We start from the raw sequence: 262918 nt of genomic DNA on the forward strand, positions 1-262918 counted from the left end.
ATATTACTCACCCCGTGGAAAAGGGAAGTAATAAAACCTTGCATCTGGACCATTCTAGCAAAACAGAGCACCAAGCCTGCAGCTCCTACATAATATCGTATTGTGTTGTCATGTAAATATAATCAAGTAATCCAACAGTATTCCCCTTTTATTAATCTCACATGAGTTGTTATGCCTGAGAACTGGCCACAGAGGCAACAACGACCATGAAAGGTGATATCGGTTTTGATGAATGCCAAATGCGTGCTCCTGGAAATGGGAGAAATTTCACAAGAGCTCAGGGCTGCATTAAAGCATAGTGTGTATCTGGTTTCCTCCAGTGTACATTTGGGAAGTCCTGCATTTCGATTCATTTGTCCCTGTTTGTCGTTTCATAGACAGGGCAGGTTACTGATGGCTGTGGTGGCGGGGCAGTCCTCCATCACAGCTGATGGTTGTGACAGTAATGCAGACTGTAGCCGCTAATGGGACCGCAGGGACTGTGCGCTGCGAGTGACATCAATCAGGGTCCTCAGCACGCTCACTCAAATGGCCCTCCTCACTCACTCAACACATAGCAGATGTCCCAGTCTGATCCTCAAGCACACTTATAAATAATGCCAAATGTATGCTAATGACGTTGTTCTGTTGCTTTGACAAAACAAAATCCCATTATGGCCGCGAGGCATTGGGCATGCATCCTGTGTTACTGCTGCAATCTTTTTTATATTTGTCCCCTTGAAATAAAACTCTTTGCTACAATTAAGTTGTAATTTATGATATTATCGGGCCATAGATAGAGTTCAGAACCTTTGAGTTAGACTTATATTAATTTGGTTATCTTGTGGTCAAGGCTGCAACAGGAAACTGCAACTTCCTACAGTATATAAATGTCTGGTCGTGGACCTCTGTTGCATGTCATTAACCATCTTCAAGTTTAAAACCAGTCTGTTTGGCATTCCTGTTTGTAAGCTTGCAAATATCTTCTCTTACTTTTTTGCCACATTGCTGCTTTCTTGGCACATGAATGTCACCTGTAGGTCAATGAAATGGAGTGAAAAGATAAAAGTGATACAAACAAAACTTGGACCCATTCATAAAAAATTGTCCTTTATGCTTCCCCATTCTTACTTTGTCGACTACAGCAGCTCATTGACTGGACGTACTGTATCAAAACCTTGAACTGTATGTTACATAAGTTTGTAAAGTATCAGGATTATAAAGGTCCATTCTAGTAAACCCAAACTATGATCCTTTTCCTAACCTATCCAAGTAGTTTTTTGTACCTTAACGTAACCAAACTTTGACTACTTTATTATCAATTATCATTTATTACATTTATTGTCATTAACTTGACTGCTTTCTCTTAAGTTTAACTGGAAGTTGCAGAGCCCTGCATGTACCAAACTAAGGGATACCCAGATTGTCCAATGTTTAAGCTTAGGATCAAAAACTAAGCTGCCATATTTGGAGTGAGAATGTATTAATACTGTTGCTTGTGAAAAACCCCAGAGGGCACCTTAAGCAGCTGCAGTCATTAATTGAGTGTGGATAATGTTATCTGGTGAGTTGGCCCGTAGGAGGTCTATATTAGTATGCAAACACTCTGCATACTGTGTCATTGTACCACATTGTTTCTTGTATTGTATTGTTAAATACAGACATAACATATAAAAATAATTTAAATGCATGCTTTAATCATCCACCCCAAAGAGTTGGCTGCATGTGTCTCAGTGGTGCAGCACATTATCCTTCACTGGCTCACCTTACTGCAGTGTTCCAGCAAAGGACATGGTCAGAGTGCGGTGGTCTCAAGGGTCCCTGTAAGCCCTAAAATGACTCACCTTCACGAAGGATGCCACAAGTTCTTCAGAGTTAGTCTAGATATCGCTTTATTCTCTCGCTAAATTGCCTCGTCCCTGTGGTTCAGGTGCTGAATCGACACACCAGTTTCTGTCGGAGCGGAGCATCGATCCTTCCCCCCAGTCAGCAAGTCCTCGGGGAGAAAGGAGATAGCGATATGCTTAGAGCAGCATAGCCCCTCTTGTTCCAAAAATGCTGAGACAGAAAGGAGATGCGCTGATCTGTGTAAGATACACTCCTGAACACTGTATGATGGACGCGATGGACTGTAACCTTTTGGCAAAGTTTCAAGGTGTTAAACAGATGAGCGAGAACTTAAATCATGTTATGGTTCCTGTTGGAGTTGTAATCTTTACAAAAAAGCCTTCACGCTGAAGGTGAAAACCGATGTATTCTACTGCCCTTTATTTCAAGAACAAGATTGTCATTTTGTTTTGATTTATTTCTTCACTTTCCACAATGTCAATGGCCCACAGTTTTCCTCCTTACATCATACCTACCCCCTGTCAATCGGACAGGGAGAGCTTCGGAAGCTGGCCCCGCCCCCCTGTAGGCTGTAATCGCCCTGAGAATGGGGTAATTAGGGCCACTGTAGGGTAATTACTGGAGCTTGAGTTGTTCAATTACAGCCTTCTCCAGAGCTGTCTGATGCCTGTGACAGTGGAGGCTCCACTCGCTGATGGAGTGATTTCATCCTCTTGACTGCAGCATGTGAGGGGACAGAGAGATAGAGAGGGGCCACGGTGATAGAATGAGTGGGCGTGAGTGGGAGGGATCGCAGGAGTTAAATTGAGAAGGAGAGTGAGAAGTAGAGGCGTTAAGTAAAACATCCAGGTTTGATAAATGTTCCTGTCTGCACTAGTGAGAGAAGGCAACAGATAACAAAGCAGATTTATTTCTGGATAATAATGGTCTATTGCGCCCTGGCTGTGTTTGTTGGTATTTTATATTTTTAGTTGTATGATCAGTTGACCCCTCTTTTTAAAGTTCCTCAGTTATAAGTTAAGAGAGTGCACTGATTTGAAAATGTTTTCAAGAAAAATTCATAGATTAATCAGTAAGTTAAAGAACAAAAGAAAAATTAACAACATTTTCAGTAATTCAAAGATAGTACTAGCCTCTCAGAAATTAGTATTTACCATACCTAAGTTAGCAGAGACTGTCTTGAGTATGAATCTATGTTTTGTTATGCATGTTTCATTAAGAGGAATGCATGTTTGCTATGCAGTGAAATTAGAAATGTATAAAGTTGTGTAAATCATTCTTCTGGCCTGGCCCAAACAGCAGGACACAATGACCAACAGGTGTCTCTCTAGCAGGGCAGCAGGTCACTTTGTAAAAAGAATCACACATGAACGTGACTGAGAAACCCACGGCCCCCCTTTTCTTTCTTCAAATGGACCATGGCGTCTATACCAACCGCCATCTTGGACTTCCAACAGTGAAGAACCCATGGACCTGAAGATTTGTTGGGCCAGGGTTGACAGGTCATTACCAAATCTAGGGGAAAGGAATTCAACCGGGCGACCTGACAGTCCCTCAAGTGGAAAGATGACTCTGTCTGCACACTGTCTCACACCAATCCCAAAAAAGTGCGTGGTTAGAAGCGTCCCGCCACATACATACAATACTTCTTTAAGTCTTACCAGAATCCGATTCATTAATTTGACTTAAAACCATTTCCTGATAGTTTGGGAGAAAGGCACAAGGTCACCAAACAGAAGGTTATGTAACAGTTTTTTCAATAAGCGGGACTGGAACTCATTTCAGATTCACCCAACATTTCTGTCCAGTCTGCTGGACACATTTGTTTATGTTCACCAAACAACAGCCTCTCCAAATATTTGATCTTTGTGTGACCGCTGATTGAGAGCCTCTTTGATGGTGTGACAACCGGTTAAATCTTTGTCCGCATTCCAACAAGCTGCATGTGAGCTGTGTTTGTATTTCCACTGTACCAGAGACCTCTCATAACTCAAGCACCAGATGAAGACATACGGTCAGAAAATATTTCCTTACACTTCTCAATTGACAGGGGCCCGTTCACCTCTAAAACCTTGACCTCCTTCTCCCATATCACTAGGTTTAGTAGCAGTGACTCCCTTATTTTGGCAGTATTTTTGTGTTGGTTGCAGAAATCAGGATTCTGACACCTCAGCAGCACAGCAGCAGGTTTTAACTCACCTCAAGGGTTGAAAGACAGACATGTGTTTCATATTCTGATCTTCAAAAACTGGAGTTACAGTTTTGTGAGTGCTGCAGATGTGACATACTACTGTTCTCAAAGATATTTTGCATGGTGTTTTGCAGATGGTACAGCATGGATTTGGTAGTCTAGATTAAGATTCCTTTTTAATCTGGATACCATATCATATGCAAATACTTATGTATTGACCAATAACAATTATCCTTAGATACCAGTGCAACAAAACATATATACAATTTTACTGGTGATCATTATTTACCTGAAACAATTAGATTTTTGGGAGCTGATTGGTTATGGCATTTGATTGATGCTTTGACTGGTACTCTCGCCATACCCAATACTGTATTTTAGACAATATCAGAGGTATTATTTTCTATGATTTGGTCTGATGCCGATACTGATAATGATACAGGTATTGGTATTGAAACATCTCTGGGTGAAATGTCAAGCCACAGCTGCTGAACTGCAGTAATGCAAGGAATCACCTCGGCAAGAATTACTGTTGCCAAAACAACAAAACCTTCAACCCATGACCTGCTCAATGCCTACTTGGGTTTTATTTGTTTTCTCCAAGTGAATAACACTCTGTGAATGTTAGTCAGGTGGAACCATCGTTCATATGGGTGTAAATAGGACAGAAGACATTTAAACTTTTAAACTTTAGCCTGAGTTGCATATATCATATATCAAACTGTATTGTGGGCTCATGTTTTTTTGTATGGGTGGGATATGTATGTATATATGTGTTGTGTTGTGTGTTTGTATGTATGCTGGTTGCTGGAACACCTACATTTCCCTGCTGGGATGAATAAAGTATATCTTATCTTATCTTTATTTATCTTATCTTAAATGGAGGAGACTCCAAAGGCTTGTTGGGAAACGCTATTTCCAGACAACCTCCCCCTCCCAAGCAGTTAGGATGCCGGGTCGAATGGACAACCCTCAAACATCTCTGACACTCTGCACTCACTATCTCTGTCACCAAGTCTGCTAAAGTTTCTCTGAGGATGCAGAGACATTACAATCTGGCCCAGGTACACTCAAGTGTCATTTTTAGATTCTGTTTACAGAGTGCTCAACTTTATTTCAGAGCAAAGATACAGGAGCTTTGTAGACAACATTTTAGTCTGGGTTCAACAAGGACTTTCTCATGAGTGGCTCATCCATGTGTTATGGATTATCTCTTGATGTCTTTTCCATGTGTGGCATCCTTTCATGAACTAATAAAATTGCAGGAATTGTCAGAATCTCATTAACTGCTCTCGCTGTGAAGGAGCATTGTCAGAAGAGTTAAAAAGCTGTTTGTTTGCTGTTACTTCCCTTTGATTTGCTGAAGATTGATTGCTCACCATATAATTAGCTTCTTCCAGCATAATTACTCTTTCAGTGTCGAAGTTCCCATACAGAAATAACTCAGCTGTATTTAGAATCCATCTCTTTTGCCAACACAGTTGCTGCTTACGAATGGTCACCTGGCAGATTTCTCCCAGTCGGATAATGCCTTGCTGTCTCATGGGGTTTATTTTTAAACAAAACACACAGCTTTTGAAGCCCTTTCAAAGCAGAAGAACCAAGAAAAAGAACTTCATATCAGTGACCTTCCACAGTTCCAGCTATCTTCTCCATCCGGCTGTGAGTCTTCTCTCCAATTAGTGAGAGAAAAACAACCCAACTCTGAGAACTGAAACAAACTCAATTGCTGAGTGAAAAAAAGCAGCCTCAGTGTTTGATCTCAGCAGGCACCAGTTTAAAGAATGCTTCACTGTTATCTTTAGAATGGAGTGAAGCCTCACCTCCTCCACCTCAGTGACCTTGTCATTTGGCTCTGTCTTATCAGTGGAGGGGATGATGTCAGCACTCATCCCTTTTTCGCCATAACAAGGGGGCGAAACCAGATTCTCCTGCAGCCACTCTGTTGGAAATAATGAAAGTGGATTCTCGGTGATTTAACAGGGGACCACAGATCGATAATAGCTTGTGGCGCTGGGACTGAAAATGCAAGGTTGGTTTTTGCTGGAAAATAAAAATAAAATAAAAAGCCCTCTCCATGGATTCTGATGTGTTTCCAGCGTCACATGAGGGTCAGGGTATTGCAGTTGTCTGCCAAAGTCTGGCTTTTTAATTGGCTCCCTTGTGTTGATCATTGGACTGTTCTCTCTTGGACTCCTGAAGCAGCAGTACAGTGCCTCTGCAATGCCTCCTATTAGAACTGACAGTTAAGCATCCATCACTTAATATCTCCAATTTCTCATCCCTGAGACCTGTCCGGCTGCTCTACTTTCTCTCTCTCACAACTTCTGCATTTATTGTCCTTTTGTGTAGGCTTTATGGACTTGCAGAATAGCATTAACCCCAACCTCTAGTGCCTGTCAATCAACCCAGTGCCTGTCCTTTGTGCACCACGTCACTTTCGCTGATCGCCTTTAGCAGAGATGAAAAAGCCATCTGACCCCTTTTAAAGCAGAGCCCTGTGATCGCTCTACCATTTGTGCCTCTTCCCCATGGTTTGCGTTTGCCCCCACATTTCATGGCTTCAGACACTCTCACTGAGATCAAACTCCCAAAGTCCTGACCCCTTACTGGGACTCCCTCTGAAATTGCTAATGACCCTGTTTGTCTGAGGAATCACTAGCTCTTCCTAACCCCCCGACTCACACACACACACACACACACTCTGTTCTTACTTTATAGTGATTACTTTGCCACTTGTGCCCTACTTGAACGACCTTTACTGCCTTAAGGGCGGAGGACTGTTGAACCTTCACTGTAGGTCAGTGTCTTTGGTGGGAGAAATGTGCTGCTCTTGTTAAGTAGGGAGCAAAGGGGGTGGGGAACACCTGTTTACTTGCTGATGACACAGGTGTTGACATGTCAGTGAACACGTCACATAGTGTAGATTTCTATATTAATACATGTTAGGCCTACAGCAGTGGATTTAAACAGTTGTAACTGTGTCAGTTTGATAAACCCATAAGGACCAAATACTGTCAGTCGGAGGACTATTAAACGCTAACGTCAGTTCTGGCTGGATATTCACGGACTGCAAATAAATCAAAACTTCTGTGTAAATCCATCCTAAATCACAACATGACAAAGGAGCAGCTGTATCATTTCCATCTGGCTGTGTTTCAATAACACAAACTATGTTAGGAATCTGATATGAGAGCTGCTGCTGCGTATCCGGTGTTCTGCAGTGATGCGTCTTTCCTCTATGTCAGCGGTTAGGATCGCAGGGAGATCATCTGAACTCTGATGATGCTTTCCTGGGCTCAGACCAACTCTACATTATCCAGGAGACTTGAATTTGTCGCTCCCCGCCCCCATCTGCTCAAGGCCTCACATTACCATGAGCCCACAAAGTAATTTGTAGACAGATAATTTCAATGACCTCTGACAGCAGCTACACATTGTTGGCTGGTGTCCTTGCTTGGCAGAAGTAACTCTTGAGGGTTCAGCTCATTGCTAGTTTTGAGGTAGTTGGCAAGAGTGTCTGTGGTTGTCCAATTAGTGGTTTTGGCTGATAGAGCAGGGGCTCGGTGTCAGTTAACAGAGCACAATAATGTGCTTTATGTTTTAACATATACCAGTGTAACATAAAGATGTAATTTGGGCTTATTTTTTATTCTACTTTATGAAGAGACTTATTTTGTACAGAGGGATAAGAGTGGCTGGATGCCATGGAGGTCTCCCGTTCAAAAAGAACCCTCTCAGAAATTCACAACGAGTTCATGGCTGTTAGTTTTTTTATAGTCTGGTCTTTGATGCTGGGTTTTGTTTGTGGATTTGTCACCCTTTTAAAAATGCACGTGGACTCCGTATCCACTCTGACACGGACAGGCAGTTGGCTTGAAATTGAAATGCGATAAACAATCCTTCATGAAATTAACTGATGTTCACCTCCTCAAAGAATAACACATATCAGGTTTGTTATTTCCAGTTTCTGTCATTTGAAAGCAAAAAAACATTCCCTTTTGGCTGTTGGGAGTATAGAATAGCGATTGGTTGAAATTTTGAAGCAGCAGTGTGATATCTAAATTACATTAAGAAAATTGATTATTGAGACTGGGCAGACATGTCAACAAGTATATGCAGAAGTTCTGAATTGCTGAATCGGGGGGGGTTTCTAGATGGTAGAGATTTAATATATGTTGCCTTAAGTATTTTAACTTTTGATTTACACAAATGATTTCTTTGCCTGACGCTCCTTTTGGCCTAAGTATTTAATATTTCATATTTAAGACTCGTAATGCTTAGTTAAATCCTGGTTGTATATAGTCCCATTCTTAGTTTTGATATTTTTAGTGCTTATTTACTTTGTATTTAATATTATATTGTGTTTTTTGCTAATATTGTGTGTTTGGACAACCTGCTGCTGTAACGCCAATTTCCCAGTTTGGGATCAATAAAGTAATTATTTTCTATTCTATTCTGAACACGTCTATCTTAAAAAAACAACTGAAATAGCATACCAACAATACAAGTCTTTGAGACCTTGCAGAACAGGAATACACTTTCATTGCTTACTCTCAGAAGAGTTTCTGGTGTTGGTTGTTTAAACCATCTTTAGATGTAACACCAGAGATGATAATATGTTCTTATTCATAGTTGGACATTTATTTCTGGACTATTGTGATATCCCAATGTGTCACCTCGTAACATTTCTGTGGAGGCTTTTATGTGTGGGTAGAGCTGCTCTTGAAGAGCCAGACACTTCTTTTAATCACACTCTCAACATTTAGCCATCGCAGAGTGGTCAGTTTTAACTCGCAACACACCCACAATAAGAAAAGGGCTTAATTGTCAGCACAAAAAAGGTCAGAAAAACATCTCAAATCTAGTGACTGGAATACTTCTTGGCTGATAACTTGTCTTGATCTTGTACTTGTGAATGAGTCAAACTCACTGTGGGGGGTTTCATTGCTTCTGGTGTACCTGTGAGAAAAAAAAAACACTTGCGCTACTTAGTCTCCAGTCTGATCAGTCAAGGGTTTGGGCTTCAGCTTTTTTATTTAAAGTCTTGACAAGCATCCAAATAATCTTGTGGCAGCCCCAAAATAACTTCTCTGCTTTGTGAAATCTGGTATGCTGAGGCTGAGACATCCAACAGTTGATTTCATACCCCTTGTGTGATTTAACAAACACAGTCAGTGATGAGCCATGGGAAAAGTAAACATTGTTATTTCTATGAGCCAAACCTTTGGATGGTTTCCTCCTGTCAGATTGTGTTTAATCAAACTCAAAGCACAAGTTATTTAGACTTTGTTATTCATTTATGTGAGCTCAAAAGTGAACCTTTTACAGGTTCAGGCTGTTGCTATATTTACACTGCAAAATATGCACAGAACTCATATTCTGACTTCTTTTTAAAAGCGTAAATTGGAAGTAACAAGAACTAAGAAGCTGGTTAAAAAAACATTAACCTGTAATTATTGCTAAATATCTCAGTCAAACTCTCAAAACAACATGAATCTTTATTTTGAATTGAATTGAAACAATGATTCTGGTTATCAAATATAATAGCATGCTGTCTTCTTCTGCTGTTTCATTACTCTTAGCAGAGGGGAGCCCAAATCACAGCTGGAATTGATACACTTTTACAAGGAATGGTACGCATGAATAGATAATTATGCTCCATAATTACTCTTCAGCACGTGGTTCTAGTTCTGCGAGGGTTGGTGTTAAGAGGAGCTGGTAATGCCTGCAGAGTCACCGCGAGCTGCGAAACCAAAGTAGGTTACGGACCGAAAATATGAGGAGGGTCTGCTGAGGTGAGGAAACTGTCATCTACCACATTGTGGAGTCAAAGCAACACTGGGAGAACATTCAAATGAAAATGTTCCTGGCCTCTGCGTTTGGCGTGTGGAAGCCTCTTCTCTTTGTTTTATTCTTAAGTGAAAAATTGGTGAATTCTCTTGTGACCACCCTCCATCCCCAGGCAAGGGTGATTAAGTCATATGCAATGTGGCCTTAGTCATCAAATCTTCCCTCTTGTGTAACCAAACATGGGAGGTAGATGCAACTTTTTTGCGATCAGTGGTCGACGCCATGTATCTGTTTCATTTAACACATAACAGGCCAAGAGAATGTCAGCTTAAAACACTGGTCTGATTCCTCTCAGTGTTTTCATGATGCAACCCACCAACCAGAGCATGACGGCCAAGTGCAACCGCAGAGTCCATTACAGGAGAGGAGAGGCTGATTTTAAGACATGGCTCTGCAGTGCATTGATGAAAAACAACCTTTTAGAAGCCATGCGTGTTATCCTTTGGGACCCACTCCACGCCCCCATTGTGTGTGAGCTGGATATTGTTAGGAAAAAGAATCAAAACTCAATTTTGTGCTTGAATTGTTTTGCTTCAGCAGAGCCAGAGTCTTTCCTGTAGGTATATGGGCTCACTCTCCAGCAACAGAGGCCTTTGTGTGTCGTGGACCAACAGCACTATGCCAGATCTCCTTTGGGACACTGATTGAGTTTGAAATAGGGCAGAGGTATCTGAACAGGTTTAATGGACCTGCAGGAGTCCCTTGAGTGTGACGCCGGCTAGTAGAGGCCACAGCGGGGTCATGTTTATGCAGTGAATCTCGGAGTGTGCCCAAAACCACGTGGGCCCTCCTTGTCTCCTTTAGTCCGCTCATCTGTCCCCTGCCTCCAGCCCTGACTGACCGAAAGCCTGGCTCAGGACACATGTGGTTGCAATTCCCCTTTAAGCTGATGCTGAAAAGCTCAGCTGAAATCCTTCAGGCAGAGGGAAGTGAGGAGATTTTAATATAACCAAAATGGAACGGAAGGCGGAATTGTAAAATGAGGCTGCTATTTTATGTATTTATTTATTTTATCAGCAGACCATGGCGTCTGTCAGCCTTAAATGATTGCTCTTACTGCGGGTTGTCAAATGTGTATGAATTTAGACAAATGTGGCATATTTATATGGATATTCGTAGCCTTGTGGAATTATGGGGATGGAGCACAGTTTCTTGTGCTGGGCATGTTTAAAATGAGCCGTCACATTTCATTTAAATCCAACCAGATTTTGGAAGTACCTGCCAATACTTAACTACACTCTTAGTGAATGATGCAATGGAGGAAGCAGAGCACACGTGACAAGCAAAATATGGCAGTGAATGGATCTATGTTGGACTAAACCATGGCTTACCTACAATAGAAGCAGTGTAAGGTCTTCAGAGAAAGGCTTGGCACTCGTCAAAGCCAACCTCAGTCTATTATACTGTTAACCGTTGCTTAGTTGGTAGAGAAATAGACTCAAAAAGGGAAATGTGTTCACCATTAAAATGTTAAATACTCTCACAAAGTTAGCTGTAACCTGAAGCTTGGCTTACAGTTTCTCAATGAAATATTTTCCTTGACACAAGCTTGTCTTAAAAGCATAAATATAATTGATGAAACTCTCGAGGTATAAATAAAACTCACATTTCATTTTCAACTACTGCAAAAAGAACAATGTAGAGTAAGTCGCAAGTAATGTTGCAGTTAGTCCATCAAATTCCTGACAAGACAAAGACACTCCCTCCGAACATAAGCATATTCAATTTTTTACATTATTCACAAGTCATGCCATTTCTCCAGTTCAATTATTGCCCCATCTTTTACCTGTTATAAAGCCAGTTAGCTGTAGAGAAAGTTACCACATATTTAAAATGTATTGGAAGGGTGCTGGTATATCAGAAAATAAATTTGAATATTTAAGTTTTGTACATTTTGTCCAAATTAAGCTTTTTTCCCCCCATTTGTAGTTTCTCTTGTTGGCAAATATTATTTTAATTGACCAATGTTACAAGGCTGGATTCTCAGAAATATTTATGAGGAGTTATCTTGTTAATTCGTTATTTTGAGCTCCCAATAGGTCTAATATTTAACCAGTCCTTCAGAAGTCTATGTGCTGCTCAGTTGCCGCACACAGACTTGGAGTTAAATTGCTTTTGAAAGCTGTTCCTTTGCATTGATGGCCTGTGAACTTCCTTTCACCCTCGGACTGCAGAGCTGAAGAATGTAACTCCCATTGACTTCAAACAGAGGTATCGACTTAAGGTGAAAATCCCTCTAACATGGAAAAGAATATGTGCTGACACCTGTCATGTCCTGTAACACTTTAATGTGTGTGTGTTCACAGATGCCGTCTCCTAAAAATGGTGTCGATTGTTCCTCAGGCACTCTAATGTCAATATGTGTGTGTTTTGCGCCCGTAGTTGTGCACTCGTGCGCGTGTATAATTCAGGAAGATCAATGGTCAAACCTCAGTGGTCTGCTGGGATTTGCAAGGTATCAAATTCTGGTTTTGTGATCCGGTGTAAGACGCTGACTGACCCGCTAAGACAGAAGGAAAACCAAATCCAGCTGGGAGACGTCACTCACTGTTTACTGATATTTATCTGTGACTCACATTGATTACATGAAAGCTATCAAGGAATCGTGAGCTGCTGACAGAGAACGAGGCAGCGAGGGAGCCAGAAAAGATATTGTGAAATCAACGGTGAGGGAAAAGGAAGTTTAGAAGCAAGAGAGAGTTCAGAAGAGAGTGACTAAGAGATTATAGAGTTTATACGGTCCCGTCATCCTAATTAGCCGTGTAGTTTTGGTTTTATCTGCTGATATTTTGAGATATTTTCCACTGAGCTTTCTGCCGCAACGCAAATACAATGTAGGTAAAGCTTGGTTTGTTTGTGGTTCTCAGGATTTTAATGTCTTATGAATAATGCTGACAGTGTGGTCTGTAGATTCTTAGAAATAAGCATGGGTATTTTTTCTGGAAAGACTCATGGATATTAAAATTCAAAGGAGTGTTCAAAATGCTATTAGAACCACAAACATCAGTTTGGATGAATTTGTTCGGGTTTGCAGACAGAAATCCCAGCAGAGAAAACCGTTAGTATCTTTTTTTGTCATGAGGAGAAACAGGAGGCCACATTCTATTCTGTGTTTAGTAAAAGTAAAAGCATGGAGTTCAGAGTTTCAACGTAACGTTTTGCCACAAAAATCACTCTTTAGACGCCAAATGTGAAATGTAGGTTGCCTGCATGGTTTGGTTCTCATACCACAAGTCTTCACCAACACACTGTCACAGTTCAACCTACGCCTTGCTTCTTTTTAAGTTAGCAACAGAAAAGATTAATTCTGGCTCCTGAAGAGCAAAAAGTGAATAAGACAAAAGTTATATAGATTCTAAATTAAATAAAATAGCTGATTTTTTCCCAAATCTTTTAGCTAAACATTGACTTTTGCAGCTATACCACAAACCTTTAGTCAGAAAGCAGCATAGAGCTGAGGTTGCATGCTGGGAACCACACGCCTCCTCAGCCTCACTGTCTCATCAGATCATGGGGCAGCGAGGTCAGGGGTCTAGTATCACAAATCCCCCTTCCTCCTCCTCCTCCTCCTCCTCCTCCTCCTCCTTTCCTGTCCTGTCCAGACCTCAGCATTATCAGCTCTGTCAGATCCACAGACAGCCGAGGTCTGGGACCCTCTTCCTGACCTGAACATCAGCTCCCAGAGGAATCCCACCTAATGAGACGGTATGGGGAACAGATGCAGAGAGGGCAGCCTGGGCAAAAACAACCTGCCACAGTCACTTAATGATCACACACATGGTTATGTCATACAGCGAGGCTCTCAGCACGGCTTGTTTGTGTGTGTTGTGTATACATGCGAACGCAATGAAGCAGTTATCTCTGTGTTTTTGTGAATCTTCTCGCCATGTGTGCTAACCATACTTACTCATTCAAAATGTGAGTTGTTCTTCTTTTTGATAACAAATCCTTATTGTTTCTACTCTTTTGCATGTCATTTCCTAACATTTGATTCACCATGTGTGATACACCTTTCATCTGTACTTTCATTACTCCTGGCTTTCCTTTCTGCACATACATGGCAGACGAGATGCCCTCAGAATCTGGTGTGTAATTTCAGGAATAAACCGCTCTATCCATCCTTTCCGGAGAGATGAAAAGTTTTGTTATTACACTCTGGAAGGAATAACAGATGCGATGTGTCCACACGGCAAGACTAATGCCTCGAACATGCCTTGAATCACACATGGTCACTCGGGTTTTCATTCACTCCGCCCGCCTTTGGGAAACGGCTCTCAGTCTGACTCTCCAGGGTCACGGGCCTTGACTTCAATCAGGGCCGTAAATGTTAGGAAATGTTTGTGTTTGTGCAAGATCCTGATGTACACGTCAGTGCCCTGTGTTGTTTTCATCAATTTTGGTCAGAAAGGATGAACGGGCCAGTTTATAAAAACAAAAAAAGTCTGCCAAGAGCAAACAAAAGCAGGAAAGGAGGGGCATCCAAGTACTCACAGACAGCAAGGAGTCTTTAAATAAGTTATGTAATTAGCTTAGCTTAGCTTTATTTCTGTCTTCTTGATCAGTATCTTCTGTAATGAAGACTGACTGCACTGATATCAAATGTGTTTTCTTGTTTAGATTGGATTACTGTGTATGAAGGGGAAGGTGGAGGAGGAGGAGAAGGCGGCGTATCCGCTCCAGATGTGTGTTGACACGCTGTCAGGTTGTTTGATCAGGTACCGTGAGGCCTGGCCAGGCTTTTCTGTCTGTCTCTTTTTGTCTCACACTTGCCCTCTCTCTCCTTCTTAACTGTTCTCTCCTTACCCGCTCCACTTTAAATTCTCGCTCTCCATCTTCTCCCACTGTGAAACTTTCCACGTCCACCTTATAAGCCCTGCTTTTCTTCTCTTACCGCACATCCAACAGAGAAAGACGATCCAGACAATAGAAATAAGCACACACCAGCTGCTGGTGGCGATCAGCTCACGCTTACCTCAGTCCCAGATCGGAGCACAGATTAAATACAAACCAGGGACTGGTGCTTACTGCATCTGGATGCTGATTCCATCTCATGAGAATCCAAATCGCTTTTGGCACAACATCAGCAGAGGCCCCTCTTTCATGTACATATTGAGATTTATGAAGTTCCAGCACATGATAAAAGCTGATTTATAGACTTCGTCAGGTACACAATGTGAAATGCAGAACATGGCTGGCTTCAAATATGTAAAGATTCTGCTCTTCCCTGCATCTATTTTTAATAGGGCAGGGCTAAAATTGAAGGAAACACATTTACTTTTTATGACACAGATTATTCTTATTAGGCACACAAAATGTTATAGCTCTCTAAATCGTATCAGGTTTAATTTTACTCTCTATTTCCACAGCTTATCTTTACGGTTTATGTGTCTAGACACATTTATAATTGTTCGCAGTACCTTCCATTACAACTAGCCTTAGCACTTTCCTGGCAGGATACAGGAGCTGAAATGCCAACTCAACAGTGTGGCGCAATGAAAACTGCCCAAAACAACTGGGCCCACCCAAATCTAAACACTTTAACAATGTGACAATAGGAATGGAACACAGAAAGTGCTCTGTAGCTCCAGCGTTGCTAAGTGCTAAAGGTCTTTAAATGTCTCAGGGGAAAACAGAAGCTGGCCTGAGGTAGGGAGGCCAGCTTCTGTCTCCCTAGAAGCTGGCCTCCCGACTCAATAGGAGCTCAATAAATCTAGTGACTGTGGTTGAACTTGCACAAACACGACAAGTTGCCCCTGATTAGCTTCCTGCAAAATCCCTGAACGTTTAGCGAGTGAGACTTCAGTGACTGACAGACTTCTCAGGCTGCCCGATCAGCACAATTGAATTGGAACCTGGCAAGTCTTAACAGATTTTTCACAACCCTGTAATCATATTGATCGGCCTCCAGGTTCTGAGGGTCTCCATTGATTGAGTCATAAATAAGAGGTTCGTCTTCATGAGAGGGACTGTACAACAAACAGCCCGTGGATTTGAGCGTTTGAAGAGGTCCGGTGAATGTGCCGTGAACTCTGTGGAAGATTGACCTGAGGGGTTGAAGCTGACTGACTTTAAAACTATAATCTCCGCACCAAGGGACCGCTGGGGTTGCCTCCTTGATTGAATAATCGAAGTTGCTCCAGGAGGAAATGAGAGAATCAGTTTGGAGCGATTGGGTTATCTAAGTAGAAAATTACACTATTGATTTTCATTAAAAGATGGTAGAGAGAATTCTTTAAGAGGAATTCTTTGGGTCTGTCGTCTGTTTCCTTCTGCACACTGTCTGTTCCTCTTGCTGCTGCTCTGTTTGTTTTTCAAGTGGTTTGGTTCAGCAAGTTAGCAAAGACGCACATAGAAACACTTCACTGACTGGCAAATGATTTATTCCTCAATTAAATGCTAAAGAAAATGATTTCCATGTTTATAGTGTTGATACATTTTCTTCAATAAAATGTCCTTTTAAAATAATAAAAATGAAATAAAGCACTTTATTCCATAATATATGTCAGAAAAAAAAAATCTGTTGATAAAAGCAGAAACATATTAGGGGTTCACGTGGGCAAATTCTGATCCCAATATTCAATCAAGTCTAAAACTGTGTTCACTTAAAAGTGTCTACGTAAAGTTAAGTCTCTAAATCAAAATGAAAACTCGAAAGAAGCTCCTATAGTTTGCAGTGCTCCCGAGTAAGAAGAAAGGATACTTGGATTTTAAGAAGCGCTCTTTGTAAATCTATCTACTTCAGTTTCTAATCTTGAAGTCTAACCTTGCATTCCTGTGTGTTTTTGAAGAATATTTCATCCATGCAAACATTCCCACCTCTGTCCGGTTTCATGTTTCCTCTATTATGAAACCTCCCTCGTCGCTGAACATGACTGACGGCGGGACAGTGCCGGTGTGAGGTTGCTCATACTGAAACTGCGCTGGAGAAGGCAGATCAGATCTCACCATGTCATAGAGGGGACATATTACAACACTGAAATGTATTCATTGTACAGTTGGACAGATGATTATCAAAGACTCATAAGATGAAGAGCTTTAACAAATACAATGTTCCCTCTATGTTCTCACCTGCTTGAAAAGATTCACCTTTAAGCTGATATCAGTTTCACAGCAGGTTCACTTTGCATGCTTCGGATTCAGTGCTAGAAATGAAGGTTATGAGTTGCTTCCAGCCAAGTAGATTTCTTTGACGTAGATTTTGTTTTTGGCAGAAAAACAAAAGCTGTTATGTGTTTTACCTCTAACCCCTGTGAAGTGTTTCCTCTTAAGCCTTCAAAAACCAATAATTGAACTTAAGTCAAAGTGATAGACCTCTTAAGCGGAATGATGAAATGGCACCTTCTGACCTATGGGATTGTTCTGTTTTAGCAGAGCAGCAGGGTGTAAGTCATATTGTCAGCTTCCCTAAGCCGGCATTCATGTATCTTCCTCCAGACGTGAGCCTTCCCCTCTCAAACCCGTTGACCTACGCTCTAAAACCGGTAACACCGCAGTACTAGTATAGCTTCGGTTGTAGGTATTGGTAAGAGAGCAAAGCAAACAGAAAAGTGCTTGGCTGGGGCAGGGGAATCAATGGGTTGGTGGACAGAAGGCCAATGCAATCAGGGAGCTGAATGAAGCAGAGTCAAAGCCTGCTGAGCCAGCACCCATGCACACACAGGGAGTCATTTGGATCTGTGCGCCTTTTACTTGTCCTCTGGGCTGCAAACATAACAAAAGCTACGAGCATTACATGCAGCACTACAAGCATGACATTTTCTCCCACAGTTCATCCCCCTTCCTGCACATACACTTTAATGCAACATGCTCTCAAACCATAGCCTGGCTGTTTTTATTAATAAGAGCTCCTGAGACAGAGATGGATGAACTCCATTTTGATTTCGATGCAGTTTTATTTGAGGGTCCCGCAGAAGGAAAGGATCACATTTTTTAATAAATTACGTGTTCATAGAACTGCTGGTGAAGGAGAAAACCTTGATATACTGCAGGTTGAGGTCACTTGGACTTTTGTGCAATGTCGTCATTTCTGTCCTTTCAGATACGGGTTTAGTTGCGTGTTAGTTTGCATGCTGTTTGCGTACATTTTTGTGCATGTTTATGTGTTTGAATATTGCGGAGCGCTCTGCGGAGGCTTGTTAAAAGTTGTGACAGCGCTCTGCTGAATTTCCAGGGTCACTTATAAACATCAGAAACACGGATGTTCTGCAGCTGCCTCGATACAAAAATGGTGTCTCAATATGGGAATTCTTAACACAGGCCCCTGATGGGAGGATTTGTTTCCTATGTGGCCTCAAACTCTGACACTTTGATTTTCCTTTGGAGTTTTCACTTAAGGGTGGTCTTGTTGAATGCAGTGAGGTCACTTCTTTCATTCATCTCCAATGAAAGCATGGTGGTGTGGTTATTGTAGACAGTAGTAGTTACTGTAAAATCAGCCAAAGATAAAACAGTTCTTGCTGCAGAAACAGGCAAAATGGCCAACATGGGCTCCTCGGGTTGGAATAACACAAGGCTGTTTTCATTGTGAGAGCTCTGCTGAATGGCTTATGGGCTGGCACGCTGTTTTCCTGTTCTATCTCGGCTGAGGTCTCTGTCCTCTGGCTCTGTTGTATACTCAGCTTCATCTGTGAGCACAGTGGGAGTTTTTCATAAGCTGTTTGTGCACTGCAGAGAGTACGTGTGCACGAGTACATGACCTTAAAAATTTGCATGCACAAGGAGAACTATATATTTGTGAGAATTGCACTGTAGACCAAAGGCTGACCCCGTGCAGGAAGAGCCATTCTTGTTTTGACATTTTCTGCGGAAATTGGAATTTATGAGAAAAAGTTTGAAGAGAGATAACCTATAGTGATTCAGATTATATGGACCAAATTTAACCTGAATAACGTTTTCCTGACACTGTCACTTGACACTTTGACACAGGAAATTCTGCATGTTTTTATTTAACATTTTTATTTTTATGCTTTTTGTAATCCTGTTACCATCACCCCTCCTAGCAGGATATTGCAAAAAGCACAGACTCAGAAAAGTCACAAGATTTAGTTCTTCCTTAAATCTGGAACCGTTGTTCTTATAGAGTGTTAACATATTATTTTGTCTAAAAATAAAACTTAAAAATTACTTCTGAAAACAATATTTATTGAAAGTTAAACTGCAAAAAGAATGAAGCAATTTAAAGCCCTTACATTAGCATGTGAAATATAACTATCCACCTGCATTTTTTATTTAAATCGCAATAAAAACTCCAACATCAATGTATTTACTATTTTAAGCTAATTTGTTATTTGACCACTACATTACTGATACACAATTCATTAAATATTGTAAAGGTAACTGAACCCATTTTACTTATAATTGAGATCAACTTTGACATTATTTACTAAAATAATGCTAAAATACTTAATAATGAATAACTTCTCAGTGAAGGTTTTTGTAAGAGGAGCTTAAACTGTGTCAGCCTAGTTTCATTTGTCTTGTGTGTGAGAGAAAGTGCTTGTGTGTGTGTGTGTGTGTGTGTGTGTGTGTGTGTGTGTGTGTGTGTGTGTGTGTGTGTGTGTGTGTGTGTGTGTGTGTGTGTGTGTGTGTGTGTGTGTGTGTGTGTGTGTGTGCGTGTGTGCGTGCAGGGTTGGATGACCGACTGGGCAGTGTTAAAGCACATTGTGGTAACTCTACTCAGGTCAAACTCTCTCCAGGGACAGTAAGTGGAAAGTAAATGCTGCCAGTTTGGACATCGGGCTATGACAACAGCTCTCAGCAGCATCTCAACTGATGGACCTATTAGCAATGATGCCAACACACATGCTCAGAAACGGCTGACAGAAACACACGAGTACAGAGAAGCCATGTTTTAAGGCGACTTTGAAGTCTGTCTTCTGTGCATGACTCACCAGACACACAGTGGGTATATACAGTAAGAACACCAACAGGCAGTAAAGAGCACATTTCATATTATGTGTCCTTAAACACATCACAAATCTTGAACCACAGGGTGAGAGACATTTGTGTTTCATTTCCGTTCACCCACTATTTGCCAACAGCCACATCATCCCCACAAAGAGGAAATTGAAACACGGAACCCCTGCGATTATCCAGAATTTAATTATTTGCAATTGATGTACAAAAACGAGATTGGTTACTCTTGGTTGAGGTGCAATTGGGTTTCATGAAAACTGAATAAATTAGGAAGTATCCTGTTACACTCTTCTAAATAGCTGGCAACTTAGTGCAGTAGGTGAAATTGCCCGTGGCACATAGAAATCTTGGTTTTACCCAAAACACTTCCTTCCTTTAACATGGCAGAAGCGTTGGAAACTAGCCGAGGATTAGACAATTGCTGGCACTTTTGATTGTTTTACATGGGCGTCCCTCCAATGACCTCAATCAAATACTGTGCTGTCAAAGCTACGAAGAACCCAGTGTCCCATTTAAATAATTTACAGCCCAGAGAAGAGATTGAAAGAGGGAAGGAGTGTCATTTGGAACCACAGTCATAGATTAAATGATGCAAGCAGTGTGTAGATTGCATTTCAAAGTGACTTGATTGTGTTTGTGTTTTGTGCTCTTTAATGTCTCCCCATGTGTTGCATACAGCCGCTTTTGTTAATATAAAGTTCTGTGTGGGTTACAGTTGGATCTTGGATATTTATACATCCTTCCAGTTGTTTATACAATGTTTACTGTTAAGAATTTGATTAATTTGTTAATATATATAATTCATATTTTGTTTCTTATGTGTCTTTGATGGTCTGTCTCAGGTTTCCTTTCTGCCCCTAACCATTCAGCCTTTCTTGGACGTTTTTTTTTCCGTAGTTCAGGACTGTTTGATCAGAGGTTTTGATTTGTGCCGCCTCACTTTCAATCATCCTCTCTGGCTTTGATTCGCTTGGCTGACGTCGTTGCTCAGACATCCAGGTGTTTCTCATCAGTTCCGAAAGAGGGAGTTTACTGCTCACCTAAACCTTTCCATACGCAGAGGTGCCCTTTTCGTCTGCTCGGGTTTCAGCTCACTGGCACTGATGCTCTGCTCGCTCTGACCTGGAGTTTGTTAAAGCTTTAAAATAAATCCAAGATAGAAGCAGAAGCTGTTGAGAGTTGTTGTGTTCTGTTGGTTTGTAATGAGTCCTCCACTCACTGACTTTGTTGTAGTCTCTTACACAGCTGCTGTTATATGGTTCACTGATACTGCAAAACTCTACTGTTGCTTACTGCAGCAGTCACTATATATTTGTGAGAAATGAGCCATGATTGATGTACCACTAATTTCTTCTTCTTAAATTAACAATATCTTCTATGTCTTGTATCCTGATTTCCGTAAAATTGTACGAGACCAATTTAAAATTGCCATGTGTTATGATATTCAACAGACAAGTGTCGATATAACACCCCTAGCTATTGGGACAAAGAGAGGAAAGGCAACCTGCACAGGGGCCACTGGTCAGTGCTTTAAGCCATTACAAAGCCGGGCTGAATTCACGCCTCTCTGTTTAACAGCTCTTGGCCCCACTTTTAGGAAATTGGCCCGTAGTTTTCATTGGTGCACCTGGAACAATTTTATTTGGCGTGCCTGGAAATATTCAAGGTGGAAGCAGAGAGGACATTTGTGAAGCAATGGTTGTATGAGTCGCTTGGCTTTTACTGTCCTGATCATTGCCAGAGTCCCTATTATATCACTTCCCCGAACAGAATTTTTTAGATAATCATTAAGAGAACTGTTTTTTTTTTTGCAATCCTTCCCAGGTCAAATTTTGTTCTATCTATTTCATGAATGGGAGTTTAGGGTAACAAGTTTTGACATAATCTCTTCCTTCAATTTAATCAGTTTTGCTGAGTCAAAGCATTCTTGGACGCATTCTGTTCATAAAATCCTAGTCCCTTTCCCTTCCAAAATCACATCAAAACCTCAAGCCATGTCTTACAAGTTTCTTTTTCTACTGTGTTACTCATTTTATTCTCTCCTTTAATTGTACCAAGCATACTTCTTCCAAAAACCACCAACTCTTAAAAATCACCAGCCAAGAAATGGCATGGCCAGCAGTCTTGAAACAAGCACTCAATTTGCACACAAACTGACACTCCCCCAAAAAACACACTCACGCACACATCTGGTTTCAGTTTCAAATGCCTTTCCTTATATATTTTCCCCGTTCATCCTCAGACACACAATAGACTTTTTATCCCGTCTAATCTGTCCCTGCTTGACCATAGCCACCGCGTCCAAATGGATCAATGAACAGCGGCATGTCATCAGCGTAAGTAAACCATTTCGGACAGAGAGCTGAATGTGTCATGCGTTACATCTGATGCTTACCATTTCCTCTTATAGATCAGGTAAAGTATTTTAGCTGCCTTTTATGAAAGGCAGGGAGTCTTCAGTGGCCGTGGCATTTTAGAAAAGGCAATTACCATCAATCATGCTGAATTCTGTGTCAAGGTGGCCTGGAGTTGATTCCTGTGCCGTGGGGACAGAGTTTTGACAATGATATAGGATCCTCTATTGGCTACAAGCAGGAATGTAGAAGATGAAAGATCCTATTGGGCCTAATGGGGGCCACGGTCTGAAATGTAATGCACGGTCATTGACTGTCATTACGTCCTTGAAAAGCCAATAAACTGCTGTAGGACACAGACCATTATATGTCATTGGAAACTGGATCATAGCCTTCATCCAAACACGTGAAATTATAATGTAACCCTTTGGTAACTCGTGCAGACTCTTTGGAAACAGAGGGTTGCTTGTACTTCAATTAAGGCTAAATTTAGCATATGACTTCATACAGGCAGGATGGGAGATTTACATACATACAGTAAGTTTGATGATATTGCACTAAATGTTTTCCTGTCAACATTACCTCAACTTGCTCTCTTCCCAGACCATTTCTGGCTTATCGTCTTATAATTTTCCACTTGACTCTTGGTGCCTCTGCTGTCTTGACTGTACACAAATAATGATCAGCTGCTTCTAAGTATCTTCCTGTGAGTGTTAACAGTCCTAGTGAAGGGAATTGACAGATCCCACTTCTGTTTTTTCCGCCCTCTGCGCAGGGCATTCCACTGCCCCGCAGAGGTGTTTGCTAATTAGTCACCTGACCTTTGGGGTCAAAGGTGGCTGGCGCACCCAGCCTCAGGGGGACCCGTTGATATTTTAAGGAGTTTTGACTGGGGATACTTAAAACAGAAGAAACACCCTCAAGGCACTGCAGGCCGCTTTAAGTGCATTACCTGGGTCATACAGTGACAGCTGATGGGTATCAAGATGGAGCTGTTGCATTTCGAGAGAAAGGAGGCTGTAGTTGATGATGCAAAGAGAAAGGGGCAGTCCATCAAAAGATGACCTGAAATAGCTGCTTCTGACTGGGGTTGGGAATTCAAGAACATTCCCTGCCTTGACTGGAGAGGCCCAAGGGACATGGAAAAATACCTTTATATCCCAATCACTGCCTTTTTACAAATGAACTAAAAGTTAAAAGTTTATTTCAGAATAAAAGCAATATATAGTATCTTGACAGTGATTTTATGTGAATAATTAAGTGTGAAAACAGAAAAAGTTCACAACAAATGTGTAAAAATGAATCCCAGAAATGCTTCTGAGAAACACTCAGGGTCCTGGAGTTCATGAAGAGATCTCGCCACAGAAGGCCGTAACAAACACAGTCAGTTGTAGAGTGAGAGAGAAAACAGGTGTGAGTGAGTGAGTGAGGAAAAAAAGAGCCATAACCCACAAACATGGAAACCTCATTTTCAAGCCCTGGCCTCTTCATTATAGATCTCTGCCTGTATATCATCCCCACTTTTTGACAGGTGATACCTGACATGCATAAATCCATAACATTCCTTCCCACTGATCTCCCACTGTATCTTTTACTACTCGCCACCCAGGTGGAATACTTAGCTGTACATACTTTGATTGAGCTCTCACACTCTTCTTATCCCTAAGGGTGTTAGAACAAAGTGCAGATGACCCGCCACGCCATAAGTCACAAAGCCTTTACAAGCCACGTTCAGGTGCACTGTGCCAAACTTATGATTTACTCCGGCCTGCCCAAGTTCATCTGGCTTTTTGGGTGTTAACTGTGTCATTCCAATAATTTAGTTATTTGCCAAGACCTTTGGCTACGTTGCATAATACTTGAAAGACTGATGCGCCTGTGTAGAGTAGAAACCCAGGCTGACTTCTCTCTCTGCAAGGTAACAGCTCATGGTTTGCAGCTTTTGTGGTATTTTGAGGGAGAAACAAAAAGTCCTGAATGTCTTTGCAGTGCTGTCGCATCCTTGATAAGTGTCCTTGTGTTGTTTTTGCAGCTACGGTCTTTCTGTGGTGGCCGCAGTGCAGAGCATTGCTTTGTTGTCCTTTGGTTGCAGAATGGGTTCGACCATCATCCCTTCAGTTAATTAATCCTCCGACATTAAAAAGAAAATGAGAAAAAAGGGAAATAATTGCGACCAAAACATTCAGACTAAAAATACTTCAATTCATTGTCTCCTAAATTATTAATGACTCTTTAATTATTCAATGTGTTTCCATGAACTCCTGCACCTTTAAGAACATCACCAGTGACTATTATCACTATCAACCATAAATTAGTTTTACCCCCGCTCTGGACTGTAACCCCTGGGTTTGCCTCCCACTGTTTCTAAATCCATGTTTTAGTCACTGGTGTTTTTGCACAGTGAGCAGCAGCAGGAGGTTTACTGAGTGTGTAAAGCGTTAGGAGGCCACACGCACTGTAATGAGCCAGCTCCACCCTGACTGATAGGTCCACTTTATTAGGACAGCCCCTCGAGGGACACATACCTATCTGCATGATGGATGAAGATTTTTGTTGCAACCGAAACCACTGTTTGCTTTAGGGGGGGAGAAAGTTTCTCAGATTTTAGCAAGAAGTACTTTTAAAAAGAGTTGTTTGGATGTTGTGTGAAAAATGAAAGTGCGGTTGAAAAGTCGAGAGTTCAAGCCGATAAGATTTTGAGGATTTGGTGGAGACAGGTTTAGCAGGGTTATTTGTTTCCTCTCCGTCCGCAGAGGATTCAGGTGAATGAGCTTCACTGTGCGCGGAGGCCGAGGCCAGTTAGGAAGTTTGGAAAGTGTGAAAGGAAGTTGAAGGTGCTAAGTTGTCAACCAGACATCAGGCAGCGGGGTGGATGTAATGAGCTCTGTGTGTGTGTGTGTGTGTGTGCATGTGTGTGCATGTGAGAAAGAAGGAAAGTGATATTTCTTTTCCTTTTCTCCTTCTCTTATCTTCTCTACCTTTTTATATCCTTCACCCACACACAAACACAAAAAGGTCACTGAGCAAAATAGCTCCAAACGCTGCAGATGCATCCATCCTTGCTACTTTACAGGTGCTCTTTCAGCTCGCTAATCCCTGCAAATAAAGGATCAATGAACACAATTACAAGTCATACTGAACATAATTTCCTGCATGTTGACAGTGGCCTACCACATAGCAACACATCAATACCAGAAAGGCCATGGTTCTATAGAGGTGGGTCTTTGTTATGATTGTTTTTGAGGTCCTTGAATGGAGGTCACTGCTGGTGCCCGAGCACAGCTTTGCATATTGACTCCAGAGAAATGTTTGAAAACATGACTTATCGATTCATATTGGGTCGTTAGGTTTATAAAAGTCCGGCCCTGATGGATGGCTGTGCTTGTGCTCAAAAACATGTCAGGCCGCCTGATGGATGTTTGGCCTGGGTAACATGTCAGTATTGATAGGCAGCGTTGGAGGGATTGTGCACTAAAACATGCGTGCGTATCGATTGGTGGATGCAGATGAACCCTGTGTGAGGGTCAGAGCGGGCCCCCGGGGGATGTGGATGTGTTGGTTTGAATGTCAACCAAGGTTGGATTCAGTCATTCTGCAACATGTGTGTGTAGGAAAGGGCTGAGGAATGTTTGTGAGTATGACTGTAGCATTGCTCATTAAACTTTAGTACACACTCATCGGAGTTTGTCTCTTCTTATTTTAGTGTTTCTGTGAATAATATCTTTAAACATTTTCTACCACAAACTGCATGAGGACTGAACATTCATTAAACACGCACAGTGAATGCACTTGCATTCCTGTCAGTCCAACGGCAAACAGCCATACCGAGATAGATTTGTGGACAGATTTTTTTCAGGCTGTTTCATACATCGGATTTCAAACGTGATCTAAATTGAACCACTAAAACCAATCTAAAGTTCAATTTTTCTCTGAGTTTACAGATTGTCAGGAAAGTGGTAAGCCTCACAATTTTCAAACCAATGTTTCTCACTTTGCTTATGTTTGCGAAAAAACACAAACGCTATGGCTAGAGGTCAATATGATAGAAGCTGACAGAGAAACTAAATAAGAAAAGGAAAAAACATGATTAGAGTGGAAGTTTCGTTTAAGAGCTTTGCAAAGTCGAAGTACTTTTCCCTGACTTCTGCAGATGTGTGGATTGTTTTATGGTTTGTGAGAGGGACAAGTTAGAAAGAACAAGACTCTTGTCATGAGGACGGTTGACATATTCATATTGTAAAATAAATAGACTGATGTTTTACCATGGGAACTCAACTTTTGTTGACACAGGGAATGATGAAAACATGCCAAACTAGGCTCAAAAGATTGTATCAGTTTGACACTAGCAAATGGGTTTTAGTAGGGAGAGAAAAACTCAATGTTAGTGAGAGGTGCTTGTCGTAAGATCTAAAAAGGTGTTTGGCTATTTGGAAGTAATTTGTGTCGTTGAAAAAGTCATTTCACCAACATAAAAACTGAACAGTCAAATCAAAAGGTGTGAAGCTACACGTATTAGACAGACACATATTGTTCTTTTTTTGTTGTCATTGGTCATGAGGTGTGAACTGACTTCAAAGGCAAATCTCCTTTAAAAACGAGGTACACCTATTTGTGCAAAATTAAAATCATTTACCTCTCTTGGCTCTTTGTTTGAAAAAGCTGAGTCACTGGGAACATTTCTGGTATAGTGTCAGATCGAAAGGTGATGAGTTGTGGTATGTTGAGTCAGAATGCTTGTTGCATTTTACACATACATTTGCTTAAATGGCTAAAGTTCCTTTTTTGTAGTCTGTTAAAAGCATGTTGCTTTGATGCAACAGATTCACATGAATCCATATTCTGACTACATTCTTCCCATACAAAAAAATATCTTTGCCAGTTTTGAATCATGTATTTTACAGCATTTAAAACGCTTGTTTAAAGGGTTTTTGAGTGTGGTTCTTTAAACCTCTAATGACCTTGGAGGATCGAACACCTGTCCCAGCCCTCCATCACTATCAGGCTCTGAAAATCTGGAGTGTGGTGTAGATTTCCTCTGATATTTATTCAGTAATTGCTAACAGAGTGATATATGTTACTAATGCTACGGTTATTGTGTTAGTTTTGTTACTATATGGCAATTAATCTTATCTGGACAATCCTCCAGACGACGCTCTGTCAGATAGGGTCATTTGATCCTGGTGATCTCACACTCTGGCCTGTCGTCGCCCGAGTTTCAAAGGTTAATACTCTGTCCAATGAATACAGTTCCTGTTTGGATAGGATGTTCCAACACGCCCTGGTGCTTCGGATAATATTGTGAAAGTCTGTGTTTGTGAAACTACCCGGACTGGATTGATTATTTTTCCCCTGCATGCTCACTTTTGTCTTTTAAAAACTTTAAATTCCACTGAGCCCCCCAGAGTGAGCATTTCTGGCCTACAAACATGGACCGAGTTATATTTAATGCATCTGGTTGCCATGGTTATAAACCCCTCAACTAGGCTCCTGTCTCTGTGTTTGCTTACTATTTCATTCCCCAAAGAAGGAGAGGGAGAGGGAGGGAGAATGTGCATTTAGGTGTACCTCTCTCATCCTCACACCTGCACCGGCTGTTGGGAAGGAAAGGAGGGAGGGGTGGAAAGAAGCAGCCGTGGATCACATGTCTTCATGGCTGCCCAACAGTAAATTAAAGCGAGGAGCAATTTCCGGAGGCCCAATTAGCAGAAAATTGGTCCTGTCTGTTGGAGTGACTCCCCTGAGAGGACGGGGAGGAAATGGGGGGATATTACTGAGAGACAGATAGAGAGAGAGAAGGTAAACTCTCTGCACAGATTGTCATATACAGTTGGTGAAGTATAAATAGTACCAGATGGTTAATCATGTTAAAATCTGCATGTGAAAAGTTCTGTTAGTAAGAAAATACTTGTTGTTTTCCCATATTTACCTGACCACCAAAAAGCAACAGTTGGTTTACACCGCTGTTCCATCACCTCCAGCTCTTCATTTGATTGAGTTAGGAATCCAAGTTTTGGCTATATGGCCATTTAAAATAGAAAGTCTAGACTTTTACAGCAGATGTACTGACCACAGCACCATCACTGTGTCAAATCACTTGTACTATTTTGTTTCCAATTGGCAAGTTGTTTGTCCTGACTAATTATTAAAGCTGGTGTTTTTGAAAAACAGCCCAGGCTAAAATACGAGAGAAAAACTGTTTTTTATTTATTTTTATTTAACCAGGTGGAACTCAGTGCGGACACAAGGAACAGTTTAAAAACATCACAGGAACTCAAGGCATAGTGGTACCTGGATTTCTTTTAAATGTTTGAAATTGGGGTTGACTTTTTGAAATTTCAACTTTTTGTATTATTATTGAATAACTGTTAATAGTTCAAAAGTTAAAAGTTCCAGTTGGTGATGATTAGATGATAGCAATAGATACTGCATTGCAAGATTGTAACTTGAGAAGTTGCCCGTCAGCGTTTTGTGATTTTTATGGCAGCTTTTCTTGAGTATTTTGAGATGGCTCAATCTGACTACCTCACATTTCTATCAAATTGTATTTGCTGTTCCGACTTATTTGCATATGAGCATAACTTGTACGTAGAAGACAGGGTTAGTAAAGTATGTCGGATTATAGAAAGGAATTAGAGAAGTGAAAGAATGCAGGACAAGCTTGATTTATTTTTCCTCTCAAACCAACAATCTCTCTAACACCTCTTCCAGTCAATGTTTACACTTATGTGAGAGAAAAGTCACATTAAGTTTTCAGTCAAATTAAAGAAAAAACAAATACGTAATGGCCAAATGTATAGCTCAGAATCTGCTGACCTTTTTGTTTAACCAGAATGGAGAATTGATAACAGAGGCAGTAGAGTGATGGATGTGGGCTTTTGGATGAGGTCCAGCGCCTCCAAAATTAAAACTCTGCTTGTGTACTCCATAATCGATTCACACACATTTTACCCCCAGGGGCTTTGGCTATTAATGACAGTGATGACGGACTTGGGCAGACAAGGGAGTCATGCAGGGAGAGAACTGGGTCAATGTCAGTCCTGGTTCAGGATCGACCCGTCTCGGGTTCCTGTCGCTCAGTGTTAATGAAAGATCCTTATTGATCCTTTTGCATAATCCTGTCCCTGCAACAGAACTAATCAGACCGGCTAAAGCCATTGATTATAAATGGAATTATTGTTCCTGCACTGGTAAGTAAGTTAACATTAATTTAAGGCTTGAAAGGATGAAGATCTGGGCATTGGTTCTCATCATAAATCTTGTTCTGCAACTTTTTCCATGTGGTACATTTTGTCAGCAAATAGATTGAACAACATCTTTTATAGTTTCACATAATTACGTATGACCTAATCCAATATGAATGACTAAAACTGCCTTCTGACCAACATCTAAAAATACTGATTGGATGAAGTCAAGTTGTATTCATGCCAAAACAGTATAAATAACTTTCATTAACGATTACATGTTGAGTAATCTTTTTGACTCTCCACTCCAAAATCTGTAAACCATTATGTCCATTTCAGGAAAACTGACATGAAAAAGACAACATAATACATTTGATCCAATCAAACCCTGTGTCCAATGCCTTGTTAGTTTTCAGGAGAATAAACCAATCTCCGACAAGTTTTAAGAGACAAGAATAGCTTCTGCACCGAGGACCTGAATCAACCTCTCGGTTCATTCATCCTCTTTCCTTTAAATTAAATAAGTGATGGCCTGTCACTGTTAATGAAATTCATCTGATCAAAAAATTATGCCAATCCTCTCTGCTCTGAATTTCATATTCTCACAGAATCAGAGCTGGTTCATTTGCCTGAGAAAGCTCCACATATGTAATCACAGAATCCATTTAAAACTCAGTGTTTCGTTGGTGTTTAAGTACAGGATTAAAAAACTGCATTTTTTCGAGTCACATGTAAAAAGTAGGATAAGCTCTCGTGATGTTTTGCTCGTAAACCCAAATACTGGTTCCAAAGAAACACTTCTAAAGCGATCCAAAACTAATTGCACACATACTAAACCCATTTGTTTTTCTGTCTCTCTGGTGAAGATTTTCCTGTTTTTTTTTTTTCTTTTCACATTGTGAATGTAGGACAAAAACTTCTAATGAGAGCTTGTGCCTCTGTGGATCCAACAAAGAGACTAGGACATGGCGATCCAGCATTGTCTGCCTCCCTGTTGTTCCTCGCTGATAAGATTCAGCTCTTTGTCGACTCATCCATCTAATTATCTGTCTACCTGCCTGCCTATGTCCATCGCCACCCTCCTCTATTGTTATTCACCCCAGGCAGCACAAACATGACTCGCTGACCTCTTGGCCATTAGAGGCCTTTCAAGCAGAAAGAAAACTGTGAGCCTTTTTTTTACCTGTAGCGTGTGGGGTCATTGAACGCCACTGTTTCACTACAAAAAATGCCATTCACTGCATTGACAGGTTTGCCATTCTCCTGTGACTTTGGGAAGCTGAACTCTCGGGGGTTGTTGAAAGTAGATTTTCACATAGTTTATTCAAAGGTATGTGGATAAAACTGAAGACCTAGAAAGCTCAATAATGGTAGCAGTAGCTTGCTGTGACACATCCTGTAAGATACTAGTGTGAACGGCTGGTAGCCACCAGAACCTACAAGAACTACCGTAGTATTTCTGGTATCTTGATGCAGCACTTAAAGTATCTACCAGGAGCTGCAATGGTAGCTTCCGTAGCTCTGCAAAAATGAATGGCTTACTATCAAACTAGAAATGGTTTGGGATCTACCAGAGATGCCACAGCAGGTCTCAAGAGCTGTGTTTGTAACCAGACCTTCAGTGGCAGCTCTAGTGGCCATCAATGTGCCGTTATTGAGTTTGTCCTTGCTGTAAAGAGAACGTTTCCCCAATGAGAGATATCAGGCCACTTAGTCAGCACACTTGTTCTTAATGTTCAAATGAATTCGTTCGTGGTTTATTGTTGACACCAATGTATTACTTTGACGTGTGGGGCCTCTATGGGGTTAGCTTTTTTTTCACGCAAGAAGGAGCTGGCTCCGAGGAAAATGGTTGGGAACCACTGTCCTAGATTAGAGTAATGTGAGTTTGCTAACCATAATGGTAACAGTAATGCTGGCTAGGATTTGGATGAATGCTACTTTGGCAGGGTTTTTCCTGCGTATGAATTTATATGGCGTCTGCGTAAGCCAAATCTTTTATTGCCCCTGGCAAGTCTGACGGATGTTTTCATGAAGAACACCGCGCTTCGTGAATATCATCAGTTCTAACTGCAATCATGGCATTATGCTGATGCTGTATTGTAGTATGTCCCGTGCTCCAGAAATGGTGCTGCCTTAACTGCCAAAGAGGAAGAAAAGTGAAAGGAGAAGAAAGAAAATATTTCCCCTGGAGAAAGTCTGTATTTCATTATGCTACAATCCATTCATCCATCCATGACATGCTGTCGTATTAGAAAAGATTTATAGACAAATATGTGCTAATATTAAAGGTTACAAACATATTAAAAACTTGATAATCCAACGAATCACAGTTACTGAGCCAGAGACAAATAAGTTCTGAGCACGACATCAAATGACTCCGGTATGAATATGGAGAACACATTTGACACTGGGAGAAAGGCAGTTTGCTTTTGCCAAGTTTCATAGCCCAAACCCAACTCCAACTAGGCTTCTAAGAAGACAAAAGCAAGATAACCTCCACTGAAACCCAATGAAAACTTCCCCTCTTTAAACATCTCCGAACAGAGCTTCTCCTGCACTTGAGGGTTAATATATAATCACACACTCAAGAGTTTCTTCTGAGATCTCAAAGACACAGAGGGGGCTTGACCTGGATTTCTCTAAAGCTCTAACTCCCGGCGACAGACGTACTATTCAGGGATATCAAGTCTTATCATCTTCTCTTTTTTTTTTCTAAGTAGGATCGCTTACTTTCTCGAAAGCTCTGGCTTGTAACAATAGGCCTTAGTCTCTGGGTGATTGAGGTGCGGCTTTACGCTACTGCCCCTTGATGCATAGGAAGGTAATTTCATGGCTCCTTCCTGCAGACACGAATCACACACAGCGCTCTATTATCAAGCCTTGGATATAAGGGCTCCTAGGTAGGGGATATTAAGCCTCAAAGTGTGTGTATATATGTGTGTGTGAGAGTTGCAGACTGAGCCGGGAGAACATGTGTATATGTGGTCGTCATCGGGGGGGGTTTGAGCGGTCCTGTGTATGATGTATCACATTACCGAATGTGTGGCTGCTCCTGTCACATCAAAGAACAAAGGGGTGTTTATGTCAAGCCTGACTGATTTAGTTTTTATTAATATCTTACCTCCCTTTCTCCCCCACAACCATCCACATCCACCCTTCCCCCATTATATTACCTCCAAACAACGCTTTGGAGACCACACTGATTTCTTTTGCATTTGTCTCCCACTCTTCGACACACACACACACACACACACACACACACACACACACACACACACACACACACACACACACACACACTGTGCAGGGGTTCTTGGGGCCTCCCTGAAACGTGCCATGTATTCTCCCGGAGTGGATGGCAGACATTCACTCCCACTTGAGTTCCTCTCTTTCTCCCGCTCGAGGTGTTTCCACAGTGGAAAAGGTTAATTGCTTGAAACATGGGCAGTGTTATTTCAGCTGATTTCAGAAGCATTTCATTTGATATTAAACAGACACGAGATTACTGCGGTGATAGCAAACTGTGTGCTGATGGATTATTTGCACATGCCAATGGGCTACGCTCTAATTCTTTGGATAAATTACAGAGATAGACATGGATAATACAGCTAAGCCTGTTTTCTTTACACAATGGGAGCCATGGTACAGTAGGGGCACATACATTAATGGAGAAAGAGAGATCTGAAGTCGTTAAATCATTTTCAGCTGAATCTTCCTTTACTCCCAGCTGTCCTCACCCATGAGTGATGGCTCCATGTGCAGAGAGCCCCACTAATCCCTTATGACCACATCATGGACAGAATCGCCACCCCCTGAAGACCATTAGCATCGTAGCTGTGGGTGATGGGTTTGTCTGTTTGTCTGGGTCAGCGCTGCATTTGCTTTAGGAAGCCCAGAAGAAACAAAATGTGGATCAAAGTACGGATTTCACAGAAGACAGACGGACAGACAGACAGACAGAGACAGAGAGGGATTAACTGAAAGATACATTTGACTCTAAGTAAGCGGAAATAACGCTAAACTTTTGTTAGACTGTGACGGGCTGACCTAAGACCCCCGAGGGAGGTCCAGAAACATGGTCCCAAAGGAAGAGAGTTTGTACGATTAAAAGTTAAAAGGGGCAACAATTCTAAGCTTGATCTAAATATCAACAAAAACAAAAACATATAGTGCTATTGCTCTCAAACATTACCACAGGCACAAATGTTACCATGTTCCTCATCTTGCTAAAGTCTGTTAGCAATCTTACTTTGCTAATTAGACACAAAGTGCAGCAGCTGCTGTAGGTAATGTCTTGTGCTTAAAAAAGGTCTGCAGATCACCAAAGGTAGTCGTCGTCATCACCTTGAATTTCAGTTACAAAAAGTGCATAGCAAGCAATTCTGGATTCATCACCGTCCTAGAAACCATATAGCAGCCTAACATCATGATGCAATGAAAAATCTAGTGCCGAACCAGCTTCATGCATTAAACAACATCCCAATGACAGGGTATAATTAATCCTCTAAATAATAACCTTTTTTATTCATATTTATCAAAGCCTTTGAGTATCTGCGACTTATCATAATGTCTAATAAAACTAGATTGTGATTGCAGGCAGACTGCCTACTGCCTCTCGCCCTGGATTAATTTTCCTGTGCTTTCAGCTCAATCAGTCGTATATTGAATTTAAAACGGTTTCTGTGAATGTGTGTTATATTGGTACATGGATGTGCGCGTGCAATTCTGTCGACGCTAAAAACACATTAGTTGTAAGTGGCGTCGGAGAGGCGAGCATCGTCAAACAAATTACACAAAGAAGAAGGCAGCCTGTGCACTCAAACATGTTAAAGCGATGGAGCCTGAGAGGTTGAGTGTGGCATTCTTTAAACACACCGTGTTTTTTGAAGAAGTGGCGTATTCAAACACTCGGATAAGAGAGATGGGGTCGTGTAGAAAAATGCATTACTGAGTCGGCGAGGTTGAGGGAGTGCAACATTTCTAAACACATTATGCTGGAGCGGCAACAGCAAGCTTAAAGTGTTGATGGAGAGCAGAGAGAGAAAGGGAGGGAGTCAGGAGAGTTTCTGTTTTATTTCCACAAGGTGTGTATGCTTTGTCTGCCACTGAGTGCTGACAGAGTTTTGACATCAGCTCAACCTGGGTACACAAACTAAGAAGAAAAATCCATCTCATCTGAAGAACTCTCCAGAGTTTATTGGCAGACATACACTAGTGAACTAACACATACACACATGTTCATGGACCCTTATGTGAATACAATCACATATTGACATGCACACTTAAAATAATCTTGGTTTTTGAGGCGTTCAATAAGACCAGCATGCAGAATCACTCCCAGAACTCCACTCCTGACCCTGCGATAAAGCCCGTCATGAAAGATTAAGCTCACATCCAACAAAACACTTCAAGACATGTTCCCCCATACTTTATCTTGGCACTGTGTCCAGCCCAATTAACCTTACAAGCAGGCCCTTTTTCACATTGCCAACTCTGAAGCAGCAGGGGCACCTCATCCCTGGCATTTGTCTTCGCTTGGCAACTGAACACCTGGAACAATGCAGAGAAAAACACAAAAATGCGCTCTTCCACTCCTCTGCTCCTGTGGCTGGTCAAATCTTTTCAATTAGCCAGGTTGACTTTGCAAGGCTAATTAAGTCCTCATCCTTGATGAGCTGTCTGACTTCTCCTCCAAGCCTCTTACTGGGGGCTTACAGCCCCGCAGGGGCCACCGGCCAGACGGATTGTTGTCCAGCTGGAATGGGATTAGCAGCCCGCCAGGGGCCTGAGGCCCACAGCCCCTCAGCTTTTGTTTGAATCTGAAGTGTGGAGCTGGAAAGGGTGAAGCAAGGAGAGGATTGAGGTAATCCCCTCCTCGTCAGGACTGCTCCCAAGAGGAGCGAAACTCCAGTAAACCACTGAACACAGCAGACCACCAACCACCACCAGAGCAACTGTTTACCTTTTACAACCCAGCAGTAAGGGGGCTCCCCCGCCCTACCATGTTCTGAGGGGTAACGTTCAATAGCTGTGATCAAAACATGTAGTTGCCTGACCAACATATGGAATAAGAGTTGGCTGGTAGGATTAGAGGCTTCACACTGAGAGGCAGCAGGTTGTGAAACCCACCTAGTTCACTGGGATTATGTTTGTCCCACCCTGTACAACAAGATTATTTATGTAATCAACCAACTGCCAACTTTATAATTTTATCAACATTAATCAGCACGCCCAAACAACGCCCCCCCCCCCAAAAAAAAAAAAATATTAAAAAATATTAAAAAATATGATTTCATGACTTTATTTAGTTTTTTAAACCTTCTTTGCACGAACATGTTGATTGAAAGTTACATGCATATAGATTCAATCTAAGAAGTATGTGATTGTTGTTCTGAAAAGCACTCAAACACACCTGTTCTTTGCGGGTGTTTGAATACATATTCTTGCTGTGGCGTATACAGAATGAATTTCCAGTGTTGGTATAGATAATAACAGATGAGTCAAAAGGCAGGTATTTTTTTCAAAGGACATGTCTTGTTTTGTGATGTCGTTTTTGCTGAATATTTTCCCCTGACGGCTGTTGTTTTAAGGTAATCCTGCGTATAGAAAATGAAGAGATGTTATAGATCTGTGGAGGCTAAACTTGTCAGGTTTGTAAAATCATACGACCCAGAATACAGTGAGTGGTTTGTTTTTAAAAGCTCCACCCGTTTTAAGGGATTAAGGGAGTGATAAAAAGCAGATTTCTGTAAATTGTCAGATTAGTTGCTCTAAAATCAGGTTTTACAAGTCCAAACCAGTAGTATATGTACTACTGCCTGAGGCTGAATGAGATGTTTGTTGGTAGGAAAATCCATATGAGCGATCTTATTTGTTTCTTGGATGAACGTGGATGTAAATGCACTTTAAGGCCCAGCGTGTCATGTCACCTCTCCTCCCTCACGGTGCACCTGTGTCTGTGACTCAGCCACAGCATTGAGCCAATACCAACAGACTGTCTTTCATCGCAGTGTGACAGAAGCCTGCAAGATTAGAGCAGAATCCACCAAAAACAAACCACGCTGAGCTGACGGATAATCCAGAGCCCAAACATCAGAGGGAAACAGGAGGACACTGCTTCATCCAGCAAGAATCCACCCCGAAGGAAAACACGGGAACGAGATGCGCTGCTATTGTCCTACCTCGCTGGCACTGGAAAAACTGGATGTGATGACTGAGGTTACGAGTGAACAGCTGTCACTAACTTTGAAACCTGAGATGTTATCGTATCAAGCTGTGGCTGCATTTCTACATCCTCACATATTACTTCTCTTTTTGTATTTGCTTCATTTTGAAGCAGACACGTAAAAAACGTGGTAGGAATGCAGCAATTAGACTTGGCTTCAGGGCACTTTTTTTTAAAGCTGCAGAAAAGGCTCCTAATTTGAACAATGTGCCATTATGCAGCATTCACTGCTCAGGTGACTGATGTGGTTTCCTATGTTTCAATTCTCGACATCAAAAAGGTTTTCATTCAAAGGCCCGATTCAATACCAGAACACCTGAAATACAGCTGTTTGAGACACGCTATACATCAGTATCATCTTAATCTTGTCTTTTATCATCTATACAGTATCTTGTTGACTCTCCTTATTGAAATGCGAGCTGGCTAGAGTACAGTGACTCTCTATGTCATAGATTCATGTGATGGAGTGTGTGTTTAAGAATGTGTATTGCGATCTTTGCCCAGTTCTCACCAGCGGGACCAGAGGCTGTTTTTGTAGCTGCGTCAGTTCTCTGGGACATCAGGAATGACGGGTCAGAGAAAGAGAGCCTTCGACTGGAGAGAAACGAGTCTGATCCTCTGCCAGACAGCCTCAGCTGGGGGGCCACCATCCAAATAATTTTTCCAATAAGTCCCCACCTCCTGAACAAGAAAAAAAAAACTCTTCAGCAGTCCACCCACTGTCCACCCCTCCCTGGATTCATTTCTGGACGGGCACTGATAACAACATTTCTGGGGAACTGTCCAAACAAACTGGTCTGTGTTGCAATGTGTGCAAAGACATTGCACAAATTGGGATTACTCCATTAGATGGGTATCAAGCCTCTGCATTGTCAGCATTGTAACAAGGAAAAGAAAGTTGTGGCATCCAGAAATGGAACAAACTACAACTCCATATTTGCCCTATAGAATGTGTTTCTATCCTCTTGCCTCAATTGCAGAATAAAAGGCTGTTGAATCATTGTTTTTAGCTCCAGGCCCCAGATGGACTGTGCTGTCCTGGTCAAACAAGAGCATACAAATGACACACTGACTTATTTATTTCAACAAAAGCTTGTAGTACAGACACTAAACACTGACATTTATATTCTGCCCCTCCTCTTTTTCAAATCCTCTTGTTCTCTCTGGTCAAAAGAAGAGTCCCCAAATGTCACATCACGGTCATTCCTTCTAATCTCCGGACTGTCTTTTTTTTTTCTAACTCATGGAGACATTCTTTAAAGACATTTATTATAAGACTTTAAAGAGTAATGGGGTGTTTCATTTGACATAATGAAACCTAATCACCCCGTGGACAGTGCTTTGAATCCATCTGTCCGCTGGTTTAATAGTCTGAGTTGAGCCACTGAAGGCCTGCAGGCTGTCAGGGAAAGCACTTGAAGCAAGGGATTCCTTTACATATTAAAGCATTGAAGTGTGTGCGAGATGATGAGATGAGTTGTTGGAAGTCCAGCTTTTTTTTCCCCTCGGGACAAAGAGGGATTCTGACAGATGTTGGTGCATCCTTTAAGATCATTCTCAGTGGGATTTGTTCTGAGGAATCTATTTTTCAGTAGCTGTACTGTGGTGCTAAACTACAGTCCAGTGTTTCCTTGAAAGCCTCGTTAAACAATCAGCTAAATTAATAGTGGACGCAAGGTGAATCCAAACTCATTTTTCAGCCGAACTTTGATGAATCTAACCTCAGAATTGGCCAACAAGCTAACCATGTTGACATGGCTGTACTTTTTAATGAACAGAGAGTGGGTTAGTCAAAAACAACGGAAGCTATTTGAGCTCATTAGCTGCGTTGCATCATTAACTTCAATTTATTATCTATGTTGCACCATTTGCTTGATCTATGTTACTCCTCCCTCGTGTGTTGTATTGCTCAACAAAAGAGCAGAAAGTGAAAAGATGTTAAAGGCTTTATATGCGATTTTTCACACTTAAATGTAATAGAAATCAAGTATATCCTCTGAAAATAACCCTGTGAGTAATAACTGTCTACAATGGGTGTAACACCCGAGTCCCACTGTCTGTGATGTTTTCAGAGTTTTCAGAGTCCTATCTTCAGTTTGTTTACATCGCCTGGACGGCCGGCTGACTCCTCCCCTCATGTATAAAAGTTGTTTAATTGAGGGACTAGAGAAAAGAAGAACAACATACTGTACTCACTGCTTAACTGTGTTTCTAGATCACGCTCATTTCAGGTAAATTTACATGCAGTGCGAAGATACGAGCATAATAAAGATCGCTAGCATTAGCATGCTAACCCACAATGCGCTGCAAGTTGTTTTGGTTTCATGCTGGTGCTCAAGGGCGACATCTGCTGGATCAAAAAATCGCACATAAAGCCTTTAAGTAAAAGATTAATCTTCTAAACCAACTACTCGTGGATTATTTATTGCTAATGGACAGCTATTAGGCTTGCTAACATATTTTCACAATCCTACCCTTGGGGGTAGAAGTGTAAAAGTATTTAATAGAAAAGCGGGGATGATGTGCTGTGTCACTTCAGAATTTATTCCTAGCTAACTCAATAACATCCTAGTACAGAAAAGATTAAATACACTGACAAAGCTACAATAACCAGCATTTGCATATTCCTGGGAGGCTAATGTATTAACTGTAGGATGTCAGTTTGAGAACTAGCCCTGTGTCCCTGGACTCTCTTAACCACACAGTTAAATATCTAAAGGAGTACAGTTTGAACTACATGTATGAAGATGATACAAGAACACACTAAACTCTACTTGTTGTTGACGATTGCTTGCTAATGGACAGTTAGCAAGCTCTCAAACCAGTACTGAGCAAACTCCAATGATGCCAAAACGCTTGAGGGGGGAGGAACTATCCCAGATCAGAGACAATAAAAAAAGCTTGACATGCTATAATAACCCGTATTGGTGTATTCCTTGGAGGCTAATGAGTTAGCTGTTTGCTTGTAAGCTCCATTAGCTTGAGTTTAATTCATGTTGGGATGCAGTCTGGTCTACATAAATGAAGATGATGAATGCACACAAATGTCTCTAAAGGATTGTTGGAAAGAGAGGGAGAAATATTGTCCACAGATACCAAAAATCCACATTTATTTTTATAGCTCTTCTTTTCCAAACAGCACATTAATCTTGCTCGTCTGTAGTGTCCATTCAAAGTTTTCTGTTTAGTATCTGCCTGTCTGTGTTATTCACCAAGCAAGTGTGAAAGATAATTGGTCACCTAGGAGCTTTTTTTTTTTAATGGGGCTGCTTTGATGGAGTCATTTAGTTGCACTGCTTTGCGTTTCATCACTTCTGTCTGTCAATTATACTTGATTTACAAGGTATCTAAGGGACAGCCAATGTGAAGCATCAATTTGTGTGTGGGTGATTGCACTAGAGAAGAGGAGATGGCAGGGTATATCATTCATTAACATGGCAGGATGTCCTTCAATTATCCTTTGACGGATTAGAGTAAGTCATTTTAGTCATTACTCTTACGCGGAACGATGGTACTGCAGGTATAAGCTGAGAGACTGCATGAGTTTATATAAAAGAAAACTATCTCAGACTTTTCCAGAGGTATTGTGCTCTCGTACAGGTGGGACTCATCGCTCACCATAGCGGCCTGTCAGAAGTCTGTGTTTGCACAGATGGTTTGTATTCGCCCAGGGCCCTATATGAATGCTGTAAAGCAAGGCTGTATATGAGGACTTTGTCTGCATTGAGTAATGAATAGAGTGTACATGACAGTTTTGTTCACAGGGTTACATGACACGGGCTCTCATAAAAAGTTAAAGGAGACAGACAAGAACCACTTTCCCCAGACAGACGGGGGCACAGAGGTTGTTCCCAAAGGTCGCATTATGAGCTCTGATAAATTTGAACTGATAATATTGTGCTAATGGCTTCAGGAGAGGGCTGGGATAATAAATAAAAGAAGGTTAATTGTGGTGTAAAAAATGGGGTCCATAACTCTGTTAGGGGAGAGGGTCTTTTATCTGGAGGAGAAACAGGGTCCACTAATGAAAGGTGATGAAGGTTGGTGCCGGTGGAGCCTGACCGCCGCGTATCTGCGAGGAGTTTTCGTCTCGTGATAAAGCCCAGAAATGTTTTCCCAAGGTGTGGAAGTGTTGGTCTGTTCACACAGCTGGGGCAAATCACCGTGAAGAAATATGCGAGTCACCCACATGCCAAAGCACATCAACGATATTGAGAGGAGACATTCACCAACAAGGCAAAACTATACAATTTAACTTTTCCGATACAGCTTTTCTTTGGCTCATATGGTTGTGATCATGCTGGGCTCGCTTCTCAAAAATATATATTGTTCACATTCATCATTTCAGAAGGAATATTATCACTTTTTACTCCCTGGAGGAAGTGATTTATGGTACTTTATGCAGGCATTTTCAGTTATATGTTTCAAATTGGCAACTGCTTCTTCTCCTGCTCCTAAAAATGAGGACAACACGGCTCCGACTGCGAACAATCAGACAAAAAAATGAATTGTTACAGTGCAGCAATCCAGTTATAAATTCTTGAATAAAAAGAGTGGGAATACTGCCACAACTATAAGAGAAGCAAAGTATCTCTTTACTCATTAATGCGCCATATGTGAGGGGAAGCCGCTATGATCATTTAGGCGACGTCGTTTTCATGTTTTTTGCATAAATAATCCATACATCTTCAAGCACATGACTAAACATGAGATTGTTTTTGCTGTAATATAATTGTTGGAAATTAAAAAGTAATTTGTCATTCTGCTCGACAATGTAAGATTGTAATTATATTAAGAAATTCTTTGTTTCACAACCCCAAAACAGGAGCACCATTTGCAGTCTTTCCTTTGAGTTATAGTTGTTGCATTTTGAATGATTATTCTGTGAAAACCAAGAAAAAAAAGGAACTGATGGTGGTAGCAGAAACACTCCAGCTACAGTCCTTTTCTGCACATTTCTATCAAACCAGTCAAATATGCATTAAATAAAATGGGTTGAGATGTTTTATAGAGAGCTGTTTCCTCATGTGGGATGTCCGAGTTCCTTTTTTGACGCAAAAAACGAAACAAACCCAACATAAAAAGTTCCCAATAGACCATTAGACATGTGCACAGCAGTCTGAACACAGTTGGATCCATTTATCTCTCTCAATGTCCGTCTGTCTGTCTTCCTCTCCTTATTTTACACACATATTCTTGGAAGCGAATGTGAGCCGTATTAAATCTGACTCCTCTACCCAGCGGTAATGCGAGCGTCGGCGGTTAGTTTTATACGTTTCACGAGCGTGTAAATATTTAATAGAAGAGCGGGGATGTAGTGCTGTGTCACTGTTCCTGCCCTGTCAGCCGTACAGACACACAGAGAGAGACATACTGAGAGGATTTCTTCCTGACAGGAGACATTTATGGATCGGCAAGAAGATTCATGCACAAGTCTTATTCTTAACCGTATTTCTGCTCGCTGGGATTCTCGGCTCGTGTGACACAGACATGGATATACAAGCTGTTTACGGTTGCAGAAGGTGTTAGTTGGTGTAGATGTTTGTTCCTAACTTGATACTAACAGCATTCCAAACTTGGGTTGTGTGTTTGGGGGCTCTGTGAGGTATATTGTTACTGCATACCATATGCTTACAGAGCCTGGTAAAAGTTCAGATGCATCTTTGATCTTTTTCCATTCATATTTTTGAAACCTTCAGATCTTTCAATTCAATTTAGTAAGGTTTCAAACTCATTTGAGATACTTTGCCTCAAAACTCTTATTAGTTCAAGGCTGCATGACGGAGTAGCATTTACACTGATGACAAACTTTCCTGATTAATGTTCTTGATTTGTTTTGGTGGGTGGGTTTGGAGATTTATAACACAGTTTCTAACATCTAATTGTGATGTTGATAATTTCTTTGTTGTCTCTCCCTTTCCTCATGTCCTTTTCCCTTTTTGTCTGTTATACAAGCAAAAATTGAAATTGCAATCCTTAAAGAAACAACTATTTAGATCAGTTTGTTACTCATTCAAATGACTGCCTGCAGCTTCTTAACTTTAAGAGCAAAATAAATCTAGGTTTTCAAATCTCATGTTTTATTAAACTGAACAATTTTTGGACATAATGCGTGTTGGGCAGAAAAAGCTATTTAGCAATTGTGGAATTTTGATTTGCAATTTAGTCCTTTTTATGAACCAAATAATTACCTAAATGTAAAGCTGTATATTGAAAAATACATCAACTTATGGATACTTCTTTTATGTTTGCATTACAATAAAATGCTCTAGCCGTCAACATTAATTAACTGGTGGAGAAGTATCGAAGGTGTTTATTAATCCTCATCCGGGAAAGGAGAAAGAAATAGAAAACATATATGTATCTATTTTACCATAACAATAATTATAATAATAAATAATGATTGAATAATGAAAAACATGGATTGACTTTTAATCAAACTTCTTTTGAAAAAGAACAAGGTCACAATGCATCAGTTAGGTTACACTTTAATTACAAGTAAGTGAGTAAAGTTTATTTACAACTTTACAACAACTTATACGAGCTAATGCCTGATCTGAGAGGCCTTATTCCCTTTGACTGCGGGTAAGGATGGGAGGCAGGGGTGAGGGTAAGGCCTCTAAGCTTCCTGATTTGTCCTCAGAGAAAGAATAATGAGCTCCTCCACTGTTGTCTCAGACCAACTCTGAACTTAAGTCCTCCCCCAACAAACCTCCATTCACAAAAGGTATGTTTAGCATTTACATATACATACGAGCTAAAGGAATCCTTCAGGTCTTGGATTAGTCCACACCCCCTTCGCTTAAAGATTTCCATGGTCCTTTCCGCGTCACTGGTGCCTCATGATGAGCTTCTTTGGAAACTAAACGAGTTTGAAGTCTTTGATCCTGGAGTCGGAAACCGCTCAGTCGTTCAGTTCTGACTTTAAAAAGCATGTTAGTTTACAAGTTGTGTACATTCCTATAATTAACTTTATAGTGGAGGAGATTACACCTCTTCCCTGGACATGGTTCAGTTTTTTTTCTCAACAAGTGCACGCCAAATGATGTCACAAAAAACAGCTCCTCCACCTTCCTCCCCCACGCAAGCGTCAGCAGCCAGTCTCTGCTGGAAATGATCAGATTTTATGAATCAGTGTTACGTTTCAGTCAGATTTCCTGGCTTCCTGTAAACGCTTCCTGATCTGCCTCGTACCACCGTCATCCCCTGCGCAGAGCGGACACATCTGTGGAGGCAGAGCTCACACTGGAGACTTCCGTCAGCAGAAGATGGATGGAAATGTATCAGCAAAGAATAAATACACCCAACAACTTCCCTTCATCCCTCCCTCATTGCAACAGATGTTACAGCTCGGTAGTGCTTTCTCTCCCATGGTGCAATGTGGTCCCACTTTTGTTTATTTATCCCTCTTATTCCCGTACTTGTCTTGAGTGGATGCGGAAACTTGCATGTACACACATGGATCTGAATATGAGTAAGGCCTTGCTTTAAGAGATTACCCGAGCTCCGTCATGCACACGATGGGGTTGCGTGACCCCTTTGTAAACCTGGAGCCCGACCTCTGACCTTTTGAGGAGCGATGTAATGGAGGGAAACCTCCCATTTCCCTCCGCCAGGTCTCAGAGGCTTTTCTAGTGCAGAGAGAGAGCATTGTGTGTGAGCTCTACAATGGGTTTTTAATGCAACGGCCACTTTGTTTGAAGAGTAAGAGTGAGGGCAAAAAGAGCAGAAACAGGTGTCTGCACTTGACTATGTGATGAAATAGGGAGGATGATTTAGTATTTCTTATAACTCAGGATTTTCTTAAAAAATAGTCTTCTATTATAGACAAACCTTCTTTATATCACACTCCACATCAAGGTTATCATTAATCAACGCGAACACAATACCAACAACCAGATTGTCTACAACCAGATGATGATCGTGAACTGAAATAAAAACGAGGCTTCACTAACTAATGGACACTTTACATAATTAACTCAAATAAATTAAAACTACATATGTCTTAATTTTTAAATTTCTTGATTTATTCCGTAGATATTTAGATTATTTTTGGTTTTTAATTATATGTTTTAATTTTTTGCTACACATTCTTTTTCAAGCCTTTTTGGGTCTTACCCCTGGCAGGGATCCTATTTAACAAAAATAATAAAACCAACACTCAAATTAATCAAAACTAAAACTAAGCATTAAAAAAGAAAGCTAGCTAAAAAAATATCATTAAAATTATTAAAACTAAAATTAAGTCAAAACAAAATTAAAAACTAATGAAGAATTCAAAGCTAGTTCACTTTTCTCCAGATGTCTTTTGTGTTCAAATGATTTCTTCCTGGATTTGGAAATATTAGAAACCAACCCGACACTTTCACACGCTAACAGAGACGTCTTTTCAGGCTTCATATACTCTGATATATAGCTCATTGTATAGCTCTCACAGACACAGACAGGTTTACAGACTATTACAGTAATGATTGCATACGCAGATGGGTTTTACTCATGTCTGCACATTCACATGATTGTAACTGTGACAAAACACTTGCACAAGCATGATATATACGGTGATCTTCCCTTTTTTCACAGTCTGAATTATAAGAGGAAAAAGTCACACAATTATCTCTTTAACTTATGTGCCTCCTCTAATCCTCCCCTTTGCAATAAAATTCCTCTGTAAAACTCGCCCATGTGGTCTGTTTTACAGTTTCAATTTCCTCACTTTTCATGTGTTACTGCATCTTTTACGAGGTCACATGATCGTGGGTACCTGTGCACGCTGAGACAAACTCCCTTCTTTCTTTTTTCCAGCCTGTCAGATGAGCAGCTTTTGTGTCGCTGTTTGAACTAACGGAAATGTCATAACCTGTCACTCCACCCATGTTTCCTGACTATCTCCCACCTTTTCCTCATCCTTATTTCCTGCGTATTTCATTTGCTGAGTAAGAATGTGCTCTATGACCTCCCATGTTGGGAGCAGGGCGTGACAAAGGAACATGAACTCCGGTGGCCTAAAGGAAGTGATGACAGTTTCTACCTTGAACATAATTTGTCAGTTATCAAAACGGTAATAATTGTGTCTTTGCTGGCTGTGGCAATAGCTTAGAGAACATTTGGTCGGTTAGGAAATGGGCAGGATGGTTTGTAGGCGTGTGCTAAAGAACGGGAAAGGTAAAAAGATCAGTGCGCTTGAAGTTCAGGGTGGGACATTTCTGATGTTCTCTGTAAAACAGACATCTGGGGTCATGTTTCCTTAATCATTTTCTCCCGCATACGCAGAACATTAACTTCCCATACCAACCGGATGAAGATACACCATCATATCAGTAACAGCACATTGACACCCGTTACACACGCACACACACACACACACACGTTTGACGCCTCTCCCCCATCCGCTGCGTCCTCATAAGCAGGGTGTCTCGTGTCCGCTTCTATTTTTACCGGCAGGCGCTGAAAGCCTCTGGAAGCTCCTTGTCAATGGGCATCTCATTCTACGGCCAATAGCGTGTCACCATTTATTAAGTCATCATTACTCAGGGCTGCTCCGGCTCCGGGCGTCTCAAATAGATCGACATGGATAGGTCACACTGTTGCTGCACTCCCTAAAGGGCGAGCCATAAAGGCGTGTTCCAGCACATCTCACTCCACCCACCGAGGATCGATGCAGGTAGCTCGGGCGGCCATTAGTTTGCCTAATGCAGATAAATGGGAGGCAGGTGACGATCGGGGCAGAGGACAGAGGCAGAGGTCGATGCAGAGAGGAGAGGGTGCTTTCATGTGTCTGTCTACACGTCTGTTTGTTGTGGGTAAACAGCTAAAAAGGCTGTTTGGACTAAAGGGGTGATGAGATACGAGGACGTGGGCGCCACGGTGGTGGAAGTGAATGCAAGAAGACATGGATGCATGTCGGCACCCATCAAGAGTCATTCAAAACAACTGGGGCATAGTGAGAAGGCGTATTCACTTAATGTACACACAATGTTAAAATACTTTAATTGTTAAAATCTCCATTTTTTAACCAATAGTTGGCTCCAGAAACAACCTGCATGATATTTGATAACTTGCCTTACTTAGTGGAATGAGATTAACCGGCTCAGAAAACCACCAAAGAGAGAAATAAGACACTCAAAAAGTTTTAAACAAGTCGAGTTAGATAATAAAAAAACATTTTAAATGGAGGTTAGTGTGAAATACATCCCCTCTGAAATATCAATGTAATTCCTCCTTACACATTTAAACTGGGTTATCTCAACCATATCTGGTCTTGTGGATGGTTCGGGTAATCATTTTATGTTTGCCCTCACTTTCTCTGCCATCTAACTTTGGTAAAACTAGAGGTTTAAGAGGTTTAATGTCGTTTTCTCTCTCATGTTAAACAGTTTGAAAATGACTCTCCTACCAGATCTCAAAAGCATCTCAGGGAGTACAATGTATTATTTCTTTTTTTTTACCAAAAGGGATGATGGCCAAAAAAGATCAAATAATATACAAGTTGGAATAAACTCGAATTAGCGTTAAGAGATGGACTTCCTCCAAGTAGACATGTATACATGTTTTCTTTTAAAGGAAACACAAACAGCCATGTCTGAAAACAGTTATACCTCCATTTTATAGAACACACAAACTTATAAAAAAAACAAGATCCAACATGCTGTTAAATACATCAACAATAGTTTCACTCCAGTGGGAGAGCTACAATATGAGGGTACCCTTATAACACACACACACACACACACACACACCACTCACTTTATACCAGTGCAATTCTCAGGTTGTTTTCTTTTAGTGTGTTGAGGTATGTGAGTTGACACATCAGCACTCGTGTTTATCAAAGCTTTTATCACCTCACCACTGCTCTGTCACCCTGTAAGAGGAAGCAGGAGGTTCACACACACAAACACACACACATACACACAAACACCTGCAGGGCCTAGCAGGGGTTTAATGGAGGGGGGGGGGGGGGAGAGTGCTGTTGACCTGCCTTGCTGATGTGAATGACTTAACCAGATACAGGATCTGTCTCAGACTACACAGGTTAACTACCAGCATGTGTTCCCCTAAACTTACAGCCTTCATCTGGATAAGTCCTAAACACATTGAAAAGTTATACTCTCTGCGGGAAAACTGAGGCTTAATTTATGTACGATAATCCGCAAAACGCTGCTAAAATATGTACATTAATATTCTGCACTGAAGAAAAACGAAAGTCTCATGCAAACTCTTGTTAATGTTTTTTTTTTTATCTTCCCACAAGATAAAAAAGATAGGGAGAAATTAGAAACCGTTGTTCTGTCTCGCCTGCTCCTGATTTATTTCTCTTAACTTTTCCCAGGGCCGAGACTGTTTTTCTTCATCCGTGTCATCCAGCTGGTTTCTTATTAACTCCCCCGACTCACGACAATCCCACTTTCAACCAAAACATCCTGAAAAAGTCATAAATGTGATCAGAAATTCATTTAAAATTTAAAGAGCAGCCTTGTTCAGACCTAACCCCTTCTTGTGGAAACAGAATATTTTCCCTATAGTTCCTGAAATGTATTTGAGCAAACACATCGGGACCTGATGTAAAAGTTGCAGGGCATGAAGAGGAACGACACAGGCTGAAAAAGCTGTTAGACATCAAATCCTTCTTTTGAAAACTGAACACACAATGTAGAAACACACCTTTGTTCTGACATATAAAGTCTCTCATGGCTTTTTTTTTTAAACATGGTGTCCTGAAAGAAAAAGGAATAAAAGACAACAAGAAATCCTTACATTGCTCCAAAGTTGAATATCTCAATTTCCATAACAACTGGGCAAAGTCTCCTTATGAAGACTGTGAGGTATGATAAGGTTCAAAACTTCTTCAAGGACCTTGGGATGAGATATTTATGGTTGTTGTCTCAAAGATCACGACAGAAAACCTGGTGATTTTTCTTTTGTGTACCATCAAAACATAGATGACAAGTATCAGGATTCAGACAAAATCTGCTGACCATTTCTGTGAAGTCACGTTGTTTCATTTGTTACATTTTTATGGAAACTACCAGTTCAATGTGTCAACCTTTTTTTTTCCCTCTTCTGACAGTTGACCTGCAAATCTACTGACAGGGACTGAGATTGTAGATGTAAAAAAAAAAAAGGAAAACTGATGACTAATAGAACAGGAAATAAAAGCGGAAAAGACAAAACTATATAAACCTTGTGATCCACCATAATTCTACTCCACTTTACTTGTTTTCTTGTCATCCCGCCCCCCTCCTCTCTCTCTTGCGCTCTCTCAGCTGCTCTCCCTCCCCTCCCCTCTCTTCCCGTGGATGGTGTAGCTCTCTGTCTCTCTCTCTCTCTCTCTCTCTCTCTCTCTGGCTCTCTCTCTCTCTCTGGCTCTCTCTCTCTCTCTCTCTCTCTGGCAGTCTGGTGGAGCCGCACACAAGGATTAGAGGGTTTGCTGTGAGTGTCTGCTCAAAGAGAAGAAGCCAGAAACAGACAAAAAATTATACTCTCTAGAAAAGGATAGCCTTACTATTGTGGATAAGGGATCTGATTTTCCTTTTTACACAGGCACTCATCTTAATCACGGCAAGCTGAAGCCCTGCTGAGCCTTCACCTGGGTGAGAGAAGAGATAAACCAAAAGGACTATAAAGCCTGGACCTCCACACGGGGAGCCATGTGAGCAGCACTCTCCCTCACACTACAGAGAAGTCCCCCCCTAAAGGAGCAAGGTTTTTTTTCTTTCTCCCCTCTCTCCTGGAACCTCCACTTTCAGGGGACGCTCCAGGCTTTGCGTACCCCAGCAGGAGACGCTCATCTTTGGGGCACTGGTCAGGGTGTGAGTGCCCCCCTGGTCTGGAGGTTGGCCAGCAGCAGCACTCCAGCACCATGGATTACCTGTTTGGGATTGTAGTGCTGCTGTGCGGGGCGGTGCAGCCTGGAAGAGGTGATGAGCCCAAGCACAACGTACCCAGGCTAAAGCTCTCATACAAGGGTAAGCGCACTCTCGGATCTCCCTGTGACTCCAGGTTATACGAGACCACTGTGGTTGCTTTTAAATGGCTTGTCTAGTTTCTTGCCGGCGGGTGCTCTTTTATGCCATTCTTTTCTTCTATTTCTCTGATTCTATTTCTGCCTGTGTGTCTCTTTCATTCAGTCTTTCTCCTTCTTGGTCAGCACACACTGCATCTTACTCCCTGCTGCCTAACCTCCCGTATTCTTCTCTCTTTCATTAACTCACTCCTTCCCTCGCACTCACTCTCAGAATCCACTATTCTTCTTACAAATAGTTAGATTGGTTCCATATGCTGACGAAAAGGCTCTTGCCTTGAGTTAAATGTATATTTTGGCCACTGAACCAATTTTCCCCTTCTTATAGCACTGTACAGCTCTGTTAAGTGCTCAGAAGCGGCGTTAGAGTCTCTGTTTTCATGGCTTCTGTCCCAAAAAGTCTGCTTCAGTCATGACACAGAGTCTTTCTTCAAGGGACCGTGCAGGTTTCACAACTTCCCTTTACTCGAAACCAAATGGATCCAACAGTTGTGCAGTTTTATTTATTTAAATGGAAACTATAAATGCGTGCTGATTTAATATGTATGCTTTACATTTTATTTTTTCAGTAGAAGGCATGGGTAGAAAACGAGAGGGAGTTTCTGGTGTCTTTTTATATCGTGCACGTGTAAGTTTTTGACTTATACAAGCAAACATATTATTCTCTCTCCTGTGTTATTTTGAGGGGAGACTGCGGAGCGCCGGCTCTTCCTCTCCTCCTCCTCCTCCTCCTCCCCGCTCTCTCTCTCTCGCTCTCTCTCTCTCTCTGTCTTGACTCCTCTCTCACACCCTACACTAAATCAGGATCTTCATTTTAGCACTTTTCATCTATGCTAGAAATAACTGGCAACATTTTTGGCATATTTAGGGAAGCTGTTTTTCCCTCTGTAATGTCAGTGATGGTAGACTATTGTGGTTCTTTGTCCTAAAACATGACCCAAAGTATACGGCTGAGAGTGTGGTCCCTCGATTCTTTATTTTAGTCCAGCCTCTCTCGTAAAACATGCTCTCTGAAAACGGGCTGATTTGCCTTCGTTTTGCAGCCGAAAAACACGAGTGTGTGGTTGACTGTCACCCAAAGCTTTTGGCTCCTCTGACAATTTCAATCTATCTTGAGAGAAAATCTGATTCTTTACTTTTTGAAGGGAGCGATATGACATTTGTCACTTACATTTATTTTCTATCTTTAGCTGAGACGTTTGGCGTAACTTGTGTTTAGAGGCCTGCTATATCACATGCCTTATATTTTAGCTGGAGTGCAGGTTGTAATTGTGGTGTAGTATATTTTCTTTTTATCACCCTTTCAATTTCAAAGTGTTTACGGTGATTGTTTATATTTTAGATCTAGAGTCAAAATGCATGTGACTTTAAGTTTGAGCTTTAAGCTTTCATTTTGAGGCATTTCTAGTGATGACTCTGGATTTTTGTGCTCCTCATATCCCCATGTAACATATATCTGGAATGAATCACGGTTGAACTTACCTGCTTGAAGTCAAACATCCCATGGGCTCCATTATATCAGTTCACACCGAACGGGAGCCTCTAGGCATGATGGGTAAATGTCATCCCTCCTTTACGCAGCCATCTGTTAAAAGAATGCAAATATACTTCCCTCCTGCCCCCTTTTGTGATCGTCTGCTGTTCAGTCTGACAAGAGAACACGTTGCCGACAACAACACTAGACAAGAGATATGTCATCGAGCATCAAAGTCTGTATTGAGCGACTGTACAAGTGATGGATGTGGATCGTCCAAACCAGCAGGGCAGTTCTGCTGGGAAACTGGCTGTCATGAAAGATGTGCTTTTGAGGATGTACAGTTATTTTTGCTAAAAGTACATCAAAGCCTTGTTGTTTGTGTATGTATGTGTGTGCGTGCGTGTGTGTATGTTCTTACCACGTCTGGGTGTGAGGACTCAACACCATCTCTTGCGATTCCCTCTCCTTAGACTGTAAGTGGTGTCTCTGTGTGTTGGGCTTGTGTGTTTTAGTGAGGCAAGAATGTGTCAGGTTTGGCTTTGCACTCATATAATTAGACACCTGGTTTGTGCGTGGGCCTCACGCAGTGCATGGCGGCATGAACTCACAAAATCTGCATATTTTATTGTGCTGTTCAGGAATCAGGGCTGAATCATGGTTTATATATTTGTATGATCACTACCTGCTGTTGGACTGTGCTGTTGTTTCTTAATCCAGTTGCATCAGTCTTGAACTTTGAAATACGTCCTTCTGTGATAATGTGTCACCCACTGCTGTTAGCTCGTGCTATTGTTGAGTGTGTATCTGTATCATGTGGCTGATATCAGTTTGATCTTTTATCATTATCAGTAGCACTATTGATGTTGGACCCAGATACTGCCACAAACTATTGCATAAATGATTGTGCTCTTATAGTTTTCTGTGATCAACAACTGTTGTTAGCTTGCACAGTTGTATCAACTTTGTGTACTTTTGCACATGGGGTAGTGTAGTGGTGGTCTGATACTTATACTGACACTGGAATTAAACCAGTACAGACAACGTTATAAAATAATTTATATAAATGATGTGTGGCCAATAATATATGAATTGATACCAGTATAGATATTAATATTACTGTTGTTACCAGTATGCTGGTCAATGTACAGGTCTAGATCCATAACCAGTAACCATCCAAAACAATATTTTAATTTTAACTGGTTTCAGGAAAATTATCATGTGAGAATTACAAAAATAACAGTGAGGTCATAACAGAGAGTTTAATGCAGTTAAAGCTTCAAAAGGTCAGCAATCCTGTTTTTCTACCAAGACTATGTGTAATGTAGTATTAAAGGGATACTCCTCATCGACCGATACGTAAGCTTAGATTTTGGTATCAATATTCCTGTAGTTCCCTTTTTTTTTTTTATAAGGGAGGATGTTGTATTTGAACATCTCTAGTGTAGAGGCATCAGAGTGTATTGTTTGCTCTTTGTGTGCCCCACTAGTATCCTCTGCCTGCGCTTGTGTCGCGTGCCCACAGGTGTTTGATGGTTTTCTTGATACCTGTCAGGGGGACAAGTCTCAGTCAACACCCATGATGAAAGGGATGGCGATACGGTGGGGGCGTCTACTGAGGGGGGAGGAGAATTTCTTTTAATGAAGGAAAAGCTGGCAGACACACAGCAGACGGAAGGGAGGCAGGTCGTTAAGGGAAGTGTCGCTCATCCCCTCTCCCTCTGCAAAGCCGCCATGGTAATTTAGTCAAATAAACCACAAGGAGGAATCCTCCTGGGAAGGACAGTCAAACAAGCATGGAGCCCTTGAGTGAGTCGATCACCAGAGACTTAATCCAGGTGTATGACAGTTCCAAAACAAGGAGGGCCCGGGGGTTTGGGAAAGTCAAATAAACACTAAGCATCTGAGCAAGAACCTTAAATGAGCGCTGATGACACGCATTAAGGGACAGTTAGTCAGGAAATAAAATGTGATCTTCTTCTGCCGGAAAGGACAGTCAAACGATTGCAGAGTGAGCACTTTGAAAGGTAGAACGACTGAGAAATGGCGGCAGGTAGAGAAAATGACCCCTCATGGGAATGGCTGGCGCAGCAAGTGAAGAGTAAATGATTTCCCTCTGGGGTCAGTTAGACAGTCAGTTAAAAGGATCCGGCTTCATGGGGACAGAAGTATGATCACTGAAGTTAATGATTTTCTCTTCTCCTTGAGACTAGAATAGCTCTTACTGCCCTCCACAAGTCACATGAGGAGAGGGAGACATAAGACATGATCGAACACAAAGTTGGACAAGTAACAGAAACTAGATTTCAAACTAAAAATGACTCATTATCTTCTTCCAGAGAACATCTATCAACACACTGAAATCTTAGAGTGCGTTGCTTCATGTTGCACAACTGAAACTTTTCAATGCGGCTGCTTCGCTTGTCCAATACTGCAACCATATACAAGGATATACCGATGATACACTCCCATGGATCAATGCATACTTGCACACAAATCAAATTCCTGAAAACAAACTGTGCAGCAATCTCCCGCACTGCAAAAATCCATCAGGAGAAACACTGACCCCCTTAGGTCAATCGATGCACCTACACCACACATTGACTACAAAGAGTTAGATCAATCAAACTGCTAAACGTAACCCTATTGTGATGCCCAAGAAGGAGCCAGCATGCGGCTCTTTAAAACTTAAAAGGACTCGATAAACAACCTGATAATTACCCTTCGCATGGCTAATTATGGAGCCTGCTGTATGACCTCTTAATGCCACGGCAGCCGCCCCATGCAGGCTGGCTGGATGGGTGGAACTAGGGAGGGAAGATGCAGGGAGCAAGACTGAGACAGAGACAGGGAATCTAGAATTGGCTTACAACCATTCAAAATAGACACTTGGTGTGGAACCGCACTCCACACAGTCTGGACTCGGCCCCATAATGAGCCCTACTATGTGAGTGTGTGCATGTGTGCTTGTGTGTGGGCGTAAACATCCCTTTTTGCGGCTGTTTGCATGTGTGTGTTGGTTTATCAGTGTGTCCTATTCATTCTTTCTAAGTGAATGAGCTTTGAGTCTCCCTCTCTTCTTCTCTGTGTTGTACTCTGCGGGCTCTGGCCGACAGAGCGGATGTAGATAATTATAAGGTGTTCTCCCAACGCGCCAACTTTGGAGATGTCTGCCTCCATCTCCTCTGTTTCTCATCGTTCTTCTCTCCCCCCCCTTTCCTCCCTCTTCTGTGGCTTGGTCGCATCTCAAGGAACCACAACACCGCAGACCCTAAGTACAATCTTCATGTAGGTTGTCTGTGTGTGCTTCTTTTCTGTATGCTGGTCTGCTTTTCCTGTCTCTTTGATTGCAGTTGATACAAATCTTTTTGGCTATTTCAGCTCTATTTGAACGAACACACACGCACACATGGACTGAACTACCCTCATCTTTTCCAAATTCCACATTCCAATCGTATAAGCCACTGTTTTGCAGTGGTTTTTGCCTTCTACTATGCCCCCCAAGAATGTTACATTTCCTTACCCTGACTCACAAACCTGAGTGACCACACTTTTCTGTATGCTCACAAGCCATCACACATGTCCACAAGTTGAAAGCTGGTATAATGAAATGTGTGCTTGTAAGTGATTGTGTCAACACTCATTGCCCTGAAGATAATTGTTCAGTGAGCCAAACACACTTGCTAAACAAAAAGCCATTCATCATTGCACAGAGAAATCTGTCTCTTCTTTCACTGTGTGTATCTTAGAGAGTGTAGTGCTAATCTTTCTTATCTTATTGCATGCAATTTAAGCTAATATAGGAATGTGAGAGGAGCAATTAGAATGTATTATCCATGTGGTAAAACAGGGTAGTAGTAGTAGTAGTGATTTTTATGGCCTTTCAGTGGCATGAATCTGTAATTTGATTTCCAAATATGTGCATGTTTTGGAACATACCCAGTGTTTATAAAATGTTCCCTTAAGTCCAATTTGCTCAAGAAGGTTTTATTCAAAGGAAAATGATTTTCAAAAACAGTCTGGATGCGTGCTGCTCTAAGCCAAAATAAGATGTAGTGTCAGCGGAGTATGTTTGCTCAAAGATTAATGAGTCTGCACACAGAATTTGCAGTGTACATTTTTCCCTGTGTGTACATAAGCACTGTACGGACATGCATGCAGGGAAAAATATCCTGTTTCCTTGCATCTGTGTTCGGGATAGAGGCTTGGGTTACAGCGTGGCGCAGATTGCTGGAGCGCGAGTCTGAATGGGACCCGCCACCTGCTAAGTCTTGTCAGTCAGATGGAGAAAGGATGCACCATTCAGTCTGAGCAGAGTCGTGTTACAAATGAGGGGGACATCTCTGCAGAAAGACGGACTAAAGGACTGATAGACTGCAAACAGACAAAGACAGGGGAGTGGCAGCACGACATTAGTGTGGATTTGGTAATGGTTCCTTGCGCAGGATTGATGTTATAATGATTTGCAGAGATGTATTATGATTATAGATGCTGTCTGCGATTTTAATTTCTAAATTTAAGGCCCACTTGAAGTACAAGTCCCTCAAAAATCTCAGTAATTTAACACTTAGTTTGCTCCCTTTTCCTTGTTATTCCCTCTCCCTCCGTCTCCCTCCCATAAACGTCAGAAGCAGTGTAATGAGTAAGGTTTTGTAAACACTTGAGCTAATGTCGTAATTTACATTGCAACATCAGGAAATGTGGGGGAAAAAAAACATAAATCCTCCCCTTATTTTTATTACTTTGGGTTTTAATGATTATAATCTTGCAGCATTTTCGAGCAATGCCGTAAAATCCTGACACAGTTTATTTATGACATGAAGCCTTGTTTTCTAACACTCGGTTTGTAAATAATGGTCTGCCGAGCTGGAATGTGCATCGGCTGCTGTGGATTTGTGTTCCTGGTCTCTGTCGCATCAGTTTGCCCGAGACACGTTCAGATCTGTAGCCCTGCCTCATTAATTTCTAATACATTGGCAGGGCTGACATTCAGCTACACGGTACAAGCTGACAGGCTGCACTAACAGGCAGTGGCTCCAGACACGACCACGCTAACCACAGCCTGGTTCCTCTCAGAGTCCATCCATCAAACCGCCTCGCATAGCACCGTCTCTGTCTCTCTGCACAGCTTTGCAGAGGAGTGAAACTGTGATTTGTGCCACGTTTTGCCTGCTTGTACATATTCAAACAAGTCTGTGTCTGACTTTATTTGCATGCAAAAGTGATCGTTAGTATTTGTGTATTTCCTTTCTTCAAAAGTAATATGAACAGAGGGAGGCAGAGCTGCCTGATTGCACTGTGAGCGTGGTGTGTCTCTGTGCAGTGAGCATGGCCGGGCCTCTAGCCGTCTGTGGTCGTAAACCACTCTCTGTGGTCCAGCCGCGCCATGACAGTCAGAGACGCACACTAATGAAATGTTTCCACATTGAACCACTTTTGTCTCTGCATTTAGTGCATTATTTCTTTTCTCATGGGCTCATGTGTCCACCTTCTTTTGCTCCCATTATCCTTGATTTTTATTTTTGTGCGTCTACTTTTACTTTCATTATCTTGCTTTCTCTGCTTTTTTTTCTCCCGTGTCCTCTCTCTCTGTGTTTCTTCTTTCGAGGGAAAAACAGGAATGCCCTGTGGTGATGAGGAAGTCTAGCATTTTGGTTGAGAGAAATGAATGGTGCTGCATGAAATTCAACACATACTTAGACTACACATATAGATTCTGTGTGGTTTTTGGATGTGGTTAGGTCTTCCTTGTTACTCCCTATGATACATATCCTATGGTTTAGCATTCTCATATTCACAGGACAGAATATGGTATTTAAATGCCCCATAAGACACGGTACTTGACTGTATATTATAGCTATGAGTCAGTTTGGTTTAGAAATAGAAAATTAAGTTTCTATTTCAACTTCAGTGGTATTTTGAAGAGCTGGAATCAAAGAAAACACACTCATCTTTATGGCTTCAACAGCAAACTTCTCACATAGTGTTGTAATAAAAAATCAATCATCACACACTTTGATGTAGCTCCTCTTAATTGTAGACTGTAAAGCGCTGTGTTTAAAGCAGCATATCTCCTGTCAGAGCTGTCACTAAACTACACCTGAATGGTGCCCAGGTTGTGTTATACAGATGGTCACCATGGAAACCAACCCACACCTGCTACTGTGCTTAGAAAGGGAGAGAAAGGGAGCGAGAGAGGTGAACTTTTGAGGCATGTGTGGATATCCTTGAGCTTAGGATAATATTTGAACACTTTGTTAAGCAAAGCTCTCTGCAAATTTCCACAGGACGGCTCTGCAGTCTCTGCTTCTCCTCTTTTTTTTTTTTTTTCTTCTTCTCCCCTGACACCTGTGTTCTGTGGCCGAGGCGGTCATGAGAGCAGCAAAAAAACGATCGCCGTGCCACACACGTAGAGAAAAGAAAGCATTTGAAGGGAGGGTTGAGAAAGACAGAGAGACCGACGTGCCAAAACCAAACCTCTGGAGATATTACCATACTGTGTGTCTTTGGTTTTCCAAAGCTATCCCTGTATTTTAAAGATAAACATGTGTAATTCTCAGCGCCAGCTTCTTTTGAGCTGCCATTTTTCTTTTCAAAAACATTTTTTTTTTTTTCTGCCTCTGCTCGTCAACGGAGTAGCTCTTTAGTAAAACCCAGACAGACACATACACTCTGGCAAACCACAGAAGCACACCTGGAGGGGCTAAGTCACGCACCTTTTGCCAACAGCGGAAATAAAAGAAAGCTGTGTCAACAAAAGGAAATTAACAAGCAAAATGTGTTATTCAGACCCATTTTTTACATGTTGAAAAACCCCACTCCTCTTGTTAAGCCTTTGCTGTATATCTGAAACAAGATAAACACTGGAAATCTGCAGCTCTGATTTAATAGAATATTACCCATATGTAGAATCTCAGTCAAGTGTTTTCCTCTGTCAGGCTTTTATCTTTCATGTCAGTCACACAGTGGTGAGGACACACATTCAGATAAACATAATTTAATGCCCTGTCGCCTTTCTTTCACGCAGTTTCATTATTCCACTATTGCATGGCGTGTAGGCGTCTAAAACGCCCGCCTGTTCAGAGGATGGGGGAGTGAAGAGTACTCCACAGACAATTGCACTTGAATTTTCAATGTGGCTCCGGGTTTTTTTTTTTTTTTTCCAGGGCTTTTTAAGACAAGAGGCAGGTTATTTTCCACAGCAGAGTACGGCAAATGATAATTTATTTGAATGAAATGCTTGTTTTTGTCTGTTTCAAGGGGTGTCCTTGATTATACAGGGTGTATGTTTGTGCATGGATACGTGAAAACAAATGTGTTATTACTTCAATTTGATACAGATTAACATAAATAACATGATAAAACTTCCAAAATTGAATCAAGGCAGTGATTTCACTGTATCTTTTCATGCACATATGCACACGGGTGTCTGCATATTTGCATTTGTGTGCTTGTGTGTGTGTGTGTGTGTGTGTGTGTGTGTGTGTGTGTGTGTGTGCGTGTGTGAGTGTGTGTGTGTGTTTCTGTGTTTGCACAGGCCGCAGTGTATGAGTGTTTGTATTTTAATGTGCTAGAGGCAGAATGTGTGAGTGAAAAAGAGCAGACATAGGATGTGTAACAAGAGAAAGTGGGATGAAAGTAGCTAGCATTGACTGAACAGAGTGTGTGTGTGTGTGTGTGTGTGTGTGTGTGTGTGTGTGTGTGTGTGTGTGTGTGTGTGTGTGTGTGTGTGTGTGTGTGTGTGTGTGTGTGTGTGTGTGTGTGTGTGTATACCACATGTGTGTGTGAAGCGAGAGGAATGTAATACACACACAAGTTTTTTTGTGTTTAAATGTATCCAGTGGCTCATGTGTGATGTGGAGGGCGCTCGCCTTGTGTACGCACACACACATGCACAGGAAAGGAAAGGTTTATGTGTGTCCCCGTGTCTGCTGAAAGGTCCGGGGCCGAGGAGTGTGTTAGAGGTGGAAGCTGCTGAGTTTGCTCACTGTTCCACTAGTTTATGCTGCATAAGCAGAAATACTGATTGGATTACAAGTTAGTCGGGGAAGAAGTATGTGCAAGCGTGCGTATGTGTGTTTGTGTGTGTGCTCAGGGAGAATTGATGCCGTGTAAACATGTAGGTCAATATGAATATAATATGCATGTCAGTTATAGGGTGTGTCCTTGTTTGCATTTTTAAAGCAGAGTGCAGTGTATTCAAGTTGAACCTGCTTTGTATTTGTTTGCGTGTGTTATTGTGTTCACATGTTCACTGAATGTGTTTCTGTATTTTGTATGAGCTCTGCTCTGCTGTGCGTCGTATCTGCCCATGCTCTCCTTTCCAAACGACCGTGTCTGTGTTTGGGTTGGAGGTCCTTAAGGTGCTCACGCCCAGTTCCTCCAATTCTCCAAACCGCAGTAGATCCCAGCTCAGATAAAACCTCTCTGTGTGTGTGTGTGTGTATATTTGCGTGTGCTCGGGCCCACCTTGTCTTCGTCAGAGGCCGCCACGTGTTGAAATATGCGCGTGTGCTTTTTCTTCTCTGGCCCATCTGGGGTAAACCTTTCGTGACGGACCCTGAAGGCTGTGACTTTTGGAGCACATTCCTTGCCTCCTCGCTGTAGCTTAAGCCTCTGTGTTTCAGATTGTACAGGTTTGTTGAATATGAATCCATGATGCTGAAGTGGAATTGAGGGAAATCTTCCCTTTGTTTCCTACTTTCTTATTATGTTTGTCATTTGCTGTTTGTTTTCTTTTCCTCAAAACATTCTCTCTCTATTTATTTTTTGAATGTTTCAGTTTCCCAGTCTGGGATTTTCTCAGTATCCATTTCTTCTCCTTTTTTTTTTTCCATGACTTCATCGTTGAAACTTAAGAAGACCTCTTCTGGCATTTTATCGACTGGAAATCGCATTTCCTTTATCCCCTCTAGTTATTTCCTGAACTTGTAAAACCATGCCTGATCTGAAGATAAAAGGGGCTATTTGATTGGCTACCGCTTTCTTACTTCAACATTTGTTGTGTTGTAACCATAGTTGGAGTAATGTGGCATCTTTTTTTTGTTGTAGCAGACTTACGAGTGTGCATCGTGGAAAACGGATACCTACACACACACACACACACTGAAACCCTCACACATACGCTCAACCCATCTGTGGCATGCTACGAATATCTCACACAAACACACATCCACAGACCTCCATTCATGCCCACACCCACCCACCCACTCCGTTTCCTCGGCCTCAAAACCGAAATCCAACTGACGCAGATGAGCTGCAACGGTCTTTATTAGGTGCTGACTGCTCCCTCTCACGGTTCCTCATCCACCCCACTGGTACTCGATACACAGACGCGGTTGACACACCACTTCCTCCATCAATCCCCTCTTTTATGTAGACACAGATGTCCAAGATCTTACACAGTGTGAGTGGGCGCAGATGGCTCCTATAGCAGCCCGTCAATCAGAGCTCTGTGGGGAGAGCAGAGAGATCACAATACACCGGACTGTGTGCATGTGCGTGTGTACAAATATATATAAAAGTACACAGTATGAAAGCACGGGTTAGCCTGTGCTGGTTTCTACATTGTGTGTCTGTTCTATATATGGTGACAGTGATGATGATGGATGAAGCAGTGTGATGGTGAGGCTGATGCATTAGAGACGTGTACCTGTGGTACAAATAAAAAACACATGGTATGTATCAAGTTGACAAACCACAAGCCAGATGGTTGAGGGGTTAATTAATTTATGTTCAAATCAAATCAACATTTTTTCTAAGCAGTGGTTGTGCAGGGTAAAATGAGGAAGTGTTCTCCAGGGAATCTTTAATCACTAATGATCACTAATATGACTTTTATAAAACCCATTATAGCTGATGACCAATGCATCATTATGTTTTCAAGTGTCATAATATTTCAGAGAAAAACCTCCACAGTTAAAACGGGCCATGTTTGATTGACATATTAGACATTTATTGTGGAAGAATCTTTTTAATTTACTATCAATGATTACTTTGTTAAATTGTTCGTAATGGTGACAGAAAGATATTTGTAAAGGCATTTGTTCATCGTGTGCTCTCCTTCATAGAAATATGTGTGAATTAGATGACTAATGTTTTCACAAACAGACGTCATAATGGAGGAGATTTTAATGCTGTTTTAATTAGTGCTAATGCTTCATGCTTCATTTAGCTTGTCTTTCTACAATTACTTGATTCACTTCTGTAATTAGTACCACAATATAAAAATCTAGTTATTCAAAAGTTTTGTATGAACGCTAAAAAATAAAACAAATCCTCAGATTTTCAGAACTTGAACTAGAGACGCATTTTGACTATCAGGAGCAGTTAATCTCTAAAATGGTTTTAAAAATGTTCAAAATGATCATTTGAGCTCCTGTTGAAAACAGAGCTCTGGATTCTGTAAGTCTGTATGCAAATGAAAGTCAATTAATTTTTTGAGTTATTGGTTCATTTAACATTAAAGCTTCACTGGTTACACTATAAACAAAGTGACCGACCTGAGTGTGTCTTGTCTAGTTTTGTCTGAAACAAACATCCATCATGGGGTTAACTCGGTCATGCTTCAGTTCTTTGTTAATGCAACACTACTGTTATTGTAACAGCTTATGTCAGAGTTGAAGAAACTCATCTTCAGTGATCAAACGTTAACTTCCTGAGTGTCCAGACTTCAGCCCTGATGTAAAGTCCTACACTGCTTTTCATTCAGCCTGGAGTGCATATTGTTGAATCTAAACTTCAGGACTTTGTACACCTGAACAGAACACAGCAAAGAAATCTATGTGCAGTCTCCAAAGATGATTTACATAATAACCCATTTAAAGCTACATGCCACATACACACCCACACTTTCTTACTTACTTACACAGTGTCTCCCCTGGCCCTGACTCCATATGAATTATTCAACCAATCACACGGCTGAACAGTCTGAACTGTGTCCCTGATTGGGACACGCTGTGTTCATTTCCAGAGCCTCACGCTATACCTGAGTGACGCAGATGTAAGTGTGTGCAAAATGTGTGTGGGAAAGCAATTAAAGAAAACATGAAAATGTCACTGATTTCATACAACAGAGCATCTTGACTGTGGAGGCATGAACATTATTTTACCTTTGAGGCAAAACAAATGGTGCATTTTGATTATATTGAACCGTTTTTAATCTTTGTTTACTGAATACATTTTAAGCTTTTAAACCACCAGATAGATTTAAACATGATAGACTCTTTCTGTGTGATAATGTCTGATATATTCTTGTTATGAAAAATAAATACTTTAAGTGCTGTCTTTTTTTTTATCTATCTGTCTTGAGTCAGCCATTCAAGAACATGGTCGTCTACATATTCATCCCTAATTCTTCTTTCTCCTTCTCTTCCAGAGATGTTAGAGTCCAGTAACCTCGTCACGTTCAACGGCTTGGCCAACAGCTCAAGCTACGACACTTTCCTATTGGACGAGGAGCGAGGGAGACTACTAGTTGGAGCCGAGGACCACATCTTCTCGTTCGACCTTGTCAACATCAACAGAGACCACAAACAGGTAAACAGTTTGGCTTCAGTTTGGTGCATACTTGTTTGAAAGTTGAGTGCGGTCATGGTCTTTTCGCCCCAGTTGAAAGTTGTTATATGAGCTTCCCTCTTCTCCTTTCCCCCCGCTGCTCCCTCTGGAGTCCATTACACCATCTCATTCTCCCCTCCCTTCATCCCTCCCACTGTCTGTCCTGGTCCAGACAGGCCTGTCCATAATTCCATTACCCCACCTGGACTAGGTTAACAGTCTTTTTATCTGATTGGGCCTGCTATCATAGACACACAGGACCGACACAGACTTTCCTGCAGGCTGCAGAGTGCTGAGCAGGGGAATGAAAGTGCTGAAAAATACATAGTCAATGCGGAGAGAAGGAGAAGGAGGGAGAGTGTCTATGAATTCTTTTGCCCTTGGCTCGGATGTTCATTTTTTCCCCCTCTTTAGCTCTTTTGTTCTGATCTTTGCATCATTATGAGATAAGGGCCAAAAAGCAGTGATTAAGCAAATCTAATGTAATTACCCTGAAATGTGCAATGCAGATTTCCTCTGAGAGGAAAACTCAGCTGATCTACAGAGGAGATAAACTCTAGGAATAGAAAGAGAATGAAGTGATGTGTTTCATGGACGCACCACAACGTGTGCATGCTTCTGCATACATTTCCTTTGTCTCTCCACATCTGTGTGGCCACCAGAGAAAAAGTAGTATGTCAAAAGTAAAAGTCAAACATCCACACATTTCATAATTCATGTGACACCATGGGCAACAGATGGATAAGTCCAAAAGCTATCGTTTACTTCACAATGAATTGTATCTCTTCCAAAATAAAGTAGCAAAAAGCCTGTGCCTGTTTACTTTTCATTTTTAAAGTCTAAAACAAAACCAGTTGCCGTTATTTGGATCAGAATTCTTCTTATTTATCACATTCATACACAGCACTGAGCGTACGGACAGCTATAGATATCAGGAAGTGAGTAAACCAGGATATCCTAGTTAAAACATGACAATTCCAAAAACATTCTCTGGAATTTCAAAAACATTTTCATTTTCTTTTGATTCACTGCTTCTGACTCACTTCCTTCCCTTGTTTCATGCCATGTAAATCTCTGCTTTCCACTTCCAGCATTGAATGACTGTCTCCTTTTTGCACAGATCGCGTGGCCTGCCACGCCCTCCAAGAGGGACGAATGCAAGTGGGCCGGGAAAGACTTTGTGGTAAGCCATGATGGCATCATTATTTCAAGCCGTTCCCTACATTTTTTGCATCTATTGTTACACAAATTACAGATACAGCTGTCTTTCGTAGTTCCATGTAATTCTCTGGAATGTTGTTTTGGTCTCAATAATGCTGCATGGAAGGAGCTGCTTTGATCCAGCAACAGCAGGAGTGTAAGAGGCTCACAAAAATATGAGCTAAAAAAATGATAAAAAAGATACAAACTCTGATACACCACCACTGACGCCCACAACTCAACATACAGTATGACAGGTTTTTGGTCACAGTAAGGTGTACACCGTGTCTAAACCGTGCAAGGACATTGGGAGTATGTTTATTTGTGTGTCCCAGAGTGTGCACATGTGCATATTTATGTGGGAGTACATTGTTTGCGATCTCGTTATCTGGCGCTGTATGTTAGCTCACATGTGCCATTCTGCAAAAGTTTGCAGAACACACCACATGCCACCAGCCTTGTTTATGTGCAGTACAGCGTCAGTGTGTGTTATCTTTACGTTGCTGTTTAGATAGGCCCTCTCTGTGCTGTATCTGATCTTAATTTCATGGCTGGATGAGTTTGGAGTGCAGCGGCTGCAGGGTTTTAGGATTATCCGGAATTACCTTGTCCCTCCAACTCACCAGCGGCTTTTTAGGGATTCTCGCACAAACACAAAGCCACAACCACACAAGCAACACTACACCTTTCGCTCCCTCTCGCAGCAGAGAGAGAATGTGTTCTGGCAGCACAAAATCACACAGAACACAATGATGAGGTATTTGCGTGCTGTGAAAATGTTTACTCTTGAAAATGAGGCGTTGAGAGCAGAGACGGAGTGGCCTTGATTAGGACATTACTAAAATATCCAGCGATTCCGAAATGATGCATTTCTCTTAAACCTCAATTTACGGCCACATAGAAGATTTAACAGCTGCCTCCCTCATAAATGCCTGATGACTGTATCATTCATATTGGCAGGATGAGTGTAACTTTGCCCATGGCTGATGCATTTGATTCATTCAACAAAGATACTCTGATGGCTGGATTCAAGGTTTTGTAAAGAAAGAAAAAAAAAAGTCTAATTATTTCCATCTTTTACAGATATTAAAGGAAATTAATAGGCTGGTATATTTTTCACATTCAATTAGAGACCTCAGTATAATCTCAATTTATTCAAATACATAGAAAACCACATAAATCTGTTCACTCCCCATGGAAAATCATCATCAATACCCAGTCCAAGGAGAGTCATCTATTTCATCCAGTAATGATTCATTCTTCCTCGGCCGGTGTCAGGGTTTTCACATCATGACATGGTTTGTGATCAGTGAAACCATTTTTCACCTGCAGGCAACACAGAGCTGTGTGTTTTTGATTGACTAACGTCTGTCAGTATTTAGGTGAACCTACCTACCACATAGCTAATGATTCAAAGTCAAAGGCAGCCGTGTAAGATCATAAACAGAGCTGACATTTGGGGTAGGGGGGATTATAGGAGTTGGTGAATTGCATATAATAAGGGCGTGAGAATGATGTGGGGGGACTTGTGCTCCCGCTGTTCAACAGGAAGAAACACAGAGGGGAAAGTCATTAAGTTACAAAGTCGAAAAAGACACAGAGAGGTGCAGGGTGGAGGTTGGCTGCAAGACGTCGTGAAGGTTTAATCTGTGAACTCAAAAGTCCTGTAGCTTAAATGTAACATGAAAAAAATAAAGATACAACTACTCTCAAGTCTGTACTTTCAATTTGAAGCTGTGGTATGCTGTTAGTTATCAAAGCTTAGCATAAAGAATGGAAACAGGGGGGACAGCTAACCTGGCTCTCAAAGGTAACACACTCCTCCTATAACTCGATATAGTCTGTTTGATTGTTGACTTTTTTTTTTTTAAAGATAAAGTCTAATGCTATATTCTTATTAACTCGTAAAAGATAGATACCACTTTTCATCTTGCACACTCACTTTTAAACTTGAGCTCTTAAGCCCATTTAGCCTAGCTTAGCAAAAAGACAGTAAAGAGCTCTCCTTTCTCACATCTCCTTTATATATATTTTTTATTGTTTGTGTGATAGAACATAAATATGAACCTGTAAATGGTTGCGTTTCTGTGTAGCTGCTTTTGGAAAAAAGATTTAGGTAGACTTCGTTGAGACTTATGAGTCTGCGAGTCTTTGCAGAAAAGCACATTTGTGACTTTTGGACAAACCAGCCTAGTTTTCTTTCTTTTCTCCTGACTTATCAGGCTGCTTGTCCCTTTTTCTATTTATATACAGACAACTTTTTCTTATACAAGTCTCAACAAGAAAGTGATTTAGCATATTTTTTCAAGATGTCTGTTCTTTAAAACAGATTACCGCGGAGGAGAAGGAGTCATAGCTAAAACACGACTTTCTGTCTTTCAGAATAATAGCGTGGATTTGTACTTTTTGGAGACGGTATGCAAGCAGCGGGTGATCTCAGAGTCAATTTGGTGTAGCGCTGAAAAATGTCATTGCTCAAACCTGATGTTAGTGCTTGTATCCATTTATGTCTCAGATGTGAGACATCATTAAATCATCAAACTGAAATGTCAGGCAGATTGAAAAGCCTTAGGATACACATGTGGTAAAGTGTGGAACACAGAAAGATCATTGAGTTGTCTGCATGTTTGATGAATTCACTCTGCGTTTTCAAGTCCCAAAGCAAACGTGTGCTCATTTTTTAGGTGTATATTCAGCATGTATTTATAATAAGGCAAACCCAAGGCTAATCTCTTAAACACATGTGCCCAAATCAACTCCTCGAGGCTGCTAATAACCCTCCGACATTAACCAATCCTGTTGATTAGCACTCTAATAAACAGTCTCACACCACTGGGACCATCAACACGTGCTGGAGAGCCAACCCCAATACCACTCGGTTAAATTCAAACATATGGATCATTAAAGATCTGAGCTGGATTTTTCTCCTGATTTGATTTACAGGTGGGATTTCCTTGAAGGAGACTCTTGTTTCTTACTGTAAGTCTTTTGCAAACTAACTGGAAAGTCCCCGCATTAAAGGGAAATCCAACCGAGCTTTTCTCTCCTCCCCATTATTCTCTGCTTTCTGTTAGTCTTTACTTTCGATCAATTCACAGCAATGTTATTTTCATAAAGGATCAAACTTAATTCAAACTTTATGATATGGGGGAGGGGTTTTTGCTTTTTTGCAGGTTTAGGCAAACATATGAAATCTATTTTATAAAAGTCCCCAAAGTTTCATAAGACTGTCTAACCTTGGTAGGATTACTACATAAACAGAGAAACGTCTCCTCGCCATCTGTGTGTTTTAACGTATAAAGTCTGGCATTGTTGGGAGTTTAAATGTGCCTTCTCTTGTTTCATTTTTACAGAGGGAGTGTAATAACTTCATCCGGGTCCTCCAACCCTACAACCAGACACACCTCTACATCTGTGGCACAGGAGCCTTCCACCCAATCTGTTCTTTTCTGGAAATGGGCAAGAGGGCAGAGGTAATCAAATGTGATTTCTTTAATCAGTTATTCATGTGCAAAAAAGTAGATTTAAACCTCACTCAAGTCATATAATGTGACACCAAACTTACTCCCCCCCCCCCCACACACACACACACACACACTTTTCAGCCAAGCACAGCAGTAATCAATGTTTCCTTTTGTGTAAAGAAGCAGAACAAAAGTTGTCACTACATAGTTAGACCTCAGCCTTTGGAAATTGAACAAGCTCCCAGCTCTCTGTATAAAAGTTTAATCAGTCATCTTGTTAAAGGCCTACAGGTTAATCAATGTAGCAGCATGGGATCTGTAGTCCAACAAAGTGGAAGGGATCGACTGTTTGCACCATGCAGGTTTCAGTGTAGAGGACCCTGCATGAGCTCACTTGAGTTGTAGTGTTTCAGTAATTGACATGTATAAAATGATTAAGAGTGCTCTCTTGTGTGACTTTTCCTTTTATATATTTAGACTTTCCACCACTAACAACCTGTTTTATTCTCTATTTTAACTTTTTGTTGCTTAGTTACAGATAATATTATTTATCTATACCCAAAGCAGAATGAGTCAGAAGTGTAAAAAACATCTTATTACTCATAAAGTTGTCTTGTATCTCATCCCAAACTTAGAACGCTTTAATGAGAATTTTTGCGTAATTTGAAACGGGGTCTATAAATGAACCCTTTGCCAGGCTCTGCATTGCTTCCACTGGCCTCATTCTGAACTCTGACCCTTTCCACCACAGGACAACATCTTTCGACTGGCCTCACATTTCGAGAACGGCCGCGGGAAAAGCCCCTACGACCCCAAAATGCTCTCGGCCTCTCTTCTGATCGGTGAGTTTGATCCCTGCCTGCCTTGATTAGTTCCAGGAAGAAGACATTCACTCCAGAGCCGGTCACTTATTCCTTACTCAATGTTTCTCACTGGCAGATGGAGAGCTGTACTCTGGCACATCTGCTGATTTCATGGGAAGGGACTTTGCTATTTTCCGTACCCTGGGAGACCATCATCCAATCAGAACGGAGCAACATGATTCAAGATGGCTGAATGGTAAAAGAAAAAAATTGTGGAAAAAAACGTTGACTTTAAAAAAGTGAATTTTATCTTCATAAGAATACACTTCCCTGAATGCCAGCACACAAATGGGTGTCCAGGTAAGAATAGCAACTCAACAACGGACGGATTTCAGCACCAGGCCTTCATCAGCGTTATACAGCATCCTCTGCCATCAGCATGTGGATGTGGTGTGAATGTGTGAATGAGACATGAAGTGTAAAAGGACTTTGCGTGGTTAGAAGACTAGAAAAGCGTTATAAAAGTATAATAACTTTACCATTAGTGGTTTATATTATCTAGATTTTCTTCATGAAGGTTTTACTGTTTTTATAAACTGTCACAGTATTAAACTCAAAGTTGTTTTTTTAGGTGTCCATGTTTTCTCTACAAGCTAACAGTGGAAGCTAGTATTGTTCAGACTGCCACAGCTTGATAACCTTCATTCCCAAACTTCACATATTAAAGTAAAATATGTCTCTTTGGCCTCAACGATCATTCAGTATTAGGGGAAAATAAACTCTTTCCATTGTTCAGTTTGGGGGAAAAAATCAGAACGGACATTCAAGCCTTAAAATTCTGTCACTAGCTTCAAGTCTGCTCATTTCCATTCAGACATCAGATATCACAGCCCATTCACAAACTCACTGGCTCTGCCTGTGTGAGTAAGATTAGCCCATCAGTGCGGGTTATTGACCGTTCATTGTGTGCGGCTATCTTTCGGCACCGCGGAGGACTTAGGGAGCCACAAAAGGTCAGTTTGAACCTTTTCCCTCAAGCTGTGCCATCCTCTTCTTCCCCCTCTTTCCCACAGAACTAATCCGCTCTCAGCTGTTTTCCTGTAGCAGAGTCAAATTTCTCCCACTTCCCCTCCACCCGCAGCACCATCACAAAAAAAAAAAATCACAAACAAAAGTCCTCCGCGGTGCTGAGTACTGTGACATATTAATAAAGCGCGATTTAAAAAGGAGAAGTCATTGTTAGCCCGTTAATCCCCATCGATCTTTCACCTTGTTCAAACAAATACTCCAGGGATTGTATCCATTCTGCCCGACAAAATCCAACTCCTTCACCACAAAGGGGGGATTGTAATTGCATGGATTACTGGGATGGGGGATATTCTATTGAGCCTTTATCAACAAGGTTACATGGCACTCAAATGTAACAAGAGAGAAACTTGGGGATGAATCCTTAATAGCAGTTGGGTTCTATAAAGGATTTAAGGTTAAATGGGGGCATTGGCTTTGCTTGGCCTGATTCATGCAATTTATTTAAACATCTCTTCACCTTTTAATTCCCTCTCAGCCAACAGTTTGGATTAAATCGCTACTGGATGAATTGTACTTTTGTTGGGAATTAAAGAAAAAGAATCATCCGAACCCGCTGGTTTGTGGCAGCCTGCAAATGTTGAATTTAGGAATGTGTGCATTTAAGCTCTATAGAGGTATGAGGTGTGTTTTTTTGGGGCACACATGATTCATAACAGAGGTCTCGCAGCCGCACAGCGCTTATAAATCTGCTCCCCACTTAGGCCACACTCATCTTTTTCACAGCTACTCTATACCCTTTACGTCCACGGAGGCGTAACATGGCACTGCTTGTTTCTCTCCAGCTAACCCCCCCGAGCTCTTTAAACCCGGGTTCGGTTTACGCGTGACGACGCCTCGGTGACTGCGGCCACTTTTCCTCGTCCCTGTGCCCCCCCCTTCAAATCGAGATATATCCCGGCCCTAAGACCTCGGCTCGCCTCGTCTAGCTTTGATTTCCTCTTGCGCTTAAAGTCGAGATGCATTATTCAAGTGTTGCCCGGGACAATCAGAGCCATGTGTGTTTGTGAGGATGTGGTCCAGAGACGGGGGTTATGGGAGATTTAGACTTGGAGCGCTCACTCGGGGTAGAGTCAGATACTGTAACACAAGGGTGTTAAGTGAATGGCTGTTATTACTGAGCCGTGACTGCAGAATATCACGGGGGATTGGTTTCGGAGGTGTAACATAAGGGTGAAAGGATTGTCATCGGGTTGAAGCAGGGGTTGGATTTTAAAATGACGTAGGGCTTCATCTTTCCCTTTTTTCTCCTCCAGATCCAAGGTTTGTTGGTGTGAGCTTGATCCCGGAAAGTGACAACCCTGAAGACGACAAGATCTTCCTGTTTTTCAAAGAGAACGCCATGGACGGGGAGCACACTGGCAAGGCAACCATCGCCAGGATAGGACAACTGTGTAAGGTAACAACACACACAAACAAAGAAAATCATAGCAAAGCTCCCTCCAAAGATTGATTGTCATCTCTTATAAATGTGCTTGTTTTTTGATTGAAATAACTACATATTTATGTCACAGATGCAGTTATATATTCATGTGTTTGTTGTTTGTTTGTAAAATAGAACGACATGGGAGGTCACAGGAGTCTGGTGAACAAGTGGACCACTTTCCTCAAGGCTCGGCTAATGTGTTCAGTGCCAGGGGTCAACGGCATCGATACAAACTTTGACGAGCTACGTAAGTTTGTGTTTTTTGCTTTTAAAAGACGGAGTACTTGACCTTCGCAATCTTTTTTCAAAGACCTCACCTTTACCCACTCTCGTGTTGTGTTTTCAGAGGACGTGTTCCTCATGAGCTCCAAGGACCCGAAGAATCCCGTTATCTACGCTGTATTCACCACATCCAGGTACAGATCCGTGCAGAGCTTCCCTCTGAAATGTGCTCTCAAATTCCCAAATAGTTTGACAGACGCTGGTTGGAGCATATTTTGTTCCGGACCATCCGGGACAAGTTATTTCTTCTGTATTGAAAAAACACACACGCCTCACATTTCCTTTCAAGATTTCCTCCCTTTCAAATCCTTCATTCCCTTTATCTGTAATTTCCTTACCATTTAAATGGCATTGCAGGATGAGAGCAACTAAGCGTAACCCTGTCAAATTCCCAGGCGGCGCTCCCCGTCCCGTAATCCACTTACAGGTGTCTTACGGCTGCTTTCCTCCCTGCAGACGTCTCAGATTGGAGATTGCTTTTAACCGATTCCGCCGTTTACCAGCTACCTGTCCCCCCTTTTATTTTTTCCATTGAAATCTTGGCAGAGGATTGTGTGGAAATCAGATTATGGGGCAGGAGGGAGCAGGAGAAACACGATATTCACTCAGCAGGAACGCATGTCTCTCCCGCTGGCCGTCGCCCGAGCCGTGAATGGGATTTTTTCCGAGGGCGGGTGTGGCTCTATTGAAGCATGTCGAGAGGTGAAGGCATGGTTTACATGGCACAGATGGTGGCACTTATCAAAACGATGATGATGAATTTGCATTTAGGAGGGAGGAGGGAGGAGGGGGGATTTTGTGAAACACTTTGAAAGGCGGACAAACACTTCACCATCAATCACCACTAACGATAAGGCTGACTGAATAGCTACCACAAGACAAGCCATTCTGACAATTTTTAAAGCAAGGGGAGGTCGGTGCACACCTCCGCACCCACATACATGCCGAAACTCACACACACACACACACACACATACATGCATGCTTCAAAATTCAATTACAGGGCATTGAGGAATTAGAGTGGTTTAATTAGTTTTCTAAGTGGCCGGTTCTCAGAGATGAATAGAGCAGAGATGCAGAGGGACCGGCTTTTAATATCACTGCTTAATGAGGCACAAAGACACTGCCACTGACAGATCAATGTGTGATTGTACCCGTGTTTGTGAGTCTGTGCATTCCTGTTGGGGTTACTGAGTTTGTGTGGCTGTCCTCTATCTGCACAAACACATGTTCGCCCTTCTTCATAAGCACAGATACCGGAGTGTCTTCTTCTCTCGCCCCTGGAGTTAATTGAATTTCTCTGTAATTAACATTTTTTAAATGCTAATCCATTCATCTTCACTGCTTTGGTGGGTACTGTCGTGTGCTGCGAGTGTGCCAGCCTCTTCCCTAATTAGCCTGATACAACTTCCCATCGCAGTCAGCAAGACAAAGGGCGGCCCCAATCTTACTGAAGCATTCGGTTCCTGCAATGTAAGAGATTTTCTGTCCAAATTGAAATCTGTCATCTGTGAAAAGTGACAAAAAGCTGATGAATAGATGAATCTTTTCAACAAATCATGAAACAGATGCTCTTTATATACGGTCAGAGGCTTACGATGTGCCGCCAGGTGACTTTGCACATTCTACTTATGAACATTTCACGATGTATGTCTTGGAATATTAGAGCAAAAACTCCCAAGGTCTCCACTTCCATGAGTCACAGTTCAAATGACTGTCTTCTGCATGACCTGGGACACAGCATGAATTTAAATAAAGTCCACATCATTCCCCTATTTTTTTCCATAATCGATGGACCCTCCCTATTTTGGAGCTCGTCCGGCGAGTGAACACACCAAAAAAAAAGTCATCTGGCTTGAGCAAACGCTCGCTTGAAGGGGATTTCAAATATGCTCCAGTCCAGGTCTCCTGGTTTGTTGGTGGCGTGCCCACATTCCTGTCTGTTCTCAAGAGGCTGGAAGCAATCACAGTGAAGTTCCAATCTGTCAGTCCTGTACTTAGGTAATGACAACCCTGCTCCCCTCTGTCTTTGTGCGATGAAGGGTCATTTTGTTGTCTTTCTTCAGTATTTCACGAGCTCTTAATCCTCGTCTTGCGACTGATCGTTTATGAATCCCTTTTGTTTGTCTTTGTCATCTTACTCTACAGCCCTCCACCCTCTCCCTCCCTTTATCCTTAAAATCTCTCTCTTTTTGTCTCTCACCTCCTTTCTTTCTCTGTTTTTATTTTTACTCCACAGTAATATCTTTAAAGGCTCAGCAGTGTGTATGTACAATATGGCCGACATCAGGAGGGTGTTCCTGGGTCCATACGCACACAGAGATGGACCCAACTACCAGTGGGTGCCTTTCCAAGGGAGGGTGCCTTACCCCCGCCCTGGCACTGTGAGTGGAATTTAACTTAATACAAATGAAGAAACATGAATCATCAGCTGTCTCTTTATCTTACCGTTACTATGATGATGTCATTCTCAGTGCCCCAGTAAGACATTCGGAGGATTCGATTCCACAAAGGACCTTCCTGATGATGTCATCACCTTCGCCAGGGGTCACCCAGCCATGTATAACCCAGTGCAACCAATTGGTGGGCGTCCCATCATGGTGAGGACAGATGCAGACTACCAGTTCTCCCAACTGGTGGTGGACAGGGTGGAGGCAGAGGACGGCCAGTATGATGTCATGTTCATTGGGACAGGTACACACCTTTCTTTGACAAACAGTTGTTAGCATTTATAACAAGTTTACTTCAATTTAAACTAATTTAAACTTGCATAGTTTTCTTAATGCAACAAAAAGTTGTCTTGTTTCCTGCTGCAGATGACTCAATGCATCTTGTAGTTTAAATTGTCTTCTTGTTGTTGATGATGTATGCGTACATTTTTAAACACAGGGAGGAAGCCGATGATTAGGGAATTGTATCTGACATGCATCAGGATTATTATTTAAACATACTGGTATTTACATATACTACATCAAAAGTCCTCAATTCTTTCAGACATGGGCACCGTGCTGAAGGTGGTGATGATCCCTAGAGAGAGCTGGCATGACCTGGAGGAGGTGGTGCTTGAAGAGATGACGGTCTTTAGGGTACGACATTGAAAGTGTTAACAACAATTCCTGCAGCCTTAATTCTTCAAATAAAACACATTCTGAAAATAGATATGGCAGCTAAGCAGCTGTTTTGTATTTGTTTTGTGCAGGAGCCGACTCCCATCACTGCCATGGAGCTGTCCACCAAGCAGGTAAAAACTCCTTATGTATAATAATTCATCAAATTACTGTTGACAGAGCTACAACTAAATATTAGAACTTCTGGGCCCTTAAACAAACACAGATTTCCCAAAAACAAAGATATCTAATTACCTTCAGAGACCCAAACCCACAACAAACTTCTTTTTAACAAGAACCTTTCCAACAGAGCCACGTAGGAACATTAAAGTTTTACGTCCTCGCTCTTTTCTTTCGCTCCCACAGCAACAGCTGTACCTTGGCTCGGCTCTGGGTGTATCGCAGATGTCTCTGCATCGGTGTGAGGTGTATGGGAAAGCTTGCGCCGAGTGCTGCCTGGCCAGAGACCCTTACTGCGCGTGGGACGGCACCGAGTGCTCCAGATACTTTCCTACTGCCAAGAGGTAGGAGCATTCTCACACTACTCAGAACTCCGACCTTTATTTATCCTCTGAGGGTTTTCTGAGACTGCACACTTCTTTTCAACAACATACACATGGGAATTATCAGTGCACCTGCAGTTGCAATTGTATTTAACAACCTTATTTCTCTAACTTCAGACCTCCACTGGCCTATTAGAGAGTGCTGTGAAACACAAAAGTACACAGATACATGGCACATGCCAAAACATCTAAGGATGGAAGTAATCTAGAGCAGGATTATTACAAAAACACCAAACACACTCATTAAACACACACACACACATCACACGCTAAGCATGCATTCCAAAAGCTACAAACCAGCAACCTGAGTTCTAACTTTTGCCAGCAACAGTTGTTCTGAGTTGTGATCCATGACCATACTGCCAAGATGCACACAGTCTTAAAGAGACACATGTGAATCTACATCTACAAGAACACACACACACGCGCACACACACACACACACACACACACACACACAAACACACACACACACACACACACACACACACACACACACACACACACACACACACACACTAAATTATAGCTAACGGGAGCCGTCTGACCGCTTCACCCCGCAGCCAGGAGGTATGAACATACACACCCTCAAATTACCCTCTTCTGGATCCAGCGGGATTAAGCTGACCACTGCAGCCCTCAAACACACACACACACACACACACACACACACACACACACACACACACACACAAACACACCTCATTCATCCAGAACTTCTGACACCAGCAGAAGTAGGCCAGTGGGTTTTACTCCAGCTTGGCGGGGTTACAGAAAAGGTGGCACACCCGACGGTTAAGGCCAGCTCTCCTCTACACTGCACATATTTTCCCTCCCAGAACAAGAAGCAGACAGTCGGCCTCGCTCGTGCTCAGACGGCCAAAAAAGACAGGAATTCTGGGACAGGAAACATACAGGGGTGTGTGGGAAAGAGACAGAAAGACGGGCATCCATATATGTATGAAGCGAGGAAGGAGTGGCCTTACTTTTTAGTATTCACACACACATACTTACAATTTCAATCCATCTGTTTCATTTTCCCTCTACCCATTTTCCCCCTCACCTTTGGCTTTTCTCCTCCACCTTTGATTTTTAATGCACCCATCAGAGATTCCTTAACACAACCATGACAAAGAGGAACAGGGGGGACACTTTCACAGTATAGCCAGGCTATGAAACACCTCTAAAGCGCTTTCAACAGCCCTCTTTCATATTGAAAGGACAAAGAACGGGGCTGTTTTACAAGGCGTTTTCAAGGGCGAAACAATACAGTACATGTTTCATTAGAACGGCTCATCAGAAAGCAATGAAGCATGCTGTTTCATTGCTCTGCAGGTTTATGTTTCTTGCATTGTGCCAGGTTTTTTTTTCTTTCATTAAACAGTGGCATGAAGGTTGAATAAATACCCACTTTCTAGGTCTTAAACGTGTGTCGCTGAGTGTGAACTAGTATGAGGTAACATTGCCCCCTAGTGGTTGAAATGAAACAGTACAGAGATCTACACATTGACCTCCCTTACACTACTATCATTCACTTTTATTGTTGTTTTTTGCTTTCAGGCGAACCAGACGACAGGACATCAGAAATGGGGACCCTCTCTCCCAGTGTTCAGATCTACAGCATCATGGTACCTTAATGACTATACACACACACACACACACACACACACACACACACACACACACACACACACACACACACACACACACACATTTCACTTCTTTGTCATTCACATTACTCACTTCCCTTCTTATGTGATTGGGTTTGTGTAGAAGACACAGACGGTTTAGGTGGCAGTGTGGAGGACCGGAGCGTGTACGGCGTGGAGAACAGCAGCATGTTCCTGGAGTGCAGCCCCAAGTCTCAGAGAGCGCTCATTTACTGGCAGCTGCAGAAGCCAAACGACGACCGCAAGCATGAGGTGTTTATGTTTCTCTTACTACATCTCATTCACCTCCTCAAATCAGGCAGTATGTTTACATTACAGGTATATTATTATTTCACACTAATTAAACGGCTACAATCAAAACATTGTGTGTCCGTTGAAGGAAGTGCCATCCTGAACCTGCTTTTGAACTCTGACCTTTAATCTTATGACTTAGAAAAAAGGGTAGGTGTGGATGTTTGGACACTATGATGTAACCACTTTCTTCTGACTGACTTTCTGCTTCAGCTGTATTTTTCTAACAGGGTGTGTGGGTTTAAGTGGAATGAAAAAAGTTAAACCCTGGAAGCTAAGTTTGATTTATTTTTTTCCAGATCAAACTGGATGACCGGGTTCTCAGTACAGACCAGGGCCTCCTCATCCGCAGTCTGACCCAGTCCGACACCGGCATCTACCACTGCCAGGCCATAGAACACGGCTTCATCCAGCCTCTGTTGCGCCTCAACCTCCAGGTCATCCCTTCTCAAAAACTAGGTGACATCTTACCTGGACTTCCCGGGGCAGCAGGTGGGGTCGGCCACTCTCCCAAGCACCGGGTGTGGTATCGTGACTTCCTTTCTCTCCTGGACCACCCAGACCTCAACAGCGTGGAGGAGTTTTGTGATCGAGTTTGGAAGAAGGAGCGCAAACAGAAGAAGACAAAAACACCAAACGGGAATGGTCAGGGTAAGCCTGAAAGTGCAGGAGGTACCAATGTTGCACTGCGGCCTAAAGCTTCGGCTCCAAACAGCCAGAGGCAACAACAAAGTCCACCACAGAGCAAACCGTGGCTGCAGGCTGGAGGTCCAACAGTGGAAGAGCCTACACGGGGCCAGAACGTTCAGAAAACTCAGCCGAATCAGGGTTTGTTGAGTGGACAGGCCCCCAAAAACAACCAGAAGACACAGAATGGTCAAAATAGGCAGGCCAGCACGGCCAGTTCTCAGGCCCCGGTGGGGGGGCCCAGAGCCAACAGCCAGCATGCGGCCAAATGGAGACGGATGCAGGAAAATAAGAAGGGACGCAACAGGAGGACCCATGAGCTCCAGAGACCCCCACGTAGCGTTTGAGAAAAAGCACAAAGATGCACAGACCAGATGAACAATCAGAAGCACAAACCAACGCATCCATGCATATACACACAAGCACATTCTATAGTTTGTGTAACAGTGACCTCGCCATAGAAATAGCAGAACAAAAAGCCCATGAAAATACACTTTAGGGTAGAAATATATGAACTTCACTCGTGGTAAAACAATAAAGCTCATTCAAAAAGTCATACACAAACACACATAACCTGTGAAGAGGACAGAGAGGACTGAAAACTGGAATGCACACTGTAAATGTGTGAGGATATGGCTGGTTGCCTGGGATACTGCCTGGCAGACACTTCAACCTCCTGTACATAAGCTACTAAAATAAGACTGGGACTAAAATGTGTAGTGAGGTGTTTGTTGGTGAGCAGATGGACTTTATATGCTCAGAGGACAATTGCAGAGACATGAATAGACACAGACGTTCAGGGTTGCAGAACCTGCTGACCTAAGCATGTAAACTGCAGAAAGAGTACCTGGAGCGGATTAAAAAAAGTCTTATTTGAAGAACTGTCTGAGGAGAAAATACTTTCAACTCATGCACCCTAAAACGAGGAGAGACAAGGGTTGCAATTCAACTTGAGGCGCGCTCATGTTAAAACAAATAGAAGCATCAATACATGCAAAATCTGCAGAGAACAACTCTGCAATTAAAGCATTGTGCATGTTGTTGTCAATCAATGTTTTAATAAGCTAGTTATTTTATCTAATTCTAGAGGCTTTTTTTACACCCTTCCTTAAATAAAATAAAAAAATGTTACTTTTTTTTTTTTTTTTTTATATTCACTTTTCTTTCCAGACCAGTGCTTCTTTTTAGGGGGCAAAAAAATTACAAGCAACATAGTCGTCTCATTGTGCATTCTCCCTTCAGCTCTCCAGGATTCTGTGTAAGTTATTTCCTTGTTGCTTTTTCTGGGATTTATTGAGTCAAGGGTTTATTGGGTCTGGGCTCGGATTCCAGTCGTCGGCTATGCTAAAAAGCCAGTCTGAAAATAGACTGACACTTATTTTGTGTACATATATACAACGAACTTAACTCTGTGTATATACAGTACATATACAGTACAAGAACACCACTTGATTATTATTTATTGCTCATTGTTTTGTGAAAGGGTTGCATTTATTTTTGATATTATGGTATTTTTGGCTCATCAATATATTGGAGAAACAATGGCAACAGCGACAATTTGATGGACCAAGCGGCTGAATTTATGTCGAGGAATCCCTTTTTGGGGATAAAAGGTTTGAGAGCGAGTACAGGGGTTTGTTTCATAAACTGATTCCCCCTAACGATAAGCACAATTTTGTCTCTTTTGACTGTCATAACAGATGTATGTATGTTCTTTTCTCCCAAATCCATTCGACTTGTCTTTGTTCTTCCAGTATGTGTAAAATATTCCCCCAACCTGAAAAACATTAGCTGTGAATCTCTGTAAGAAAAAGTGGAGAAAAATGTAGTCTGAAGGAGAAGACACGTTATACTGCATGTGAATGCTACCTACAGTAAGTGCATCTTTTTAATCGTCTCTTTACGTGTTTTGTGTGAGAGGTGAAGTTCCCTTAAAAACAAGGTGTGAATTACTTCTGTCCTTTTGCCAAAACAGTAACAACTCGTGATACCTTGGCCAAAGCTGTTAAAGATCCACGCTCCTTAATGTTCGTCTCCTGCCCAATTAATACAAGCGTAATGTGTCAATAACGCAATAAATTAGAGCAGATAGTGTCCTTTACCAAATCTCCAAAGTTTGGTGTGTTCCTGATTCGGGTCTCTCCCTTCAGTTAGAAAAGTGAGAGAGCTGAAAGTTACGGCTGCTGTAACAACAGTTCTTTCTGGCATGCATTCGGTTGTCTAAATAAACATCTCCGTTACAAAAAGAAAAGGTCCCTTTGTTCTCATTTCAGTCAAAAACATTGTGCACATGGTAAACTCAGCCTCACATCTAAGGTGACACAGAGGACTTCAGCTTGAACAAAGTTATGTTTGCCAGTCCTTTGACATGATTCAACTACAAATAGAGCCTGGTGGAGACTAATGGAGACTCCCAAAAAAACATTTTTAGAATAGTTTTCATACAAAGGGTCATTTCACAACATGTAAGAGTCTAAGCTATCTAACAGCACTATAATGATGGCTGGACACTGGGATAAATGCTAGCGTCAGCATGCTAAACAAGACATGCTGAAGTTTAGCATCATGTTTACATTTATTAATCTATAACTTGGTTAAGCACACAAGCATGCTCTCATTTACTAATTCCCATCACAACTCTACAATCAAAAGTAATGATGCAACCATTAAGAGTTGCATGTTACCTACTATACAGATGCATCTACTTAATATTGGTCAATCTAGGATTTGTCAACAGAATTACAAGTCATCTTTAAATGTGTCAAACATCCAATAGAAGTGGAGACATTTACCTTAAAGATACAACTCCAAACCTTGTGGTGGGACAAGTGAAGAAAGAGCCATGAAAGTCTGTACAAAATGTTTGTCCCAATCCATTAAGTTAGGACAGTGGCATCTTCATCATCACAGCAAGTTTTTCTATTGTACTCATGATACATTTTGGTTTGTGATAATACTGAAAAGAGGTGCACTAAATGGCCATTTAGTTCAGCTGACATCAGGATTCTAGGGTGGAGCATGCTAGTTACTGTATTTGTCACGACTAACTGGGATGCTGTACTAGACAGAACTTAGCCTTGGTATCTCTGTAGATGTACAGACATTTAGCTCATTCATTGGCCTGACAGCATTCACAGCTTTACTGATAGGGTTGGTCGTGATTAAGACAACCAATGTCTCCCCTCATACCTGGCTTGTTCAGCAGACTTAGTGTCTTATCTCCATTATCTGAAAGCTCATGTTCTTATTGTGTCAAATCACAAGCTTTTAGGTAACAAGACATTCATCTCAGTGTAGCCATATATGGTAACATGCTCCTGACTTCAGCATCTTCTTGAGGATAAATACTAAGCCTGTGAGACGCTCTGACAGAACTGACTTAACAAGACACTGTATGACATGTGTGCTGTCTGTGTCATTCCCCCTCTGGAGTCGTATAAACAACTTCAACATAAGCCATCTGAGTCTTCCAAATCTTTCTTGTGCAAAGTCAAAGATCTACAAATTTCCTCAACAAGCCCTTGTTAACACAATTAGTTTCACCTGCCAAGGCAAATAAGCATAGACTGTAAATATTAATGGATGACACCTGAGTGATGTTGGCATTTTTGAATGGGGTGTGTATGTGAACTGCAGTTTTTGGCACTTCTGCTTTGGCTTCACTTTTCAACACTGGAGGTTGCTGGAGGCGGAAGGAGAACCACTACACATATCTAAGAACAAAACGTCTGAGCACATTTGGAGCTCTCAGCTGCTCTTACCTAACTTGTATGCCATAAATATTTAAGCTAGCTTTGGAACTAAACAAACTGCAACCTCATTTATTTTTGCTCAGGCAGATACATCTTTCCCCCATAGACTTTCTTCCCCAGCTGTTGAGACAGTTTGAGACCTGCGTCAGGGCGGGCCAATCATTATAATGATCTGGTATGAGGCGGGTTTCAGCACTATTGAGGCTTCAGTAAACAACCAAGATGGCTGCCAAGGATGTGGAACTTTCTGAACCTACTAAAAGTTTGTACATAAAACAAACTGGGGAAAAGTTCAAGTGTACAAATGGTAAGTGTTGGATATTTAATGACGTAATACAATTTTTGTGTGTCTTATATTAAGCTAGAAGACATTGAAATTGGAAGTTTGAACTAGGCAACTAGCCCAGCAGCCACTGCTACGTCACAAGTTTCATTAGGCCTACTTAGATTGGTTGAGGCATTTTGCTCTGTGTGTGTGCATGTCGATATTGAAACTGAAGTTTAACTTAGCAGTTTCAGACTTTTGCATCTGGGAAATGGTTAGGTTATTTCAGAATATATGTATGGTGAATTATAGTTCTCTACTGTAGACATTTTATACGCTGGTAGACACAGGCAACTGACCTGCAGCAGCCAAAACAACTTACATTCGGAACATGCAGCAAATCCAGATACAGTATTAATTAAACAACAACTACAATGAACCGCAAATTTAAGAATCATACTGCAAAAATCGGAAAAAACTGCTTAATCCCAAACACAAATATTCATTAAATAGGGGGATCATTTTGTAGTTCTGATGAATATCCACCAGAGGTCGCTGTTGTCTCACAGTCTTTGCAGAACATTGTCAAAGCTCTTTTGAGGCCTGTGCTGAGGTCTGATTAAAAGCTGTTTCATCTTAACATGTTGTGACACTTGTACAGAACCGGCTTCCTCTCACAGTCAGACACAAGCTCCTTTATTCACAAACTCCTAAGTGTGTGTGTGTAGTGTGTGTAGTGCATGTGCGTGTGTGTGCATGCAGTTCAGCTGAAGTGATTGGAAGACTGCAATCACATTCCCTGCCCTCGAGTTTCACACAAATGTTATGAATCCGCTGCTCCTGTTACCATGGCAACTGTCCTTGGATGTAGCCTACTGTGTGTGAGAGAGAGTGTGTGTGTGTGTGTGTGTCTGCCTGAGTCTTGAAGTACACATTTTCAGCTGTTGAACGGGCTAGTCTTGGCCATTATGTTGGAGGGTTTTTATTGCTGTGTGCTTTGCTTCAGGGAGCTTCTTCGCTGTCTCGAGTCCCTTTTTTTTTTTTGTATTGTGCTCTCTCATATCTGCTACTGAAAGCCTCATTTCTGCTGGGCACAACGTTTCATTTTAACTGCAGAACCTTTTCAGCAAAAGCCTCCAACATGTAGCTACTTCAGTATACATGTAGAGACGTTTACATTTTGTTAAGGAATAACAAAGGTCTAACTTTCAGGGCCATGTGACTTTTCATGGTGGAGATCAAGTGTACATTTTCCAAAATCCATCTATTTTTATCAGTACTTTTTGCTCTACTCCATTATAATGAAACTAAGTTTAATTCACTTTGTGTTCTTAGTGAGTAATCATTTTTTTCATCAAGTGAACTATAATTAACCTTGATTTCAAAAAGTCTAGATTTCTGGATTCAAAATGCTGCAAACTGCAATTCTCACAAGATTGATATTCAAATTGATTCAGATGTGTTCCTGGCATACAGCTTCTGATTGGTTGAATAATCATAACATACTGAGCAGAGGACATGAGTTAACTATTTGTATCTCAATGTTAGCAGCATCTCCCACTGTGATGGTGTAAAATATAGGACACTGGAGAGAAACTGAGATTAAATATATCTGTGTTGCCTCCAGCTGGACACACATGATATGACAGCACGTGTGTTGTGCGTCTGGCTGTGTCACGTATGTGTGTGTTTACATATTCAGAGCTCCTCACGACTCTTGAAAGTCGGCTGAATGCAGAAGCTCTGACTCATTGCTTCTTGCCCAGGAGGTAGCCCAAAGGATTGTGGGAAATAAAATCAGTGGGCAAGGAGAGAGGAGGAGATTTAGGTCACTGGCAGGACGACACACACCAGCACGCTGCTGCTGCTGAACTCACTCGCCCCCCCCTGCACGGTTCATAAAATATACAGATTTTATTATTAAATGCTGAATGTCTCTCTTGTTATCTCTTTATCATCACTTTCCTCTCTTCTCACTTCCTTGTTTGCTTGGAGTAAACCTTCCCTCTTTCACGCCCAGCTGTAGCCGTTTGTAAGTGAGCTTCACTGTATCATCAAATGATCAGATAATTGTGAACTCTGCAGGTGAGTGGCAGCTGCCGCGGATACCATGGCAACATGGGACGGGACCTAGAGCTCTCCTGGATGATGGATGACATTTTCCATCAAGACTGAACCCTGACTGAGCTCTCCAGGTGAAGCTTTCCTTGTTGACCTACTCAATGATTGCATTCACTGAATTACAAGGGAGTGTGAAAGCACGAGATATGAATGTTTACGTAGTCTGTAAAACAAGAATTTAATAGTGTGATTGCAATTTATTTTTTCACACACGCGCACAAATTTATCATGAGGTGTTTTTCTAACTGTATGGCCTCGTAACTCATTGTTTGGTTACATCAGCCCCTTAAGAAAGGAACTACTTACTTCACAAGAGAACTGTCTGCATCGTCCAATCAAACAGCAAAATTCTGACACCATTTTTCAACATGCTATATTTTAATGTGCATCATGAAAAGCACAAATTCATCTGCGGAGTCAGTGCAGTGCCCCTTCAAATCCACACACTAACATTCAACAGATGGAATAAGGGAGCGTATGAAAATCTGTTTGGATGATGGGATGTCAGAAAAGGGGAGGAGCTAAGTCAAGGAGGGGTGATGAACACAATTTAAAAATTAAAAAGATCAAAAGAATAGTCAAATAATGTATCATAATTGCCAATATTCCCTGTTGCCACTCTCTCATTTAAGAAATGTCTGCTTTAGTTTGTCTTAAAGGACCAGTGTGTCAAACAAAGAGGCATGTTATACTCACAGTTGTTTTCAGTATTATTTATTTGTGTCTTTTCTTGTGGTTTTCGGCCTGTGTAGATTCTCTTACCGGCTTTAAAGGGGAGGGCGAGGGGGCAGCCTTCAGTCGGTTGCAATCTGCAATCTCACCACTAGATGTCACTAAATCCTCCACACCGGCCCTTTAGGTTATTTCATATTTTTATATCTCTAAACATTTGAGGAGAACATATTGGGATGTTTGAAGTGGTGATGGACAGTTTAGTCTGTTAAATCAAATTGTACACACCAAATGTTTTACTGCTTAATAAAAAAAATGTATGCCTGATTAATTAATTAATCAGTAATGAAAATAATTGTTGATCAAAGCCCTTTATGTAACACTGTGGAGAGCTTCACATCACCCCAAATTAATTGTTTCTTTACAGTCCTTGAATATAAAACAGAATTTATTTCCCAACCACAAGCATGGCAGTATTATGTATTTCATTTCAACAAGTGCGTATTTGGACTAAAACAAAAGCTACACATCATGTTTACATTCCATATTTAATATTTATGACATAATTAACATCTGGCTTCTGTAAATAATGATTCCTCGGTGACTCACTGTACATACAGTGTCCTCTGGGAGTGCTGTTTTTCCGTCTGTTATTAAGAAGCCATGATGATTTATGTCTGTGATCCCGCCTCTTCAACACAGAGCTACAAGGATGGAAGTCGTAAATGCAGACGCCTCACAGACCCTGTCACGTGTCTGTGTGTGTGTGTGTGTGTGTGTGTGTGTGTGTGTGTGTGTGTGTGTGTGTGTGTAGACAGACAGAGTGTCTCACAGCCGTTTGACCTCATACTCTCTCCATTCACTGATTGCTTGGGATTGATGAGGTGATCAATGACCTATTCCTGTCCATCTCTGGAGAGAATACTGATTCTCTCTGAGCTACAGGGTTACGTTCAAGGACTGCCAAAGCTTTCATGGTCCAGCTCCAAACATTACTTTTAGCCACATAACGAGCCAAGAAAAAAAAGATTTAATTAAAGCTGAAGCTAGGTTTGGATTATTTCCCTGAAGCATAAAAAGACAGTTGGCTTTGGAGTATTAATATAACCCCCTTGTTAGCTCAGATTGTTTGTGCATGTGTATGTAGGTGTGCACATTAAAACTTGCCTTCTGTGTGACTCATCTGTGTTAAGTCGACCTAAACTCGGGGGACAAAACCCCTTGTTACAAAGTGACGACGTCCCTGCCGATGACGCACTGCCTTGACAACAGGTATGTGTTGCTTAATGATTGGCATTTAGCCCACATTACTTTGACATTATATCTGGATTGTATTCTGAATATAAAGACCTCTTTTCAGTCATCTCCAGCTATTGATGAATCAGCTCATTACACGCTGGAGCAGCTTTAGTGAAGATGTCAGCTGCTGATGTCAATTCAAAGAAAAAAGAAAGTGGAATGTGAGTGGGAGAGGAAGAGGAAGAGGCAGCACAATGCTTTTGAAGGTTTTTCTTAAATGTCAGATTTCTCCACAGAAAATTACATGCAGTTAGATTTGTAGCTAATGCATCGTGATGCAATTAAAGCACACAACCTTTAACAAAAATGCAAGAGCTTCTTCGTTTTATTTAGAAATGAATATTGAAATCACACATTCCCAATGGAAATCACATTTTTTAAGCCTTAACATTGCTTAGTTGCTGTTCAATTGCTTCATCCGAGACTGAAATATAAAAATTATATTTTTTGGCAGTGCCATGGGTTAGCGATGTTGCATCAGACCAAGGAGGTTCCTGGTTTGATCCCCGGTCAGGCAGGAACCTTTTATTGTGGAATTTGCATGTTCTTCCTCTACATGCGTGGGTTTCCAGCGATTCCAGTCTCCTCCCACAATTCAAAGACGTGATCGTTGAGTTAATTGGTGACTAAATAGCCCGGAGGAGTGACCGTGAATGTGACTGCTTGTCTGTCTCTATATGTTAGCTCTGTGATTGACGGGCGACTAAAAGCGGCTCGAGCCTCTAGCGACCCGTGGTAAGTGGTATCAAATTGGGGGAATATTTCAAAAAGAAGAATGAGAAATATGCCCCGAGATACTTTAGTGTCTGTATAGGGTTTGTTTACCTGCAGTTAGAAAAACCGTCAGTCTGGCTCTGTCTTCAGCCAACAAGAAGAACAATTAGACTGTCTCTCAGTATCTTTATTGAACTGGATTTCAGTGCATTAAAAAAAACCTAACCTTTATTGAACAGTAGACAAAAGAAAAGTCAATCAATTACAGCTCTGTTCGAGCCCCACTGTTGCACTAAAAAGTATTTTTTTCTAATTAGCTTTGTTATGCTAAGCCAGCTGCCCCTGCCCCAATTTCAAGTTTTTGTGCTAAGCTAAAGTCTGAAACAAACACACACGACGTTGATCTTATCCAACAAACAACGCATTTCCTAAAATATTGATGTATTCATACAATTCAATAATCTGTGTCCTTTCAATGCAGCATTTTGCTGTTTTAAACCAAAGTTTTACAGAAGGTGAGTCTTTCTCCATAAATGTCCTTCAGCCACGGTGTGTGTTTTCCTTTTCTGGCAGCTGCTTGTGCTGAGTGCATTGTGGAAAACCTTGCCAATTAGCAGGAGCAGCCTCCATTGAACACAAAGGAAAACAGTGGTATCCTCGCAGGAATTGAAACTTCAGAGGAACAAGACATCAGAGAGCTGTCACACCATCTGAGAAGTGCTGAGAGGAAAAGTACCAACTGAGAAAAGTGGGAATAACTCAAATGAGGTGGCTTTTTTTGGATGTAGAATAATGATTTGTTGTATTTGTTCACCAATAGATCAGCCTTGTTTTGATGTACTGTTAGACCTTTCATTGGCTGGGAGGTCATGCTGCTGTTACATCAATCAGGCACTGTACATGTGGCTTTAGAGATCGGCTTCCAAACACTGACCGGTAAATCCTATTAAGTCATGTTACCTGTAAGAGCCTCCTTCCCACGCCCTTCACCTGTGCACCACAACAACCTCCTTCAAGTAAGTCCTGTAGTGATTTCAGATCTGTTTCACTGTGCAAAAATGATCACCTTTATACCCATGAAAGATCTAACTTCAGGCCTTCACAGGAGTCATTTAGACCCTTTGTGACTCATACACACAAGGACAAGTGACCTGTAATCCTCCAAAAGAAACAGATGATGTAATGCTTGATTTAGCTATTAGCACATGTTGGCTAATTTTACAGCCTTAAAGGACCAGTATGTAAAATATCTCCTGAATTAAATCATAAAATGACCTTACTGTGTCATCACACTCTCTCATATTTTGAATATGGACTGCAGTACCCATTTTAAACACTATGTGTCAGAGTTACATATTGCTCCTTTAATCAACAAATGTCAGAAAAGTCTGAGCTTTTTGACTCCCACAAACACGTCTCCCTGACTCTGCTTCTTCCTCACTTTTTATTTTCTGCTGTGTCTTCGTAAGAAACAAAAAGCGACTTGTATAACTCCGGCATTGTGTCAAGTCTCTGAATCAGACGCCTTTTGTGAGTCCTCAGGGAGCGAGGAGCATTACTCACACCCGGAGAAGGAAGCTGTGAGAAAGAAATCCAGCATGTTTTTCACACTGTGGAGAATTCATGTATGTTTTCTGTGACATTTTTCAGGCTTATCCAATCGTGTTGTTTGTGTTTGCTGGTTTTAACAGATGGGTGGTGATATGTGTCTTCTCTGTGCAGCTTTCTGTGTAACTCTCTGCAATACTGCACTTCACTGTGCAGTATCGCAGAGAGTTACGGCAGGACGTCATGCTCTGTTTGTAAAGAAAACAGCTTAGAGTGTAGAGCAGTGTGTGATTGGCCTATCTGCCAGAAGAAAAGAGGATTAGAGGGACCTCCTATGTTAATGTGTGTGTCCCTGTCTGTGACAAACACACCTACCTGAGTTCACCCCGGCGTGCAAACAGACACTAGATATTAAGATTGAGTGAGGAAAGAAAGCCGTGACTTTAAAGGTATTTTTAGTCCTGAGAGTCTCGCTGGTCAGGAAATTGCGGTTGGGGAGGGAATTAGACGCGTGCCAGGTTGCTAATAGGGATGAGAGGAGCTCAGTCCTAATGGAAATTAAACTTCACTTGCAACTACAGCGTCACCTAGAAGCTCCCTCGCAAGGATACAGATGATACACATTCCTACCCATAAAAAAAACAACTAAATAAAGGTATGTAACTCTTTTTTTTTTCTTGTCTTTTAGAGTAGTCACCACCTCATTTCTACAAAGTAGATGGGATTATGGGTTAAAGCTCTCCTGGGAAGGTTCCAGTAGTTTTTTCCTCAAGAACTCAACCTTTACGACGAGGGATAAAACAGCACATAAATGTCTCAGACGTATATTGTGTCTTTGATGAATTGCCTTTTTTTGAGTAATTGTGTAAACCTGCAACCCTTTATGTTAAGTAAGGTAATGTTAGTACTTAAAGAGATGAGTTTTTAACTTCAACAACTATTTCTCTCTGCAGCAAAATAAATGCCTTTTGTTAAGTGTCCTTGCCCTTTACCCTGCTGAGTATTCAAATTTAATGAACACAGAGCAGTGTGTGTTATCTGGTTACCAGACTCGAGTTACATTGGACGAGCTCCACGGCACAAAAACCTCTCGCACAAACTGTAAATGTACACAAGAGAAGCTAACCAACATATAGACTCAGTGATGGACAATAACTAAGTATTACTTAACTCCAGTTTGAATGTGTTTTTCTAGAGTATTCCTCTTTACACTACGTCATACTTCTATATCATATTGTAATTTCTAATCCCACGACCTTTGACTGATCGCTGCATGCTTAGAACTAGTGTTTCTAAATCGGGCTCCTTTTAATCTTTCTTCCCGTCTTACGTTTCAGTTGTTTCATTTAAATAAATGTTCCAAGCCTAAAGTGTCCAAACCTTGAAGCAGGCTATTTTGAAAATAATAAATAATAAACAATGATAACAAAAAAGTGCATTGTTTAGCTTAATTATTTCTCCTACCCGTTGTATCATCTCTGCTTTTTTAGTGTCTGAGTACTTTTTCTACAACTCAATACATTACTTAAATAGGTTACAAAAATCAGGTACTTTAAGTCTATAACAGGAATATGCTTGAAGCGCCCTGACAGCATTCTACTAGTGAAAGTGTTTTGGGTACATTGTAAGCGTGTGTGTGTGTGGGTATAAACTGCTCAGTTGGCACTTGCCTCAGAGAAAGCTTGTCCTCAGGCCTGTGTTTGATGTGTGTTTACACCCGTCTCTGTGACTGTCTGTCTGTCTGTCTCGGTGTATGTGTTTGCATTGCAGGACTGGATGTTGCAGTCAGTGTGTTAATGTGACTGTGTGGGTGAGATACTGAGAGAGAGAGAAAGAGAGAGAGCGAGAGAGAGCATGCATGTGCGGCTGCTTCCGCTTCACAGCGTAGAGACAATCAGGCCATGCTTCAGCGCTCAGTGCGAAGAAGAGGAGGAGCAGAGCAATGGCTACACTACCCTCGTTTATCACTGTAGACAGAGACCAAAAGTCACCTCTTCTTACACGAACACATACACTGAGGTGAAGGGAAGGAAGTGGAGGAGAGAGATCCTTGGGCTGAAAAGAAGGTCATACTGTACAACAAGGCAAATCTGTACTGTACATGAAAAAGGAGATAGGTAGGGATGAAAAAGATGGAGTTTTAAACGAGCAGAGAAAGAAAATTAATGTAGTTATGAAGCTAATACTAAGCTAACAGGCCGCTATGTTTAGATTAACTTACAGAGAGGAAGTAGGGAAAACAGCAAACCTGACTCAGCCAAGCAACCATTAGGTTCATCATTTAACCTAACATTTTATATTTTGCTGGTTTAACCTTTCATGGTGTCTTTTTATGTTGTTTAGCTGCTGTCCTCTCTCTCCCTGCCCCCTCCTCCCTTAGAGTCGATGCTCAAGCAGGAACCTTGAAAACTTTCTGTGTTCTAACCTTTCCATTTTTTTAAAGCAAGCAAGTTCACCACATGTCTGATTGTGCAGGTGATTAGAAAAATGCATTAGAGGCTTTTAGGCCTGGTAGAATCAGTTATATCTGAAACAGTTCGCTTGCTGCAACACCTGTTGGTTTACTGTTTGTCTGGCAAACTGAGTCAGCCGTGTGCATGGGATGTCTTAAAACCAAAAACAGACCATTCCAGACCGGAAATCGAACTTAGAAAGAGGACATACTGGCTGCTGCATTGTTGTCAGAGAAGCCAGTATTTCAACATATCATGTTTCCTTAATGTCTGATCATATAGTAAGGTCACTTTATCATTTAATTGGTTAGATTTCCTACACATTGGACCTATTATTTTCAGCATCATGTTTACCATGTAGGCATAGAGTGGTACCAGATTATCTGATGTAACTCTTGGCAAGAAATGGATCATCTCCCAAAATGTCAAATCTTTTCTCTAAAAAATGTACATTTACTTATTGTGCATACCATTATTTATTCATGCATTCAACTGTGCAATTTAGACTCACAAACACACATCAGCGAGGCACACAGGAAGCAGATTGGTATCTAACAGTCCCCTTGCAGGAGCTGTCATCACATATAATTGGGTTTAAATGATGACCTGTAGTGTCACGTGGTGCCTAATGCTTTTATTCAGAAGCTTTCATATGAAGTAAGGAATAAGAATGGGCTGTGTGCTCCTTGATACAAATCCCCCAGTCCGCCTCTCCAGCCATACCAGCACTGAGAGAGCTGTGAACTGGGTGCATATAGGACACATCTGCCCCAAAGCTCCAAAGACAACACAGCAAATGAGCACACGCTGTCATATTGCAATACATCTGCTTGACATACAGCCGAGCAGACGTGTTTTAATATCCTACTCTCTTGGTCTAGTGACTGGTTGTGCATATGCAGAGTACAGTTTGTTTTGCATTTTCAGCATGTGGGCTGATGTAATGCAGCTGTAATGTTTCATTTTGCATTAAGGTTCATGTATTGGTGCGTGTGATGTTGTTTTGTTTAGAACATGCAGCATACTGCAGCCTCTGTCTTTTCATTAGTTAGCTTTTATATTACACTCATTTCTTCCTGTGCAGTCAGTGTTCTCCGTGTTAACAACGCACATCGATTCTTCACAAGAGGAGGGCAGATAAAGAATTCATTGTGATTTATCTGGCTGCAGCCAACCTGATTCGCCCACGTATTCCGCCAGCCCTCAGTTTCACATTATCTTAGGATGACAAAGATGAAGTTTAGATATGAAATGGAACATCCAACAACTGCCAGAGGACAGAAACAACGCATCTGAGATATTATTCATGTCATGAGTCATCATGACGGTCCTTGCAGATGCTTATCTGTGTTTCTTAACATTCTATCGTTGCAATCTCCCCTACAGTTAAATCTATGGCAAGCTGATGTAGATGTGTTGCTCTGTGAATTGAATGGTAAATCCTGGATTAATAAAGATGCAAAAAAAAGTTACCTTTAGTGGGCTACTTGGAAGATGAAGATGATTTCTCTGATCCTGGAAATCAAAGTACTGAGCGACTTTGTATGTAGGCTAGAGACAGAGCGGTGTGTTCATACAGTATAAATGAACTTCCACAAGCCTAGCTGGAGCCCCAGATACTTGACCCACAAAAACAATATTTACAACTCTCTCCTTTGAATCGCTCTTTTTTTTTTGAATACCCCAAATAAAACTGTAAGATAATAAAGGACATTAAAGAAAGCAGCATCAAAACCCTTTACCTGACACTGTTGTTCACCCTCGACTCTTTAAACAATCGTTTCAAAGAAACATTGAGCTGAGTTAGTCCCCTTTAAAAACATATTTTCCTCTGCTGATGTCTTCTGATCACCTGTCAGAGACTGAGCATGCGCAGTGAGTAGGAGCACAGAGCTGCTGCTGGAGAATCTCCGTCAATTTCGCAGAGTTTAGGCAGAAAACGGAAGTAATGCAAGTTTGGTTTAAAAAAGACGCCTGGACAATGTGATATTCTAGGCCTGTGTGATATTTCGCCCAAATCAAGAAATAGCCTAGAAAGTGTTGCAGGATAAGAGTATAGCGATGTCTGCTGTCTGGACTAAATCCAATTTCTGCATCATTTGGGCTAATTACGGTGTATTTCTACAAAACTAGAAACCTTATTATGTGCCAGTGTTTTATTTTTTTGACTGTACCGGAAACAGCTCTCTGTGACTGTGAGTAATAGTAAGACCGATACCCCCTCACGGAAAACTGTGGTGTACAGCTGCAGAGATGCGCGACACAGAAAAACAAGAGGGACTAGGGAAATGGAGAGACAGCACCGGGAAGGGAAGTAACAACTGCACGTCCACCTTCTGAGATGCTCCGAGACACCGAGGAACACCGTGTTCGCTGCGCACTTCGGACGTAAACCCGCAGAGGTCTCGGATCGTGCATTGATCCGAATACAAGGGGGGGGGGACGGGGACGGGAGGGGTCGATCATGGGGAACGAAGCGAGCCTGGAAGGAGGCGAAGGGCCGCCGTCTGGGCTGCCGGGGGGGCTGGCACCGGACGGGAAGGGCGGCTACGTGCGGGTCTCCGACGGGACTCCGGTCAACCTGGATGAACTCAGCGAGGAGCAGAAGAGTCAGCTCGCCGCCGCGATGTCAAGGGCGCAAGGCAGGCAGCCCGGAGGCGCAGCAGCTGCACGAAGGCAGGGCTATTTAACCAGCAATTTTTTTTGTTTAATTTTCTGGTGCACTTAAAATACCCACACTAACCAAGCAGTGATACGTGAGAGAGGACAGGCTGGATGTGTTGTGGTTGTGTGAAGCAGCATTTGGAAATATGCTTTCAGGGAGCTCGTTCACGCCCATTTTAAATCCTGCCAACCGCACCAAGACGCGGTTCCGTCCTTAGAGCTCTCTAATGGATTATCATTAATAAAAATCTGATGATCTGCATGACAGAAAAGAGATCGCAATCTTTTTAATGCCGCTCTAATATTAGCCGGGCGCGTTCAATTGATAAGCTGGAGCTTTGGGTCTGGTGTATCTTCAGTTTTTCACTGAAGCCTTATTTAACTGAGGATTTTAAAGATCAAAATGAGCTTGATTTAGACGAATTGTTGGCCTCACTGTCCGTGGTTTGTCACAGTGTGAGATCAGAGCGTAAGAGACACACCTCCAGTATTTGTGTGATATTCGAAATGCCTTCTGGGTAAGAAAATCTGTCGAGCCAAATGTTTTTTTTTTTCCTCTTTCAACGACGCCTTAACATCCAGTTTAATATATGTGCCACCTTCATCACCTGTTTATCCATCTCTCTCTGTAATAAGGCTAATTCAACTTCAGACGTTCTCTTAAAGTGGAATAGAGTCGGTGTGGGGAAGATGCTGTGTTATTGAGGGGGACGTAGAAGACTGCCATTGGAAACAATATCTTACCCATTCAATAATGCTTTAGTTCTTAAAATGTCATTAATCAAAACGTTCCTCGATATCTGATAGAACGCAGGATGTGTCATGCTGCTAATTGGCACCATTTAGGGCGAATTGTTATTTATATCAGAGCCAGGGGAGGGGGAGGGGTGCATCAATATTAATATGACTAAAAATAGAACAGTGGCGTTAATGTCATCATACATAGACTTCCCTTCCAGCTGCTTTCATTTTTTTTTTACCTTAAAGTCGGGTTCCATCGTCTGTTGCTGTCATTGTCAGTGTAGTCGCTGTCCGTGGTGCTGAAATGGAGCTGCAGTGAAATGGCATCACACCACTACTACTCATAGTGCTTGCTGGTCTGTTATTACCCAGAATCAAATGTAAAAAAGAATCATATGGAGTATTCATCACTGCATATAACTTAATTGCACTGTAATTAAAATGTATCTTAGACCAATATATCTGCTAGCTGCAATAACAAAACATCTTCCAATCAGCCCATTAGTGCATTTCCCTAAGGATCCCTTTGACTTTTTCCTGTGTGTGTAGGTTGTGTTTGTAGCCTCTTAGCCCAAGCTAACAAAGATGTCTCAGCTTACCCCCGCCGAGCCGAGCATTTCCCCCCTCTATCTCAATGATCTACACTCCATGTCATTCAACGGTATTCACTTTCCTGTCAGCTTCACCCGAGGGCTGCTGGCCACACATTTTGTGCTCGCTGATGTGTTGAAAAGGGCCTGAGATTACAAAGCCCTAATGCCACGGTCTTTGCTTTTATTATTAGCTCAATGGTGCTACAGTAGTGCCAGAGGAGTATGTAAATATCTTGAGCAATAGCCACAAGACTGGAAAATGGCAAATGGATTGTATAATCTGCTGTACAAATAAGAAATGCACAAACAACATCAAATCATATCTACTTAAACATATAGTTTAAATCTAGTCATCTTAAATTGATAAACCCAGTGTTTACCATGATCATATTGGTCTTGTTTAAACTTGGGCACTATCAGTAAAGTGTCTTGTTTATTTTTTAGAAAACATTCGTTTTTTGTTTGACTAGAGTCACCAGATTATGTAAATCTATTTAAAAATCTACTTTTGTACTTCATGAATATGATTTCTGTTGATTTGACATCATTGCAACCAAAGAAATTACTTTGACAAATGAAGGGATATGGTAGATACAGAAGCTGACATACAATACATAGATATTTGGTCTTCAGATCTCTTACAGTTACAGTACGTCTGTTGTCTTTATCTTGCTTTTGGTCAGCTGACATTTTCTTGCATTCCAAAGTAAATACAGTTGAAAAATATTGATAACACTGGGGCTAACAAAAAGTGTCTGTTTTCTTTTTTTTTCTTTTCCAGACCATCAGAATCTGATGCCCAGCGGAGTCCACAGCAGGTAGGGGCCTCCAGGGGCCCTTCAGGTCTTAGTAAGAGTCGCACTGTAGACGCCTTCAACCAGGGTCCAACCGGCAGGCCCACACCGGGCCGCAGCCCCTCCTCCCTTAGTCTCTTTGAATCCAGATTCCGGCAGGAGCCTAAAGACCAAGAGACCAAGTCCTCCGGCATGTTTGGGTCCAGCTTTCTAAGCGGGGCCAACCCCCTAAGTGCTGTTTCCTCGATGACCTCCTCAGTCTCCTCCTCCATTACCTCAATGGGAGACTCCGTCAACATGCCCAAATTTGGACTGTTTGGGGACGAAGAGGAGGGAGGAGCACCTGCAGCCCCAGAGTCCAAGCAGGGAGGTCCAGGCAAGGGCCCTCAGCAAGGTCCAGGACCAAAGGGACCACAACAAGGACCACCTCAGAAACAGGGTCAGGGACCTCCTGGACAAGGGCCAAAGCCAGGACAAGGGCCTCCTGGGCAGGGACCCAGGCAAGGGCAGGGTCCTCCTGGCCAAGGGCCCCCAGGACAAGGACCCAAGCAAGGTCAGGGTCCTCCTGGCCAAGGGCCCCCAGGACAAGGACCCAAGCAAGGTCAGGGTCCTCCTGGCCAAGTGCCCCCAGGACAAGGACCCAAGCAAGGTCAGGGTCCTCCTGGGCAAAGGCCACCTGGACAGGCACCTCGGCAAGGTCAGGGTCCACCAGGCCAGGGACCGCCTAGTCAAGGGCCTCCTGGACAGGGACCCAGGCAAGGTCAGGGTCCTCCTGGCCAAGGGCCCCCAGGACAAGGACCCAAGCAAGGTCAGGGACCACCTGGCCAGGGTCCTCCTGGACAGGGGCCCAAGCAAGGTCAGGGACCACCAGGCCAGGGTCCTCCTGGACAAGGGCCCAGGCAAGGTCAGGGACCACCTGGCCCAGGACCCCAAGGGCAGGCCCCAAGGCAGGGTCAGGGACCCCCAGGCCAAGGACCACCAGGTCAAGACAAACAGGGTGGACCTCCCCAGCAAAAAGGTGGACCCCCTCAACAAGGACCTGGACCTAAACAAGGGCCACCAGGGGCTCAACCTGGTGAGCCAGCTAAGAATGGAGGGCCTCCTGGGCCTGGAAAGCCTGGAGGTGGTCTCTGTCCGCTGTGTAAGACCACTCAGCTGAACATTGGGTCCAAGGATCCTCCAAATTACAGTAACTGCACGGAGTGTAAGAACCAGGTCTGCAGCCTGTGCGGGTTCAGCCCCCCAGACTCAGCGGTAAGACGATGATTCATTTTGTTAATTTCATTTTTCACAAATGTAATCACACTTCATCATTGTTTCTACAAGGTTGTGTAATGAATCACAATCAAGTCAGAACTTTGTATAAAGCTGTCAGTTTTTAAGTAACAAATATCCAATGGTCAAATTAAATTGCAGTCCGTCATGGGGTATAGTCTCATTTATCCAATAACACACAAGGCAGTCCATCTCTAAGTCAGATGTAACCAGAATATTGGTTTGCTTAGATTACATTACACTGCAAGAAAGAATCCTTCAAGCACTCCAAATAAAAAAATGGGTTCTATAAAAAATAGATTAATCAAGATCACAACATAACTTTTGATTCGTGTGAATCGAAATGTTTAACTGAATATGAATGAAGATTGAAATGTTTCAATTTGTTTAAAAAAAAAAGTGATATCAGAAAAAAATTATCAAATCATTTGAGCATGAATTCCTCATATCCTGCCAGCAGCATATTGCTGTTCCCTGTAGCTGGCAGAAGGGGTAGATCTCCTTAGATTGGCATATGATTTGAGGAACAGAGGGACCATATGGACCTGGGGAATGTGGTGATCAAGGTGACTCATGTCATGGCCACAGGAAGATACTGTGCCAGCCAGTGAGGACACCATGTCACACATGGACCATAAACGCTGGTGGGCCTCTACAGCACAGCACAGTGACTGCTTCCTTCTGCTTGAGCTTCTTTTTGGGATTTGTAACTATGCCGATCAAAGTCAAGGGTCAGTTTTCACCAGATTGATATTTTCTAGGACTAAATATCCTTTAATTTTGTATTCATAATTACACCACTTCAACTTAAAAGCTGTTCCTGTATGAGTAACTAGTATTCTAATGTTAGTTCTGGTTGAATGAATCAACCTTATCTCATCCAGTCTCTGCAATGAGTCCCATTAGACACAAAAATACACTCATTGTTCTGCTCCAGATAGTGATCAAATTGTCAACATTGACCCTTTTAAACACTGTTGTTTGCACACATTGGAAACCAAGGCTATAACCAATACACAGAGAGCACTGTTGTGTAGCTACGCATTATGGTAACAGCATTAAACAGCATTAACAGTCATATTATAGCTTTTCTTCTAACTGGCATGATTAAAATATTCTTTTGGCTCACAGTGTCCATGTAAATACTGTTATAAATTAAAATGTTATACATTTTTTAATGCTAAAAATAACAAAAATGCTGTTGTAATCATCATACAGCTGTCCTGCTGCCTTTTTTGACTAATATTTATTGCCAGATTGTAATTTCTTTAATGTCATAAGAGGCAATTTGGTTTGGTAGAACAGAATTCAGCTCATTTGAAACGCCCATTCATGTAGATGTCTGTAAATTTGTCTGTATTTACGCTAAACAAAAAAACTATAGAGCTTATTGTAGGGGTTTGATTGGTTCTGCCTGGCTGTGTTTATACTGTAATTACACATCCCATTGATGTCTGCTCATAACAGTCTGGAAATGTGTCCCAGTCAAACCTAACCCATCTCCTTTTTCATGCACAGGGTAAAGAGTGGCTGTGTCTGAACTGCCAGATGCAGCGAGCCATGGGAGGTATGGATCCCCCCGGCATGACAAAACCCAAACAAGGCTCAGCCCCACCCTCCCCCCAGAGACAAGCACCCGGTAAGCCTGGCAAGCTCCTGATAAAGCAGCAGAGTACCACCGACCAAGGGTTGACACCGCCAACAACACCGAGGCAGAAATCTCCCGGTCCGTCTTCTCCTGTACCTTCTTCCCCAGGCTCCTCAATGGGAGGATCCCCTAAGATCGACCCCAAGACCGGTCGCCCAATCCAGCAGAAGTCCACTCCCCAGCAGTCTCCAGCTAAAGCAAAACAGGAGTCTAGTTTCTTTGGGGGGTTAGGGGGTATCAGTCTGGGAGGTTTAACAGACGTAGCCAAACCTCCTGCAGCTGCTTCCCAAGCTGCCGGAGGGTTCTTTGGCGGATTTGGCGGTTTGATGGAATCGTCAAAACCTCAAGCACCGGCACCATCAAAGCAGGAGGACTCAGTTGCTGGGAAGTTGTTTGGAGGTTTTGGAGGGTTAACAGAAGCTGCAAAACCTCCCGCTGCAGCTTCTCAAATGTTCAGCTTTGGATCATCGCTCTTGAGTTCTGCCACTAATATTGTCACCGGCGAGGATGACAAGGCAGCAGGGGCTCCTCCTGGGTCGCCCCCAGCCTCCCCCGTTGACTCCGGACCAGGTTCCCCTCCGGATTCGCCGTTCTCTCCTCCGGGATCTCCTCCTGATTCAGACTCTGCTCCTGACACCCCACCAGCCTGGTCCAAGAAACCTCCCAGAACTCTTTCTGTGGAGAAGAAAGACAAGGAACCAGCATCCAAACCTTCACCTGCTCCTGCACCAGCCTCAACCACCAAGGAAAGCTGCCCTCTCTGTAATGTGGATCTGAACGTCGGTTCAGCAGACACACCCAACTTCAGCCTTTGCACCGAGTGCAAGAAGAAGGTCTGCAACCTGTGTGGATTTAACCCAACTCCCCATTTAGGAGAGGTAAGACACTGTTACTGCAGTTATCTTTAGCTTCATAGCTTCCTGTGCTTTGGGTACACTGCACCTCCCAGTAATATATGCATTTCTGTCGCTTATAAATAGAGCCCAAACCTCCTCTAGATGTTTCATTGAAATAGGTCACAGTGAAGTGATACCATCAGCAGTGCCATTTCTTAGCTCTGTTTTCCCCACAAGCATCCAGCAGAGTAACATTAAACAAAGATTAACGTTCTGAGTTGTACTTAGTACATTACTCTGCATTACTCAAATAGACGCTGTAAAGACATCTGCACATGTTTGACCACTGAATGAATGGATGTGGTCAATGTAAGCTGTGTTTTAAAATGCCAGTCTCAGTACTATCAGGCTTTCTCTAGTAGAGAGGGCAGCCGGAAATGTCAAGATGAATAGGGGTTGTCTTAACTGGACGTCTCATCATTGAAGAGCACTTCAAACAATTGACATTTGACTCTGACACTTGATAGTCTGCATGGGGTTTGCTTGTGTGTGTACTCGTTGGGTTTTTGTAAAGAATACACACATTTCTTTAGATTAACTATTCTTTTGTTGCATCGTTGTATTTTTTTTTTTGGAATGTGTGTTTTCCTGTGTGTTTGTATACATGAGAGTTTCTCCATTCACAGTCTTATCTTGCCTAGTAAAGGTTGTGGAAATCAAACACGTTTGGCCTGCTTTCCTCTTAAGTTGTGGCGACTAGTTTCTGGCACTGCTGTGGTATCTCATTTAGTCGAATCCTCAGAGGACTGTGTTCAGATCCACAGAACAGACACTACACTATGGTGTAGAATCAGTATGTTTAGGGGAGTGGGCCAAAAAGTTATTCTTAGTTGAGCAGTCAGCATGCAGGCAAATCATGTTGACATATACTTCCTCCGCGTAATTTAACGGATCGTAGTTGTTGTTTATGTGCCTCTCTTTGTCAATTCAGTCTTGTAATTTCTTTGAAAATGAAATCCATGCATGGTTCAATTGAATTGACACTCATAGTTTGATGTTTGATTCTATCCCTTAAGCATTCAGTGCACGTTTATCACACCTTGTCGTCTCTATAGGCTTGTGTTAGTGTAGTGTAGTGTTAGCTACTTTATTAGCTGCTGGTTTTAGTGTGTCTTAAGTTATTTGCTGTGTATTTCTGGCTCACTAAGGAGCCCTCTCTAACAGCTAGTGGAACTAAGCTGAGATCTATGCACAGGAAATGTAAAAGATCTCATGTGAAAATCCACTATTATTTTGTACAATTTTTGTAGTTGTATTTTTGATAGCCAAAACTAGTTTTCAAGATGGCGGCCGTTTGTTTACAATTTTTTTACAGTAGATTAACACTCAATTTATTTAACCATTTCTGTCTCTATGCAGTGTTAATTGAAGAAAAGCATGGAAACAATGAAATTTGCTATGAAAGAAAGAAATTGAGGCCACAAATACCCTAAGTGAATCGATGAGTCTTCTAAACATCAGTTTGTCTTTACGCCAGAATAGTCAGCTCAGTTTTGACTTAAAGAATGATTCAGCTCAAATTGAGTACAAAGAGCATGAATCATATTTGACTCATCGTGTACTGAATACAAATAAATGATGGATTTGCTCTTGAACATAAGTTACATCTTGCACATACCTTGTTGAATAAGGCTGTAGAAGAGACACATACACAACACCTCGGCTGAGTCATCTACCCCCCCCCCCCACTTACTGTGCCTCATGTCTGTGTCATTCGCTGTCAGAATGTCGACTGTCAGTGGGGGTTCACTTGCTGACGTATGAGAGTGGGTCAGAGTACCTGGGGAGTGTGTGTGTGTGTGTGTGTGTGTGAAGGGGCTGAACAGCATGTTTTATTTGCAAGACTACTGAATAAGACCACTGGTGTAAACTTTTATTCTGAAGGGCTGTTGCTTGTTTCAATAACTGTAATGCCTTTGATCATACACGTAGATACACTATAGATAGATAGATTGATATATTTTGTAATTCTTTTGGATGTATTAAGGTTCAGTACTGCTTGTCTTTTAGTTTTAATACATAAGGATGAGAGTGTTTGCACACTGTATCACCACGTGTGTGTGAAAGTAGACGTAATCTCTCCTTCCTAAAAGGATTAAAAGGCCAACAGGAAGCGTGTCATTTCAATCTAGACCTGATCCTGGATTCAGGTGTCTCAGGTGACTCAAATGCATACATTCATGGTTTTCTCTTCCTTTCTCCTGTCTGGCACAGCCCTTCATGTGTTGCCCCTTTTCCAGAATGTCCTCCATATCATTATGACCCCTCTGTTTTATGTCGTCTTCCTCTGCATCCTTTAATCTGTTTCCATCTTTATAAGGCCCAGAGGAGACTCACTTAATGCTGCTGGTTTTTTGGTGCTTATCCTGCTTTTAAACACAGGCCTTTTTTCTGTGTCAGACTCTCCCTCAGTGGTGCCGTCCCTTTGCTTTTCTCAGTGTCGTTCCCCCTTTGATGTAGGAAAAAGTCTGTAAATGTGTGTCTGTGTTTAGTGCTGCTCAGCGATGTTACTGAAGCTCAGGCTCCATGTCATGTTCGCCTTATCTGTAATGAGTGTGCTCATCGGAGAAGTCTTACGTAAAATGGGTGAAGCATCACTTTCCTAACAAGCACGACTCACAGAAACTCACAAGTTAAGAGAGGAAGCTGCAATATACATCCTATACAACTTATAGTGTCAAAAAGTGTCAAAACTATCGCATCTTTCTTTCAAAGACCTCTGGCATATTAAGAGTCACAGCAGAGGTTTTCATCCAACATGGTAACATTATATGTCTTGAAATATGGATCAGCATAATATATCTCCTTTAGGTTGAGGTGTAAGTCCGTTCATATTCCTTCCACCTGCCAAAGACATACAGCTGCAAACGGTTATTTGTGCAGCCATGGTATCGTCGGTAGGCCCATGTTCTGCACACTCTCTCGTCTGTGAGCTTGATATGCTTACACATGCTCACTTCATGGTGTTTCCTGTGTCCTCCTCCCTCATTGTTATTCTGTGGTCGTGCCCACAGAATAACAATACCTACCAGCAGTCTGAACCCTCCAGAGTCTGCACTGGCAGATAAAGGCCTCCTCTGTGGTCATTTTTACATTACACACATGTACACATGCATGCAGAATACAGAAACAGCCTCTGGTATAATCTGACTGGCAAATGATTTAGCCTTATATTTCAAATATAAGGCTAGTAGATTTATTAGTCAGATTTGAGTTATTGTCTTTACATAACTGTTTGCATCTTGCACTCAGTTGTGATAAGGTTTTTTTTTTTTTTTTTAAACGTTGTTTGATGCTTGTTTGTGTATCTCAGGTTAGTCTGTTTTGGGCCCATGCAATCCTGTTGCCTCAAAGCTTCGCCGTCACTCGCCCAGGAGGCTGAAGTGTACAAAAATAGTCACATGCACAAAGAGGAGAACACAAGCTACTGCAGGGCAGCTCTCACTCCCTCTCTCCCTCCCTTTCCAGTGCCTTTTGTTATCTGTCTTTCATATTTCCTGCTTTTTAAAAAAAGGGTCTTCCTAATGCATTAGGCAACCCACAGAGTCGCCCCCCCCCCCCCCCCCCCCCCCACGGCCACCTTGGAAGGCTTGAAATGGATGCTATTTTTAGACATTTAGGTGTTGTTGTGTGCAGTGCTTGGTCCCTCTGTTTGTGTATTGTCGTTGATTTAGCAGGGTAAATGCTTGAACATAAATAGGAATAAAGCATTCCTTTAATACTCTTTATTTTTTTCGCCTTAGTAATGTGTACACACAAGCTGAAGGATTACTATTTTGTTTATAGGTCCTGGACCTTGCTCAAGCTTTGGCAAGCACTTTATCTTTGCTTAAGAAATTGTTAGGATTGAAATGAGCTGTCCTCAGGCTCTGTCTTGTCTCTTCCTTTTTACACAGCTCGCCCTCCGGCTCCACTCCAGAATGATTTCCAATTATCCCCTTTCTAATTTACTGGTGCTCACATGCTTAGCAAGGGCCACATTTTAGCCACAGAGCCAAGTCAGTGCCCAGAAGGGTTAGAGGGAGAAAGCCAAGAGCATTATGTGTGCCAGCTCTGAGGCCTGGTGAGACAGAGAGGCAAGGACACACAGACACTTGAGAACACACTCATTCTGGCACAGGCCTCATCTAGTTAGCACAGGCTGTTGTATTTACATCCAGACTGTCGCTGCTGTCGCTCCTGTTTGAAACACGCTTTACTGCGCTGACAGGAGAGTCAATGATGTGAGTTGAAAAAGCAAGTCTGAGTGTCTGACTCCTATTTCCTCTCCAAAAATTGATATCCGATAGGTGAGGCAAACAGTAGAGACAGGATTGGAAATCATTTCACCTCTAAAAATAATTTCTGTGCATTAAGAATCCTTAGAGGAAAGCAGATTGTTTTTTTAAGTCGTTCCTTTCATCTTTATGGGGAAATATAGAAAGTGGTAAAGGGAATGCAACTGGAAGGCAGCTACTGAAAACATGTAGACAACATCATAATCACAAATACCCCGTTTTATTCAAACATTTACACAGAAAAAGGACACATATTTCTGTCCTATGACAATGTAGAAAAACAACTCTAAAGACCTGTGAATTGAGAAACAAACACACACACAGATCCCCTGTGAATGTGGCGTGCAGGAGGACAGGCTCATAGCAGAAGAGAGAAAATCCTCTGACAGAAAAAACGGAGTCCAACAAGGAAGTCGAGAGGAGGGGGAAGGGGGGGGGGGGGTGTCACAAAGGATATGGGTGCCAGCCTGTGCTGCCCTAAGCAGCGCAGACTATGACAACCTGACTGTTGGGGTTTGTTTTAGCACTTGTGACTCACGCCTCTGAGTCACATTAACAGCACCTATAGGCACAGTTTATTTGTCAGGCGGAGACATCGGATGAAGCAACAATTTTAAACACATACACGATTTGGTGAGAGTATAAAAAAGCTGTGTGCATTTCAACTCAGCATATGGAGCTCTCCACTCCACACGACTGTGTTGGTTTCTGAAGCATCTTTGAGGCTGAAATGTGTAGTAGTGACGCTCCTTGTTGATGCTAGACGAGTATTTCTCACTTTTCTCACCAAGAGTCTTTATTTCACGACAGTCAGAGAAACTTAAAGCTCCTGAGAGGAGTTTTTGGCTCGTTATGAAACGCACTGAAATGTATACTGATGCTTCTATATAAGCTGCAAAAGCAAACCAGACCATCAGGAATAAGATGGATTATTCCTACATAGATGTTTTTGATTTATGTTACCACTCATGCTGGGTAGGTGTCATAAACAGCAAGCTCTGAAACAGACCATTTTTCAGGGTAAGGCTGATGGTTAAAATAAGGCGTGATGAGTTTTTGGTACAGAATGTTTCTTACACATAAATAGGACAAAATCAGCAAAGATAAGACGTTACCACTTTGTCCACAGGGGGAGCCAGAATCCTCACAATCGGAGAGTTCCCCACAGATGTTTCAAACTTGACAGAAAGTTTACTTTAATTGTCTAGTTATATTTATGATAAAAATCTGGTTAAGGACAAGAACAGTGCATTATTAAAGAAGACTGTCTATGTCTGTGTGTTCATATATCAATAAATCACATTTAAGATATTGATCTTGCAGGTTCATGTTAGCGCAGCTGATGAACCAGCCTCAGTAGATTTCAGAACTCAGAACACTGTCCCCCTATTCTCCACCTCTGAAGGCCATGTCTCTAAAACAAGTCTCCAAATATTGATGTAAACCAAAGGCCACAGCTTATTCGATATAACCTTTACACTGAATGGACAATGGGGTGGGAATTCTAACATGCTGGAAAGTAGTCTTCAAGAGATTTTTATGCTAAAAATAACCTGTGAGAAAAGGTCAGCTGGATAAAGCCGTGGCTGCCTCTCAACATTTAAAGCAGCATTAACTGTTTTTGTTCCACAATCTGTAAAGCTGATGAGAAAATGATAAACGCGCTCCAACTGGTTAAGACAAACAACCTTTAAGGTTTGATTCTCAGTCAGGCAAACCCAAGCTGAAAATGATTACGTTTGTTTAGCTATGAGGGAGTCAGATCCTTTTATTCCAAAGATGCTTTAAGGCCATTTACAGAAGACATACGAGCATCTTTGAATCCTTAAAACCCAACTTCTTCTATGGATGTGACACACAAAGACAGGCAGATTATGTTGTGGGCTTCAGATAAACATGGATGCGGTCAGAAAATGCCCTGAAACAAATGTCTCTCTCTTCCTAATCCTCTGGCTCAGCGCACTTATAGCTGCTGTCTCACACCTCTTCCTGTTGTCACATCCAATATAAAAACAGAGACAGACACACACACACACACACACACACACACACACACCTTTTCTCTTCCCTCTGGCACTTTTTCACTCTATAGCTGGGGAATATCAATCCACAACAGAGCAGCTTGACACTACTGTCAAGGGAAAACATGAACATTTGGCTACACAATTGGATTATTAGCTTCTATTTTATCAAGAGATGTGTTTTCCTGCAGCACTCTGATTCACTCATGTTTGGTTACACTCATCGCAGCCTACAATCTGACCAGTTTGACCACAGTCCTGTTGTTACTACCCGGCGGTTAAATGCACTTCTCCTCAGGAGGTTTTTGGAAAGCACATTCATTTTTATTCCACTCCCCCACTCCAATGTTGCTGCTTCTTTTGGGATAAAAGCCAACAATCTCCTGGTGCCGAGCCCAGCTCTCCAACCTTAAGGCATCCAACACTCGCGTAACATTTAGTTTCATGATTCAAACGTGAATTACATCAACACATGAGCATGGATCACTTGAAAAGGGTGCGTGCAGCGCGTTGAACCCTGAGATGGGAACATCTATAACAGTGGGACATTTATTAGGACAAAGATCTTTTTTGGCTTCCAGACGAGCTGCTGCCGTTATGTTGTGCTTGCAGAATAGTGCATTATAATAAGCTGACCACTCAGCAATCATCATCAATGTGAAAAGGGGAACGACTTTAAGACTTAACTCTTAGCGAGAGCTTTAGCACAGAAAGGTGACTTGATCAGTACTGCAAAGAACACTAACTCTTCTAATAGTTTTGCTATTAATATTCCTTTAATAATGATTCTAATGCGTTATCTTTGACTTTCTTTGTCTATGATGCAGAAGAGCACTTACTGACTACAGAAACATGCTGATTATAAATATCATTTGTGTCTTGCAGGATAAAATGTCCCTTTCAGGCAGCAAGGACTGCCTGAAGTCGTTTCTTTTAAAAAAGAAAATTCTCATAGTCTGAAATACTGTTAGACTACTGTTGCATTGTTAACTTTCAAGAACAAATCCATTTAGAAACCAAAGCCTTTTCAAAGCTCTCTGGGATTGTGGGTGTTGCATGGTAACACAATAATATGCCTTCTACCTTGGTTACATGGACGTCAATCAGTATGTCTTGCCTGTGCTGTACAGATGGAGACCTTAGAATAAGGATGGAAAAAAGAATCGTGTTGAAAGGAATCGCTTGGTTAGGGTTTGTTTTGAGAAAATATTCCTTCTTTTACCTGCTGACAGATCTCAGTGTGAGATCCAACATTAGCTTCGGATGCTGTTGAAAGCTCAGTTCTGATCACCCTCCCATGTTTTTGTGGACTTCCACACAAAAGCATGTTGTAAAGTGATGATTTCATTGTGTATGTTTTTTAGGACTGTCATGATGAGAATAAGGTCGGAAATGAATGCATGCATTTTTGTAATTGCATTGACCGAATGCTATTTTGTCCCTTTAGTCGCACCGTAGTCAATCTACATCCACTTATTTTCTACAGGATACGGTCTTGCTGCTAATCTAAGAATGGCAGTAAACTCATAACCCATTCGCTTAATCATGACAATATTGGACTATTTCCTTTATTTTGAGATTGAACCCTCCTTGAGTAAAACCACTAAGAGATAAAAGCCAGGTGTAACAGAAGTAAACCTGGATGCAGTGCTGCTATACAACTAAGATCAAATTGTGATGTAACATCTTTTCGGTCATTCTTGGCAGCCAAAAGGAACTGCAGCTTTTCCTGACTTCCTGGCAATTGATTAATAGATTTAAGGGGCGATAATGTAAAGCTTGTTGGCAGAGGCAGGCGTTGAGTCACCTCCAATGACCAATAAGCTCTTTAACTTCTACTGCTTCATCTTTTCCCACAGTACATCACTCTCTTTTTTCCCCCTCCTGCCTTTTGTTATGTCCCCTTTTCCCCAGCTTCCTGTTTTCTCTTGCCTCTCACACAACATTATCACTCCCACTCCCCCCCCCCCCCCCCCCCCCCCCCCCCCTTCCACCTGTCTCTTCTACATCCTCCCATGTGTTTTCATCCATCTGTCCCATCCTCTAGATCATGTTCTCCTCCCACTCTCGGTGCCAGACTCAAACTAAATTTAGTCGAGTAAACCTCATAGGATCCCATGTCTTAATCAAAGAGCTGAACCGACCTACACAACACTCCAACTCCCAGTTGGAAACAATAACCAACATGGGTACAGTATCTGGTTGTCTATGGATTTTTGTTTGTTTTTTTCTTGGAGATGTTAATATGTCTCTAATCAGTCACGTTGAGCTTGTACTTGGAGAAATGTGACGTGGGAGGAGAGAGCAAGTTGACATCTCGTTTCCTAGATATTTCATGCCTTTCATCTGAGTGTGTGCATATCATCAACACCGTCAGAATCCAGTCTCTGTGGGTGCTGATATGTGTCACCTGTTTGGTTTCCATGCACATGTGCTGCTAGAAGACACCCTTGTAAGCTAGTGATGTGAGCGAGTGACTCCCCCCTGCTTTTATGAATCATCCATGCTCCTGTTCCCAGAACTCATCACTGCAGCGGCACGTTGCACTTGTCTGAACGCTTGAAGCCGTTAGATTGTTAGTATAAAAATACACCTGTCTTGTTAGTGTATGTTACAAGGAAATGTAGCAAGAGTTTCCCTTGTTAATAAAATGACTTTAAATGTTGATTTCCATTATCAATTAATTGGTTCATTATTTTTAACCATGCTACTAGTGTGGCTTAACAATGTTGGTCTATTGGCAGGTCAATCAACCTCTTTTGTCAGACTGAGATTTCCTCAACATTTGTTTGATAGATTGTTGTGAAATGTGATACTATAACTGTAATCAATAGCTGAAACCTTATGATGTGCTTAATATGGTGACATCTACCAGTTTGTTTGTTGGCAGGAAATGGTTTTGTCTTTCTGTTGAAACTTGTTTAATTTCACATTGTAGTCTGATCCAAGAAGCATTTCCTGTTTCTCAAGAATGAACTGTCAACCTAATTATGCCCAGATATCAATAGAATGTTCAAACAACAAATATTTTTGACTGTAAGGCTCACTGGCCCTTTAAGAGCTACAATAACTTAACTTTTACATTTCTACAAACTGTTCCCATCACAATCCCCCCCCCCCCAAATAGATTCTGTTTATTTTTGATGAGGATTAAAAAAACGTTGGATTCAAGTTTTTTGAATACTGCGCATCATGCAGATAAAAATAAGTTTGTCCTTTCCATGGTTTTATAATCAACTACTACGACAGCTTTGCTTGTACTGTTTAGGAAATCTTAGCATGCTAACACACAACACTATAAATATTACACGCTAACCATAAACATGCACATATTTGAGCATGTTAGCATACTTATGATAGCTTTTAGCTTAAGGCAATGTCTTGTGACGTGCTGGTTCACAGAACTCCAAGCATGGCTGTGGACTCAGAATTGCGTTATTAATGTGTGTTACGTTGAACAAAAGTCTAAAAATAAAGAATAATAAATCTGCAGTGACAGAATTATTGTTTGATAATCTAAAAGAGATCACGTATTTTAGAACCATTTTAAAGAAATTCTTAACAGGAAGGACAGAGAGAACACGCTTTTAATAACTGGCAGGACATCTTTGGCTCCAGCTTTTTGCTGAGGCATTAAGTGCTCCAGCCTACCTGGGGAGATAAACACACACTCATTGTGTACAGACTTCTGAAATGAGTTTCTGGCTGTTGATGTCGGAGCTGCCAAGCTTTAAATAAAGCCAGTAGGACTCTTAATGCCTTGATTGCCCTTCAGGGTGATTGCTGCCAGACATGTCAATAGGATATACGTTGGAGATGGCAATTAAGCAAAAGTAGTGAATCAGATCAACATGTCTGCTTAAACAAGGGGATTCTTGCAAATTACTTAAAAGGGAGAATTTCTGCACCGTAGCTTTAAGAAACACACTGACCAAGTGATTTTGATAGGGTGATAAAAGCTCTAAGTGAGCCTGTTTTGATGTGTTGTTAACATGTCTGTCTCTGAAGTGGCTGAGGCTGACCGACTGCCTGATGGAGTGTGTTTGCGGCTCTTCTTATCGGCTGCCATCTCTCCGGCCCTCAGTGCCTGCTCTTTCTGGTTTAACTGATGGAGCCGTCGAGCCGGTGAAACTACCTATCTCAAGTCCTCTCATCCGTTCCTGCTGGGAGGGGTCATGTAGATAGCGCGTCCTTGTTCACGCACGTATACACACACCCTAAATGCACTGGCATCTGTGCTGTGTCCATCACCAGGTCTGAGGATTGACTGGATTTCTGTCAAGCTGGGAATGTTACTAACGTCAGCAAACCTTCATGATTGAAGGCAACCTGGCATCTTTGTGGGTATTATTTTTTCATCAGTTACCTTCACTCCTTCCAAACTCTAAAACTGTTTCATCACTATTCCTTTTGTCTTGTGAATCATGAATTTATAAACACTATAAATATTTATGCTATCAAAACATTTTTTCTGCCTTTTTATGGTTGGGTTCATGCCACTGAGATGTGGGTGCAGGCCTGTCATTCTTTCTAAAGTGAGTCTCCTTCTCTTTTGGCACAGATGGAGGCAGGTTAGCCTCATGCCTTATTTACCCTGACTTTGCTGCTGCGACATTCCCTCAGTCGTCTTTTACCATCCTCCTCCTGTCTCCTCCTTTCTTTTTGTGAAGAGAAGTGGCTTGTCTGCTGCATGGTTTATTATGCAGGCTGAGATCTTCACTGAAACCCGATTTTAGCATAAACCCTCCTGCTAAGCCAGGCGAAGACATGCACAGTCGGAGGGGGGAGAGGGGGAGAGGGGGAGAGGGGGGGGGGGGGGGGGGGACTGCACAGAGAATTGTGAGAGCACTTGGCGTTTTTTTTCTAGTCAGAGTGGAGGGTTCAAAACATGCTGACTCTCACCTCTTCTGACAGTCTCTGTATTTGTGTGTTTGCATGTGGTGTGTGTGGAAGATGAATGTGTGTGCTTTCTATATAAAATGTTCTGTCCTGTTCTCCCCTTGTGGATAGGTGGATGTATTTGTTTATAGTGATTATAGAGTTATTTATTTATCTTTAATTACAGCCTTTTTGTTTATTATCACTTTTGTTTCCACTTAAAGCATGAAGTGCTGGCCAATTAACTCCAATATTAGCTGCAGCTCTTATCAACCGCTGCATGGCCTTCAGCCTACAGCATGTTCCCATAGAGCCCTGTGTTAAAATAATAACCTGAAAATATACAACAATAACAAAATAGAATGACAGGACAGATTCATCTGAGCATTTTATAGACAAATTAATGGAACTCAAAGAATAAACAGCCCTGAATTAAAAAAAGAAAAAGGTCTTTGCTGGCTTTAATGTTTGATTTACGACAGGCTGAATGGTCGGGTTAAAACATGTTTCAGGCATGTGTACATTCTACTGTCATGTTTAAAGTATGCATTCACATGTGCACACCAATAATAAAACCACAAATGCACATTCAGACACAGTCTCTTGTTAAAGTCTGCTACATGCTATGTCTACAAAGGCCACCTTACCCTTTCTGACATGCACTGGTAAACTCCTGTCCCATTACCATGCATTATTCATGGGTCTGTCTCTTAAGTCCGGCAAATGTAAAAGCTTCCCTGAAATGGAAGAATCTCAACTGGTGCCTTGTCAGAGTGACATTTTAACTCAGTACAAACATATTGCATCACATAACTGTGTTTGATTGAAGACATATTCTACTTTTTTGTGTGAATTTTCCTGCAGTTTAATCGAACAGTTATTAGATTGACGACTAACAATTTGTTGTTATCCTTGTCTTACAGAAAGAATGGCTTTGCCTCCATTGTCAGACCCAAAGAGCCATGTCGGGTCAGCTAGGAGACGCGCCACCTCAAGCCATGGAATCCCCGAAGAAGCAACCACCTGCTCCTGTTCCCTCCTCCACCCCTGCCCCTACTGCTGTAGATAGCAAACCTGTAGTAGAAGCAGCAGACCCAACCCCACCTGCTCCTGAGACCAAGGTAGAGAGTGCAAGCACCCCCACACTTGCTAGTGCATCCGATTCACCTGATCATGATGCCCCTCTTTCTGTTAGTGCCCCTCAAGAAATACCACAGTCAGAAGAACCAGAACAGCCGCTTGCAGCTGAAACAGAGTCAGAGCCTGTAATTCTACCTGAACAGCAAATTCCAATTTCAGAGAGTGTAGCTGAGGATATCCCTGCAGCTCAGGCAGTCGAACAGCAGCAAGGCTCCGCTGAGAAAAATGGAGAGGATGGTCTTCAGCCTGAGACAGAGAAATCTGATGCTGATCAACAAACACAAATTGCAGCAGTCAGTGAAATCCCAGCAGCTGAGCAACAGCAGAGTTGCTCTGAGGAAGTAGCAGAGGACCATCCTCTCCCTGAGAAGGAGCCACCCAATGTTGAGCAAGAAGCCCAGAGTGCCCCTGTCACTGAAATCCCAGCAGTTCCAGAACAACAGAGTAGCTCTGAGAATGTAACAGAGGAGATTTCTCCTCCTGTTAATACTGAGGAGCAAGATCTATTGACAAATAAAGGTTCAGATGAGACAACAATCCCTGCTGAGGTAGAAACAGAGCCAGATCCACAGATTTCTCAGAGTGAAGCTGCAGCTTCCCAACCAGATAATGACAAAATAGAGACCATCCCAGAAAAGCTCTCAGAAGTGACAACAAATTCAATCGAGCCAGAGCCTACAATGAGCCCAGAATCATTACCACACGAAGTTCCTGTCACACTTGATAAAATGTCAGATTCTACAGCCGCAAATGTAAAAGAGGAAAAAATAACAGAGGCGGAACGATGTGAGCAAATTGAGCAGCCAAAGATAGATGAAGCACAGGATACTCCGCCAGTTCAAACTCCATCACATACAGAGGGTACAGCTGTTAATGAGGAGCAAACAGATATCACTGAAAAACTTGAGGCAAACAGTGTAGAACCCGGTGTGAAAAATGAGGTCATTGAAGAATTAAAGGTTGAACCAGAACCAATAGCAGACAAGCCTTTGGCAGGAGAAGACACTCCTCCTCCTCCAGTTGAGGCTGCAGAAAAGGTAGCTCCTGTAGCCCCTACTGACAACATTGAGGTCTCTAAACTTGATGAAAACAAGCAAGAATTAATACCAGACCACAATAAATCTGTAGAATTAGATGTTTCAGAAAACAAACCTCTTGTTTCAGCTTCAGAGGAGGACAAAATAGTTGAGGAAAAAGAGAAAGGGCATACTCCTCTTGACTCAGCTGATAAATCACCTCCTGGTGCTCCGGTTGAAGAGGAAGCAAAGGCACCCGAGAAAACAAATGAGAATGCTTTAGAGAATAAGGCTTCTGAAGAAGTTATTCTTAAAGGGGAAATGGCTAAGGAGGAAACACCTGAGAGAGTTGAAGACAAAATTTCTAATGAGGTGAAAACAATAAAGGACACTGCTGAAGAAAAAATAGTAGAGGAGGAAACTCTTAAAAAGGAAACAGTTGAGGAAACAGCAGAAATTGAGAATATATCATTGAATGGCAAAGCATTTAAAGAGGATGTAGTGAAGGGGAATGCAGATGCAGAGAGGTCTGTTGAGGTAAAACCTGAAAAGGGGAACGCTTTTGAAGAAGAAGCAACTGAACAGAAAGCAGCTGAAAAGGCAAATGACCAGAAACCTCTAGAGGAGGAGGTTAATCAAGCAGAATCAGGTCCAGCCCTCTCCTCCACTGAGACAGAGGTTGTTTTTCCTGTAAGAGAGGAAAAACAATCACAAACAGCCAGAGAGCCAACAGCTGCTGAAGAAATCCCCAAAGAAGTGCTACAGAAACAAAAAGAAGAAACAGAATCAATCGCTCAGGAAAGCCTTGTAGAGACGGCATCATTTTCAGAGAAGTCAGAGGAGACAGAAAAGCCTATTGTAGCAGAAAGTGTAGCCCGGGAAGAGGAAAAGCAGACACAAATAGATACAATGTTAAAAGCAGTAAATGAATCTGAGAAAACAGCTACTCCTGATTGTGAAGAAAAAGAAAAAGTCAACGCAGAGGAGTCCATGCAGTCTGGTATCATTAGTGAGACACAAGTTAAAGATAAAGCCTGTGATGGAGAGAACATGAAGGATGACACAGAAGCTAGTTCAAAAAAGACAAACAGGATTACTGAATATGAACCTGAAATAGAGAAAGAGGCAGTGACAGGCAGTGATTTGAAGCTCCATGAGAAAGTCACTGAGAACAAAGAAACTGAAGAACAACTTGAGCAAAAAGAGATTGAGTCCCAACCTGTTGATGACAAAATCCAAAAACCTAATTTAGAATTAGAGACAAGTACTGTCTGTAACAAAGATGACACTGCACAAATTGATGCAGGAAAGGACCCAATAGAAACTACTTTTGAAAATGAAGAAGGTGTGTCTGTATCAGTAGCTTCTGCTCCTGTAGAAAAACCTGAAACCCTAGTCTCTGTAGCAGGAGAGCAGGAACATGGCATAAAGGAGAAAACCCATAATGTGGAGGAGAAAGAGGAGGCTAAATCAAAGCCATCGGAAAAGCCCATTGATGATGATGATGCAGTCGCTGAGGTGACCATAGTATATAGTGTAGCACTAGTTGTGTTGGACTTAGTGATTTTTTTGTGTTTATGATGTGTCTTTATGCTATTTCTGTTGTAATGCACATCGGCATTTCAGGAGATCAATTAAATGCAAATGGCTGAAAAGCATTGTTCAAACACTTTCAAGTTCAATTATTAGTTTACAGACAGCATTTAACTGTACACTCCAGTGATAGTTAAAATAATTCCTTAAAAGTACTTTATTTGCCTTGTTCCTTGAAATTAAAACAACAAAATGATACCCACATAACAAGTTTTAGAAGATTTAACTGAACTCACTAGACTTTTTATGAACTTATTGTGTTTTTTTTTTTTTTTAACCCAACAGGTGAAAGTGGTGGAGACCTTGAAAGACACTGGAAATAAAGTAATTGCTGGCACGGAGGGCAGCCCCACCAGCCCATCAGACCTAGCCAAGCTGGAAAGCATGGTCCTTCCAATCCTCGAGGCCCAAGCTATCACGAAACCAAAGGATGATGAGGAGAAACTAACAGACACTCTCAAGACCAGACGCAAATTAGAGGTGCTTCCTCTCTCACCTGATTCACCTAGCTCAGAGGATGACAAAGAACTCTCGGTGACCAAAGCTACCCCGAAGAAAAAGCTCCTCGTGCCCATGGAAGTCAGAGCAGATTCACTAGATGAAAGCAGTGAAAGCATTGGAAAAGAGAGCCCTATGTCAGGGGATGATGAGGACTTTATCCGAAAACAAATTATGGAAATGAGTGAGAATGAGGATGCTTCTCCGTCTGATGAGGAAAATCTAATCCGGAGAAAGATTAGAGAGGATGAGAGGAAACATATGGAACAGAAGAAATCAGAGGTTGTAGAAAGGAGCACATCTGGAAAAGCCAGGCGACTTACCAAGAAGAGCACCATAAGTCCAGATGATGAAGAAAATAAGATCCTTGGCAGCTCATTGGAAAAACCTGATGCAAACCAAGAGGAGGAACAAGATACAAAAGTAGAAGAAGAAAGGATTGGTACTGCAGTTCGCAATTTCCAAACTATGGAGCTGAATACTGTCAGCAGCCCAATTCGTATATCTAATAATGATGGAGACCCCGAAATGGAATGCCTTACAGACTCTCCAGATGATCGGTCAAAAGGTGAGGGGTCTTCCAGTCTGCATGCATCAAGCTTCACTCCTGGAACATCCCCAACATCCCTTTCATCACTTGATGAAGACAGTGACAGTAGTAGTCCAAGCCATAACCGTTCTGGTGAGGGTAAACAACATAGGAAAGCCAAACACAGACAGCCTGGTCAAATGCTACCAACTATTGAAGACTCTTCTGAGGAAGATGAGTTACGGGAAGAAGAAGAGCTTCTAAGGGAGCAAGAAAAACAGAAGGGCTCTGGAAAAAAATCAAAGAAAGACAAAGATGAAATTCGAGCCCAAAGAAGGCGAGAGCACTCAAGGACACCTCCAAGCAACTTGTCACCCATTGAAGACGCTTCACCAACTGAGGAACTGAGACAAGAAGCTGAAATGGAGGAAATCAGACGATCATCCTGCTCTGATTTCTCTCCAAGTATTGAATCAGATCCTGAAGGGTTTGAAATCCATGCTGCAAAGATTGCGGCAGTTCAGAAAACTTATCAACTGCCTACATCAGTATCTCTCTACTCTCCAACAGATGATCAAAACATTGATAATCCACAGACAAAAACTCTTAAATCTGCAGATGAGGCTTATGAGGAAATAATGCTCAGGGCTACTTCTCCAACAGTTGAAAAAGTAGAGCTTCAACCTGGAAAGGAGTCCCTTTATGGGGGCATGCTCATTGAAGACTATGCCTATACATCTCTTATTGACAATTCAACAGCTGATCTTGGGGAGCAAGAGAAAATTGTCATTCCTGCTCAACCCAAAAAGCTGAGATCCCCAGACGAAGTTTATGAAGACATGATAAAGAAAAGAAAAGAATTCATGAAACTTGAGCAGGAATATCAAGATATGCAGCCCAAAAACGAAAACACAAACCCTCTAATAGTGTTGCAACCGTCTGAGAAAACCTTCTCAGATAGCGGTACAGTAACACTGGGGAAAGATGGGAAACCATTGTTGGACGCTGAAACCGCATATGAAGAGCTAATGAAAAGGGTCCTGACTCCTGGAACAAGTCCAACTCAGCAAGGGCCAGAAGTGGATTCAACTGTATCTAGAAAGGCACTCCACCCCATTCCGGACTTAAAGGTGACACAGTGCTCCTCAGGAGAGTTGTCTTCTGATGATGAGAGTAATGTTAAAAAAGAGGGGAGAACTGAATTATCAGACATCACGATGGCTTCAGAAACTGAGCCGGTGGCAGTGATTTCTGAGTCTCCTCTGCCAAACACATCAGATCAACCACCTAATACCATAATTGAAGCATCCCAGGCTGATATTGTAGACTTATCTGGTGAACTTCCAAGGACCAGAGCCCATGTGATTGCCAATGTATCACCCTTACCAACAGTTCCCCAGTACACACCCAGTATTCCCAGTGTAGTGTCAACTGCCCCACCTGTGCCCCCCAAGCCAAGTGTCCTGCGTAGGGCTAATTCTCAGGAAAAATCTGAAGAACCCCCACTGCCTCCTCCAACCCCACCAAAGCCCACTGTTTTTCCAAGGAAACCCCCAGTCCCACTTCCACCACAGGCTTCAGCAACTTCAGTCCGGCCAGAGACGGTGACTATGACTGCAGCCCAGGGACCAACAACAAGACAAGTAGTTACACCAATGTACAAACCTCACGTTCCCCCACCTGTTCCACCAAAGCCTGCTGTTTCTGGTGACAGCCACAGACCAGGACAAGGTGTTAAACCACCAATTGCTCCAAAGCCTGGTTCACAGCCTTCATCGCCAGCCCATGTCTCGCATCCTACAAGGCCCACTGCACTTCCCACTGGCTCTTCCGACATAGCCCTAAATTTGAGCCCTTCTTCTGAGACCAAGCAGTTTCAACCCTCTCCAAAGTCTCCTTCTTCTCCAAGATTTTCCAGAAATCTTCGTGACACATATGTGGTCATCACACTGCCATCTCAGCCCAGCTCTCCAGTAGACACCATCTCAACTCAAGCTCCTTCCAGCCCCGGACCAGCGTCTCCTGCACACCATGCTCAGCCCCAAAGCTATCACCAACAACAGCCTCAAACTCAATCATATCCACAGCAGCATCCACACCCAACCCCTCCTCAAACAACCAGGGTGCCTCTGGCATACACACGTGTCACAGAATCCATTGAAAGTCAAGAGATTTGTGGTCCAGAAAAACACGTATCCAGTTCTTGTCACATAATTGAAGCTATATCTGCCTCAGCACAGCCACCTGTGGTTATGCCTAACCTTATCTCTCAAGTGGTAACCACAGAAGTTCAAAGGACCACTGTCTCTGTTGTCCATGAAAGGGCAACACCACCAGTACCAGCTCCAAGGGCAACTGGTGTCCCAATCTCAATGGAGAAACCTAAGCCCCAATTGCCAGCACAGATTGGGCAGACCGTCCAACCTTCTGAGGTGGTAGATTTGAGAACTATGAAGGCGGACCCTGAGTCAGATAGGAAAGGTGTTGATCTGTCTGCTAGCGCAGACTCAAGACGTCAGTCCTTGGCTACTGATGTCAGTCGTCAGAACAGTGCAGTGCAGTCATCTGTGGTCAACCTCAGTACAGAATCATCCACTGTCTCTATAGTGACTGATAGCATTACAATTGTGACCTGTTCCGCCACAATCCAGCAATGTGACAATGTAGATGCCTCTCAAATATCTTCAGTGCCCCTGCAGCTGACAAAAAACAAAGCTTTTGAGCCTGTTTCTCAAATTATCTATCGGCCAATTGATTTTCAGTCCTTATCTCATACTGGTACAGAGATCCCTATTAACCTCTCAGTTGGATCAGGTGGAGGGACTTTCCAGGTCACACCTGTGACTATTGCACCCACCTCCATTTCAAGTTGTGTTGCCAATGGATTAAATACAGGTACAGCTACAGTGGCAGGAGCTGTTGACCTTAGCACAACAAAACCATTCAACACTGTTGTATCAGTGGATGCTGCTTCTTCAGAAGTGGCCACAGCAGTTATCACAGATTATGATGGCAAACCAGTGGATCTAACTGCAGGAAAGAGAACTGTATGCTGTGATGTTGTGTACAAGCTGCCATTTGCAGGAAGCTGCACTACTCAACAACCAACCACACCCCTGCCGGAAGACCGTTTTGGATATCGTGATGATCATTATCAGTATGATCGATCACCATATGGCATGAGGGGGTTTAGTGGAATTAAACCATCAATGTCAGACACTAACCTAGCAGAAGCTGGCCTGTTCTTTTACAAGAGCAAGAACAGCTACAATTTCAGTGGCACCACAGAAGGTGCAGTAGATCTTACCTCTGCAAAGATTTCTGATGCAGGTCAGTGCAGTGACATTGCAGACCTTTCACTTAAATGTCACTTTGTAATGCCTCCACTCATTCATGGCTAACGTGTTGTGTTTTTTTTTTTTTTTGGTTGGTTTCGGCTTCTTTTTTTTTTGCATGGACAAGTCACAAAAACAAATTGTTTTCTCGTCACAGTATTTTTGCATGTGCCTGCATGCTGTTACTGTATAACTTGTTTATGCTTGTTGCACTTTTCAACATAGAAGATTTTTTTCCCTTTTCCACCTTTTTCATAATTTGGATAAGGCATGGCTTCTTCAACTTAAAGTCTGAATTACTTGGACTCAACTGATATTTTTGACTTTTGACAGGTGAAGCTGTTGACTACTCCAAGAAAGGGAATTACGCTGGAATGACAATCCCACCCTATTCCCAAGCCAGAGTCACAAGTACTGTGGGTACACTCTTTGGTACGAGCAGTGTATTGAGATCATCAAATGGGGTAGTCTATTCCTCTGTAGCAGCACCAATACCTTCTACGTATGCCATTACCACCCAACCTGGATCCATCTTTAGTACATCATACAACACACTGTCAGGAATGCATACCAGCGACACCATGCCATCTTTGTCAAATATCCAGAACTTGCCACTTACACGGTCCCACAGTTTCTTGTCCACTAGCTCCACTACTGAAACTGAGGAGTTTAGAGATGTCCCACTCAATCTGGAGATATCTAGAGGGGGTACTACTCCTGCTCATCTTATCAACACAGCAGGAACATCTTTATCCCTTGACACTTACACTGATGCATCCCTAGAGGCTATAGCTGCTTCACTGGAGGCTCTGTCCTCTCCCATGGTTCCAGGGGATGGCCAGTATATGGTAGAGCGTGAGAGGCTGGAGATGGAGAAACTCAAACAACAGCGGCTTGCTGAGGAATTGGAATGGGAGCGTCAGGAAATTCAACGTTTCCGTGAGCAAGAACAGCTCTTAGTACAGAAGGAACTCGAGGAACTGCAGGTCATGAAGCAGCAGATTCTGACCCAACAAGAAGAGGAAAGACAGGCTCACCTTATGATGCAGAAAGAAACCTATGCTCAGCAACAGCAGCAGCTAGAGCAGATTCAGAGACTCCAAGAGCAACTTCGCCTGCAACTAGAAGAGCAAAAGCTTCGTCAGATGTTCCCAGGTGGTGACGCTATAGGGCATGGTGTGCAGGAGGCTATTGTATTAGGACCTGATGGCACAGTGTTATCCAGAAAGATCACAGATAGTGGATGCCAGACAGATGAAGAGGATGAAGCAGTCAGCAAAGCTTACACAGCTGGTAGAAAAAAGCGTAGTGCCAAAAAGAGTGTTGACAGTTGTGTGCAGACGGATGATGAGGATCAAGATGAATGGGAGGCTCAGACCAGGAGCCGGCAAAACCGGCCACGCACTGCAAGGGGTGATAGGGGAGGGCAGTCAGATATTTCACTTCAAGCCCGCACTGAAATTTCTATACAAACAGATTCAGAGGGGAACATTATAATGGACTCCAGGATGGAGCTATCTGACTCTGAAAGAACTTCACCAAAGAAACGACCTAACCCTCTAGAAATAGGCCAGTCTCCTAACCTTAAAGTTGATTCCTCCACACTACAAGCCCCTCCTAAGTCTCCCAAAGTGCTTTATTCCCCCATATCCCCCTGTATATCCCCTAGCAAATCCATGGAGTTTGTTTCATATGACAAATCCCTGGGAGATACAAGTCCACAAAAGCTAAGAGGAAGTATGGATCAATCTCATGCCTCTCCATCAAGCCCCAGGGGACCAAAAGCGATGCAAAGATCCATGTCTGACCCAAAGCCCATGAGTCCAACAGGGGAAGAAAGGGCAACATCTGGCACCCAATATGGTGATGTAAGTTCCCATTTTATTACTATCATTTAAATAAACATAGGAGAGAAAACAGACACTGACCAACAAAGGCCAAGAAGTTGTGTTATTTACATAGCTTTTGCCCAAGGAACACCAGCAAACAAGTGCATGTCATGTTATACTCATGGTGCCACAATGACATGTTGACTCATTAATTGGTGTTACCATTTCATGCATGTGTCAGGAAGCTCTAACAAAACAGAGCTGGTTTTAGAATTACAGATTTGAATGTTCATGACAAGGCATACTATGTGTAACAGTTCAATTCTGTTGCATTTACCTTGAATAATTACAATATTTATTGTTGCCATAATATTGTTCTATGGAATATGAAACTGAGTAATTTGCAAATCTATATCTTCAATTTGGTCTGTTGACCTTAAAAGGAAAACATATAATTAAAGAGAAATGAGAAAAAATTGAATATACAGGCATCCTGTGTGGCTCCTGGCCCTAATGGGGTATCGTCAGTCAGTTATCTGCCCAGGCAACTAACTTCTGAGAATTCCATACATGCATTGAAGGATGGAGAATAAGCTGATCTTTCAGAATTGAATGAACTGTCCGAGATCCAAAAAGGCGCTAAGTGAATAAATTACATCGGTTTAAAAAATCACATAAGCGTGTGCCGTTTAGTTACTTGTGTCAGGTTTACTTACTCATGTAAACTAGGTGCATATAATTCTACTTATGACCCAAGAGAAATATTATAATTCATGCCCTTTTATAATTTGACATTTTAACTGAATCATACAAAGTTTAGCAACTGTCTTATCTATTAGATTAGTATCGTACAGGGGAAATCATTTCTCTCAAATGTTCAAGACTAAATAACCAGCTGACTCATATATTTTGGGGTTCAAGAAAACTGTTTGAAAATTATACAATCTTAATGAGTTTCAATTATTTTTCCCACAGGGCAAAGGCTCAGGTAGCACTCCAACAGGAACTCAAAAGAAGGTAAAGAGGACTTTACCCAATCCACCATCAGAGGATGAGTCAACAACCAGTGGCCAAACGGCATACACCACTGGCTCTGCCCGCCGAAGAATGTGCCGTAATTCTAACATGGCCCGTGCCAAGATCCTACAGGACATTGACCGCGAGCTAAATCTGGTGGAGCGTGAGTCTTCTAAGCTCCGTAAAAGACAAGCAGAGCTAGATGAGGAGGAGAAAGAGATTGATGCCAAACTTAGGTACTTGGAGATGGGTATAAATCGTAGAAAAGATGCACTACTGATAGAGCGAGAGAAGAGGGAAAGGGCTTACTTACAGAGTGTTGCTGAGGACAGAGACTACATGTCAGACAGTGAGGTTAGCAACATTCGAGAGACTAGAGGTGGGCTTGGAGATGGTGAAGATGAGGACATTGAAGGTCATGGTCTTGAACGTCCCAGGACAGCTCCTCAGTCAGAATTGGATGACTTTGTTCCACCTCAAACCAAGCATGAATATGGAAAATACTCCCAATACCAATACCCTCAAAGCCAATACCAGCAGTCTCTCTACCAGACTCCCCAATCCTACCAATCTCATTCTCTCTACTCATCTGTCCCCTCGCTCACTACCTCCCAGCAACAGAGTTACCACCAGATGCTTCTGTTGCAGCAGAAGGCCGCCAGGCAGGCAGCTCTCCTCTCAGAACTTGATGCAACCAAATATGAAGTCATTAGCCGCCAGCCTGACCCCACATCATCAGCTTTTCTGGGAGTTAAGTATGACAAATATGGTAACCACCTTGATCTCAGAGCCTTGGACGTTGGAAGTATGGCACGTAGCCCTATGTCAGCTGTTTCTGATTCCTATTACCCAGATGTAGATCATCATACACCTCGGAGCTACATGTTACTGGAAGATGCTGCAGAGCTGGCTAAGGGCTCTACAGGTATGTCTTCATCTTATAGTCTGGCTGAGAGGGAGCTGGCAAAGGCAGAGAAGCTGCTGCGCCGGAGTGCAGCAGATTTAGGGTCTACTGACTATCTGGGATCAACCTCAAGACTCCATCCTTATGGAAAGACCCCTGATGAAGAGGATCCAATGGAAGAGCCCTATGAATTGAAACTACTGAAGCAACAGCTAAAGCAAGAGTTTAGGAGAAGTACAGGTGGGACGGAAAATTTAGAACAACTGGCAGGTCTCTCCCAGCATTATTATACCCCTAGCTCTGGCATTTCTAGTTACTCCCAAAGACAATATCCAAAGACAGACAAGTACAGCATCAGTCGACTTACTTTAGAGAAGCAGGCAGCTAAAAACCTCCCAGCCTCAATGTTGTACCAAAAACACAAGGCTCCATTAGTTGATCCTAAGATCTCCTCAAAGTATTCTACTACAGACAACAGAGGTCTGGAGACAGACTATACAAGCTACATTGGTTCCACAAGTGCATCCCCACGATCCAGTCGGCTCATGCAGGATGAAATTACCTTTGGCCTCCGTAAGAATATTGCAGAGCAGCAAAAATATCTGGGGTCCACCTTGGGTGCCAATTTAGCTGGGTCACTAAATATAGGCCAGAGTTTAGGTTTAGACTCTGCTTATCCTAGTGGTAGTCGCTCAAGACCCTCATCCAGGCCCACATCTTGCTACGGCCTGGACTTGTCTATCAAGAGAGACCCTTCCAGCTCTTCGCTTAGGCTTAAAGGGGACGGTGAAGCATCTGGAGATGGTCCAAGCTATCAGACCCCCTCTGGTCGAACCAAACCCACCAGCCTTCCCATTGTTCAAAGTGGTCGTGGCAGAATACCAATAGTGGCCCAGAACTCAGAAGAAGAGAGTCCATTGAGCCCTGTTGGGCAACCTATGGGCATGGCCCGTGCATCAGCTGGTCCTCTGCCGCCAATCTCGGCTGATTCAAGGGACCAGTTTGGTTCTTGCTTGTCCTTGCAGGACTCCCAGCAACAGCAACATATCAGGGAAGAGCCAACCAGGGGTAGGGGTTATGTGCTGATGGATGATCTTCAAGGCACCATGTCAGACAGTGAAGGTAAAAAACAGGCTTGGCACATTGCCTCTCTTTTTCTACTTAATGTTTTATCCTTAAGAGTGTCTGGTTATGGGTTTTCTTGCCTGGATTTAGTACTACTGTCTAATATACTTTGCTATTGTGTCTTTGTTGAAAGTCTGCATGTATCTGTTGGCATGTCTTTCTTTAATTTAACTTAAACTTTCATGAATGTACCTAATTTTGTTTCTTGGTGACAGTACAATCAATTGAGATCTAGTGTGTAGGCATACCTTTGGACATTTTGGTCCTTGCTTACAAAGTGTGCTTCGATGTATCTTTATGCATGCACTCTGTGTCTGTCTGCATTCCAGATATTGTGTAACATGTTCTTTTATTAGTTCCCTGCATGACACCATACTGTCTTAGTCCTGTTACAGCTATAGTGTGTGGGAGGGTTCCCTACACAAATAGCAATTTCTTATTTGTGGCAGTCTGCATTTTATTTAGAGCAGTCATTAAAGTTTATAGTCTTTCAGATTCTGTTTGTTACAACTTAGGTCACATTTAGAAATAAAAATGTTAACTATTATTATTAAATTCCAAAAGTGCCTCATCCACTTGCAAAATTCATAAAATTGGTAGAGAAATACATATCAGGTGAAGGAGTACTTTTTAAATGACTCTTCAAAATGATAGTGTGACAATACTTTTGAGCTGCATAGTATTGTTATATTAGTAATCATTTTACATTTGGATTCTACAAATAGTTGATGTGTAATGATGATAGTGGTTTTACTTGTTATGACACCAACTAATGGGAAAGTGTTAAATCATGATATAAAGTATTAGAAACACATTTAAAACAGGATACTGTTGTCATGTAGGAAACATTGACTGTATTAAAAAAATGCATGATATTTGGTTACGACAGTCATTTGTGTATAATAAATATAAAACTTCAACTTGCATGTCTTGTCATGAATACTTGCATGTATATATTGTGATGCATCTGTGACTTTGTGACTTGATGTTGCATGGAATAGATGTCTGCCTCTTTATCCTTCAACACAGTGTCTTTTTGCTGAATTTCCTAAAGTTATTTCTTCCTCACTTCAAACACAATGAACACACTCTATTAGCAAGGTCCGTCTTTAAAAGGATAATGCAAGAATATTACTGAAAATTACAAGCAAATTTGGTGAATGCATGTTTTTTTTCTGTCATGGCCAAAGTATATAATCACAGTACTGTATGTGTTTAATGGAGCACTTCATTTTAGCCACTGGCAGAAGACAGCGTTTCATGAAAAGGGATTTTAAAGTGACAGTTTTAGCAGGTTCAGATTTTAATGAGAGGTATTATTGTTTATCTTTCTGGTTCAAACTTGTGAAGATCCCCACATAAATACATGTTAATAACTTAATATGGAACCAACCATTTTGCAATGTAAAACCATTTGCCTTGATTCCAGCCCTAAGTGATTCCATGATGGCTTTGAACAGAGACGATGCAACCAATGGTAGAGTATTAGTTCAGTTTTACATATTAACATATTAACCTGCACCACTTGTGGAATAACCCTCACCATAAAATTAAGGCGAAATGTTGGGGAGGTTTAAGATGATCATAAATAGTAGATTATAAATTCCTTGAAATTTTATTTTGAACATGTCTAATGCAAAGACATGTTTTAATTTAATTCATGTTCAATAAGAAAATGTTTAAATCTCCCTATAATTTGACTTATTAACTAATTCAAAATGCATATACCCAACATTTACATTCATAAAAATTCTGGCACTATTGGCTTATATCCTGCTACTATACATATTGTGTTAATACTTATTTTACACTATCTGTAAAGAATATTTTGTGTTGCTCTGCATCCTTTCTGATTCTCACAACCAAGTATAAGAATGAATACTTTTTCTGACATTTCCGTTTCTCATGTTAACTACCAATCAAAATGTACATAGACTTCTCTTGAATATAATCTTTCTTTATTGGCATGCATCATATGAGCTAACAACACTGCTTTATAGTAAGATAAAAAAAAAGTCCAGGTTCTTATATTGGTTCTGAAATAGTGCCTGTTTTATACTTGAAGCCTACCACCTACGACGAGAAGAAACAGATTGGTTTGACAAACCCAGAGATGGACGGTCAGAGAACGGACACGAGAAGAGACAGGTGAAACATGAGGAAAAACACACACATACGTACTTTAAGGCAGACACCTGTAATGTATGCACATGCACCATTAAGTAATGCAATGCATGCACCCACTCTCAATCACTTGGGACATTTATTTGGTATGTATGCTCATGTGTTAAAGCAATATACAGATGTCCTTGTCGCAAAGAACCCATACTGAACAGTTTTCCCATTTACCTTGAACATACATGACATCTCACCATTGTGCATGGGCCACAGGGAAAAGGCCCATATTACCCCTTCCCTCACCTCAGGGTCAAACTCCAGAGGGACCTCAAAGACCGCAGTGTCTCAGGTAAAGTACCACAGTTTACTACAGTTTTTCCGTTCAATAACCATAGCAGCAGCATGCTTTGGGAGAGGGAATGATATACTTTAAGGCACGTATTAGAAGCTAATGTCTTATTGACTGTGAGGCATGCATTAGATTTTAATGACCCCATTGCTTACTGACTGCATCTAATATGCACTGTTTACAGCATTGACTTTCATAGACATGCACTCAGCATGTTTTCCTTTTATGGAACGTGATGCATCTTAAAATAGATTTAGAATTATTTTAAAAGACAAACTAAGTAAAAATGTACACACATATATGAATCAGAATGTGTCATTGGGTTTACAAAGCATGGCGTGTCTGCTTCATGCATGTTATATACTTTATATTCATGCCAGATCTCAAGAAACTTAGAAGTCACTTCCTGTGCCATTACGTTCCATCACACCATTCCTCCAGGCTCAAAGCAGGCAGACATTTCATTTCCTGGCTCCCCTTTTGATTTGGCTCTTCTCCACGCTCATCACTCATAACCACGCTCGAAATGGCGTATCCCTCACACTCAGGATTATCTTACGTAATTAACAAACAGCCCACAAAGGAAGCATCATGTTTATGAGGACCCAGTGCTGAACCGAATGCTTTAGGCTTTAGTTATTTTATTCTCCATTTTGAGCCCTTGTTACGAGTTTTAGACTTCAGAATTAGGGGTTCGGGTTTTGTTTAGATAAAGGCCTCTTTTATGTGTGACCTATGGAGTTCAAAAATAGATTAATGTGTGTTAAGTGGACTGGCTATAGGATTAGCATTGATGATGTCAAAGCTCTAAAACAGAGACAGCTGTGGCTAAAGAACCAATTGAACTGACAACAAAATCGTAAGAGTTTTGTTGCCCTTTTCTTTATGACAGTTCAGGCAAAGTTCCTACCTAGATGCCATATAACACTCATTAAATGTCTTTGAACATACTTCTTATAGGAGCTAGAGGAATTTGATATGTGCTAATTACAATTGTCTTTCTGTATTTTAATACTGTACTGAAATCAGTGAGAAACGTAGCCTACCTCTGAAAGTTAGTATTTAAGTAGCTTAAAATCACCAAGTATCAACAGTGGCTGAAAAGTAAAGCCGGCAAAAGACGGAGAGGATTGATTTTTTCGTGATTTGGGGTTTGTTGACAGTGACAATATGGCTACTCGGCTACATTAGTTACCTTAAGCAAGAGGTATTTTTCCATTATAAATGGATTTATCTATGACCCCATTGAGATGTAAAGAATAAAAAATAAAAAATAACCAACATGGTGATTCTAAAAGTGATTTTTTCTAAATAATAGGTTGAATTTAGTGTCATATCTTCAGTTAAACATTTTAGATTTTAGCTACCAATGTTAGCATTTATCTCTCGTTCTTTAGCTTTGTACTGGTCCGTCTCATTTTGGCAGCTTTATATGCTGCCCTGAAATGAATTCAATGCCAAAATAATTTTGATATAGAGTATAAGTATAATAGATTTCATGTCTTTAGTCTGTTTCCAATATATAACTGAATTTTCCCTTCCATACATTCTCCCTTTTTGTTTTTGATTATAACTCTGTTAGTAAACATTGCGTAAGAATAGATTAACAGTATGAGACTAGAGATTAACTAATAAAGCCACTCACTGGTCTGTATTTGTGGTCCTAAACAGGAAATGGTCTGGGTATCCGTGTAGTTGGAGGGAAAGAAGTCCCTGGTAGCAATGGAGACATCGGAGCATATGTTGCCAAAGTCCTGCCGGGTGGAGCTGCAGAACAAACTGGAAAGATTCTTGAAGGTAAGCTCGTCGTTAACCCTCGTTTTGTGAGAATAATGTTGTTGACAAGGTTTGTGAGTATGAAAAAACAAATTGACATCCTGAAGAATACTGTTTGTGTCACAAGGTTTAGGTGGAGGTGTCACAATGTTTATTATGGATACAAAAGGTTGAACCTACCAGTTCTTTCACAACACCTAGTTACCATTGTTCACCAGCTACAGCTACAGATATATGACCTGTGATTTTGCTCTTACACACCATTCACTGACACCTCCTCAGGATAAATTGCTGTGTGGTATATTAACAGGAACACATTTTATGAGGTTATTGATTTCACATGGGCTAGTCTGTGAACTGTTAACCTTCTCACCCTCCCAGTCCATCTGTCTGCTCCTAGTCCCTCTTTAATCTCTGTGTTGAGCTACTTTGAGGGTGTCGGACAATTGGTAAAGCTGTGGCCTGAGCTCCTTTGAAGCTGCCACTCTGGTGATGTATGGATAGTGAAATGGGAAGGGAAGAAATGCTGTCTAGTTTGGACCTGTGTAGTGTGCTATCCATCTGTCTGCGCCTTGTGGATGTGTGTAGGGTGAGCGTGGGCATTTCTTTGAGTACTTTCTGTTCTAGTTTGTGTCTCCTTTCTATTTTCCTTTTTTTATCCTTTGACATTGCTGCCAATTCTGTGATTTTCTCCTCCCACTGCTTGATGAAGCCATTCAGAAAGTGTCCACAATTGTGAACAAAATAAGTCTTCTGGTGACTTACAGAGATGTTTTTCAGATGAATAATCACATTTTCTTTAACAAAAAAAAAGATTTAACAGATTAAAAATATGACTTGACGGAATAATAAATTAATTAATATTGCAACAAGAATAATGTAGCGTTTGTAAAAACAACACTATGGGTTCACAACCATGCTAGCAACCCTGTGCACAGCGGTGCTTTGAGCTAAAAGCTAACAGCAAATACATCAAATATGGAATTTTGGCTGACAGAAATTGCAATAGTTTTGTACTTCGTGTCTCATACACGTAGCACGTCTTGCAGCAATCCACGCCCACTGGTCATTGCCATACATATACTGTAGCCAAATTGCTACTTTGTTTTAGAGATTCAAAACAAATATTTTAAGATAATTCAGATACCCTTAAAATGAATATACAGAAAGACAATTTGGGGTCAGTCCAGTTTTTTTTACTACTTCTCTGGATCCCATTTCAATAATCTTACTCTGCCTCAGACATTTCTGTGCAGCTACTTTCTTACATTTTTCCCTTTGGACAGAGGAGAATTCTGTGGTGTCCGCCGAAGCTGTTGGTGATTGCTTCAGTCAGAGAGTCAAAATGCATCTGTGGTGTTGTTGGTTAGGCAGACAGCATGACCCCATGATAATGCCCATTACCCTGTCATCGACACTGAGCAGAACGGCTGCGGTGTTCTCGGTGGGAACATGCCGTCTCAGCCTCTGTGGTGCGAATACGTGGAAATGTTGTCAGATTCAACAGGCTTAGCGTCACAGATCGACAGAAAACTGTGTGTTGGTTGCTCACTGAGATGGAAGTGTCTTTGAATGTGTCCGAAATGAAACTAACTCTCCAGTCTTGCAGTGTGAGAAATGTGATGATTAATATCAGGGGGTAACTTCATTAGTTTCCCTGTTGCTCACACATGCAGCTCGAGAACATCGTCGCAAACAAAGGACCCTCCTGATGAGCTGTTTCAAACGTTGTAAGTCCTGCCAAAGTGCAGGGTGTGTTTTAGAGGATGCTGTGGCTTTGCTGTGTTGTGTGGACTCGTACTTTCTTCACCATTGCTTGGAGATAAAGGCCCCTTTTTCAGATATTTCTCATTGGGTTTTTTATTATTTCAAATCCTTTCAATAATTAACCCTATTTAAATCATCCTAGAAAAACTTGTAGCTAAAATAAAATAATTGAATGTGTAAGTTTATTTCCCTGCCTGCTATCAGCACGAGCAGCTTTGTCACACAGCTGTTGTTTGGCCTGTCACAAACATTTATCTCTCCAGTTTTGGCTCCCTGTCTGATTCACTTTGAGTGCAAGAATCAAAGCTTGTTTTCTCTCAGAACAAAAGATGGCTGTTAGATCCTGAACCTGTTCCTTGTTCGGGTCATAATGAATTCCCCTTAATCCTTTAAATCAGAGCTCATACCTTCAAAACTTTGATTTGGTTTTGGTTTGATGTGAGAGGTCTGAACTCTAGTTTGGAAAAACTATTTGTTGTTGTTTTTTTTAACATTCTTGTTCTTGCCTACAACTCACATTTGTAATTTTTTGTACAGGAATGCAAGTCCTGGAGTGGAATGGTATTCTTCTGACGGGTAAAACTTATGAAGAAGTACAAGGACTCGTGGGACAGCTATGTAATGAGGCAGAAGTGTGTGTCCGACTGTGAGTATAGCCTTTGTTAGTTCTATATATATTATATACTTTTTTTATTTTCTGTCTCTTCATATTCCGTATGTCCCCATATTTTAATTTACATGACTTTGAAAAACAAAATATTTCACTGAATCACATATAAACCTTTAAAGGTCACATATAATACTCCTTTTCAACAAGTTTCAATAGTTCTCAGAGCTCACCCAAAACATGACTGTGAAGTTTCTTCCTCTCTGATCCTGTATTTGATCATGCCTATAAGCCCCTGTATTTCAGGCCTGCTCAGAACAGGCTGTTTCTGTGTCTGTAGCTTTAAATGCAAATGAGTTGTCTTTGACCACGCCCCTTTCTGGAAGGTGCTTGGGCTTTCTCCATGCCCTATTGTTTACAGTTGAAAGGTAGACTCAGAGGGCAGAACAAACATCCACCTGGGGGGGGAAATTACTGCCCTTTGTGATGTCACTAAGGGAAAATCTCCCAACAGCCTGTGTGAGCACACATTTTCTGAAAAGTAAAGCCGGCAAAAGACGGAGAGGATTGATTTTTTCATAATTTGGGGTTTGTTGACAGGCTAGGGACACATGTAATTGTTCGATAACCATTGTGAAGTGTTTTTTGCATAATATGTGATCTTTAAAGTAGAACTTTTCCTGATGATTCCTGATTTGTAGCTTCCTGCTCCTGCATGAGTCATTTAGCACAAACGTATTGGTTCTTTCTTTCTTTATTTCTTTACTTGAAATTGTTTGTTTTTTTTCATTCTTACTTATTTTTGTCTTCCTTCTCATTAAGTTTGAATTTCAGAAAACATAAAACAATGTCTTCCTGTATTCGCAGTGATCTCAACATGCTTTCTGAGTCTGGGGGCACAGAGCATCTGGATTTCCAGGATCACGGCAAAAGTGAGCTGCAGTATTTTTTTATGTCTTCAAACCCGAACATTTTTCTCCCATCACCATCGTCTCTGCCTTCACAGTTTCCAAATTAATTCCTGTCTCTTGTAACTTTTTAGTCTTTCTTCCCTTTCATCTATAATTCTCTTTTTTCTCTCGTTCTGCCCGTGCATTACTTTTGGCCTATTTTCTCTTTCTGTCTGAATTACACTGAGAACATTCGATTGTTCTCCAAAGAAGTACCACCCCTTAGAGTCTTGATAGAAGCCCCACAAAAATGCAGTCTTCTCTCTCCTCTTTCTCTGTATGTGCATCTTTATGTGTGGATGCTTTTGTGTCATTATGCTCCTCTTTTTAACAGAAATATAGAAATAAACCTACAACAAACAACAACGGAACAAAGCTGAACACAGAGAGTAATAGAGAAAGATTCTCAAAACTAACCCAACAGTTAGACACTTACAACAGCTTTAAGTGGAGTATATAAAACCAACAGTGACCATGCTGTGACTCTTCTGCTGTACTGAAGGTGACAGACCTCCCAGGTCTCCAGGTGTCGACCCCAAGCAGCTGGCAGCTGAGCTGCAGAAAGTGTCCCAGCAGCAGGCTCCCTCGTCCACCTCCTCCTCTGGCCTGCCCGCCACCACCTCAGCCACCTCCAGCCCTGGTCAGCCGGGATCGCCCTCCGTCAGCAAGAAACGGCACAGCAGTAAGGCAAGTCGAGAGCTATACTATTCATTTATTTATTTTAAGGTATAGCTTTGAATCAGATTAGGCTTTAAGTCACTTTTCAAGAATCATGAATTGATGCTGTTGATCCCGCAGCAAAATTGCAATATCAATCTGAGCCCAATCGTAAAAGATCCAGAACATTCCATTCCAAATATATGTTTTAAAATTAAGAAAGAAATAAGGCGCTCGATACAGATTTCACTGCCAATGTCAATCACTGCTTCACTACTTCTGGCTCTTCAGGGTGGAGCTTATGACATGAATGATGGTAACATGAACAGAAGTGAAGGAAGTGAAGTTGAAAGGAGGATGAAAATAAGACAAAAGTAGTGGAATAAGAGAGCCTTGAAAAGAAGTCTCTTCAAACAAATCTATAGTTTATACTTCTGTTTATATTTCTGCACTTCAAATTTGAGGAGCGTTTTCTTCATTTCATCCCAATGTTTTAAATCGATTCACGACTTTGAATTCTCTAAGCTTCATGTCCAAACAGAAGCACTGATGCATCATTTCCGAGAGTTTATATTTTATTTTAGCCCCGAGCTCTATATAAAGCGTGGCTCAGTACAGCTCATACTGTACAGCATGAACACCCACCGGTATCCACCCACAGATTTGTTCTGGCAGTAAGCGTGTTGCTTTTATCTCCTACAGACTGCAGAGGGAACCAAGACCCCGTCCCACCCCATCTCTGGAGAGATACAGGTCTGTGATTCCAAAGAATGACCTCTGTAAGGTTTAAATGTTCATATTTTAGATGTGGGAGTATAAAATGGGCTACCTCTTTTTCCTTTAGAATTTAAAAAATATGAAATTGAATAAATGAAAGAAAATATAAAGTGAATCCTGTAACATTACCTCAGAAAGCTGTTACATTTTGCAATTTTTTTTTGTTTGCCTACATTGCTTCTCTCCTGAAGTGCGTGCAAAACCATTCTAATTAATTGTGTTTTTTTCTGCAGCTTCAAATCCACTATGACAAGCAGCTTGGCAACTTGATAGTTCACGTCCTGCAGGCCAGAAACCTTGCCCCACGGGACAACAATGGCTACTCTGACCCGTTTGTTAAGGTGTATCTCCTACCTGGGAGAGGGTGAGTTTAAAGGGTGTGCAAACTGGGAGCACAACGTGCTCGGATTCAGAACCAGTACAGGATCAGTTTTGTTTTTTTTAAATAAATCCAAATGTGTTAATTTAGAGAGATTAAAGTGTTTCATATGTACAGCTTCATAGCAGTCTGTATTTTCTGCAAATTTTAGGAAAAAGATTTAGGCATAAACCTGCTAAGTGTTCTCTATAAAACCTTGGCTCCAAAGGCAGACACTCCTCTAAGCTCAAACCATATTTTTTATTCATTTTGAAAGTGATTTACAATTGATTTTGGCTTGCCATAACATCTTTCAATGTGCAGCACATGGCCTTTCTTTGGTAGGAATTCAGCACCTATATCTACACAGCACATCAGGTTTTATGACATGTCTCCAGGTGCTCTCATCTGCTCATTATTGCTCCTGAATAACTTCAGCATTATGTAAATAATATGAAGTTGCTCATGTGCTTGGTGTGTTGCTGTTGTCCCTGTAGATGGGTGTTTTACGGTACGTGTGAGTGCAGTCAGAATCAATAGCTCTCATATTTACTCGCAATACGATTCCACACTCCCTCGTAAGTCCAGGGTTCCTTTCTCACTGTGATTGCCCTGTAATGTAATCAACTCTCCCCCCTTCACCGCTGTATGGCCTCCCGAGAGAGAGAGAGAGAGAGAGAGGGAGAGAGAGAGTTTTTTCCAGGGATGGTTTAAGATAAAAGCAATAATATAAGGCTTTCCAGCAGCCACTCTCTCAGGCCTTCAGTTTGACACATGTAAATGCAAACAGCAGGGCGGGTTTTTACAGAGGGTGAGGTTGGACGATTGGAAAGAGAGGCACCCACAGGCCCTGTAGCCCCCTGAATACAAAAAGAGACTCCCATGTGTGAAAATACTCGTGTACATGCTACATGTGTATTAAGGGCACATGCTAACAGCTGTCAGAGCAAGGAGTGCACTCCATGCAGAGGCTTTCAGATGCATCACAGATCTCCTGGCAACCACATGGAGTCCCTGCAGTGAAGCAGACGTTTGGATTATATGAAGGGGTTAATGCATAATCAGGCAAATTTAGGGGCCTTTAGCTCATTGTTCGCTGTTTGCCAGGGGGATACACTCCCGCCTCATCTCCAACTCTTTACCTGTTAATAGATTGATCGTAGTAAGGATGAGTCGGCGTTTCCAATATAAAACTTTGGGCTTTGTAACACCTCTTCAGAAATCAGCGGGTGATGTCACTGAGACTCAGTGTCTATGTTTCATACAGTCTTATGGCAATTAAGTGGCTCCTCAGTAGCATAATTCCAGCTAAAGTTGTTCAAATATTCATAAATTGCTTTTAATATTAGTTGAAATTCAGGGTTTTGTTCTGTCAGTCAGAGTACTACAACTTGTAGTTTAGGTTGACCAGGGTAACCTGCCAACAAGAAACACTGGTGCTCAGTAAAGTTATGATGCTATGCTAGCTAAAAAGAGTTTTTTTAAATCAGATTTTGTGTATACACTGAAAAGGTTTGGAATCCCAGCATTTATAAATCTGTGTCCACTGAATGGATTTATAAATGTAACCTGGTCACTCACAGCTCCACTACGGTTGCCCACGGATGCGTTACATCACCTGAAAGCCCTCTCAGCACACATACATGCTATTCATGTGACACTGAAGCACACGTTCAGTCCACCGCTGCAGCAAACCACAGTCCACCTCTCTTGCCCCTTCCCTAAACACACACTTACTCAATCCCCCTCCCCACATACACACTCACAGTCCACAGACTCTCTCATTGTTTCTGTATGTTGTTCTTTATATTTAATGCATGCTGGACCCCCTCAGTCAGGTCATGGTTGTCCAGAACGCCAGGTATGTGACTTGCCCACTTTGGCACTTTGTTTTGGTTGATATTTGGTTGTCAGTTTGGTGACGGTCACAAAAAACGTCTAGGCTGTGTTTTTCTTTTAACTGATTGTTGGCTTATTGTAAAGGTGGTTCCACTAACTCCCTTCTCTCTGGTCCCCATATTCTCATGTTGTTCCACTCACCCTGAGGCGTAGTTCTTGTTGCATTGCATTGTAGAAAAGTCGAACCCCTGACTATTAACATCCTCCATTAACTTCACGTATAAAGTCCCCTGTGCTGACAGTTAACGTTCCCCGAGCTAACTGTTGTGTTTCCTTGGTAGATGGTCTGTTTTTTCTTCCAAATCATCCTTATTTGAAATCGTAACATTCAATCCGGCATCCTTTAGTTTGTCCCTGTTTTGTGATTAGAATCCCTCAGTGCTGTGCAATATCGTGCCCTGACATCTTAATGTACCCCTTGATCCCCCGCCGCGTTCAAAAACACACTCCCATTCTCTGCTCCGATGTCCTTACTCATTCCATTACTTACCAGACTAACTCTTACAGACTACTTTTTGTCCTACGATCTTGCATTAATACCAATGCAAAAAAAGTGCATTTAATGTATTCAGTTGAGTCTGCCATGACATTTAACTTTATTCCCTCAAAACAAGTGTCAAAATAATAAGCCAGAACCCACCTTATGCAAAGTTTCTACTTCAAATTTGCTTTTTTTTCATCTCTTTGTGATGTAGTAACTTAAAGATGATTATGTTATTGGCAGTTTAAAAGACAAGATTTTGATCAGAACAGCATCGCCTTGTCTGTCATTACTGGCTTACATTTTCACTTGTTTTCAGACATCCAAATTTTCAACTGCACGACTCAACGGCTACAGAAATTGACTTTTTTTCGCAGCACACCCTGACATCGCACTCCTGTTTCCCCATGCACGCAGGCCACTACATTGTTAATGCCAAACAATGTGCATCACTCACATCCTCTTTCCTTCATTGTGTCCTCTTTGCTCCACAATCTTGTGCTCATTGCATTGTGACGGTCCACTCATCAGGAGGGCTGCTGCGTTCCAGTAACCAAGTTTATGTTGTGATGTGTTCCCCACAGTGCCGAAAACAAGAGGAGGTCCAAACACGCGGGCAAGAGTCTAAACCCGGAGTGGAACCAGACTGTCATCTATAAAAACATCCTCCTGGAGCAGGTATGTGGTGTTACAGTACACACGTTTTTGTACCTTTTTGTGTGGTCGAAAGCGTGAACAGAAGCAGCACTTAACCCAATGCAATATAACCCAGGTCATATATCAGCAAAATATGTTATAGTGCATTAAAATCTTGATCAAATCTCATTGAAATGAGGAACATAACTATAATTAATCCATTTATTTGAGGCAAAAAGAAAAAAAAACACTCACATTGTGCCATGTAGAGAGTGGTACAATAAATCAGAATATAAAATATTGCCTCTTCTCTGCCAGCATGCTGAACAGCTTCCATCCGTTGGTCTTACCAGAGCAGATGGGATATGCCATGGGGATTTAATTATATCAATTTAGATCCCAATTTAGATTCATTGGCCCCGAATGAATCATAGCAAATTTCTGGACTTCTGTTGTCTGTTTTTTTTTTCTTTTTTAAAGCTGTCTGCTCCCATTTTAAACCCTTATCATATGTTTTTTTTCTTCAAGGTTTATTTAGCCCTTTTTATTCAAGCATTCAGACCAAACAGGGTCACTGTGGAACACACTGTACCTTAACTCTTTACCTGTGTGTTTGTATCAGCTGAGGAAGAAGACCCTGGAGGTAAGCGTGTGGGACTACGACAAGTGCTCCTCCAATGACTTCTTAGGAGAGGTAAACCTCCTTCTGAACTTAAATTCACAAGATGTAAAGATGTTTTTTCATTCACATGTACATTAAACTGCTGCGTCTGCTCCTTAGGTCCTTATAGACCTGTCCAACACAGCCCAGCTGGACAATATCCCACGGTGGCTCCCGCTGAAGGAGCAGAGCGAGGGCGACCACCACCGACGCTCGCACTCAGGCCAGAGCAGACACAGCACCTCTAAACCCTCCTCGCAGCATTCCTCCCCTAAAACCACCGGCTCCTCCTCAAACGACAATCAGGACTCCCCCAAATCATCTGTCATCAAGAGCCGGAGCCACGGGATCTTTCCTGATCCAGCCAAGGGTAGGACAAGATGAAATAACTCCTCACATGCTTGACATTCATCCCCTAACAACTGTCTGCTGCTTCGGCTTTTCTGTTTCTCTTCTTCTTCTTCTTCTTCTTCTTCTTCTCTTCCTGTCTCTGCTTCTCTCTCCGGTTTCTTCCCTCTTTCTCTGTCTGTCCACCCGGTTCTCTCTCTCTGCTGTCTTTTTCTCTAACCCCAGCACCTTCTTATGCCCATTTTTTTGCACAGCAATCACAGCTTAAGCTTCATGCTTTTTTGCTTTCCCATGATCTGTTTCCTTGGTTGCCATGTTGTCACCAAGCACAGAGGCCTAGCCTTAGCTACCCTCTTTCTCCCCCCCCCCCCCTAACAACAAGGGCAACATGGCCGTGGAAGGCTTTGAATTCTCCCCTACTCTAGAAAAATAACCATCAAATTTAATATGATAGATCTAATTAGGCACTTACCGGTGTGGCTGAGAGAATAAGCCACAGAAGATAACATAACCTTAAGTCAGCTAAATTAGCTTTTTTTTTTAGTAATTTGGTGAATCTGGTTGTTTTAGACACGCAGGTCCCCTCTATCGAGAAATCTCACAGTAGTCCCGGCACATCGAAGCCTTCCCCGTCCGAGGGCCAGAGCCAAAGCCACAGCCACAGCCACGGACACAGCCAACACTCTCGCGCTTCACGCTCCAGCAAAAGCGCAGCACGGCAACATCACCATCAGGACGGCAGCACGGGAAGCGGCCGAGGCACTGCATTAGCGGCAGGCGATGCCCCGCAGCAGGCGCAGCAGCCGCAGCAGCCGCCGCAGCCACAGCCGCCGCAACGCCTCCAGCCAAGTAAACCAAGACGCAAATAAAGCCCACGCAGCATGGCCTCCTCACTCTCATCTGTTCTACCTTCTGTTCAGTGATTTTCTTTTTTTTCTTTCACTTCCTTTGGTTTCCTTTTCTATTCTCGGTTCCCCTCGCCTGTTTCAACCCCTTATCCTCTCCCTCAATGTGCTCACTATTTGTCAACCTCTCACCGCTTCTCTTCTGTATGTAGTCAATATATGCGAAAAGCATCTCACCTGTACTGTAGCACACTGTCTGTGACACTCCTCACTTTGACCCTTCTTCAATCAACCCTAAGAGGCATAGTGGTTGCTTTTTAAAGGCCACTTCAAACTACTTAAAAAACCTTAAACATCTTTAAAAAATCTGTAAACATGCTTTTAATATGAAATGAAAAACAATATTTTAACTTTTAGTTGAGTTGAAGTGAGGTTTTGCTGTTTTCAGTTGTAATTTAAACACATTTACTTTACTTAGCATGAGCAGAAATATGACAGTATACAAGAAAGGTAGGTCTTCAGTTCTTATTCTGAATTAACAAATACGCACAATCAGCCAATCATTGTTGAAGAACACTAACTTTTTCAGCTCTCTAGAAAAAAAACAAACTTGGATCTAAAAGTTCGCCTGGGAAAAAAACTTTTCTGCCTCCAGCTGGCACTTCAATATTTTATATTGTTTGATCCACACACAAAACAGAAGAAAGTTGCAATCCCAACCCCCTCCCTAAAATATCATGAACCTTTTTTTTGGTATTTTAATTTGTATTTATCTTAATTTCCTTTTTTGTTGACAAACAACTCCCAGCTTTTCTGAAGCTCCTCCACTAAGATGGCTGTGCATGCAGTCCACTAACCCCCCACCTTGTTGTCTGAAAAAAACTACTGGACCCACAATGCACCTCAGGAGATGCTGCACACGAATGTGCACTGCACTCTGTGGCTGCATGTGATTGACAGTCAAGCTGGTTGCCATGGTGACAATAAACCGCTCTCTGAATCTCCATCTCGCTCCTCCTCCCTCCTCCTTCCATCTGTTTTAAAAACTTCGACTCCCATGACCTTTGTTCCCTGGCGTTGACCACCCCCCCCCCCACCCACCCCCTCTGACATGTAACCTGCGCCTGCGCCTGAACAAACAAACACACCCACCCTCAGGCCAAAGAGGCCGCCTCTCTCTGAGGCACCAGAGACACAGCGTAGTGGGCGTGCTCACCATTCAGAGAGCGCAGTCTGATTGGCTGCCAGCCCTGCCATCATCGTTGGTCGTGTCGGCCAAAGGGAGCAGAGCAGACGGCAGACACATGACCCTCAGGAAAGCCGTGTCTGAAGAGAGGCCGCAGAGCATCGGAGGTGAGAGCATCTCCTCTCTGTCGTGTGACTGAAGCACAGATGGAGCGAGGAGAGAAAGAGAGAGAGTGAGAGAAAGAGAGGATGTAATACTACTAACGCACACCTGCAGTAAGAGAAACAAAGAGAGAGTAAGAGAGAGAGCGAAGGGAGTCTTACGAGCTTAAATTAATCAACAAATAAAGAGAAAGTTGCACCCACTTCACCAGAGATTCATGCAGCAACACTCGCTTCTCTTTGACGGCCAGCCAACACAGCTCACTAATACCAGGAAATGAATGTATCAGAGTGTCACTGCCACATCCGCTGTGTCACGACTCCCACATAGCTTCATCGGACTGGTGTCAGTGAGCTTTTTTTTGCGATCCGGCGGCGTGTTGGGAGGCCTGAAAAGAAAAAAAAAAAGTGTGGACATGGATTCTGTCTCTGCACCAACATTGCATCTCACATCATTCATGCTCGATCACACGTCCTGATCAGCTGTTTGGAAATAAAGTGTTGAAATGTAAAATGTTTAAAAAGTGTCATTTAAAAAAAAAAAAAGAAAAACATCTCAAATGTGCCGCATATAAACCGCTTTTAAAACCATTCATGTAAAAAGTCGCACTCATAAGTAATCTTTTAAAACCGTCCAGACCATATTCAACTAAATTAATGTTTTTAACCAAACTAAAGCCTAGATTAAGATGTGATTTCAATGAATAGGTCATAACTAACGATGTCTTTGTGCCTCTTGTTTAGCTTGCATAAACATTTCAATGTTATATTTCTCTGGTTTTGTTTGTTTTGTCATGTTAAAGCTCCGTCTGTCAGATATATTTGTCCCGTCTTTGTCTAAGAGAAAGTGTCCAAATGTGTCCACATGCGTCTTCCTAGTCCAGTGTGCTTCTGTTCTGTCTTTTGTGCTCTGAGTAACTTCTCCTTCTTACTGCGACATTATTTATTTTACGGACTAAGTTGATTATGATGGATTAGAGTAGCTGCAGATATTATCTAATGCTTCTTGGCTCTAGTTTTTTTTAATCTTTTTTGGACCGGGCAGAGGTGCAATGTTTCTTCCTGTCTCTTTGGCGTGATGGGTGTGGTTGTGTCTCTGCGCAGCACGGTCCAGCTACAGATCCAGCGATGCCCCGGTCACTGCGGCCTCGTTGGACAGCGGCTTGAGTGGCAGTGCCTACAGCCTATTGGACGAGGAAGGAGAGACAAACGAGGTGGACAGTGCCATCTTCCAGGTGCCCCGATTGTGAGTCAGCTTGTTTACTTTTTGAACTTTTTAAAGGTCTCAGTGTAACAGTTTGGATGTGTCATGGACGTGAACTTTGATCAGTAACAGGATTTTCTTCCCCCTCTTTTTAGTGGAAAGATTCCAAACGGTACAGATGCGATGAAAACATCGATGGGACACGGTGAAATGGAAGGTTAGACAAACAGTACATTTAAAGTTATGTGTTGTGTCACATCAGATATTAAAATGTAAATGTTGTCTGTTTATCCCTGACATGTTTGATTGACTTTTCATATTGCAGGAAGTCAAGTGTTTATGTTCGTCATTCTCATGGTTATTTATGATCAGCCTTGCTGACTTTTTCTCCTGCCTTCATGATGCGCTAAGTTATGAGTCAAGTGATGATGACTCATCCAGGGTGCAAAGATGGTCATAAAAGGCTAGAAGGACCTTCAGTGTGTTACCTCACACGCTCATGACAACATGTGAGACTGAAGTTTAGACACACATGATCGAACAAATAAACACATTTATTCTTATCCACGTCTTTTCTTTCATCACTTTATGATCTGCCCACTTTTGCCTCAGTCTTTTTGTGTCGTTCTGAGTCTCTCTCTATTCACAAACACACACACACACACACTCCAATTGTCACACTGTTGTTGACACAGCTTTCAAAACTTTCTGCTTTATTCAGTTGCTATGGAAACCATCGACCAGGCCGAGCTTTTTCTTGCTTCCTTCTTCCCTCCTTATTGAACAAATGAATTTGATAACGTGCCAGCCCAATTTGAAATGAGTCATCGTGGGAGTGAGATGATGCTCATAGGGGTGAGCGGGTTGTCCCCTTGAATACAGGGTTCAAAACCCCTCCTCTTCCCATCTCTAGACACTGAACCCCACATGTATCTCTATGCTCAGGCCACCACCCTGCATGATCGCTTGCAGCTAAGAGCTCGATAAATGTAGCTGTTTAGCTGTACTTTGGGTGTCCAGCAGAGGGCAGTCATACATTGAAAAAATACTTGTAGGCAATGACAGAGAAAGCCTTCACTTGTAGTAGCTGTGTCATGAACTAAAAACCAGTATCCTTCTGATTTGATGTGCATGTTTTTGTGTGTTCAGGCAAGTCCCAGGTAATGGGGGAGATAAAGATCGCTCTGAAGAAGGAGATGAAGACAGAGGGTGAGCACCTGGTCCTTGAGATACTTCAATGTCGCAACATCACCTACAAATTCAAGACTCCAGACCACCTGCCAGGTAACGGATAACGACTCTGTTTCATTATATTCAACTCAAATGACACATTTAATTCCTATTGTTTGACAGCTTGGATGAGGCCCACACAGACACTTTAAAAAAAACACTGGCATCTGACATTCTGCAAAATCCCTTCCAGAAATTTCTAGATGCAGAACCAAAGATGTCATGATCATTGTTTCATCCAACAATCCATTGGATGGCAGCAGAATTAATTAATATAATTGGTTTCAAATATTTTATATGTCCAACAAAGATATAAGCCTCCTACAACAGTTGGCTTGGTGGTTATGTCACACGCCCCATGTATGGAGGCTATTGTCCTCATCGCAACGACCGTGGGTTCAAATCCGACCTCGGCCCTTTGCTGCGTGTCATCCCCCACTCTCTCTTCGGCTTTCCTATCCATTAAAGGCAAAAATGTCCCAATGATATCTTTGTCAGATAGATTATATTTACACCTTGCAGTCGTGTCTCCATGTAGACAGCAAAACCCGATTTCTCTTCCCTCCATAAAACGCAGATTGTCGCCCACCTCACCTCCTTTTCTAACATCTACACCCTCATACACAAGCTGCCTGCCACTTGTGTGATTTGCATTCGCCTCCAGATGGGCTCTGCACACAAAGCTTGATTTCTAAGGACAGTATGTAGCTGCTCTCAAGCGTGCATTGTTTAGCAGGTTATCATTGCATTAGCACACGATCATTGGCTTTTTGCATCCGGGACTATTTTTTAAGCTGCTTTTGGTGTTTGCATGTATCTTTAGAGTGTCTCAATATTAAGAGGCCCTGGTTTCTCCAAACACAATATTGCAGTTGCAGCTCGGCTGTCTCCCTCTAGTGGTCGGCTGCAGAAAGACATACTCCACTCTTCTCCAATATGGATCCTCAATGCTTGATATTTGTTTATATTTCTTCTCTAAGTGCTTTTTAATTGATCAGTCTCAACGATGCTTCAGTTTTATTCTTGTGTTTTTATTTAACTATTGAAAATTAGTTTAATGACACATTCATAGTAGTTTGACGTTTGCTTACACCTCTAAATGTGTGTGTGTGTGTGTGTGTGTGTGTGTGTTTGTTTTCTTAGATCTCTATGTGAAGCTCTATGTGGTGAACATCGCCACCCAGAAAAGGATCATCAAAAAGAAGACCAGAGTGTGTCGTCATGACCGGGAGCCATCTTTTAACGAAACCTTTCGCTTCTGTATGAACCCCGCCGGACACGCTCTACAGGTACAGCTACCTTTTTTTTGCCTCTTTAATCTGTAAAAAGATGTTTAGCTCAGTGCTTAAAGCATGCGCCCCATGTACAGAGGCTATACTGTAGTCCTCGTCACAGCAGCAAAGGATTTGAATCCAACCTCAGCTCTTTTCTGTCTCTCTTCCGCTGTCCTAGCCAATGTGGGGAAAAATCGCCCCAAAAGAAAACCACTTAAATATAGACTCAAAATATCTGAACCCTAACAGCTACAGTAGTTGTTGTTTTTATATGTGAAACTGTTCCATCACACACAGCTCAATCATTTGTATACCTGGTGGATTCCTTTAAAACCTCAATCAAATAACCTTCTGCTCCCTGTCCTTCTTACACCAGCTCTTCCTGGTGTCTAATGGTGGCAAATTTATGAAGAAGACGCTGATCGGGGAGGCCTACGTGTGGCTGGACAAAGTCGACTTACGCAAGCGGGTGGTGAGTTGGCACAAGCTGCTCGCCAGCACCGCCCAGATCCACTCGTAGAAGGAGAGACTCGATGTTTAAGGCAAGAAGAGTTCTGTGACACCTGGGACACTTTGGTTCAACATGTGTAGATCCACTCGTACTGAGTTGGGGAAAGGAGAAATTTGACACAAATATCTCATTCTTCAGTCTTTATTTCAGGGCTTGGATAGGTTGAGTGTTCGGAGGATGCTTTTATTTTGTAGGGGCATTTCTGATGATAATTTCTGTCATGCAGGAGTTATGGGGGGAGTAGTTCTGTGTTTACAGAACCAAAAAAAAAAAAAACACAAGTTTACTGGAAGTACAGTGTACAATAGTGTGGCCAAGGCTGGGGGGGAACACAGGTGCTGAGTTAGGAGGTGGAGCACGGAAACAACCAGGTATTACACACTTTATTCACACACACACACACACACACACACACACACACACACACACACACACACAGACACATGTATCCACACAGAGCAGACATTTAGACTCTACAGGGAATGGACACACTTGGAAGATTCTTATTTATTTTATTTAGATGTTTTATCCATGAACACATTTGACTCATTGCTTTATTACGACCGCAGAGTTTTTATTCATTTACAAAGCATTTTGGGAAAGAAATAATGAAGACTCCGGTACGGAGACCTCGTATTTATTTTTGTATTAAGAAAAAACATAGAATTCTATCATTTGTCCTTTCCTTAATTATTGCAGTACTTAAAAAAAACTCAATCCTAAGCGAGCATAGTATATTTTGTAACACGCTATTTAGCATTCCAGAAGGAAAAAAACAACGTCAGCATGCATGACTTCATTCACTTTAGACTCCTTGTTTTTCTCCCTAAGTGTAAACTGATGATGAAGATCTATATTGATATATATATTAAATTGGACACTATATATTGTGCGCATGAGTCTACCTATTTGGAATGCGGTGCCACATGATCTGTACAATGATTAATCACCTCTAAGGTTCACTTTGTATATAGTGAAGTGTGATAGCTGGATATTAAATATAATATATAGATAAATACATAGATATCTTTATCACTGACAATCCAGTCTCCATGATTGTGACATAGAGGTTTTATTTTACCCACAATGCCCTTTTGGAATGTTTCCCCATATGAGATTGAAGTATTCCTATGATTTTTTGTTGTTGTTTGTTATGAGAAGCATCATCCTGTATGTCCGTGCTATTTTGTCCCGACAACCCTTTTGTGTTATTTTGCACTTTTTCTGCCAAGAATGTAAAACTGCCCTCAACATCTGTCTGAGAAAAATAATCACCGCAGAATTTCTTTCTTTTTTCACCCCCTAAGCGGTGGAAAGTGAAAAAGAAAAGGTGACGCTATCAGGAAATATTATAATTGAACAAAAATCACGATGTGTCTGAAGCTATCCATCAGAGTTCAAAGATACAACAGTGCTACTAAGTTAGCGTGCTGATGTTTTATCCCAGCTGTTTTCCTTTCTTCATGCCCGTCTTGTCTTAAAAAAACATATACCACCTTGAATTTAAAATTTGTTCGTCTTTGAAAATTGAGAGAGAGAGAGGTCATTCTGTGGTTGAGAGGCGGGAGAGCAGATTTACTGAAACTACACATAAAATATCGGAGGGATTTCTATGCAACATCTACTGTCTGAAGGTGGTAACTCTATCCTGACCTGCCAGAAGTGTGACCCTGTGTGGAAGAGGAAACATTCAATCTTACATTTGTTTTGCACTGCTGTGTTTTCATGATATGTTTTTACTTTAATTTCAAGTGTTATTTTGTACCGCTGAATCACTCTTTATTTATTATTGCCTGTGGTACTACTTCATATGTTGTATTATATTTGTTTACAGTACATATCAGTTGTACATAAAAAGATGAGAAATTTTGTTTTTATACACGATGTAGTGCTTGTTTACAACGTTTAGAGGGCCTGAAACTCAGAGAACCAACTTTTTTTGCCCTTGCACGAACACACACAAAAGAAAATGTCACGCACACATCCTGAATCTCAACGTTTTCAATGACAAAAAAAAAAAAAATCACTTTCATATTCAAGTAATTTCCATCTTTTTATGCACCCCCTTTTTGATTCTGTGTATGACAAAATGACCAAAATAGACGACATTGTAATCAATGGATGTTACCAGAACTGATCGTAGTTTTAAGCTCAGTGTGTGTGGTTTTTTTCATTATTTTGCTTTATTTTTGATCCCATGTGCTTGTGTGTGTTGTATCCTCATACAAATCCCATGCATGTCATTGGCTCTAAAGCATATCTCTTCTTTGAAGTGTTGTCTGTCTAAAGATAACAGGTTTTAAAATCTCTCAAAGAGTAACACACTCACACACACAAACACACACAAACACACACACAGCTGACATCTCTACCCTCTATTCCCAACCTTGTACATATATAGCTTTTTATACTGGGGTTTGGGGAGCAATATGTCTTTTAGCAGACAAAAAAAGGTGTGTCATAGAGGTAAAGGGACTTTTTTTCTCTCACGATCAATGTACAGAGGACAGACTGGGGGAAAGCAGTGAGCGTCTGTCTATAGGGACCCACATTTACCCCGACCCTTTACACCAAACACTAAAGGTTTACCAGAGTCTACCTACACAGAAGTCTATCTTAAAAACTCAAGCAGTTGCAGGAGAATTTAAATGTGCTCACACTGGATGTTGCATGTTTCGTTGGTGGTTCATACTATTTTTGTGTCCAGATATTATTAAAGATAAAAAAATATGATCGAGGTAGAGAAAGATATAGAACAAAGTGTTTTAGAGAGAGGAGAAAATACAATTATTCAAGATGTATGCTGACTGTACAAAGATTATGCTTGTAAAACCTGTCTGGTTTTTCATTTGTAAGTAAACAGAAAAAAAATCTAATGTCTTGGTTTTGTGATTGTATACAGGAGGTATTGATAAATTATGCAAATTGTGCTGTAAAATTGGCTGTTGCCCCATGTCTAAATATTAAATATCAGTACAAATGAAGTGTTGTTGTGTATTGATTTACTCCTCAGTGAACACTTGATTACATCACTGGTACATTTGGGGAAAGGTGACTCAATTTGGGCTTTTTCTTTTTTCGTTTCTTCACCTTTCAAAATCAAAGTTAATATACTTTTTACTACATGACACTAATATTTTATTATTTGACCAATTAGAGCAATTACGACTTCTTTCCATAATGTGCTAACCAAGATGTAAAGTAACAGTATATAACCACAAGATGGCGCCATGTGCTTTAATTTCAACACTGTCAGGGCGTCCACAGCTTTGGTACACCTTTAGGCATTTAAAGTACGATTGGCTGAAGAAATGTAGATAGGTCGTGTGGCCTTGTTCTCTCTGTGAGTTTCCCTGGTCTCCCTCCTCCTTCTGCCCGCTGCACACATGAGTGCAATTAATACTCATGGAGGAGGAGGTGATTTAGAGGGGCAGGGATTGTACAGAGGAAGAATGACACACACACACTAAAGCATTAGGAGTTTTTATTCCTCCTAATTCTCTCTTTCTCCCCAAGCAGGTTTGTATTTTTTAAGATTGCAGTGTTTCTTTTGTTTTAGTTTGTCGTTTTAATTTTGGCTGGCCAGTTTTCAGTTTCTGTGTGTTTTGTTTTCGGGTAGTTTACTGTAAGCTGCTGGTATGAGGTCCATTGTGTGATTACCCAAGCATCTTCATATCTTCTATTTAGGCTATTTTAACCAGATTCATTCGCTTCTTTTTTTCAGTAGTTTACTTGCTTTTTATTGTTGAATAAAGCTTGTAGGTAACATTTCTAAAACTGTGGGTTGCGTTCCCTGTTTTTGGACGTTACAGTGCCCACTTTGGTGTGGTTATTGCAACTATGCTGGGTAAACCTGGGGTGTGGTGGTGGGGCCCAGCATGGTCACAGTCCTCATTGTCATCCATTTGAATGTTACCTACTTAGAATAGCTTCTAGTTTATATTGAAGATAATCAGGGTACAAACAAACAAACAACATTTCCATCTCTATGCACACCTAGAGATGTGTGACGTTACATACACCAGCAAAGTATAAGTACCCGCATTAAATAATCCTGCCTGCAGGGGGAGGAAGAGAACCAATTTGCAGAGTCAACCAATAATCTCTTTTTGATGATTTTGTTGGACCTAGAATCAAATAATTCACCTTCTGTCAAAAACATGTGAGCAAAGTTCATAAGGGAAAAGGTAGATTGGGTGGCGAAATGTAATTAATTTGTTGATGCAGTTTTATTATCAGAGGCTGATTAAGAGACTCCCTCCATACACAGGCTGTGTGTAGACAGGTTAGACATGTAAGTGTCCTGCAGGGCGGTGACTCACCACCTGATGCTGCCTGCTTGGTCACTGCTTGGTAAAAAGAAATGGGCGAGAAAGATTTCACAGAGACACACCAGCTCACCTGCCCACTTAGTTATCGGGTAAAATGAATCTAAAGTGAAACAAATGAATGGAATCCTATTTTGATGACTAACATTGGGTCTCTTCAGAACTGCTGATTTAAGCTTCACATAGGTTCTGAAAAAAAATGAGAAATTAGAGGGACATAAAGGTCAGCTGGATTTCATTATTTGACGCTGTTTCGTCCCACAGTACCGAGCTCAGCTCACTATCTGCTGATTTGAGCTCCATTACATATTCAGCAGACAGATGTGACAGATATGATGATAACCGTTTCTGCTAGGCGCTTAATTAAAATAATCGAGGGGGGTGAGCTAATTACCAGCTAGCCTGGCTAAGGGACTTGAAAAAGAGGTACATTGGCGCCTCTCTGCCAGATACAACTGTGTTATCTCCATTACACCCGTTCTCCCGCTTCTCATTTCTATGTGTCCCCTTGTTGTCTTTCATGTTCACCCTCTCCACCACTCTTCAATACACCCGCCCCTCCCCTTCTCTTTTCCGATGCATCCCTCAGATCCTTCACTTCTAAAGATGTGTTTGTTCCTCTCTTTTGCCTTTCAAAGATGTGGCCTGCGTCAGACAGGGGCCTGAAATATGCCCTGCGTCTCTGAATCACTGAACAGTGAGGCTGATCAAACCGACAGAAATCTGGCGAGGCCACATCAGGCGACATTGCTGGGCGCGTCAGCTTATCCACGGTCAAACAGAGTTCACACACCGATCAAACATGGCTCTTCTCTAAGGGTACATTTTCAACATTCTGTTTATTGGCTATATTCAGTCTCTGAGGCTTTGTTTCTTGTTGGAAGATGATTACACTGCATAAGAAATGTGCCTTGTTAAATACAGTGAAAATTAATGTAAGCATTTCTTTCATTTCCAGTAGTTTATAGTCATGCCAGCCATTTGGCTAAATATATGGCAGCATTTTTCTGTCTGATGGCTCGTTCACTTTGAAATCTCAGCAACTTTAAGATGTTTTTTTCATGAGAGTAATTAGCCTACAGATGATTGTGGGCCCTGGAAGATGAAGACTACTGACTTTGGTGATCCCTTTACTTTTTCTCTAGAGCCACAGAGTAAGACACTACACGGCAGCACGTTATAGTGTTGTGATTATTGTGTTATTAGCAATGCTGCCTAATAGAAAGCACGTTTTTGGGTGGGAATCCCAGCTGTGGCCTTTCTGTGTGGAGCTAGAATGTTCTGACTCTCTACCACTGAGGCATGAGTGAACCCTGATTTTGACCTACTGAGACAGTGGATAGTACATACACTCTTACAGGTAGAAGCACAAGGCTACACAATATTGTTGTGGACAGAATTGCATGCTCTCTCCCACTGGAGCGTGAGCTGAGATATTGAACTTCCATGACTTAGTTTCGGTACATACGAATACGTAAGTGTGAGGTTCCGGGTTCGGGAGATAGCTGAGATAATGCATGGTAGAGGGGGTAGAGATTACAGAAACTATGCTTTCATACATGGCTGCCATCACATCATCCCAATAACTGGATTAATACATTTGTTTTTAATTAGAACACAAGATTTACAATAGCTGTTTTCAAGTCAATAGGCTAAAAAGCAAAGACATGTATCTCTTATTTAGTATAAGTTTTTATCATTTCCCCTAACTCTGCGATCAAGTCACATTTCTGTTGGCTTGATTTTTTTTAAAATTTATAACCAAATAATTTTTTTTTCCACAGTGAGTATGATAACGTGCTACAAAATGTCTACAAAATTGATGTTTCTGTCTAATTTATGTTATTGTGTTGCCGCCTGGTGGTTTAATAGCGCAACTGTAGGGTCCCTAGCTGGATCACACCTCAGAGGAAATCTCTCATGAGCTGAAGGTGGGTGTGTGTGTGTGTAGTGCTTCAACAAGCATGTTTTAAAACTGTTTTTATATTTTGTATAGGAACCTGTTTCAGAATTCACTGTGAAAGTTTAAGACACCTACGTGTTGATATTTTTTCGTAGCCGTAATGCTGACGTTAATGCTCTTCTGTTTTTTGTGTTACACAGATGTGAATCCTTCAGTTGCGTGGTTGTGCTGTTCTTCTAACCCTAACCCCCCCCCCCCTCCCCACCAGGTAGGCATGGCCATACTAGTTTTATATCATAGTGTTAAATAAAAAGGTTAGCTGTAAAATTAATGTTGTTTTTGTAAACTATAAAACTCAAGTGCAGTATAAAAATCTATAAAATGCATTTCATTGATGGTTACATGTTAAAATGATTTGGTATGCTTATATACAGTTAAGAAATGAAAATTTGCTAAAAATGATACTCTTAAGAAAAAGGAAATCTCTCCTGAGCTGAAGATGTAAATCCTTCAGTTGCGTGATTGTGATAACTGTGCTTTTTAATTTATACAGCAGAATAAAAGAAAAGAGAGTGAGAGCAACTCCTGTGCTGTTGTGGCGTCCTTCCTGCACCATAAACAGTAGAGGTAGACACACATCCTCCATAATCCAGAAGAAAAACACAACTGGTTACACTAACATCAGCATTTAAATTCAAGCAGGTGCTTTGCCTGCTGCCAAACACAGCCGTTACACAGTTGGTAATATTAAACTTGTAAAACTGGTAGAAAAATTTCTCTGGTCTTTGAGGGGATGCTGACCTTCAAAACCTTTTTTTTTTTTTGTATGTTGATAAACTACATATACCAAACCATTTGACATCCCAACACTGTTACCGAGAGACCTGTTCAACAGTAGGAGAGAAACCATCTGGACTGTGATTTAATGACCACAAGCCTTTTTCCTGTTGGGCTAAATGAGTTCTGCTCCAATGTGGACATCTGGAAAAGTCCAGGCACAGACAGGGATGTGCTGTCATTGCAGTGAATTATGTTGGTGTCTTGATATTAGATAAGTTCAGAATCTTGAAATATAAATGTGTATTGAGCTTAGGCCTACAGGGCAGCATGGTAAATGTCCGAAGATAAAGCTGTAGATCATGAAGTCTGGATAGCGTTGATACTTTTGAGTCAGAAAGTACATACATTTGGTAACATTAAAGGATAAAACATTCGTCAGAGCCATTGGTTGGAATGAACTGCTGCACATGGTGCTTCAGCGAAGGGCGGCCATATTTTGTATCATGTCACTATTGCCCATATTGTCAGCTATTGTCCTCCATCATTGTCAGGGTGGAGGCTCAAATGCTGTACAAAACAACACGTCATAAAACTGCTAAAGTTAGAATTCATCCACTGTCTATGTAATGTAACATACCGGCATCATTCCACAGTTTAATAAAACCTTTTTTTTTTTTTTTTGCATTTTGCATTTTGTAAAATACAATTACAGGTAACCTTCCTAAATCCTGATACAATATCATTAATTTATTCACAATGCAGTCTACTCTCTAAATAGTTTGTCCAACCAGATGTTCATTAAAAAGTGTCATTTCAGTTGCTCATTGATCTAATCATGACACCACAATTAACTATTACTACCTTTTAAGGGCATTTGAGCTGCCCCCCCCCATCCCCCCCAAGTGTGATGTCAGAGAAAGAATTGCTGCCATGTAAATATGGCTTAGCTAAAGTATCTACATAATAAAAACACTGACAATAGAAACATCCTAATTTTCTTAAACGGAAACAAGATTGTGCTAAAGAATTGAACAGCACAGCTAAAGCCTTCATTTCCAATCACCTTGGTTACCCCCCGAAGCCTTCGTTCTGTCATTGGATGCCCGTTTCACCCCGAGGCCCCCTTCGCTGGGCCATAACTTCTCCTCCTGACAGAAAAGCTTTCACTAATAGTAATGTGATAAGTCAGTGCACAGAGAGGACTCAGGCTGCCCCTGTCCAGAGTGAGACATCATATCACACACATTCGACATCACTCTCTCACTAAGTCGACGAGGCACGACCACGCCGACTGTCACCGAGGAGGAGACTGCGGTGCAAGAGAACAGATTGGGTTTTATGTGGTGACCTACAAAACTTGTAGGTGTCATTGCTGATGATGATAAGTCAAAGACAAAGGTGACCAACAGGGACTGAGAATTTTCAAAGGCACATAGTAAAAAACACGTCTTCACACAGTGTGAGAGGTCGACATTTTGTAATGCCTTGATTTGTTTAACGCATGAAGTTACGGAAGAATGCAGAAACTACTTTTACGTCAGTAGGTTAGCTAACAGGTGGTGAAATTAGCTTAATAAACCAGAGACCAGGCAAGTGATTGCATTAGCTTACAATTCTGTCAAAGTAGCGTGCATCATCATTTTCTTATTTCATTCCAAAAGCTAAAGTGTAAAAATTGAGTATTCTGCCATTTAACCAGACTATTATTCTACAATTCTACAATTCACTTAGCAGACGCTTTTATCCAAAGCGACGTACATCAGAGAGTAAGAACAACACAAGCGAGGATCTAGAAAAAAGGGAACAATGTCAGTAAGAGCAAACGATCAGCTTTGAGTCCGATTGGACACACAGGTGCTGACAGGAAGTGACCAGAGGCAAAGCACAACATTGACGGCAGTTCTTGAGAGCTCTAATCAGTATAGAAACCATCTTATAAGTCGTCGTTATCAAACAAAAACCATCGTGACAACCATCATCATCATCAATGATATGGAGACCATCATCATTAAGTTAGTAGGTATTCATGAAAGAGCTGGGTCTTTAGCTTTTTCTTAAAGGTTATTCAATTAAATTGTTCTTTTTAAGGTCGATTAAGAGAACTGGCTGATGACTTTAGTGTTTTTAAAGTAATGTCCCAACCATACCTGTACTACATAAAATGTGAAAAATAACTTTAATATATCAATTAACATGATACATTTCCTGTACGGACTGTAGGCTATAAAACATGGACGTAGAGTCAGTGACGTCACTCATTGTTGCTAATTAAACTTAAGATTCTCATTAAACTTAAAACTTGGAAATTATTTGTTGCCAGGGGTAACAAACTTGCCCAGAGGAATTAAAATGAGTTGTGTTCCAGCAGCCTGTGGGGGGAGGGGAGAGGAATGGAAGATTTCAGGATAATGCAAGATTTTTGCATTCAGGCAGCTTTTAGAGTCTTCTACTTAAGGGCTCACTCTAATATACATTAATTTGTTTGTCTTGCAAGTTAGTGAAAACATATGAGAGGATGTGACAGTGACATTTAAACTCTGCAGACACGAGACAGATTTGACAGATGCCTCATCATATTGTATCACGTCATGTGGCTCTGGCTGCTCGCCAAATGCTTACAACCTCCGTTTTCCCGTTTTGTCAGCATCAAGAAGAGCAAGCAAAAAAAAATCAAAGATGATCAGAAATGTGGAGTTGGCTGAAAATAAGTAAACCCTCTATACTTTCTTGACTTTGAAGTCAATTTGATGTAAAAGCCTATGGGTAGTTTTTAAATTCCATTAACGTAGAATGTACATGCCTTAGCCCTCAAAATTTATTTCCACAAGCTGCTACATTTTTTAGAAATTTAAACATATTGTTAGGCTCCTTTTCTGGTAATCTTTTGTCTTTTGGAGAGCTAGTTGAAATCATTGACCGTATATAAAGATAGTTACGCATATACTCTTACTCCCATGATAAAAAGGTCAGCCAAAATACCACCCACGACAGGCACTGACATATTGCACATTAGCAGCCAATGTCTGACTTGTAGGAATCTGCTGGTATAGAGCCTGAATAGTGATGTCCTCCGGCGTCTTCCACCAACCACATTTAACTCCACTGATAAAATGTCAAAGATCCCTCAGGTCGGTAGAGGCCACAGCAGAACAGGTCTTTCCGTCATTTTGAAGCGGACACTCAAAGTTATAGAAAGTTTAACGACTCTTGCAGCTCCTTCTCTACTTGGACATAAATCGTCATTATAAGAAACCATGACTGAGACGAGTTGTTTAATGTGCATTTTGATTTTCTACCTTGACTCATCTCCCATCTGTAAGCATTGAGGAGGCGGAGCTTATGGCCTATTCTGCAGCCAATCAGTAGGGGGAGCTCCAAATGTTTTGGCTTCACATTTGTTTGGCTATCATGTCGTCCATCTTTTATATAGTATATGGCTTAAAGGATAACCTTACAAGTAAAGAGGATGATTTCAAAGTTTTTTTAAAGACTTTTTTTGTCTGTTGGTGCATATAAAAAGCTAAGACTGAATATATTATATACGTTATAAAATTATATGTTTTAAATTGAAAATGTTCACTTATAAGCTCCTCTTAACTTTCGTAGAAGCTTTTCAGAGATACTCATTGCACTGAGTATTCATCCCTCTTGTTCTGCCCTCTCTGTGCTGCTCCCATTGTGAACACACACTCCTAACATGTTCACTCACTGGTTGGGAAAACAACAGCCTCGCGGCTCGGTCATGAGGAGTCTGTGTGGAGACAGCGAGGGGGTTGCTAGGCGACGGCAGCCGGGCAATTCCCTCGACAGGTGGGTGGGGTCTGGAGCTGGTGATAGAGGCCACACCTGCTGCCTGCCAGGCACACACACACACACATTCTTAATTCACTCAGAATCACAACCTTTACTTCAGCCCCCTGTCTCTCTATATTACACACACACTTGCACTCCTGATTTTGCCTCTTGTTGCTCTTTTCTGGAAACATGACCTGAAGCTAACTCTGCCTTCATGGTCAACAGGTTCAAATTAAAGAGCAGTCATCCACAATATCAACAACCAGACGACCTTTACAAAAGTTGAATCTAATATGCCAAACAATAACAACTCTTCTGATTTTGTGTCCAACTGTAGCCAAATGTAATTGTCAATTCTCACTCTCGCTCAATATGCTGCGCTCCATACGATCAATGGTAATTTTGATACATTTACAAGAAGTGACATTAAATTGCAAATCCTGCTAATTTTATGTGGTCACTCTTAATCCTGCATTGCATAAGCTTTTTACCGCTTCACATTTTGCTCATCAAATACATATATTGGAATTAATAGTTTAAAATAAATTGGCTACATTGCACTTGCGTCCAAGTGGTTAAAGTATTAAAAGTGCACATATCATCTAAGTTTTAAAAGTGAAGTCAATGAACAAGTGCTTGAAGCCTAAATTATTTATAATGGCCACTAGGGGGAGACTCAAAAAAGATAAGAAGTTAAAAAGCATGAGAAAACGACCCTTCTTCTAAATTGATTCATCACAGATTAGTAAATATTTTCAAAATAAATGTAAAAGCTTAATTGCTAATTCAAGTCCTCCTCAATACAGCTCGGTATTCTGAAATGATGTTCCAGTTTAGTGTCAAATATGTTTGCACTTTTAAGCAGTAATAAGTCAAGATATCTATTGTGGAAAATGATCTGTGGACTGTGATATATTTCCTGTTTTACACCTCCAGTAAATACAGAGCAATATCAGCATCAGCATAATGTTAATTATTCTGCAGCTAGTAAAAGTGTAGGTCTAAATTTGAATCTCCTTTTAGCTCTGATTTATTCTCCACTAACTTCTGGTAACTTCTGACACAAAAATACTGACAAGGACAGATTTATGCCAAATTATTAGTCACATTTAAGCCACACTGGTGAGTAATCCAATCATGTATGAGAAGTGGATATGTTTAGTGAAACAAACTAATCCTTGTGAAAATCCCATAATCCTGTTTAAGAGTGTTTTATTTGCTCGTCGTGTACAAAAAAAGTAGCAGCATGAAGGATTTGCGTTGGAGTTTTCTTTTTTCTTTTGCTCGATATTTTTGGACCCTTTTGCATTTTTTAATTTAGCAAATGAATGTCATCGATTTTTTTTTAGAACAGGTTTCATCTGATCAGCTCTTCCTGCTTCTCTGCAGACACACTCCCTCTTCTTCACCTCAGAGCCCTGCCCGGCAAGAGGTCCCGGAGGAGCCGCTCCTGTAAAGAGTTATAGTGAAACCCGAGTGATGGGAAGCACATTAGATCTATTTGTGTGATTCATATAGTAGCAGGTGAGCAACACTTTGCCTTGTTGGCCTGCTGTGACCCTCCATGGAGTAAAAGTGAACCCTAAACACATGCACACATCCTTATTCAAACTGCACACAAACAAGGAGACACAAATTCAAGTCAGGAATAAGAACTTTAGGGTTCCATAATAAGTGAAGAGCTCAGAGGACATTAGTCAGAGATTAGTTTAGTATCAGACAAGACTCTTTGGAGATAAAACTCATAAGAAAGTACAGTATATTCTTCTGGTATTTACTCTGATGATTGTCCCAGCAAAGGGAAATGTCACTTTATATTACGTTTGCCTCAGTCCCTTGGAGCAAGAGGAATTTTATTATCACATTTCTGCATAAGCGGATGCACTGACTGCACTGTTGCAAATTAAATGAAGGCTTATAATGATATAAATAATAAAAACAGAGAGGCTTTATTAGATGGCAATGTTCCTTGAGTTTTCTAAGTGATGTTTGTTTGAATCCGACTAAGAAAGCAGTCAGGATGAGGGCCTGAAAACACTTACAGAGCTGCACATGTGACCTGACACAGTTATCCTTATTTGCGCCCGGCTCACTCACACCTGTGGTTTGAGTTGTAGCCTTGTTATCAAGATTTCCGAGTAAGGTCAAAAAAAGCCTATCGTTCTTTGAAATGCAGACTTCATTCATAAGTGAAAGTAGACTTCAGGGCCTGTATTCACAAACAGTGTGAGAATAATCTCAGAGAGCTCCACATCTAGTCTGAAAGATTGTCCTGGAGTGACGTCGGAACATAATCAGAGCAACTCTGAGCGAGCAATCAACAGAAACTTTAATATTAATGAGGAAGCACGTTGCTAGGTATGACACATTTTTTCAAAAGCTGCGAGTGGTTGATAAAAAAAGAACAGAGATGAATGCTCTCTCATAGAATCTAGTTAGACATTGTGTATTACTATTTTATGTTATGAATGTCTCGGTTGAATAAATTGTAAGAAGTAGTTTATAGCTTACAGAAAGTTTGAGAAAAAATGCCCACTTATGCAGCAGCCTCGTCTGTATTTAAATAATTTTTGTATGTTAAGCCCAACTGTGATTTAATAAGGACATTTTTAATCCAGACTTTTTCACTTGGAGCAACTCTTTGTACTCTAGAGGCCTTGTGAATACGGCCCCTAGTTTGGAAACTGAGGCCAATGCAATTGCAATTTCTTCTAAAGACCAGCAGGAGGTGATTTCACTTTGATTGTATCCATTGCTCCTTTCATGCTCAAACCTCCCGGGCTTATATGGTCACTTAAAGCATATTCATCTGTTTGAGTGGCCATATTTAGACTTTACAGTCAGAATTAATAATGTATGGTTGCAGAGTTTTGTAAGCTAAAGATATAGGCCTAACAAACTTAAACACAACATACTCTGCATTGTATTATCTGTTGTTTGTCCTGTGGGGAAAAATCTGGAGGCAGTGAAAGGTAGACCTGTTTGAAAAGATTAGACAGCAGTCACAGAGAGGTGGCTGCGTGGTGTTACGCGATGTGAGGCATGGTGTTTGTGTCCAGTGTTTGATAGGACTCCAACAGGGACAAAGCCATGTTCAATTGTTGCAAGTGGTTGTGGGTAGAGAGGGCGCCCTGAAACCCATTTAAGCGTCCAGAACACAAACACAAAAACACACTGTAAAAAATGTCTCGCACTAAAGGCATCAAAATTATACCAAATAGTTTCATAGTATTTATTTTCTATTATGTGACAATTGAAAACAGATCAGCGGAGTTGGGCAGTTCAACTTTTTCCCCAAGATTTTCACTAAAAATACTTGTTTCAATCTCTGATAAAATAACACACAATGACAACTTTATTCAACTTTATCCATTGAATGAGACTGTTCCAGTAAAGTAGTTGGAAGTAATGGTTAGAATAAGTTACAAAATAAGAGAAATCACACTTAATACCACTTCCTCACAGGTTTAACCATAACAATCTCGCTGCTTTGTGACCGTTTAGATATTTTTTACAGTGCGCGGAGTGGCACCGCTCTGCCGGCCAGCCTGAAGATCTAAATGCGCCCTCCCCTTTTCTCCTTTTATTTTTGACACACGCCGTAGATGTGCCCTAATATCCCGTCGCAGTTTGAGGCGCGCGCGCACACACACACACACACACACACACACACACACACAAACACACACACAAACACACACACGCACGACTGAAGTGCAAAGAAAGCACACACTCCTCAACTCCACCGATGGGGGGGACATAGATACCAGATGAGATTTGTTTCCAAACGCGCACCGATGGCGGTGTGAGGCGTTTGGCTGAGAAGTACGCGCGGCTCTGTGGATTAGTGAACCTTTTGTGTTTTTTTTTGACGGTTTTCTTCCTCTGATCCGGACCCTGTTTTAGAGGACATAAACAAAGCTATGGATTACTCAGTCTTCTTACTTTTACTCTTGGCAACCATTTCATCTGTGTCGACCGGACAATTCCCATCAGAGCAGATGTGAGTACAGCTCCACAACAGCCTGTTGGCTTCTCAAAGTCTTGGATAATGTGCTGTGTAGCTGAAATAACAGCACACACTCTTTTTAAAGTCAGGGTGTATTTTATGATAGTCTGAGGTGCGATTGAAGTAGAGATGAATGATGTGATTTTAATGTGTGAACATTGTCCTGGAAGCAGCAGAAACAGAAAGCCCTCCCTCCGTCTTTCATAGTGATGAGGAGTGCACATTACTTCTCATACAACTTAACCTCGTGTATATTTAAAGCTACTGTCTAATGCTGCTGGCTTGAAGCAGTGTGACATGTGACTGGCTGTCAAATAAATCCTCCCAGGAGGTAGTCAGAGGTCTGCATGTGGAAGCAGAGGATCCCAAACTTTTCCTGTAGCATCTCCAAACACGCACATATAGACCACTGTTTAGATTTCTGCTGGAAGATTAAAATGTAGGAAGACTTTTGTTGAGGAATCCCATTTTATTTAACAGTACAGCACAGTTTATACAGAGATCATTAGAGTAACATGAGAACAGCTGCTCTGCCGATCAGAACAGTTTGGTCAAAGTGAAACAATAATTTCACTGAAGCAAAAAAAGCCAACATACACTGGTCCCAAATTCTGAAATGTCATTGAGAGATTTTAGATTTTAGTGTCTTTATCATTCAAACAAGCAATAAAAAGAGGCTTGTGTGGGACATTTTCACTTATTCCAGAGGGTTTTCAATCAAAAAGACGAGTTGATTGATCCAGACAGTGATCAGTGTCACAGGTGTAATTGATTACTGATTGAAAAAGCTACTTGTTGCTGTTCTAAACTCAAATGAAAGTGCACCCAGCCTGTTTATAGAAATGCTTCAACCCCCCACCCCCAATATATAGATGCATTAGTAGACATTTCTTGCATGTAGACCAGCAGTACTTCCGCGTTATCATCTGCCAAAGTCTCAGTCTGTCTGCTGAAAGCTGTCTTCATGCCCTGCAGGATGGGATCATGGTCTTGATATAAAGCAGGGCTATCGCTCAGGCTGTCTAAATGTGGCTCCTAACCTCTACACGGCGCCACATAAATAGAAGCAACAGATGACATATCATCAGTCCCAGGAATACAGCTCCTAAGTTAAACAAACGTGTAGGTGGATGACGCCGCACCTCGCACTTCATCCAACAGGTTGAAGGTATTCCAGATGGTTGTGCTAACGCAGGCCGGACTTCTGCTTTGGTTTGATATGCAGCCTGAGTGCGGTCCCCCTCTGGAGAGATGGCGAGGCGTGATGGCTCTCAGCCTAATGGCAGCGTACAGTGATGTCAGACTAGCAGAGTGGCCTGCCCACTCCCTATATTTCATGGGCACTAAGTGGATTGATCTGTGGGCTGCGTATTCACACAGACTTGGCTGGCTGCAGACCCACTCTGCTTGATACAGTTGACTTAACTGAGTGGAACTGGCAAATTGGGCTGGAAGAAACACAACATTAAAATTCAGAACTAGATTGGCAGGAGCTGTTGGTTTCAATTAGGGAAAGTTAATGTAGTAGAAAGCCAGAATAAAAACTTTTTGCAGTTCGACTTGTGCTACTTACCATTAGTATGAATATTTCTTGTTTTGGAGGGTGCAAAAAAAAATCTCAAAAATCTCAAAAAGCTTGCAAACCTCTTCTTATCCGCAGGCATTTTTGGTTTCCTCTTGTGGTGATGATGATTTTGAGTGACAAGCTTTGCATTGACTCCTCAAGGTGAAAGTTCTAGAGAGACTGTGATGGAGAGTGTGTGTTTCTCCAGGTTAAGTGAGGGCCTCAGTAGCTCAGTGTTTGTATCTAAAACCCAACATTTCCACTCAGGATGTGCACACTGGCATGTCCATGTTCTTCTTGTCTTTCATTCAGTCTATCTCTCTCTTTCTCACCTCGCTGTCTTGTGCCTTGAAGTGTGACTGTATCTGTGGGCTTCTTCTCTAACCTCACATGCCAGCATCTGTCTGCTTCAGATCTTCATGTCCCCTCTCTCGTTTCCTTCCCTCTCTTCTCACTCTCCTTTTCATGGCTCCCACTTTCCGCCTCCTTCACTCCCTGTCCATCTTCTTCTTCTTCCGTTCCAGCTCCCTATGTATCTTTCTCTCTCTCTTTCTCTCTCTCTCTCCTCTCCTCTTTTCTTGGTCGCCTGAGGGCCGATGATGAACATCATTGAATCTGAAATGTAAAAAGTCTGATGTCATAGACTTCGCCCCGCCAGCTAGCACATCGAGAGATCATGGGAGATAAGAAAGAAGAGATGTAGCAGTAGAAATATTTAGACTGTTTGTCCCTCTTGATCCCAAATGACTATTGTAGATGGACATTCGCATTCACATATATGCATATATTCTGAATAATAACCCTCATAGCCAAGAACACAAGAAATGCCCAGATGTTTGCTCTGAATTAAGACTTCCAGTCCTGATCATATTCTTCTTTCTGATTTGTCACCTTAGTCACCAAAAATACATATTTTGTCTCCGCCCCCCCCCCCCTCCCTCTGTTTCTGCCACACTCTGCCTCATTTCTTCCACTCTCACTTGCTTTATTTTAAAAGGCTAACTAGATTTCATGCTCGACCAGCTACAGAACCATGCTTCTCTGTTACGCTGCCTTGTCTCTGCAGATCAGCGGGCATAATGTGAGGAGGAATTGCATCTTAATAGAGAGAGAGAAACATGGGCAGTTGTGAACAAAAAAAAGGAGATAGATATAAAACATACGTAATGTTTGTGTCACTTTTAAATAGAGTCTGTAGTGAGGAGGAAGATTGACAACTGCTGAAGTGTAAAAATGTCAAATTGTGGTTTTACGTTGAGTTATGTTTGGGCCTGTTTCTTTCAGCAGAGTGAATTTTTGTCTTAACTAGTTCCCTGAAAAGTGATGTGACAAGACTTCAAGAGGCTCCAAGCAATAGTCAAGCACTTAACCCTCCTTCTAATGCCGGGTGCAGACCGTATGATTTTGGGCCGCCTGTCCCAGATTAATCATCAATCATGGCAATATCTCCAGTCGTGGTTTCAAAATGGTGGTCCAAACGTTACCCAGTGAGAGAGCATCAAAGACGACTGATCTCACGGTCTTGTGACGAAAAGATAGCCTGTGACAAATATCTGACAGCAATCCAACAATGTGAGTGCTTCTACAATCTATGTGAATTACCAACCAAAAGAAATGCGCCCCACCCTGCATAAGTCGGGGCCTCAGTTGGGCAGCCCCAGTCAAAAGAGTCTGTATTCACCCCTGCTTGAGAAACTAATGAGAGTACACACATTTAATACATTTCCTAAAACAAAGTATTTTGTGCCATTCTCTTAAAGTGGTGGGCCTCCACCCAAAATACATGGCAGGGGAATTAAAAAAAAAACAAAAAAACAATAAGATGATTTTAATCCAAAATGCTGTGATCGCACAAATGCTGAAGTCCTGATCTCAAAGTTAGCTTGCAGCACACAAAACTTGTGCGTGCTTTAACGTCCACACTAGCGTCATCATAATTGTCGTGAAAGAAGATTTGAACCAGAAAATGTGCCTATATCCCCGGAAAATCATGCTGGCTGCAGTCACAGTGTTCAACACAATGGTCTTTCATTGTGTTTTTTTTTTTTTTTTTTTTTAACTCTGTTTATTTTTGTCAATGGAAACTGCTCTGGGCTTTGGGCTTGATTGGATCATAACGCTTTTCTTGCTTTGGGAGAAACGGAGAGAATTAAAATGTCTCCCCTAATTCAATCGAGGGATGAAAAAAGCAGGAACAAAATAATTGGAATTATCAGATTTTTTCCTCGACCTTTTATTATATTGTCTAATCTCACTTGGAGTTATGACACCGATAATACGTGGAGATTTGAAGAGGAGGAATCAGATGTAATGAGCAGATGGAAATGATCCGTCTTAGGTTTCCCTGCAGTGATTTACACCTTTATAGCCATGAGGGAGTTGTTGCTAGCAGGTATATTTCAGGACCTGCTCCTGCTTTGAGTTGAGCAGCTGGTAGCCTATATCTGTTACACACACACATACAAGGGTGTGAGGTCTGTGCCCGTGGATACTGTTTGTTCTTTGGTCTCCCTGTAATTCCATAAACCTTCCCCTAAATGTTTGTTTTGCTCTTTTAGTACACGTTTCCTGCTTTTTCATGCATGTTTTTCTACGTTCTCTTACTCTTTTTTCGACATCCCATTTCTCTTCGCCCTCCTCTCACCCCGGGCTAAATTTAGGAAAGCTGAGGGAAGGGGCTTTGGCAGCCAGTTTCAGTTCCCAGGGTCATTGGTTCCTGGGTTCCCATGTCCTCAGGGTTCCACACTGCAATGTTTAGTGTGGGTCAGATGATAACTTGTTTTGCTTTAATGTCTCGTTTATGTTTCAAATCTCTGCTTCTCTTTATGACAAAAGTAGTCTCCCCCTGCCCGGTGTGTGTGAAAAGAAAACGAGGAACCCAGCACTGTATAACTTAACTTACCCACAATCCTTTGCCACATGGAATTTCTAAAGTATTTTCCATTGCACTGTTCCCCGGGCAATCCCAGGAATCGCTAACAGCTGTTTGGTTTGGAGGCCGGTCCGGTACAGGAAGGAAACATGTGTGTACTGTAAAGCAAGAGGAGTATGGTTTTTAAGGCTGCGTTGTAAATCAGCCATGTGTCACCGACTCCTTTCATGGTTTATTTATTTATAGGTTTATGTGTCTCAAGAGCCTACCGAACTAATCAATAGTGAGTAAAGTAAGAGCATAGAACACTCCAACAAAATAAGCAAGTAGCACCCAAGAGGTGTGTGATTCCAGAAAGTAGCAGGAAAGAAGTTGAGTGTGTCTTAAATTTAAAAAACTAGCCTTGTGGCTAATCTTGCCTGTTGTCACACTTAGATTTTTGCTTCCGTCTCTTGTCCTTTAGGTTTATGAAAACATATCTTTTCCTGTTTGTAAGAGTTAGTTGAACTGCTGTTAGGGATCATAAAGAATGCAGGTACTTTTAAAACAAGGCACACCAGCTAACATCGACAAAAAGAAAGTCTTTAATTTTTAAATAGATGTTTTGTGCAAAATACTTAATAAGCCACTTCAACTTAATTGCTCAATGGAGGCTTGGAGTCCTTTAAAATATCTCCAGTGAGACTCCATGAGCCCATCTGATGTGTAATTTTTTTAGAAAGACACAGGGAAAAGTGGACCCGTTATGGCCTGTGATGGTTTCTCTCGAGCCTCTTAATGGAGCTGTATTGGCACATAAGAGCTGTTATTGCTTGACTACACCACACTACAGCACTACACTTCACTGGATAGTGTGTGTAGAAACCAGGGAGACTAATTCCAGCACTAACAGTCGTCTGGCTGTGTAGGCGTCTGAATTGATGTTAATTGGGCATTTTTGGCCAAAGGGGTCTCTTTAATCTCTCTACTTATACACATTGTCTGATACTGTGTTGGGGCGTATTTACAGTCAGCCGTTTAGGGTTTATGTGGATGGGTTGAGAGTCTGCTCAGAAAGCGTGAAGGTGACAGAGACATGGAGGTTTAGTCATGGAGCAGAGTTGAACATGACATGGAGGAGAGAATAAGACTGCTGGAGGGATGAAGATGAGCAACAGGAAGAACAAATATAATAGGATATATTTATTACTGTGTGAGAAAACTGAGTGTTTATGGGCGTAAAAATGCTTGAAAAGTCAAATTTGCACACCTATTGGAAGTGTGAAATGTTGAAATTTTAGTGGTTTGGTAGAAAATGCAAAGCAAATGCAATATCCCAAGACTTCAAGAAAAAATTGCAGGACTTCCAATTTTTTTTTTAGAGATTTGTGAAAATTTGTACATATCTCTATTTCCACCAGTCATAGTTTGATTAAGTAAGAATAGGTTATTAGGAAGGGCTTTAAAAAAATAGATATACCTGAGTGTAAGGAAAAGGCATTTTAATATTTGACATTTTTTTTGAACTGCTTATACAACCTGAATTTGTTCTCTGAAATTCAGAAAATCAATCACTGCATTGTAAAACATTTCTTTGAGCAAATAATGCATGTTTTACGCAATTTGACCCATAATTCTTGCACCATACCCTGTTGCAAAGTTGTATACTTGCATAATGAAAATATTGCACTAATGAAGTTGATGTTGTTGTGTCAAAGCCTAGCTTCGTGCTGGACTCTCTCCAGCAGGTGTGAGTGCTGCAAACACTTGCAGTTGTCACAACAGTTCTGTTCCCTGTAATTTTAATGTGTCTGGACACCTGCTGCTAGAGGTGATATAATGGGAGCTGTTAGTTCTGTCACGACGTATATGCCTCCTGACATGGAGGGTGTGGACGAGGCAGACTGGGAAGAGAGGGGACGGCGATTCAGTCCCGGCTAGTTTTGGACCAGAGTGTGAGGTCAAACGTGGTCAAGGGGAGGAAGACAGTCGGAACCCCCCCTCTGTGACAGGCTCATTTTGCCAGTGGGCAGACTGTAGAGAACTGGACTCAGATTACCAAATGGCCTGGTTGATTTGTAAACAGACATTTCTTGACATGGAATCTTATTGTGAATTATGGAAATAAATTGATATTTTGATTTCATGTAATTTATTTATGGATCAACAAAGCAAAAAAATAATAATACTAAAAAAAGTCTTGCTTATCCTGAGTCTTTTTTATTCTTTTTTTATTGACTTAAAAAGATGGAAATAACTGGATGTCCTGTTTATTCCTAATATAAGGCTCTTGGTGCGTACTTAAAGTTTCTAGCTCCTTAAGGTTAACATACTGTCAAATTTGTTGGACGAACTAACCAGCTTTCCTGTGAAATTTACTTCAATAAAGCAAGGCAACAGATGATTAAATTGGATCAGTGAATATATACTATAGTCCCCAACTATGGTGGTGAACTTATAAAGCAAGGATTGATGATTGACTCTCTAACTGCTGTATGCAGTAAACTGGGCGTATAGCTCTGAATCTGAGCACAAGGAGTCAATCCAAACGTTTGTTTTGGCCAAAAGTCCATCTGTTAAATCAGTCCCATTGGAATCAGCATCGTGTAACCCACACCTGCTCCACCAGTGCGTTATAGCCCATCAGCACCACCCTATCATTAGATAATGATCCCGAAGTCTTGTCAGCTCTTCCACAGCTGAAACACACCCTAAGTGCTTGATAGGGCGCACAAAATACCGTTGTCAAGGCTTCACTTAAACACGGCTCTTCAGATCGAGGCAGGGGGGCCGCTGTAAATCGCTCCGACTGACTCGCTGAGAGGAAAAATTGTAGAAGAGAGGCAGAAACATCAATAACATCTTATCATCGGAGATAATGAGGCCATGAGACATTTACAAAGCCTGCAATTACAGTGTTATTGACCTCAATAAAAAGGGATATATCATCACTTGTCTCCTTTTGTGTTGCATGGTTAGAAGGGGAGGCCAACATGGAGACATTTATAGGCTTCATGAGTTCATTTGAAAGGAAAATAGGAAGCATTAGGAAGTACAAAGGCGTTTGGAAGATGAGAACAAAAGCTTTCAGAAAACGAGAAAATAGTCCAGATTCAGAAGAAGGAAAGCAGAAATACTGAAGAGATGAAGGCTAAAGAAATGGAAAGAAGGACCAAAGCAATGAAGGGAAAGATAAAAGGTAACATATTGACAAATGAAGGATGAATGGAGTGATAAGAGAAAGAAAGGCATAAAGAAAAAGGCATGAATTTGGTAGAAAGCTCTGACAGGATCATTACTTGTTAGACGCTTTGCTTCCCAGTCAAAGCTCTTATTAGCTATCCCCCAGTGGTTCAATTACATCCACACTCCCATCCTCAAACATCCCTTTCTGTTTTTTTTCTCTACTCCCTGTAATGATGTAAGACTTATCTCTCTCCAATAACACATTGGAAGCCCAAATTACTAAAATCAGAGGAGGATTTCAGCTTTCAGCCTGTCTAGGAGTCAGGAGGAAAATTAAGATATAAAAAAGCTAAGAGCTGCCGGCTGCTTCTTCCTTGATTTGATGATTTTGACAGATCAAATCTGGATGGGCAGACATGTCTCTGAGTTAAAAACATGGAGATGTTTACAAGACAAGAGGGCACTCGAGTGGAAACTCTGAGATTGGATATTGAGCCTCAAATTGTTGGGGCTGCAGAACCACAAGAGGCCAAGTTGTCTGTGATTCAGTCAGAATGATGTAGCGACCAAAAGTGCCAGATCAATTTTTTTAAACTTTCAATTGGTGGTCACGAGCTGTCAGATTTATCGTATAATCTACATATGTTCCAAATCTTTAGACAAATATAAAAACATTTGCTGCTGAATGAAAAGTAAAGTCATTGTGTGAGAAAAATGGACATGCTTCTTCTTTGTTGTACTCCTGATGATCAAGGGTATGTCTTTAAAGTCATCGTAATATGAGTCTCAGTTGAAATAAGATAAGTATTTTATGAGAAACTTTTCAGATTCTTTGACAGCCCAAAGTGTTCTGTCTACTGGGTATCAAAGTTCCCTTGCTGCTTTCAAACAATGAAAGTAAAGACAGGACTCCACAGAAGGTACTATCTTCCCAATCTTCTCCTGATGAACTCCATCTGGGATCCACCTTTGAAAGTTGGAACCTCTTATGACAGCCTCACTCTGAGCTTTTCATCCAAACCTTGACTGGAGGTAAAGGTAGAAACAAAGAATTAGTCAAGGACAGATTCAGGTCTGAATCTAAAATAAAAAGTCATTGCAGTTTCAAAACTTTGGTTAAGTAGTGTTGCTGTACTTTCTTATCCAAGGCATTAATTTAACAAAAAACATGCCAGACTTTTACTTGGGCAAGAAACTAACAGCCAGAGGCGTAGGCAGGTTGTGAACAGGCCAACAGTTGGATAGATATTAACAACACTACTGATTAATTCTTGGCTAGGTTCACAAGCTAGTCCATAACCTTGTCTGTCAGCTGTATGTTGCTGTATATCGTAAGTTGTAAGTTAAACCATTGGGCTAAAAAATGCTCAAATGAAAAGCAGAACAGCGGAGTCGTATTCTTTTTTCAAGAATGGTACAATTTTTCTGTGTTCACCTCTGCTTCTAAATTCTATTATAGGTGAATGAGCTATAGTTTTAACTTTGTCTGTTGGACATATGTTGCTGGGCAGGTACGTTGTTAGTGGTAAAGAGAAAATAGTGTTAAAGGAGGTTAAAATAAAAGGATGTGCTGAGTCATCTCTGTATTCTAGGATGGCCAGTAACCATTGTCTGTGCTCAGGCCTCCTGCTTAATGTGTTTAAGAGCTAGATGTTAACATCTGATGTCTGTTTTTGGTTGCTGGGTAGTTATTAAAATAATAAGTTGTAGGCCTTGAAACCTAATAAATGGATGCCTGGCAGAACTGTCGAGTCATGGGTGCGTCCCTGTTTGGTTTCCCAGTGCTTTGTCTTGCTTTGGTCCATCTATCTTAATTGGTGTGTTGTATAACACACTTGCACAAATGGGTCACACCCACTTCATTACATTAAAAGCTTCTGCAATGCGCTGCACCTGTCCTTGTGACCTCTGACCCCAGCTACCCCCTACTGCCCTTTGAAAGACCTGCTGCTCTGGTTACATACAGACATAGACACGTAGAAAAAGTAGCCAAACACACATACACATGACAGCTGTTCTAACAGAAGCAGTTTCCTTTCCAGTCATTACAGTGATGGCTGTGGGGTATTTTGCCAACCCATAGTCAGCCACACATGGGTAATGCACAAATTAAGACACTTGCTTGCTGGTTGAGGAACTAATTTAGCCGTGAGAAAGCCTCACTTGCCCTCTGACATAGCACATTCTGTCTAGTGTGCCTGCTTTTTTAAGCAGATTTAGTTTGGTAGCACCTCCTCTTCACGCCATTTAACTATCTGGCACATTTGTGCTTATAACAGAAGATTTAGAGAATTTGATGACATTTCAATGTTATCTTTTTAGCATTTAAGCCCTCATCTTAGACAGTCTCCTACTGTAAACTCCAGGCAAGTGTCTTTCAACTCTCTACAGTCAGCTTACTTTTGATATTTGGTACTGCATGCATGCTCAGTCGGATTTCAATATCTGAACAAACATCGAATACACATATTAAAGCTGTGGATGAAACCCCCTAGTTTAAAACCAGGCCAGCTTAGGTAGAAGATGTTGAGGGAATTGAGTCTATATTTAGCTCAAGACAGAAAAAGACTTGTTTTATCAGATTATTGCTTCCTGTCTTGAAGGCCAGTTGTGTTCCTGTAAATCTGACTCCATGTGTGCTTAGGGTTGTCTTATAAGAAAGCCCCCAAGAGATGCAAGAATGAATAGGGGATCTAAGGAGGCACCCATGGAAAATGCATTTTCATGCACCCAGAGTTTTATTGAAGGTCCCTGTTTGTATCCATGTGATGAGTGTGGATAATGAAATGTTCATTTAATTAAAACAAGATTTATGGTCAAGAACTTCCGTCCCCATCTAACAACTGAAGGCAGAAAGAGCGATTGAGAGTCGGGAAGCAATGAATCTTTTTTTATTGGCTTTTTATGCCTTTCTTATAGAGGACAGTTGAACGAGTAGGAACCTGGGGTGAGGTGGGGGGGGGATGACATGTGGCAAAGTGCGGAGGGGTCGGAGTCAACACAGCCCCTGCCCCTGGGGTCAAAATTCCCTTACATGCGTGATATAACCAAGGCTATCCTGCGCCCTAAAAACAATGAATCAATACATCTTGTGCCAACAAAGTACTATATTTAAGGGAACATTTATTCATAACCAAATGGAATATTTGTCAAAAGATAGACAAGGGACATCAAGCACTCCAATGAATACAGATTAATAATGTGACTTTGATGGTTGACCAGGTGTGCCACTTGGAAGATATTTTTTGTTAATAGAACCTTTTTTGTCGCAGAAGTTAAAAATGATGATGATGTAAGAACCAGAGATCAATACTTGGACAGTAATATAAAGCCAAAAAAGTGTGTCACTTTCTTCTCTAATCTTTGAGCCAGTCTTGAAATAACAGGATGACAAAGCTCCAACACTCTCCAGGCTGGTCTAAACTTAATTCTTACAGATTGTCTTTCATATCAGAGGACATACGCCTTTAGACAAGAGAATAAGAGAGTGAATAAACAACTGGATAGAAGGATACAGTTAAGCCATACAAATGGGGGGCTTTTACAATTTGCCTGTCAGAAAAAAAAAACAGTCTGCTTTATAAGTGTGTGATATTAATGACTCACAGACACAAGTTTAAATAAAAAGGCTTGTAGTGCCCGCAGGTCTCACACTTGGCTGAGTTTCACATTCTCTCATAGACGGCCCCGCAGTGTAACTGTTGTGTAGCCGAGTGGCTCTGCATGGCTCACCAGCCATTTTGAAGGATTCCTTCATCTCCAAAACCCCCCTCCTCGATTTCCCTGAGGAGAGGGTGAGAGAGGGGGGGTAGGAGCTAAGCGTGGAATGACATAATGATGCTATCATGTTTTTTTTTCCATGTCCTGCTCCAAGTTTCCATCGTCACATCGCATTTGTTGTTTTTCCTTTTTTGTCTTTTAATTAAGGAACTGTTCATTTGTTGGCTTCTGGCCGTAAAGACTCAAACAGCAAACTCTTTAACCACTTGTGAGGAAGCAACACTTCCTGATGTCATGTAGGGAATACATGTCTAGGATGGTGAGGATTATTTTGGGAATTGGCCAATCAGAACACAGCCTAACTTTTTTCCCCCCCAAGAGATGTTATTAAACCAAGATCAGAGAGATCATAAAACCTGTGCACAAAGTAAGTCAAACAATGTAATAAAACTGTTTTGTGAAGCTGCAGACAAGTGAGGGAACAAAGTCCTTTTAACCCCGACAAGTGTAGTTTGGGACTTTCCCTGAATCGTGTTTGACTGGAGCTGTCCTCTCCTCATTAGAGAAGAAAGTCTGCAAACACAGGAGTAGTGAGTTCATGACCAGAGCTGTCTCTATCTAGAAATGCAATACTAGCAGCAGCAACTACGCATGGGTATTTTGCAACCTTGAATACCTCACAGTCGATGTGATTTGTCCTCTGTCAGTCAACTTTTAAAATCTCAAGTTGACTTTTATCTCATCATTTTTTACTTTCTCATTATTAAGACTTTTTACCTCACAATACTGACTCCTTTGCCCAGTAAGTTTGACTCTCAAAACGTTGACATTTGACTCTTACAATTAGTTTCTTCAATTTCTAAATTGTGACTTATCTCATATCTCATATATTTTTTTTAATCTTTAATTAAACAGATTAGTTAATGATGTCATTATTATGACTTTCCATCTCATAATCTTCACATTCTATCTCATATTGTGACTTTTTTCCTGTAAATATGATTTGCTGTTGGAATATTTCCATTGTTGAGGTTTTCCTTCTTAAGAGGATCATAACTGTACAGTACAAACACACACACACACACACACACACACACACACTAACAGTTTTCACGCTGGACACCTGTTGTACTGGCCCACCGTTCTGCTTAAAGCCAACTGGGGTTATTTGAAAAAGTCACGTGCATTAGAGATCTAATACACACCTGTTGCTATGGTTGGTGGACCTTATCTTGACGCTGGAGTTGGCTCCATGTATCCTACAGTAGTCAGCATACATTACAACTCTGACCCAGAGGCATAAATCCACTTTGAAGCCATTTATTAGCGATTATTTCATGTGAAAATGATAGTATGAGTGGTAGAAAGAGCAATGTGCTGACAGCAGGGCCATCCTATATCTGCCCTCAGCTGTCTCTAAGAAGGCTAAATATACCAAGTGGCTGCTATGCTTAACATCTCCAGCGCAAGCCAGCCCAGCTCACATTACACTGTATTTTTTAAATAAGATAACACAGACAGGGTTCATATGTCAAAGGCCCCTAGGCATTGTGGGAGGTGAAGAGGTTAATTCACACTGTGGGGGAGTAGGTGTAATTTTCTTTATGGATTCTGTCATGTATTTTTTATTGGCTTTGGTAAAGGAGCTGGGGTTGTGTAGTTACAGTGTAGAGCGTTTTCAGAGGCGTGCTAGGTGAAGCATCACTGAGGGAGGAGGCCTTTTTTTCCTGAAAGACGTGATTGGCTGATGATTGATTGATGATTTTACTCAGTTAAAAAAGTTTGACATTGTTTGAAATAAGCCTTTTTGACTTAACTTGCCGAGAGTGAGATGAGAAGTTTATACCACTCTTCTGTCAGTGGGCTACGTTGAAGCTAGTTTACTAATAATAGCTTGGCCTATAACTAGCATAAAAAGCTATCCTAAACTAAGGTGGGACAAATAATGCACAAAAGCGTTGAATAACACCACATTCAGATATCTTTACCCTTTGGTTTGTGCTCTGCATTTAAAAGACAACGTGCTAATCAGTGAGTTTTTTCAACTGCTGGTACAGTGCCATTTTGTTTGTGCTATATTAAGTAAAGAGGCTCCAGGCTGTAGTTTGATATTTGCTGTACAAATATAATCCTTTTAATTCAAGTTTAGGCTAAAGAAAAAAACACATATAATGTTGTTTCAACAATGTGAGAGAGAAAAAAGGATATGTATGTCTGGTCAATAAAAAAGCTAATCACAGTAGATCTTGGTACATTCTGGACAGAAACTCATTTTGCGCATGTTGGGGTTTGAAGCCATGTCAGGTCATACATGCCAAGTGAAGAGATTCATTGGTGTTTTGAGAGAGAGGGGGGTATGGTGGCTGGGGTCTCCCATATACCCACACACTCATACACACATAACCTGAACTGTCAGACGGTTCCATATAAGGAACTGGTGTCCTTAAATTCCTTATGGCTAAGTTACAGGGCTTAAAGTTTATTTATAACAGTTTTGACGTGCTGGTAATTACTGTTTGGCTATGTTTATGGATACATTACAGACACATAGGGGTCATACTTGGTTCGTGAAAAACTTTTGAAATGCAACAACAATGCAATATATATCTACTTAGGAAAAGGCATTTGATCGACATTAGAATCATAATTAAGCACATGCAAGTGAAGTAAAACAAAGTTCAAGCTCTGAAATCAAATCATTTTTCTTTTTTCTTTATATTCTGTTGCCTTCTCTTTCTCATCAGTAGAATACATTAACCAACATCTGACCCCTGAGCAAGTGACACTCTCATGCTGACGATCTATGAATAGCTCTCGCTTCAATGCACAGCTCATATGGAGCAGAGAAATGTATTCACTTGGTTAAATATTTCTTATTTCATGCCTTCTCTCTGTTATCTGTTCAGCAATCTCTGTTTTCAAATACTGTGATCAGTAAAGCTCAGTTTAGGTCATGTGATCTCCAGGGCTAAAATCGTACCAAAAGATCAGGTCGGCTCAACAAATTGAATTAGTCTGATCAATAGAAAATGAAGATGGGTGAGGTAACTGATTGATTATTTTGTGTTTTCCTAGGATAAAGGAATGGGTGGACCAGATGCAAAAAGAGATGATCACATTAACAGACACAGCCAGTGGAATGGAGGACTTAGTACAGGTAAGCATTACTTTCTGTACAGCATGTACAACGCAATTGTTGCTCTAGTTTAAAAATACATTTTTGACCAAGTTGGCTAAAGTTAGTAACCACACAGACTATAATGCTACAGAAGATTTTTTGAACGAAAATCCAAAAAAATATGTTTAAAAATATGTCCAAGCTTCAGGCCTTGTCATCTCTGTTTTCCATCACAACGGTTGATTGACATTTGAATGTTTATATAACTCACCAGATATAATTATATTTTGGTTGAAAGTTTAGCATGATTAAGGGCACTGCAAATTTGAGTGACGGGAGTATGCCCTAGCTGTCACCTCTGATAATTCAAGTCACTGAACTTAACCTCTCGACCGTGGAAGTGGCATTTGTGTCTTTTACATTCAAGTAACAGAACGATGATAGAGCCTACTGAGCTGCTAATTGTTCTAACAGAGCCTTGATAAATTCTGTGCTACTGCCTAGCTTGTTAACTCGTTAAATAGCTACATAGATCGCCTATAGATAACCCTTTTGAATAGACAACTGTCGGCTTTATCTAAAATAAACTAGTAACTAACTCCTTGCTAGCTTAGCGTTCACAGATAGTAATTTCTGGCTCCAAAAGATACTAACTCAGCGCAGGCCTATATAATGCACATTTCTTTTATATAAGATGTCACTCTAGAGATTTAACAAAAAAAAAGCCTGTTGTTCTCACAGAAAGATCAGGCTAGCAAGCTGGGCTTTGTAGCCATTCTAACAGGAAGTGAATAAAGCTAATGTTAGCCATCTTATTCATGACCAAATTGTTAAACATATAGTTAAAATAACAGTGGAAAGTAAGTAGCCTAAGTAGAATCAGAGAGTGATATAAAGAAAGAAATGCTCATATAAACATAGTTGGAACTAAGTGTGGCTTCATTTATTCCCCTTATATGTCCAAATTCTTATTTTTTTATTTTGTACCATGCAAATTAATATCAGTATTGTCAAGACTAATTTATGGGACAGAACCACTGCATGAAAAATAATTAAACTGAAATGTCTTCGGTTTGTTACTGTAACTACAATTAAACCCAAACTAACTTCTACTATGTTCATTGTGCCATTTGTCACCTACTTCCTCCATCATCTTCATCGTCATCATCATCATCAACCCTCTTTGAACGACCTTTGCTGTCAAAATAAATCACCGCTCTGTAGCATCTTCTCATTAGACATAACGCCGCCTTATTCCTTTCTGCCTTTCCAGTGTATATGCTCAGATAAGATCAGCGTCACGGTTATACTGTGATAGCACACCCACACACAAAGATACATCTGACAAAGCACGAGAAGCTTTTTAGATCCACATTGATTGACGTAATGCATCCTGCACTCATGATCTTTCTTCCCTTGGAGAATAAAATCAGTCGGCTTTGAAGCGTTGTCGGTATAATTACAAGACATGTTGTTTGATGTGAAGACTCGACTTTTCACAAGAATGTAAATGCATTACTAATTACTGAATAAATCCTCCTGAATAAAACTTACTGTAGAAGAATCAGTCGGTTTTTGGGGTTGCCCTTGTTTTACAGAATGTTATCAATACTGATGCAAAAAGAACTGTTTAACATCAATGATGGCAGATACAATTTGAAGACATTCATGCACATGATTAAGTCTTTTTCAACATTGATTGATAATTAGTTTACAATAAAGGAACCTAACATTCGAAGCATTTTGTGTATTTTCAGGTCCAACAAACACATTTAATATGGAATTTCCAAGAAAATCATCCTAGATCATTTTCAACAACATATTCCAAATCTTAAACTCCTTACTTTTGCAGCAAAGCATAATCCACTGGATCCTGGATGCCCTCAGGTCGAAGACAAACACATGCACGCACCTCCGTTCTTTGCTTTGAATGTCGGACAGTGAAATCCCTCCAGGCTGCTAAATAATTGGCTGTTTGGCATTTGTGTTTCTTATTTCTTTTGCTTGAGCATATTCTTCAGCACAGTAAATGGCCCTGTTACATAAGCTGACACTGCAATTTAATCAGTGGACATGTAGTTTCCTTTGATAAATCACCGGGCTTTGGTCAGCGAGGTTTCGATGAATAATGCAAGACGGTCACTTACACAGATGTCAGATACAGTAAGTCTTTGTGAAGAAGATATCAGAGAATGGGAAAGCTACAAGGTGGATCCAGTTGAAAACTGATCACATCTATATATGTTTGTATCTTATGACACATAATTCAATTAAATCTTAACGTTGTCTACATTTGAAACTTAATTTGTTCTTGCCAACTTGGTTTTACTTTTTTCTGATTATCAATTTGAACTCATTATTATGAAACTTTTTTATACAATAGTTATTATTTCTTTAGTTTTATGTGGTTAAGTATTTTAAGATGCATTTTTTTGTATGCAAGAAAAGCTAAAATCGTTCTTTTTGGGAATGTAAATCTGTAAGCATCAGGCATGTTGCCACATCATTGGAGACCTTAGGAATCTAAATGCCTGCTTCTGAATAAGACCATCCCCTCTCTTTGCTCCAGATATATCAGGACCACAGACCTGAATTCACCGTGGGCTCCAACAATGCGAGGGAACTGGTGGCAACTGCTGCTGGGAATATAGAGAAACTGCTGGCTAACCGCTCCCGAGCCCTAACGGTGAGTTTGATCTAACAAAATACACCTGTGGAGACTCTGCTTCCTAGAGTTACAGAATGACTCATTTTCTGCTTCCTCTTTGTTATCATCTTCACCAGTGAAAGCTGTTTGTTTTTTTAGATAGGAACATAAAATGCAGATTTTTGTGTGTTTGCGAGATCAGGTCCAGAGTCTCTCCAATCACAATGCCAAGTGCCCACACAGAAACAGTCTGCTTCTCCTCATTTCACGTCACTGGAGCACAGCCACCGCTTCAGGCAATCCACTGATCCAACATAAGCAGACATCCTCCAGCTAGATTACTTAATTCAAATTTACTAGTCTGGGTTGATACATGCCAAATAATTCACAAATTTACATTGTGTATGTATGTGTTGAATCACCCTGCTGTTTTGATTTGTTTAGTTTTAACTTTTAGGAATTCTTCCTCTTGTTACCACTAGAACCAAGCCTGCCCTCATAACTAATCCGTAAGGGCTGTTGTCATGGGTTATTTATCCAGACCAAACAGTAGGATAATGTTTTGAAGCCGACACAAGCTGAATGCTTTCAGTTTGTAGCAGAGTGCTCCTGACAGGGTTAATCACATGTAGCTGAACTCCTTCTTGTTGAATGGCTGACTAGACAATTGAAAGACCTTGGAAGAGCTGTGAGGTTGTGTCAGAGTTGGTTCCTCTGTTTGTGTAAACCACACAGAACACATAGAGTAACATTTCCATACATCACACAACCTTATGTAGCCATGCTAGCTGCAGAGCCCTGGGGATAACCGTTATATTGGCCTACCACTTTGGTCCAAACTGAAATATCTCAACAAATGCGACGAAGATTGGAAAGGAACTACGTTAGAATATTCATTTTTAGTTTCAAGTAAAATGCTCCCAATAACAGTGGAGATGGCTGACCAGGATATTTGGTGAAAACAATCATGTCTGCTTCTCCTCACGCCATCATTAGGTCAAAATGTGTCTGTTTTTTTATACATTACCTTGATTTACCGTACATTGGAGGGTCAGCATTGCTATTGTAAGCATGCTGATGTTAGGGGCCTACATTGTAGAAGCTACAAATGCCTGCCAATGATGCTTTGGACTCTTATTACGATTGACAACAACATTGGTTGATCTTTACAACCTTTCACTGCTCCTTAGTGGAAACACAACAGGACCTGGCCAATTGAATTAGGATCAAGCGCTCCCAGTCTCCATCAATCAATCCCAGAGAGCTCCAAATATCCAATTAAAGGCTGACAGCCTGTTGCCTTAGTTACAGTATGTTCTCATTGATTACCCCGTCATTCCATCCAAGCCTTTTGTTTTTCTTACAACCCAATAACTGCCAGGGGATGAGGGATGATTCGTTTTAGATGTCGTTATATAACACCTTGGGAGAGAAACACGACTGCAGAATAAAGATGTGAAACTACAGACTTTGTTCTTCCATTTGATCAACACCATCTGCTGTGTTTTTTCACCTGTGCCGGTGAGTGACAGTTGTTTCGCTTGTTGCTGAAAAGTGTGGAAACAACAAGGTAGTCAGAGGGTGTTGTATATACAGTTTTCTGTACACCCCAAGCTGATGCTTTTATTCTTCTCCAAAACCACGCTTTCCCGTCACTGCATTAGCATTGAGAAGAAGGTGACCTGTGGTTGCGTGTTAGCGACTGTAAATGGCTTTCTGTATAATGAGGTGGAGTCGAGCCAGCTTTATGACAATCCATTTATGTAAGGGACCATAAATGGTGGCAGTGTCCACTTAGCCGAGACATAAATTGAAATGAAAGTGGGGAAAGGATGAATGCGGCATTTGTAATATTCTTGACCCGGCCCACACATGTAATATTTTCATGCTCTTTGTAAATATATGCAGTAATTAATCCATTCAAGATCATTTTTCTTGGTTTACTATTATCATCATATCTTGCTTTTTTGTGTTCATTTGAAACGGCCGATTACACAGAGTGATCATGTAATAGAGCGATTGAGTGAGTGAGAGGTTATAGCATTCTGTCTGATGGAGAAAGAACGCTTGAATGATATAATGTTTATCTTGGAGAGTAATGATGCTGTGCAGAGGGAAAGAGGAAGGAAGTTCATAAGTGCACTAAGCCACACCTCCCATGAGACAGCGTACAAACGAGAAGAAGCCTATTACAGGTCTCTCATCCATTAGGACCTTGGCCTTTTGGCACACATTTCAACAAGCACATGCTCTTCTTGTTCACACTGCATTTCTGAATGCTTTTGTTATGAAAAGAATACACCTCTTGATGATGTTCAATTATGAACAACTTTCTCTGTGATGGGTTTCATGAAATCCTGTAGGAATATGCATTTGTATAGCAGTGAAGCCGATTTGTCATGGAGACTATAGAAACAGGATTTTGCTGTGCTCTTCATACTTTGACAAGTCAAAATATAACTTTTCAAAGGGTGCTGTTTGGGGAAGTGCATGTTTAGACAACTGAACAATTCAACTTTGTCAGCCTCGCTAGACAACACCAGAATAGTCTGGTAAATGAATTATTCATATTTCTCTCAATGTAGGTCTACATTGCCTAATGAATGTTGTGTCTAAGCTGTAATGCAGCCGCCTGTCACTAGCTGGGGCTGTAGCTACACTTAATGGGCCTGCTCTCCCCCCTCTAGTGCCTGGATGTGGAACAGCACATTGTTACAGATGACATCTCGTATTTAGTCAGGTTAAATTGGCATATCACCACTCAACAAGAGCAATGTGTACCCACATCCAGCACAGGCGTGTGAACCTTCAAAAGGGAGGATAGAAGGCTGTAGGTGCTAGCTGTGCTAAGAGTGTTAGCCACACTCTGCTTACCATTTGGACATTGTCTGACAGTGTAATGCATGTTGCCAAGCACCACACGTTTAAGCAGCATTTTAAATACTGTCAATTTCAAATGGCTTTTTTTTATAGCAATCCAAAAGCTACTCACAGTATGGTTTTGGACGGTGTTTAGCCATGTTAAATACAATGTGTTCAATTTTGACTGTTTTCTGAGCATCTCTAAGCTTTATACTCGTCGACGAATCTGAATTTACATCAGTCGTTAAATCCGTTGTTCTGACTTTCCATAGTTCTGTTATATTGCTGTGTTACATAACAGTATCATTCCCTGTTCTTGCACTCGTCATGGTGTCACATTAACCGTCCATCAAAAGAGACAAGAAAGTTTCCTGCCCAAAGTCAAATTGTAATTGGTTAAATTTAAATGGATATTGAAGGACATCATGACCTAGCCCTTTAAACCCCCTGAAATCCTCTGTGTTTCCATCCCCAGAAGATTTACAGTTCAGTCGTTGTTGTGCATGAAATAAGCCGGATAGACATTGCCTCTTGGACTGGTGGCATCTCTCTACACACTGGAGCAACTTGTCTCCCTTGGCGATGCTTTGCAACTGTTTATTTGTTTGAGTGTGGTTGGCTTTAATTGTCAAAGAACACAATCCCATTAGAATGATGGCTGATGTCATCAACTTAATCAGGGTCCCTCTTGGTTTTGCTGTCCATCAATCTGACATCTGCCCACCCTGTCGCTTCGATTCGACCGCTGCGTTTGACGGCCGTGTTCCCTTGACAAGTAATCTCGGAAAAGTTGTCAGCTGTGGCTACTTGGAGGGAGACAAGTTTTTCATCACAGAACAGACATATTGTGTCTATTATTATACTTGCAGTAGGTCTACCTCTGTCTGTCATCTATTAAATGCAACATTTGTGGTGACTGTAACTATAGAAAGAACATACCTGCATCTATTCCATAGCCCTGAAAAAGAAACACAAATCATCTAATATTAGGCAGAGAAATAGAAAAAACTTAGAAATAGCTTTGTCACTACTGATTTCTTTTGTTGTCTTCATGAGACTCAATATGAATTTGAATTTCTATGTTTAGGAATCTACTATTTTTGATGCACTCTCACTCACTCCGACTTCACTGCTACTAACGGGACATCAGCGTTTAATAAAATAAATATTGAATATACAGCATCATCATATGTACTCATGGACCTGAAGCAACTGTCCAAGAACCCAACAACAACAACTGCACTGTAAATTAGAGGTGGTGAAAAAATTGATCAATGGAAAAAAAAAAAACGACATTCTTGTCTTCTGATATTTTAAATAGAAAGAAACAACAGCAGAGCGCAGACAACTGAAAAACTTTTTACCTCAAACTTAAACCCTGAAAGTGTTATCTGCGTATCTGATTGTTGTGTTTTCAGGGGGATGTATCAGTCAGTGTGTGTGTGTGTGTGTGGGGGGGGATTGTCTCCCACATGTCTTTGATACCTCAGAAACTGCTGTTGAAACTTCAGTTCCCTGTTGATACACTACTGGAGATTACAGTTGCTAACACCCACATTTTTCTTCTAGCTTCAGCCACATCCCTAAAATCCCTTCTCTCTTTGCTTCCCCATTCTTGTCACATACTGTGTTTTATTTCTCCTGTTTGCTTCTCTTTCCTCCAACCCCATCCTTCCATTCTCATTGCTCACAGCTCCCCTCATAACTTCCTCTCCCATAACTTCACCCTGATTCTCTGTCACTCTTCATTACCATTTTCCCATTTTTGCCTTGCCCCCTATTCCTCTTTCCTCCCCTTCTGTCCCCTCATATTTCTTTCCATTTGAATCGATGTGTCTGTGTGTGTGTGTTTGTGTGTGTGTGTGGCATGGTTTGAATATAGCTGATAAATCCATTCTGAAAGTAAGGAAACATTACATTTTAAAATGTGATGGTCCCTCTGTTTTTTTTCTGTCATCCCCATTTCAAACTTCTTCTTGTTTAGGCCATCCTATTCACTTTATTCCATTTTACCCACAAAGCTTTGGCAAATTTAAAAACACAAACCAGCGTCTAATAATAGCTGTTTGCAAATCTTACCACCCACCATACATGTAAACCAGAAATCTGATTTTATCATGTACAAGGGATATTATGGCTTATATATCCAAAGCACATCTAGAAATATTAATCCCATGGTGATACCAGGTGTAAAAGAGGATGTACTGATTATATTTTACTGTGAGAAAGGATGAATACGTTATGAGTTGTCTAGAAATGTTCTTGCTTTTTTGATTGAGAGCTCACACATACATCCCTGTGTTATATTCTACAGCTGATCTGCCAGAGTCTGTTTTTATATCCAAGATGTCAAATACAGCAGATGGCTATCGGTGTTGATGAGTAAGTCATTAGAGTCTATTCAGACCGCCGTTTCAAGCCGTGATATTTACTCTCCTGTGACTTTTCGCCTTCTATCTGAATGTTGTAGAGCCGTAATGCGGGGACAAAGTGATCCCATTGACGATACAGTTGTAACTCCAGTAAATCTTCATATTTTGAAGCTTAGGGCCATAGGTAAGGCTGCCGTGTCTGGTATGTTGGAAGTGAGAACGTGTTGGCTTCCAGCAATTCCACATGTCCCACTGAGCATGTTAAAATATGGTTTCATTGTACAACAGAAGGACCCAGCTGCCAACAGCTGCCCTGCATGGTTCCCTCCTGTTTGTCAGTTTCTGCCTGTGTGTGTTGATGACTCAGATCCTCTTCCACTGTACTACGCTTCACCGGCATCCATTACTACATCCATCTTGAGTTTACAGTACGTTTGTGTGACAGCGTAACTGACCTACAGTCAAACTCACACTTACACACACATACACACTCAGACACCTTTGCTCTATGTGCTCATTCCATTCACCCGATCTTCTTTTTTTAACCTGACTTGACAGTACAGTAGATGGCCTCTCTGATATCCAGGCCTCTTGTGACTCCTCTGACTCTGTTCTCATCAATTATTGAATTTTTCCTCTTAACCAATACTCTTTGATGGGGTCTGTGGTTAACGTCCCCCTGTGGAGTAGGTCATTTGTCTTCCACAGTGACGCCAGCAGAGATCTCAAGAGGGGTTCATGACTCATAAAAGGAGACGTATTATGTGGAGGTTACACTGCAGTAAGCCACAAATGTCTGCAAGTGAGAATTCACCAAGCCAACCAAGTTGTTTTATAATTAAATTAGCAAACCTCACGTAACCTGTTGAAGGATCGTTGCCAATCAACTCAAGTGATTGTACAAACAGGCGTCAGTGTCAGGCAACTCAATGAACAGGATAGGAACAATTACCGTGTGTGTCTTTCATTTCTTTGTATGCCTTTTTCTTTGGAAAGGACAGTGGAAATAGAAACAAACCAGGGAGTGAGAGAGTGAGGAAGCACAAGCAGGAAAGTAATCACTGGTCGTTCTCAAACCCAGGCTGCCTGCTTGGAGCCTCTGAACATGGGGCGCATATCCGCTAGGCCATCTGCACCCAAGGAAATAATATTTCTGATACGATTACTGACTCATTTTGAAATAATTCTGCATTCATTGAATGCCAGTTAAAGTTTTTGGGCTGCTGCCATGCGTTTGAGTGTTTAAATTTAAATATATATATATGTATTATTTTTATTTTTAAAAGCCAACGTTAGTGTTATACAACTTTCAAACCATAGAGGAGGCTGACAGTTTGTCGAAAACGTTTCTACAAAACAGCTCAAACAGGAGCTATTTTTTTCTACAACGATGCTTGGAGCTGTACTCGAGTGGAGAATTACTCCCACTCTGTGCAGCAGAAAATCAAAATTGTGGATGCAATTATAAGTATAACTGACCTCTTTGGTTAGTTGTAGTGTGAGTTTGGGAGGTACCCGCCAAACAGAAACACCTGTCGTTTGTCTGTTACACACATGTTTAATCAATTAGCTGCTCAACATCACTTGCTGTTACCAAGGCAACAGTGGGTATCACTAAATCAACAGGGAATTCTGGGGATGTATGCGGTGCTCTAAACAGATTTCCCTGGCAATTCGACTCGATACTTCATGAGTTCCACGATGGCACTTGACATGAATAAGGGTAATTTGAACAGAAGCCAATTGGCCAGATACAAGAAGGAAAAGAAGACATTGTGATAATGTCAGACAGCGGTGTAAAGTGAGTAAATAAATTACTCCTGCAGCTTTTACTTATTCAAGGGCCTTTTAGAGACTCTGATGTTTCATTAAATGGATGGGATGCAATATATAAATGATCTGGGACTTGACATCTGGATTTATTGTAATAGTGGGCCATGTATCTTATGATTAAAGTATCGTATAGTATTAGAGTTACCTTGTGCTTTCCAGCCCTATTAGAAATGTTACTGCAGTTGTTTGAATATAGAATGACTACTGAATTTATTCTAATTCTAAAACGTTTATAAATGCAAAATCCTCTCAGTCTTACTTTGAACATTAATACAAGCCAAAGAGTATTTCATCTGATGATGATGATGGCCTAAGACTAAAGGGCAGGACTCTCTTATTGGAACATTAGGGGGAAGGTTATATATATCTCTATGGCTACAAGGACCCTTCCTGATGCTCTGGACCCACCTTAAGGGATCCTTGTTGACAAAAGCAGCCACATTAAGGGACATGGCTACCTCCTAAGGGCTCCCTAAGACGCACTGTCTGAACAGAAGTAATCTAGAGAGAGGGCGTCGTGATCAGAATCAAAGACAGGAAGAGAGTACAAGGAGAAAAAGGGATAAAAGAGAGAGGAGACTGTTGTTTCAAAGACATTCTCTCCAGGGACGTAAACGATGTGAAGACCACCAATGAGAAAAAGCAGAGCATAAGAGTAAGAGATACAGGAGGACTACAGATCAGACAGCTTAGGCAATTTGAATATTGATCGCTGAGGGTTATTTTAGGCCTGATATTGAATAAGTGCGTTGGCAGAAGATCCAAAACAAAGTTCTGGCTGCCCACCAGAGTCTGAGCAACAATTGGTGGCCATATCGGACTCAAAATCAACAGTTGCTCTCCAACCTTGGCTTCTTGCGTTCATATAAATCTCCTCCGCCAACCTGAATCCTCTTAATTGTGAGTGTGCTGTTGGCGTCTGCATAGAAAGACAAGATCGAAGTGCATCTTAATTGCCCAGGGAAAAAGACGGCTTGCACTCCAAACTAGAAGATAATGAACAAAATGTTTTGGGTCCCTTGTGTTACGGTCACAGGGGAGCACGGATGCTGCAGAATCCTTAGTTTTTCTTTTTCGTCTGGGACTCTAACTCAATATACCCACATTCAGCATAATCCCACATATGCATGCATTAAACTCAAAACTCCTGCTCTAGTAGCGATCAAATCATTAAATTGTCCAAAGACGGTTAAGAGCGAGAACGGCAGCACTTGAAAATAGCTCCTTTTTAAGTGTTTTGTTATGTAGTGGAGCGTAATTACAGAGGACTCTGTGATCTCAAGTGTCTTGAAGTGCGTTATTAAACTGACACTGGATGACATGCTGTGAGTCATTAGGCAGTGTTGTTAAAGCCCTAATCACAGAGTAGGCACACACACACACACAGACACACACACTCGTGCTCATTATCCTCCTCACTCACACGGTATTTTATTAAGCTGTACAATAAAGTGAAAACGAGTGCAGATGCTTCCAAATATTCCGTTTCAAAAGCCAATTATGTGACCGGTCATTTGCACAATGATGTAGATTCCAAGAATGTGTCTTGCTGAGATCCTCGTGAAATTTACCATCTCCAAATTGCTGAATAAACAACATAAATGTTCAGCATGTCACATGCCAGGGAGTTATTATTGCCAGGTAATTTATGCTGATGGCCTCCCAAGACTGCACGAGGCCTCTCCGAGTTACCGGCCTGCTGCAAAGTGGGGATGATTCATAACGAGAGGGAGAGAGAGAGAGAGAGAGAGAGAGGGGTCTTTTAGAAATATTACCTCCTTCAGTCACAGGCAAATGAAGTGATGGAGAGACTGCAAAGCACTGCAAATTAGGTTACTATGGGAGCTCATAAACAATCATAGGATGTGAATATATTGAATATGCAGAGAATGATAAAATACTCTGAACATGTTTAAAAATTAATCAGACTACATGACTGAACACACCACAGTGCTTCCACGTCACTGTTAATTACCACTCAATTGTTCCTTAAAGGTCTACTGTGCAGTTTTCTGGAAGGTTTGCAGATCAAAACAGTTGCTCCCTTCAGACGCACCTCCTTCATCCTTCATCCTTCAGCTCCCCTCTTCCCTCCTGTCTGCAAACTTTTTCCCTAGCAGGGTTCTACATGCTTTTAGAAAACTTAAAATATCAGTGTAGGGAATTTATATTTAGACGTGCATACTTAAATATAGGTCACACACATCTCATCTGCATGCTGCCTATATCACACAGCCATACTTTGAGCCAAAATGGCTGCTTTTCTGCATGTAACATAGTTTTTGACAGAGGGTGCAGTGCATGGAAGCTGAAAAGAGAGAGTTGATTTTATTAAGCATATATAAAGCAATAATAGCTATCAAAAACTTCTCTTACATAGATTAGATGGATTGCAAGAATGAGGTCTCTTAGAAATATTTTGTTTCGTGAGATGCGACGTTATGCAAACACATCTGTCTGTCTAACCAACAACTGTTGCTAATTGAGATCTATATTGTTGCAGAAAGTGTTGAAGCAGTGAGATGGTGTGTCTGATTTTGGCCACCAGTGACTCATTATTCAACACATCCTGGTGTGTGTGTGTGTGTAAGTAAGTGTTTGTGTTCTGTTTGTGTGTGTGTGTGTGTGTGTGTGTGTGTGTGTGTGTGTGTGTGTGTGTGTGTGTCTGGCCCAGCTGTCGCACTCTGTGTGTGTGTGTGTGTGTGTGTGTGTGTGTGTGTGTGTGTGTGTGTGTTTTGAAATTTCTCAGACCTACAGTATACAGTATATGCATATAGCGAGGGATTGTTCACTCTCTCTCTCTCTCTCTCTCTCTCTCTCTCTCCCTCACTCTGTAGACAGCAGCAGCTGTGCTACAGAATAAATGTGTCATCTTGCAAGGTGTAAAATTATAGTTGACATTGTTTTGTTGGCTGTTATTTTGTCGCTAAAAGTCCCAAAATTTCATTTTTTTTCTTCACAACTTGATAAATAAACAACAGCTCAGTGTGAGGAGCACTGAAACTGAAACAAATCAAGGCTGTAAAACCAGTGCTGACAATAAATCCAACTCACTAAACTGTTGCCAAAACACTGCCTGGGCCTTATCACAATTACCAAAGGAGCTAAAGGCGCTAAAGAGCAAAATAAGAGGTGGGAGATATCGTGACATAACTTCTGAATAAGGTGGCACACATTTACTTTGTGTATGTGTAGGTGTCTCCACATTGCATCCGGATGCAGCTGTAATTGGGAGAGGTCTGCAGCCAGCTGGCGCACACACAGCGCGCTCGGCTGGAGGAGTTTGCTGCAGGAGAGATGAGCTGTCAGAGCAGCACAGCAGTGGATACTTTGGCCAATGCCAGTCTCTAACAAGTTGCTCCCCACCAAGTTGGCATGTTGGCAAGGGCTACTACCTGTCTTGTAAATAGGGTTAACTTGTTAGCTTACGTGCACTTACTGTACTGTACAGTTGTTTACTTTCTTATGCCAGTGTGTGTCAGTGTGCCTCTTTCTCCCCCCTTTTTTTTTTTCTACCTCCTGTCTCCCTGCAGGATAGATCTGACTAAAGTGCTGCCAGTCACAACAGCAGATGCTCATGTTTCCTCCGCTCTCCCGTGCCTCCCTGCACATCAGTGAGATTGCGGGTGTGTGTGTTTGTGTGTGTGTGTGTGTGTGTGTGTGTGTGTGTGTGTGTGTGTGTGTCGTCAGTCCTGGCAGGGCTTGATGATCTACTCAGACTGCCAGGAACATGTGTCAGAAGAGCATCACAGTAATTCTTGGAGTTATAGAGCACCATGTTTTTAATAAAATCTTGCATTAATCAATCATATTTCTCATTGATTTCCTCACTTTCACCATCTCTTCAAATATGTCTGATGTATCTATGAAGACTTGTCTAAATAACACAGGGCTGTTCTTTATTATAACTGAGTGAGGAAGAAAGAAGTGACTTTTGACAGAATAAACACGTAGCTGTGGAAGTGTCTAGCCTCGTTTTAAAATGCGTGTTGCAGTGGGAATAAAAGAGTTTCTGTAAGTTTTCGTTTCAGCTAATGGTACTCTGACACGGCTGCCTGAGGGGAGCAGCTGAAGTGAATGGTGAAGGGGATGTGCAGGGTCCTCGGAGATGCAGACGGCTTTCCTTTCTGCTGCTCGCATGTGAAGTTCTGACAGTTGGATTTGGGTGGTGCAGGTGATTTTAGCTGCATGTTTAAGGACACCACTGCGTTTTTTTCTTGCGATTTTTTCGATGAGAAAGTTGTACCTGGATATGATGTTAAATGTGAGGACTGACTCGATGAGTGACCGGCGTACTGTTGTTAAGATGTCCGGTCTGACATTCTAACTTTTCAGCCTCCTCAGGAGAAACATGCGCTGTTGTGCTTTTTCATAGATGCAATTTACATGCTGTGTGAAGGAGAGGTGGTGGTCGTATACATATTGTATAACACCACATAATATGGTACGGTATGATATGATACATTAAGGTACCGCAGCAGACTGTATCATTATTGTATTGTATCGTATCACATTGTGAGTAACTCGATTCCCACCCTGATATTAGACAATTCAAAAAAGGTGTTTTCATGCAGCCGTTGACGCTGACAAAAGAAATGTATTAGTCTCCACTTGTTCTTGATTACTTTGTATCATAGATAAAAACACAATGAATCATTCATTGTTCATTTCACGTTGAATTCGACTGAAAAGCTCCTCAGAATTCAATTCATTTGTGGCTAAATTGTTTGCTAGACTCTTATGCAGTGACATCAGTCGGAGATTTGAGGGATTACAGCGGGCATGATTCATTTTTTCAAACAGAAGACGAACACACTCATTCTTATACTGTGCACACGGTGGATTGATGCAGGATGAGCTACAAACAGCCCCTTACTAAAGTCAATGTGAAGTTATAGCTCAGTTCTTCCTTAATGACCTGACGACCATAACGAAATCAAACGCCTACAAGTAACTTTAAACGAGTTGATGGCACCAGATTGAAATGCGTCTCCGCTCATTATCTGTTCTGTAACTCAGCAATATTCTCTCATTAGTCTAAAGCAGCTTGCTGATATGGTAGAATTGTTATGCCAGCTCATTAGCAAGTCTGTCTTTTCCTGTGCTTATTTATTCTCTTTAATTACAGCACTAACAGTTCTGAAGTTTGGAACACATCACAAGTTTGTGAATTCGCGCTGCATCCCTGACTTAATGTCAGACATGCGTTCTTGAAGCACGACGCGCTGTAAAACGTGTGAAACAAAGGAAAGCCGACACCATTTAAAGGTGTGACAGGAGCATGCTGGGAGATAGGGGTTTTCACATAAAAGAGCTGCAGCAGCTGCTGACCTTTGACACTCTGACTTCTTGATCTGAGATTCTCATTAATGTGTGTGTGTGTGTGTGTGTGTGTGTGTGTGTGTGTACAGCTGCTTAGAACATACACCTGCTGATAAAAAAAGAAAAGGGATGGAAAAAAATAGCCTTCTGTTTACATACATTCCTTTAATGTAAATCTCCCGATGATTATGTGAGCAATAAAGTATCATTATACTCTTTAATTATTCACCTCTTTCATTAAAGAGCCCATATTCTGCCCTTTTTGGGGTTCGTATATTTAATCTATGTATCTACTTTTGTACGTTCACAATAGCTAAAGTCTGAAAAAAAAGTGTCTGTTTTCATGTACTGCTCCTCCTTGCTCCCTCTCCGCTCTGAGTCTGTCAGCTACGCTCTGCTGAGCCCACACTGTTAGACCCCACGTGGGCCAAGTCTGCTCTGATTGGTCTGCCGATCCGCTCTGTCGTTATTGGTCAGTTGCTCAGCACGCTTCTCGGAAATTTCAACATGAGCTGCTGGGCTTGCCACAACGAGCCAATGGGCTTAGATCAGTGATCTCACACTGACAATGACGTCGGACTGACACATTTTTATCGAGGGGGGCTAGAACCGAGCGTTACATGCGGCTAATGCTACAGCTAACAGGAGGACGTAGGAGAAGACACGTTTCTGCAGACTTTGAATTTTTGCACACAGATGTGCCTAAACATGCACAGGACTCTTGGAAAACACACTAAAGAGCATATAAAACCAGAAAAAGAAGAATATGGGACCTTTAAAACCTTAAAGCCTAGTTACTGAACAAAACACAAAACTAACAGATTAAAAACAACTTATTTCGCCTAATGAACATGCAGTAGCCCAATCAAGATCCCTGTGTGAGTATGGTGGGCGGTAAGAGCTGGCATTTGGGGGGGGGGGGGGGGGGGGGGGGGGGGTTCTCTTGAATGCTACTGTCCAGCCTTCCCGAGGTGTTGTGGGACTAACTTGACGTCGTCACACTGGTAAAGGGACGGTCCCACTTTACAAACGTGGCGATGCCCTGGCTCTTGCTGCCCATCGGTCTACAGAGTAAGGTTGGGGAGGGGGCTCTTTTATTGATTGTTTTCCTCTGACGATGCTCTTAGTTTGAATCATCGAAGCTTCCAGAGTAAACCACCATTGACAGGTTGGTGACCACAGCATCAGATTTGAAGTTTATTTGATTGATTGAAACACACACCCTAATCTGTTTTTGAGCCAATAATGAGCTGACTGGAAACAGACTGTAATTGCAAAGGCATTGTTGGTTTGTGCAATTGCATTATAAGGAGCATCCTATCTCATGTGTTGACAGCAATATTCTTCAAAACAATAGAAATGCTAACATTCAAGCTAACCTTTCTACAACATAAACGTGTTACTAGGATCTAGAGTAGTCCAACTATTTGTTTTCCTCTTAAGTGAAATGAACATTCTTACTGCCGTATCCAAACACATTCAAACATGTTTATTATTCAACTTCAAGTGAAGCCTTTCCCCTCTTTAAAACCATGCAGACACACACAAAGCTCCAATTCACCTTTACTCCTCTGCCCGCCACAAGGTCCCTCCGTCTCTGACAGCTGCTGCTAAATTCTCCCCCCTAATGAGACCCAACTGAGAGGCTGCGAGGTAACTGTGTTAGGGACTGCACCGTCATGCATCATGGGTTGGCATGGTGTAGGGACATAACGAGTGATCTGAAGCCAGACCTGCGGGAGGGGGGTTTTCATTATCAAAGTGAGGCCTCAGTGCTGATAGAATATGCAGGAAAGGGAACTTTCTTCAAGAAAAAAAGAAGAAGAAGGCGCAGCGTCGGCGCAGCGTCGGCGCACCAGGCCAAAAAAATGTTGGCAAAGTTGCTTTGGAATTGTAGATTCAAAGGCCTTATCATGTTTGATGGCCTTTTCCTTTTTATATGATCTCTTGACGTCTGTCTCCTTATTGATTGATTTCTGGAAAAAAAAAACATCTTACTCTTTATCTTAATTTACAGATATAAGGAAATAAGCCATGTGATTCAAGTACAAAGAAAATGCAAAGTTAGTGTCATGTTCAGGCTCTGATTTTTGTTGCCAATTTCCTATCATGTGAATCACAATCAGCCTTTGTTCTACTCCTCTGATTCTTTTGAATGTCTTCTTGAGTTCCACGGCATGATTAATTCAATAATTCATCGTTTCAAGCCCCCGTCTCCTCTCCTCTCATGTCATAAATTAATTTACTCCCTTGCCCCCATCAGTTCCCCGCTGCTCCTGTGTGACTTGAAAACCCTTCGTGCTGTACACATCAGCAGGAAGACCTGGATGTGACATTTCCCAGGGGAAATTAATAGTACAGTGTGTTTCTGGACCAGGTACAGATTAAAAGTGGGGCCCATTATAAGCCCATTAACCTAGTCATTAGGACCCGATCTGAGAAAAGATGGAATAGCAGAGTGTCTAATTTTAGCATGACATAGTGTCATAGCTAGTGCTCGTTCATATCTGCAGGCGCCGAGAGGAAATGAGGTGTTTTCCCTAGAACGCAGTGTTTCTTCGTCAGCAGCACCTTCTTAAGCTGCCATTAAGTTAAGTGTTAAGACTTGACTTTTAACTTTGACATTTATCTAAAATACCGCCCGGTAAAGAGCTTTCTTTTGTTGTCCTGCGTATGGATTATCAAACATTGAAATCATCGAAGCAAAAACAGCGATCCTTGGACAAAATGAGAATCAGGACCAAAGCTTATATCATGATGGTTACAGTAATGTTGACTAAGCAGGGAAGATATTAAAATCTGAGCTTTCACAAGAATGTGACATGTGCATGGATAGATCCCTAAGGGGACTTGAGTGTGTGCCTTACAGTTTTGAAATCGTGTCCCTGGTTTTTCTAGTCTTTTCATTTCATTTGTATTTGAGTAACATCATGATTAACATTTCAGTTATGCATTTTGCAGTGCAATGTGCCTAGTGAAAAAGGCAGAGAAAAAAGCGAAGGGGATAAAGATGTGGGCATATTTGTTGTCCTTTACAAAGAATCTACTGGACAGAGAATGTGTTGAAGTAGGGCTACTAAGTGATTTTGGTTTAAATTGCAATTCATTGCTCAATTTCAATAGTTAATAATGATGAATCACATTTTTAATTGCATGTTAGGAAATCCATTATTTTGCATTTCATAACATTTTTTATTATGCTTTTATTTAGAATTTTTGTACTGTCTGAAGCTAAAGGTACTTTATTTCCTGTTTGGATGCAAACCCGCTTTTATTTTTATATAAAATAAGGAACTTCTTGTAGATTGTCAGTTACAACATTAAAATAACTGCGGATAAAGAGACTCATAAGGGATCGAAGATTAAATGAAAACGGGAACAGGAAAAAGTTAAATGTTTGACATGACAAGATGGATTTTACTTTTAACCTGTGGGCTGTCCGGAATTCTTTTTTTAGTTAAGTGAGCCATTTAGATTTATTTTAGAAAGTGTGTGGTATATTATATTTGTAGGGTGGGTAGGGTGCCCTTTTCTTCACTTGAGCCCCCAGCCACCCAGATGTCTTTACACACCCCTGTTCAAAAAGTAAACATGGCCTAACACCCTGTATTCCTCTTCCTCCTCTCAGCGTCTGGCGTCAGTGGCAGAGAAGCTTCAGACGGAACACGTGTGGAGGGACGACAGCGAGGTGAGTGAGGGGCTGGAGCGTGATCTGATATGCTCATTAACACGGGGCTGCGTTACAAACGGAACAAGTAGTGTCACGATCTCTACAAGGGAAGCGCCGGAGGGAGCTTGTTATTCATGATCTAATATGATTCCAATAATTGGATGGCAAATCTTATTCCATTGACAACAGTGCTGTAATGACTTTATAACAGATTCCATTATTTTTCATAATAGGCAGAAATAACCAGGTGTGATTTTGAGGAACAGACACACACCACAAATACATTCACACTCCGTTGCTCATAATCACAGTATTAAGAACGCATGTAATACTGTGACACACATGAATTCCCCTAGGGGCCATAAAGGTTGCATTCATTAACTTAAGAAGGTTTGTATAGCAAAAATGGTAAACAAGTCTTTTAATTACTTTGCCTTATAAAAAGATGAAGTGCCCTGTACAACAACAGCAGCCCCTCGGAGAGTTAAAGCAGCTTTCTCCAGTGCCATGTTGTACCTCACACCCTTTCCATAATATATGAAAAATTGCACATTTCTGCCCCCTTCTTTGAAAGCGAAAAAAGCCTCAAGTTCTTATGAGGTGTTTTACAAATGACAAATGATATTGTGTACTTACTGTAGTGAAGGAACTTCAACTTTGCCATTAAGACTATTAACTTAAAAAACTCTGTAGTGTTGTTTGCCAAACCTTAATGATCCTTTTCCATTAACATTACCCTTTATTTAACTTCTTGTGCAGAGGAAAAAGGAGAAAGAAATGAGAGTATTTTCATTCATCAGCTGTATTCATTTATTCCTTTGGCCTGTGATGCTTGGCTAGCAAACATGATTTATTTTGTTTGGTTAATGAAATGGGGATTTCTACAGGACTTTTACCCCACTTTTACACCAATTTAATACCCCACCCCATTGTTAATGGGGATCGTTGGCTGATTTGTGTGAATCTGAGACTGAATAATAGTAGTATTTAGTTAACTTACATGGGTTCTGTTGTTATTCAGTCAATTGACTCAACTCTCCTGTCAATCAAATCTCAACCCAACACACAAACAAACAAGTCAAGTATCTTATCTGACCCAGAACTCAGAGGCAAAAAGTACTGCCTGAAAACAATAACTAAGGGTGGTTTCACACTCGGGACCCGGGCCCGGATCCCGAGTGTGCTTGACCCCAAAGTCTGGTTCATTTGATCAGTGTGAACACAAACGTACTGTACTCGTACCGTACTTGGGTACTGTGCCCGATTCCACTTGAAGAGGTGGTCTCAGGCGTGATTCACATGTTCTCGAGTACGCTGTATGACGTAATTGTTAACAGCTCGCGTCGCTTCAAAAACCGTTGTATCTGTGCATCACGGGCCAGTTTCATCCTCTGAGCTGCACGGTAGCTGTGTGTGTACAGAAAGAGGATCGTTGTTGGCATTTCAGAAATAACAACAGAAACATCCACAGTTAGCAGGGTGGACTCATCCTGCGGGTGGTTGCCATGGTTGCTTCTTTGAAACAATGGTTCCTAATATGAAAACGCCCTAACTCAATTTGCATAATTCCTTGCTTATGTATTTTATTTTAAAAGAGGCTAAGATTGCAGATATCTACTGAAGTGCTACAGAGTGGGGTATTATTATGATATTGATCAAGGATTTGCAGGGTTTGTAGCCTCTACTAATCTCGTTTCTGCACAGCTCTAGCATGGTTATGTCAGAAAGCGAGTGTCCTTGTTTGTGTAACCACAGCTGTAGTGTCAAGATCAAATCACATCAGATCAGAGAAGACTCTTGCCCTCAGCTTAGTCCACACAAACCTGAATGTGTCCTTCTGGGTGCTGTAAATCACTTTTGAGCATGGTGAATAAAAAGACAAGTGCATGATCAGCATGTTTGTGCGGCGTATTTATCATTTTAAATGATTATTTATTTATTAATTTATTTATTAAAAACAATGCTCACTGCCTTAATTGTAATAATAGTAGATTAACTCCAATCAAACATGTTAACCCAGGATGTAAGGATCCTATGTGGGGGTGTGATGTTTTCTGTACACATACATGTTTTTGCACACTGTAATAGAATGACTTCGGCCCTATTGACACCTGTTACAATACAAGCCGTGTCTAGTTTCTCTAGACAGATTTACAAAGTTTGAGTGGGTTTGTAGCTAACAACATTTAAAGAAGACATTTCAGGTCATTATATTTGATATTTTTCAGCCTGTATTAACTTTTATTAAAGGAAAAAGACTCTATTGACTTTCTTTTGTTTGATTGTGCCGTGAGTCCAAAGTGAATCTGCTGGGAGCAGATCTTGTTGGAGTTTTTATTGCCCTTAGTTCATATTGATAGTCGTTGACAAATGAAGAGAAACTGAAGGTACACCTAGCAAAAACTTGATTTAAATACATTGCTCAACATCTCCTTTTTCAAACAAAATACACACACAGACTCTTTGATTAAGCAGCACACATAACACCCAGTACAACATGCTATAGAAGCAGTAGTGTGTTTCTCATTTCGTTAGCATTCACTCCCCAACATGCCTTTCTGCACCCTCACACACAAAGTGTTCTTGCAGAGTAGCCTTCCCTGAGAGGTGTGACGGTGTGATCTTGGTGTTATCTTCACCTCTGCAGGTGCACATCTGTCTGCAGTAACACGCCCTGACAGACAGCATCATGGGAGAGTCTCCTCGCATCATCTCATTGTTTGTGTTTGCATGTGCTTATTAGCATACGTGCTGTACCCCTCCTTCTCGCTGATTACAGGGAAGGTAGCAGAAGCAGTGGCAGGAGGAGTCACAGATTCTTTTTGAGTTTGCCATCCTGTTAGTTTGCACCTGCAGAAGTGGTGGGCAGGTGGTGGGAGTCAGCGAACCAACGCTGTAGCCCTGGGGCGCTCTTATGTCAGCAGCATGGCTAGCTCGTTAGAGCCCTGTTAGCCTGTGTATTGACAGCGAACCCAGGAGTGTGAGAGCACAGCAACACCACTTACTTCAGTGATCCTCAGTGTCAAAAAACAAGCCGCTGCCCTGCAGGAAAATAAAGCAAGATTTTAATTCCATCTGCAGTTGAAAATGTAACTTTACAAGTGCCTTTATGTCTTATGAAAACCTGCACCAGATTTCAATGACCGATGTCGGAGTACTTCTTAGACGCCCATGACCTTAACTACAGTGTCACATTTAGACTACAAAACATACTGAAGCTCCTCAATATGTTCATCCTTCTCTGATGATTAAAATCTTTATCTTCAACCTTCAATAAAACTTTTTCTTTTTGTGCAAACTACACTCTCTGTCTAAGTGTTGACTTGAAGTGCATTCATCCAACACATCCACTTGATTTAATGGGCTTTTCACAAAGGTTATCTTTGGGCAAATGTGGCTTTTAAGGGGACCTGAGACTTTTTGTCTTGTTAATTCTTAAGGTGGGAGATTAAAAAGATGTAACAAGGTATAGAGAAAACAATAGATTTGTTGGATTTGGTCCATGACACAGAGCACAATTCACTTGAAGACTTGAACACAAATAATAAGTTCTGGGTTTAAAGATCAATGGAACAGCGGTTAGAAATCTTATTATGTATGTGTCAGTTCACTGTGACATCACAGCTTAGAGCCAGGGAGGGACTAACAACACTCTGTGGCAGAAGATTAATTTCAAGCCTTTCTTTTTCCTCTTTCTCTTCCATCTCTTTGCAGGCTGACAAATTTGTTTACTACTATGCCAAAGAGAAGGTGAGTACAACTTGATCCAGGGTTCTGATGTTTTTCTGGGTAATTAGAAATGGAGATTCTTAAACTTAAAACATCTGTTCCCTCGGTCATCACAAAGGCAACATACTTTATTGTAGATGTTCTTGAAACTCTGACATGCCATGCTCAGCCCAGGTAGCTTTCAGTGTAGCTACAGGCAGTAAACGTACTTGCTAAAGTCCTGCAGTGGGCGTGGGATTCTAGTTGCGATAAGACCAGGAGGTGGAGCCCAGGGAGAGTAGCAGAGAGAATCACTCCCATGATTCCCCGCCAGCCTCTGTGTCATCTTTTGTTGTTGTTTTGATTGAGAGCCCCCTGGCAGCGGATTTTACATACTGGGCTTTTTAAGGACTCAGAAAAGTCAGTGTCTGTATCCTGATGTGTGTGTCGCAGTAAAACAAATAGGACACACCCATACTTTGCTTAGGTATGCACTTTTTCTGTACATAAGCACCAGTGTATGTTTTGAGGCAAACATTCAGAAACACGAGTTCTGCGTGAGACATTAGACACCCCCCCCCCAGTGTTAGATGTCATCTGTCTGCTCTTATAAACAGGGATCAGCTTCTAATTCCCCTCCAATGTCCCAGTGGGAGAAAACGACGCACCCAAAGCACACTAATGTCACTCCGTATTTGACTGACAGACCCTCTCCCCTCTTTCTCTTCTTCTCTCTCGATGCCTGGGTTTATGTTTCATGCATCACATTTTGATTAAATTCCCCTAGCTTTATTCTGACAGCGGTGACATTTACGTGATTGCCAACATTGACACCTTGTCATTCAAATATAAGAGAAACTGCATATAGCGGGTATACATACATGCAAAAAAAAAAAAAAGGTTTGTAGGATGTTTTTCAAATCCTGGATCTGTTTTTTTTCCTCACGTTTTTTTTCTTTCAGCTTTATGAAACAGATGACATAAAAAGAAGAAAGAATGCATACATCCCAGATGATCTAGAGATCGATCCTGACTTCAGACGACTCGTCTCTTACAACACATCGGCCGTTCACATCCCTACGGATATATACGAAGGCTGTAAGTTGAAACACACACGCACTGACTGAAAAAAAAAACATCCACACATCCCTCTTTATAAATAGCAAAAGAAGGCAACCAGCACCTCCTGCCCTGCTGTCTGTCTCGCTTTATTCCTGTCATCACTATGTCCACTATCTACAGTAAGTTCCCATGATGAGGAGCTCAGCCTCCCAGCGCTCTCTGCAGTGTACTCTGTTCCACCCCAAGGCCAGGCCATTCCAGTCTAAATATAACACAGATGCCAACAGCCCAATGGGCAGCACACTATAGCCCTCTCTTTGCCCTGGTCAGCAGCTGCTCCTTTCCTTCTCGTTCATTGTTAACCTCGCTGAAGTCGATGCCTCTGTCAAGGAGAGCTCTTTTTGTACCTTCTGAGAGCTGTGAGCAGTTCAATGCTCATAGTATATTTACATTATATTTTGGGTCTTTGTTTTTGATCATACATACAGTGTTTGTGTGTGTATTTTAATTTTTGATTTTAAGCCATCTTAGTGGCATTACTATCAGGATTCTAGCCTTTGTCTGTTTTCAGATCCCATTTGGTCCAGACCAATAGATTTCAAAAACACATGGTCCCCTAATGATCCCCAAAGAATATTTGTTTATACTTAAAAACAGCTTTTTTGTCCGGCAATGTGTATGTGACTTCCGGTGTTCCTGGAGCCAGCCTCCAGCGGACACTCGAGGAACTGCAGGGTTTTGCACTTCTTCATTGGTTTCATTTTTCCAGACCGGAGTTTGGCCGCTTGGTTTAGCCCTGATTAGAAAGTGCTTTAGCATTCTAACATTCTTCACTTTATCGAGGAACAATGTAAACACCGACTGAACACCAGCATGTGAGCAAAGTCTTTGCATAGATCAAAACCCTTGACCCTTTATGATGAATTTTCTTGCAACCTTGACATACTTGCAGCTCCTTTCTTTTCTCTTCTTTGTTGAAAAATGATTACTTGAATCAGAATTTTACAGCTTGAAGCCTGGACTAGTTTTTTTTGTCAAAGACGGGTTGTACTCCCCTGAGGGAGAAATGGGGTTCAAGTGCACTAGGGCAGAATTTCATAAATTGTTGAGGGAGATATGATCTGCCTGTTATCATGATCATTTCTAGCTAATTACTTGTTTTTTGCTAAACTATTCACCCCTTGGCTCTCTTAATGTTTGCAGTCTGTGGTATGGTAACACTCCTCTCACATCAGGCTAGCCTCAAATTAATCTCACACAGGACGATGACATGGTTGGGGACACTGTCCAAATCTTTCCTTTGGATCCTCTCCCAGCATGCACTGGACATGAGGCAGGAGGACACGCTGAACAGGCCAACCATCTAGCTAGATTTGGCTAACAGTGACACAATCTGGTAGACACTTCTTTTACTATAATACAATCTTACAATTATGTTACTTCTCAGCAGTGTGTGTTTGAGTGTTGAACGTGTTCTTCTCCAGGGCGAGTACAGAGACCCACCCATACATTAGTCATTTATCTTTCCCAGGAAGCATGTGCTTGTTTAATAAATGGTTGTCTATTCACTGGCAGAAGGACAAATCAATGTGTGTGAAGAAATACTGAGCCAACACACACTAATACATCCAAACCCTTCAGGGGTTATTAGCCTCTTATTCTAGGACGCTAATGAGTTTAATGCAAGGGCAGTTGGACACACACACACACACACACACACACACACACACACACACACACACACACAAACATGAGGATGCAGACATGTCTTGATACACACAGAAACACTCAATAGAGGTCGTGTTCTTCAGTGAAGAAACACCCATGCTATTAACACAATTAGAAATGAGAAAGAAGGTTCAGCAATAACTTAAAGAAATTAGAATCGACATGTAATCTTATAAGAGTGACCTCATCTAGGCGGATGTTAAGCATCAAAATGTCCGCAGAAGGTGAAAGGAATACGGCCACACTAGACTATCAGCCTCTCGCGCTGCTTATCGTGACAACTTATGACTAAAACGTGACAATATGGCATTTAACACACTACATTTAACAACACACAAAACAGTTAAATGATTTCCTTATAGCCACGCATGAGCTAATTGCCTTCCTGGCATTGTTTGAGCGTTCTATTTCTTATCATGATCGTCACTCCGCGCTTGCTAAATGCTGTGGACTCAGTCGTATGACTGTAATGCCCTTACACGGCGAGTCACTCCACATACTATAAATGTGCAGAGTGACACGCCTCTGAGGCCTCTGACTGTGCAGACGCTTTTGTCATTGCCAAATGGACAAATGTACTCGGTTATTTTTGCATGCAGTAGTTCTAAGGATGAAAGGACGCGGGTGGGTTGGAGGGGGGGGGGGGGGGGGGTTGTGACTTGCATGATTCATCTGTATGTCTTTGGCCTCCTTCTGCAGCTATATATGACCTCTGTCTTTTTTTTCCTTTCATTTGTTTATGTTTCCTTATTTTTAGTCCTTTTGTTACAATGATTTCTCCGGTTAAATTCTGAACTGGAGGTCGGTCAGAATTTTCTCAATTTATCTACATGTACGTTGTCATCAAATTCTCTTTTAGTCCTTTCTTTTTCTGCCATACGGTCATCATTCATACCAAGGAACGGCCCATTTTCACTTGTGTGAAGCATACTAGCTAAGATGAAGGTGACAACATTAGCACACCTCTTCTGTGTAATAAATATTAGCTCGCTGGTACAAAGGCTGGAAAGAGCTAGCGTATGTCTGTTGGACAGGACCGACCACACAGGTGGCGGTGAAGGTTGCAATCTTGGTGGAGCACTTGTTAGCCATGTGGCTAACCGAACTATTAGTGTTAGTGCCTCCCTCTCTCTTTCCCTCTCTCCGTCTCCAAGGACGGGCTCCCACATCGATGCCACTCCGGCTGGCAAGCAGTGTCAGCGTTGCCATGGCGATGTTACTCAAGTGTTGTGTGTGTGTGTGTGTGTGTGTGTGTGTGTGTGTGTGTGTGTGTGTGTGTGTGTGTGTGTGTGCGTATCGAAGAGGCCACACAAACTTAGACACGCCCTGGTGTTTTATCTTGTTGTGTTCAGGGAGACTTGTAACTTGATTAGGTGACTTTGTCTAGACAATGCTGGCGTCCTTGCGGCTCTTATTGATGCTGAAGGAGATTTGTGCCATCCGTCTCTTCTTCTTTGATTGTGCTGGACTTGTCTCTGCCACTCCCATCCCTCTTTTTTTCCCTGCGTCCTTTCCCTACATTTCCGTTACTTTTTAATTCCCTTCTTTCTTCTCTGCCTATTTTGACAGAACTGCTGTCTTTTTCTTACGTTTAACCCTCCTCTCTTCTTCTTTTCCATCTTTTCCTCATCTTTACCCCTTTGCTCCGTCTCCCCATCGTCCCTCGCTCCACTTTATCAAGCATGTTAATAGTGGGGTGTGTGGAGACAAATGTGCCACTGTCTCTCTCCCCCGCATTAGTCCTGCTGATCAGAATCTATTCTCCCTGCTGATCCAGTGTGGGTGGTCAGACTGGGATTCATTATTGTGTTTATGTGTGCACGCTCACTGGAGATGAATCAGAGTGTGTGTGATTGTGTTTGAAAAAAAGAGAGAGGAGGAGGAGATGGGGGAGAAACACTTTTGGTGTGAGAGCCAGCATGTGTGTCACATCTCATGCACCTACTGTCCTGTATATGCTTCTCATGGCTGCGTGTGCGTGTCTTCTCGCTCATTAGGCAGATTGGCGTGGATGCGATGAGAGGAGAGCGCCGTGGCCGAGGCTCATCTGATGCCCGTTTGCATCAACCCTGTGTGGCACCTGTCAGCCTGAGACACACACACACACTGTGACGTGCTGAGATACTTTGACAACGTGTATGCGACCGTGTTTGTGTCGAAGTCACGGTCCCTGTGGCAAAGCTCACAGCATATAAATTGATTTTTTTTATTTTTTTCCTTCTTTGCACTCTTGTGCCTCTTTATACGCGTCCTGTTTCGTTTAGGAAGCTGGCTGCCAAACTCTGACACATCTTCACGTCCATCTTTCTGCTCTTCTCCTTCTCCGAGCCCTCTGTCCTTGCCACAAGTTGGAAGCTTTCCCAGGATGTTCTAATCAGCTGATTTGAATTCACTCTCAGATTCCCCCTCGTACAAAATACCCATTTATTAAACTTCCAAGAATAGAACTTAAAATATTTCAGACTGCATTCTTTTTTATTATCAAGATAATAAAGTAATATCACACGGCAGTAATGTCATGTGATGTATAGAGCAAGATCTCAATACCAAGGTCATTCTGGCTTAACGTTTGTACAAGAGGAGGAGATACATACTGGTCGTCCATCTTTATATACAGTCAATTGTTTCATAACTTAATTGAAACTGAACCAAACACTTGCTTTCCTTATTTAGTTATATTTTTACTGACGACACCTACTTCTTATTAATTCAATGTTATGATATCTTTATCTCAAGTAAGGCGCAAAAAAGACCCAGCAGTCCTTTAAAGAGGACAGTCATCTTTGATGTTGTGAGTAACTGTTCTTGATCTTGAGGCATGCAGTATTACCTTCAGGGCTTTTCTCACCTTCTTGACCTCGACACCTTACTCATGCGGCAGACATACGGTTGTCATGTACTGTATGTGTGTAAGCTGGTGTCCATGTCTCTTTATTGCGTCCCCGTGGTAAGAGCTACTATGAGTGTGTTTTGTGTCCTCACATCTTCATTTAGCCATCGGTAGATTTCACACTTTTTAACGTTTTAACTACACTTATTAACCCTAACGCTTATTAAGTCACCACCCACAGCTCGGGGACACAACAACTGGAAGAGAAAATGCAGCTTGAATTTCTAAAAAAAAAGTCAACATTTACTTATTTCAATCGGTTGAATTTAAGTTCTGCAACAAATACTAGTCACATGATGTAAGTAGGTTAGTTGTGTACAATGTGGGGTTTTCCTTTTAGTTTTTTTCAGCATTATTTAGCATGGCAAATGTAGCTGTTTACAAATGAGAAGAATTTGGATTGTTAGGAGGATTGAAAGCTGCCTAGCAATGCAACTATAAAGTATGTCAGTATGCCAGTGCCAGCTGGAGGAGTTGTAGATAAAGTAATCAGACACAGGTTGCTTGCTTGCGTGAATCCTAAGTGTGAATGACATAAGGTTAAATGTGCTCCTCTCTGACTGTCAATGTTGTGTAGTTTCTGCAGGATTTGGAATCTAAAGCTGTGCTAAAAACTAATGTCGTGCTGCTGTGTGAATGCTCACGTCACAATCAGTAGTAAGAGGTAAAGCGTCATCGAGTAGAGGGCTCCGTCTGATACCATGATTGCAGGTTCTCACCACTCAAGCTTCCCCCATGTAATTACTTTCCAATGCACAAGTTCATTTCAGCCACCAGCTAGCTGTTGACAGGGAACACCACAGGGCATCACTCGGCATGGCACCGTGCAGCATCCCCCCCCTCCTCCTCTCCCTCGCTTCCTCCCACCGCCATCATCCTCATCAGTCACTGCCAAAACCCAGTTTGATTTGTTTTTGAAAGCATCTACATGCCTCACAGGGAATATTTAGTAGGCTGTCTTCTTTTACATATTCAGTTCCCATGCTTTCTCGCCACATGAATCATTCATTTTTGTTTCTTATCTCACATGTCTACACTTGTTAACCATGTGATATTTGGAAAGTGTGATTTATGAGGCTGGCACGGCTGGGCATCTCTCCTGATTTATAATCAACTGAAACTCTTATATTTCAGTCCTCATTCTGAGTTATTCTAAATGGTGACCATCCGTTTTTACACCAATATCAATGGGATAAGCTGAACAGTGTCTTGATTTAGGGACGGACTTTGATCTTTGAGGGTTTACTTTTTGTCTCATTTACTGTCAAGCTTAAAAGCGTAAAAAAAAAGCGTAAAAAAAAGAGATGAGGGAGGGTTAAGAGGTGGAGTAACAGCAATGTACATTGATTCGCTGAGCTAGCTTGTTCGCACCTTGCTAACATGTGCTTGACAACAACAGTGTTCAACAGATAACCCTACACGATGCTCCTTTGTATCTTATGGTCCTGCTAGCTTACAACTTTGCTAGCTAAACTGACATTAGCAAGTTTGTTAATGTAGAGAGTTATTCCTTGAAATTCTGTTAGACTTTAAAAATGTAAGAGTTTACCATTTTGTGTAACAAGTAAGTAGATAATAGAGAATTAAACTATTTACAATCCTGAAAACAGGATGTCACGAGAGAGTAAACATCATAGTACAGTGATTTATCCCATTAGCATATTCCAGAAATGCTAGCTTTTTGCGGCTAGCTTTAAAGTTACACATTTCCCCTCACAAGCCTTGCACTTAGTACCCTTTTATTAAGACATGATCATAGAAAAAACAATTTTACTTGTTGGGCTTTATAGCTCTCCTTCAAAATTTAATTCATGGCAGTTAATTACATTTTTCCAATCTCAACAAAATTAATAACATGATTTTTATTCTACCTGTCAAAGAGAAGTGCTGGCAGTAGCTTCCTTTGCTCCACTCTTTTCAACCCCTTCCTTTTTTCTGTTTACTCATTAACATGAAAACCAAATTTCTCTTCAGGAATTTCAGGGACGTTGCTTTTTAATTTAATATTACTTTTTTTTGTTCAACTGCTGAAGAAAGACCTTCCATGGAAATGCAGATTTTAATTTAAGCTCTGGTAATAATCAACAATTTGTAGGTATACAGCCATACTGAAAACCTGCATCCTGCACTCCAAAATCCCCCCCAGGCCAAAACGCTGACAGGAGCTGACCAGATCTTGTGTTGCTCCGCTAATACCTCTCATTTATTTCTCTCATCATTGTGACCTCGAGCAAGTTACAGACCCAGAGATGGATCTGTTTACTCTGAAGCTGCCATTTGTTCCAGTATTTGGTGGAGATTAGAGGACACTGCATTGGATTTAGTTGTTAAGGGCTCATCAGTGGTGCCTGAACTGCCCATCTGGGGGTGTTTGATGTATGTTTACGTCCAAAATTCATGTGGGAGACTGTAATGGCTTTATTAAATTTCAATGGAAACACAAACACAAGCACAAGGAAGAAGGACACACATCTTTCCATCTAAGTCATTATTTTGTCCTCCCTCCTCATCATGTTTCAAACCCACAAATCACCCAAACATTGACTTCCTGTTGTGGCAGCTGGTGGGCAGAAGACATAATAAATGGCCTTTCTTGTTAGTTTACAGTGCAGTTATAGCAACACGGGGTTGGAAGGAAAAATGGATACCAATGCTTCCTGTTTGACGGCTTGTTACCCTGAGACTTCTTGTTACTGATGTCAAGGAAACCAGCAGGACAAATCCATTAAGGGCCATCCTCGGGGAGAAGAGAGATCAGGCCTGAACAAATTGTCACCACTTATCATTGGGACACGCTTTCGTCTCCAATACCAGAGGGAGACATTTGAGAGCTGGCCTAAACTCTCTTTTTATCCAACAATGCATGGAAACAGAGCCTTAACAAAGAAGGTGGAGGGGAAATGTGAAGGCCACAAGACAGTGAGTGCAGAAAAACTGAGGAAGAAGTGGGAGGTAGAGGGGTAAAAACACAATAAATTCCTGGCCTCTTTCAAGGCATTCAAGAAATGAAAAAAGATTTATGGGCTGTTTTCTAACTCTACTATTTTGTTTGTTCTTATATATTTGATAATTAGGCACCTATGTTCTCCTTCAAATGCTTTCATAACATAAAACTTTTTTTTTTTTTCCTATTATATATAAATGTAAATTTAGCTCTCATTTAAAATAAACCTAGCTTCAACCTTATATAGCTGTAAGATAAATACATCCTTGTTGAGTCCTTTTTTTCCTGAACATTATACTTGCTTAACAAATAAGCATGTTGTCTTTTAAGCATGCTAACAAAAGCACCTGCTCCAAGTCTCTGCTGTAGATTAGCACAACGGGGCTGCAGCCTTTGTTTCTTATTGCATTCTACAAACTAGAACATCTGCACCGATGAATGTTAGCTGGATGTATGGATCATACTTATGGATCATGAGTCGAGATCTGAGTTGCGCTGACTCTAGCAGTAGCCAGTGCCTGCCTACAGAACAATGAAGTTGGGTTGAATTTAATTTCTCTCCTCTCACTTTGCCATACTCTTCTTTCTTCCATCTTTTCCTGCTATAATCCTCTAACCGAGTTAAGAGTACAGATGCTTCATATACTAACTGGTCCTAATTCTGTTTTGACACCCAGCTTCTAGTTGTCTGTCAAGTCCCCAGTCTTATCCTTAAATCACCCTTAAATGTATTTATTTGTTCCTGTTCTTTTGTGGTTTCCTTTATCTATTTGCGCTAACAAAAGACCCACACACACACATGCAAGTATGAGTCATGCACAGCATCACTTTGACATGCTGCCCACTTTCCCCAGCAGAGCTTTGCTTTTTTTCCCCGGTCAAACTAGATTGTTGGAGCATTAAGCCAGTAAGAGCTCCTGCAGACAAACAGGTAAACAAAACGTTTACTGTATGTCTGTGTCCCCCCCCCCCTCCCCCACCCGAGTACCAGGAAGAGGATTTTGTCTTGATCCCGAAATATCAAATTGAATCATTTTGTTTTTGCCTCCCGCTCTCATCCCCATCTCCCCTCTTTTGCTCACTTGCTACTGCTGCAGATTTCAGTGTGTGTTTTGAGAGCAAAAAAGTAGGGAAAAAAATGGAAATATCGCATGATAGCAGATTGACGTCAGATTCAATATCTGTGAGGAGGCTTCTCCTCAGCCATCAATGTCAGGGGTCTAATACAAGCAAATGTGTGTGGTTGCCTGTTTGTGTGTTTTGTAAGACTTTCAAGTGTAGTCTCTCCTGCCTATCCTTCCTCTGAAAGCCTTGACATTTTGTCATTTTGTGCTTGTGTGCTTTTTATGATTTTGTACTTGTGCAAAAAAAAAATGACTCATTCCATTTTTTTCTGTCTGTGTGTTCCAGCTAATATTATTTTGAATGAGCTAAATTGGACAGAGGCCTTGGAGGACGTTTTCCGGAAAAACAAAGAGGAAGATCCGTCGCTTCTCTGGCAGGTGTTCGGCTCTGCGACTGGATTGGCTCGATACTTCCCAGGTGAGCAGTCCAGCAGCCGATGAGGTTACTGTGGTTAGGATAGAAATGACCACCATAGGGGCAATTCATGTTCTTGCAAGTAGATGCATGCTAACACAATTATACCTTTCTTTTTTAAATCATATAGTGTAGTTCAACATTTTGGCTCAATAGCTTTCTAGACTAAAATAAAATAAAAGATAGATAACGCTCTTACGGTTTAGTGTTCCATGTTAGCACAACGAGCTAATGACTTAGCTTTGTAGAAAGACTATGGCTAAAGTAAAAATCTCACCGGCTTAACATCTTGAGTTCCCAGTATTACTATTGTAAAAAAGTTTGGAAGAGATGCATTTTAATTTTTGTATTTTTGCAGCAGGCTAGCGGTCTCCTACTGCTTTTAGTCTTTATGCTAGGCTAGGCTAAATTTATCAGTTGGAAATGTAGACCAAATACAAACATTTTTAGACAGGAAGAAAATGGTACACCTTTTTGAGGTATAGTATAGGGTATACTGCATATACAGTCATAAAAATGAACTGCACATACAGACAGTAAAATCATTTGGCCTTGACGTACATGTTTGAGTGTTATAAACCAAAGCTTTCTGTGATATAAAAACAACTTTCCTTACCCAGTTTTTCTGCTTCTTTTGAATCCCAGCATCTCCTTGGGTCAATGCAAACAGTTCAGACGATAAAATCGATCTCTACGATGTGCGCAGGAGACCATGGTGAGTTTGAATTTGTCCTGTTTTCAGTTCACAGTCTATCAAGTCTCATGGCTCTTTTAGCCTACTTTTATTCATTACGAATAAATAACTTGTTAAAAATACTAAATTTGCATATTGCATACACCGAGTGATTACTCATAAGAAAATCTATCCACACACACACACACACACACACACACACACACACACATACACAAAGTTTAAAACAATCCAATCAGAGTGTATGATCAAAGCCAAACCCACTCAAACAAATACATCAGAGCATCAAGCTCCTGCATATCAAAGGCTACCAATACAAAAGCTTTATCACTCTCCTAAACCTGATTGAAATCTGCTTTGTCACCATGACAACCTTTTAAACCACATTATGACATTTCATTATCCACAATGTCCCAGTTACTGTTGAATGCCCCAAACTCTGTATGAAGACACTCGACTGTTTTGGCTAAAAATGAGAGAAGAGAGTTGATGAGAAGTTAAGGTTTAGTTAACTTAAGATGGTAATTAAAAAAAAAAAAGAAAAAACATGAATCCACAAAATATACAGTCTCACTATTGTAAGGGTTTTAGATGTTCTTTAGAAATTGGTTTCATGAAATGCTTTCCTACAGGATAGTTGCCTTTTTGTGTTTGTGTTTTTTCAGTTCTGTGCACATATACTTCTGTTTAATGCTCAATAACCACAATGTTTTTTTGTGTGTGTGTGTGTGTGTGTGTGTGTGTGTGTGTGTGTGTGTGTGTGTGTGTGTGTGTGTGTGTGTGTGTGTGTGTGTGTGTGTGTGTGTGTGTGTGTGTGTGTGTGTGTGTGTGTGTGTGTGTGTGTGTGTGTGTGTGTGTGTGTGTGTGTGTGTGTGTGTGTGTGTGTGTGTGTGTGTGTGTGTGTGTGTGTGTGTGTGTGTGTGTGTGTGTGTGTGTGTGTGTGTGTGTGTGTGTGTGTGTGTGTGTGTGTGTGTGTGTGTGTGTGTGTGTGTGTGTGTGTGTGTGCGTGCGTTGTTATTACTCACCAGGTACATTCAGGGGGCGGCGTCACCCAAGGACATGCTGATCCTGGTGGATGCGTGAGTGATGACCTTATGATTCATCCATTAGCCTACAGTCGGATTTTCTTTTCTTTTTGCGCGCCTGAAGGCTGTGATGCTAACTCTCTGACTAGCTTCACCCCCGCTGGGAGTGACCGCGCTGTGCTCACAGCTGCCTCAGCGCTAGTGTGACACTGGTAAACAAAAAAAAAGAGGAGGCAGTCGGAGTATCGGACGACTTTCTCATTTACAGTCCAGTTGTTTATTCCAGTTTCTTGTGCCCTTAAAGTTGTGGTTTAAAATATGTTCTGAGAGGGAGGACTTTTATGGAGTTGTATCTGTCGTGACAGCATGAGTCTTTAATCAGATTCCATAACTTCTGCTCATTTACAAGAAAATTAAATATTCAGGGTGGCCTAGTGGTTGTTGCACACACCCTATGTGCAAAGGCTTGGGTCCTCTGGAGCGGATGTCATAAGTTCAGGAGTCCGGCTTGTGGCTCCTGTCCCGAGTGTCGTTCCTCTCTCCCTCACTCCCTGATTCCTTGTCTTTCTTTGCATGTGATTCTAAATGATGCTTGTGTATCTAAAGCCTGATTATCTATATAATTCACCGTCATTTATTTAAAGTCAGTCCTCCTCCTCCTCCTCCTCCTTTTTTTCTGCTATGTAATAAGTGTAGTTGTAGAAATATTGAACCAATTCTTCCTCCCATCCTGCAGGAGTGGCAGCGTTTCCGGTTTTACCCTCAATCTCATACGAACGTCGGTCAGAAAGATGCTGGAGACCCTCTCTGACGACGACTATGTGAACGTGGTTTATGTGAGTATTAAAACACAGCAAATACTTGAATTGTAATACCAGTAGAAATAAATACAATGTAAACTTAAACAGACTCTCTGTCACTTTATGTTACATAAAGTTTTTATAAAACTCTGCTCTGAAAGTTGGTTTTTCATTCAGAATTTGTTATATATTATGTTATACGTTTCAGATGCACATTTTGCTGAATGTTAATGTGGATGTGTTTGTGGCGTGGCTGTTTGAGTAGCTTTACTCTGTCCTGTTTGAGTCATTGGTTGAAACATGGCAGTGACCTTTTTCAGTGACTTAATGTACCGCACATGGATGGATCGTTACTGTGGCTTCATACGTGCATGGATGCATGCATGCTCATGTGCTCATTCTTTTCACTTATCCCTTATACAGTATATATGTTTGAGTGTGCATGTGTGTTGATGTAAGGCTGTGTATAAGAGAAATGTCTGAAGAGCATCAGAGCTAAATCCAAGAATTTGTGCCTTTCTATACAGCGAACAAATGTCACAGCTCGAGCAAACCTTGGGGATGTGACAAGATCAGTTAGACAAAGGATGTTTTTCTGTATTTATGAGCCTTTTTATGAGGTTCTTAGAAATGAAGCTTAATTGAAATTCTTCAGGAATCTCAAGCATCAAGCATTCTGGAGATTGCAGAATATTCATCCATCATTAAGAATAAGTGGTCTTCTTCATTTAAGGCAAATGTAAGAACGATGGCAACATATGCTTTGATATAAAGATATAATTTCATTTCAGGGTCCTTCTTCCTGCTCTTGGTGGGAATATTGAGTAGGGATAAACCCGAGTTGAGAAAATCCCATATGACATGATTGGCAGGACTGAAATTCAAAAAGTACCATCCTGACTTTATTTTGAGCCTTTAGACGCACTGCTTTAATCAACCTCTTTATACTGTTGATCCACAACCAACAAACTGCTGCTGTCACTGCCAAGTGTGTCATTTTGAATGTCTCGAGTTAAAATAAGGAACTAAAAAAAAAGTAACTTCAAGACCTTTTTGTGCACTCCCAGTTGCCTGAAAAACCTCTCGGTTGGGTTACTGTGCCCTCGACAACTTATACTCTGCAATTTGTAGTTAATATAAGTGTCTGTGTGCTAGCGATGATAGTTTGCTTTTTTTTTGCTTTTTTCAGATTTATTTTTGGGCTTTTTGTGCCTTTAAGGGAGAGATATGACAGTGGATAGATATGGAAATCAGGGAGAGAGAGAGTAGGAAATGACATGCGGAAAAGGAGCCACTGGTGGGATTCGAACCATAGCCTCCATACATGGGGCGTGCGCACTAACCACTGCCCCACCAGCGCCCCTGCACTGTTTACTTTTGATAGAAATAAAGCGACATAAGGAAAATCTTACAGTTAAGGAGCTGTTACCAGAAAATGTTACATTAAGTTTATTAGCTGATTATTGCACCTAATATAAAAAAAATAAAAAAAAGTTTATTAGCTGATTATTGCACCTAATAAAAAAAAGTTTATTAGCTGATAAGGAAACCAGTTGGCAGTTCCTGAATGGTAAATATTTATTTTACAGAGATGTTGTCATAATGAATAATGGTCAGAAAGTCTTTGGGGCTTGAACTCTACAGGGAGAGAGTGTGATCGAAGGATGTCTGCCCTGAGCAGCAGCAACATCATCGATCCACCCTGTGGAGTCCGGACGCTGGTGGTGGTGGAGGTTGTGGCTGATGATGTCATTTGAGGCGGAGGAGATGATGATGATGATGATGATGAAACTGGGATGACCGGAGTGTTGATGGGGTGGTGGTGGAGGGTTGCACGAACGATGACATGAACAAACTGAAGGAGGAGAAAGCCATATTTAAAACGACAGCAGCAACATGACAGGCTAACAGTGAGGGAGAGGGGCAGTGCTATTGGATGGACGTGACCAGGTCATGCAAACAGCTGATGAGTATGTGAGAATATGAGTGAGCATGCGTAGTGAGAGAATAAACTACTGAACCAGCACACAGAATAAAGTCTTCCTGACTGAACTTATGCAAGAGCTTAATTTTCCTTGAATCTTTCGCTCCAGTGACTTCCATCTTTCGCACAGAATCTATTATTCACTCAGATTTTGCAGACGCTTTATTTGAATTTCCCTCTAATGCTTATTTGTCTCCTCTTTCTGCTTCTTCTTGATGGTCGGGGACATGAATTGCTTTTTTTCAATTCCGTTTTCCAAATGAACCATTAATAACATTTTCTTTCAATTCCCTTAATAGAGCAGTGGTTTATGTTTTTGTTTGGCGCTTTCAAATCAGCAAAGTGAACGGCCTTTTGAAGTTAATCAAATCAGGCGGCAGCGTAATAGGAATATTGATGGCGTCCCACTCCGCTTGTAGACGTTTGAAAATAAATTTTAAAGCCCTTTGAAGGAATGATCTAGTACAACCTTTCAAATTCAAACAGTGTGTCAAAAGCGACAAGGTCGTCTTTTAACCCTGTCCATGTGTGTGTGTTTGTGTGTTTTTAGTACACACATATATGTTTATATAAAGGATCTTTTGTGCTTCCGAGCATCACCAGGGTTTTCTCGTCACAGTTTCCTTTTGGAAATCTTTTTTTTTATCTTTTTAACACATATGATTTCTTTAAGATAATGTCAGAGAATTATTCAAACTATGTCTCTACAATCTTTGAGTCTGAATATGTTTGTGTGTGTATGCTAAAAGGCTAGCGCTAACAGGATAGGACCTCAGAAGTGACTGATGTACTTTTTGAAAACATCAACTTGAACCATGTATGAAGAAGATGCCTACAAACAGAAAGCTGTGTGTTATACAGAAAGATGTTTGTTACAAGAAAGATGTTCTTGTATACTTAACTTTGTTTCTCTGTGCGCGTGTGTGCATGTGTTTGTGTGTGTAGGCGTGCATCTGTTTAGAGGACGAATGTCTTGGCAGTATTTACCCTGAAACTTCCAACAGCATGTTGAACTTTTGGAAACCAGGAGCCACAGCATCCTCCTGCGTTGAAAAGCATCAATCCATGTGATAGAGTACACAGCTTACACTTACTGTGTGTACTCTGGCGGCACTCATGATGTCATTATTTAACAGTGGAGATTAACTGCTCTGATATCTTTACTTCCTTTATTACTCAAGTGAATAGTTTTGATGTTCGTCATTGTAGGATGTAGAAGTCACTTAAAGGTGTATGTCGAATTTTACACTCAAATATCTTAATGAATAAAAAAATGACTAAACCTATGTTTTAGTTATTTTTTTGTTGAGTACTTATGTTACCTCAAATATTTCCAACAGTTATCAAAGCCAGAGAAATCCTTAATTTTATAGTTTTAACGCACCGTGTCTTTGGTGGCAGCCGCCATGACAGACACGTCATGTTGATCGTTGTTCGGTTGCGTAGCTGCAGAGATTTGTAATCGAGCACAAAACCAATATTTGTGCACGTGATGTGCGTGTGTGCACATGTTTGATAATGCATATGTAGAAAGGTGTGTGTGTGTGTGTGTGTGTGTGTGTGTGTGTGTGTGTGTGTGTGTTTTGACCATGTTTGCAGTCAAAGCCAGAACAGATGTTGGGTATTAATGAGCCATGTCTCAGCCCTCCATGGATGCTGTGTGTGTTGGTAAAGCCTAATATTTGTGTGTTTGTGTGAGTGTGTGTGTGTGTCTGTCTGTGTGTGTGTGTGTGTGTGTGTGTCTGTGTGTGTGTCTGTCTGTCTGTGTGTGTGTGTGTGTGTGTGTGTGTGTGTGTGTGTGTTTGCATGAATTGAAAGACATCCATCTGTTCCTCCACATTAACTATTCACCAATACTAATCTAATTTGTCTTTACATGCAGGGCTGTGTAAATGTGATTTAACTTGTTACTGTAGTGTTTTTTTCTCTACAGCATGACCATTCCATAATCAAGCTCTTTGTTTTTGTTTGTTTTTGTTTACCTCCTTATGCCACTGTTTTCGCATCCCTTCCTGCTCTCCTGCTCAATCCTTTCCTTCTGCTCCTTTTAGCTCCCTTCGGTCTGTGCAGATTTGATAAAGCCTGATTTCTATTTGAACAAATTTAAGGATAATTGAAGAAGTGTTTTTTTTTACACGTGATCTCTTTTGTAATGTTTGAAGTCCAAACCTGAATGTTTAGGGACACCGCATGCCTCCGTATCAAATGGGAAAACCACATATTTAACAGAAAATATGTGCAAGTGCCTTCCCTCCACTTCCCGTCATCCCTCCTTCCCTCTCCCCCCTCCAGTTCAATGACAAGGCCATGTACGCGTCTTGCTTCGAGAACCTGGTACAGGCCAACACGCGGAACAAGAGGAAGCTCCAAGACGCCGTGCAGACCATCGCCGCCAAGGGCACCACCAACTACAGAGGCGGCTTCGAGCTGGCCTTCGAGCAGCTCGCACAGGTGATCTGTCTGTGGGGACATTTTAGTGTGCTCTCTGTCCTGTAAGTGTAACAGAATATGATTTATGTGTTCCATAGTTATTATATCGACAATGTTCCTTGAGATATGCAGACGATCACAGAGGCTCGATGAAGTGTTCTAATCAATCTAATACAATTTATTCAATTTCACATTTTAATTCAAATGTAAAAAAAAAACGATTAAACCTACTGAAAGACAAACTGCCAACTCCCTGTCAGTGGTGTTAGACTGAAGAGTGAGTATGTGTCGCCCTCTTCTGGTGGATTCATACATTACAGCTTGTTATAAGTGCTCCCTTCAGATGGACAAAGAGGTGTTAGATCTTAATTCACCTCCTGTAACAATACAAATGTGATGTAAATAATTGTTTTGATAAGGTAGTGGTTGAATGACCTTTGTACCTGACAGATGAATGTGTCCAGAGCAAACTGTAACAAGATCATCATGCTCTTCACTGACGGAGGAGAGGAGAGGGCAGAGGAGATCTTTGAAAAATACAACCCCACACAAGCGGTAGGACTTCAAACTCTAAATGTTCAGATAGCAGTAGAACACAGAAGGCATTTTTTTTTTTATCCACCATGTTCACTTTCTTTACTTTCCGTCCTCACAGGTGCGCATCTTCACATTTTCAGTGGGTCAACACAACTACGACAAAGGACCAATCCAGTGGATGGCCTGTAAGAATAAAGGTATGAGGTCACAAAAATACAATGACGAAAGTACCTTAAAGATCCCTCATTTGGTTGAAATAATATTTAATAATATATTTAAATTGCATGAATGCTGAAAAAAGTCCCTTTTCTACATTTTGACAATATTTGTGAGCAAATGTTTCCACAGTTTGGCCCTTAAAAGACATTTTTAAAATTTGTTGTAGTCAACCTGAAGTGATAAATGGATGATTTTTAATTGAACTCTGCTTTTGGTTTTATAGGTTATAGATCTTAAAATAGTATTTTTTTTTTCAGCTTGAAAATATCAAAAGACTTTAAGATTGGTGTGGAAATTAGCAAAAGAAACAATATGCCCTCCACATATCCCGATATTGAAACTATATTTTATTTATGACTCAGTGTGAAATCTAAAATTGAAGCTGTAAAATTAAAAAAAAGTTAAATTATGTTTGTTTTTCTATGGATGTAGAATAAAATCTTATATTTGTCTCAGGCTACTATTACGAGATCCCATCCAAAGGAGCCATCAGGATCAACACTCAGGTAAATGCCTCAGTTCACTTCTCTTACTTCTTTGTGAGTGGCGCCCTCTTGTGGTCAAATGTTGGATGTTCATGTTGCAAATCCAAGCGTCCACTTCCTCTCCCCTCTTTGCAGGAGTACCTGGATGTTTTGGGCAGACCCATGGTGAAGGCTGACAAGAAGGCCAAACAGGTTCAGTGGACCAACGTGTACCTGGACGCGCTGGTAGGTTGTACGATACAACAAACGCACAGTGCATGATCGCATTGACAAATGAATGCAGGAAGAGGGGATACTTTAAGATGTGTGGGAAAACAAAGTTGTGACCGCCGCTTTTGTAGAGCTCTGTGAGAATGAGACCAAATCTGTTTTCTGTCAGATAAAGAATTTCAGATAAGTCTTCTAAAAATGATGCTAAACATTTGCCGTTTGTGGTCTTGGTAAACTCAACCTCAACCCCTGCTCCAGTCGTGTTTGTGTAAAGACAGATACATTTTGATGAGAAAAATGCTACTTTTTATCACTTATTTGTGGCGTTTAAGCTTCTGTTTTAGGCGACAGCGTAGATAAGAGAGCAGTCTGGTAAACTCCGCCAAATGGTTTTGGATGTTGTCATCTGTTCACTGATAACAAGCCGTCAACTTCTGGGACTTTTGTCGACCCTGTCATCACCAGAAATGTCTCTGCCTTTTGTTACAGGAAAACACTCTTTAATTTTTTTTGAAGATTTCGGTTTCAGTTTTCCAGGGGCACGTCTGGTGTTGGTGCAGGACAACTCTTTGAAGTGATATTTAACAGTTATGGCGTTGGGCCTTCATTAAGGCGCTGTTGTGGACTTGCAGTGTAATCAGGGGTATCATATCATGTCTGTTGTCCCTGATTTACCCTGACTTTGTGTTGTTGAATTCATTTAGGTTGAAATCAGTCAGAATGGGAATGCCGTAATGATGCCAAACAAAATCAATCGATGATTTCTTCAGATGTTTTGAAGCTAAAGTTACTAGCTTGTTTTCAAAACATTAAGCGATCTGTTATTTGTGTTAACTTTGGGAGGTTAAAGTGAAATGTTTTCAGAAGCAGTACTCAAGTCCTCCACTTAGATACAGATACCAGAGAGCTCCTGTGAGGAACTGTCTGTTTGTGTTGATTTTGGCGCCCCCCTTTGGTCAGTACATCTTATCTTTTTTGCAGATCACGCTGATAAGAGTTTTCTGAAAATCTCATCCAGCTGTCCTCTAACAGTCAAACATGTTCCTTAAATACAAATAAAGTGTAAAAGGTTGTTTCTGCGGCAGCCTTGTGACTCTCTTTGTCTGACAGCAGCGTTTACAAGCATTAAATATTACGACATTGAAATAATCAATCTTTTCACTGACTGTCTTGTTTGCTTTTGAAGGTCATATAGACGCATCAATAATCATTTCAGTCTGTTTCATTAACAGTGAAAACCTCCCGGAAGTAGCTTTGAATACAAAGTATATGTGCCTCATAGATTCCCACCTCTGTAAAAAAAAAAAAAGTCAATGTTAGCCTACATACAAAGTTTTAATACAATATATGGCATGTTTTATGTTTAGGAGCTGGGCCTGGTGATCACTGGAACCCTACCTGTGTTTAACAAGACCAAGATAAAGGTAGGAGAAAAAACACTTTGGTTTCTCATTTTGTCGTCTTTGCATCCTTTGGTTAACAATGACTAGATTTATGGTAAGTGTGACACTTTGACCCCATGGAGGATTTGAAGTCTGCGGTTACGTGACACAACCTAATGTTTACCAGACTAAAATAATAGACATACAACATGATTACTCTCAGTGATCCTCTTCTTCTTTCCTTTTATGCTCCTCTTTCTTGTGGCTCTCCCTTGTGTCCTTTTGTTGACGTTCCGGTCCCTTAAAGCTCTCCCACATGCCTCCACAGGAAGATGTCATAGAGCAGATATCAAAAAGCAGATCAAACCTGTGGATCAGAGAGACAAATGATCCGGTAGCTAAGTGCTTCAAGATGAGTTTACATGTCTACCTCGAAGGACTCGAGGTTACCTCCTCTGTGACTACAGACTAAAGGCTGGAAATGCCTTGTCAGTGACTCATGGCGGCATGTAAAGCTGTTGGGAATGAGACTGTCCAGATTTCTGTTGCACCCCATTTGCTTGATATCCTTCAGACTGAGCAGAGGGACTTGACTCATCCAGGAAGCACAACAGGAATCAAACTTGTGTCTCCCACTGACTCTTTTCACCCCTAATTTACTCTGTTTTTTTTCCCCTGGTTTGTTTTTCTCTCTCAGAAAACTCAAAACCAGCTCATCTTGGGTGTTATGGCTATTGATGTCTCCCTTGATGATATCAAGAGACTGACGCCTCGGTTTACTGTAAGAAAGCATCTCTTTTTAAACAGCCTTATTTTCAGCTGTATCTCATTTTTAGCATGTTCCAGTGCCTTCTCTTACACAGATATCTTCACCTTGATTTCATTCTTCTCCTAGTTTGGACCCAATGGCTACTACTTCGCCATTGATCCAAATGGATATGTGCTGCTCCATCCTAATCTTCAGCCGCTGGTAGGAGAAATCACTGGACTAATCATTTTCACCTGACGTGTTGTTCTAAAGATATGGGTACTGTGCCAAAGCCCATTAGTTTGTCATTAACAATGGCCGAACTGGCAAGAGAATCATAACATTCCTGATTGGGAATATAACAAGTGTTCGAGACACCGAGCCTGTTTACACTCGGTAGTTATTTACATGTGTACTCGATGATCCCATCACAAGTGGACAGCTCAAAGTACAGCCATTCAAAAACGACACTATTCCCATGTGTGATCGGATCTCTCTTTCCTGGAATTTCATTACGACAACCTTTTAAATTATATATATTTTTACAACTGTGATGCAGACTTCCAGCAGGGAGAGAGAGCGAGAGACAGAGAGAGAGAGAGTGAGAGAGAGGAAAAGCTCATGTGGATGAGCGAGGCAGAGGAAGCTGGTGAATATTGACTGATGTGTTAACGTGATATAAAAACTTTTTTTCCCAGAAGACAGATGTTACTCTACAGTTGTGCTGTTTATCAGTGACTTGTATGAGCTAAAAATAAATAATGATGATAATACATTTTATGTATAAAGCATTTTGAGAGTTAAACCCCGTTACAAAAGCATGTAAGATGAAACGTGTTTGAAAAGCATGCACAATGTGGTTGAATAATTGGAATGAAATGAAAAACCTTAAAACTCAAAGTATTAAATTAGGCAAGCGCTCTGTCACTCAGCACGGTCTTGGCCCTGAATACAGATACTAGACAGCCCTTCAATGGGGCCAAGAACATATTAGCATACACACTCCTGGAAGAATGTGGACATATGCAGCCCAGACCAAGTCCCGATGTGGTCTGAGTGACTCAATGTCAGAGTGATTCAGGTGTGTTTACACCTGTACTCAGAGCTGTCCACTTGTGATCAGACCACTGAGGATGCATGTTGATACCAGGTGTAAAACAGGGCCGTTTAGTATGTAAAGTGTTTTCTCTATTGTAGAAAGATCGTGTATATATGTTGTCCTGTTAGCATTAAACTAGCATTAAACAGTATCTCTGCAGCAGCTACAATGTTTGTCTGAGTTACCGCTCTCACTTTGTTCGTGTCGTTTGGCTGACTTTTGAATTCTTTATGTAAAATGTTCCGATGGTTCCGAGTGTTGTTTGTTGAAACATGGCAAGATGTTTTTCATTGGCCTTTGAGAATTGCGCTCTTCTTGTAAATTATGCGTGCACGCATGATTACAACACTCAAACGTCAGCGTTGACAGACAAATTAGACCATAACATGTTCCCTATTGGACGCTGCAAAAAAAAAAAAAAATGTACGCATCGCGATCTCTTTTGGAAGCACCAGATCAACAACTGATGTTTTATGTTTTCTGCATTGTACTCAAAGCCCCTGAGTTATAAATACAGTATGTACGACGGACTGATTGCTCGCATTTCTCTGCAGACTGCTAAGTTTAATGAACCTGTAACGCTGGACTTCCTGGATGCAGAGCTGGAGAACGAGATCAAAGTGGAGGTTTGTAAAATAGATTGCTCCACCTGTATGGCTCCATGAACTCTTGTCAGAATCAATGGTGTTGTGTAGTTTCTAAATGTTCTACAAGGGATTAATCGTTTCCTTTTTTAATTTTCTGATTAATTTGTTTTTGATTATTTGGTCCACAGATACGAAGGAGAATGATCAACGGTCTGACAGGGAATTACACCATTTCTACTTTAGTCAAATCACAAGACGAGGTAATTTCATTCAGGGATGTTGGAAGTCCATGACAATTATAAACACATTTACTTTGCAGTGAAATGTACTGATGTTCCGACCCAACTTTTGCCTTCAAAGCGCTACATTGATTTAGGTCAGAGGACGTACAGCTTTGCACCGGTGAAGGGGACAGATTACAGGTAAATACGAGTGACGTCTCATGAATAATTGAATACGCAGTCCCGAAATAGAGGTAATCCAGATGTTTCTCCACAGACACAGTTTGCAAAATGTTCCTCATAATTGCATAAAAGTATTTTGTTCTCATTTGTACTGGAGCTGGACGGGGGTCTTGAGTTCAGGATGAAGTCCAGGCACGATTTAAAGTGTTCTAGGTGGAGCACGGAGGGGCCTGCCTGCTGCTAAAAAACACTTAGCAGGAGTTACTGAAAGATCTTCTACGGCGCTTCAATTCTCAAAATATGTGTTTTCGCATGAGAATTGGGTCTGTTGAGGAAGATTGTGGGAAAGCATAGTGGATATATTTATTAAAGAGTTTCAAAAAATGCACAATTTTCCAATTACAATTGAAAAAAAGAAGCTTAGTGTGATAGAAAGGCTAAAGGTGAAAGGCTGCTTTTTTGCAATGAGATGTTGTGTGCATATCCTCTTCAGCCTGGCCCTGGTGCTTCCAGACTACAGTATGAATTACATCCGGACCACTATCAGCGACACAATCACCCAGGCAAAATGTAAGTGCCAATAAATCACCTCAGACATTTGTGCCCTTCTTACTTTTTCCATTCGGTCAAATTTACCTTTTATTTACACCGTTTGGTAAATGTTGAAATATGTCGGCTAACATTCTTTGGTCACATTATTTTTTCTCCATTTAAGGCAGAGACAGCCTGAGTTACTGTAATGGTTCCTATCCATCACTTACAGTGCCCCAAGCACACCCAAACTGCAAGCCCTCGCTTCTTGTATAGCCATGGCAACGCACACACTCGCTTGTGGTGATGTTTAAAGATTTTGCTGCCAGACAGCAGGACGAGTGGCTCCAGTGTCGTCTTTCACACTTAGAGTGCTCGTGAACTAATTTACAACTAAATACATCATTTTATGTGCATGTGTGTGTCTTTAAGTGGATGAATGTGTGGTTATGTGTTTTTGTCGGTGGCTCAGAGGTTCCACATGCAGCATTGTCGTCTCATATCTCTTTGGAGCAATGTCTGTTTCCACTAGTAAAACATTGACTCATAGTATTCCAAAGTATTCCTCAGAGGACAGTTTTATAGTTTATATGTGTGTGTGTGTGTGTGTGTGTGTGTGTGTGTGTGTGTGTCTACACAGTACGTGTCTATGTGTATCTGTGTTCACTAAATTTAAAAAACATGAAAAGATAATATTCAATCTGTTACTTTTAGAAGTTGTTGTTTTGCAGCTGAAATCTTATCTCACCTGTGAACAAAAAGAAAAGAATGACTTTATGACAAAATGAAGGAAGCAAAATAGTTCAAGCAAGTCCAAAGTCTGATTGACATCAATGGATGCTTATATTAAAAGAATATGTAAAAGTAGAAAAGTCTACATTTGTAATGAATGCTTTTCTGACTGCACACATGGTTACTACATCAGTGCACTCATAAATCTTAATGTGTTTGTTTGGTTAAACCTGAGCCTACACTTAGAATCATTTTATCATTTCAGAATACACATTACATTGACTTGCATTTAGTCTTTGGAGCTTTATTCTCACTCTAGCCACTGCAAATAAGATGCAGAAGCCCAGCTGTTAACCAAAGTAACTAATTGACTTTAACAGGTCATTTAACAAATACTCTAATAAGACAGTTTTTGCTTGTATTAGGAGGAAGTAGAGCAAGTATTTCCTCCCGTGCTTCACCTTATAACCCCCTAACACTTTGCTGCACTCTTACACACACACAGGAGCATGTTGTTTTCATTATCTGTTTTTTCTTCCCCTAATAGCTCGTGATTAATAATGACAATTCTGCAACACTGAATCAAGCCAGCGTCTGCACTCACAAGTAGCGCTTTGCATGCAACGCGTGCCCACACAGTGTGCCGCACATGGCATGTATGTGTGCGTCTGCACGCGCGCGTATGTACTCGACCCCCACCTGTTGCACTAGCCCTCAGATGTGGTTTTGGCACTGTAGTCCAAAGAACAGACAGCAGGATGTTTGTGTTACTTTAAGGTGATCCCATAAAGGAGAAAGCTGTGAGTCTGAGCAAAAGTAAAACATTGTTTGGTGCTTTTCTTTTTTTTTTGTTTTCTTCACTTTACTCCTCTTTGACTCACTTTGCCTTTTTACAACCTTGTTTAAATAACTTCTAATGAAAGGCAGGACCGCTCTTGACACACATGGCTGCGTCCCTCCAGTGCGTCCTTCTGTGTGCTTTGTCATCAGTTTTGTTGTTTTAGGTCACTGCATCAAAAAACCAACACAGAACACTTCAAGCTCTGGATTATCTGAAACTGGAGCCTGCTTTGTGTGTGTTATAATTCTTTTATCCCATGTAACCAATTCCAACATCTATTTTGTCATGCATTTGTTAAGTCGAGGCTGCTTTTTGTCTCACATGTTTGAATGTGTCATATTGATTCATGTTGAAATCCACACAGACATGCCTCAGACACCGTATTTATTCAGTTCTAGAACAAAATATTCACAAAACCGGCAGAAATGTCATCATGAGTGTGAAAAGGCATGCAAAAGTGCATAAAAAATAAGCAGTTGTCACTCCCCAAGTCTCCCTGCTATCCATCATTACGAGATACTTTGTTGGATTAGTAAGTGCTGACCGAATATCAAAGAAAAAGCACATGGGTGCAATTATTTCCCAATCATAACCACCGAAACAGGACAAGGAGAAGCCCATGTCGTCATGAGAAATTTAGCAGTATAGAATAATCTACTGTCGACACGACCCGCTTTGGAGAACGTCAAAGGGACGTGAAGGTTATAAGCTGTGGTTCATTTTCAGTTTTACGTGCAGTATTGTAGTGCAAATATGCCCATAAAGTGCAGATTAACTGTATCACCAGAAGAATGCTAATACTAATGCTAAAAGCACATCATCAAAAGTTCTGACCACATTATACGCCTCTGGTTGTGTTCTCCATCAGCATCATCTCCATTTCCATCCAAAGGCCTTAAACCTTTTGTTGGGAATGCAATATTTCTATTCAGGGCTTGCTCTGTGAATAAAATATTGTGTCACCTTTGACCCCTGTGGTTTTACCCTGTCCTTTTTTTCCCTTTCTTTTCCCTCTCGTCTTTTTCCTCCCCGGGGGACGAATCTCTCATTCGCTCACTTTCTCTCTGCTGGGATTTTTTTCCACTCCAGGGGAAAATGGCAAGTATTTTTTTTCCTTTTTTCCTTTCATCTCTCTCCTCCTGTTCTGGAACCCTGTCGATCCTTCGCCCGGCATGTCTGGCAAAGTCTATTGTGATACTTCTACTGTGAATATTTGATTTTCTCTGTTTAGTTGAAGATTTTATTCTTTGGAGTTTTTCATTGTTTGTGCAGAGTAAAGTTCACAACTTTTGTTGTGTGTTAAATTGTGCCAATTTTCATTGTGAGTACCAACTCCTACTGTCCTAAATGTATTTCCATTTTTTTTTTTATTTCTAAGGATTTAACTGTTTTTTTGTTTTTTTTCAGAAGGTGTTTTTATGTTCAGTCTGTCAAGAGATGAACTCTCATTGTTGTTTTTTTTGGTACCAATCTTATTAATGCACTGTTAAATATTTATAAAGGGGTTACATTGTGCCCATTAAAGCACCAACTCATCTGTGTTCAATGATTACTTCTGTTTAAGTTGAACTGCAAAAGAGGAAAACAAATAATACTTTTTTTTACCTTTCAGTTTCTGAAAGCCTGCTGGTGGACAAATTCGATGAATACGGCTATACATATATTGCACCAAGGTAAGACCAAACAGAGTTTATTTGGACTGCAAATTGGCAGCGATGTAAATTTCAACCTTGGGATTAATTTTTATCCTCTAATATTTATTTTCTTTAAACCTCTGTTGTTTCCCACAGGGTGTACTGTAAGGATCTAAAACCACCTGATAAGAACTCAAACAACACAGAGTTCCTCATGGAGTTCAACGATTATATCGACATAAAGACTCCAAACAACCCCATGTGTGAGTATCACAACATGGAGAAATGTTCTCAGAAATACCTCTCCTTATCTTGGTGCCATCAACTATTATATTTTCCTTGAGAATCAAAGCTTTTTTTATTGGATCCTACTGTACGGTCTGTAGCACACGTGGGCGTCGTTCTCCTTACTGACCCTATTTACATCTCAAAGAGCTGCAATGCTTCACAGTGTTTGTGAATGAATCTTAGCCATCTGGCTTGGCATTAAGGTGTGCATTGAACATGTAATGGAAAAGCGCCAATGGAAACCAATTCCCAGAGGTTTCTCTTTCCAGTGAAACGCAGGTCTTGCTGGATGGTTTCGGTGTGCATGACCAGGCAAAGCTTTGTGATGTGGAACCCCTGTGTTCGTGTTACCCATGTGATGCTAACTCTAAAAGTCTGACCATCACACGCCTGGGTGCACATGTGTGAGGCACGGCGGCTTAGATGTGACACACGCGCTCGCACACACACACAGTATTCACCAATAATGTGCCTTCCACACCCCACCTATACCCGCTCGACCTCATCCAATTACTGTGTGTTTGTGAGAAAGAGCAGGACACGTCAAGCCAGGAGCACGAGCGGAGCAATAAAACACAAATCAGGGGCCACTGGACCTTCTCCTAAACATCTGACCAACGCATTAACATCACTGCCATTGGTTCAGACATTCATTGATATGCATTTATACCCACTGAGTAAAACAAGAGCTCCCCAGGTGTTTATAAAAAATCTCCTTTATGTGTAGTTAAACGATTTGAGTTTGGGAACTTAGTTCAAACATCTCAACAAAATCAATCCAATAAAACTTTTCACTCAATTGAATTATTACTAGCTCCATTATTAGCTGCTACTTTAATGTAGTCCACAGGGAGTTTAGAGGGAGAAGGAAAGTAAGACCCATGTGGACTGTTGGCGGCTTGAGTATCGTTACACGCTTTCCAAGGGTAAGCCACTGCAGTGGCGCAAGAGTTGAAGTACATTAGGAATTCCTGGGCTGCCTTCAATAAAGTATCCTTAATGAAAACCATTGCCCAAAGAGAGAAGGTGGAGTTGGGGGGGGGGGGGGGGGATAAAGTGTTGCACCAGCTGTTTTCTCTGATGTGTGTGGTGTGTCATAAAGGTAGGGAAGAGGTGGTGGGGGTGTATCGACGAGTCTCGATGTTAATGGTGTGAAGCAGGTTGTTGGAGAGTTCAAAGTGGTGGGCACTGCCAATGATTCGGCCAGCAGCTTTTTTTTCACCAGTTATATTCGTCAGGTGGTTTTGTCAGATGTTTTGGAAAAAAGGGAAAGTAACACCTTAACCAACCAATTTGGCCAGCTGGTTCGATTATCAGATGAAACCAGTGTGTTTTGTCTTATATCCACAAGACCTTCCTCTTGTCTAGAAATCATCAATCAGACCTTTTATCTGCTAAGTTTAGTTATATATCCACTCAAGCTTCTTCACATGTTGCAAACAAATTGAAAATTCATTTTGGAAGCCCCCATGCGATGAACACTCTGTGGAACATGTGTTGTCATTTGCTTACCTTTTCTTCCATCTCTCTTTTCCCGATATTATGCATCCCGATATTATGCATTCCGTTTTGGCTATTGATGCTCCTCGGGAATTTATCCCACATATTCCAGCTGATTCCTGTTACACAGGCTTTCCAAGCCAAGTCTGAAACAACAAATAGGGTATCCCCATTTTTTAAAGATGAAAACTTCAAAGCTGATCAAAGACTGAATAGTTAATCATATACTTGGCAATGTCTGGTTAATCAACATACACACAAAATGGTATTGAAGATAACATGTTGGGTCTCATGTTTTGTCTCTTTAGGTAATGTGGAACTGGTGAACAGATTGCTCCTGGATGCTGGCATCACATCAGAACTGGTCAAGAATTGGAAAGATAATGAATGGCTGTGAGTGAACCCTACATCTTAAACACATGGGGTTTTTTTTCTTGAGATACAACAAACAAACTGAAATGTGGCATCAGTTATTCTATACTTGGTATTTGGAAATGAATGTCTATGCAGAAGAATTCAATACAGATGGTTCAGGTATTTCAGCATCACCAATAAATGTCTTGCAGACATAAAGCACATTCCAGATTTTTGTAACTGTATGTTTTATAGCTTTATCTTCTCTGCTTGTCAGGCATGGTGTCCTTGCCAGATTTGTTGCCACCGATGGAGGGATCACACGGGTCTACCCCAAGAGGTACTTATCAAGTTCATATGGAAGGGGAATGGATTTAAAGCACTGGAACAAGCAAATATGTTCAGGATTATCTGACAAAAGGTAAAAACATGGTCTGCCAAGCAAGCTGCAGTTAATCCACTGATGCTTTAAATTCTACAAATAAAAGCATTTTGAACATTCACCCATCCATTCACTGCCACTTGTCAGAGTTTGAGTTATGGTTGTATCGGGCCAACAAAAAGTGGCAATGAGCCCTTCTCTTCATAGTCCTTGTCCTAGTTCCTTTCCATTAACTATTTTTCTAACCACATTGGATATACATTTTCCTAGTAGGTTGTGGGTCTATCATGGAGTATCCTCCCGGTGGAAGGGGGGCATAAAGAAGCCTCCCTGATTTGAACAGCGGTTCGAAACCATTTAGATGTACAAACTCATTCTGAGGGTTGAGCCAACACTCTTAAAGTAAACTTTCAAGTCACCATCAAAACTGCATGACCATAGGTGTTGGTTGAAATATAGGTTGAGCAGTAACCAAAAAGCTTTCTCTTCATACTTGCAATCCTCTTTCCAAGAACAGTCCAGTACAATGACAAGTGGTGTAGCTGTTTTTAGAAAAGGACACGGCAATTTCATCTGAATACGATTTCCATATGGCATTGTTTCAAACTGGGACAAACTTTATATCCGGAAGGTTTTTCTAAAGTATAGGAGTCATCAATTTTTCAAGGTTTTAGAAGCATTTTTTCAGATGTAGAAGGCAGAATTTTACAATGTAGACGTATGTGACTACCATATGATCTTGTTATTAGAGTGCAGGAACTACAGTAAGATATGGATTATTAGCATACAATAAGTGCTAAGCTCAGAATGAAACAGAATTAACTTGAGAGCCAGGTATGTAAATCATTGTATCGTCTGCATAAAATTGTATTCTACCGTATTACAAAGGTTCATTCTATGTGGTAGCCTTTATGTGGGGGAGGGGGAATTTATTAGGGGGCTGGCAGGAGAAAAGTCTGGGTGGAAAATGTGTCTGTTTTCGTTCACACTTGCAGCTCACCAGGAAAATTCAGATACATTTCTGGATTTTTCTGTATGCGTGAAAACAGCTTATGTCTTGCTAACAGTATTTTAAAGGCAATTTAAAAAATCAGAAGACTGGTATGACCTCAGTGTAAAGTACCTTAAAAACAAAATGCCAACTCCAGACAGAGCAGGTTTATAATGTATGAAAAAGTACTGAATTATTCGGTGAAAAAGTTTGCTGATGGCGATATTTTTGCCAATTGTATTTAACAGTGCTGGGCTGGAATGGACAGAAGAAGCAGAGACATATGAGTCAAGTTTCTATAAGCGAAGTTTGGACAACGACGCTTACATCTTTACACCTTATGCTAGAAAAGAAAACAGTGAGTAAAACGGAAACACAGAAAAGGTGTGTTTTGTGTCTCAATGTGTTGGCTCATGTACAGTATATACAGTGTTTCATTTTTCTTCTTCTTGCAGCAAGTGAATCCCTTCTGGTGAGCAGAGCAGTAAACCTCAACATTGACGGTGTCATACTCAAACCAGCTGGTGAGGACAAAAAAGGGAGAAGGACCATTTTACACCTTTCTACTTTTTATTTCTTAAGTGGTCTTTCCCAGTCTACCACACACATATAAACAAAGTCACACTTACTGCTATTAGTCTGATTTAGACACCTACATTTGCAACCTTAGAGCCTAAACCCATTTCATTTCTTAATATCTTCAGACTCACACAGGCTATATTTAATAGACGGCTACACTTAATTTGTCTGTTTCTCCCTCTCTCTCTTTGACATATACACACAAACACACGTACACACACACACACACACACACACAAGCCACACATCAAGTTGTCTGCTCTCCTATGATCCTTGGCCAAGTTTGGATTTTCTAAGTTCAGAGAGTAAAGTTTATGCAGAGGTCCAACATGATCTAGGATGTCTGGCTTTTATGTTTGATCACAGTGGTTGGTGTGAAGTTGGACATTAGTGCCTGGATGGAGAGCTTCATTAATACCACACAGAAGTTGAATGTAAGTGGATTCTATCTGCCTTATGTCAACATGACACATATATGATACAGACTAAAACTTGTTATTAATCCGTCTGTTTTCTTTATAGTGCAATGATGAGATCTGTGGCTGTCTTCGAAACGATAAGGTAAAAGGTTTGATTGCATGCTTATTATTTATGGATAAGAGTCAGTAAGATGCAACACTGGTTATAATCTTGATGTGATTACAGAATGTAGATTGTGTCATTCTGGATGACGGCGGCTTTCTGGTGATGACCAATCAAGAGGACGATATTGAAAAGGTGGGTCCGAAATTTGCTCACACTTATAAAACTAAAGACCGAGGCAGGTGAACTGTGATTCCCAGTTTAAGAAAACAGCATGCAAGTTTGAAAGGCTTTAACTAATGGCTTGAATAATTATTTTTATTCACTTTCTTTTGACCGAATTTGGAACAAATGTTTGCAGGGGTCAGTGGTTTTCTTGCTCACTTTTCTTTTTTAGGCTTTATTGTACTTCACTTTGACTTGCCCAACTTGTTTGAAAGTTCAATCAGTGTAGCCGTGTCCCAAAACCTCACGTAAGTTTGAGTCTCGAGTTTGCCGTGCTCAAGTCAAAGTACGAGTCATCGGAGATGAATCTGAGTCAAATTCCCAAGTCCGAGCTGAGTCCCAGCTGTTGCTCTTCTCTGTGTTTCATTTGCTGTAAGATCTCTCAAAGCAAAACAAAAGATATGTGGCGTGTCTTTAGGTAAGTTCCTAGCAGGAACTGTTGCTTTACAACACTGCATGTGAATTTGCATTTTCAAGTCCAAGTCCACGTCAAGTCACAAATCCTGAAAATAAGGACTTGGGTCAGACTGCCTCCAATAAGTCTCAATTTTCATTTAACTGCTCAAACAATTAAAACCGTTTTAAACACAATTTGACCCATCTCTTCCTATCACTGTATCAGATACAAAAACACACTTCAGTTGTGTTTTCCCTGTAGCCCTGAGCTAAGTGCAGGCACCCCTGCCACTGTCTGAGTAAACGTTTTTTCATGCAGCCTTGGCTCCTCGCTAATCAGTGCTGGGTGTGCGTTGGATAAATCAGTCGCCCTCTGAAGTTTGGCAGCAGCACTAAAACCAGGGGGCCCGAGGCTTTGTTTAGAGAAGGCTGTGTGCCCTCAATCATATTTCCTACAGGAGCGAAGTTTCTCTCTCTCTGCGTAAGCTTTTGCTCTCTCTCTCCCGCTTTATGTCTTCCTCTCTTGAGCTCGTTCCTTTTCTTTCTCCACAACCCTCGGGGAGTCTGCAGCCAACAGGGCTGTGACTGTTAATTCATTATTTGTGTTATTGCACAGGGGAAGGAGAGAAGGCTCGTTTTACCTTATAGATTGGAAGATTTATATATCCTTTGGCTGTTAGACTAAAGAGGAATGGATGTGTGGAGGACGGCTTGTTAGCACCCACCTCACAAAGTGGAAGGAAAAGGATAGTTTGCCTTTCCTCCAGCACATACACACACCACATGTCCATCTTTTGGCACACACACACACACACACACAAAGAGAGAGAGATGAATACTGTACATGTGTACATACTCCCTCCTGAATACACAGGCACTTAAACACTCCCATGCACACGGTCGTGTCACACCTCTAAAATGCTGAGACGAACTGCTTCCTCTTAGTGGAAATTTATGGCTGCTTGGTGGACTGTGTTAATCAGATTATACCGAAGTCCATCATCCTGGCTTGACCGTGATTTACTGTGTGTGTGTGTTTGTGTGTATGAGCACATTTTCTAAATCCAGGCACAGACATAAGGGTTTCTTGACTCATCTTTAGCACATAATCAATAACTTAAACTGTAACCTTTGCATATTTTTCAGATGAATATTACAGTGCTCTTATTTAAGGAATAGTTCAACGTTTGTCCAATTGTTGTCTTTTAAAAAGAGTCAAATGAGAAGATGTGTACCACTCTTATATCTGTATAGTTAATATCACATGCTTTGTTTAGCTTGTACTGTGAAAGAGCCCATATTATGCCCTTCTTGGGGTTCGTATATTTAATCTATGTACCTACTTTTGTCCGTTCACAATAGCTAAAGTAAAAAAAAAGTGTCTGTTTTCATGTACTGCTCCTCCTTGCTCCCTCTCCGCTCTGAGTCCGTCAGCTACGCTCTGTTGAGCCCCCACTGTTAGACCCCACGTGGGCCAAGTCTGCTCTGATTGGTCTGCCGATCCGCTCTGTCGTTATTGGTCAGTTGCTCAGCACGTGTCTCGGAAATTTCAACGTGAGCTGCTGGGCTTGCCACAACGAGCCAATGGACTTAGATCAGTGATCTCACACTGACTATTAGCACCTTAAACTCTCATTCACCCAAAGTCATTTAAATGGCGCCACTACTGCTTTCAACTAGTGACTGTAATTATGCTAAACTAAGCTAAGCTAACTAGCAGAAAACTCCAGCTGCATATTCAAGATACAATTCTATGATTAGTGTTGATCTGCTTTAACTAACTCTGGGCATGAAAACTAAGACAAAAACCCCAACTCTAATCTAATTTTATTTAGTTGCTGGATTGCAAATCAGCCACAGTGGACCCCGGACCTTAGCTGTCCCGAACCCCAAACGGCTCTGTGGTCTTTTTATTGTCTCTGTGTTTTGGAGGAGTCGCCTCAAAAGCACATAATGACACAGTATTTATCCAAATCTGTAGACTCTGTTTCTAAATCTAATTCTAAAACCTTCATTCTTATTTGAGGTCATGTACATATGCTCTTGATAACAGATTTTTGTATCACCTTAGAGTTTCTCCTTAAACCCAAAATGTTGACATTTATTTATTTTAACATTGTTGTGTTCTTTTAAAAGGTTTCCATTTTCATCTCCTTGTTCTCAGATCGGCAAGTTCTTCGGTGCCATTGACCCGATCCTCATGAGAAACCTTGTTAACTCATCCCTGTTCACCTATAAGAAGACCTTCGATTACCAGTCGCTCTGTGACCCCAAGAGGAAGGGCAAGACGGATGCAGGCCTGCGATCCGTCTACGTGGTGAGTTACATAAGCCAGAGACCATTTACACACAACTTACAATGCCTAAACACACACACACACAAAGCCACCCACATGTGCACACCCACACTTACATGTTCACACTTTTTGTTATCCATATAAATAGATGTATTTCCATGCATTAGCTCACAGACAGATGCAAGGACACACGCATGGCTCTGTAGCCAAACCTGCTTGCTTGCACACTTCCAAATGGTCAGACACTTGCACGTACACACAAACCTGCACACACCAGGGAGCCATAAATCTGAATGGAGCAGATGAGAAGGGAAGCAGAGGGTATGGTGAAAGCGTTAGAGTGGGAGTTGCAGCTACAGTAACAGGATTAGGTGGTCTAGCTTGCTTGGCTAACACGGCGAGTGATGTAGAAAGAGGCACTGTTTTTCATCACTTACAACACATACAAGTTTGACTGATAAGAAGCAAACACGGCTGCAGACATTTCACTGATTCTGATGCATTTCTATTAGATGCTAAGATCTCCTTCCAGGCAGAGGAAGTTTGAGGTTTGTTTGACCAAGATGTTGTGTTATCTGTAGGTATTTATAAATGCAAAACAATTCCACTCACTGCTAGAAAATTGGAGCCATACAATTTCCTGACTTGGACTTTATGTGTTTACAACTCGCCAGTGACCAAGGTGAGATGAAAGGTGCAGATATTGTCTGATCAAAGGCGCTGTCTACAGCCAGTGATGCCTCTAACACGGTTAGTTAAGACTCCTCGATGACTCAACACACCGGCAACAGAAGAGAAAGGATACAACAGTGATTCACCAAAACAAGGCCCTCGCATGCTAACCCTAATCAGAGCAGCATGTTGGGCCTTTGATTCAAACCGTGTGCTGCTTTGTTTTCTCACTGGTTCCCTGTTTACATATTTATGCTCGCGTCTGTTGAGACGGATTGTCTCCTAATTTCCTCTGAAAACGGGAAGAAAATAAAATCTCCTCCTTGGACCTTTCACCTGGCCAAACTGGAGAGTCTGCGGCCACTGTAAACACAAGCAGGATGTTCAGCGTTGTTTTATTCTAGGGTTAATTTGTATTTTTTGTTTGTCCCTCTCAGCCCACAATCGCAGATATTTTGAGTCTAGGATGGTGGGCGACATCTGCAGCCTGGTGAGTCCCTTTTTTTTCCCCCAGATCTTTTAGGTTAGCTTTGTGTTCAAATGATTAATAACAAAAATAAATACTATAAAGCAATGCAATATAAGTCCTTAAACACAGACTGTAATGGAAAGCAGGCCGGGATTTGTTCCTAGAAAATGGACACATAGCATCTGTTTAACAGCTGAATTGTTCCCAGGACAGTACGCATTCCAAAAAATCTTCTCTTGATTTATCGTTGCATTAGCATTTACACAGAATATTTATTGTACATTATGTTCCAATGAATCCAGATTTTTTTTTCATCCTGGGGGGGGGGGATTTTGCTTTCGCTCTTAGGTCAATACTGCAACAGTTACTGGTCAGCATCACATTCCCCAATTTCCTGGACGCAGGTGAGTTCCTGTCGATTTGATACAAAGAACAGAATATTTCTTTTAGGTTTTAATAAAAGGTTTTGTAATGTTGCGCTAGCTCTTGACATCCCACACGGCCTCATTATGGAAGTCAAATGATAAGTTTGAACTACTTTGACAAGGTCTTAAAAGATACTGAACACACTGTTTTCAGATTGTGTCTTTATCTTACAATGTGAACACAGTACTCCGCACATGCCAGGAATATGTCGTTAGTAAGGATCTTTTTTCAAATCAACAATTAAACGCTCATTTGTCTGTAGAGATCGCATGCCTGCCTGACCCAGATTATACAATTTTGGAGTTGGGTTTGTATTTTTTGAGCACAAATGTGTTATTAGATTATACAGATAACCAACAGATCCAGAACAAAACAGCCCAACAGGACTGTCTCTGATTATAGTTTAACCTTATTCAGATGATACTTGTTAAAGAATCAGCTCATCCAAATCATGAAAAATAACATTTGCTGACTTAAAGGTGCTGGGAATAAGCCATGCAGATTAAATCTTAATTTAATTTGCCAACTCTTTTGAAATTTTTGTCTCTGAAATGTGTGTTGTTATCTGTGTTTCTGACCCAACAGTCAAAGCATCAGGACTCTTCTCATTCTCAACAGAATGTATCTCTAATGAAAAGCATAGAGTCCCGTCCATGTTGTCAGGGTGATGGCACAATCTGAAGGACATTTATCTCAAAACGCTGACAAACACGATCAAAAGAATGTGAATAGTTTAGAGTGAGTGGGAAAATGTTCTTTGTGAACTTGGGTTAACAAGCATGAGGCATGACTTGTTTGTTTACCACTTCACTCATCCACGCAAACTTTGTCTGTTTATGTTGTTTGAGCACTTTTTTTTTTTTTCTCGTTTGTAAAAAGGGGATTTATGGTATGTGATTTTTAAGAACCAAAGGTCTCAGGAGCCTCCAAAAGAGAAATCCAGTGTGCTCTCTTGCACCTGGCTGCAGTCCGGCATTTCCATTTACAATTAGATAGCATGATTTTCTCCTTGTCGATGCTCACGCTAAATATTTAGACCCGTTAATCTTAGCCACTTGAGATCCATGGTTTGACCTTGGGAAGATTTTAGCACGGCATGCGGAAAGTAAATCAGAAAAAACGATTCCACCCGACCTAAAAAAGCCACGACCAGAAACGGGGAAAAACGAGGTAAAATATTGGAGGTGCTTTGGAAAAATGGAGTGAGGTTAGAATGCAGAAAGCTTTCAAGACTGATGCAGAGCTGGCTAAACACTGAAATGGTAAATGGACTCGAGCTTGTATAACGCTTTACTAGTCTTCTGACTACTCAAAGCGCTTTATACACCACAGGTCACACCTACACATTCACACACTGATGGCAAAGGCTGCTATGTAAAGTGACCATCAGTAGTCATACACATTCATACGCTGTCCAGGCAAAGCAGCGGGGGCAACTTAGGGTTAAGTGTCTTGTCCAAGGACACATCGGACATGTGGCGGCAGGAGCTGGGGATCGAACCCCCGACCGACTCTACCGACTGAGCCACAGCCGCTGAAGTTTCCAACTTCAGATCAAACACTCTGCAGAGAAATATATAAATATATATATATATATAGAGAGAGAGAGAGAGAGAGATATGTTCTCTAGTATTATGTGTCTCCTGTAAATAATTGTGGAATGACCTCCCTGGTTAAATGAACGTCTACTCATGCTGTTGCTTGGTTTTCAGGGAAACAGTTTCTGCAAATATTTTACATTTACAAACACAAATCCCTCCCCATGCCCAAGCCACAGTAACACTGTCACCCAGTGAGAAACAATGATTGATGTAAACTGAGACCTGACGAGTTGACAGAGGCATTCAACCACAAAGGCGGTAACTCTAGATAAATCCTCCATAAATCTGCTCTAGTCATTGTTTTCAAATAAACATAGGATCAAATGTCTTAAAATGTGAAAAGAGTTGATGTAGTGACAATCCCACTGAGAATGATCACACGCTTCCTGCAGTTCTTCTCTGCTTTATTAAGGGCGTCTTGTTGTCTTTCGGTACATCATTTTGGCTTTCACACTCTATTACAAAAACATTTTTGTTGACACTCTGTGTATGTCTTAAGCAGAATAAGGAAAAAAAATTCAGCATGAAAAGTTCTGAGAAACCTTTTTTTTATGCCAACTGCCCTGCTCTTTATAAGGGACAAAGTCAGAAACCAGCTGGAGAAAAAAACGGAGAATATGTTATATGACAGCTCCTTCAGGCGTTGGTGGAGACCAAAAACAGAGCTAAAATAAAATAATTAAAGAAGAAGATATTGGACGGATACTGACTGGGAGTCTGGAAACACAACTCATCAACACAAATGAGTACTAAAAAGGCAATGATGTCGTATGGTTGGTTCCATCACCCTCACCTTTATCATGTTCCCTGTTGACTTTAAAACTGCACACACAAATTCCCACTATTTCCACTAACATGTAGGGAAACTAGCTTGCTTAAGAAAATATATTAGGACGCTAAGCTTTTCTTTCTGAATGTAGCATTTTAACTTGATTGAGAAATATGTGTATTCTGACTCCATTATTATCTTTTAGCATCTTTAAACAATGTTACACCTTAACATTTTGGTCTTTGAGTCCTGTGTAAAATGAGGTACACTGAAGCCTTCTTACATGGATGTTCTTGTAAATGTTCTTGTGTGTCACTCCACAGCTGAGCTGGAGGAGGAACAGTCAGACGCCTTGTTCAAAGAGGTCTGCATCACCGAGCAGACTCAGTACTACTTTGAATCAGCGAGCATGTCTTTCAGAGGCGAAATTGACTGCGTGAACTGCAGCAGGTAAGAAGAATTGCCTGTGTCTCAGCTACACACCAGTCGTAGTATGTCGCATGTACAGATGCAGACCTGCAATGATCCATTTGCATCCATGACACACAAATGAAGTCCCCAGAGGTTGCGCTAAGAGCAGGCTGTAAAAACTCACGTGCCATAAAGGTGAAGTCAAGTCACTCGCGGGGACCACCGTCTTGGCATGTTCGTGTGTGTCATGGTGAACTCTTGTGTGTACGCTAGCCCTTTTTTTTTTTTTTTAAGGCCCCCTCGTGCCGGCTAATGGAGTGCCTGCCTGCATGCCGCGGCGCGTTTCTGCACATTAGTTGCACACACGTTTCTTTTTAACGACCCCCATAAAAAAAAGCAGAGAAAATCATTTGTGCACCAGCGACATGTGGGTTTCTGTAAAGGTCTTAGAGGTGGGGGTGGCACAGCAGGTTCGTGTCCCCTTAGGAGTAAAAGCAGTTTGGAGGCTTGATTGAGTGATCCATAGTGTGCTTTTCATTGTGTTAAAGATTCCAAGGTTTCTGGAGTTTTGCTTAGTCATTGCATGAGGAGTAATCAAACTCTTCCACAAAGCGGAAGAGAAAAATCCTTTACCTGCTTTCTGGTCAAATACTAATGTCTCCCAATGAAATATTATCTCCCCTTTTTCCTGGACTCAACAAGTTGCCTTGTGTCTCTTGTGTGTCTTCTCTTCTTCAGGATGTACCATGCGGAAAAGCTCCCCAAGACGAACCTGGTTTTTATCATCGCTGATAGAAAACTCACCTGCTTGTCCTGTGACAACAAGCCGTTAATACAGGAGGAGCAGCAGTGTATCCTCTACGCTAGCACAGCTTTTATCTGGCAGAGAAAATGACAATTTGATTTAGGGAACAGATGTTGAAAAATTGTGTATTTTACGAGATAACTGGGATAATTGCTTGTTTTGACATGCAGCTATTAGCAGATATTTTCACCACTGACAGTAAAAATGCAAGAAATAACATAATATTTTCTCTTCAAGCTTTTGGTAAAGGGACCGTTTCCATTACCCACAATACTCATAACTCCTTATTTTTAAGCATTTACATCCTCGTAATTCCACACTGGTAATAACCAGTCATTATTTCCGCACTTATTGATATTGCACTGGGTTTCACCGTGTGTCTGGAAAGCAGATGGTAGTGTGGGATAAGTCTGTTGAACAGTTTACAAACAAATCTGTGAGGTTCTCTGAAACACAGGGCTGTGGTCAATTACAGATCTAGCCTCTTGGAAAAACACGATTCTGGAAAGAGACTCATTGAAGTATTGAGCAATGTGCATGACATCTGAAAAGAGACAAGTCGCTTTAATGCTTAATTGTCCCTTCATTATTGTACTCAAAGTGCTGTATATGGACAGTAATGCAAGACATCCTATTGATTTTGTTTCCTTTAATCATGGGGGAATATTTTACATTTTTTATGGGTTGATCAATTTTACAAATGTCTACTGAAGAACAACTATTTGTTGCTGCTGTTACTGAGTCCCTCAGAAAGTGTGTCATGTTCCTGAATGTCCTAATCCAGCTGATGGTCCTGATACCTGTGAACTGGCCCAGAATCCCCGGTACAGGAAAGGGCCTGCGGTCTGTTTTGACAACACTGAACATGTAAGTTGCCTCATCAGATCTCTGACCCGTTTTCTTGAGAACAGTTGGAACTTTTCACTTTTAAAGGTGCTCTGTTTATGGCATTGTGTATACTTTTGGCTGCTAAGGTAGCCAAAGAGCTATCTTATTTTCACAAAGTTAGGCTGTACTTTTTAAACCATATATAACACTTCAGTAGTGATGTTGTGCATTCAGTCACATCTTAGCCTGCAGAAATGTTAGCTAAGAAATGACTGAATACTAATGCTCAAAAATAATGATTAACTTTGATTGTCTGCTGGACATTTTCTCTATCCCATATCCTTTTAAGTGATGATCAAGAAAGAAGTGTTCAAATAAAAATATTTATCAAATTTTCAATATGTATAAGAATTAAAACATAACAGTTTGATTTGAGAAAATGTTGACCTTCCAACTCTGAATGTATAGTTAATGCTGCCTGTTGTTGGGAGTGTGTTTTTTTAAAAATATTTTTTATTACCTATCCTTCTAAATGTTTTCTCCAGATGACATAATCCGGTCTGTTTAAATTCTTCACCTGGAAATGAAGAGCTAGGAAGTGGAACACAATAGAGACAAGTAAAAAATAAGAAAGGATTGCAGCCAGTCTTTTAAAAAAAAAGGGTTGATGTTTCAGCTCCATTGGCCAGAGCCCAATATCTAGAATCTTTGCTCCCAATTTGAAAGACAATATGTCAGTGAGGAAATCCTACCCATGGCACCTTTCCATCACTAATATCTGTACACGGTGCATGTCACTTCTTTTTGTTTTCTTGCAATGCTTCAAACGCTTTATATGCACAGATTTCACACGCGAAGGCAAACAGTCGGCTGCTAATCAACTTTGAATAACTAAGCTAAACAAACAGTTTTATGAGCCGCACAGAATCTCTGCGTGTGAAACCTCTGTGCTTGAATGCTCTGTTTGTTTTCACTCTATAGTCTTTTTTCCAGTGTCAGAGTTTGTGGGTCTTATGAATGAAATCTTATGCCTGCTCTGTTTTTCTCACACACACACACACACACACACACACACACACACACACACAAACACTCTTCCTCTGACACCCAAATGAAAATGCATTCATCTCGTACGACTGTTTTCTAATCCATTTTCTCTATTCGCTGCTCATATTTGCTTTCTTGTTTCTTGCTAACTGTGTGGACATTCTGCTGCATGACTCTCTCTCTCTCTGTTTTCTCTATTTCCTGCTCTGTGATTGGCTGTTGATGGTTAGGATGAGGCCATGTGCCGAAGGAGCTCAGGCTCCCCATTGGCTTCCTCTCTGCTCATGTTACTGCTGCCACTGTTCATGTGCTGTCTCGGGTCAGTCCCATAACGCTTTCAATAGCATTTTATCATTATGTCATACTCCGTTCACTTATTTTCTGTTTGTTTTCTTACTTAATCTTCACCTTATTTTGTGTCTAAGACTGTTTCTGCTTGGTTCCACTTCTTTGTGTCTTTCTCCATTGTTTTACTGCCCTTGTCATTCTCACCCGCCACTCTTTATGTTCTCCCATCATCTGTTTTCACCTCCTCTAAACTAAACTCTCTTTCTGTCTCTCACCAACATTTCTCCGTCTCACCTGACTTTGACCTTTAAGCCATGCTCTTTGTATCTGTCCCGCATCTATCATTATCTGTCTCACACCATAGTGTGGTGTCTATCACTGCTGACTTCTGATTATGGAAGTAGAGGTTAGTTAAAACAAAAAACTGCTTTTTATGATTCGCAACTTTTTCTCTCTCTGAAAATCAAACATTGCATCACTTTCCATTTATTCCTTCAGATGCTGGACGTAAAAAAGTTTCAATCAGTTTTGGTCCAACAACAGCGCTTTAAGTTTCGCAGTCAGGTATAGAAGAAGCGGTTTAAAACTTGTTTCTATTATCAGACCTGTGGTTTGATCAAGAGGATAGATACAAATACAAACTGCTTAACCAATTTTTTACACGTGTAGACCACTGCAAAGACTTACAAGTCTTATATGCTAAGCTTTGATTGGAGGCTGGTTTTGATGACAATCAAATTGAGAGTGTTGAATTTGTCTGTTTTCATCGGTAATTTCACTTCTTTTTCTCCCTGCTCGGCACCAGGAGGAGGACCCTGATTGTGGAGGGGCGTCCGGACTGAGCCCCTCACTTTGGCTTATGGTGGCCCTCCAGCTGGTTCTGCTATGGGTTTTGTCTGGCTCCAGACACCAGGCCATCCCATCTTGACCGCTGAACATCTCAGTCTCACCATCTCTCTCATTTCCTCCGTTATCTCCAGAATGGCAACCAGCGTGCCAACCAAAATGTTGAATGCCTAATGAGAAGCGCTTGTTACTAACAATCAAAAACCTGTGAGCCCTACATCCTGCCAGTTCATTCTTTTGATACCTGCTCTCATGGGATTCTCAAAGGGAATTGACCGGCTGCAAAGGAAAATTTGGAAAAGAAATGGATATTTGAAGACATCGGTCTGAAAGATAAGAAAGAACCAAACCCTGCCTGTCCTTCATCATCACTGGTACCTGCCAGCTAAGAGTAGAGGAATCAAGAGATTCATTTGGAATGGCGACTTCTGAACTTTTCTGGCTCAATGTCACTGATGAAAGAGATAAGGCTGCCTTATAGAATAAGAGGGGTTTGAATCACATTGGGGGGCCTATACATTTACTGAAGATGCTGAGCAGTTTTTCTTCACCACTGCCAGAACAAGCGCTATCCTTTGCAAGGGCACACTTTCGTTTGAGTTGATTTGCCGTGGGTAGATATTAGATATTTATTGTTTTGGTTTTTTTTGGGGTTGAGAATTCCGCTCAGATTGCTGTAACAGATGCCAAATTGTTGCACCACAAGCTCATGGCCCTTGTGTGCCTCTGTTGGGTGGCTGATAAAATTGTGGGTTTTAGTCTACTATTTAAGATCACACTACCGAAAAACATTTTCACAGCGCCTCAGAGGAGTCTCGAGATGCATCGTCTTTCTTTTTGGCACAGTGTTCTTTCAAGTAGATACAGTATGAAGTCATGCTCATTGCTATTTTAATGCACAGAAACCAACTCTCCAATTGCCACAGAGCGCCTGCTTCGAAGAGTACAGTTCTGAATTTTTTGCTGATCATACAACCATCAGCCATGATTGAGCGACTGGTAAACGATGTGGATTTTTCTGCCTTTGTGTTGGATTGCTCCAATGAAAACTGTGTTGTAATAGTGCGCATCAACCAATCAGGGTGAGCCTGGCTGGTGTCCTATGCATGCTCACTGGACAAAATCTCTAGTGCCATGTGGACTCTGCTACTCAGATGAACCTTTTAGCTATTTAAACTGTCGCTGAGGAGTGGAAAGAAGTTTAGTATTTGATTTACTACCTATTGGTTATTTAAATGAAACATAAGGATGGTGTGCTACTGTTTTTTTGTTGCCACAGTTACAGGAAATGAACTGGGTAATGGGTTGTGAGAATACTGCTGTCACTGTGTTAAATCACTTTCATCTTTACAGTGTAGCTCCTGACTGAAAAACCTTCTAGACCTGTCTATTAGTGAGGTTCCCTCTTGCAGTACTGTGGTATCATACCACCTATTAGAAATGACTGCAGTCAGTCTTTGCTTCTCATCCTATCTATCGCAGTACTTAATTTCATCGAATATATGTTCATCTCCTGTGTGTGCCTTCTTTTCCCTAATCTACATATCTAAAACAACCTGACTTGTATGAAAATTCAAAGACTATCTGTAGATGTTTTTATTCAAACTGCGTTATCATGTTTGCCAGAGTGCACAGCAGTGAAATCGTTAGTTTTTGGTTCACTTATCAGTCCAAAAATAATCTGGCAAAATTAAAAAAAATAGGAACTATTCCAGGAAAATAAAGAACTTTGAGATGAAATTTTAATCCAAATACTGAAGATACAATATATAGAGAAAGAAGTGATGTGTTCTTGACGTCTGTAAATATTTACAAAAGTAAGGATTCAAAAATGATCAACTAGTTAGGTCAACAACTTAATATCAGGCAGAAAACTTGAGTGTTGTGATTGTTGTAACTATAGCTGCACTTTCACAGTTTTGTTCAGCACTGCTGTGGAGAGATATCCCACTATTTGATTTGTATTTATGTGTGTCGGTTCTGGGAGAGAATTGACAATAACAGGTTAAAATGATTCACATGTAGGTTATGTGCTGTACCTAATTGGTTCACTGAAAAGGCAAAAACTGCTTTATGATACCAGATATGTAAAGATAAGATCCTTAGGTTAACAGCCAATAACATCATCAAAATCACCAAATTCCCTCTAAATTCACTGATCAACAGTTTCTTATTCAAATGTTTCCAATGAAAAACATCTACAGAGAACATTACTTTCTTTAACACGCTAACACTTAAAAAAAAACAGGGAATGCATCTTTTTATGTGTGTATAATGTTTAAACACTGACACATGTTTGCAGGAAACTTTCTTTATGCTGTCGGGAAGTGAAAACCACTTAAGAAAAGCATCATAATCTCTGTGCGTCACAATACCACTGCCATTTATTTCTCACAATTTTTAGATATTTGTTTTTATGTTTTTGTCCCATCATACTGTACTGAAAAAAACTTCGATTTTATGATGTCAAGGGGATTTAAGGTGCACTTTGTACTCTCAATGTTTCACACAATTTTACCAATCCAACAAATACAATTTGCTGAAACTAACAATGATGCATATGCTCCACATTTACTAACTCAAGAATATTAAGTGCCATATAGGACTCTCTTATTTTCTTGTGGAGAAACCTATTATCGTAATAATACATTTATGCAATTTATCAAGGCTCTTAAATGGCTTTCTTGTGCTGCATGGAAGTGGCTGACTATCTGATTTGAAAAAAAAAAAAAAAAAAAAAAAAAAACTCTCCCTTTGTGCTCCTGCTTTATTATGTAATATTGGGAAGCATTACATTCTGGGTGTCAGGCATTTTTTCATGATGAGATATGATATGATCAGCTTTTACTGCCTGTCTCTTGGGGGGACAGCATTTGGCTCCAGCCTGGTCTCAGTCAGCAGCAGAAGAGAGGGAATCTGATTTTCTAGTTTACTGTTCGAATTCACTCCTCAATCTGTCTGATTTGTCCAAGCCATGTATGATTCAATTATTTAAGCGACATACCAGTGATTTGGCATGTTTTAAGCTACTTATTACAAATCATAAATATTTGACATGACTGCCAATATTTTGGAAAACCATGCTCCAGTGGTTCATGCTTAAAGCTATACCAGCAATGTGGCTCAAGAAGTCCCATTGTTGGTGGGTCAGTCAGTCAAAAACAAAGGTTGGGACCGAAATACCTTTAAACATTTAGGAAGGATAAATGGAAATTGTCTCATACTTGCGTGCCACGAGGTTCACATTTGAAGTTTTGAGCAAAATGTCTCAATAGCTATGATTTTGCCACAAAACTTGCATGAGACATTTATGTGCCCTTCAGGATGAATAGTAATATTTTAAGTAATACATTGACCTTTCATTTAGCCTCACTTACTGGTCAATTTGGTCCAATGGTTTGGAATTTAACTATGCAAGACGTTACCCCATTCCCCCCATATATATATATATATATATATATATATATATGTATGTATATATATATATGGTACAGTAGACTAGCATTGTTTATCACATTTAGCTCAAAGCAGCAGTGTGTCTTAGACTGTCTTAGTACCAATAGGCACCTATTAAATCTTTTCATTTGCAGACAGTCTAAGAATAAAATGGCTGTTTCCAGAAGCTTCTCATGTAAGTTTGATTATTAAAGTTGTACAGAAATTAATGGGAATCAATGGATGTCCAAAAAGTAAGAAAACGGAATCTAGCTTATCAGCTAAATCTGGTGCGATGCATCGTTGTTGTACATGGTCCCTAACAAACTAAACAAATATCAAATGTATTCAGCAGTTTTGGCCAGGAATTATTTGTTAAGGAGCTAAATTTGCAAAAACACTGGTATGGCCCCGAGGTCACTTTGGGCACTGAGATAACAAGCAGACATGATTTGAGGTCAAATACGAACCATCTAAAATGCTGCTACTTGATAATTAATTCACAGATATCATTGGCGAATTAAGGTGAGCTCCATACTTATCACAAGGCTCCATTCTACTCCAAAGTGCTAAACTCAGATGCTGTCACCTCAGGAATAATATACTCTCAATGTGATATGAGGTGTTTTTGATTATGTTGGTGCTCTCTGTATGGATCTTGTGGGTCGGCGTTTTTATTTCTGGAATCTTGAGAATTGCTTAATGTGGTTTTTTTTGTGTGTTTTACCTTGCTGCCACTCTTTGGCAGACATTTGGCGGGTCTGTCAGTCAACCTGGCTCTGCCTTCAAGATTTTAAGGCAAGTTCTTGATGGAGGAGTCCACCTAGTTATCGCTCACCAGACTCCACTTTGGGAGGGTCTTAGTGGGCCTTTCTGTCCGTCTCCTTCGATTGTGCTTTAGTGAATTTGATTCTCCAGAATCAGTCATGTAAAAATTTATACAAAACTGATGTTGTTCTCAACAGTAAGAAAATAGAATATTTATAATCCTGGAGAGAAATAATCAGTTTATTCATGTGAAAATGAGGTATATTAAGAATAAAAAATGATGATTAATATCTGTTGCATTTCGTTCAGAGTTGTGGCTCTTGCAAAATGTCTCTTTCTTTTTTTTATTCAGTGGATCATATTTCTTTTACTAGGTTCTGTCACACTGCCAACACTCATTTCCCATCCAAATGTGTGTGAGAATGAGAAGGAAGCACCCTGAGTCTGCTCTCCCTGTGTCTAGCCAAGATCAGAAACTGACATCCAGCCAAAGTCAACAATGTCCAGGAAAAGAAAGCACGCAGGCGTGGGTCCAGCCACATCTCTCTACAACATTGAATTTGGCTCAAGGACGTGTCCATTAACAACGACCCGTAATGTTCTCTGGTCATAAATTCACAGTAAATCCAGTTTTCCCCATTGCATGTTGATCAAATGGTAAGTGACTTTCTCGTTAGCGTTTCGCTTCACACTTGAACCTGAAACCAGCTGTGCTCAAGCCCAGATTCTTGGAGCAACCATTTCTTACTACCCCCCAAAGACAAACTACAGGCTCATTTTACTCTTTATTATAGATGTTTAAAACATACTCTTGTTCTGTTTGGTATACTGTGTGTTACACCAAGAAAACCTAAAATTCTTTATATGCTTGGGGACGTTTTAAAAGAGACCAATTAAAACATCTTAAGTATTTAGTTTTAATCAAAAATGCACTTTATTGTTGGTAGCTTAGCTGTTGAATGACCATACTGAGACCAGTAATATGCATTCATACTTTTCAGACCAGACCTTTAAACAAGAAACTGCCATTTTGGCAAGTATGACTTCATAGGCTCAGTGAGGAAACTGAATAATTACAAACAATTAAAAAGTACCCTCTTTTATTTGTTTAGAGTTTGTTAAAACAAATTGGGGACTTTTATGAACACACATTTACTGGTTTTCCTACCATTTGGGGACTATATCAAACTGTATCACTGTTAGGACCTACAAACACTTTTGTTTGTATCTATCATAACTGGGTCTTGTAGTGATTTGGACACTTCAGGCCTACTAGATTTTAACTCATACGCCAATTTGTAACAATAAGATATGTGTCACTCCTTTATAACTTATCTTAATGCATTTCCTCTCCTGAAATGAATATTGTATAAGATTTATTAGCATGCTAAAAAACAGTTTTCCTGTGACAGCACCCTGTCTTTTTGGATTTCTATTCTCCAGACACTTCCCTTCCAAAAGTGTTATTCCTTGTCTGCCACGGATGAGTTGCGATGTCAACAGCACTTGGTGGATTTCCTGCCTGGGTCTCTGGATTTTGCGTCTGGCAACAAGCTGACCCAGGCGGTTTACTCTGAGAGGTTACTCCTGTTGTGTTTTGGATTGTTATCCTTAGCCTGTGGGCTTGTGTCCCTCTTATCACCGGTCGATATCTAGCCTGAAGTCCAGTAAGTAAACAGCTTCTAGGGGAAATCTGAAAAGTTTATGATGTAAGTAATTACATTTGCATGTATTAACAGTCCTCTCATTACACCACAGATTTGTTTATCCAGAGGGTCCTTTCCAAAGAGTACAAAGATGGTGTCCAATGTCATTTGAGCATGGTGCCCATATACTTTACCAGTAGAGGTCACATACCGTAGTTCACCACTTCATTTATATGCATGTACTCAAAACCCTCCCTCTTCTCAGCACATGCTTACTCTTGCATTCCTGTCTGTGCAAGATGAAGAAGATATGGTTTTCAAATTCTCCTGTCTATTTCATGGAAGCAATGCTATAGCACGACTGGTTTTGGATTACTAAAGTGTACATCGCCCCCACACAAAACCTGTTTCGGCCAACTACTGCTGAGAAAATGTCATCTTTTCACAGATGCGGCCCACAAACAATCCAGTAGCCACATGCTTGTTGGGAAGAAAGGACAACTTTGAGGGATGCGGTCAGCAGAAAAAATAGCATTCACAACTTCAACAGGCAACAAAGTACAGCAAGGATAAGACCACCAAGGCATTGTTGTGGTATTTGTTTTTCTCCACATGTCCTGTCTTTGAGCCCTTCTGTGTAATTTTAAGGCTGTACTTTGAATTTGTGCTCAGGAACAACATCTATAACCACCCACATCCCAAAAGAAGTTCATACCCCTTCATTTAAATTTCAAACACCTCATAAAGGCATTTGTTTGGCTCAGGCCCAAAACCCAATCACAGCTGCTATAATGGACATATTGTGATACTTATAAGGCACAGGGGGATATCATTTGAAGGAAGTTGAGATTGATATGTTTAGAATAGAATGTTCTTACTATGGAATGCTTCATTGCGTTGTGCCTCTTTACTGTGTAGACTTTGCATGTTCTACCTATGACTGGATTTTCTCTAGGTGCACCAGGTTCCTGCCTGTCCAGCGGGGCTCTGGCACTATGTCAACAGGGATTGGTTTGAACTTCAGAACTTTGTCTTATTCAGAAGTTAACTCAGAGGTTGCCACTACATGTAAATCCTTACATTCTTTTTTCAATACTAGCTTTAAGAATATCACAGTAAAAGTGGGGCATTCTTTCATCATCCAGACCATTACAGACGTTTAGCAGCTACAGGTAGCATGAAGTATGGGTCATGCAAAATGATTCTGCATGTTTGTCCCTGCAATGATGCACTTCTTCTGAAAATGAGCTAAAGCAATCGTTTACATAGTTTGTGTAACTTGTGCAACATGAAAGCTTGGAAAAACGCTTTAAACAATTGGCTCAGATACGTCAAAAGATTTCTCTATCTTTCCAAAACAGCTTGGATCCAAATTCCCTCACCTGCTGCCCAGTCTCTGCACCACTTTGGATCCCTGTTGGGAGCTCCGTTTCTTTGTGACTCATCTGCTGCTCATTTATGCACTCACTTTGTTGTAATTGCTGCAGTCTGGTAGCTTTGGTTTTTCATGTTCTTCCCATGTTTTTTGGCCGCAGAGAAAGTGCAGCTTAAGTGGAGCCTCTATCGGGGAAACAGAAAAAATATTCAGGGCAGATGTGGGACTCCCTCCCTCACTGGGCTGTGTAGTGACCAGCACCGGAGATTTGATGTGGTTATTTGATCACCAGCATCATCTACGGTTTTGTATCAGCTGTCCTTGACTGGAAATATGAGTTGTCCTTATCTCAGGGGAAGGGGGAGCAGAGGAGGAGAGAGAGAACACAGGAGCTCCAGTAGAGAGTTGCAGACAGATCCGATGTGGAAAAGAAACAAGCTGTCCAAACTTTTGTCTTAAATGGTGGTGCCTGAATGGGAAATTGGGTTACTCTTGAAACTGATGGAGAAGAGTCTCTGCTCAAGTCTTATGAGAGACATTAAATTATTCACTAAAAATGTGTATTTCTGAAGGAATAGTTCAACATTTTGGGTGTATTTTCTTATTGCATACCAACAAATCAAAAGCTTTCTAACCCATTTGGTTAAAAATGTATATAAAGGCATAACAAAGCAATAAAATAGCAACTTTAAATGACCAATAAGGTCTCAATAATAAAAATATCTAAATATCTATAAATATATGACAAAAGATGTCATTTATTGGGGTAAGGTAGACAGGCAACTTCAAAACATAATATCTAGCTGGATGACAACATAGGAAAAGTAAGAAGATATGTTATTTTGTAATTCAGATAATGACTCTGTAAAGGAAATGATTGTACTATTGATAAGAATAATCCTAACAAATCACATATGTAACACAGATCAGTCATTCAACCCCAGTTTTAGTATATTGCATTCAATTCATCAGGATGCTGTGACTATATTTCCTCAGATTTTAACTGACCAACTGAGTAATTGTCTGAATGCCTTACTTAACTTCAGAGCATACACACACACTCATCTCCAGAGTCATGACTAACACAGACGGACAAACAGCTAAGATGACTCTCAGGGAGTCTCTTGTTTCACAGGCAGACTCATATCTAAGCGATCAGATACAAGTCAATTGCATAACAAAGACATTTACTCACACATCTTTTACTTTGGTTGAGTGTGTGTTGACTTATTTCCCTTGCTGCGAGCTCCAGGTGTTTGATTAACAAAGCCAGTCAGCATTTCATCCCTGTGTGATGATAATGTGTGTGATTAAGCGCTCGGGTCTGGCACACACACAGAGAACCCACTCTCTTCATAAAGACCCTGTGACACGCAAAGCCCTGTCTACTGTGGCTAAATTCAACTAAAGCTGCAACTTACGACTCTAGCTCTTTAAGCAGATGTTCTGAGAAGCCAACGCACTCTCATGTACTCGTACAGCAAAACATGACAGATCAATCCTCACACCTACAATTACATTATATTAATGATATATCTGAAAACTCATACTACATACAATTGTTTCCTGAGCATGACTCATTCACAAACCTCACCTCTGGCCAAACCAACACAACCACCCACATACACACATCGCACAAGCACATACGGCAGGTAGGAGAAATTACAAGCACGCAAACAGGCATCTCTACGACCACAAGAGTAGGTAAGGGGTACTTAGATGGGAAGTGAGTGCAAGTGTGTCTTCATGAATAATTATCGCAGCTGAAGTCGATGAGAGGGTTAAAGGAAGAATGTGCGACTTTTTGATCCAGTAGATGTCGCCCTTGAGCGCCAGCGTTAAAACCAAAAACAAATGATGTTTGGCGACACTTCCGCTATTCTGAAGCATCCGCTCCCAAGTTATTTTAGCTCGGCTTAGCCTAGAATGAAGAATGAAGAAGAAGAAATTGTTATACATGACTCTGTCAAAAGTCAACAAAACACACTTTCCAACATAATCCCCATCATAAAATTATTTTATCTAGTTTGTCAAAATTTTTCAGAAAACTTCAGTTTTAAAATGAGCTCTTTCCAAAGTGAATGCTAAACTAGCATTAGCTTTAGGGGAAAAAAGTACCCCATTAGATGTAGCCTAAAGCATATCAATATGGGTTATTTCACTGCTGATGATTTATGTTAGTGCTTTGTAGCTGTGGGTGTGTGCATACATCTGTCCCACTTGGTAAGTGTGTGTCGCAGGCGTGTGTCTGGGGTGTGTGTTGAAGGGAGGTCAATCTTCGGTCCGGGTAATTTGCCACAGATGAAACCTGACTCCATTCCAGGGGACCTGTGCTAGCAAACGTTTCAAAGCTGCAGGAAATCTATTAGCACCTGGTGGGGCTCCCCTCACCCCCCTTATTCTGTCCTCTTTCTCCCCCCTCCCATTCTTCAATCCCTCGCTCTACCATCTCACCTCTCCCTGCCCCACCCCAGGTTAATAAAGCCACACAAGACCACCGCACTCCCGCTGTGCCACTAAAGCCGGGGGATTGGCAAGTGTGTGTGTTTGCAAGTGTGTCCGTCTGTGGCGTGTGGCGAGGTGTGCCTTTCCGCCTGAATGTGTGGACCTCCATAGGTTGTGTGTTTGCAACGTACGTGGACCCATCCTTTTACACACGTGGAGCCAGTTAGCAGTGAATGAGGTGCCAGACAAGCATGCAGCAGCTGCCACACTAGAAACAATAGCTCATGATCCAGACACAGTAGGCTGCTGAGCGCTGATTTCAGGTCAGAGCCTTTGCATGGCTGTAATTGCTAAGATGATATTGGTGTCAGTGTCATGTGAACTGTAGTCAGTTTGCATGTATACGTTGTAGGGTGTACTCACACCTGAATGTGGGCAGATTTGATCATCTTTCTTTTATGACCTTGCCTTCACTATGTTTGTAAAACAATCAGAGTGCTCATAAAGTGTCCTGTGGAGTGTGAGTTAAAAGCTATATTAGCCAAGCTCATTATGTCAAACACAACATTTGCAACTGATTCACTTTGATTAATCTGATTCGATTGTTATCCTGCTCTTATATTAAAGTTTTGAAGGACAGTGGGGATGAAAAGATGTGAAAAGAAGATTACGTAAACACTCACAACCCAAAGCATTCAAGTGAAACATTTTATTAGGAAACAAAAATAGTTTATTATCGGATTCTATTCTGGAAAACATTAATGGAGAGACCATTGAGGGTGACAGCTGGAGGCCAGATGCAAATTTACCGCTGGTGATTACTTCACCTGCTTTCCTTCGAAACGTTTGGGTTTTCAAAAAGTTTTTTTTGCAAATTTATAATCTATGTCCTCCTTGGATTTAATAGGTAATGGGGTTTTTCTCCATAATTCAGCCTGAGGATATGATGTTTCCATAGCAACCACACTATGTTTTTCAATGTTTTGAAATCCTGAAAATTTAGAACACCAATCAGCCAAATTGCATAGCAAAGCAATGTTCACTCAGCAGAGCTAACAAGTCAGATTTGAATTCCTCTATATGTTGAAGCGTAGTATGGCTTCAATACTTGCAATATTGCAAATGTAAGCACGCACAGCTAACTAGCTTACGATCTACAATTAACCTAGCATCATTTCCAAAACCACTGATTATTAAGTTACTGATTAAACAAACAAACAAAAATGTTTCAGGGCTAATCTCAGCTGTATGCTTATGTGTAACCATTGAGGGTAATGTTAGCAGCTGTGTTTCTACCCTTTTCTTTATATGGTTTAGGGAAGTGTACATTCCAGCAACTCAAGCCAAAATATGGCAAGATTCAACCTCATCTGTTTGTTGTTGTGAGTTGTGCCGCGCAACCGTCGCAGCAGATAAAATTCACTGTAGTTGCAGGGAGAAACGTGTCTGCTGTTGTTTAAGAAGCATATCCAGCTCTTGTTCACTTACCTTTAAGTCCCTATAGTTGAAAAATAACTTTCAAATGTGCTGCTTAATTGTGAACCTTTGCAGGTGAAGCATCAGCAACTGGGGAGCAGGGCGTAGCAAAGAAGAAGTCAGGTTAAATCGGGTTAAATCAGCCTACAGGAAGTGTTCAATCTATGGCTGACTGATAATCCTAAATGATGCATGTTATCTGTAAATTACCTATTCAGGCTGGCCAGACCACAGAGGAGAAACATTTATGAGCCTGCTTTGTAATTAAAGGGCTTAATGATGGACATAAAGCATTTACTGCTTTCATTACTTGTTGAATATTGATGCTTAAACACCAATAACCTCAGCCCGTAAAACATTATCCTTATTGGAATCTGGTTTCTGGTCTTTTTCCAAACAAGCTTTAATTATTGTACTACAGGAACAAAAAACTGAATTTAGGAGGATGACGTTAGTAGAAAGACAGCCAGAGTGAAAATGTCAATGTTGTGTTGCCTCTGTGTTTATTAACTTGGCACAGAGTTCATGCATTGTTATTTTATCTGAATGATTAGATCCAAATCCCTGGCAACATTGGGAGAAAGCATTCCTATTGATGATGCAACCTTGGCCTGATGTTTAATCCAAGACTCGAAGTCAGCTTTCCGATGCAATCTGTGGCGTTGTCTCAAGGAACCGTTCACTCCAGTATATTTCAAGCACCTGTGTAAAGAAAACCTGACAGCAAACACTGAGCTGTCAAAGCTGATTACCCACCACAACATCCAACCCAGACAAACCCAAATAGCCAAAACTCTGAATTAGAACATCGGTTTACTCAAGCTTAGAAAGTCTTTAACCATTACTGAGTCTACATCTTCCTCTAGCTGCATAAAGAAATCTGATTATTTAAGTCAACTGTGTCTGTGGAGTGTTTGGGCGGTCGACAGTGCGTTCGTCTGCTCTTAAGCTAGCTCGTGTGCAGGGTCCGGCTTAATTGGATTTATGTGCGGGAATGTTTTCCAAAGCCACACTTGTGAAATACCTCCACATCTGCTGGCCATTAGCACTGGACATAACACACAACAGAGAGAGCAAAGCCCCCCAACGCCTTGATTCATTGGACTGCAGCTCTGCTTTTATTGCAGCGGAGAAAAAAAAGGCTTGCTGCAGAGTTTCAGCACAGCAAGAGCTGCCTTATCTCTGTCTGTCGTTTTTCTCTAATGTTCCCTATTCTATTTGTTTTTGCTTTGGTCAGTCAATCCTCCAATCTGCTTTCTATAGCTTTGATTCTCTGCCCTTTTATGTGAAGGTTTTTCAGTTTTTCAATCGGCCTTTTAAGTATCATTTTTTTGTTCTGCCCCAGCTTTTGCTTGAATTGCTCCTTCCTCTTGAGTCTATCCAATCGGTCTAATTCCCCATCTGCTTCCTACCCGGCTGCTCCGCGCTTTGTGCTCCTGTACCCAGTTCTCCGACAGTCATTTATCTACGTCAATGCAACTTCCCTCTCTAAACCTTTTTTTCTTGTCACTCCCCAAGGCAAGGACATCCTCCTGTTTCATCCCTTGGTGAGCACGACGAGAAACTTGCAAGGGGGTCTGACAACCTGCTGACCCCTCATCTGTCATCTGCGAGGGGACAAGCACCCTCCTAATTGGGGAGGGGGGGGGGAGCGTCGAGGCGTTTTGTGGCTGGTATTAAGGTTGTTATTCTAATGTTGGGGGTCAGAGGTGAAAAGAAGGAGATCACACCGGTGATTAGCCTTCTTAATGTGCAGGGATGGGGGGAGGCTAGGATAGGGGGTGTTTGACAAGCGACCAGGTTGTAAAGTAATAAAATAGAGAGAGTTCAAATCTTAGGTGTTTCAGCGTTTATGATAGCCAGTGCTTTTAATCCTGTAGGATGATCAGAGCAGTTGATCGTGTAAGATACTCAGTGTAGTTGATTTCACAGTTGATTAATCTTTTGATTGTGTAAGATGGTCGGCACATTGATCCAAAGATGGTCAAAACTGTTGATTGTGCTAGATGATCAGCGCAGTCTACTGTGCAGTTGATTGCAGCATTGGTCATTTAAATTGTCAGCATGTTCATCCAAAGATGGTCAGTGCTGTTGATTAGATAATACAATCAGCACCATTGATTGTAAAAGACGGTCGTTACCACAAATGATCGTTGCCATTGACGGCACAAAATTATCAGCACCATCAATTGTGGAAGAAATGTAGCCCTGTTTCTAATGTTGACCATGTAAGATGATCAGCGCTGGTAAAACTGTAAGCTGCCAGCACTGTTTACCATGTAAGATGGTCAGTGCTGTAGATTGCAAAATATGATCTGCGCTGTTCATTGTGTGATATTGTCAGCACTCTGATCATGTAACATAGCCAGGGCAATGGATAGTGTACGAAACTATCAGCACTGTTGGTCACATAAGATGGTCAGGATTCATTGCATAAGACGGTCAGCGCTGTTGGTCTTGGCATGGACACATGGATTCAAGTTCAGTTCAAATCCAAGACAAGTAATAGATTGAGTAATAAGCACTGGGCATTGCAGAAATGTTTTGCATTTGTTTGGGCCCATGGAGAAACACATTTTGCCAACTGCTCTCAATGTCGGAAAAATCCGACCAGAACCTGCCTGCTGGAAAACGACATCAGCTGTGTGTTAAAGCAGATTTATCTTCGAGGCCCTCATGCTTGGCAAAGTGCTGTAAACAGCCGGTCAGAAAAAAATCAAATGAGTCTGGATTACATGGATGCTGACGGGTAATGGCCCTGGGAGCTGACGGTGTCAAAAACCTAGCTGCCCTCCTTGATGAGGAACATTACCGGTCTCTGTCCTCCTCCGCCTTCTCACTTCTCCTGTCCACACCTCTTTACGTGGCTCAGCAGGCCATGAATTAGGTTTTTGTTTATGTGGGCATGCGGAGAAAGCAGAGGAAGAAGGAGCAAAGACATAGACTGACTTAAAACCATTATGAATCATTGTGAGCTTAATTCTTCACAGTCGGTCAAAGTAGCTTTAATGTGTTGGTATTCAGCAACTTGAACCAAATGGGGCAGAAAATGCCAAAAAGAAGAACTAACACAGTTGGATCATGTTTTCAACACACTGTGTTTATCGTCTGTGGTTAAAAAGCCAACTTTTCCAACCTTCTAGTGTTTTAGGGCCAATCATCCCCCTAATCTACAAATGATAAAAGCAGAATCAACTAAAAGAAATGAGGCAAGGACATGACCATGAAAAGTTTCTTAAAGTCTGACTTAGATGACTTCTGAACTTTGGTAAGGGGGATCACAAATTAAGTGGAACTCATCTGGGAATTGCTTTATCTGATTGAAAGCAGCTTTTGATTGTGCTGTCCAAGAAATGGACAAGAACTTGACACTGTTGTTACTGGCAATTGTAAAAAATATGTGTCAGTACTGCTGATTACTTCTTCAGCTAGTATTTTTTTTTTTTTTAAATGCTCATCAGCCTTTTACATCGTTTTGCTTCCAAACTTCCCATGCTCAAAATAACAGTGCCGAAGAATGAGTGACATTTTGGAATCCTTCTCGATATGCCCAAGGCTTTGAGTGAAAAGAATCAATCATGAAAGTTTATACTCCCACTGCTTTGGTCTGTTTTGAAAGAACACTCCCACTGCCAACATCTGCCCCCTTGATGCATAATCAGCTGTCAAACTTAACTTATTTACCTGGAGTGTATGAGGCACATGGGACAAGGCAAGCTTAAGGTTCAAAAAGGTACCAATCTGCGGAAATGTGCTCCAATACAGATTTTCCGAGTGTCTGGAATTCCTCTTTGCACTGACACTGATTGACGTTGTGGGTGCGATGTGTGCACGGTGCACAGAGTATACCTCCATGCCTGCAGCCAAAGCCTATAGAGCCGCTTAGTTGCAGCATCCTGAGCACACTCGCACACACACACCTCTACACCTGCTGGTACTTACCTACACACACACACACACACACACACACACACAGACCAAAGGGAGGAGAAGGGACCAAAGAAGAAATGAAATGACCTGCACGCGCCTTAATGAGCGAGGGCCGGGCGTCTGGCATTTACCTCAAACCATTCCTGCTCTCTCTGGAGGGCTTTAAGCCTGCCGCCCGTTAACGGCTGAAGTGTGGATTTCCTGTCAAGTGAGGGTTAGGGCCTAACAAAAGTCCTGTAGGCTGGTACCTAAATAGGATCACTTCCAGCTGCCCACCTTAACATACCCAGTGCTCATGTTGTCTTTATAGCATCTTTATAGCACTTCAGACTCCAATAATCAATGTAATTATCCTATAATAAAGATACAGGATATTATAAAGTTGCATGATTAAGTGTAGACCTTCCAATAGTGTCCTTACACTGTGTTTCTTTATGGGGGCTGTATGAGGTCAGTCTCTAAAGTGCTATTGGAATAAACTACAAATAGACTCTTGGAACTCTGTTTTCCCCCATACCTCGTCCTCTCGGGGGGATTATTCGAACAGCAGGACAAATATTCCCTCAGTCCCTGACAGATATTTTTCATCACTGTCATGCTGTGACTTTCACTAGAACAGCTGACCCTGTGTGCAAATAAAGATGCCGTGTCATGATATGGCATGGAAGTGCATCTCTAAATCAGGTTTATGCAGTTTAGTCCCAGTTTGTCACTTTATTGACGACATAAATCAAAGAAAATGGCAGTTTACAAGTTGTGACAGACTGAGAACATTCCAGAGAAGCATTAACCTTAAAGTCAACATGTTTGATTTAAAAAATGAACGGGGCAACTTGACATCAATGGATTCAATTAAGCAGAGTTCATGGTCAACAGGTTTTCAGTGACTGGCACAGACACGTCAGTGGCTCTTTATTGCTTCTTTTGTTTGTTTTATGCTAATGTTCTTTTTCTGGTTCTGTGTTAGGCATTTTGCAACTGGCTAATCCTTTGAGGATGCAATCACTACTGTGGGCCAAGGGCTCTTTGGCGCAGCATGTAAAGAACCCCATCTGCCTTTTCAGTTGAGCCAAAGTGAGGCAAGTGAGGAGAGACAGAAAGATCATCCTGTCAAGAAGATCCTGTTTGATGACCTCTTTGAAAATCCGGCTGGTTGGTGAGTGAAGATAAGTCATTCATAAAGTCATTAAAGCTAGGATAGGAAATCTTTTTCAGAAGATGTTTTTGTCAATTTGGGTGAATTTCTCTTTAAATCCTAACAGTTTTCAATAAAACAAATGCACTCAATAAAGTCATTTAATATAATTGATTAAATGGGCACAGCCACAGTTGCTGTATTTTTCTTATTTCCTCATTAAGCATTAATTAGACCATTCATTGTAACGTATTAACATTTAAAAATCTTTCTTCTTAGAAAATAGTATCGTGTGTGGCCATTTCTATTACATTTGGTTCTTGCAATACTTAATATATACTTTACTTTATACTTTATTTCAGACCCATAGGTCCATATCTCACTTAAGTTTCATCAAAGCTGTACAAACGGGGGCCCGTTCCAAACAATCAATCTAGTACTCTATCACTCTTGGCTTATTCTGGCTAAGTAGTTTGATCTATCTTAGCCTGTATGCTATTTCACTCTGTTTGCTCTTTTTCGGTGAAAACCAAGTGGCAGTCTCTCGTGTTGAAAAATGAAGCCATTCTGAAGTGCAACAGAACAGCAGTTCTTGGAGTGTCCACCCGAGGCCTCTTGAGAGCCCGTACTAAAATGCCCAAATATAGTAAATTTAAACTAATTCAGGGCCTTTTTCAAAAAGTGCTTTTTGTCTCAATTTTTTTAAATTCTCTTTTATACTTCATTGGTAAAAGCTCTACAGAGGTTCTTTTAATTTGCACAATTAGGGTTGGGCTGAGTTGACTGACAAGTGGATGTTGTAGCTGTTTGCTGGGAGTCTAAAGGCTCGCCTCAATGCCACTTTTATACATGCTTCAAGGTTGATAGAAATTAGGTGGAGAGGGCATTTCGAATACTGCTACCCCCATCATTTGTCTAAAAAATGCCTCTTCAGAAACCTCTGGGGGAAGTCACTGAGCCTCGTGTTTTATAAAGTGTATGGCTCAAACTTGTTGCCCTCAGGATATTTTGCGCAATTCTCTTTCTACAGCCCAGAGAAAGCTGGGCATGATTAATTCACATCTTTTTTTGAATCTGCTGGCATTAGGGAAAATATAAGAACTCACCAGGCTTTGATCTTTTGAGTGTTATAACCTAGTGACTCACGTCCTGTTTTATTTTGAAGTTGACCGGAAGTTGCACTATTTAAAGCAGCGTGCTTGACGGTGCTGAGGTGAGACGCTGTTTGAGAGGAGCACAAACTCAAGTTAAGTTAAGTGGGGGGGTTGAACCGAGGACGTGCGGCTTGCTGGCAAAGTGGCATCTGAGTGAGGAAGTCTTCTGCTGGTCTCCAGGCACTCTGGACTTCATACAAGGACCGAGTCTGTCTCACTTAATCCGGATTCTATCCTGCTTATAACCATGAGGACAAACGTATGGATATACCAAGCTTTGGTGTGTGTAGTGGTCACTATATTGGATACAGGTAAGACATATGCAGGTTTGCTTCTAGATGATGAATATCAGTATGACATGTTCATGTTGTCCTAACTGTGAACTTTGTAGACTATTTTTTTATTTTAACTTTCCTTCTGGAAGAAAAAGTCAGAAATGAAGCAAGTCAGAAAAGTAGGGGAACAATATTTCGACATCGTTTTCTATGTTTTTAACTGGGACTTTGACATCCAGGACTTGTTTTAAAAGTAGGTGACATGACGCAGATGGGCATTGAATGAACTTGATCACAAGCTTCACCTTGTTCCTTCATTTGGCTCACTCTCTGAGTGAAATACACTAATAACTAAAGTTTATGAAAGAACTTCCTTCAGGCTATTTAAAGAAAGTCTGTTAACAAACGAGTAGAAATTACTTCATTTAATTGAGTGTATCTTTGGCTCTGATAGTCGGCGAGCAGACAGAACATAATAATTAATCAATTCAAATTGTTTCCTGTTCTCATTTAATTAAAAACTTCAACAAGAATAGATTGGCACACCGGTGTGTGCTTCAACATCTGCTTAAAGGTACAGACCAGTACCAAAGCGCACGTTTAGGGGTGCATCTGTTAGAACTCCTTTTCCATTACACCTTATTTAGGTCAGACTGATAGCAGTCACTCTTACATCTGTCGGACTGAGGCCGGTAGCTAGTGCATGTGTGCTTGTAACGTTGCAGAGCATAAACACTTCTAAACAACCATCAGTCATTTAAGCGCATCCAAAACGAGCTGTGCGCGTCTTCTTTAAGCGCGGATTATTTGGTGGTTATAGGGTGTCCCGGTTTACATCCCGCTGCCCGCTGCCATGTCACAGAGTAAAGCACTGAATCCATAGTTACCACCTCCAGAGGTGCCGACCCTGACCTTTGGCCCGCCCTGGAGTTGGGGAAAGTAAAATGTGCTTGTGTCCCGGTAGAGAGATATAAAGGGAGTGCGTGTGTGTCTGTGTAAGGGGGACTATGGGGGTGAAAAGGATGGGGTTGGAGGCTAACATCTGGTTGAGCCCAACACCACACTTTGCTCTCTGAAGCAGATGTGATGTCTGCTTAATTCCCAGACAGAGGCACACCTTTAACCTGCTACCTTCCTGTTGTTTGTTTAATTCAACCTTCTCCAAAACACTGCCTCAAAATGTATTAAAAAGTAGTATTGTTGCATTTCCACAAGGGAGCGATAGCCTAAAACACTTATCCAGCTGAAACTGAAGTTCTTTGCTCAAGGGCACCCAAGTGGGAGTTTCTGAGTAAGGTGAGAGTTTTGGTCATTCACCTTTCCTCTCTACATTTTCTTAAGCCAAATCAAGGTCTCAAACCTGTTCCTGTTAGCTGATCCTGTCTCTTCCCATTAAATCTCATCTCTCTCAAACCTGCCTATTGAGCACATTTTATTGTAATCTCCAACTTCAGCAAAATGCTCGGGATCTGGAGATAGCAGGAGTCGGACTTCGAGGAAAGGAAGAGACTTAAGTGAAATCTAATTGAGCAAGCTGGCCAGACATCAGGGCTAGAACAACACCATGATGAGTGCCAGATGTGGTCCAACGGAGTTCAAACATTAATAACACGTTATCCCCGAAAAACCATTCTCGACCACGAGGACCCTCTTCAAGCTGCATGGTTTACAATATCCTACGTACACACACGACGTCCTGTGTCGGATCTTGGCACAGGAGCATGTAGCTGTAACTCAGAAGCATGAGATTTCCATTTGTGATTTATATTGCACTTGCCGCTAATTATAAACGGAAAACTATTGTAACTAAACACACATTGCGCCTTAAGATGTTTTTGTAGACCTCCAAACCAGCATTTACAGTATGGAGCTCCACTCCGTTAACTTAACTTTTTCCACAAGGTAAAAATGAATGATTTGTCTGGCAGAGGATTCAGACTTAAAAGTGTGGTTTTGTCCTGCTTTTGAACCCACTCTGAACACATATACATTATGCCATGTCTATTCAGTGACACGTCTCTTTTGATGTTCTGATTCCAAAGAACTGTCTCTCAACATATGCCTCTGAATAGAACAAGAATTTCTTAGGATTCTTCCGACTTTGACACCTACACATGTTTTCTACACATACCGTATGTTTGTGTTGGATGCGATAGCTGAGAAACTCCAAAAGTATCATCTATTGTTCCCTAAATATATATATCCCCACATGTTGCTTACATTAAATGAATAAACTCGCTGTCTCTGCAGTGAAACAGCGTGCCTTTGAATGAGACTTTCATGACCTTTAAAGCCTCATGGATGCAAAAGTGTCTGTGGGAATAACATGTAAGAACAAAACTATAGCATTACAAATGTAATAAAGTAATCAAATATGTTGATAAAAGCTGTTCACTCTGAATGCAGTTAAATATGAGATATGCTTTCAAGAGCATCAAACCTCCAAAGGAGGCAGTTGAGTGCATCAGCCTGTTGGATGAACATCTTTCATCTTGGCTGTCTTCACAGCTCAGCATCCACTCTTCATTTGTCAGGCAGCATTAAGGACTAAGCTTTTATCATTGACATCCCTCATACTTGTTTTCTGACACATCAACTAGTCTGCTACTTACGTTCATCTAGCACAGCCGAAAGCACAATCACACAAAAATATTCTCAAATTTCCCCGTTTTGACGCAGTGGCCATTAGCCGCTGACAGGGGGCTCCGAACTCAAACCCTGTCACATCGCGTGTCACTGTGTTTCAGGTCAATCATTTAAATGTAGGAAATCTGACCAAATGTAATAATTTCACCACTTCCCAATCGACCAGCAGATGACAAATCGATGCTTAGGGAAAATCTGAAGGAATATTGTGTTGTGTTTGAAGATTAGACAATCTCAGATATCGGAATCGCACTGCATTGCACTCAGCAGGTAGTTACTGTGACGCTGTTTTTAAAACAGATGTCACATGTAAACAGTGATGAGAAAACAATTCCGCCTCTTTATGACTTTAAATGATCTGCTGTAGTCTGTAAATATACTTTGATATAATTGCTATAATTAATATAATCAGGGCTTAAGTCATCCCAGGGCTGTGACTCCACACTTCATCCACATTTGTGTAGGAGGAATTTGCCTATGCCTAATTTTTAAAACTCCTCATGCAGCAGCACAACATTATTACAGACTTGTAGCTTCCTACTGACTTCTGTGATATGGAGAACGTCTGCTTTGTGCGTTTTGTGAATATGTGTATGGTTGATTCAGGGTTAAAGACTTGTCAAATGATGTCTGAGTATGATTCATTATTGCTGATGCGTTAAGGGAAATGTAGTAAAAAAGATGTTATTCGCTGCTGGCCACCCAGGGAAACATATGACAGTGAAAGAACTTCATCTTTGCTCTACTTCAACCATGCCAAGACTCTGAAACCAGTTGAATGCCTCCTGCTGTTCTAATATTCAAACCACCAGGTGAAAACTCTGGGAAACACGCTAATGGGTTTGACAAGTTCTTCATCCTCAGTGGCTTGACAGCGGCGGTGAAATGTTTGGCCATGTCTCCCAGAATCTGAGTAGTGTTTGATGCTTTGTGAAAAGGTGGCAAAGAAATCCACATGTTTGTTAGATATTATTATTTCTGCAACTTGACAGCTGACAGTTTAGATACACTAAAGGACACGAGAGATTCAGACGAACCAAACCAAGAACTCCCACAGAAAACAGATTGCGCCCAACCACCTGTCCGCTGGGACAAACCTTAATGTGTAATGTGAGTGTCACTCAAAGAAAAATCAAAACTGTCTCTTAGAACTCAAGCATCAACATCCCTTCCAATAGACAGTCATCAAAGAACTGGCAAAGGATACAGTCCTGTAGAAACACTTATGCAGCATTCACATCATACAAGACGGATGGTTGAGACAGGAGGAAACCAACGTTAAAGACAGTTATATGATTGAAAGTTTGGTCAAGTGAAAAGCTAAAAATATTGAACATTTACAATAATTAGCACTATATCAATAAAAATGGGGTTATAGTGCTATATTTGATCATTTGCCTGACATGCTGTTGCCTATTTGTATCGTCAAGCACCAAGTCTGATAACTTTCAGGAAAACTGAATCCGAGCTCGTGATTTTCATGCTGTGCCCTCATGTTCTTGCAGGGTTTTGCAAAAGGACTCATCAGTCATTACAGAAATATGAAAAGACCGAGCATCACATGCTGGTTTGCCTGGATTGTCCTCAGCGGACGATGGTGCGAAACAGTCGATCACACGAGCACTGCGCCCGCAAGTGCAAGAAGGTCAAGAAGAACTTCAGCTGCAGGTGACAAACATTTTCTTTCTCTGTTTACCCGGCCAAAAAAAAATCTTCATGTCCATGTTCCCTTCACTCCTCCTCTTCTCCTGGGAAGATGAAATATTTACATATTTTGGGTGTTTATCATTTTGTCATCGCTCAACTACTTCCCGTGTGTTTCCACAGGGCTTTCAACTTTCAACGACACAACAGGAAATGCCACTTGCTTCCCTTTGACCGTTTCACCCATGGTGCACAGAAGCAGGCCAATGTCAATTTTACTTTGTATGAAAAAAAAGGTAAATGTAGCTATTTTTAGGCTCTTGAAGCTGACCTTATGCACCCAGGTGTTTTTTCTAACAAGAATACTCAGGTTCAGCCGGGGTTTTTAGGAGAGCAAACTGTTTTTTGGGGGGATTGCGGCTTATTTCATCTAGCGCCCAAGTTTTTTAAGGTCCTTGGTTTTTCTGTTGTCACAATATTAAAACCAACCTCCCTCACCCCCTGCTGTTTAATCACCCCAGTGTGGAGAGACGCGTGCATAAACACGGAGCAGACTTAAGTGGAGTGTACACAAAAAAAAGTCATTGTTTACAGCCGGAGCGCAACAACTTTTCTCCACTGCAGGCTGTGGAATCTAGCACTTTAGAGTTTACTGCACAATTTACAGAAACTCCCCCCCGGTGACATTTAATGAACTTCAGGGAGTTGTCTGTTATGGGAATAACACACGAGCTTGGACAAAATAACAAGCGCGCCGTAAAAACCACTTATTGACCATAGATGGGAAAATATATTCCAGGTGGTCAAGGCAGGGGACACAAATCAACTTTTAATTGACCTAATGCTTTATAAACTGGCACACGGGGAGTACACAGGGACAACTTGTATCAAAAAGTGCAAATGAATATTTTCAAATGCTTTTTTTGTATGCCTTTTTACTTAGATTATATAAGGGAGTGCATCATCGGCACCAAGGACAACTACAGAGGCAGGAGGTCATGGACAAAGTCAAACATCACTTGCCAAGCGTGGTCAGATAACATCATTAATGAGCACACGTAAGTCCTTCCTTTTGTAACAAAGAGAGTTTTAAAAAAAGTGGATTTCTGAGACAACAGTGCCTTGCTTGCGTGACACAGGGAGTCAAAGCTGTTTTCATTCACTTCCTCTCATCAGATTCCTGTAGATTTGAAGCTGCAGCCTTCAAACGCTATGTTTTTTTTTTAAATTTTAAGTCCACACCACCTTCCTGGATACTCCTTAGCTTCTTTCTCTGGGTCTGATATTGAACAGGCCTCAGCAGTTGATTTATAGATGTTCACATCATCCTGTTGCTCCTCTGGGGTTAAGGGATGGTGGAGGCAGGGAGGTGCGTGAACGTTTAGCCAGAGTTAAGTCAGATTTCTTTCAACACATGCAGGGATGTCCTCTCCATTGGGGTAGTTTTTTTTTTCCACTGCACTGTAGGCCATCAGGTGTATCCCAAAGATTTTTTTTTTTTTTTTTTTCCAGAGGCCCCACGTTAGGAAAGATCAGTGAATTTGTGATTATGGTTCTGTGCCAGGGTCTCATTAGTGGGGATCATTAGTCACAAGATATTTTAACTGCAGCATGGAGGGGGGTTGAGAGAATGAGTTATAAAAGTCAGAGGAAGTACAGAGTGAAAAGAAGACATTGCAAAAATGTAAAGACTGAAGGCATTTACTATCTGTTGTCCAGCTGAGCTCAAAGACATTCTGATAAAATAATTCCAGTGATCCACCACAATTAAATCTCTTCACAGTATTGGCCTACATCCTCTCTTCTCCTCTTCTTTCTTCTTCCCTTTCAAGAATCAGCTTCACATTACGAATACTTTGTCATTGTTTATTTGACACACGGTTCTAGTTTCCTTCCCACATGGCAAATGTAGCGTCCATCCACATCGCCCTGGCTTGTCAGCAACTTTTAACTTAAAAAGGGTCAAAGGGAGCTTTACTTAAGGGAGATTTAGTGCCACTGTGAGGTTATCTAACATGGGACTGTCCCGCTGTGTGAGAATTACCACCGTAATGAACCACGCACCGTTTGAGTCTCAGGTAACTATTATTTTCATGCTTGACCGATCACCGTGGGGGCAGGGGTGATTTCTCAGGAGGTTCCCTTCCAGGAATGGGACTTCCACCTGTTGTCTATATTTAGTGTTTGAACCATGGGGAAAGAGCTGTGGACTGATGCCCAGTCAAGCGTGGAGAATGGAATGGAACATTTCTGTTCATATTAATAATAACAACTGATAACATTGAAGTCATTCATTGATCCCTATGGGACCATCGCTCATGTTTTAACACATGTACACCACAAAGTCAGTTCACACTGCCATAAAAAAAAACCTCTCTCTGCAGCTTCTTTAGAAAGATTGATACCATTCTCATGCCTGCATGGTAATATGAGGCTTCCCCAACAGCCAGCTAGCTTAGCTTAGCTTAGCAGAATGACAGAAAACAGGTAGAAAAGCTAGCATGGCTTGCATGTTGGTTAGCTGAATGGTTTGTTGTTTTCGTTACCCTGGGAGGGAAACAGGCTGGCTGTTTCTTGTCTTTTCACAGAGCGTAGCTAAGCTAGGCTAACCATTTCCTGACTGTAGCTTCATATTTGGCTATCTCTAAGCGTCCTACATCACCCTTGGCAAGAAAGTAAACAAGTGCATGTCAAAATTCTAAACAATTGTTTTTAATTCAGCATCCTGCTTCCAAAAATTCTTAATGTCTTCAGACTCATTAATTCCCTGCGTGCTTGCTTTAATCTGTTAATAATTTTGCGTTTGGATGCACAGCATTGATGCATGACCATGTTTGTTCCATAATCTCCAGCTGCATGTTGCTTGACATTTTACAGCAGTTACTTCAGCTCTAGGTTTCAACTGTAGTTATATACAAAATATAGCCAGTCTGTTCTCTTGCCGGCCCAGAGAGAGCGAAGCATGTGTGCACACAGTCTCTGCCTGCGGTCCCGAGGGGAACAGACCTTGGCAAGGAGATGAATAACTGGCCAACATCTGTTAGCGCAACATCATTATTGCTAACTTGCTCCCATGCGGCGGCCTTTTTACGGACTCTGACCAGATGCACCCCCTTTTTTCTAAGTGAAGAACCTTGTAATTCCATTTAGAATTTAAGAATACTCTTCTATGATAGAAGTATTGTATGTTGAGCTGAGAGTTACACAAAGCCGATGTGAAGTTTGGTACTTCACAGGCTGTCTCGTTGAAGGGGAACAAGTGTTTTTTCTCTATTTTGTTATAGTGAAATGTTGCTGTTTGTCTTGACCCAGTCCTATTTTTCCAAAGGTGGGACTATGATCTGTAGCACCCCATTTGTTTGTTCATTTTGGCTTAGTTAGATGCCTGAGATTTTTTCTCCTTTGGAGTGAATGATGTTGTGCATTAGTGAACAAGCCTTGGGTAAGCCCAAGTGCACAGAGGGGAGAGCAGAGCAGACTCCCCCAGGAAAAGAGTCATTGTCTGGGTTAGAGTTTTTAGACAAGCTGTGGAAGGGAGGGTGGGCTCTGGTTCTTTTTGCTATTCCTTTTTTTATCTTTATATAATCAGTACACACTAAGCTCTTGCCTTTTTTCTCACTCCAGTATGCCAACGTTATCTTAGTTCAAGGGGACCCTTCACTTGTTTCTTTCATCCTTCAATGCCCACAACTTTTTCTTCTGTCTTCTATCTCTGTCTCCTTGGGTGGGAGGGGGAATGTGGTCAGCATGGATCATGAGGTGCTGACATGTCAGCTTTTCATCATCCCTTCCTGACAGAAGATGAATTTCACACACTGTCCATTTAGTACGGGGCTCCCATGGCGACCCCCATTGTTACATTCCATATGTTTGGACAAGCTTGGTTCTTTTTCTTACATTCTTACATTCAACCATCTACAGAGAGGTATTTGGTTTAAAAGTGTTTAAAGGCTGCCAGCAAAAGACCTGCTTGGGTTGCTCCAAGTGGCTCGTTGCATTGTTCTGTGCTGTTGGTGATTACTGTGCTGTGACAGAGTCTGGCTGTTTCACACATGAGGGAGCTGGAATATGGTAGGAATCAGTAAGGCGATCATGCAAGAGGTGCAAAGCTAGAGAGTAGAAGTGTATTAATGTCATACTTTACATACGGTTTCTTTGAAAAGTCATTCTGCGATTTAAAATGTTTCCTGGTCACATAACATTTTCTCAGAATGAAGCTTACATCTGAATGTCAATGCCTTTTGAATTTATTTTGCTTGTTACTGAGAGCACTGGCAGGTACTGTATACACCACTGGAGCAGCCAAGTGTGCAAGTACTCCCTAAAATTTATTTATACAGCTTACAGTATCAGTTAACACTTCAATAATGTGTGTCTACTCCCCTGTAGGTTTTATCCTGATAGGTACCCAACGCAAGACCTGAGGGAGAACTTCTGTCGGAATCCTAACAACGATCCTGGTGGTCCATGGTGTTACACCACTGACCCAAATGTACGAGCCGAAGAGTGTGGCATACCCAAATGCTCAGAAGGTGAGAGCCTCCTAAAAAAAA

General features: G+C 41.2%; 4 protein-coding genes across 5 annotated transcripts in view; all 4 read left to right on the top strand.

Annotated features, from left to right (window-relative positions):
• The first annotated feature begins 48914 nt into the window (after positions 1–48914).
• Positions 48915–80631, top strand: sema3aa (sema domain, immunoglobulin domain (Ig), short basic domain, secreted, (semaphorin) 3Aa). Its single transcript, XM_061029509.1, has 17 exons — positions 48915–49511; positions 62419–62579; positions 63718–63780; positions 67151–67270; positions 68013–68103; positions 68201–68320; positions 70407–70549; positions 70709–70823; positions 70923–70992; positions 73098–73242; positions 73333–73552; positions 73853–73944; positions 74058–74099; positions 74332–74489; positions 76089–76156; positions 76302–76450; positions 76789–80631. Exons 1-17 carry the CDS (start codon positions 49406–49408, stop codon positions 77521–77523), a joined length of 2598 nt encoding a protein of 865 aa, XP_060885492.1. The 5' UTR covers positions 48915–49405; the 3' UTR covers positions 77524–80631.
• Positions 80632–92449: 11818 nt separating this feature from the next.
• On the top strand, positions 92450–145552 carry pcloa (piccolo presynaptic cytomatrix protein a). Its single transcript, XM_061029358.1, has 26 exons — positions 92450–92676; positions 94780–96046; positions 97586–98593; positions 110711–110908; positions 113822–117893; positions 118232–119766; positions 120703–122770; positions 124203–124250; positions 124839–124921; positions 125165–125240; positions 126912–127037; positions 129321–129429; positions 130258–130322; positions 130843–131027; positions 131700–131750; positions 132008–132138; positions 133967–133993; positions 135097–135190; positions 135771–135842; positions 135930–136179; positions 138161–138355; positions 139454–139595; positions 139709–139770; positions 140703–140837; positions 141927–142072; positions 142434–145552. The coding sequence occupies exons 1-26, from the start codon at positions 92465–92467 to the stop codon at positions 142575–142577; spliced, it is 12501 nt and encodes a 4166-aa protein (XP_060885341.1). The 5' UTR covers positions 92450–92464; the 3' UTR covers positions 142578–145552.
• An 11415-nt stretch (positions 145553–156967) lies between these two features.
• cacna2d1a (calcium channel, voltage-dependent, alpha 2/delta subunit 1a) lies at positions 156968–240927 on the top strand. The gene is made up of 38 exons (XM_061029269.1): positions 156968–157377; positions 171780–171861; positions 174392–174508; positions 190487–190546; positions 194243–194278; positions 195199–195334; positions 204271–204402; positions 205045–205114; positions 206122–206172; positions 206855–206954; positions 211195–211353; positions 211783–211887; positions 211988–212066; positions 212545–212594; positions 212709–212798; positions 214151–214207; positions 214863–214946; positions 215061–215135; positions 216567–216638; positions 216788–216859; positions 216960–217021; positions 217497–217573; positions 220720–220780; positions 220898–221004; positions 222838–222922; positions 223161–223223; positions 224505–224614; positions 224712–224780; positions 225202–225269; positions 225358–225396; positions 225481–225552; positions 228143–228295; positions 229384–229436; positions 229764–229819; positions 232535–232661; positions 233361–233473; positions 234212–234294; positions 236396–240927. Exons 1-38 carry the CDS (start codon positions 157298–157300, stop codon positions 236516–236518), a joined length of 3228 nt encoding a protein of 1075 aa, XP_060885252.1. The 5' UTR covers positions 156968–157297; the 3' UTR covers positions 236519–240927.
• A 12912-nt stretch (positions 240928–253839) lies between these two features.
• hgfa (hepatocyte growth factor a) overlaps positions 253840–262918 on the top strand; it is a 23484-nt gene continuing 14405 nt past the window's right edge. The window contains exons 1-5 of one of the 2 annotated variants that reach the window (XM_061029862.1): positions 253840–254111; positions 258227–258389; positions 258549–258661; positions 259309–259423; positions 262755–262897. In XM_061029862.1, the coding sequence (XP_060885845.1) occupies positions 254048–254111; positions 258227–258389; positions 258549–258661; positions 259309–259423; positions 262755–262897 (598 nt within the window). In that variant the 5' untranslated portion in view covers positions 253840–254047. The remainder of the gene's footprint in view (positions 254112–258226; positions 258390–258548; positions 258662–259308; positions 259424–262754; positions 262898–262918) is intronic. The other variant, XM_061029864.1, reaches the window with a different exon arrangement.

This window comes from Labrus mixtus, chromosome 22 (genome assembly GCF_963584025.1).
Source record: "Labrus mixtus chromosome 22, fLabMix1.1, whole genome shotgun sequence".
In the NCBI taxonomy this organism is placed as follows: domain Eukaryota; kingdom Metazoa; phylum Chordata; class Actinopteri; order Labriformes; family Labridae; genus Labrus; species Labrus mixtus.

Bases quoted from the DNA above. Each gene is read 5' to 3' on its own strand.
- cacna2d1a (XM_061029269.1), top strand. From the start codon at position 157,298: ATGGATTACTCAGTCTTCTTACTTTTACTCTTGGCAACCATTTCATCT. The intron at 174,509-190,486 runs GTGAGTTTGATC...TCCTCCTCTCAG, and splicing joins ACCGCTCCCGAGCCCTAACG to CGTCTGGCGTCAGTGGCAGA. The intron at 190,547-194,242 runs GTGAGTGAGGGG...ATCTCTTTGCAG, and splicing joins TGTGGAGGGACGACAGCGAG to GCTGACAAATTTGTTTACTA.
- pcloa (XM_061029358.1), top strand. From the start codon at position 92,465: ATGGGGAACGAAGCGAGCCTGGAAGGAGGCGAAGGGCCGCCGTCTGGG. The intron at 124,251-124,838 runs GTAGAGTATTAG...TTATACTTGAAG, and splicing joins CAGAGACGATGCAACCAATG to CCTACCACCTACGACGAGAA. The intron at 139,771-140,702 runs GTTAGACAAACA...TTGTGTGTTCAG, and splicing joins GGGACACGGTGAAATGGAAG to GCAAGTCCCAGGTAATGGGG.
- sema3aa (XM_061029509.1), top strand. From the start codon at position 49,406: ATGGATTACCTGTTTGGGATTGTAGTGCTGCTGTGCGGGGCGGTGCAG. The intron at 63,781-67,150 runs GTAAGCCATGAT...TCATTTTTACAG, and splicing joins GGGCCGGGAAAGACTTTGTG to AGGGAGTGTAATAACTTCAT. The intron at 74,100-74,331 runs GTAAAAACTCCT...TCGCTCCCACAG, and splicing joins TGGAGCTGTCCACCAAGCAG to CAACAGCTGTACCTTGGCTC.